Below are 288,358 nucleotides of genomic sequence, written 5' to 3'. Positions count from 1 at the left end.
GTCCTTTACCCCATTGTATATACACCTGTCATCTGCATTGGTATTAATTACTGTAGCTTATCTAGTAAGGCTCTGGTTAAATAATGCTAAAGAAGCAGTTTTCACTTGCTGTTAATTATACACTACAGTATATGACTAAAAGTATGTGGATACCTCACCATCATACCCATATGTAGTTCTACCCAACAGTCGGACGTCTTTATATGCTGTTGCTATAAGATTGCTCTTCACTGTAACTGACACACATGACAAGCTACATACAGACATGAGACATGCACCAAGGTTGGAGTGGAAGAACTTCATGAAGAGCTGCACAAAGCCCTGAATTCAAGGATCACCTTTAGGATGAACTGGAATGGAGTTCACCCTCCATGTTAACGTCAACCTTGGTTTCACTGTGTTATAACAGGAATGTGCAGTTTAGAGACCTAGACTGTTAATGTCAAAACTGGGTTCATGTTAGCTTCACAATAACTTCCCTAGCTGCATTCGAACAAGTGTCTAGATTCACACAGATATGTATTTGAGTTTATTTATGTATTATGCATTTTAATTATTAAACTATTTGCATCCACAAAAAGAGCAAAATGTCTCGTTTTAGCAAGCATGCACATCCTGGTCCCCCTTCCCCTACAAGATTTCCCTTCTCATAATACAGCAAACTCAATGCATAGCTATTTTTAAAGAGGTGCCTTGGGTCAGTCCCTCCGTGCACCCCTACCTCACTCTTCTTAAACAGAATGGAAAGATCAGCCACCCGCAAAGACGTTCATTCAGTGCAGTATGTTAATAAACCCTAAATATATTTAATATGTTTGTAGACAAGGGATTTTTATAGAAATTTATGCAATGGTTTTATTCGTTTTAAGGCCATGCACATGTCTAAGGCTGGTTTATTCGACAATTACAATATTCTGGGAGTTTATTAGGTATCTATCCTGTATTCGCATTTCTCATTTTATCATTTTAAAAAAAGACACTGTGTACAATGCAGGTAAACACTGGAAGAAAGTTAACGATGGAAAACCTCAAGGGTAAATTTCACCCTGAAACACATTATATATAGTATGATTATATAATTATATTTTTAATAAAATGCTGTTTTGCCCACCCAGGCATCCTTACCTAATATAAGCATCTAATATTAATGCTCCAGAAACTTTTGGCCATATCATTTACAAGGAGTAAAATATTGTAGATATGGTGACAGAAGGTCTTCTTTTTTCTTTCCAGTACCACCCTTGGCTTGATCACAGGGGTTAGGGTAGAAGTGACAATACTTATGCTTAGAGAGAACTATAAAACACAATTATTATATTGATGTAATGATAGACCATGTTCCCACCAACAGAACTCATGGTCCTTGGATGTTTTTTGTTTTTCACACCATTCTGTGTAAACTCTAGATACTAGCCTGTCTATGATCAGAAACCATGCCATGTCACAGAGATCACATTTTCCACAATCTCACATTTAATGTGTCCATTAGCTGCATGAATGAGCACATGTATAGGGGATGGTGAAAGTGTGTACTTGTGTGCTGATATCTTTCTGCAGACAATATCTTATTCTCTCAGTATCTTTATCTTATACATTTTTTTGGATGTCAGTTTCAGGGCCGTATTACAACCCACGGCCAAGGCAGAGAATCCCACGTGACTTGGCCATGTGTGTGACACCAAGCGGGCAGTTTTATTGCTCCATGTGCAACACAGGTGCTAGCGACGAGGCTGACTTCCGATTGCACCTGGAGAGCAAACAGCACAAGAGCAAAGTGTCCGAGCAGCGCTATCGCAGTGAAATGGAGAATCTAGGCTACACCTAGGATGCTGTCAGTGAGAAAAAGAAGACCGGAATCGTTCATGTAATTCTCCAAGTGCCCATATTAGCTTTGTTACAGAAGAACCAGTCTTAAATACTTTGCATGGAAAGTTTTAATTCAGTGATATTGAAATGAAATGAAAGCTACCTCTTGCAGAATTACAGGTCATTTTTATGTCAGATTGTGCAGCTTTGGATGTATGGGAGCATCCTGTTTTATTGTACTTGAGAAACTTGTCCCATCGAGGAATTTATTTTTGCTTCCATACTGGGATGATGGTAAAAGATGGCAGCTTTTGCAAAGGTTATCAGAATCATAATTACTTTTATCGGTATTAAAGTTCTAATACTGGGGCAATTAATGTGGACTTCCAATCCAAGTGGACCTCTGCAGGTTCTGGTAAAAAAAAAATTTCTTTTTTTTTTTTTTTTTTGGAGCTAATGTAAATATTGTGTATTGTGCAATGAATGCCTCATAAAGGAAGGGATACATTTTAAAAGATCAGAGGCAAACCTACACACTCCAGCCAGCCTTAGGTTCACTGTGTTATTACAGGAATACGCTGAGTACAGAGACCCAGACTGCCATCAGAAGGTTAGTGTCACAAATGGGTTCTTCAGAACCTGCTGAATGTACTGTGACTGCGATGACAATAACTTTCCTTGCTGGATTTGCACAAGTGTCTAGATTTACACTAATAATTATTTATGAATTTATTTATGTATTATGTATTTTAAGTATTGAAGTATTTGCACCAACAAAGAAAGCATATTATTGTGTTTGGTTTATCTTGTGGCAAAACTAGTACAAATGTTGTAGTAAAAATTTAGCAATCATGCACATCCTGGTCCACTTTAGCTCTTTCCATGACAAGTTTTCCCTTTTCATACTAAAGCAAACCCAAAGCATAGCTATTTTTAAAAAGGTGCCTTTGGGTCAGTCCCTATGTGCACCCCTACCTCACTCTTCTTAAACAGAGTGGAAATATCAGCCACCCGCCAAGACATTATATGCTAATATGATAATAAATCCTAAATATATTTAAGGTATTTGAAAACAAGGATTTATTTATTTATTTATTTTTTGGTGGAAAGTTTTATGAGAGTCGTGCACATGTTTAAGCCTGGTGCATTTATTCCACAAGTACAATATGCTGGCAGTTTATTGGGAACCTACCATATTTACTCATTTCTCATTTTATGATTTAAAAAACCAACACTGTGTACAATGCAGGTAAACTGACAAATAATCATTTCTACAGGAAGAAGGTCAATGGTATTAAAAGTAAATGGAAAATTCCACCCTGAACAATTCAATTGAAATATTTGTGATGCTTTTTTTTAAAACAATTTGTTGCATGTATTTTCTTTAATCCTGTGAGAAGGAAGAGGTGGTTTTGCCACACTGATGTCAACGGGCAGCATTACTAGTAGAGTTTTTAAGAGAATATTCGGTGATATTAAAGTCAATAAATAATGGCCAGGTTATCTGTTAGCTCCTAAAAACCAAAAAGCAGAAGTTGCTTTTCTCTTTCTTCAATTTTCTAGAAATGCTCAATGGCATACTAATGAGAAATTCAACACAGAAGTACTAGAGACAGCAAAAAATATAAATGCAGTACAGACAGCATACTGCTACAGTATATGATGCCACTAATGTCATCATTAGATGAGGAGGTGAGGGAGCTGGAAAGAGTAGAGGATTTAAGCACTGCTGCATCTGTCTTTGTGGACAATCCCACTTGGCATCTTTATCAGCAGATAGGTAAACAGTCTGGTGGGTAATGTAGAAACGAGTTAAACACCCAACACCCCCAAAGAAGTATATATATATTGACAAAGTATTTGTTTATTTGTTTGTTTATTTTTGCCACTGAAGATAAAAGCAATGTTAATTATAATAATATTAATATGCAAGTTTTTCAGGGTGGATATTTCTTTTAAAAGCTTGTACTTCACTGTAATTAAATTCTGCGGTGAGCCAAGCACATAGATACTTGTTTACATTTACAGAGGATTTCAGGCATTTTAATTAAGGGCATTGCAATATTACAGGCTATAAGAAGGCTCTTCTTTTTACCAATCCACCATTTCATTCCTGTTTTTGTCCATCCTGAATTCAGCCATGTTTAAAATACAAATAATCTGAATAATTACTGTAGAAACTGTTTGGTTTTGGTTAGTAGTAAATATGCATATTTTTTTTCAATTATATGAGCATGACTTTACATATGGATAGGAAAAGAGAAAGAATACACTGCAACCAGGAAAAGCTGGGTGACTTTATGAACACGTTTCTCATATGCATAAAGGTGTTGCTTGAGCCCCAGGCTTTGCTGGGTTAAAGCCATAAACTTATTTCTGCTTACTGCACTAATATCATACAAACCCCTTATGATCAACCCAGAGAGGCTGTTTTATATTTTTCCACAAGCTATTCACAGCAATAATCTTTGGTGTTGAATTAATGCCTTGATTGAACAAACAAAACCCATAGAAGTGAATTCAACACAGTAGGTGTTCATTTTGCTCTGTTGGTTTAAACATCTATGCTAAATGAGTCAGAACTGCTTTTAGGCATGTAGGGCCTCAGATCTAAAAGATTTTAAGCAACTACTTTTGTTGTTTGTTAGAGTTGCTGGAAAGACCAGGCATTTCCTGTGTGGGAGCAGGAAAGCAGGAAGCAGTGACCCCACACACAAACAGTCTCTCCCCATAGACACGGTCAACACACAGACTCATCATGCTTCTCCCAACCTAAACCAACACTGACTTCCAGAATGCCCTCACCAGTCATTTTTCTCTAAAACTGTGAGGTTTTTCCCTCTTTATTTTGTGAAGATGATAATGATGAATTGAAATAAGATAGTGCCTTCTAAAACCACACTTTCATGTCATGGCTGCGTCTGGGAATTTTTCAGAAAGATGTTTTAGGTCTTATCCATTCATAGTGCAATATGTGGCAATATTTGATTCCTTTTTTTTTCTTCTTCTTCATAAAATTATAATAATTAGTAATTATATAAAGTACTGAAGGATCACATATGTTTGGACTAGAAAAAGAACATACTTACTGAAGAGACTGCCAGGACCGATTATTTTACTGAATTAAAATGCATATGTATATACAAAATGTTTCATTAAATAAGAATTACTTCAGCACTTTGCACTCATTTTTATGAATATGTGAATATGAAATATGTCATAATGTTATCCCACTTGTTTTCATCCAAGTATTAAAAGGCATTTCCATAGTTAAACCTGTGTTTACAGTGTAATAATGTCATTATGATGTTGCTTTAAAGGCCCCACCCAAGAGATTCCACACAGGCCATTTTGAGTAGCACTGTACAAGAGGAAGTCTGCTGACTGAATTGTGCATCTGTCTGTTTATGAACATTTGAACCTACTGAATTCTGAATTCTGCAGCAGAGGAAGTAAAGCTAATGTGTTAATCTAAAGTCTAATCTGATCTTCTTGCACAGCACATATTTCAGAATCCATATTGCAATTTGCCATATTTTAGATTTGATTTAATTAGCTTCCTCTACCAAACAGTTCTTTATAATGTATGATATATGATGTAGATATTATATATGACATAAAAAAAAAAAAACATTTAGCAGTTTTGGTTAAATGTAATGATGTTTTGTTTGTTTGTTTTTGTTTTTTTTGGATAAAATAAGTTATAGGCAGAAAAAGAAAACGCATAAAATGCTGCCACACATACAGCTAACAACAGGGTCGACTTCAGCCCAGCATGATGCACAAGCTTTGTCTGTGTGTTTGAGGCATTTTTCTCAAATGCTTTCAATTGCATACGTTGTGAAATATTGTTTATTCATATTTGTGTGTGTATGTGTGCAGGTGTGATTTTTTTTTTCAAAATCTGTGCCTAGTTTGGTTCCTTTAGTTCAGCAGTAACAGAAAGATTTTTTTGTCTATTGGTAGAGAGATCCCCTTGAATAATTCAGTGTAATCCAACATAATGCTTCTGGACCGGTAGCAAGATAATAAATTTTGAATAAACAATATACAACTCTATCTGTTGGGGCCACATTCTCACACACTCACACAAAAAACTGGCATTGCCAAAATTGACCTCTTTCTCTCTGGCTTCCAATTTTAGTAATAGCTCAACTATTTAGGATTGGAAACTACTGAAACTACCAAACTACAAAACATTTTCAACTATCTTTATTATTTGTATGGTTTTTTTTTTTCACTCCAAATGCTAGTAAAATTGGTACAGTCACACAGTCATACAACGAGTCATATGTCCTCCAGAGTGGGGTACAGAGCCGGCTGACTACAATTTCTCAGCTTAAATATTTAAATATTTGTTGGAATGAGCAAAATTAGTGAACTTAGTGACTGATTTTAAACATAGCATAATAGCCATCCTGGTTGTTCATGATGTAAAACTATTCTCACTCAGCCAGATAACTCTTAGTGATCGCTAAGCATGTATAAATACAGCTTGTGGATTAGACATGTAAAAAGAATATGGAAAGAATTGCAAACAGACTCGAGCAAGCAATTTAAATACAAAGATCATGTTGAGTGCCAGTACTGTCAGTGAATAACAACAAAGACTTTTTCCAATAGGCACTGGAATGTTGAAAAGTAGAAAAAAATGTCTGGATGGACAAATGCAGGCTCTTTTTTCATTATGGTGATGGAAAGAATGCTTTCCTAGTATGTAATAAGGGTGCTGATACCTACTACAGAATATCTGAACAGCATGATGTGATCCTTTTGCCCACATTTAAATGGACATTTTAATCTGATAATGAGTCATTGCATATGTTTTGCATCTTTTATAATCCAAGAGTGGGTGAATTTATTCTGTTTTAAAGTCTAAAGTAAGTTTTACAGTGTAGTTGTTCCTAATTAACTGACAGCTCAATCTATTTACATATGAAATCTTATCAAATATATACATATACACTATATCTTGTCTACCTATCATTCATCATATTTCAGAAAAACAATACTTTATGTGTCATTTTATTGTATGCTGCCATGGAAACAGTGATACCTTGATTATGGAGTTGTGGAATATAACTTATAATAGACTATATTACCTCAATTACCAAATTGGATGTCAGAGCAGATGAGGGGTTTCGCCATAGACTTGATCACTCTTTCTCGTCCAAGAAGCCATGCTACTTTAGTAGTTTTTCCTGTTAAGAGACATACAATAAATATAACCAAAATTTTGTGGACTCCTTGACCATAATACTCATATCGGCTAGCTCGGCATCCCATTACAAATCCCCCTTTGCTATTATAATAACCTCCACTCTTCTGGGAAGGCTTTATGCTATATTTTAGAATGTAGCTATGGGGATTTACGTTATATATTGAGCAGTTTATGGAGATTAGAACTAAGATTAGAAATTAGCAGTTAGTGTAGTACACCGTTGTCACTATTTATTTATTTTTTATCCAGGTTATGATAATTTACACGGAATGAAAAGCCTTTAACCAATGGTGCATTTCAGGTCCTTTGTACCATATAGTAATTTAAGAATTTCTTTTAATGTAGCAAACAATAAATATATGACACATAGTTCAGTGAAATCCTCAGGAAATGCAACCAAAAGGGGCATAGATCCAATGCTAACAGCAGAGGGAGCTAGACCATTACACCACATTGAGTATACTGTACCACTGCCAATAGAGAAATGAGAAATACTGCAACACAACACTCTTGTCCAACATGTACTGTGAAATTAAATGCTTTTGTATGTCATATGGGAGTGTTTGCACTGATTAGTTATCAACCTATCCTGTTCAGTATATCTAAGAACCAATGAAGAATTGTAGAAGAATTAGGCAAAATTGGTTAAGTTCCAAGTGAGGACATTTTCTACAGATTCTACATGAATCAAAGTTAAAAGCTTAATTTGCATTTCATTTGATTCCATTATTTCCCTTGAGCTAGTAGTTCAAATGTTTATTGTTAGCTCTCTCTCTCTCTCTGTGTGTGTATGTGTGTGTGTGTGTGTGTGTGTGTGTGTGTGTGTGTGTGTGTGTGTGTGTGTGTGTTAGAGCAGAATACATGATTTACAACACTGAGTCATCTCCACTGTTTGTGGAATGCTCGAATGCTCTGCTCACTTCACCGGGCACTGACGCCATAGGGCTCTTATGTTTGGGGGTGAATATATGGACAATTTCCATACCAACAGCTGATGTCATTCTCCCTGACCTCTAGGCTCCTTTAACCAGGTCACTGATGAAAGGATAGACTATTGCTAGCGCCAAGAAACAAACCCATTAAACCCTAGAACTCGACCTGTACACCAGGATACTCTCTGGTATCCTGGCAAGTTGATACTGGTTTATTTGTGCTACTAAGCATTATATATCACCTGCTGGCAGGGACCTTTTAGTGTTGCTATACAACAGTGTAATGATCTACAGCAATATTTGTCATGCTTCAGTTGACTAAAAACCATAAAACTCTGTGTGGTGAAAACATATTTAACCTTTTATATGACTAATATTTTGCAGTGTAAAATAACTGTAGTAACATAGTTATCAAGTTATAAGTATAATAACATTTATTTGGAAAAAGAGACCTTTGTGTGGAGGTCTGGAAAAAAAACAGATTTTTCTTTTTGTCAGTTCTAGCAGACAGACAACAAAATACACAATGATTTTATAGATCTATTTGATATAAGTAATTAGATCAAAAATTAGTTTGCTTTTTTAATGTAGTTCTTTATGTGTACTAGTTTATACACTTAGTCTTTACCTAATTATCGACTAGGAAAGTTTAACAAGAGCGGTTCTTTTCAGAATTATAAACTATATTACTGTATATACTGTATATATATGTATGTAGCATCAAAGTCAAAATGTCGACATCTGAAGCATTTTCTGAATTACAAAAATGTCACTGTACAAATATAGAACACAGACAGCAGTGACAACAATGAACCTTATTTATAAAGTTAGCTGTATACAAAGTGGAGCATTTGTTGAAGGATGCAAGTACACACAGCATGCGCTCACTCACCAAAAGATGAAAGTGTTTTAAGTCTCCATAACATCAGCATGACATTAGACACAACATTTGTGTGTCTATTTTTTGAAACTTTTCTTAATGAACACATCGAGAGGGTATATTAGGAAATTAAAGATAATTTCTTTATGATTTAATTTTATAAATTGTATTGCTATGCCGAATACCTAACATTTTATGAATGAACTGCTATGAGCTGCTCTTCACTGCTATGAAGTGAATAGATGGATAAGTGGGTAAGATGCTTCTTCCTGCTCTATTCTTCCTTTCCATGCAGATGTCCCTGTGTAAGAACTGCTGCAGCTGCAAAGAAAGGCAATGAGTGTGAGGAAGTGTGTGTCAGGCCCAGGCTACATTCTGTTACCAAGGGAACGGGAGGAAGTGAGGGCTTCCTATTCACTGGCGTTGTCTCCTGAAGCAAGTGCATATAAATACCCTGTTTTAGCTTACCTTTCAGTATCCTTAAGTACTTTGAATCAAACTATTTAAGGTGCCTCATTGTTGCCGATGTTGATACATTTTTTGAAACCTTCTTTCAGTTGCAATATATGCTTTTTAGTAAGTTTTAACTCATTAAATAACAGTGATACATCATTGTCTGAGCAAACACTAAAATATAAGCCATTATAAATTGTGTAAATAAATAATACCTAAACAATTTGAATTACCTTTTTAGGAATACTCAATAAGTTGGCTCAATAAGATGGGTAGTAGTTAAAATGGCAGGTCAGTTATATATAAGGAAAAATATAACTGGTTGTTCTGTTATATAGAGAAATAATCAACCCGGTGGGACACAAAGTGGATGACACAAAGTTTTAGAACCTAGTAACCCGTGTATCTATTAAGAGAATATGTGAAAGTACATTTGAGTAATATGAATGCATCAGCAATGGAAGTCACGTGACTGCTTACTGTATATTTGTCCTGAATTTGCTGTAGGTTTCTATGAAATCTGATTGAAGCTTTGTTGCTCCATTTGGAATCATTTTAGTATTTAATATTAAACAAGCTTTATGTGACATAATTAATTTGCAATAATCTTTGATGAAATGCTAGATAATTATTCTAGGTTACGTTAAGATCCATCACTTTGCAGATCATCTACTGGATCTGAGGACTGAGAGAATGTCAGTGAAAATGGACTCAAAAATAAGTCAGAGAGAGAATTACAAAAATTATCATATGATTCACTCTTACACTTCCCTAGTCAAGTGTTCCCATCTCAACGACTAGTAGTTATCTTCTGTCAATAACAGTTTCTTTGGAAATTGCCACATCAAGTTCTAATTAAGTCATCCAGCTGTGGCTTTCTTGTTCTTTATTAAATAACAATATCTACTAAAATGTTTTCTATGGAAAAATAAAACTGACAGAAGACTCTGTGTTAGGCAGAAAGAGGCAGGGATGAAATGATCAAATCAAGCAGCCAGGATGCCAATTAGTGTCCATGGCTGTGACTCTTCAGTGCCAGTCAGAATTTTTTGGACATTAGTTTGAGCAACACTTGATTCGTCCTTGACATTCATCCTGTGTTATTCACAGATATTTTACTGCATGAGTAGTTTTATGGGAGATTCCCCAGAATATTGTTTTTTCCATCTGTGCCCATTCAAAGCTTTTATATTATTTAAAAATAACGCTCAAATTTCACAGTATAAACCAAAGGAAAAATCTTGTTTATTTTAAGGAAATTGAATCCCAGTTTTTGAAACCCAAAATATTTTAATGTTATAAATATGATATTTACAAACCACTTAATATATGAGAGTATTATCAAAAGAAATTGTACATGTTCATCGAAGTTAATACATGTTTTACAGTGGTCCAAGGCACATATATGGTGTAAAATAGAACCTAGTATTTAATGTAAGACCTCTGTGATGAATTTCAGAATAGAATAGAATATACATATATATATATATATATATATATATATATATATATATATATATATATGCCGTTAAACCAGTATTGATCTGTGTTACATTTATTGGTTTCCCACTAAGAAACTTCAGAACCCATTAAAGAATTAATTACAGACTGAAATGGTCATCAAGGACAAAGCACAACTCCATTAGGTCTTATTGATGGTTTAGTAATTTAAGCTATTGATTTTCATGAAAATAAGCAGAGCTTTGGAAATTGCATTCATGTGGAAATTACTGAACATCCATCAGATCTGAGCAGAACATGAAACTGTAACTAAGTGCACATTACACATTCAGCAGAGTTATTATATGGTTACAGATTTATTTTTATTAAGTTTAATGTGTTATTTATGCGTTAGGTAAGTCATCATCTTGTCAGTGAACCTGGTGAACTTTTATGAATAATTTTTTCATGAATGAGTAAATTACGTTCAGTATATTGGTGTGTGATATTTTTTCTGGTCAGCAAATTAAAAGCTCCAGGCAAAAGACCAGGTTTGAAAAACACTATTAAGTGAATATAATCGACACTTTATTCAGCTAGACTTCACACAGCCTTTGCTGTTAACACAATACCAGGCACAAATTTCAGTCTCTAAAATCTTGACCTTGTCCAAGACAAATGTCTGTCCTTTTCAACGCAATACAGATTAATTAGCAAAATTTGACAGGAAGGCAGAGGCATATCAAAAACATGTCACTGGTCATTACTGTCTCTATTCCTTATAGAGGCATAGAAAGCTGGGTACAGCCAAATAATCTGTCCATCATTCCACTTTTGGCCGTTCATCTTTGGGCCCTTTTCTGTTCAAATCTGATCCCGCTTGGGTCTGCTGCACTTTTTGCTGCCCTCCATGGAGTGTGAGGCAGATGCAAGTACCGAGAGATCAGTCCTATGAGGAACATAGTGGTTAGAGAGTTGTCTCTCTCTCTTTCACTCTATTTTCTCTCTTTGCTTTGATCCGTGTCAAGACTCAATGGCAGGCTGGCCTACCTCTTAATGCGGCTTATCCGCTCACAGAGGATAGAAAGGTATTGTGTGAGCTTGACCATGGCAACGATGAGCACGCCAATCACAAGTGTGCATGTTGGCCACAGCAGCGATGAGAGAATGGCAGCACTACCGTAGAGGCGCGTCAGGATGGCGCTGTCCTGCTGTTCTGTTGGGTCTGTGTAACAACGCACCTGCTGCTGGGCCTTCAGACGCTCAGAGATGTTCAGTACCAAAGCATGCATTGTTGAGTGGTCTTTACGGCACTTAGGGACAAAGAAACACTGCGATAAAAGAGAAAAGGTTTTATCATTACTCATTACTAAAAATCAGGGCTTGTTTTTCATGAAAGAAACAACACTTATTGCTGTATTCTCAGATGTTAGACGTTTGTAGCAGCCACATTTCAATTAAAACACAAGAAGAAGGAAAACTAATAAATGTTGATAGGTGAACAGTTACAGTAATGACAATTACAGAGAATAAACATTTTGGTTTGACCATTAAGTCAGCACATGATAACTATTAACAACAGAGACTAGCAAACTCACAGTCCATATGAACATAATCAGAAAAGTAAAAAAGACTAATAATTATTTTAGTACTTCACATAACAAGTAAAGTACTTAACAAAGACCCTATATGGTATTGATTTAACTGTATAAAAATGAATTAAACATGTTTTTCTTTTTTCTAATTTAATTTGTTATTATTTGTATTGTTAACAGTATTAGCTCAGTGTCATGTGTTGAATTGGGATAAATAATTACTTTGACCTAAATAGTATTACATCGTTATGTAAGTGATAGTTCATACATTTTAATAATATATGTAGGGTGTTTTGTTTCATCACTTTTTTTCATATTTTGTTTTTTGTGTTCATTTTTTTTTATGCCATCCTAAAGTCCTTAAAGGATTTTGCTCAATGGTATTCTTAGGCCTGGCCAATTTAAGTTGTATAAGGATATGAATTTTGGAGCATATAAAGCACTTCTGTAAGTCATGCTGGATAAGAGATAAAGACATTTTCTGAATGCTGTAAATGTAACTGGTCTAATTCAAAGAAATTCTGTTCTATTGTGTTAGCCCTTGATCAGTTTATATGCATATCTATGTTTAGCCTACATTTGCTGTGAAGCATCACACAGTTTTATTGTGCATTTTGTAACATCTTTTTTTCTTTTATCTTACCCTGTTTGTTTCTATCCTGGCTATATCATTTTGTTTTTTTAAGATGGGGAGAGATTTTTTGCAGTCTGAGGCCAATTTACAATTTCTGACAGTGAAAAAAAAAACCTAAATAAATCAACGCCCAGAAACCTGCCAAATAACAATTGCACCAAGAAAGACAAAATTCAAACTTTATCACATTAAAATCAAATCTCATTAAACTTATTCACATTAAAGTCCATTTAAAGGTTTCGTTTCTGGATAAATTTTTCCTTCAATATGATCCCCCATATAACATTTCCCACAAGATAATTTCGGGAAGTAAAAGCAGCTATGGATAAATTTCATATTATGTTCTGTGTTTTATGCTTTGTGTATACCTCAGAATTGGTCTCCTGGGTTTCCTCATTGTGGGACAGTCTCAGTATTCGGCTTGATGAGTTCAGGCTGACATACACCTGTAGGCATGGGTATCTGGAGCTCTTCCGGCACTCTGCTCCACAGCTGTAGCTACAGTTAATCTCTCCAATAATAGTTGCATTTAGCACGGTACAGCTTGACTCCTCTGTCCACACACTGAAGGATAGAGAGGGATAGGGGTGGTTGAAGAGGATACTGTATAAAGATAGAGGATGACTAATTCTGTATGTGCTCATCCCTGTTCCCTAGACATGTAATAGAGGTAGGAGCAGATATGAAAGTAGAAAAAGTTTTCAAAGTTACCAAAAATGAGGTGTACACAACCAATAAAATCTGTTTTGTCTAAAGGTTTTGTCTTCATTTCTAAGCAATGCACAAAAAAAGTTCCCTTTCATGGCTTCTGTTGGAAGCTAAGAGCTTAAAAACTTTTTTCCACAGTTAAATGCCTTTTATCATAGCATGTATAAACCTGTATTTAATATTTAGACTTTGCTAAACCTAATTTATATGGGAGTTAATACTATCAAATCCAATTACATCTGAGGTTAGTTCCCAGTTAGTTTTCATTTTGCTCCTGTGAAGTTATTTTCCAAAAGCCCACCTTTTTCAAGTCAAATGTCATTAAATTTGTGGAATAAAATTTTGTTATTGATTAAATTTATTTATAATAATGTTTATAATTGGCTTAAAAACGTTGGTCTGATTTTCCATCATGAGCAGTGTTATTATTTGTAGTGATTGTGACTATACCGTATTGTGAAGAGTTTGTGCTTCTCTGTTTATCAGAATGTACTGTGCCAGTCTGGAGCTTGACTTTTCGGATTTCTGTTCTGACTACTTCTATGTTCCTAGCTTTATATGACACTCAGCATATGTTAGAACTCAAGCTCAGATACTTATCTTTGATATTAACCACCCATTCCATTAATTCCCTGAATATCTGGCATATGTGCATAATTTTAAATATTTTGGCTTTTATACTGAGTTTATACTGAGAATGTCATGGGATGGTAATATGACCATTTTTACAGAAAATGATCAGTCACATTTCTGATTGTTCAAGATCTACCATTTGTAGCTTAATTCATAAACTTTTTTGTGCATGCGTGTCCAATATCATATCTGTCACACCCCTGTGAATTCCTTGTTAACAGCTTAGAAAAGCCTTTAAATGCTCCTGTATTCATTGTTAGTTTCACTGAATTTAAAACACTGCTGTATACATGAAAGTATTTAAAGATACAGCCATTAAAAGCTACTAAATAGCCATACCTGTCTGAATATGACCGCAACATTGTAATGCCAAGGACGAAGTACATCATGACAGAAAAGAAGATCATGCTAAGCCCAAGGAGAATAGCTCTGTCCTCTCCTGCTTTCAGTGCTGTCACAGTCTTCTTCTTGTCCAGAATGTCATATTCTCTGATCTTCTGATAAATGGTCCTGAAGATTAGATATAGACATAAAGCAAAAAAAGACTTATTTTACAGGCAAAGAACACCTATAGGCTCCAGACAGGTGGACAAATACTGTTCCTTAGTATTAGAAGGTTTTCTCGAAATCATTCTTAACCCTAACTGAAACTTATAATATATACTAAGCTCCTGATATGTTAAGCATGGACACACACACACACACACACACACACACACAGAGAGAGAGAGAGAGAGAGAGAGAGAGAGAGAGAGAGAGAGAGAGAGAGAGAGAGAGAGAGAGAGAGAACCGATAGCTAACTAATTTGCCTCTACTTCCCATAAAAAACTGACACTCAATTAACAAAGCTGCATGGATTTAACCTTCGAGATCAAACAAACATAAAGTGTTTTATTGAAGTCCTTCTAGATTAAAGAGCATCAATAATCAATGGTGCAAAGTAAAAGAGGAATTTATTTACCTCCTCATGCTTAAGACACATTCAGCATTAACACTGTAATAGGATCGACTTTTTCACACACAAGGTACACTTTAAAGAAGGATTTATATGGCGACAGTGTTTCATTAAGTAGTAAAATTAACCAAATTCAATTCATCCATGGTAAATTCAACAATGATTTAAATGCAGGAAAATGTGGCTTACTGCAATAAGTGCTGTTTTTAAAGATTTAGGTCAGATGACATGAAGTAACTAGTTCAACTCCTATGTGGGTTACCAAATGTTTTTGTTTTGTTTTTTTCATTTACCCTTATTTACATATAGTAATAAGACTTAAGAAGTTTAAATAAGTGTAACTGAAGAAAAATGCATAATAACACAAATAAGTGTGCAAAGAAATAACAAAAAGAGAAAAAATAAAATAAGATAGCTCACAGTGCACAGCAAGTAAGCAGTAATTTTTTTTTTTTTTTTTTAATGAGCAGATAGCATACCTTCTTTCATTTCCTGATCCCTGAGGTCCTTTGGATCCAGCCCACAGGAACATCCTCCCAGCACTTTCCAATGTATTCGGCAAGGACTGCTGGGATAATCTATTGGGCACACACACTCTCAATCAACCATGAGTGCACAGGTCTTGCATCTTGCCACTGTTTCCACTATTAAATGACAAAAGCTGGGGAAACATGAATCTCTCACAAGCAAGTTTTTCTGTCTGAGTCAGGGCTCAGAGCCAGCATCACTCACAACATTCTGAGATGCTTCATCATGCCCAAAGGTTGGAAAACAAAACCAGCTTAAGGCATCAATAAGTCTTCCAAGTTGAAAAAGAAATTCCAAGAAACAGCTGAAGAAAACAGTAGGAGAAAATGATCAAGGAATAGTCCTCGGGCAGGAGTGAAGTGTGTCTACCTGAATAAAGCAGCTCTCAATAAACATAGCTGACATCAGTCGACGGGTCGCCTTCATCTGCTCCCTCATTTCCTGCTTGCTTGTTTGTTATTGACTATTCATAGGTAGTGAGTGAGCAGCGGGATGGGGGATAATGAGTAGAGCACTGGGAAGGAAAGGAGCACCCACCATGCTACTGATCCCCAATAGCATCAGTGTCTACCTCCCTCCCTTACCCACTCTCTCATTTACTGACTCACCAGGCAAGCAAGGCAACAGTGGGTGTGGGTGACCACACTTCAGAGCCTCCTCTGTCTCCAGCAGCTGGTCACTATTGGCCTTTATAGCACATCTGTGACGGTGTTTAAGGCTTTGCAAGTGTCTGCACATGCTTGTGAACGTAACAAAGGATGGCTTACCTGAAGTCCATTTGTGAGTATGTGGGGAATAGAACAGTCAAAATAAAAGCTCATTCATGTTCATTTCATTGGTCCAATTCATTTGTTTATAACTTGCCATTCTCAGTGACTTTTGTGAGTCTTTACGTACGTGATTTAATGACATGTGAATGTAAACGAGGGGTGGAGAAGGAAATAGGCGAGACAATGAGGGAGGTATAAATGAGCATCTGTGTATCTGGGATAAATAAGGCTTCGGAAAAGTGAACAGGTGAATGAATGGCTGATGGACAAATAATGGGCTGGTTTGGGAATTTTGAATGAATGACTCAAGAAATTAATATGGTTCAGGTATGGCATTGATGACTGAGGGATAAATGAATGTCTGGGAATGGGAACAGGTGAATGAATGACTCATGACCAAATTTAAAAAATATGATCTCAGCAATAAATGAATGAATAAATGAATGAATGAGTATTTTGGATAGAGAATGACTGAATGATTGACTGAGGCAATGAGTGAGAAACTTACTATAGAAATGGGTGAGAAATTGAAGTGAAGTTTGTGGGAACAGGTGAATGAATAAAAAAAATGAATATGCAGTGATATTTGTTTTTTGTGCACCTTGAGCATTTATGATGATTTGCTCAGAAATATAGTACCTACATGCTTGCAGGTTTTTTTTATGAGATTAATGAACATCCAGCAGACATTTTATAGGTAAATGGAAGCTTGTTAATTCCTATTGGGTTGATTATGAGTGTAAACTATCGCATAGACAAGAATATAGTGTACCTAAGAGGGCTGAGCCTATGTCTCAATATGTCTGTTGCTAAATATCGTGCTCATATTGCCATCCAGAGACACATGAGAAGAATAACTGATTATACTCTTCTCCACTCACAACTGTTTGTGAAAACCACAAAGCTACCAGTTCAAAACTCTTAGGTTCTGAAAAGAGAATGGTATAAATTTCTGCCAAAAAGTTAAATAAGTATGGCTTGAAAAAAACAATTATCAACATATTTGAAAACAAATAAATCCACAAGCAGCGTCTAGGACTCACTGATTTAGACAGGTTAAAACTGTGAAGAAGAAAGTAAAATTAAAGTGTGTTTTTATGGTTCGATGTGTCCACTGGGCCTCGTTAGCAATGTTGGGTTTATTAGTTCTACAATCCCTTGTGAATTTATTTAAGACATAATTACATGCCTAATGTTGCATGAAATTGTGACACTAATTAGAACAATGAAAGTAAACTGCTAACAAAGCACAAAATTGTTGATGAGGTGAAAGTAAAATAAATGTAACCATGCTGCAGAATGATTCAGCATCCTGAATCCGAATCTCATTGTCCTTCCTTTAACTACTACTGCTACTTATAACTTGAAAAAATGTTAATGTAACAGTCATTCACATTACATTTATATGAATTCACCCATTCTGTAATGTTATAATGTCCATGGTACTTAATACATTATTGTTATACAGACATGTGATCATTGTTTGTTCTTGCAGGAGACATATATTTAACATTTCTAGTGTCATGCATTGTAACAATTCGATAAACATATTTTACATATTGTAAATATATATTTTAGAACCGTAATGGCATGTTCCCTGTGTCTTCATTTGCCATTCGCATCAAGTAAAACATGATTACTTTTTAATGAGCTCATTTTCAGGTCATTAATCTAATGAGAGTTTCATTATAGAGTGTTTCTACTCTGTTGGTCAGAAAGGGATGCTATCAAAACACACGCTTATAAAAGTGAATGGAATATTATACGCTCTCCGCTGAGCAGCTGATGCAAATGCAGGTGGATAAACAAAAGAGGCCACTATGCAAACCAAACTGATCTTAGATCTGAGGTTTCCATACTGAGAGACCTTCTGTTCTAGTTCATGAAACAGAATTATGGAGGTGTATAAAACTAAAATAGCTGACTTGGTTATCAACTATAATCAGAATTCTAAATGTTTTATATCTCAGACAAAATATTAAAGACAGACAATAATGTTTAAGAATAATTTTTAAAGAATAATACACATTTACTCCAACTGTCCAAATGTGTAGATTCTGCATGTTATCAGTAGACATTTTGCATAGTCATGTGATCATCCTCCACCTGATCTTCTCTCACTCACTCACTCATTTTCTACTGATTATCCGAAATACCTCGGGTAACGGGGAGCTCAGGCGTCATCGGGCACACACACACACACACTCTCATTCACTCACGCAATCACACACTACAGACAATTTTCCAGAGATGCCAATCAACCTTCCATGCATGTCTTTGGACCGGGGGAGGAAACCAGAGTACCCAGAGGAAACTCCAGAGGCACGGGGAGAACATGCAAACTCCACACACACAAGGGGGAGGCAGGAATCAAACCCCCAACCCTGGAGGTGTGAGGTGAACGTGCTAACCACTAAGCCACTTTTTTCTTTCTTTCTTTCTTTCTTTCTTTCTTTCTTTCTTTCTTTCTTTCTTTCTTTCTTTCTTTCTTTCAAAAATTAATACTTCATTTAATTGTCTAAATTACCACTAAAAAATAAATAGAAAAAAAAAGATTTTTAAGCATCGTTTTGTACCCTTTTTGTACTTTTTATCGATATAAATTTATGTGCATTACATTTTTCTTACTGTGTTTTCTTTTCCCATTCTCCTAATCCATACACATCTGTTTATCCAATATCTCATTCCTGTTTCACATGTTAACTTCTGTTTGTGCTTTTGTTATTTGTATTTCAAGCTCTGTCTGCTTGAATATAGATTATGATAAAGTACTTTCTTGTGATTACTGCATCAGTGAATGTTTGCTCAGTCTGCTTGTTCCAACTGTGAGCGTTGAAAAAACAACCCTAATGAAATATTCTGTAAGCACTTCCTGCCACAGAAACCTTTCTTTCTAGATCTCTCGGTCCTTGATTGTTTACTCTCCTTCCCTGCTCACTCACACATTCACTGTTTGGTTTAAATCAAGTAACCCAACTCAACATTACAAAAGGCTTAGTTTGTAGTAGTTGCTCCAAATTTGATTCATGTTTTACATTCTGGTTATTAGAAACAAAATAACGAGATAAAATCCACCATTTGTGTATTCTCTATATCTTACAACCTTTTATCATTAAAGTTTAGTTTTGAGTTCTGCATTTCTTGTATACAATGCTATTGATGCTTATTATTTTGTGGTGAGTTTCATTATTAATTCTAACAGGTTGTTTAAAACTCCTAAACAGTACTTTTCAATTACAGTACATTTATCCAGAGATGTTGTTGCTTTTATAAATGCCAGGTTCGATTCCCTCTCTGTCATTTACAAATAAAAAGACAGAAACATCAGTGTGAGATTTCATGGAACCATGCACAACACTACCGCCAATGAGGAACAAATACTGTATCACCAAATAATATGAAGAAGCAAGCCTGAGGCTAATTTTGTTCTGGCCCAGACTATAGATTCCTGCAGCCTCTCAGAAACCGTTATGTCAGACAGAAAAAGGCTTTCGAGGAGAAACTAAAGTCCAAAGCAATTAATGTAAAAACCAAAGTACAAATTACACATAAGAACCTTTGACAGAAATGAAAGTTTAATGTCAGTTTCTTGGGAGTCTTTTACATTGTAGTTCTTTAGAAAAATGAACAGAAGCATGCTTCACATGTAATTTTACAACGATCATCTGCAATAAAATTGTGACAAGGTCAGTCAAATGGTGAAAGGGGGAAATGGAACTAAAGCTTTTTTTCATTATTTAACTGGTTTTGAGGACCAATTTTTATTTTGTCCCTATTAAAGTCTTGCTATATTGTGTAATGATAAATACATTTTTCTGGGTGCAACCCTCTGAGAGAAGACAATCCAAACATAATAGTCAAGTTCAGTGCAAAGTGCTCAGTGCAAAGCTGTGAGCTGCTCACGCAGTGTGCTTTATGTGTTTTTTGCTCCAGCTGGGGGCTATTTTTTAAACAGTGACGTGATTTTAGAGGAACAAAAGCTACGGGATTGTTGTGATTCTACAAACAGTCCTTTTTTTCAAGATGTCCTCTTACAGATCTTTATGTAATTTTAACATCAATCACTCCCAGTTAAACACAGATCGTTACGCTAAAATTACTCTTCCCAGACCAGTATTCACCTCTAAATTACATGGTTAGTGAGGAGGAATAAGCAGTCACAATTCCAAAGGGAAAATGTTCATTCTAACAGGATCCTAACAATCCTAATAATCAAAGCCAAAAGCACTGAAACCAGAGGTAGAATAATTGCCACCTGTCAATTCATTATAAAACAAAAATCCCTACTTTTATGCTGCTACAATAAGCATTAACAACCCATATTACTGACAAAACCATTTCATAATCCACTAAAAATATACAGTTATAACAAACAGTGCTGTACTCGGTTAAATAACAAATGTTTCATCATGTCAGCACATTATGCTATCTGACAGTATTTTGCTTTAAAACTTGCACTTTATTAGCTTCTGTGGAGTATTAGATTTACAGTATAAGAGCTTAATAATTTGCATATAGACAGCTATTTAATTGAGCAAAGCTTACTTTTAGGGCATTGTATACTCAAACAAAATGAAACAAAACTAAAACAAAACACGACCTTCCTGTCAGTTCCTAGTTTAAGTTTAACAAATTGTATAAGGAGCATTAAAGGAAAGAAAAAAAACAGTACTAACTAACACTAACTGAGGATTTATTAACATGATCAGTGATTTTTTTAAACATAATTTACTCTTAAAGAAAACATTGCTGCCAGCTGTCTGGTGGTAAATATTTGATCAACACCAAGAGAGCAACTTGCTAATCGGTTCTGTCTGAGCAAACTTCCTCCCACAATGATCTCAACAATATATACCTTTTTATTTTCAGTACTTTATCAAGTTAGTGGAGTTCCTTATTGAAATACCTGCATTCGTACAGTTGTCTCTGGCTGTTATAGGATGAGGTGCAGTCGCAGTAAGAAGTAGCCATTACTCCAGCGCTTTAAGCATGGTCAGGCTTCTGTCAACAGATTATTCAGCAGGGCCAGACTAACTGGCAATAAAAGACTGACATGCCACTCCTGGGGCAAGCGCCCCACACACATTTGTCAATATTGTTTTGTGGGCAGGAGGGGAGGGCTCATGACAGTGGCTATCAATTGGCTCTTCCAGTCAAACCTCTGGTTGGGAATCCACTCAGCAGGCTGTTAATCTTCCTCATTTAGGCCCAACTCATTCTGAGGCAGACCAACAGTAGGGTACATAGCTTTAAACAACAACACTGATATATTAGAGTCTGCTCTGATGCATATACCAAGCAGCAAAAAAAAAAAGTCTTGCATTATGTGATGAACTAGATTTGTTTTTAGCTACTAAGTTTTGTTCCCCATCTCATTAAATATTTCAGATGGTACAAGACTATAGAAATAAAAATTTGAAGAATAGCTGCCTAGAATAGTCTTGTATGTTACTTATTCTAGATTGCACATTGGTAATCATTTGACTGATTTCAAACAGCTTTTTTTATGAATACAGCCATGGTTGATTAATGTAATCAGAAGTTGCATACAAAAGTTCTATTCACGATGTGTGTTTGTGACTGAGCAATCAAACAATGACCAACACATTCAAATAAAAAATATAGATAAAAAACAACAACAAATGAATGCCACATGAAGAGCCCAGGCTCTTTCGATAAGTGAGGCAGATTCTAATCCAGAGGAATATGTATTTAGCTAGAAAACAATCCACTGTTGGAAGTGTTATTCTAATAATTGTATGTGTTCTAATAATGTATTTTGAACTGTGAGCAGTGGTATGTGCTTATAGCTCCAAATACCCATATCTGCATTTGAATTTAAACCTGAAACAGGTGTGTTCTGAACTGGAAGTTTTTTGTTTTTTGGTTTGTTTGTTTCTAATTTAATGAGAATTCTACCACTTAGCTAACAGAAACCATGGAAAAAACTGGAAAAAATAGAGAGTAATAGAATTGCTCCAGGTCACTTGCCCTAGGTGCTGCAACTGACACCAGAACATCCAATCTAACAGGTTCTGACTCCAAATTGAACTCTTTTAAATGACATCATGGATCTTGGGAATGCTTGTTTTGGTTGGTTTAACCTGGGCTCTATGAAAAGGTGTATGCCATTTATTCATATGCACTTCCTGATATAACTCAAAATACTGGCTTGTCAGCACTGGTATGGCTTCAGGTTTGGAAGGTCAAATGGAAAAATTTTGCTTGCGTGCATGCTTTGGCTTTTTATGTTCCACTGGAATGCTCCAAGGTCGAACGCATCATCACATTCAGTTGATCAGTGGGTCTATATTTGAGGATATATAGCATGGATTTAATACTGTTTTTTTATTTAGTTAAATGTTATTGTACTTCACTGGAACTAAATTGAGTGATCAAATCATTTCGATCCCAAAATTTTCAAAATCAGGAGTTATTACTTCAATGTGGTTAAAGTAAATATTGTTTTGATTAGTCTGGTGCCAGATCCTCATACACTTCTAATGCTGTAGCTCCTCTCTTCCTCTGGACCTGTCAGACTCATCCATCCTGATGCTGTGCTTATGTCTGTATCTTTCTGCACTTGTGACTTCTTGTGTTGTATATGGTCCCTACATACATACATACCCAAATGATTTCATTCCCTGGTATAATGTTTCATGGTATAACCACCATATTATTATGTTATTATGTCACCAGTTATTAGGACCACCTTCCTAACATTGTTTTGGTCTCGCTTTTGCTGACAAAACAGCCCTGACCTAATGAGACAATGTGGTATCTGACAGCAAGATGTTATCAGCAGCTCCTTTAAGTCTGGTAAGTTACTAGAACTGTATTAACAACACTAGGCCCCCGATAAGCGGCAGAAGATGGATAGATGGGTTACACATTACATAATCATACCACACATTACTATTTTATAATTTGGTGTATGATGCATGAATATAATAAATATTTTTGGATCTAATTAATTCAAATTCATTGCCAGACAGAAATTTTGTCAATGTGATACATTGCTTATTCTGTGCTAGTTTCCTCAGTACAGCTCTTCTCATCTCAAGCACACAGAGGACATCAGAAGGCCACAGTAAACTAGGATAGAGACCATAGTGTCCTCAAATGTGAGAGATTTAGATTTCTTGTACTGTAATCAGGCCTGTTTGTCCTCGGGTGCCACTTCAAATGCCCATTTGCACAACTGGACAGGTGAAATGGAGAAAACAGGAGCTACATGCTTTCCAGTATTAATATTTTTCCTGCTTGGAACAGATGTTTCTGCCTTGACAACTCACATTGGTGTTAATGAGTGACTCATATCTGTTAGAAGACAATATAATCTTGTGAGACAGATCTATAATTTACATCATTATAAGACAATATAATATAGAATATCAAAACATTGTTTGCCCTTAAGGCATGGTGTAAGCTCATCAACTCACAATTAGGGAAATGATAATGAGACTTTATTGCCAGGAGCTATGTGGATGTGCATATGCAGTAAAGTGCACTAAAATGTAATAAATGCACAAGAATTGTGATGACAATGTACGAGTTTCTTATGGCTCCTAGCCACATTTGTGTTGCTGCCTGGGAAAACCCTTCATATTTACAGTGTGTGTGTGTGGGTGTGGGTGTGGGTGTGGGTGTTTTTTTACGGGCTCTTTACCCAGAAAGACCTTAGCAGGCAAAAAGCCAAAGCAAAGTTAGGACATAACGTAAATTAAACAGTATTTATGTTTTCTAACAATATTGTTAATGGAAAAATTGCAAAAATTGAATCTTGGCTGAAACCAGATTTATAATCATTTTTGGCTGTTTTTCCAAATTCAGCCAGTCAGATGTTTAGAAAATTGGATTTGTCTTACATCAAGCTTGTAATGTGACGGCAGCCAAAATCCTGTAAAAAACCTTATGTCCTGCACAAATCTGCCTTCTGCTGTGTCTTAAACAAAAATGCAATAGTGTTATAAAAGGGTCAGATCAGCCTTATTGTAGGGCAGACAGGAAATGAGAAACAAATATCATTTAATATAATGGAATTGCTTGAGAGTTTGGCAGAAACTGGACATGCCATAGTTAAGGTGGAGATCCAGGATTAATAGCTGTCATATTTACAATTACCAGAAGAGTCCTACACAATCCACTAGTCTTTACAGGGATCTGAAATAGTCTATGTTATCTAACACACTCATAGATTATTTAACATTCTCATCATTTAGAGCTCAACATTCTGTCTGGTGTTTTAGGTGGTAATGGGTTGTCACTGCCCTTCACACTGGCATGTTTCACAGTGTAATAGTGCTAAAATTAGAAGCAAGCAGAAGTGCTGGGTGGGTGGGCTCCTGCTGATCATCCTGAAGGTCAGACAGAATAACTGGAACAGGACTAAAGGTCAGGATAGACGGGCAACATAAGAAAGCCCCAGAGATATATATGTTAATGAAGATGTACTCAGAAATACACATACATTACAGACTGGCAGGGATGTCCTGTTAATCAGTAAAGCCATTAGTCCCTAGTACAATGATGTCTAAATTTAAACCTGAATTCTCTTTAACTCCATAAGTAAAATAAAAAATTAAATGTTTGCATCAATCTCAGCTAATGAATGTTGCAAAAGTTGAGAAAACTAGAGTTGTCATTCAAAAGCTATGACGCTGAACACACGATTTAAATGGAGCATGAAGATTTTGTCTCAGGGCTAGAATGTACAAAACATCTGTTTAAAATATCAAACAGAGAGAAAAGCCAACAAAATACAAATCTGATAATGAATGACAGGTCATTCATTCAAGCTAGTTCATAAGCTATATTCTATGTAATCCTTAAAAAAAACCTTAAAAAGCATTATTTGCCATCATGCTACAGTATTTCAGAAATTATATTTACATTCTTTCCAAACTTATGACAAAATAAGTGCTCTACACGAATTAGCAGTAGAAATATCAGCATCACTACCATAGTAAAATTACCATAATCGTTATAAAATCACAAGATCCAACTCAAACTTTCACGCAGTCTAACAGGCAAAATACAATGAACAATTCAAGACTCAGTTTGTTTTTTGTTATTTATTTTATGTTTTAGTACTTCCATGCCAAGGAGCTTTGTCCTACCTCCAGGTGTCAGCTGCAGTTTAGCCGTTTCTGCAGATTGCATTAGTTTAACCTGTTTCTGAGAGTCACTGTTAGTTACTTGGTTGTGCTAATGCTGCGTGTAAGCCTACATGCTCAAAACATTTCACATAGCATGTAGTGCAATAGGAGTGACAAGCACAATAGACTCACTCCCAGGCTTAAAATTAGCCAGCTACTGTGAATGTATGTATGTGTCATGTGTTTGTGGAGACCAAAACCTTAGTACTAGTGGGCTAAATGTGTGCATACAGAATGTGTATTTTCTTTTTTCAATGTTTATTTTAGTTGATTATGACATGTTTTTTGGTTGTTGTGTGCTAGATCCTTTCTTCATTGCTATAAATTTGCATAGCACACCAAGATTAGAACTGCTCACTATAAAGAAGTATTTTAATATGCAAAGTTAATTTTTCGGCTTAAGTCACTAACATTTGTAGGACAGAGTGAGTAGACAGAGTCATAATCGTGCAATGATTTTTATTTTATGTTTTTTTTTTTTTAAATAATGGATTTAAAGATGCTGTTCTGTAACACAATCTGGGGCCTTTTAGAAAATGGCACATTTATGCTGATGTCATGTGACAACAATATTAATTTCGCATCAGTGTGGGTGAAAACATATGCAATCACATCTTAAATTGATTTGCCCCAATAATAAGTATTTTGGGTTGTTTTGTGTAGAGTTATGGCCAAAGGTTTGTGGAGATCTTACCATTAGACCCATATATTGGCCTTCTACAAACTGTGGCCAGAAAAGTTGAAGTACACAGATGTATAGGATGTCTTTGAATGCTTTGTATTACAGTTTTTCCATCACTGGATATAAGAGATCGAACATTACTTTACACTGGAACAGTGATGGACTGGAACAGTGATGGTGATGATGTCGTTGCCCCCCCCCCCCACACACACACATACATTAATGCCTGATCTCACAAATGCTCTTGATGTAGAATCATCATAAACCTGATGTCTTATAATACTAAGTCCATTTCAATATTATCAAATCATCATACATTTACTGTCCTTTTTGTTGTACTCAAACACAGAAGCCTAATTATTAAAGCTAGTAGGTTTCAATCATGCCTCTTCACTTAGGAAATGTTTAGTGAAGCTTACTATAAAAGGAGGTATTACCTCACAGTTTGGACTGTGAGTAATGATTTTTCAAACTTCAAACTGTAATTAGAATGAATTCAGAAATGATCCATAAGTCATACTCATAAGTTCCTGTTTACACACTTACACCTTCATAGTATGTAGTATAGGTATATATTTGTTTCTACAAAAAGAGAAATGATACTACTGTATATACCATCGATCTGCTGTCATTTAGACGAGATTGGTCCCCTTTTGAGTCTGGTTCCCCTCTAGATTTCTTCCTCATATCATCTTAGGGAATTAATTGCCAGTGTTTGTCTCTGGCTTAGGGAACTTCTAGATTTCTATAAAAAGGCATTATGACTATGTTCATTGTTAAATGTGCTATACAGATCAGATTGAGTTGAATTTAACTGAACAACACTGTTATAATGCGTCATAAAACCAGTCAGATATGTTTCAAGATGCAAACACAAGCTGTTTATCACTGGTTTAACAAGGGCACAGGATGTAGAGTTGAAACAGCAATTTGTATATTCACAGAATCTTGCTTTCTTTATAGGGTCAATCTGTAGGTATTTTTGTTGTCGTTGTCTGACCAAAACAAGTGTAGGTAAAAACCTGAGGTGTAAAACAAGTAGGTAGCTTATCAGAGTTCACTATTACTAATGTTTTCTGAGGAACTCTGTCATTCAGTTCTGTTTTTCTAGGATGTATCTGCCACCTAGAGGACAAGATATTAAACTACAGTAGACTAGATTTCCACTCCTGTAGTAGTGAAATGATGTCAGTGAAAAGTTCCTTAAAGTCTTCCAACATATCTAGTGAATGTTCCTTGTAGACTGAAAACTCAGCTGTTTGGAGAACACATACACTATTTTCTGTTTTTTGTTTTGTTTTGTTTTTAATGGTGTTAACTTTGGAAGTGATTAATGACTGTATTATTTGCCTGGTTTTGACATCAGTTTGCAGTTTGACTCATTGTTTTTTCACTAAATATTTTATATTCCATGCCTTGTGTGTTTCTTTTTTGTTTTGGGTGTAAATTGATCAGAAAACAGATCAATTTACAGATCAATTCACAGAAGTGTTCCAGAAGTACAAGTATACAAGCATTGTACATATAAATGTCACACAACACATTACAAACCCGATCAAAGTAAACGTCAGCAAATAGTTTGAGTGTAATTTCAAGCTGAAAACTTGGAATAGAACAGAATATTGACGCAGACATAGCCTGATAAAGATCTGATCAAATTAAGCAAATGCAAAAACTATGACATGAGTTAAAAATTTTAGAGGCTAGACAGAGAGATAGATGAAAAACATCTTACCCGTCTCTTCTCACAGATCTTTTCACATGTCTCTCATGGAGCATGGTGCCCTGTTTGTTCTTTTGGCCCTTACTGCTTCTTTGTTCTTGTCCAGAAAAGGAAAGACCGGATAGAATTGCTAGTGTTTATGTTCTTCAGGCACAGGAAATTCGTAGTCTGAACTATGAGTGAAAACAAGCATTTCTCACCTAAAAAAATGTAACCTAAATCTAAAAAAGAAACAAAAATTAACTAAAAAGTTAATAAAAGAAAGATTGTCTCTAAAATTTTAACTTTAGTGTTACTAGATCTAGTGAAGTTTGGAAAAATAATGATGGAAGAAAAATGTTACACAGTGAGTCCTTTACAATGCTTTTTAAATATACAAAAAGCTAAAAAAAAAAAAAAAAAAAAAAAATGATGTTTAAAAAAACTAATCTATGTTTGTTCATTCATTTGTTCATTCATCTACTCATTTGGTGGTCATAGTGGGATAAAAGTAGTGAAAAATTTTGGAAGGCAGGATAAAGCTGAAGGAACTAAAGGAAACCCATATGAACACTTTACAAATGCTGAAAAGAGAGTAGCTGTTAGTCACACAACTCATACTCTGTAGTACTAATCCACACGTCTGAAAAATATACATAAACAAACAAGCAAAGATAATAAATAAATGCAAAATGCTTCCTACATGAGAATATCTATTTAATATCCACTTAATTTCAGTAAAGACCAAATTTGTAGAAAAGAAAAGAAATACTAAATATTTCAAATTTCTAATACTACGTATAATATAATATATTAAAAAAAAATCCCAAGGACACAAACACAACCTTGTGAAAGTATTCATTTCATATTGTGTGAATCCAGCACAGATGATAAACAGAAAAGAGAGACAATATTCTTTAAATAAGAACTTGTATATCTAATAACAGGTATACACCACATGTGAGCTATTACACGTCTGTAATTTTATGCATGTATGTATGTATGTATGTATGTATGTATGTATGTATGTATGTATGTATGTATGTATGGACAGTATGTATGTATCTCACTCACTCATTTTCTACCGCTTATCCGAACTACCTCGGGTCACGGGGAGCCTGTGCCTATCTCAGGCGTCTTTGGGCATCAAGGCAGGATACACCCTGGACGGAGTGCCAGTATGTATGTATGGCAGTTTAATCCCCTAGGCCTAGCAAATTAGTGAGGTTTGTTATATTTAGTGTCATGACCAATTCCTGCCACTAGGTGTAAGTATTGTGATATTCAGAAACTTTCCATTTTTGTGTATAATATAACTTTCAGCTTAACACAGAATGCTCACATATACTGATCTGATGTGTGTGGGTTTTTTTTACGTTTATATCTTTTTATGGGAATTTATATAATTTGTTCAAAGCACCAGTAATCAGTTTGTAAAACTAGCTCATGTAGCCAATACAAATGACCTTAAAAATGGACAGCATGTTAAAGCAAATACTTTGAATATTTATGACCTGAGATTAGTCCACCGTGTTGTGCCATTCATTTATACATTCATTCATTCATTTGTTCTCCATGTTTGTACTTTCTCCCCCTCTTTTATACACTATGCAGGCTGTGTTTATGCAGGCCGCCATTTGGTGTCTCTGTTTCCATAGAAACACGGCCATGGATCTTGTTTACCTCTCTATCTCTATGTCTTTCGCACACACACACACACACACACACACACACACACACACACACACACACACACACACACACACACACACACACACACACACACACACTCATTCTGTCTCTCCTTTTCTTGAGCAATGTTCCCTTGGGTTTGGCCTTTTATTTTAAAATAAACCACAGACATTACATTGATTCAGGGTGTAATTTTGTTTGAGCAATACTTGGTTCTTGAAAGAACTTACCTGGAAAAAGGAAATGTAAACAATGGTATCTGAATATCTGAAACTTGCACTGAACAAGGTACAAATTTAATCAAAAAATCTACTTAATTGCAGGAATATTTGGTTTCATTTATTGACTAGATTTGAGTCGTGTATTCTTGTGATCTGCGTCAGTGGAAAATGTGATGAAATATTTGTGTGGTTCGATTTCATATGAATGATGACGTGATTAATGATATGAATGCCAAATAAGTTGGCATTCACCCTTAACATTATCCCTCATATCTCTTCATCTAAATCAAATTGTGTGAGTCCTACAAATTGTATTGAATGTTCAGGCATTGGATTATCCCAAAATGATTCAATGGCAACCATCCTTTTGTGTTTTTTTTTTTTTTTTATAAGAACGTGTTCTAACCTGCTTCTACTATTAAACATTTAGTGAATCACATAGTAATTATGTTAAGCGCCCAGGAGAGTCAATGATTAATCACATGGCTTGATTATTCAAACATTGTTGTGCCTAGAAAACAGCAAAACATCCCACACTATAGATAATTATTCTACACATGGCTAAAATATGCCTTTTGTCAAATACATTAATCAATAGGCTCTAGATGGAGTCCAACAGAGAACAGAGACATGTTAAAGGAAAGACAGGATCAATCTATTTAGCTCTGTTCCTCCAAATCCAGTCAGCAGTCTTCTTTCACAGAACGATAGAGTGATCTGTACATCCCTCATGACTTCTAACCAAATTGCGAGCGAGGGAGTGAGCAAAAATAGCCTGCTGGCTGGACACTTACAATATAAATGGATGGTATATAGTATCATTCAACATTAATCTATAGAAAGCATACAGAATATACAGTCATGTTTTCAGTGCTGTGGCTGGAATAGTACTTTTTGCCCATATGGTATAAAGGAGGCGTGGAAGCTTTCTACATGACCCATGTGCATACAGAATAGCTAATACACTAATTCTTATACAATTTTCTGTTTACAATTGAAATGCCCAGATGTGGTGGTTTAAACAAGTAAATGAGGAGGATGGGAGAGAGGGAGAGAGAGAGAGAGAGAGAGAGAGAGAGAGAGAGAGAGAGAGAGAGAGAGAGAGAGAGAGAGAGAGAGAGAGAGAGAGAGAGAGAGAGAGAGAGAGAGAGAGAGAGAGAGAGAGAGAGAGAGAGAGAGCTGTAATAGAAGTTCCAGACCAAAAGCTCTGAACTGTAATGACACAAGAGAGAAACAAAGCAGCTGAGATGCATCTAGATGGAATCTGCCTCAGAAAAACTGAAAATGGGTCATAATGCAAACTTGCTGTAGTTACAAGCAGTAAAAATACAGCCGGTAAAAAAAAACAACATCAAAATATGTTACAAAATGACAAGTCATGTATTACAAAATTCTCATTGTTGACATTCTATTCATATGATCATGTAAGATGCTTTAGATTATGATTAAGTGTTAGCATGTGTACCTTGTCTTATGTCGTATGATGCAATGCACAAAATCCAACCAACAGAGCATTTATTTATTCAGCTTATTACACATTTTTAATTATTTAGCTCAGTAGACACAAGGATGTTAATGGATATTAAAAGGTTAAAGATAGCAAATGGATTTGTGAGTAAAATCTGAATTAGAGATTTTTATAGCATTTAAAATCTTAATCTAACAAACGCCTTAATTACTGAACTCACCCATCTCATATTGTAGAAATACATTAGTTGCACATTATAGCTGAATGTGAATGTGCACAGAATATTTAAAATGCTAAAACTCGCTTTCTTAAAGGTTTGTAAATGCAGTCCTACTGTATAACACAACCATATCAATGTAAAGAAGGCTTTATGATAAACCATTTCACACCTAATGCAGTTAGAAATCATTACACAACTACAAATTACTTATTTCAAGCTAAAATTAGCTGACAGCTATCTTGAACCTAAAACGTCTTGGTATATTCGGTACATAGAAAGCTTATTTTAATATTTAAATTACTGTGGGATCACACAGTAGCTGTATATTTCTAACCATAATTGCTCATTCCATTTTTAAGCAGGAAATGATCTTTAGTGTGCTATTTTGGAAGGTTTTTTCTTTTGGTGCCTTCCTGTAAAGAATATTTTCTGAAGGTATGAAGGATAAGCCGCAGTCATCCACAACATCTTTCTGCCCACCTTAAGTAAATGTAGTTCAACTTCTCTATAAAAATAATATATACTTTATATATCTTTACAGCCCAAAACATGATTTTCAGCATAACATATAATGGTTACATCAAACTGTCAGACAATGGCGCTGGTCCAAGCTCTTAATTGTGCATAATTGAGATTTGGCTCTGTTTCTGGAAATCTCCGTCCTAAATGCCCAACCTTACACCTAAGATCTGGATACTGATGTGCAGGATTTCAGCATTTACCAATTGACCATGTTTGTTAATTTGGAAAATATCTATATAAAGCTGTATTCCACTTCTTTACCACTTCTGAAATGAACGTGTGATCAGTGTTGTAAGACAGCCCCCACTTAACATTAATGACACCATGTGAATTAGCTTTAGCTTCCTTCACACAACTCTCTATCTTTACAATTAAAAAATGAGCTTGTTGGAATGCAATTCTTTGAATGCTTCTTGTGATGGAATTAGCTAGGTGTGTGTGTGTGTGTGTGTGTGTGTGTGTGTGTGTGTGTGTGTGTGTGTGTGTGTGTGTGTGTGTGTGTGTGTGTGTGTGTACATGTGCATCCAAAACTGGAAAAATCCCCAAACCTCAGAGGTAGAACAACTAGCACTAATATGTCCTCAACCCTGACCAGGCAGTTACTAAAGATGAGTGAAGCATTGAATTACTTTTCTGTCTGTGAATGAATTGCTTTTCTTTGTCTTGAAAGTGTGTACCCACGTTTTGCCCACATTAAAGTGAACTTCCCTCTTGTTGACTTTTTGTGTTCGGGACAAGCCGCATGCTGATGCCCTGTGAACTTATCTGGCTTGCACCTTTCTTTTATATCTTTGTTTGTACTTGAGTGTTGTATCTGAGTTCATGTTTGTTCCATGCAATTTACATCCTTAATGAGAGCTAATATCTTGTTACTAACTAATTTTTATTATATACTGTATTCCTCACTACTGTTGTATAAATAGCTGGGAAAACACATTGTTAATCGTTAAAAAATTCTAGCATCTACAACAAATGTGCGCTTGTTTGCTAAAGTTAACTTAGCTAACATTAAAAATGTGTGTGATGAAGCTTTAATAATGTATTGTTTTACAAATTTGTTTTTATATTCAACATTAATCATGTATTATAAATGTCCTTTTAATAAATACATGGCTGGGATATTTTTACATGAAGTATAAATGGCCTGTGTTTGAGATGTTTGAGAAAATTGAGTGATAATTTGCATTACATAAGATTTCATATGCCAGATTTCATGATGTTAATCTAATAGCCAACATGTAAGCCACATTAAACTCATAGCGTCAGTTCATGAAACAGAATTTGGACACAAAAATTGGCAAACATTAGCTGCTCAGCTATATCTGAAGTAAGTGTTAATTTGCTTATGAAATGTTCACCATCTGTGTTCAATTGGCAAAAAAAACTATAATTTTTTTAATGTAGTTCAGATTTTTTTAAAAGTAGGATAAACATGTATTATGTCTGTGCATGTGACACTGAGAGGGAGTCTCTTGACATCTCGGTGCTGTGTCTCACGCTGCTCACACCATTAAGGGTCTTTGTTCTGTACTGTTGGCATGGCAACTAAGTCAAGCCTGTGTTTTTATTAAAGCTAATCTACTGGGCTGTGTGTGTGTGTGTGTGTGTGTGTGTGTGTGTGTGTGTGTGTGTGTGTGTGTGTGTGTGTGTGTGTGTGTGTGTGTGTGTGTGTGTTGCATTCTACAGAAATTAACACTACAAAGTTGTGGTCAGCTGGACAGCAAAATTAATTTAGTCTCACTATCGGTTATGCCATTCTGCTGAGAAACATGTCAGACTGAATAAAATTAAGGGTGTTTAAGCCACAAAGTGGAAAGGAAAAACAGACACATTCACACTTACCATAACTGGTGACAACCAAGAAATGGCTACTAGAAGGAACTAGTGTTTTTTTAAATCACAGCTACTTTTTATACGGTATTCTGTTAAGTTCTAGGTTCTGACTGCTCATAAGGTTCTGATTAAATGAATGCAACAGCATGGCTCTGACTGTATGCCAGATGCAAGGCAAAACACAGGTTTCTATTATTTTAATGTTATAATTTTTTATAGTAGCAGCAGGCCTTAGTGCCAAAATATGCTGACACAGTGGTATATATATATATATATATATATATATATATATATATATATATATATATATATATATATATATATATATATATATATATATATATGGGAAAAATTCTCCATATTCAGAGTCGGCTTAGTAAAATGACTTGCATCTTGTTCGGAAGGTGGCAGATGTTTCTTGAGTAGAAGCATCTGAGACCACTGCATTTAAACACAAGCACATGCTTTTAAACCTGAAACAATCAGGGGTAGAAAATGTGGACTTTCTTTTTTTTTCTGTGGTGTCTAGAAAAAGACAAAATAAACAAACAAGGCTAATATGATGGTACATAAATGAGAAAATGGCAATTATTCAAATAAACATCTAATAAAAGTCTAGAATATGTTGCCAATATATTGCTGCATGAATAGTCCTAGTTGCAATTATCATGTTAGTCACATCTGTGTTCATTTAACAATATGGCTTTCGTTATTCGGCAGCTTATAAAATAGTATTAGGTCCAGCACTTTAGATTTTTTTGAGACAGTGAGCTAGACATACAGTACAGTGGCAGAAAGTGTGACAGTAGTGGAATAAAATCTAAAACAATCCAAATAAGTCTTAATGTATCTTCTGTGATGGCAATTTTAAATTTTCCATTTATTGACAAATTTTGCACCAACTGTAATCTTTTTTCAGCTGTGCCATGTTTTGTATTTCCAGAATGACCTAATATGAAATTAATTCATTATTAAAGGCCTTAACCTTTTGTTTTATCTGGAATTCATGATCCCAATTAAAGACTCTTTTTTCTGTGTTGGATCCAGTTCACATTATTAAGAAACCATTTGCTTTCATATGCTCCTTTCACCTTGTGTAAATATGTTGAAGCTTGTTGATAAAAAAAAAAAAAAAAAAAAAAAACAGTCTTATGTAAATACACGTCTCTTTCAATTATTGGCCAGAAACTAGTATAGGTGTGTCTAGGAGAAAAAAAAAGAGAGAAAGAGAAAGCGAACAGTCTGCTCTTAATTAAATAATACACTTCCACGCTGGCATTTCCCAGCAGCAATAGGGCTGGTTGCTATGGGAATGGTGCAGAGACCCACTTTGCTTGCCACAGAGTTGCTGCAATTTTTTTTCTGAGAAAAACCCATGATTAAAAGGCTTATAATTTATATCAATGCTTCTCTTTTATCATTCCTAAATGTTTCTATACTGTATGCTTAGCCTTCAGTGGCTGAACAACATGTTCTGTGATAGCAAATAGATTGCATTTAATGTGCATTAGCTGGTATAGTTTTTGTTGGAGGATCCCACGCACACACACACACACACACACACACACACACACACACACACACACACACACACACACACACACACACACACACACACACACACACACACACACACACACACACACACACACACTTTCCACCTCCACCATCTTTTAACAATCCATGAGGCATTGGACGTTTTCTCCCTAGGCTCTGTTGCCAGTGAAGGCACATTTTTTCAGCATTGCATAATTTCTGACTGCAGCGAGTGACCTACTTCTCCTGAATCGTTGCCGGGCTTGTCTGTGCTGGAAGGAATGGGGGAGAGATCACACTGCTCATGCAAGACAGCATAGCTTCATGCACTTTTATAGTAGTAGAAGAAAGGCCATACTCAGACCTTGTGAATCTTTTACCGCTTCTAATGGAAATATAAACAGCTTTGTCCACCCTTAAGGTTCATTCAATTCAGCATTTCTTTAGTCAGAAAGCTAAAATTAATTCGTAACAGTTACATTTTTATAACATAACGACCGAGTAGATGAATAACTGTGATTTAACATTAAGTGAAGCAGCTCTACGGTGTCAATGTTATAGAACTGTATACAATAAATATTAAAAAATAATAAAATAAAAAGTGATATGTACTTTTTTTCTTAACAATTTACTTAACAATGTAGCAATACATTTTTTGTTGTTTTGAAAGTATCACAAATATGTAACACACTTTCCACATCTGTATGCATGGATATTTTCCTCTACAATAGCTAACAATGTTGTCGTTCTATTTGTGTGCTCATTTTGAATTACAGGTGTGCAAGTGCCGAATAAATGATTAATTCACCGCCTGCTAGGAAACTGAAATGAGATGCAGCTCATACACTTTGTCTGCTGATGTTAAGGACAACTGAATAAAAGACCTTGGAATATTTAACTCTAATGAGACCTCAGGTCTCCAACCCTGAACATCACGGACTTTGGGGAGAGATTCCTGTGATGGATGAGCTCATTGCACCACCTCTTATTTCTGTTATGGTTTGTTTTGCACCTTGGTCGCCTAGTAACACTGTCGCCTGGCAGGACCATTTGTGTACAAGCATAATGCCCAACTGGGATTCTCTCTATCTTACTGTTCTCTTTGTGTTCTCTCTCTGGCATCTCAATAGTAGGAGGCAGCAGCATGCATACACTATTAGCCGTATGCAGTGCTCTCACACAGACTCAATCCATAATCAACATAGAGCCAAATATCTAAAAGTGTGTTGACCTTCATGAATCTGGCAATGAATGTTAAAAATAGCTGGAAATACCCATTTCCACCATTAGAGGAATAATTTAAAATAGTACAACAATCAGAGCTCATGAACCTTCAAGTGTATTTTTCTACTACATAGGATTTAAGAGGCAAAAAATCTTCAAGAATTGGGGTCAAAATGCAAATCGAGGCCACCTCTATGCCAGTAAATGGTTTGTAAGGTGTGCCAGAAGCAAGCCTTTTTTAAGAATAAGTACCTTTAGTCCTATATAAGTGCCTATTTGATGCTACTGGAAATTTGGCTGGAAACAGAATTTATGGTTTAATGAGAGTTATATGTTAACACTCAAAGTGAGTTTGACATGAATATAAGTATAATTATACAAAAGAAAACATAATCCCTAACAAAGTATGGTTTGGGGCTGAGTTTCCTCAGGGACCATGACCAACTTCTCAGTTATATGGCGTCATCGACTCTATGCAGTACCACAATATTTTTTAATCAAAATCTGTCTGACTCTTCTAAGAAGCTACAATTATGTTTCACATGAATCCTCTAGTATGACATTGATAATATTAATGATAATGAAACAGAATCATGCTTTTGACCATGATTCTGGCCACCTCAATCCATTTACATTACTTAATTTTAAACATGTGAAGTGAACAGTAGACTGAAGGAAGTCCACATGGGAGGACATATATGCCTGAAATATCTGGAGAGAATCTGTTCTGAGGAGTACCCTCAGATTTGTGTTCTCTAAACTCATCCATCATTAAAAGAGGAGTTGTCAAAGTACTTGTTTGGTTCTATATTAAAAATGTTTATTTAAAAAAAATAAAAAAATAAGAGGAAAAGGTGGTTAGAAATGTGTGTGCATCAATGTGACCTTGTTTCCCATGAAAAGGCTAAGAAAAATAACAAGTGTGTGTGTTGTTTTGAGATATAGTTGGACTCAAAATAAGCTGAAACTTGGCTACCTTGTTTAATGAAATTAGCTCTTCTGTATACACCTCACACACTGGCAATAAGAAACTCACCTGCTGTGTTGAACACTGTTGGGCAACGTTACTACTAACACTGCTTAAAACAAGCTGCTAGACTGTCTGCTGGAAGATGTTATGTAACTGATTTATCTGCCTATGACATAGCATCTTGACTTAATCTTGTTTGGGACTAAATCGCTCCACAAGGTCAATATACATGGTTAGGCTGCAATAGCCAAACCTTTGGTCATGTTAACAGTGTTACAGTGTGGAAAAGGGCTAAATATGCTTACCACCCAAACTGTTGAATGCTGTAGTGAAGCATGAGGGTGGATCAGTGATTATTTGGGCTGCAATATCATGGCATCACCTTTGTGAACTACTTGTACTAGACAGCTGCAGTACTACCAAGGACTACCAAACCATTCTGGAAGGCCATATGCACCCAATGGTTCGACATTGCACTGTAAATGTCATGCTGGAATGATATCAGGATGATAAAGGATGATAAAGCACAAAGGGCAGTGTTGGCTTAAGTGTTTAAGGCTCAGGGTTGTTGATTGAAGGATTGGGGTTCAAGCCCCAGCACTGGTAAGCTGCTAATGTTGGGTCCTTGAGCAAGGTCCTTAAACCTCACTGCTCCAGAGGTGATGTATCATATCTGACCCCAACATCCAAGATGGGATATGTGAAGAAACAATTTCATAAAGGCTTCCATCTAGATACACAGTAGAACTGGTGACAAAGTGGTTTAATGAACATGGCATTGTATTCAAGCCAACTGCAATTAGAGTGAATGTTAAAAACAAAAAAAGTTGTGTGCATATGATTCATGTCCTGTTTCTCTAGGAGTGATATTTAGCAAAGTGCATGGTTGTGCTTTTGTTGTGAGCAAATGCAGTGTTGCTGAGGTTGTTTGTTTTCCCCTAATTAGAAGGACACAGATTCATTGTAGGAAATATCTGTGCAGAAATTGTGATTGTATTGGATTGGATTATTGTTGTTTTTTGCAGATCACTGTACAAGGTAACTACAACAAACTTTGCATGGTCTATTAATTGTTCATTCATTTGACAAAATGAGCATGAACAGTATATGCAATTGAGACAAGTGGATGTCAGTAAAATACTTTATTAATAATAAACATAATTAAACATATCACCTAGTACAGTAAACAGAAAAAGGTTGCCAGATGTGCAAATAGAGCGTTGTAGAGAAAACCAGATCAAAAAAAGAAAAAGAACAATCCAGGACAATGATCAGAAATATTGCTCAGAATTACAATGAGAAACAAAACACAACAAACCTCACACAGGACAAGAATCAATGAACTGTTTAAATAGACCAAAGGGCTAATAAGAAAACAACAAATAGCTGTTTTGGGGTTCAAGTGAATTGAAGATTCAATCCAAAATTTTAGCTGTCCTAGACTGTTTTTAAAGTCATCAATATACTGTATATCATATTTATTGCAAACACACATTTGTGTGCTTAGTACACATTTGCAACTGAATCACAGCATGTAAAATAAGCAAAATAAATGAAATTGTAGTAGCACCCCATTCACAGTGTTGGGGGAGTGGCAAAGACCTTTGGATGTCAGTTGTGAATGACTTGCTGATGTGGCAGAATGTATACACACACACACCAGTGCTTAATCATACTACATACTTGGGCACTGTGCCTCAGCTTGAGCTTCTCACTTTAGAATTGGCTGACGGTCCAGTGATTTTTTTTCCTTATGTGTTGCTGCCTTTATTTTCTGTTCCATTGAACTAAATGCTCTGGAACAGTGTGTCCAGTGAGAATGTTGTTTCGCTCCCCGTCTCATTTAAACTATAATTACTGGTAATGGTCTCTGTGGAACCGCATTCTTATGACACACAGCAGAACTGCAACTGAAAGAGGAAAAAAAAGGGGGAAAAACAAATAAACTAAAACAGAGGTGATCTGAGGTCACAGCACGTGGGCGAGCCTAAGCACAGCAGCCTCACACGGGGTTACCTGAGCTGCTCTGGTGTTGTTAACAGGCCTGTCACTGTGTTACTTTTCCACGTGCTGCAGTATTAATCAGACTTGTGCACTGGCTCCACGCTCCAAATCTAAAGCTTGAACTTTAGGATGCCATTTTTAGATTTTCATAACTAGATTAGGTCACCTACGTGCTGCTACCGTATGTTAACAATAGGAGAGCAGCAGGCACACATTGTTTAAACATATTACCAAAGTCTCTCAGTATGCATGAAGGGAACAGAAAACCTCATATGGAACGGTTTTATACCATTAAGTTTTTTGATGTTATTTTCAGGCATAACAAGACTTAAACAAGTGTATTGCACAAACCGAGAAAGTTAGATAATAGCAGTGAGTTGTTTGTCTGTATAAAGAGCTGAAAATAGACTTGTTCTACACCCCCATCGAGTTCCCAGGCTATGAGCTTTAACCTATTTCAGTTCTTGCACTATGGCACAATATCTCTTCACAAAAGCTTCCACTTCCTCGCAGTGTGTTCTTAAAAGCATACTTCCTAGCCCATCATGTGTGGTAGTGGGGGTGGTGTATGCAAGTCTCGCACTTATTTCCGTAAAGAAACCAAGAGGGAGCAAGGAATGAACCCAGTGACCTCCTTAAGCAGGGGAAGTCCAAAGCTTTTGAACACCGCTGTTAAGATCATCGTGTCTGTCACTGACGGCTTGGAAAGCAGACAGTGAAACAGGATGACTATGAGCGCCAATTTAGGAGACACAAACACATTGTGAGGCAGTCCATCCCTTCTGCCAAGGACAAAAGAGAAGGAGCTTTTTGTCTGAGACTGATGAATATCGTTGATAGGATTAGTGGAATCGTTTTCTTAAGCTTCTCAGGACATGGCGTGTTCAGCTGAGGCCATACATATACAAATTAAACCACACACAGGCCAGCAAATTCAGGTGAATAAGAATTGTCACATGTTTTTTAATAAACCTCAAAACTGATTAGAAGGTATTGAAGGTATTGATGGTATAGTATTTGCAGCCACACTAATGATGATTACATGTAACTATGTATAAATACACTTTAATTATTTTTTTACTTAGTATACATAATACGTACAAATTTTGTACTTCACCATGTTATACACTTTAAGCATACCCTCATATATACCGTAGATATATATATATATATATATATATATATATATATATATATATATATATATATATATATATATATATATATATATAGATTAAACATCTTTTATAACTATTACAATTTCTCTACTATAGCCATTTTGGCACATGAGAAATGGGTTAAAAAATTGAATGATGGCATTAAAACAGCTCATCAAGGAAACATGATGGATTCTGGAACCTGTAATAAAGGCAAAAAGTTAGAATTGGATTTGGAAAGAAATTTCTTTTTAGAACTAGACATTTGTACATAAAGAGTGATTTGATTTTTTTCTTTTTCTTTTATTATCTTTATACTGTATTACATTTATGATTCTTGCAATGTAAATGATTTTTGTTTGAACGGGTGACAAGTTTTGAAGTTATTGCTTCACACAATAATGGATGGCTATCACTATTGTGATATTTCAGTATTGGCAGAAAAAAAAGTAGTATTGTACCTTTTGATCCTTTTATATCAAGGAAATAGAATGAAATGATCAATTCATAGCAAAACATACTTTATAAACAGTACTGCCCATTATGTATTACCATTATGAAACTAATATAAAAGATGATTTTTCCTCAATATGGAACCCAGTTTTTCTGTTTCAATATTATGGAAGTATTATGTAGTTAATTGAAAGACACTTGAATGAGGAGTCAGTCATTTTGTGACTTCTATACAATGACCTGAAAGCTTTATATAACCAGATTTTTTTCTTTTTATTTTTTTCACAATATATTTATTGTGCTTGGTGATTTTTGTACTGCACACATGAAGTGAAGTTCCCTGGGCGGCTGGATTACCAGAGCTGGAACTAGGGTTAAGGTTTTGGTTTTGTATCTAATCCTTAGGCATAGGAGTCTTAATCCCTTGTCAGTTCTTGTTAGTGTTAATGAATAGAGAAAGACTGACTGTGGACATGGAGCACAGTGAATGTGGAGCTTTATGAAGAAATCACAGTGACCAGCGAACTTAAATTCCTGTTGCAAAACTTAGTTATTTTTATAAAAAATGTTCCTCTCATACTCTCATAGCAAAACCTATTAGCTATTTTTCAGGGATTATACATTGTTCCCTTGTAATCCTGAGCTTCCAGAAGCCTCTTGCAACAGTTGAACTCTATCACAGCTCAGTTTGAATATAAAGTTTTATGTTTGAATCTACAAATATGAAAAAGAATGGGTAAAAAACATAAATATATTCAACTTGGTCATAGGTCTGTTTTAGGGTTGTTACACATATAGTGAAATTTTGGTTAATAACAAAATTGTATTCAAGCCTAAGCTATAACTATACAACTTAAGCAGTACTCAGAGACTTGCATAGGATTTGCACATATAGGACAGACGTGTGTTTCCGTCATACGCAGTTCTGACCCTAGACTTAAGTCGATATTTCTTGCCTTTTATTGACTCAAGAGAGGATCTGTATTAAGTCTGCTGTCTGTCAGCTCGACACCACTGTCTGTACTCATCTTCAATAACCGCTTTATCCTGATCAGGGTCAGCATGTGTATACCACAGCATGAAATTCATGTTTTGTGATTTGTAAATGTACACCATGGGATACCAATTGTGGGTAATATTTAATATGTAGATTTTACACTATTTCTTAACTATTTCTATTATGTTTTTTATACTGATGTTTTTTATGAATCATAATATAAGAAGTATACGGCTGTTGATACTGTATGCTTGATTTTATCAAGCATTGTTAAAATAAAATGATGTATGGCGTGGCTTGTTATTAATGGAAAGCATAGGAATTACTGCTCCTTCAGCTTTTTCCATCTGGCCAACAAACAGATTCGTTTACACACAGAAACAGAGAAAGATAAAGAGAGACGGAGAGAGAGAGAGAGAGAGAGAGAGAGAGAGAGAGAGAGAGAGAGAGACACTCAGAGATGAATTAGAGATTTGTTTTGAACAAATTAGAATTAGAGATGAATTAGAACAATTTGCCAATTGTTTTTTAAGTATTTCTATCTCTTAAAGTATCTGAATACTACTCTAGGTATTGCCTTATTAATGAATTAAAAAAATGTTAGACTGTTTCTCTAGTTCTCATTTTCTACATCCCTATTAAAAAGCCAAGGCAGTGGTCTAGACTCAAGAAAAGGGCTAAATAATTACGCAGATCTCAGTGTTTTCTTTTTAAAAGACGAATGGATCGGAAGAAGACATTATAATACACAGTGTGGGCAACACTTTCCATCATCTTATGGATTTTTCCAGATACATATAATGGTCAGGTAATCAGAGTGCATCCCATAAATAAGACAACAAATTCATCCTGCGTTGTTTCATTGAGGTTAACCTTGAGACAAACTTTTCAATAGCATACAACTTTTTTGAATTATTATTTACTATAAAACATTACATTAATGGAAATTGATCCTCTTTTTATCCCATGTAGGCACAACACTATTTATAGTTTAATAGAGATTTTAGTATCTTCTTGTTTGTTTCTTAGACTGTGTTCAGGAACTCAACCTGGCTGGTTTCCCAGAACCAACAAAGGTCAACTATGGCCATATGTAAACTGCTGTGGAAAAAAAATAAATCCACTGACTAATACACACAATTATTAAAAGGTACTCAGAACTGGCGTAGGCATCCGGTTAGAGGCACGCCAAGGTCTGCATACACGTGCATCAGCAAATCACTGTGCACTCCAATGTCCTGCTGCAATGCTCTGAGGAATACAGAGAGAGAGAGAGAGAGAGAGAGAGAGAGAGAGAGAGAGAGAGAGAGAGAGAGAGAGAGAGAGAGAGAGAGAGAGAGAGAGAGAGAGAGAGAATGGCTTTGCAGGGACTAATTTTGGAAATAGCAAGACAGAACAGGGAGAGTTGTTATAAATCATTGTGAGCTCATGGTAGTTCAGAAAAAGCACATAAATTAGGTACAATTCTGGTCAGATTTTTCTATGGTAGTACAACAGGAATGTTCATGATGTCAAGCTTATTTATCTGCTTACATAACATGTTTATTTATTACTGATAAAGCAAAGGGCCACAGTACATTATCTTTATTGATATCCTGAAATTGCATACTTCTCTTCATGCTTCGGGCTCTTTGTAATATTTGTAAATATACTATGTGTGGAAACAAGTTTCAAATGTAAGTTAAAAGCTGAAGAGAGACAACCGTCATTCCAGTCTGCTGCTTGCCAACAAGGATAAAATAGCTCTATCCCATGGGGACACACACCCCTCTCCTACTGCTTCATCTGTCCAGTTGGATGGTAAATATATCAAGCCAAAAGAAGCAATGGAAAACAGGAACTGAATTCACTCATACATAAGCAAGAGCCTCTGGAGAAAAAATAAGAATAGAACCACATGGTTTATCTCATTTGAAACCTAATTCAATCCATTCTGCAAATGTGAAAGTGATTCAGGAATATCCAGACCAGCTCAGTGGAAATAATGATGGTGGTAACAACGCTGTCTTATACTGATAATCTGAATTTCCATTATATGAGTACAGCCATGAATATGCAGAGGCGGCGGGTACAGGGAGGTTTTTGTTTTTAGTCTCAGAGCACCACATGGTGTGGTATTTATAGCTGACATTGTCAGCCAGTGTTGGGTGTAATGTAAGGACACGTCAAACAGTGCAGCAGCGCAATTTAATGTCTGAATAATTGGAAATGGCCCTGAAGAAAAGAGAGAGAGAGAGAGGGAGAAAGAGAGAGAGAGAGAGAGAGAGAGAGAGAGAGAGAGAGAGAGAGAGAGAGAGAGAGAGAGAGAGAGAGAGAGAGAGAGAGAGAGAGAGAGAGAGAGAGAGAGAGAGAGAGAGAGAGAAATTTGGACAAATTCACATTCAGTTCAAATGAGCATGGGAGTTATACTTGGATTTTACTAAAATAAACATTGAGTTTTAGAAAAGGTAGGAATAACTCCTAATTTCATTTTTTTAAATGAAATTTTTTTAACCTCACAAACATGAGAATATACAAGACAGTGTTACAGTGTTAAAGGTATGTTATATAATATATTCAATTTTATCATTAGACATAACATTTTAACATTATTATATTACCTTTTTATAATGTTACCATGTTACATGTTTACTTGACCTGAAATACTGATTTTCCCCTAGGAGTGTGAATGTGTGTGTGCATAGTGCGCTGCAGTGAACTGGCATCCTATTCACGGTGTATTCACACCTTGCTCACAGTGTTCCTAGGAGATCCACCATGACCCTGATAAGGATTAAGCAATTAAAGAATGATTAATGATTGTATGATTAACACAACTATATATCTAGCTAAGTAACGAACTAGAACGATAGGTAATCAGCATGATAGCTACCAAACTACACAATAACTAGTCAGCTATTGGACTTATATAAGCTGTATACAAAGTTATAATTATAACACATAATTTTATCCAGATATTTAGAAAATAAGCTACAGAATTAGTTACATATTTCCAAGTCTTGCAAATGTTAACAAAACTTGCCTCTTTAAAGAGTTCCCAGTGAAAGGTACAAAAGTAAGCCAGAGCATCTCATATCTAGTTTTTTATCTAACAGCTGGATTTTAAATACAAGAGAATTGGGTAATAGCAATTATCTAATAATTATGAATAATGACAAGTGAATTTGCAAGCAATAAAGATCTTGATGTAGCACTTAAAAAAAGGTGTAATCCTGTAACACTGTGCAGACCTCTGGCCCATTTCCTGAAATAGATTACTTAGCAGTGCATTGGTTCATATTCAGTGCATATTCAAGGAAAGTTCAAATGAATATTGTAGCTCGGGAAGTCACTCCAAGGAATATGTGTTCTTTCCAAACAGTGACTTCTGACATTGTTTATGCATGATTTATTCAATGATGGACAAAAAGGCAAAGCCAGACGATCATCTAAGGCTACTTTGTTTGTCAGCTATGTGTTATATTGATGGATACAAACTTAAGAATGTGTTATTAACCTTTGTCAAGTTAGGACAGTTGGTACTTATGTATGAATCTGTAGAGTGAGTGGCTCATTTCTCAAAGCCATAAATCAGCTTCATATCAAAACACCCAGCCTGGTTTTATATAGCAGTTCATAGAGGTACTTAAACATTTCAGGTATAACAATAATCTCTTTTAAAATCCTCTATTTTAACATATTGTATCGAATATGATGGATATGAAGTCAGATTGCTTAAAGAGCATTTCAGATCTGGCTTCTCCCACTGTGACACAAGGAACAGCAAACTATATATAAGAAATTCTGAGCAGTATATTCAGCAATAACCATAGTCAATATTATTTGTCGTATGTGTGTGTGTGTGTGTGTGTGTGTGTGTGTGTGTGTGTGTGTGTGTGTGTGTGTGTGTGTGTGTGTGTGTGTGTGTGTGTGTGTGTGTTTATATCAATACACATATTATAATAACACTACTTTTTAAGCATTGTAAGTTGTAGTGAGGTCTCCTAGCTTGCTGTACCCTGCAGACGTGAGTTAATCTGAGCACAGTGTGTTGAAGCTCCAGGAGTAACATCAGGATCAATAGCACTCAGAGCTCTTTTATGATAACTGTAGAGTGGCCTGGATCTGTCATATGTCATTACATCGTGACTAGCAGCATGCAAGCTCACAGAGTCCTTAGCCACTCTTCCTCTTATTACTATCATTCATGCTATCATTATTTGCTTTATAGCATACTTGATAACTATGATAGCACATATTTTTTTGTGACTGATATGTATAACATTGTAACAGCCCAGTTGCACATATCACTGCTAATAATAAGCAACCATGTTGTGTTTACATGTTTATTAATGAGTAATAGTATCAGCTATAATTTGCTAACCGGTAGCGTGGATCATTTCATTGAATGCTGTTTATACATTATCTACCTGCCTGACAGACTGATGTCCCATTCAGGGTGTATTCCAGCCTCATTCCCAGTGTTCCCAGAAAAAACTAAACACTGTCTAGATGTCATGCAAGAGACTTATACATAGTTCTTGTACAACATCTGTTTGAGCATAGTGCAATAGCAACCATCCAGTGCTAGTCTGATCATTTTGATTCACTGTCTTTGCAGGTAAATTGTCTTTCAAGGAGAACTTTCCGTAAATAAATATTCAATTAACATGTGCTTGACTGATTAACTTGGAATATTGCATATTATACAGCACATAAACATATTTTGGTTATTTTGAGCTGATGCAGTGTGATTAAATGTTGAAGGTGAAAATTAAGTGCTGGGTGAGTGGCTTGAGTGATCTACATACGAATCATTAATGTATGTGCATAAAGGAAGAAGTGTACAGTATATCTCCAGTTGTCTAACACCCCCAAAAAAGGTTCTTATCATCAGACACACTTCCTCTGTTCTCAGCTTTCTCTGCAAAGCTGCCCAGATGTGAGGCGTGCTAATCTCTCTGCCTGTTTCTGACTGAGGGATTTATTATCATCAATGCTCTCATGCTGAACTGGACTTAGCCACACTCTTTGATGTGCTAGAGTCTCACACCCATGTATAAATATACTGTATTATAACAGATTTTTAAGTGAACTGTGAGCAATGGTACTTTAGATTTTGATTAAAAACAACAATAGTTTTGGAGTTATTGTTTGGATAAACAAAAGTTTACCATACTTTAAGTCTGTTGGACATTCTAGAAGATTTGATTTTACGGTTGTAATAAGAAAGTCTTTGGCAACATGTCTCTGTGAACTGGTCAATTCTTTAGCTTTATACTCTCAAAAATGTGTGAAATAAAAAAACAAAAGCAAACAAGTTACTACACGAAATTAAATTCAATTTATTTGTATAGCGTTTTTAACAATGCCCCTTGTCTCAAAGCAGCGATAAAAATAAATAAATCAAGATATACAATTAAAGTTTAAAATTAATTAAAAAATATTCATTTAAAATTTTAAAAACTACATATCTATACCTACCCCTAACAAGCAAGCCGGAGGCGATGGCGGCAAGGAAAAACTCCCTGAGATGATATGAGGAAGAAACCTTTAGAGGAACCAGACTCATTTTGGTGACACATGTAAATGTAAATTAAAAAACAGGTTACATAAGGCAGTTTCATTCATTCATTCATTTTCTACCGCTTATCCGAACTTCTCGGGTCACGGGGAGCCTGTGCCTATCTCAGGCGTCATCGGGCATCAAGGCAGGATACACCCTGGACGGAGTGCCAACCCATCGCAGGGCACACACACACACACACACTATTTTGTGTGACAATTTTAGAGATGCCAATCAACCTACCATGCATGTCTTTGGACCAGGGGAGGAAACCGGAGTACCCGGAGGAAACCCCCGAGGCACGGGCAGAACATGCAAACTCCACACACACAAGGCGGAGGCGGGAATCGAACCCCCAACCCTGGAGGTGTGAGGCAAACGTGCTAACCACTAAGGCACCGTGTCCCCCCATAAGGCAGTTTGTTAAAGACATTTATGAATAGTGTAAATGAAATAATAATGAATAAATATAATGAAATTCTGAATTAAAATGTATTGTTTAATACATTTTTACTTAAATAGGTTTCAATATGAAATTAAAAATGTTTACTCAAACAAAGAAGATTTAATTTACAAGTCATTGGGATAGATTAAATAGAACAAAAAACACTTCTCACTGTGAAACTGTGTTGTGTGACAGTGATCAGGTATTTATTATTAACTTAAAGAAGAATAAAAGCTAACTATGAATAGCAGTGTCCAATGTTTTGACCATCACGGTATGTAAAGTTTGCATTATACGAACACACAGAATAATAATTGTGGAATGGGAAATGGGAAATGGGAAAATAATTTACACAGTAGTTTATCCAGTTTTTCACTGCAGTATCACTAGGTGACATTGTATGCAGGCCTACTGCAATTTCTACATGTTCTGTAAAGCGAATTTATAGATCCAGTTTGTTCCCAAACTGTTTCTGGCAATCCTTGAGAAACAGAAATTTAGGATACAACCATACAAAGCCACTCTTTCTCAGTCACTCTAAAGGATTGAGCACAGCTTAATTTGTCCTTAATATTTGGCAAAAACACTGAGAATTGATCTTTATATAAGGTTTTAAGGGATGGAAAGTGTTAGCAGTCAGCCAAGCCACTGTGGCTTTAAATGGACCATCTCCAGCAATTCATACAAGAGGTGGGGAGTATTTTGCCATTGCCATTAGCGTATCAGTGGAAATGCATTTCTTTTTGGCATTTGGCAAAATCTAACCACTCGACTTGATTACTCAAACAGAGGACTGGGTTGGGCTTTTCACTGAGAGGAGACAGCTGAGACAGCTACTCTAATAAATTACCTTGGGCAGACTAAACTCGTGCAGTAGAAACAAAGCATAATCTATCAAGTGCCTCTTCAGAAAGTCAGAAAGGACTTATTTTATTAAAACCATATGAAAAATTTCACACTACACATATTGGTTGTATAATGTCATAAAACAACTGCTGGAATTTCAATAAAAATTAATTGATTTTCAATGCACACAAGTCAAGCTTATATCATAAAGCACTTTTTATAACACATACTTTACATTAACTTTACATTTGTCACAGAAACAATAATTACAGCCATTTTAGACTTTTAAAATGTGCATTCATCTACTATTGTCTATATTGTATACCCCACACAGTGTAGCAAGGAACATGGAGCCTATACCAAGGCATTTAGGGCACAAGGCACAAGGACACCATGAACAGGGCGCCAACCCCTTACAGGGCACAATCATACAAACAATAGACAATTGAGTCTGATGTAACGGGGGAGGTGGGGGGTGGGGGTGGGGGTTGTTGGGTGGGTACGGAAACTTGAAGGAAACACCCAAAGCACAGAGAAAGCATGCAAACTACACACACACACACACACACACACACACATACACACACACACACACACACACACACACACACACACACACGGTGAAGGTGGGAATCAAACCCCCAACCTTAGAGGTGAAAAGGACTCTTGCTAACTACGAGGCCACTAAACACTTCTTTTAAGACAATAAAATATTTATTTAGTCTTCTGTGTCCACACTTTTGACAGCTAGTGTATGACTCATCTAACCATAAGAGCTATAACAACCAATCTATCCCTCAATCTGACTTTTTGTAACGTTGTTGTTTGTATGTATGTTTTATGAATCATCTTACATACACACTGACAGATTTAAGGCTGTTGCAAATAAAGAGCCTTTATTACAGTTAGTTTACGAGTACAAAAAGCAGTAGACTATAGTCTAATATGAAATTATATAATCTCTGTCTCCTACCTATAGTGATCACTGTGTTTTCAAAATCATCAAATATTATTCACAAAAAATTTATTCATGTGGTACAAACACATGGTTTCATAGATTATTGGCAAGGGAAATGATTTTCTATCTCAATCTTATTTTAGACCAGTGTTATGCTTCCAACTTTAAATCCTTGCCAATAACCCAATCCAATGACTTACCTTGCTGCACCCATGGCTCCTCTCATTAGTATACTAAAGGCTGTTTTTGTTGCCTCTATGTTTCATCACCAGACATGCCTTTGGAAATTAGGCGCACACCCAACATTAACCGTTGCTTTTAAGTGACATAGCTGAGATTCTTCATTTTACCTCCTCCTCCACTGCACATTTGCTTTCTTCCTCTTTATATACGTACAGTATGCTGTGGCCTGCCTACATGTTCAAAGACAAAGTGAGTCATTCTGGCAAAGTACCCTTGTGAAAAGGACAGTTTTGTAAATGTAAAAAAAGAGAAGAAGAAATTGCTCTGGGGAACAGGCTAACAGGCAGTAAATTGTTTGGGGTTGGCTGGGCAGCTAGAATTTTTTCATTCCACTTTGACTCGAATTGAAACTCACATATTTTTATCATTTCCAAAATGGCTGCCTTTCCATTGCTGTCATATTTTATTCATTTAATATTCTAATGCTTCTTTCCTCACCATGCGAATGGCATAAATGCACCCCGTACATTAAAATGGCCAATGGCTTCCTTCCAGTTTCCTGCTTTCCTGCCCATATCGATTTCCTATTCGTGTTTATTGCTGTCAGTGCCTCAGGTCTTGGATAAACTGGAGAGCCATCTCTCAGACTCCAAGGACCAGTCTTAGGTGTTAATCAGCCGTGCAGGAGACCAACAGACCAAATGCAGCCTGGAATTAGCTGAATTTATTCACACTCACTGCATACTGCATGCTACAAATCAACAAGCCTGACACATTCTAGCCTAAATTGCTGTGTGCGGATCAAATGAATCGCCTCTGATCAATGATTTAAACTGAATACAGGTTGTGATTATGGGTTGTGTTGATTATTACTGTAATTGAACTTCAAACATTCTGTGAAAATTATTGATAACTTTGTTATCGTAACTTTCTTGCTTTGATGAATGTTTCTGATAGAAAGTATTTATTTGATTTTTTGTTTGTTTGATGTGATGATTTGATCTATTGCATGTTATATCGTTTTTATTTCTCCCTCAAAATGCATAATTAAAATGGACAACATTTATCTCTACCTTAAGCTTTTTTTTCTTACTTTTCTAGACTTTAGTGAGAAACTAAAGATCACATATGAACATCATGAAACAGTTATAAAACTAAAATGTGATGATGATGATGATGATGATGATGATGATGATGATGATGATGATGATGATGATGAATTCAATGCGTCTTAACAATGTCTTCACATTATTCTGTTTTAAAGTTGGGTTGTTGAGTCTGTTTGTCTTGGGTTATTTGCACTTATTAAAAAAGTCAGATTAAGGATATACAAGTTGTATTATTAATAAGAACAGTGCATGAGACGTATAGAAATGGTAATTAACTTCATGCAGCAATATCCTGACAATATACATGCCTCCTATTAGATGTATATTTGAATGCTTGGCACCTACTCACTTATATATTATATTACTCTTTTTTTATTACTCTTGTTATTATGTTCCATCATATCACACTTGACAGAAAAAACACCATCTGCTTCTTCAGTCTGCATTTTCAATCCCCAAACTTTTTTCAGGTTTAAAGCAAGCAGTCCTGCTTTAAGGCATTAGACAATTGCAGTCTTAGACACTTCTATTCAAAAAGCTTTTTTTTTTCTTCTGATATTTTATTTGTTGGATTTAACTCATTTAATTGTCTCTCTGGTAAATTATTGAGTATGATTATTTCATTCAGTTTATATTTAGCATATTGTGAAAGTATTCTGTATAAGAAATGTTAAAGGAAGACTGATTAAAATAAAGCAATGCCATTCTCTTATAGGTTTTGAGTGCAATACTATGGAAAAAAGCTATACTATGGTATTCTTGGTGTGTTTAGAAGTTCATTTATCACAGTTAAGTAGCAGTTGGAAAAGAGCTGCATTGGCTGTGCCTATTTTCTGACCAGTCAAATATGGTGCATACATGAAACAGCTGTGCAGAAGACATTAAAATAGTAAAGAGCATGTGAAATATAATTCTAGTATGGTATATCGGCATGATAGGGTTGAAGGGAACAAAGAAGTGAGAACTTGATGAAGGAGTGGGTTTTCACACCCTCTTACTGTCCCTGCTTATTATCAGCGATCATGTTTCTCAAGTCATCCACAAGCTGGAGCTGGGTAGAGAAATGTAAGAAGGGATACCACTCACTTAGCTTTCCATTACAACAGTATGCATAACACAGGAATGCTTTAGATGAGAAACGAGATAGGCTAGACAGCCTAATGCAGCAAAGACATCTGCATTTAGCTCCTGATGGATGATGCAGGGAATGCTAGCCAATGTGTCCTGATCTGTGAACCTGAAAATGCTGAGTGACTTCTAGAAACATTGCTTTTGACTGGGCCAACATGGTGGAGGAGGGGTGAAAGAATGGAGAAGAATATATAAAGAAACCATGACAGAATGTTATGCTGCCCAACCTTCTCCTGTCGAGGGTTATATTTAGAGTAATTAAGACCCATGTCTTTAGGACAAATGCATGCAGGAGGAGGTTGAGGACAGGCAGAAAGAGAGACGGGATGGGAGGAAGCAGTGAAGCAGATCCAGTTGGTTGTGTAATCTATTAATGCTGCAGCTAAAAATGGCTGGCAAAAAAAAGGAACATTAAAAGTCACCCTGTTCAGAATAAGTGTATAGCACAGGTGACTGCATGATGTCTGTTTTCATGTCTGTCATTAGAGACTGGTTTATTTGTGTGAATGTAGTCATCTTTTTTTATTTTTTTATTTTTTTTTTAAAGGTTACTGAGTTAAATTCAGTGCCATCATAGAGCAGGAAAATGTCTTTGGAGTATTTTTCAACAAGATTTACTAAAAGGTTAACAACTGATATTTTTAAAACTTTATATTCACATATTTACACTTTTATCTGATACTGTTCATTTATACAGAATTTATACAGAAATCGAGTTATAATAATTCTGGACTATAGTAGCTTTAGGTCCCAAGGTGCTTTGTTTATATACACTTTTCATGAAGGTGTGTTTCAGAAGTGTTTTTTAATCCAGTAAAATATTTTCTATACTATTGCTCTGTACATCTAGTGCTCATTATAGAACATTCCCTTTAGTAAATGATTAACATGTAACTATGAGAGAGATTAACAGGTGACAGAAAAATATTTAAAATATATTTTACCAGGTCAGTAATACATTTTCAGGCAAGGTAAATGCCTGAATATGTTTGAATATGAATATGTTTGTCTAAATATGTCTGAATATGTTTCAGAGTTTAATTACAGTTAAGAACGATAGATTGAGCAAACTGTGTGAGAAAGTGTAAGTGTGCCAAATACAGGCATCATGTTTTCTTCCCAAACTAAGTCTGTTTATAGCTAGAGCTCAGTATGTCTGGTCAAGGTTGAAAGCTGTTTTCAAACATATCTGTGGTGCAGAAAAAATGAACTTTGTTTCATCTAAAACTGAGTTTTCTTCAAGTGATCTTGAGTTCAGTCTGCACCATGTATAAAAGATGCCCACTCGAGGGTTTAGGTGTTAAACCATATGGCCACTTCTGTTTCAGATTTTATTAAGTGTATGTAAGTTAGTATTATGATATCATTAAGATTCTGTCTTAGGTCTAATAACATAAAGCCCAATTTTATATGACTGGTGTGAGGTTCCCCAGAGATTTTCACACAAACTGTATATGTTGTGACATCCAGCATGGCAAAGAATCTTCTCAAATGAGAAAGGCATGTCATTCTCACCTTCTCCTGCTTAAGGAGCCCTCTAGACTATTTTCTGTACTAGCACACGAGTACAGTCCGGCCTGTCTTCCCACCCAGACTGGCCTGGAATGAATCCCCAGTGTGAACTCAAGTATTAACCCAAGTCCATGAATAACAAGGTGTAGATAACATTGCAGACCCACCATGCTTTTCTACCAATAGAATATCACCTGGGTTAAGCAAATACACAATACAAAAAAAACCTTATTAAATGTAGATCTCAGTTAAAGGTTAGGGTCTTGCAATACGTGGTATAACATCTTCTGCATTTAGGGCCATTGAACTGTCAATGTAGATTAGCTAAACTATTCTTAGAATTATGGCATTGGGTACATTTAAAAAGAAATAAATAATGGGAATTAAAGTGCTGTTTCTTTGCAATTGTGACATTTAAATTTCAATGAACAGTAAGAATGAGGAAAGGCTGGTATACAACCTCAAACCAGTGAATTCATTCTTTTATTCCAATCTTGATTTTTATATCGGGTTTCCTTCATCATGTCCTTTGAGTAGAAAACATATCGTTGGAGCAGCATGAATGCAGTACAGTGTCATTGTGAATAGTAAAGCATTTACATCAAGAAAAAGGGCAGGAATGAACTAGGATGTTTAAGGATAGGTATGCAGTCATAGCTTTCTCTCTTTTAAACTTCTAATATAAACTCATCACAGCGTAGAACTCTAGTCTTTGATTTGAGAATAGAACTGAAAGACCCATCAATGAATCAGCAAATACCAGAAAACTTTGTTGTGCTTAACCAGCATGCTACTGTCATTAGGTCAACAGCTTTCATTTGAGAATCCCAGATGTCTCTCTTTAGGTCTTTTACTGTGCCAAGTTTGGACTAGCATTTTACTGCTATTACTTTAAATTCTTCTATTTGTATCCCTATGAGGTCCAAGACTACAGCAAAGGCAAATGTTGCTTTATTAATTTTACATTTTCTACTTTAAAAAAAAAAAGCGGTAACCTAGCAGACATGTCAGCATTTAAATATATATCAGTTTCTTTATGGAAATGTAAATTATATTCTTTCAATTTAAAACAATCCCCAAAGTTCAGCATAATTCTTTCTTTCTCAAAACAGCGGGGCATTTGGCAGATCGTATGACATCATCTGATTTTTTATCGTATCTTGGAATTGTGATGAATGCGACATTCAGTTTAACTGGCTTGCACATGGATTAGGTTTCAGGTACCACACAAATATAGTTTTGTGATTATAAAAGGGAGATTTCTAATTATCTGTTATCTCAGGACTTAATAAGGCACAACAAAAAACATTCGGACAAGAAGGAGAGTGACAATATGAGTTTCAGACTATTAACTCACCTTCACCTGTTTTTGCACATCAAATTTAAATGCTGCTATAAAACTCTGATGCCAAACATTTGTTGAGAAAAAAATAGCATCCTTACGTGCACTCATTCAGAACCAAACAGACTGTATACTGGTCAGTGCTATTTTATGTATCTGTCCTGTAGTAGATTGTACTGTCTGTTTGCATTGTCTTTTGTCTTGCACTGTTCTCACACATGGTGCATACATGCACGTTACATGAATAGGTACACATCGCATTTTACTTTTTTACCTTACTTTTACCCGACGTCTGTGTTGTTTTATGTAGCTCTATGTCTGTTTGTAGCATTAGGGTCCTGGAGGAAGCGTTGGTTCATTTCACTATGTCCTCCATACGTTATATATGGTCAAAATGACAACACTCTTGACGTGACTTTACCAGGATCTCACCAAAAGTCTGAATGATTAAAAAGAAAATGCAATGAAAATGTTCATCACTCCAGAATCATCCACACAGTCTTTGAATGTTTAATGTAAAGTTATCCATTATTGTAAGACTTTCTAGCACTTTACATTAAGACATTATGCACAAGAATGAAAAATCAAGTGAGTTGGAGAGAAAACTGATTTGGCACTTTTTTCTTACTCACTAGTGATTTATATGGCACACTAACTCATGAACTCACAATATTGCCCTGATAGCTATCATATTTATAGTGACATTCTGAGTTTTTCAAGAAGTAGTAGATGCAGTAGTTGGCACAGATTTGTGTGAAAAGAATTTTTGTATCAGACCTGCTCTAATTACTGCAGACCTGTCTTCTTCTGGAACGTATAAGAGCAGAGTCTGCAAGACTATGAAGCTTATTTAGGTAACGAAATTTGTCAAACAAATTTAAAAATGCAAAAACAAAAAAGCACAGTCCAAAATTACTTTCAGAAATCAATAGCAAACTGTTATGCAAGCAACGAACAAGCAAAAATTCAGAAAAATTATACAATAGAACTGAGTTTGTTGGTAGACAAAGCAAGACACCGAACATAGGGTGTGTAAAATTGACATAAATAATGAGAGACTACTGAAATGTTGTTCTGGAGACTATAATAATGAATAGATATCTGTTACTGTAGTGTATAATGTGGAGACACTTTGCCAGTTGATGTTTAGTTGCATAATTATTTTTCATAATGTATGGGGGAAGATATAAAAATAACACTATACATATCCATATTAAACAATAATTAAAAAGATTAGACATTGCATAAAATGTGACAGTATTATATAGGGTTAGCAATCTCCAGGTTACTGTATCTAGTACGTTAGGTACTGTAGCTTCTGTAATAAGCATCTAAGAATACATTAGCATCTAAGAATACATTAGCTTAATGGGCATATTAATTTGCTTTTTAAATGTTTTATGACAAACTGACACTTAAATATTCAGAAGTATATTCATTGTAATTAATTGAACCTTATATCTAGCTGGATTATTTTATATTGCCTGAAGAGAATGCATACACCATGCTAGTTTGATTGCTCTGCCCAGTGCATTGTTGGCTGTTGAAAAGAGCTTCGGATATTCTGTATCAACAAAGATAACTGATCACTGATGCCAAGGTAAGTATGTGCATGTTTTTTTTATAGATTTATCCAGAATTTTTCATTTAGAAACCTTAAACATTGTCAGTTTATTCTGAATCGGAGCAGGGTTTGTAGGAATAATTGGTCATGTGGACAAGGAAGTGCATCACATTACCAAACCCAAGAAATAGGAGGTGGTCTGATTTCGGTTGAGGTGGAACTGTGCCACAATTCTTATACTGGGGTCTTGTACAGGAAGTAGATAAGCCTGTGAATTTGTTTTAGTCAATAACAACATTATTGGTTTCCATAACGCACATATACCATGAGTGGCAGGGAAATGTCTGTGAAAGAAGGGGAAAGTCTGTGTTCAAAAGAACCAGTGAGCAATGTTGTTTAACAGTTAAAAAGCTTCGTCAGCAATATTTAAATATAAGTGACAAGTTTTAGACTATTTTCTGTACTATTTTAATATAAGTGACAAACAGGCTTCTCCAGGGATGTAAATATACATGTGTCATTCACTCTGCAGCACATAATAGTGTAAAAAAAAAAAATAATAATAATAATACTAATAATAATAATAATAATAATAATAATAATAATAATAATAATAACGTCTTTATGCGCATTTGTGGTGATAGAATCAAGTGAGTCTGAAACCAGATAAACGTTGTGGGTTGCCAGGAACAATCACACTCAGAGTCGGACCATAGTAAACATGCCCAGTGTGAAATCCATTCTCGTGCTCTTGTTACTGCGCTAGAAATACTAATGGTGAACGCATCTTACCAAAAACATCTTTTGCATAAAGGTGTTTTAATATATTATTGTTATTATTTTATTAACTGTACAATGGGATTAGCTGCAATATATTTCGAGGGACGATATGTCATATCTCAACTATTTAAGCAATTTCAGTCAATTGGTTTGAGTGCCCTTCTGAAGAATTATAGAGTTTCCTTTTCAGAAATCATTAATTATTTAATTAAATATGCATTCACACTGTTTGTATACCATCATAACTTGCATATTTTATACCTTGAATGCTAGATTTTATTAATTTTAATTGTTTGTTTATTGTTTAAGAAATATTTTGGGAGTTATGTAACAAGTAAGGATTGTGGCATACAGTCTCTTGTGTGAACTGTAATACATCCCCAGAATATACTGTTTTCATTGTTGCATCACTAAATCAACCATTCGAGAAGGAAAATGACTGTTCATGTTACTGTCTTTCGGATAGTAAGTAAGTAAATTATAGACTGTGTGAGTACTGTTTATATGTTTCAGAATTTTGATACTGAAACATATAAACATTGCATTTTGATTTACTTTATTAAGAAAACAGCTTGTGTCTCAGCATGATTGTCCCAGTGAAACGAAGAATAAATTGATTTGTCAGCTAACACAAATACCTAAAATATCAGTGTGCATCCTGAAAGCCTATACATCACTTTTTAGAAAAAAAAAAGAAGAACCGTTTAATTTAATGTACACAATCTACTGCTGCACTGCACATACTTTTAAATACAAAAAATCTCAAATGTATGACGTACATTGTATGATGCTATGACGTACTGGCTAAATTATTCAGATTACTTAGCTAACTAGCATAGCTAGCTAGTGTGTAAATTAACATGAATTCAAAATCTGACACAAAATAGTGCCACTTAGATACTAAATCACTTTGTTGCCATGAGAACACCATAAGCAAGTCAGTAAAATAGTTATGAATTGTTATTATTGTCAAATGAGTCAAGACTGCTGGATTCAATGACTGTTCTATTGGCAACTACACCAACCGGGGGCTTGGCAGACACAATAAAAAATATACTCTAAAAAAACATTTAGCAAAACATTTTTTTAGAATAATCGATAAGGTTAATATCGGTGAAGAGATATTTTACATTTATTACAAATATGCAACATTTATGGAATCAGTCTCAGCAGTTTGAAACAGTCAGTAAAATGTCTGTCTTCAGGACAGAAGAGTTTTTATTTAAATGAACCTCAGGATACACAGAACAAGTAAATTTTGGTAATGGAATTGAATGTTTATACTATAGAATAAATCCATAGCATCAAATAAAACTATAAAGGATTCAAATTTGTATCGTTCATAATTAATGAACATTTGAATCGTTGTCTAATTGGCATAATGTAAGAGGAATAACATTTTAGGTTGTTATGTAAACTTAATCCACTTTGGGGCGGTAATGTTATCACAAGCCGTTGTAGGCTACTCCTTACATAACAGTGTTCTATAATGATATCTAGGTACAGTGTATAGACATAGATTATCACTTTGGATAACAAGAAACTTGTCAAATCCTTTACACCTGGTCATCATGATGTGTCTGAGAGTTTCAAATTGGCAGAATATTGGCTCGGTTTTTAAAATGGTTCCCTGGATCCCTAAACAGGCACCAGTTCCACCACTATCACTGGCATTTTTCCAGGCTGGTATCAGAGGCAGGATTTACTGCTATGATTCATGCCCGAATGACATAATAGATGTGTGGTTCAGTTTGAACCCACGAACATCAATATCAAATGTAGCATGAAGCTTTTTTCTGTCGATCAAAGAAAAACTAAGTGCTAAGAGCCTTAGAGAGTCAATGAGAAAGAGAAAAACAGAGAAAGTCGCCTACACTTGGAAAGCAATCAGGTACATTGTAATGAGAGATTAAAGTCCATAAATTTACCCTGTTATCTGCACTCCTGCCCAACTTTTGCCGTGTTTTCGTGCTCTAAAAATAGCCAAGCTGGGAATAGATTAAATCTGTTTCTAAAACCACTGTCCACTAGGCTGCCTCTTTCTTTCTTTCTTTTCTTCTTTCTTTCTTTCTTTTTTCCTGTCTATCCATCATTCCATTTTTTTTGTGCTTTTCTTTAATCTACGACTCCCTAGACACATAAAGAAATGCTCCATAGCATTAATAATATTAATAATATAATATTTCCAGAACATTGTAGATTTCTAAAATTGATAGCTGGGCTTCGTGTCTTTGTACATTAACCTACCACTGCCACCCCCTAATACTCCAAACATATATACACACACACCCACACACAGACACACACATACATTTTAATTCATCCTGTAATATGTGCCACTTATATAACTTCTCAAAAAACTTTTAAGACATGGGGAAATTTATTCAGGTATATTACACGAGAAAGCATTATCCTCTAATGAGCATTAACAAGAGCTCTGAACTCAAAGTCACATGTCATGGGGCATTCTCTGCTTGTGGTCTAACAGGGGGTGGATAGAGCTGTTAAACCATAGCAATTCCTCTTGCCCAATGTAAAAAATGCCTAAAGAATAAAATTACACAGCCTACCTCCCACACACCTCCAAATGTTCAGCTAATTGTCCATGTAGAAGGTCAAGGTCATTTTTACACTTGCCCAGGAGCTTTCAGTCTAATGGTGTGAATGTGAATGTGGATCACTGTCACACTTTAAATATATTAGGCACTATATTATTCCAATTACAATCAATAATATTGCCAAAATGTTCCTAATCATATTTGCAATTTTGTGCAAGTAAGAGTATAATAACAACAATCATCCTCAGCTTATTAAGGCAAATTTATATTTCCATCTATTGCTGGCTCTACTGTCCATAATGTTCCTTTATTAGGAGTATGTCTTCTACAGGAGTAACTCTCAGAGCTTAATGTATGATTCATGCAGACTCTGTCTCTAGTCTAACGTGCCTCTAATGACCCTCTGCAATTACTAAATCTATCATGGCCCACAGAACAGCCTTTATATAGCTCTCTCCTTCTTGAGAGCTCATACTGAGTTTAACTGATAATGTATCTACAGTAGAATTGTTTTCCAAAGGATGTGTCCTGATTTAAGACATTATCAACATATATAAAACATCACTGGAACAGAGAGAAAAGGCAGATTTTCCAAAGAGTTTGTGAGTTTAGTATTTTGTTGTGACTTATTTACAGTTAATCCTGTGTACTGTAATTACTACACTATAACTGAAAGTTATAAGGTGTTAGTTTGTCTTGCAATTGCCACCTTTCTTTCTTTCTTTCTTTCTTTCTTTTTTCTTTTTTTCTCTCTCCTGGCATCTTCATATTATGCGCTTTATGTTACATTTATTGATCAGTGCATTTGGCATTAATTTCCTGCACAGCTCTCTGCCAGTGGTACTTGGGAATGCAGTTACCTCAGCAAAGTCATTCTGGCCATTGCTCAAACCTGGCTTGTGCTTTGATAATATAATTTCCCACTGCAGAGGACATTCTTATATTGGTTTAGTCATCATTTGTTCATTTGACCATCTGCCTTTTTTGTTTTTGAACTTCCTCTCAATTAGATATGGCAATGTGTACTTACAACATACTTTTATTAATAAATGCTATTTAGTCATTTTGGATTCACCTTCCTGAATTAGGTTACATTGTTGAAAATGTCATAAATCAGGATATTTTCTAATCTTTGTGAATGAATAAAAGTATTTTATATATAGTATTATAGTATGTATTTTATAGATAGTATTTCACAACTATCTTGTCCAATAAGTCAAATAAATAGATCTATAATACCATAAATAGTATTTTTCAATGTCTGAGTTATAAATAAAATGCGTGAATGACATTTCAAGATCCTCTTCTAACACTGTGTGATAAGCTATGTACTGTATTTTGGCCCATCATGTCAGTGAGTTACCCTGGCCGACCTTGTGGCGGTGTGTATTGGGCCATGTGATGACAGATATCATGTTTATCTTAATGGACATCATGAAATAGATGTGCTGGCAGAGCTTGGTGGGAGAGGAACACTAGTGCTGGGGGTCTGGCCCATTGGGTGTAGTAATCATTTAACTCAACAAAAGGGGTCATTGTCTGGCCTCACTATAGCCTGCCTGTCCCTCAGTCTGGGCTGGCTCAAAATCCCTCTGGAAAAACTGTCTAGAATGCTACATGCTTGGTTATGAAAAATCCACAACAGCACAGTGAAAAATATCATTAAAAGAGGCATCTTTACACCATGAGGTGAGAAAGCTTTTTTAAGATCAGATTTACCCTACACGGCTAAAGTTTTGTGGACATCTAACCAAAACACTCATACGTGATTTGTTGAACATCCCAGTTCAGATATGGTCATCTTTGCTTTTATAATAACTTCCACTCTTCTGGGAAGGCTTTTCACTGGATTTTGTTGCATGACTGTCAAGATTTGTGTTCATTCAGCCACAAGAGCATTATTGAGGTCAGGCTCTAATATGAGGTGAGGGTGGGGTTTGTGCAGTTGGTGTTCTGACTTTTCATCCCAATGGTGTTCAGTGGGGTTGAGGTCAGGGCTTTGTCCAGATATCTGTGCAGGCCACTTGGTAAACCATATCTTCATGGAGCTTGCATAGTGCACAGGGGCATTGTCATGCTGGGTAAAAGTAAAAAGTAATTGTAATGATAATGTATTCGTAGAATATTGCGTGCTTTGGAATAGATTGGTAGGAATAGATTGGTGAAGACTCGCATATGGGTGTGAGGGTAAGGAGTCCACAAACCTTTGGCCGTATAGCATTTAAGGGGGTTTTGGTCATAAGCATTGGTGAAGCAAAATATCTTACTGTCACTTATCATTATGGGATCCACTGGCATTAAATATTTAACATGAAGTTGTTCAGGCATTCAGGCAACTCTGAGTAAAAGCTGCATTTCATTCTGGCCAACTTCCCATAATCACCCTTCCTCCTTCTCACACTGGTGTCTTTCTTAAATGGGAAATTTAATGGGTTAAAAGTCAAATACATTCTGTTCTATCTTACCTGATTTATCTGTGCAAAAATGTTCAGCCATTAAAGAAATGCCGTAATATCCCCCAGATTTTTACAGAGCTGATAGAAAAATTACTTTGTCTTACTGCCAGCTGGCACTGATATTGTTTAGCAGTGTGTGTGTGTGTGTGTGTGTGTGTGTGTGTGTGTGTGTGTGTGTGTGTGTGTGTGTGTGTGTGTGTGTGTGTGTGTGTGTGTGTGTGTGTGTGTGTGTGTGTGTGTGTGTGTTAAGCCTTCTTTGTCTCATTTCACATGATGAACTCATAAAATATTCATAGCAGACACTATTCTAATTCAGTACATTTTCTGTATTGGGCTTCACATACCATTCTCATTAAACTCTATATTTAATCCAAAAATACATGGCAAAGATTCCAAAATCTTTTCCTTATCAGATATTTTTGTTTAGAACATTAATAAACACACAAAACAGGGTTATACCATTCAAACAACATTGTTTATTCTGCCTTTTATTAGAATTAGCAACTGAGAGCTATTTCTCCAACTAAAGAGCATTTCTTTGTGTAAATTATGAGTCTAAGGTTTGACTCTTGACAGCGGTTGGATATAAAAACCCTTGGAATGCAATGGCTTGCTTTTACCGGATAGAATATATGAGGGTAAGCTTTAAAGGAGGCATAAAATGAATTTCATTCCCCATGGAATAACTAGAACCACACTTTCATTAACTCCTACCACAAAGTTAATTATTTCCTACTGGGAGTCATTAAGGCCCCTTGGCGTACCTGGGCATCAAATGTGGTCAGACAAAGCAAAATTATTTCCTGACCTTGCCCTTCTTTGATTCTCAATACTAAGATAAAGAGCAAACTCAGAGATTTGTGTCTTTTTTTTACTGAAGATTAGTTAGTCGTGGAAATAAATAGCCGAATCTGGCATTCCGTTTCAGGGTACTAGGCATATTTATTAAAAATAAAGCATGATTAAATGGTGAGATGTTCCTCATTCATTGGAATAGATTTTGTCATTGCTTACATGTTAGACTTAAAAGTTTGCTTGTCAAACAATAGCTGTTTTTCCATCCTCACTTACATTTTTCTAGTTATTGGGCTTTGTTTTGCTTATTCGGTTTATGAACCTCCTTGTATTTTTTTTATTTGGTTTAAAACCCATTTGTTACATATTACCCCATTTTATTCATACAAAGCATTTAAAATGTCTTTTTAGGTTGTGATTCAACAAACACTTAATTTGATTATCTTAAGCTGCTTGCATGAGATCGTTCTTGTAAGTGTAAATATAAACAACTCATTATTCCCTGCCAGAGAAATCAGGGTGTATTTCCATGTTCCCAGGACAGGCTCAGGATCTGCCATGGTTGGATTACAGTTACAGAAGCTGAATATATACTTTTTCTTTACAGATAAAAATGCAATTTTCTCCTTCTGTATTTTAGTATATTTACTTAAATGATACATCTATCCAACCCAGTAGAAGAATATGAAATGTGGAACTCTAGCTGAGCACCACAGATAAGAGCTGGACATACTTGAATGTGGTACACGATTTGCACTCTCAATGGTCAAACTGAGAAATGTGTTACTCTCAACTTCACTACTTTGCCTGATTTAGTGTAGGAACAAAACAAACACATGGCCCAAATAAATCTGTAACTCTGCAGCCTGTGATGGCCCATATGAGACTCAATCTCTCATTTTCACTCCATGTGGTCCTGACTGTGACCTAATTTACAAGCATTTAGAGGTGAATGTGTGTGCAGCTGCTTTTCCCAAACTCATCAGTACTCAGAAATGGAAAGGGCATTCACTGGGCCACCTGACATATTTATGTACAGACCAAATAGGAAAGTCTAGATGAACGATTTCTTACCTTCAACACAGAGTCAGAATTCGTTAACCAAGTCAATGGTGCACAAAGAGATCCCTTTCACATTGTTTGCTTTCTCTGGTAGTTTGTTCTTCATCTTAGCAACAGTTACTGCATTCATAAAGCATAGACAAGATGTGTGCCTGCCTTATCTAAGTGGAGCAGAATTATTGGGCACCATCACTTTACATGTTCTTTCCCTGGTGAGCAATCTCTGTGACCATCTGCTTATTAAGGTTTTCCGTCATCCAGCGGGCCACTGATGTGTCTAGTAGTAGTAAGTCAAAGAAATGGGATTTGAAATGGTGTAAGATGTTTTTTCAAAAAAAGAAGAAATCAATACTTTCCCTAGGGCGAACAGTACAATATCCTTATCATTGCTGTTTCTCGATTATCAGTTTAAATGGGGAAAAATCTAATGCTTCTCTGGGAACATTCGGATGTTCACAAATTTCCACCAGGAGAATTATCCAAAATACGAATGGTTTTGTTTACCAAGAGGATAATCAGGTAGCACAAAATAAATGGAGTAGCATTGTAAATGAAATCATTAATTAAAGGAGCACATTGAGAGAAGTATTTGGTCTGTTATTAAAGACAACACTACTTGATACAGCTCAGTACAAAATGTCTGTAAATAATAAAACAAACATGATTTATGGGCTTTATATATCTCCAGTGTGTATACATGTTAGGGCAGTGTTAGCATCAGAATGGCAATGTGGCTTGTCTTCTGTTTCATATGGCATGGATGGTGAAAATGAGGAGCAGTGAAATTACCCTTGCTAAACGAATCCCAGTGAACAGTTGGAAGAGAACAAGCAGGTGTTCGGAAAAAATAGTCTGCCAGGAAAAAACGAGTAGTACAGTGTTCTCCAAACACAGACTGTATACATACTTCTGCAGCCAGCCTGGAGATATTAAATATAAAAGCTTAAGGTGTGTTAGCTTAAGTACTTGTTTGACAAGTACGTCTGCTTTCCCTAGTTTAAAAATGCATTAAAAACAAATGATCCAGCATAAATGCTTTACATGCAAATATCAACTGACTCTTTTTGCTATGTATGACATCACTGAATTAAATTCTTTATCAATTATCAATTATTCAATTAATCAATTATTTATGCAGTATTGTTTTGCTGTCATTTAGCATTTGGTCACATAGAATTTACAGTGTATAAAAACAATTCTCATGACAACTGAAAATGCTTAGCGATGCAAATATGGACTCATATTTTCATGGGTATAATAATTGAATTACTGCTAACAATTCCCAAACAACTGTGCAAGCAATATATATTCCAACAGCTCTAATATGAGCAGTGTTTATCTGAAGGTCATGAATTGTAGTTTAATTTATTATTGGAATCTCATTAAACAAATTATCTATATATCTATATATTATCTATCTCTACAAATATAAATGTCTTTTAGGCTGTAGCCTTTAGTTGCTTGCGTCTAGCAGGTCTAGACAATCAAATTAGTCCCCAGGGTGGTAAAAAAAAAAATGCTGACTCACTTCCCTCTTGTTAGTGACTATAGCCTTGTTCCCATTCATCATCCTCAGAGTGGTTCTATAATGACCCGCTCCACTGCCTACCAATATAAGCAATGCAGCAGGCTCAGTGCATAGAGGGCTATTCCACTCTAAAACCATAAAAACATCTTGCTAATGCCCTGTCTGCTAAATGTAAATCAGACAATGAAAGTAACTTACAGTGATATGGAGTCATGAGTCAAATCACCCAAATGGAGTTAACATCAGTCTTAGTAGCAAAGGGATGTGTGCAATAAGGAAGTAAACTTAGATATATAGTACAATAAATGGCAACACATGTTGCTGTAGAACTGTGAGTTATTTTAAGCTATTTAATTTATCTCTTTTGTGTTTAGCTGCTATTTTCAGAAAAGCTTGTGCCTGCCATGACACAAATGGAGCACTGTAGAAAAGTTAAAATTACACACTGAACACGTCTTAAAGCCGCATTACTAGCTAGGTAACATATAGTTTGGGAAACTTCCCCTCATAAAATAAACAAGCTATTGATTACTAACCACTGTAAAGTAAAGATGTGAAATGAAATGAAACAGAAACACCTGGTTTTAGACCACAATAATTTATTAGTATGGGGTTTGGCCTGTTTTTGTGGCTGATAAAGCATCATTCTGTCATGGGGCTGACAGTTACCAGTCCTGCACAGTGGCCAGAGTACTTTTGAGCCATTCCTCTTGCAAAACAGTGGTCAGGTCACTATGTGAATCTGGTGGTGTAAAGTGTGACTGAAAACATGACTCACTGTCACGTTCTCATGATGAGCATTAAAAACCAGACCCAAATGCAGGAGGTTCTTCTTACATTTTAATTCATGTGTAACATAACAAAACCATAAACGTTACACAATATAATCTGGGACAATGACATACAGTAACGAAGCGTGACATACAATAATGACAAACAAAGACTGATACAACAGGACGGGTATAAATAGAACACATTAGGGATAACAAGACACAGGTGGGAAAACACGTGACTTTGAAGGAGCAGAAAAACCTTCCAGCACCCCCCTGGTGGTATGGATGGGAATAATCCCAAAAGTTACTGGCACTCTAAAACACACCAAAGTGGTTCCATAATATTTAGATCTGGTGACTGTGCAGGTCATGGCAGATGTTCAAATTTGCTTTCATGTTCACCAAAAAAGCACTTTCACCAGCCTTGCTTGTCAAGTGTGGACCATTTAGTGCATGTGGTCCCTCAGAATGGTTTGGTAGTCCTTGTCAGGGGTGCACCCATTTAGTACAAGTAGTGGGCCTAGAGAATACCATGACATTGCAGTCCAAACCATCACTGATCCCAAACCCGTATATCTCTTTCAGACAGCTTCCTCTTGCGTCATCAGATACTGCTGTTGGATGTGGTTCATTGTTTGTGGTGATGAAGCTTTCTGTCCCAATCACAGATGTGCCAGCACAATGCACAACAACAATTTATCCTCTTTTTGAACTCTGATATGTCTTCCATCTTGTGTGTATTGCAATATTTTATCTACAGCTGTGATCTTGCTCTGTTAATTTAGCCTTCACCCTCTGCTCTTACTTATGATAAGGTTGGCCACCAGACCATGCATACATAGGACTGAAATCTATTGCCTATTTAGATTGTCCAACTTACTTATGTTGTCACCGACGCACACAAAACTCACAACATTATTATCCTTGAGTCCACAGCCATGTGTTTCACTTTTCCAGTTTTCACAAAATAATTGGTTACCTTGACATTGATTGAACATTTGGTCGTCAGGATAGCTACAAAATGACAAAATACTTAGCTGGGCAGGTAAACATCTGAAAAGTCTGCCTCTGCCTACTGTAACCTCTCCTCCCTGTCTCAGTGAGGGATTGTATGGAATTGAGTTCTGGGCAATATGGACATTTTCTGATAACTTATACCACCCACCACTGATGACACATGTAGTGAAGCTGTTGCCATTTCTGTGCTGTGTAGTAATAAACCCATGGACAATTGAGGCACCTTTCAGACTGCAAATAATAAGGGCTCCAATCGCATATGATACTTTTTTGCACCCTTATCTTTCCAGTAACTAAAATCCAGCAAGGTCTGATATATAGTCCCTTGAGTAATAACCATGCTGTCAAATCTGGATTCTGAAAGGCCCATGGAGATGCAGATAACCAACACATTTTGGCTGACTTCCATTTGCATCCATCCTGGGAATTGTCCTGGCTCATCCCATTCTCAGGGACAGTGTTCAGTTAACAAATCATTCAGGAGCATGGTGCAAGTGAGTTAGATGCACCCCTTATCCTTGAACACAGACATGTGGTCTTCTGCCAGTCAAATCACAAAAGCCAGGGAGCCTGGTGTATGTCACTGAATATTTTGATCTGTTCTAGCTTTAAAAAAAAATAATGAACTGGTCAAATATCACCACCTGCCCATTTTTTTGGCTTAAGAAGCCTTTGAGAGAAGGCAAAATGTAATCACTGTACTCCAGTTTCAAAGAATAAAGCAATCATTCATACCATTCTGCCAAAACAGTCCAACATGGCTATCCTGACTGACATACAGTCCCACTGCCTCATGGGCAGCAAACCGCAATCTGACATCTAGGCTCCTCATCTCCATAGGCCTTTTATTTGTAGTATCTGAGAGGTGTCCTGTCTTGTATACTTTCTGGAAAACCAAAGATCTTACACATTCCCAGTTACACCAGGGTAATAAATTGGGGGCTCCTACTTGCTACGGTGAGAAAGCTGGTATGCTGGACCATAAACATACTTGTAAGGCGCTTAAACGACAATAACTGGCTCTTCTCATTTCTGAGGAGCAGCACCCAAAGGATGTGTGTGGCATCATATCACATTGTCATCACCCACATCACAAAGACTTAGCCAAACCCTAATGTGAAGGCATATATTCAAGCCCCTTTTCTAAATCCACAAAACCAAACCAGAGTCTGCAGTGTTATTACCACTGAATCCTAGTTTCAGCTCCTCTGCAATGAACTGACATTTCACTTACCCAATGCTATTTTCCATTCAAGGGAAAGATCTAAGTTTGTCCATAAAAGGGTTTCTACCTGCCTGTCATTGCACCTGACACCCATGTAAGTAGATTGAAATTAGTAGTTTCTCTGTAGGCTTCCTAGGCCTGCTTTTCAGGGGTAGGTCCTGGTAACTCTCATCCACGCAAGCTTCACTTAGTCTTTTTTTGCTTCTTTCATAGAGGTCATTAGGATTGCTCTGTGTGTGACCTTTCCACAAAGATCTCTCATAGGACAGAATAATAATGCTTCCCATTCTTTAAATTCTGTATTGCAAGGAAAACAATAAAAGGCAATGAAACATTAGTTAAGAATGCATATTTGTACAGCCACATTAACCACATGAGTGATACTGAGTTCATTTACAAGTACTGTGCATATTGATTTGTGCTCATTTTTCAGCACCCTTGATGCAGATAACACCATTTTCTGCTGCTTTCTGTCATGTGACATTATATCCTTCCACATGGCTAGACACTACACACATGCACATGCACCACACACACACACACACACACACACACACACACACACACACACACACACACACACACACACACACACACACACACACACACACACACACACACACAAACAACCCTGCAGAAAAGATGGCCACAGGGATACTGTGAATAGTGTTGTTTTACGAAGAAAAAACAAATCATATCTTAACCTGATCACTGATTTTGTGTGTTCTGAAACAACCACACTCTTTTCTCTTTAATAATCAAGTGAGTGCTGTTAGGAAATGGGGAAAAAATATTTAAAATGCTCACCAATAGACTACTCTGCACTACATAGCCAGAGCTTGAGCTGAATGTAGGTGAAAGGGTGCTTGCTCTCTCTCTCTCTCTCACTCTCTCTCTCTCTCTTTTTTTCTTTCCCTCTCCCTAACCTCCCTCCCTCCCTCCTCCTATCTGCCTTTCTGTTGCTGTTTCTTTTAGCATAGCTATCTGCATTGAGAATAGGGGGATGGGAGATGATGGTATGCTGAGAGAGGGAGGGAGTGAGGGAAATGCTGCTACCATATCTGCTCACAGTAAAGATGCTGCAACATGGTTGCTTATGTGAGTGAGCTGCATTGTATGGTGTGCACACACACACACACACACACACACACACACACACACACACACACACACACACACACACACACACACACACACACACACAAACACACACACACACACATCAAAGGAATCCCCAGGCAGGAGAAAAGGAGAGATAGGTATATACGAGGGGCATTAGCCTTAGACGGCGGCTGTTAAGACGCATTGTATAAAAAAATTGCGTTTTTTAATCTCTAGATTAGATAAACAGATTTTTTTATGAAAGTTTCACAAAGTAATGTGACTTCCATGGCACATTTTCTGACTGTATTATAATTTAAGCATTCTAATTTCTAACATAATGTCAGGTCTTGTTTACCAGGAAAGTTTTACATTCATTAATACATTCATTAGTATGAATTCATTCAAATTCTTTCAGAATCTGACTTATCATAGTCAGGGTCCCAGTGGTCCCAGTGGCCTCAATGGTCTCACTGTATGCTGTTTGGTATGCCAGTCCTTCATAGGGCACCATGCGCACACAAAGTTTCACATTTATTCACACGTACAGTAGGACCAATTTATTTTAGACTATTCACCTACCAGCAGGTTTTGGGATGTTTGAGGAAACTGTAAGGAACTGGAGGAAACCCATATAGAAAGTTTATAAACAGAGTGGATAAACTGTTAGCATAACATGGATGGAAATATTAGCATAGCTAATCCATTGACCCAAATGATTTTGGAGGATCCACATGGACACAGGCGAAGCATGAGGTCTCAAAGAAAACACACAGGAACATGGACTTTCCTGTTACTTGTTACTTGTCATGTTACTTGCTGAACCAATATGCTCAACATTTTAAAAATGTTTTACATGGATATTATGCATAATAATTCATACGCATATCCTGTACACACTGTCAAGCCTGTGCAGTGATAATAACACAATGATCGCTTCTTTGTTTCACCAGACTGTACACCTTCTGCTTAATGCTTGAGTTCACAGCTTTGCTAATGGAATCTGATGGCTTGTGTGTGCTCATTGCCCTACTGTGTTCCATTATGGATCAAGGCACACATGAGGGTTTCTCCCCAATCACAGATAACTGAGATTCTAATCACAGATATTATCTGACCGTGTAAATACGTGTAACCAATCCTTGTTTGTGTGGAATCACTTTCACAAGCTGTTGGAATGTTTTGGCATGTACACATATGGGCAAAGCCTCTTGATGTTTCCCTTCCCCCACCCATGCTTTCGTCCCCCTCGCTCCCTCTCTGTGATTAATTCAGGCATGGTGGAACGACCTCGTCTGATCTCAGCACTGAGCAGCCCCTCCTCCTCCCTCTTTCATCTTTCATTACAAACCGGCCATGTTTCAACAGGAACTATTGTGATGCATAAAAGGCCTGCTTGTCACTTACATCAACAGGTTCAACTGATTCACATATTTTCACCAAGATATTTCAGCTCCCCAAGGCCTAACATGATCCAACAAATGCCTTCGAATGATATTCTCCACACGCTAATCATAGGGTTTAAATTAAGATGTAATCACCTTCTTTTTGCACAGTGCATATAGCAAATGATTCCATTTTCCTGGACATCTTTTTTAATACATGTGATTTTCATCAGAGGAAGTAGCTTCATTTGGAGCAGGCACCAACACTGTTGCTAAGGAAACGTTGGCACTGGTTCTGATTGGTTAAGCTGTATCCAGGCAGTCAGACAACACAGGAGCATCACCAACTCTGCTCTCTGCCAATTCACAGCCAAAAATAGAGCACAAGATTGCGTCCTCTTTAAACTTTACACAACGGCCTTTAAGCGGTCATGCACGAAATGCTCCATTTTGCTTTGCGAAAACTGTCCACTGTAACTATATGACATATCTGAAGATTTTTTTTTTTTTAAAAGAATATTCATATAGCTTCTTATTTCATTGACAGTAGCAATTTAAGAAGGCATAAATGATATATATGTGTGAATGTTTTATTCTGGCTGTTGATGAAATAACTTGGTGGTGTTTACAGAGTAGCTCTATTAAATATACATGACCAGACTTCTGAAAACATTTTAACATAATTCCTAGGGTGCTGCTCTAGGAATTATGTCTGGAACACCAGAACATTGTGTCATAGTCTGAATTCTAAATAAAAACTTTGCCTTATATTACATTGCAAAGCTCTAATTTCACCATAACGCTCATACACACCGGCTTTAATCAGGTCCAGATTTATGCTTGTGGAACTTGAAATAAGCTTAGGGAAACTGGAGACTGATCTTGCCACTCCCTTTTGAATGCATGCAGAATTATCTTCCTCCCCCTCCCCCATGCCTGCAGGAATGCGAATCATGCCTAAATTTTCAATGATTTTGGTCACTCAAGACTAAAAACTACAGCTGATAAAACAATAGCGTTCCTTGTCCCTCGCCGCTCTGTTCTTAAAGAAGGCACGTTAATTCCTTCAGCCTTTGATTCAGCCATTATCAATCCACCCACACCTTCCGTAGGCTGCCTGCATGCATATTTTTGTTATATTAATGCATGAGAAGCAATGTGTCACATGGAACAGCACACACTAGTGCTGAAACACACATGAACAAAATTATCTTAAGCCACAGAAAAATTCACTTATACAACCCTGAGTATATTTACACAGCATTATGCTTCACGTCGTACGACTTTCTGCTTGATTTTCCCGTCACCCATAAACCATCATACACTTTTCTCTTGAGTTGAGATCTAACATGATGTGCTCATGTACAGCCAATTTAGTGCCGCTGCACAATAGAAAGTGTAAGAATTGCTGTGTTAAAATATCACTATAAGAGGATAATATAGGATTACACAAAACTCACAGGAGAGATTCAAATACATGGTTGTTGGTGGCAACAGCAAAATGTAAATAAAACATGCTAATTAATTAATTCAAGCTCACTTTTTAGAAAGCTTCTGTTTATGTGACCCCATTTTATGCATGAGCCTGGATTGTGATAATTAGTAAAGCAAACATGTTATCGCTCAGTCTGTAGAATTCAGTCTAGATTTTATTGAGATCATCTTATGCAATGTGATAAGTAATAATTAATCATGATATATGGATACTGCATTTATGGTATTTGGCAGACTGGTATCTACTGTTATACTGATATTCACTTGTACTCCTAAAAATACTCCACCATTAGGTATCTGTGGCAGAACAATTATCTATTGACTATTGTGAATAAAGTGCAAGTAGTGCAATTATGCAATATGTGCTGTGAAAAATCTTGCTGAGGTATCCAGACCAGAAAACAATCCAATCCTAGAGTTCTGGTTGAGGTCTGAATGACCAGCTGGAAGAAACTCCATCTTATCCTGTCTGTGTTGGCTTAACCACCATGAGCAGAACAGAGAAGAGTCTGTTGTTTGAATATTTGAGGTCCTTCACTATCTTCCTGGCCTTGATCCAGCACCACCTGATGTAGATTCACTGCAAGTCAGGGAGCTCAGTGTTGAGGGTATACTCAGCTCCTCGCACCATCCTCTGTCGAGCTCATCTATCCTGCTTGGTGCTGTTCCCAATCCAGGTTGTGGTGTCAGGACTCTTTATGGTGTAGGTGTAAAAGTTCCTTAGCACCTAAGAGGGCAGTTTTAAGTCTCTTCAGTTTAAAGGACCTTCCTCACATGGCTGTTGATGTAACAGAACCATGACAGGTCCTACATGACATGAGCACAGAGGTACCGAAAACTGTCCACTCTCTCTACTATGGTCCAGTTAATGTTAAGCAGCTGGTTACTCTTTTCCTGCCTTATGTTGAATCCACCTCAAGGTTTAAATTTTTGAAATGTTTTTCAGCTCTCCACAGTTTCTGTTTATCAATAGTGATTATTTGATTTACTATATCCTACTGGCAGCTCTAAGCAATTTATTCTCCCTCATTAGCACAGTGTTTCCATCCAGAGAACTGTCACTCCCTCGATGTTTTTTGTTTTCTGCACCATTCGGTGTAAAATCCAGAGATTGTTGAGTGTGAAAATTCTAATTCTGACATACTTGAACTAGCCTATCTCACACAAAGAACCATGCCATGGTTAAAGTCATAGCGACATACGTTCTTGATGTGAACATGAATCTCTTGACCTGGATCTTCTGGTACTTCAACATTTTTGGCTGATTGGATAACTGCATAAAGGAGCTATACACACATATACACACACATATACACACACAATGGTATTTATAATGTGGATTCTATAATCTTCATTTGTTTATTGTACATTTTCAGGCTGTACATTTTCATCTTTTATCTCTTATATTACTAGATTTTATTTTGACCGCTGTACACCCTGTACTTGGCAAGTAAAAAGACGGATATGTCAACAGCAGAATGAGAATCTATTTTATTATTTCGCAGTAGAATAGCAGAGAAGTGATACAGAGTGCTCATCACTAATCGATTCTTCACCAGCTCTCACAGATGGATTCTGTCAGTGTGCTGCCTGGCAACCATCGGTCGGAGCTGAAGGATGGGGGAGGGTTCGATGTCCCTGAGGAAGCCTTGTACCAAGGTCAGATATAAATGTGTGTGTGTGTGTGCGTGTGAGTGAGTGTGTGATGAGTCCACCAATGATGAGTCACCACACTTCTCTCTCTCTCTCTCTCTCTCTCTCTCTCTCTCTCTCTCTCTCTCTCTCTCTCTCTCTCTTCCTCTCTTTCTCTCTCTCTCTAATATCTCTGACCTTGAACATGCTTGCACAGCACCAAGATTTCCAGCTGGGTGAAAACACAAAACACTGTGTACCCACCAATTCACTTATCATAATAAACTTTGCTGCCTTTCCATAATATAAGATAATAAATATAGAAGCGCTTTAGACATAGCCATGCAATGTGTTATCTAATAGAACATAAACATGGATAACAGAAAATGTTATCAGACTCTTGTAGTACATCTGATGTGTTTAAGATGAGACAGAAGTTACAAAACATTAATGCTCTAACAAAATATTATGCTATAATAATAGCAAAATTGTAGGGTTGAGGTTGTGCAGTGTACATGTATGTGGACTAGCTAGATTAAATTGCCTCAAGGTTTGAATGACTGTGTTAATGTGTGCATCATGATGCATGATGGTGTCCCCTAAAGGGTTTTTGCCCACCTCATTCCCAGGCTTCCCAGGATAGGCTCTGTATTCACTGGAACTATGAACAGAAATCAAATACGAAATAAAAACAGAAGTATATCTATTCAAACAATAAACTCATGTATTATGGAAGTCTAAGGCAGTGTGTATGTGTATGTGTATGTACTGAGGTAAATATAAAAGTATACATACAGTATAATATATTGCATATATAATAAGAATATACAGTAAGTATAATGCAGATTCAAAATGTTTAACTGTAAAGGTCTTAAGATGAAACAGAAATGAAGATATTCTGAGAAGTCGAATTCCATTCATAACAACAAATACTTCAAAAATGATCATTTATAATTATATTTATATACATAAAAGGCATGCTACAAAAATATGTTTTGTAAAACTTTATTACACAACTCACAAGCTGCAACTCACAAGACTAACATTACACTGCTTTAAGACTAAGAATGAACATAAGTTTCAAGTAAACAGCTTTTCAGTTCGTTTCTCAGTACAGGGAAACGTGTCAACATTCTTATCTGTGTTACACATTACAGATGTTGTAGATAGAGATTAGGTTCAAAAAATGTTGCCGTGTTCCTTTAAGGCTCTTGCCTGCATGTACAGATATTTTGTTCTCTGTTCATGAGTAAAGCAAAATAGTAAGCTTGGCTCACTTGACTGGATTCCAGAATGCTTTTATTTACTCTGCCACTCCGTCTCTGATTAACTGGCTCTCGTATGTTCCCTGTTTCCCGCCAGTCTGGTCAGATATTAGAGCTTTGTTTTTTTTCCTTTCAATTTGCCCAACACCATGAGCTGCTCTCAGTGTTTGGTTCCCTATCCCTTGCAGTCTTTACACACACACACACACACACACACACACACACACACACACACACACACACACACACACACACACACACACACACACACGGAAATGTGCTGATAAGTCTCTTTTTTCATCTCCACACAATACTCTCGTTCAAGTGTGCCAAAGAAGATTCCTATCGTCCGTAGTAACTCTGAAAACAAAGTATAGTATTACCAAGGGGAAATGAGAAGGGAGGAGGCACAAAATGGTGGCCTGAGTACTGGATTATCTTAGATATGGAAGTCAAAACACAAGGCATGACCTAAGCCGACACTTTCTATGAGTACAGTAAGAGAAGGGAGGACTGGTTTATCACAGGGTTATCTGTGTGTCTGTGTGTGTCTGTGTGTGTGTGTGTGTGTGTGTGTGTGTGTGTGTGTGTGTGTGTGTGCGTGCGTGCGTGCATGTGTGTGTGTCTGTCTGTTTCCTTTGCTGTACGGTGATGCATACAAAGTTCTTGCTCATTTTTCTGGCATAGACTGAGAGAAAGCATGAGGAAGAGAGAGAAAAAACACATTTCCTTTCCCTCTCTCTCTTTCTCGCTCTCGCTCTCTCTCTCTCTCTCTCTCTCTCTCTCTCTCTCTCTCTCTCTCTCTCTCTCTCTCTCTTCAAACACATTTTTACCAGAGCACACACAGACACACATGTGCACACACACACACACACACACACGCACACACACACGCACACGCACACACAAGCACATGGCTGCCCATCCCCCACTGCACAGCCACAGCTTGCTGACTTCTATTTTAATCAGAGCTTTTATGGAGGGTATAAGATGCTTTTCTGGCATTCTGCCATCCTTTCCACTAAGGTCACCCCAGCCTGCTGTACTTTGCTGCATGAGAAAAAAAGGAAAAGTCGCTCAACACCATGAAATTTGGCAACATTTATGTCTCTGAAAATGAGACTGCTGTTTATGTAATCACATCTATTATATAACCAAAGATGGCTTGAACACGGGGGGGGGCGGGGGGGGGGGGGGGGGGGGGGGGGGGTTTAGATACAAATTAAGTGCAAGATACTGAAACTGAAGCATAACCTGAGTTCACTGTGCCGGTCGCATTGTATGTGTCAGGTTCAGCCGTTTGGAGGATGTCAGTCTGATATCAACAACCTGCCGCACCCTTCTTGTTTAAACAAGAATGGCCCAATGGCAGGAAATGTATGTGCAGAATGCAAGCATGTGCTTGGCTGCCCTCAGTGCTCTTTTTGTTTCTTGGAGAGCAGATGTTTTCAGACGTATTTTTTGTCATGGAACACACCAGATGACACACATGATTGTCATATCTTTTTTTATTACTTTAGCTACAGTGCACATACAGAAAAGATTCAACAAGGAGTTGAGCAACAAGTAATATTTCCTCTATCACACTTTTCATTTGCCTTATATAATGAGGACTCTGAATGCATGCATGTGCAGTAGGTCAGTGTGTATGCATTGCATAAACACTAAAGTGTACTTCCTAAATTCCAGGAAATGAAGTCCAATCCATTGTTAAAGGTAATGGCAGTTTTGGCAAAACCCCAATGATAATACAACTCAGTAGGACATTGCTGTTCGATACTGACTGATAATATGTTTGACAAAGTAATGACAGATATGATTTTCTTACACATCTGTTAGAACAGTTAAAAGTGAAACCAGCGAAGGAAGCTACCACAAATACCACTGTGTCAGTCTTGTGTTTTGGCAATGCTGGTTTCTCTCAATGCACAATGTTACATTTTTTCTCTGCTTTCTTGTTGTAGCAATGAGAGGAATTTGGGTCAGCGAGGAGAAGGCTGTGTCTTTAAGATGGAGATTCCCCCTCCTCCTCTCTACCCGCTCTTTTAAAATATAGATGATGTATTACCACTGTGAGCTCCCCAAGGCGGCCAACACTTCTGTTTGGAGTGGAGGAGGGGAAGAAGCACTCAGCACCCACAAGCCTTTCTCTAAACTACAGCTTACTCCAACATGGTGACCTACAGTTAATTCTATCATGATGCTTTAAAACCAAAGGCTCAGGAAAGCAATTCCCTCTAATGATAATGTAGCTTTTACTACTATGGACAGTAACTGTAACTATAACTGTTATCCTGATTTTTTATCCTTGACTGCATCAATGATATTGTGTCTGTGCTTCATTAAGTGGATACATTTTCATTTATCTTGATAATCGAATGCCTTAATACACATTACTACATACATTACATCTTTGCAGAGCATCAGTGCAGCGGACTCTCCCTGTCATGCTCCCAAGCAGATAGACTGGCTAGCTGTTTTTGGTACAACTGGCAAGTTCTGATAAAAGTTAGTTAGCCGATATTGATAGTGCATGAAACAAATAGAACAAATATCAAGAAAACACAGATTTGGTGGATTTATTTTGAATGAAGAATTTAGGGGAAATGCATAAAGATCATAGTCTATTTTCTCAGTTTTGCTTTTCTGAAGTAAGATGAGTTATTTTAGCCATCTTTAAACTTTATTTTTGCCCTTGGGCAGCGAAGCCAAAAATTCTGTCCCAAATAATGCAGCCACAAAAGAAGCGTTATGTTTCTGAAATGCTGGGATTGTAAATAGTTGCACTTTCTTGTCACTATTCTCCAAGCCTTGGCCATTTGTTATATTGTAAATTTAAGTTTTGATTTGTATTTACATTGTTCACAATGGTGCCTATTTTTCTTAGCTGGTAAATGTTGTTAGTGTGCTATGCATTGGGTTTTGTGGTCTCCTGCTTCATTTAAAAAAAGACATTTCAAGAGCACTGGCATGTTTGCCTGAACTGTTTGACCTTCACAATACAATATCACTAACATGATCCTTAGTGTATTCTATTTCTGACCTGAACAATTGGATAATTTCAAAGAGATTTAATTACTGGGATCTCCAATTAGCATCCTGTGGCTTCACTTCATTGCCAAAAATGTTTGAGAGAATTAGCATTTAACATGCTTGGTGTAAATCTCACATTTGTTTTTATTAGCTGTATGAGATTTGAGCTTTGCATTATTTATGTTGATTTTGTGTTAAGGAGCAGTGATATATAAACTATTGTATCTTTGCAAATCTTAATCCTAATATTAATATTTTGAAGCCTGGCAATACAACTTTAACAAATACAGTGCAAGCAGCTATTTTTATTATTTCTATTTTTTTTATTTTTTTATTTTTTTCATTTTTATTTCTACTACTTTAGTCACCAGACTGAGATGGCAACAACACAATTGCAGCATAACATGAAGGTAATGTGAAAAAATAATGTTGGTCGTTGTGGTTAATGTTCTGTTTGGTTTAGCTCAATTTCCTTTGTGTCAAAAAAAGATCAGTGATCGATGTTAGATTTGTGACAACATCCTGGAAAGCTGTAGTTAATAACTTTGGCTTCTTATGTGGTCTTTCATACTGCAGGCTGATGAAGGAAGTTTAACATGGTAGGCTTGATTTGCAACACAAAATTATATCTACATTTGTTTTGTCCAAAAAACTTCATTACAAATTGCTTGTGATAAAACCTGAGATCTGAAATCATGGCTTGTGGCTAGTGCATGCGTGCTGCTACTTCACTGAAAATGCCTTGCATAATGCTTTGTGTGCTGAATGATGGCTGGCACTTTGAGGAAGTTCTCCCCCATTAAAGATTACTTTGAAAAGCAAAAACGCATATGACTGTAGTCACTTGTTTGTAGAAAGTCAGCAAATGACTGCAAATGTTTAGAGATAGGATTGAGTTTAGTCATACAAGCTATAGTGCTCCTGCCAAATCATGCAAACCTGCAGGTAATCTGATGCAACATTGATAGATGTGATGAAATGCAATAAAGCTGCAATATAAGCTGTAGCTTTTTAGTTTTTCATATGATTTCTCATGCTATGATGCTAAAAATCATAATGAATCAGATCACAGGCATAGAGGTTCACAAGGTTATTTGGATGCATATATTGGTAATTATTAGACTATGCTTCATCCAGACTTGCAGCCTTTAAAACATTGTGTACACATTCACAATTGCAATGGAAGTCTTGTTACAATAAATGTCATTTTTTTGTTTATTTATCTGCTTTTCAGCAATGCTGGTTAACCTCAAAAAGTGAACATGGAGGGGAAAATATTATTTTCCTATTCCATTGAAAACTTCCCCATCTACATCTGTGACTATAACCTAGTCTACTTATGGAGAAACAACATTACTTCTATTACTATCATTACTTGATTGAAGTTTGCGATTAAAAATGAAGTCCAAAAGTCTCATAACCTAAGGTAAAACTCACACATAATCCTCATAATGAACTCATATCTCGTCACCCAGCCGATCTCCGTTCACATTATAATAGGTGGGGAAATAATTCCTGATTCATTCTGTCAGTTCTGTTATCTAAATATTTGAATAATTTCCCTTATTAGGCCATATTTATATTAAACGTGCACATTTTTACAGCTGGTGTCTTATTACAAATTAAATTGATTAGGCCCAATGTCCATTTCTCAACACTGTGTAACAATCCAACAATTTTGTGATCACAGAAATAAACACAACATCAAGCAAACTCCATCATATTCAGAGCAGCTTGCAATTTTTTTAAAATTGCAGCAGATTTTTTGCAGACTTGGATCAAGAAACATCAACGTAACGTCATCACAAAACATGCATTAAGCCAAATCCCTCCTCTATTTACATACATCAGCATAAATAAAGATCTGATAGAATGTTATTAAATATAAGTCTTAACTGGTAGTGGAAGAATCCCGTGATTGCAATTTAAGTCGTTCTCTGCATAAATAAATAAATAAATAAATAAATAAATAAATAAATAATAACTATGCATCAAGTTGAATCATACATTTTTCAAAAAGCTGCCACAAAATGCAGCATTTCTGTGGATTAAAAAAAATCTCCGGGGGTGTCTCTTTAAAATTCCTCCTTACCTGGTTTTTCTTGGTGAAAAACTCAGTTTGGGTCAAAATACATTTTGTAATTTTCCAGAATTCTTTTTCCAGAATTAATGCATTTGTCTTTATATACATATAAATATTATATATTTGTATACTATTGTATATATTTGTATACTATTCCTCATGGCAGTAGGAAGATCTGATCAAATAAGGCTTAATTCTATATTTTGCTTTGTCCTACAAAAGCACACTGATTATGTAATATTAATATGCAAGTCAAGCACGTTGCCCATGTACAATCTTTCTATTGCACAAGTGAAGCATAATTACATCTGTATAAACTTAGGAAATGCACTTAGGCTTGTTTCTTTTAGTAGACTCCTAGAGTCAGATTTTCGTTTCAGGCCTGGTTCCTGGTTGAGCTAAGGCAAGAAGATCATAGTCGGAACTTAGCCAGTTGATGACTGCAAAGTTTCCATTGCTAATGGGAAGAAAATTCAAATAAAAGCACTTGGACTGTTCCATTGCTCAGAACAGACGGGGTGTGATATTGCATTGTTCTGTTCTTCCTGACAACAATAATGTAGGTTTGTCCACTAAGTAGTAAACATGTAACATTGTCATGCACAGCTAAGTATAAAATGTAGGAGGTTATTACCTGCAGTTATATAGTCATTTTCTATTACTTTGGAAAATCATCAAAAAGCAACAATGCAGTTTATGCACATGCTGGATTTTATTAATTTTTTATATCACATGATAAATTTATAAAATTAATTTATAATTTTTTTTTATATCACATGATAAATTTCCAATGATAACCCCTGTGTCTTGTATTTGAGATTTTGTGTAAGAATGTTTCAGGTGATGCCTTGCCTGTTACCAAATTCTTTTGTCTTTGTTGTTGACGTTTTTGTTGTTGTTGTTGTTGTTGTTGTTGTTGTTGTTGTTAAATTCAGTTTGGTTCTGCTTTCCCCGTCTGTCCTCAGGGCTCTCTCACACATGAGAGCGCTGCTAAAATACTATCTTGTGTGACATTTCCTCCCCTTGCAAGGTTTAAAAATACATGAGCCACTGCGTGAAAGGAATTTGACAGGATCTTGTGGGGGGAGTTGGGGGGGGGGGTTAGGGGTTACAGAGGAGCAGCAAGCTCACACAGTGTCCATCATGGAGAAGCATCATTAATGTTAATTTATCGACAAACTGGTCTCTGGTGGTGTGAAAACACTGAGAGACCTGTTAGAAGACGGAGAGACAAGTGACAGAGACAAAGAGAGAGAGAGAGTGTGTGTGTGTACGTGTCTGTGTCTGTGTGTGTTACCACTAACCATGAATGCCAAGCAGCACATGGTGAGATATGTGTGGGCACAGAGGGACCAAGCTGGCCCGCAGATATTTTGAGGGGCTTGGCTCTAGCCTGCCAAGATTATACTTCACACTGTATCTGCCTGGTACACACACACAGAGTTATGCTTTCTTATTCTCTCTCCCTCCCTACACTTGAAATACTGTATTTATCTCAGCATTCCAGTCATTGCACTTAAACCTTTGGGATCTCAGGCTTGTCAAGGCAAGATAGATCACAGAGCGATTGCATCTGATGATTCTGAAACAGCAGGTGGGCTGCATTCAAATCAGTCTGCTTGATGGGGAGAGGAAAACTGAAGAGATGAATTTATGAATTTATGCTACCAACATCATCAGGACATGTAACCTGATAGAATGCAAAAGCTCACCACCTGTACATTAGCTTCTTAAATAAACAAATGTTTATATGTTGTTTTTGAAAAATCCTCAATGACTTTATGATTCATCAACAACAAAACTCATACTGTACCATGCCGGTGATCCAGCCTCTCTTAATCTGGCCCTTCTAGCTTCATATTAAATCTGGAACATAAGCCAACACCTTGCTGCAAATTTAATAGCAAGTCAATCAGATTTGTTGAGTAGATCTTTAGAGATGGCCCAGATGATGGATGAGATAAATGTAAGAGAAGATCAAAGAAAGAAAGCCTCAAAGATTCAAGATCCAAGATTTCCCAGAACTCCTCTCTGAAACCTAAATCTCATGTTAAGAAATACATTCCTCTAGAAGCAGTGATAAACACTAATCCCACAATGTTTTAGAACTTGGAATAATGCTGGTGGATATCAGAATTTAAATGAAGAAATATATATATATAAGAAATTAGCTAAAGCTTATTTTCATATTTTTTATGGGGAACTTTTGACCCAATGAACACCACATCCTGTTAAACTGGTGCTACCTTTCAAGCTACCCTCTGTTTTTGTTGGATTTATTTTGTTTTTTGTTCAGTATTAAACCAAATCAAACTTTAGTTAGAAGTTACTGAGATAGCTAGTTAGTTGGCTTGTTTGTTAGACTAGCTGAAACTCAATACACTATGCTACAAATATCCATATATATTACTCATTTAAATATTAAATATCGATATTCGTATTTAAACCGTGGCCTACAAAGAAATATTTTTGATTGTTTTAATGACATACTGCTATGTCAGTTATATGAACTCTGAAATGGTAAATGGTCTCAACTTTAGATGTGTGCTGGGTTGTGTTTGAATCCCACTCGTAGTTAACTTTTTTTCTTTCCTAACAAATTTAGTTGATGTTTAACAAAATCATTGCTTGTACCACAAGCTTTATTTCTGATCGCTCTTTCACGTCTGACATTTTGGCCATGTCCTATGAAATCCCACTCCCAATGCATGCTTCTAGTCTCAACCAGATGTGAAGCTTACTGTCAGGGTGTCTATGTAAAAAAAAAAATTCTTCTTTGTACCTTTGAACATCTGATGTATTCATATTTGAGTTCATAATAATTCCATTAGTGGGACTGACCCCATTCAAACACAAAGTAATCAAAAGGCACAACACTCAGTAATCATGTCTAACCCTGAATGAGTATCTTCGCCTGTATTATAGTATTTCTTTCCACTGGTCTTCTCCAGACTCATCTTCCTCTCTTGCTCTTCTATTCATTCATCATTTGTCTGAGACTTAAAACCACTTCCCTCCTGTTGTTCTAAAGCATATCGTTTTCTATTCCCTTTGTGTCTATCAAAATGCTTTATAAGATGCCACTGTCCATGTTGTAGGACTCTATTGTGATGTGTTAAATACTTATATTGTGTTATATGATTACATTGTATTTTATAGCTTATTTTTTTTTGTCATCCTTGGGTTGTCATGTCTCAAGTGAATTTAACCCACAATAGTATGTGTATATGCTGGAAAATATGCTGGAAAAGAAAAAGTCTTTCTCTCTCTCTCACACACACACACACACACACACACACACACACACACACACACACACACACACACACACACACACACCGCCAACTGGTCCTTAATATTTATAAGCAGACCAATGTTTTTCATAAATATTAATTAGTGTTCAACTGAGAGGTGGAAAGAAGTTGCAGACCAGTGGGTTCATACAACTGCACACCAATTTAGCCTATTTATTTGATGAGGAGTCAGTGAAGTAGGTTAGTTTACTCTGGTAAATTAACCAATTTAAATTAACTAATTGCATGCCTAATGAAGAGAGGTTGTATTTTGTGTCAAAATATATTTAAACTTAGTCTTTTGTAACCTGCAAGTGTTCCAAATTTGCTTATTATCTACTTAAGGCAATTATTAGAGAAATAAATTGATTGCAGATGGTCATGGTTCTCAATACTGTCCTGAAAGAAGTCTGTTATGCACACTTACAAAAAGTTGGGGACCTGTAAATGTTAACTTTTCACTGGTTATAGAGACTTTCATAACTTGGAACAAATACAAGCCTTGGGGAGAGAAATATTGCCTCTTCTGCCAGGAATGGCTCATTTCACCTGGCTCTTTTCACTCATGGTAAATTTGCTAGCCTCAATAAACTAAAACCAGTAATGCACTTGGTCAGGTACAAGTATCATCTATCACAAAAGAGAGTAGAAATGAATATCTTCTATGATTTTTTAAAATTCTTTATTATACAAATACAATAGTACAATAATGTCTCTTCGTTGGTGAAGAAAAAATATAGACCCTTTAAGTCCAGTTAAAAAAATTGTGATTTATTCATCATAGCCTTTTGGAGACATGCTTTTGGTTATGGAACATTCTGCATTGTTTGGGTTTATAATTGCTGTTTAAATGAGCTATAAAGGAAAACACCAAGCCATGAAACCGTCCCTTCCAAAACAACACACTTCGACACCTCAGTACTTACTGTTCTATCATCACAGACATGATTTCAAATGCACCGAGAGTTACTTTAACACTGGTGATCCCACTACGAACAGCCAGCAGCTTTGGCTAATGTCAGGCTTTAAAGACAAGCAGCGCAGACTTACACATAGTCTTTTGAAAGCTGACTGACATATTGTATAAACTCTGGGCACGGGCAGTGGAAACTCTGATGTTTAGAGGCTGCTCTGCTTGACTGAGCCTGTTCTTGTGGCTATGTGTTTTTCCATGCCTGTGTCTTACATTTGATTTCATTTGGCAGCCAAAGGCAAGGTTAAAATTCTGAACTGAACGCAAATGTGCACAAAAGTAAATACAATATTGACCTGTCTGTACAAACGTAATTTCATTTGTATTGCATGAGTTAGCGTCTTCTCGACATGTAAGCCAAAAGGGAACTGATGCATTAAACTCGAGATATATTGTAAGTGTGAACATATGAAAGCCAGACTTTTCATGGGCTGGAGTTTACACAATCGACATGTCCCAATACTTTTCAATCTTTGACCTTGATATGAGTTGTGACATTGATGTCGAGCAGGACTTTTCTCCAGCTAACTACTCGAGTTTATGAAAACTGAGCCGTATTCCCCATCCTAGTTGTTCGAGTCTGAGCTTTCTCTCAGCTGCCACAACAGTCTGCGATTGTCAAATATGTCAAGAAGGATTAGGAGTAAAATGGAAGCAGAAATTAGAACAGCCTTGCACAGAAGTAGTAGAGGCTCATCACTCGGCTCCTAATGAGTTCATGTCTTTCTGGAAGTGGGCGTTATCTGGAGAAGCACAGCAGAATTTGCATAATTTGCCCTTTATAAATCAAGGCATTCATAGCACAGTAAGAGCTGACAGCCTGAGAGTCCATCCAGAGAGACTCAGATTAAACAAAACAAATTCTACTAAGAGTCACAGCAGCCTGACATTCTACATTCATGTCATGACGTGCTACTCAGTAATTTAAGCCTTTTAGCTCACTAAAAGTGACATAGAAATTTGCATGTTAACCTTGGGTTCCCTTAAACATAGGAAAAGCATAAACAGGTATGAATCACCCCGTTGCCTGGCGGATATTGTGTTATTATTTAGCCATCCCTTCAGGTAGACCAATGCACTGGACATTGTAAAAACCTGGATAACATTTTGTGAAATGAAACAGTTTGCATTGCTGTTTTTAGAGTTGGAAACCAAAATCACATAGAAAATGACATGGAAAAAAACACTTTTGGCTTTGTTTCATTTCTGCTTTTGCTGCTATAGTGGCTGCAGTGTTAGCACAGGCAGAGAGCAACAAAATACAAACTTGTTGCTACTCAATATAAAAATCTGTAAATTGCACCTTTTCCTTTTTTACCTAAGACATTTAACTTTTGCTTATTACATTACACAGGAAATATCCCTAATTTCAGATGACCTAAAACAATTGCCTTGAATTGCTGGCCTTGATCATTAATAATGAGTAATGTTCACTTTCAACTTTCACAGCATGGAAGTCCAATGTCTATGGCTTTACTCCAAAAGAAACATTTTAGATTTTTGTCATCAGACACGGACAGATCTAGACTAAACTAGATAGAATCTATAATTAAAATAAGGCAGAGTCACTTCAGAATGATTGACATATAGTCTGCATTATTTATAGAAGTAAATAGTGAAATGGCTCATCTGACTGGTCATGTTACATGGTTTGTAGATTGTTCAGGTGCTAAGAATCTTTCAAAATAAAGTTCAGACGTTTTGGTGGCTGCAGATGGTGACATGACAGGTAGCTGTAAAATTAATTCTAGAAGAGTAGAAGTTAACGGTTAAGAGGGAACAAAATCTGGAATAGAATGTTTAAAACACACAAGTGGGTGTCTATAATATAGGTGACCATATAGTGTAGCTTAGCGAGTTACACTGTGTACTATACAACAAGGTCAGGGTACCTACACTAAGGCTTAGCCATATGTATATATGGATATTTTATAAAATGTAGGTTTTATTAGTTCATCTACACCAAAAACAATTCGAAACCACACGCATGAGCACCCCAACCCAGTTATTGTATACGCTGCTATGTCATATGCCTTTAGCACTTTTTCCCTTGCTTGTAATGTGTATGGCTTTAAAAAAAAAAAAAAAAAAGTCTGGACAGTTTTAGGTTGATGGTATCCTATAGTCTGTAACCTAGTAAACCAGTGTTAATGTATTCATCGATAGAGACTTAAAAACACTTTGTTGTGTTATGTCGCTACCAAAAGACCATAAATGTAAATGCCTCAGAAGAAATGTTAAGAATTTGAGCCGTAGTCAAAACAAAATGCCCAACATGGGCAAAGGTTCAACACCAAATGAAAAACACAGGAATTACATTTACCGATTTTTAAAATTGAAAATCTACAGAAAGATTATCATTTTGAAATATTTAAAGCAAATAAAATGCAAATTTAGTTAACAATTCTGCTCTATTTCTATGTCTCTATTTAAATGTAAACAAATTTGTGCAATTGACCGTGTTAACTGCTTTGTAAAAAAGGTCAAAATTTTCCTCATGTCTAATCTCTTCTGTTGAAACATGAGTTCAGAAGACAGTCTGATGGATTTGAACTCAAATCGATCATGAGGTTCTGCACAAATTTGTGGTGTTCATGCCAGCTCAAGTGCACCCTGTCATGAAAACAAATAGGGGATGTACTAAATACCGTATTTTCCACACTATAAGGCGCACATAAGAGCCTTAAATTTTCTCACAAATCGGCCGTGCGCCTAATAATCCGGTGCGCCTTATGTGTGCACTGAGTTCCAAAAATCTGTAAAAATGTTGTTGTGCGACTTTGGTAAGCGATCATCTTGATTGACTGTCGCACCATTTCCCACTGAACCAATCAGAGAACATTACGTAATACGTACAGTACGTACGCTTACCTCCGCCATGCCTCTGGTAGGTATCCCCCAAAAATGGCACCAGTGAAGAGATGCTTACGAGGCACAATACAAACTACAGGCTATCAGTTACGCGGTTGTAAATGGGAATAGAGCAGCTGCGAAAGAATTCAACATCAATAGTAGAATAAAGTTCAACTAAACTCACTGTTTTGCTTCTGTTACCTTTTTTGTAGACCGTATGTTTTAGCATGCGCCTTTTAATACGGTGCGCCTTATGTATGGGTTAAGTACAGACATAGACCCTGTAATAGAAACTGCGCTTTATAATCGGAATGTGGAAAATACGGTACTAAGAAACCTTTATGATGATTTTACTTTTCACTTAAGTTGTTGCCAATCATATAATTTGCAATCAAAACTGTATTATTAAAAAAAAAATATGCAAAAGCAAAGCATTTTCACTTCTGCTCTCATTTAGTCATTTTTGTGGAACTACTGCTGACAGATAGACTTTAAATATAAAGTCATTGCAGACATATGCTACGCAATTAAAAAATACTTATGTCATCAAAAAAAGTTAAAACCTATTTTATACTCAATCACCTTGCAGGGCATTTTCAAAAAGCTTTGGTTTTCAGTGACCTACAATTCAGTTTCACAAAGAAGAAACTAGGTTTTCAAAAATATCTGTATACATGTGGATGCAGCCTGAAGCGTTATTGATTGTTTTGGCTTGTGCTGCTGGTTGACGCTCTGAATGCAGAGAAGATTTCACTTCAGCTGTTTAATAAACAAAAGAATCTGCCAAGCAATTTTTGCTTTTTATTCCCTCATCACACAATGACCAACAATCATAAGGAAGATTTCTATTGTACTGGCTTGAAAATAGGCCCCTAAGTAAAAAAGGAGACAGGGTGAGGGGAATGAGCTTCTAGCACAAGACAATGCAGTACTATATACCACCCACTTAAATACAATGCATATTTAAGCAAATTATGGGATGTATTTGTAGTAATTTCACAAAATCTAGACAAGACCTATTAAAAGACCAGGCTTTCTTTTTCGTCCACAGGTCAGTTTCAGGTAGACTCAGATTGCAGACCCGTCCAACCTAACAATTGTGTTCCAATCAACTAACAAGAAATACAAATTTGATTGATATAGTTAATGAGCTTTGATTCTGTCCATCATTGGGTGGCACATAGACATATAACAATCTTAGAAAAGGAGCGCTGTTATGGGCAAAAGCATAAATTGTGTTTGAAAATGAGATGTGTTCCTTACCTTATATACCTTATGTGCTCTTTATTGAAGTGACTTAAAATTGAATCTTAAAAGGCAGTGAATGGTTTAGGTTGTTTAATACAGTTATTTATCATGATGTTCTTTTTTTAAAAAACATTAAGTCTGAGTATCCTTCGAAACTACTAAGTAGGCGTAACTGTCCTGTGCTTCAAACCCACACAACCCCCTGCTCCTGTAATGCAATAATTCAAGCCAGAGCTATTATCCAATTGCACAGTTCTTGAACACTAGCCCCCTCTCTCTCTGTGCATGTGCGTGTGTGGTGTGTGTGTGTGTGTGTGTGTGTGTGTGTGTGTGTGTGTGTGTGTGTGTGTGTGTGTGTGTGTGCATGTGTGTTCTCACTATTGTATTTCGGGGAAATGTCATGGACTCAGTGACTGGAAAGTCCACATTAGGTTTCCCTGGCATGCTTTCAGAGCTTCTAAAAAAGTAAGCCCCGCTCTTGCCGTCTTGCTGTGTAATCAGTCCAGTGCTTTCTCCTTCACAAAATGTAAAGCCGACCTGCCTAGAACAGCCAACATGCTCCCTAAAGGTCTCTCCTCCTATATTTATGAATCTACTAAAAGATGTAGCATACCAATAAATGTTTCTGAAAGCAGTAATGAGGGGTCATTAGAGACAAGTGGAGATATTGCTAGTTTTCCCCCTAAGGGAGACAGTGAGGTTGAGGGCCATTTTAAAATCCTATGAGCAAAATGCTCAGCGTAAATCAGTGAAGTTGAGATTTTTATTATAGTACTGAATATACAAAATGGGTGTTGTCTGGTTATTAAATACACAGTTATACTTATAAATCTACAGTATGGCTGTATTGCTGAGCCACATACTATGTTATGATGCAAGGGGGTTTTTTTGCAAAACATGTACACTGTATATCTACATATTTGGCTGTTTTGACTCTGTATTCTAGCACATTGTATTTGAAGTGGAACAATAAGGGTAAAGTATTTTATTCTGTACATAATCAGTTTTTATATCTATATCATAGATGTGCCACACTGCAATGCTGCCAAAAAAATGTCTGCAACAAAATCATCAGAATATATTTCTTAATAATAGTATTGAGTCTCAAACTTTAAAATAAATGCAGAAAACTCGCGTTCTTGAAATAAATGATCCGTTTCTATGAAGTCATTTGGCTTTTACTTTGTGGTATAAATGTGAGATTGTACACATTTAATATCTAATATCTACTAGGAAAATCAATCAGTTTTTAGCATAGATGAGACCTGGACAATGTTAGCATACTGACATGGCTGTAGCCAACAATGACGTTGTCAAGAACAAGACAAGGACTAGCTAAGACTAAGTCAAGGCAGAGACTTAATGTGGTTAAGGCCAAGTCCAAAAGATAATTTTACCAAGTTACAATCAAAACCAAAAACTAGCAAATCCTTTTCAAGACCTTTAATTAAACTAGGTAGTTTAATTCATTCATTGAACCCATCGATGAAGATCTGTTTTCTAGAAGATGTAATTATTTTTTGTAAATCATTATGAATGAGAAAAGAAACAATATATTGTCATATTGTCATCTAATATAACATTATTGTGGTTATCGATGTCTGGGAGACCATACTCACTGAGTTAGAAGGGTGTTATACACTTTTTTCTTTGTTAGTCAGTGATGCTAGTCAATCATGGCCATCTGTGAGTCCTTTCATGCAGAAGGGATGAATAGCCCTTTCTTCTAAGTTTGTTACACTGTCCAGTGATGCAGTATGAGCAGCTGACTATATGTGACCCAGAGGAAGAACTTGATGGCCTTCACCCTCCCAGACTAGTAACTGTTGTTCGATGGGGAGACCTAACAGGTGGGATGTCTGAGACCAAGAACAAGACAAACCCACATCAAGACAGAAAAGGTCGCAAGGCTGAATATGAGTTTATGTCCTACAGTCCTACGTATTGCAATATTACATATAACATTATGAATCTAAAAAGCCTGGGCAGTTAAAACTCCATACAGCAGAATCATATTTAGAAGTTAGAAATAATTGAAAATTTGCCAGACGTTGCATACATAAGCATATTGCATAGTGAGGAAGATGGTGAAGGAGTCAAAGAAATCCCAGTTTCAGTATTACACAAGTTTCACAGTTTCAGTATTGGGCAATCAATTATTAGGCCTATCAACTAGTACACTCCATCTCCATAACAAAAAGCTGTTTGCAAGGCTTACACAAAAGAAGCTGTTCCTCTGAGAAAGCCACAAAATTCACCAAGAAATGTTGGGCTCTTAACGACAAATACAGTGTGTTCAGTGACAAAAAGAATTGCACACCATGAAAAAGCAAGATATTCACTGCCAGTGGATCATTGAGGCTTTGTAACTGTCTTGTATTTGGTGCTTCAGTGACTCTTGTGAGGGTTGAAGGCTGTATTTTCCCATTAAATATAAGAATGTTATTGGCCAGATTTCAAAATCTACCATAGACCCTGGCATGATTGAAGATCAATCTTTCAACAAAATACTGACACCAAGCATTAAACAGAAGCATCTGCTGGAATACAAAATCAATGTTATAGAAGAAACCGCTGTTATTCTCTCCATAGAAGGAGTGATTACTTTAAAATTGTAATTGTTGGAGTGACAATTATATGAAAAAAATACAGAAACATTTAGTTTTCAGTTTCATGAAGTTATCAGTAATACTCCAGTTGACTGTGGACAATATGTAGACAATTAACCGCTTTATGAGGAATACCCAGAATACACTTTTTTATAATGACAATAATTATAATAGTAATATATTATTATTTTAGTAATATATGCCTAAAAAGTAGTGAAAATATTATAGACTATTTTTTGGGCTCAAGTTAATAATATACAAGCATTACGTCCATTTGTGTTGCATTTTATTATTATTTTTTTTTTTTTTAATTAAAGACTAGACAACTAGAGAAATAGTGTCTTGGCAACCAACTTACTGCAAGAGTCAAATAAGTAATAAGTAATATAAGTGTGAAAATAAAATCGTACCCTCTCATCTGTGTAACACAGTGTCATAAGGAAGGTCTGCTTTAGTTGTTCTTAATAATGATGCAGCAAGGATGAAATGGATGCTCAATAACTGACCTGCATCCTATTGACCATCCATTTTATTTCCTGATATAAGAGGAAAAAATCAGTTTCCTCTTTCCTTTTTTGGGGAACTCCATTAGGTTTACCTAATAGATAGCATGCTGGGTCAAGTATACAAAATTTAAACTGGAAAATTATTATTATTATTAAATAAAATCTAATATTATGCCACAATGCGATGGGTTGGCACTCCGTCCAGGGTGTATCCTGCCTCGATGCCCGATGACGCCTGAGATAGGCACAGGCTCCCCGTGACCCGAGGTAGTTCGGATAAGCGGTAGAAAATGAGTGAGCAAGTGAGTAATATTATGCCACTTTCTAGTTATTTATGTTGTGTTTAACTTGTTACTGTACCACACTCAAAAATCAAAATTGACACATACTGCAATATTCGAAAGCCCAGATATCACATTTACACATAACCACCAAAAACAAGCAAATATATATTGTATTGTGATCTACAGTATACTGTATCTCACTGATTTACTATAAATGTTTCATTTTTTCTTAGGCTGGAATGTCTGGCTCACGTCTTAACATCACTATAAAGATTCTACTTATACTCCTCTAAATATGTTACAGGATGAAGATTTAAAAAATCACCACTATAACGGTTTCGGTCCCCATAGTTCCAGACAAAGCTGTATAGCTGTAAGTTCTACGTTTTTTAATTAATTTTTTTATTGCATAAAATACCCACTTTAACAGGTAGAGAGCTGTCTGTAACTAACCCCAAACTCCTAACTGTGTCCTGCTGTTCAAAATAAGTTCATTCCATTAGACCCACCACACTTCCTCCAAATTCCCAATGTCTCCCATGACAACTCTCCATCTCTATCAGCATGCTGTTATGCCCAGGTTCTATTTTTCAAAAGAAAAAAAAAATAGAATATATATAAAATTATCTTTTCAGAAATTTAATGACAGTGCTAAATCAATGTTCATCATACAATACAACCATTTTGCAGTGTAAGCATGGCAATAATTAATGAGTTAGGCTGGACTAGTAATATAAATAATGCAGAATGGAGTTATTTATACCCTGTAGTGCACTAAAAATCTATCAAGAAAATGCAGTGAGCGTAGACTAAACATACACCTTCTGACCTATAACCACAGTTGGATAATGCTAACCTGTGTAGAGTGAGTAGAAATTTCGGTTATCTTCTTATGCTGTTTTTGCTTCTATCTTGTTAGTCATTTTCCTATTCCAGTAATAACTTCTGAATTGGCCCCTGTTTTCCAGTAACAGTGGGTTTTTTGTTTTTTTGTTGGATTATCTATCTACTTCTATTGGCCAGGAACACGCTCGTGAGTTCAAAACTTTTTAAGGCAGCTTAATATTTATTAAGACACTTTATCTGCTAAAAGCATCTGATTTTTTTTCTTCCACACACAATCTTATCTGCACATCAACTGCAAGAGGTGAACAAGTTGTTTTTCCTTTTTTTTTCAATCTTGCATCAGGCCTCAGGAAAGTTGGCACATCTTACATTGCTCCACCTATCCCTTTTGTCAGACAGAAAAGTCCTGAACAATGTCAAAACAGAAAAAAAACTCTTTGATTTTTTCAAAGAGAAAATCTTGTATGAGTAGCTGCAATATGTTGTGACACGTATCCACAGAAGGAAAAGAAAGTGAGAGAAAGTGGAAAGGAATTGCAGAGGGTTTTCTGGGATGGACAGCAAGCACATGTTGTGAATACTGATATCTTTCAGTTTAATATTTTACATATGTAGAAGTCGTCTGCTATAACAGTTACCATAGTTATAACTTAATGTCTTAAGGTCTAGTAAACAAGAACATCAGCGAATCCCTCGCTCATCCTTTTTCTTCATCATCCAATAGATATGAGACCAAATTACCCTTTGTGTGTACAGTGTAAGAATGTGTGGAAGGCTTCATGCTGCGTTGCAGTGTAATTAGGTGGAAATGCGGTGACCTCAGGGCGGAAATGGAAAGCTATGACCATCAAAGGTCCAATTTTCCTTCTCCCCAGGCTTTCAGCTTGCTCCCTGCCCAGGAGGAAGACATCTCCTCTGTCTAATCTCTCTCTACCCCATGGCTGCCACCATTTCCTGTTGCATATATCAGATAAAAAAAGAGAACAACTAACATACTATTTGCCTGATACACTGAATTATGACATTTTATACGTTGGTGCTGAAAAATTATTGAATCAGAAGGTGTAAGTTAATATTCTATGACAGCGTGGCTCCTACAGTACTTCAGGCTGTAACATTAATGATAGATTTACATTAATATACTTATATTTTATTGTTTCTATAGAAACAGCTCATTCACAGGGATGTGTACAACAGATGCTCAACATTACCTAAGGCTACAAAGAAATGGATTTTATACAAACCTACTGTTATTTAAGAAAGAACAAATTTGCACTTGCAGGATTCTCTATAACATGATGCACTAGGTTGTCGTGTCTTTTGAACTTAACGAGAGAGAATGGGGGTGTTCACCTCCATTTTCCAGACCTTGACTACCACAGAAGCAGAGACTTAATAAGCTTGAGAAAAAATGCTTCATTTTACATTTTGATTGGGACTTTTTTTAGAAGGGAAAGGGTGGGGGGTGCTTTTATTTTACAGCAATCATATGGAAATATGTTTATTACAAGTATTAAGTTTATTATGTTTATTACAAGCATAATAATGTTTATTATGCTTTTATGTTACTCAGTGAAAGAATCTTTTAAAGTTCTACTTACAATTAAATCAGTCAAGACGTCATTTTTAAAATTTGTATTACCTTGCATGCATGTCTGCTTATGACCAAACTAAATGTTTATTTATGTATAAATACATACATATGAAAATAAACATGTATATAAATTTCCCTATATTTCTAAATAATTCCCATAAATTCCTGTAAATTCCCGTAAATTTCCATAAATTCCCATAAAGTTTCCAATTTTTAATATTCCCAAAATTCCCCAGATTTACCGGAAACTTTCCGCCCCTTTGCAACCCTATGCAACCCTATGTATGCACTCTGTACATGTCATACATATAATATAGTACTGCAGAAGCACCACAGAGTGATTGAAATTACAATAACTGTAAATGATTAGCATATATCATATTACTGCACAGAAAGGTACTCTCGTGCTTCAGAAGGTCGCCACTGTGGTGTAGCAGATTGTCACCTCATAACTCCAGGGTACATGGCTACATGGATTTCCTATTAGTTCTCTAGTTTCCTCCTACTGTCCAAAAACATGGAGGTAAGCAGGTTGGCCCATATGTGTGACTATGGGTGTTCATTGTGTATTGTAATATAGTGGCATCCTAACGGGCATCCTCTGTTGTTCAGAGTAAAGTTTTCTGATCTACCACAATACAGACCAGGATTAAGTGCATACTCAGATCAAATGAATTAAAGCATGATTGAAACATGGAGTGCACTTTATCAATATCATATGATCTATAATATGTACTGTACTAATATCAGACTCCATCTCTGAATATCCTTGTGCTGTTTGTACATTACCTGACATATTTATGCTAATAATTTATAGCACTGAATATGTGCAGTATCTCCCACTATGTCACTTGATGACTGCACACACTGTTTACATCTTTTTTTGCACTATGTCTGGGAAGGAATGTACAACTTTAGCATAAGAATTTCAGTGCATTTAAATACTTATGCATTCTTAATGCACATGACATTCATTTTGAAATTGAAACTTGAATGAATTAATATTGGGGGCACGGTGGCTTAGTGGTTAGCACGCTTGCCTCACACCTCCAGGGTTGGGGGTTCGATTCCCGCCTCCACCTTTTGTGTGTGGAGTTTGCATGTTCTCCCCGTACCTTGGGGGTTTCCTCTGGGGACTCCGGTTTCCTCCCCCAGTCCAAAGACATGCATGGTAGGTTGATTGGCATCTCTGGAAAATTGTCTATTGTGTGTGTGTGTGAGTGAATGAGAGTGTGTGTGTGCCCTGTGATGGGTTGGCACTCCGTCCAGGGTGTATCCTGCCTTGATGCCCGATGACGCCTGAGATAGGCTCAGGCTCTCCGTGACCTGGGAAGTTCGGATTAGCGGTAGAAAATGAATGAATGGATGAATTAATTAATATTTCCGCAGTCCAGGAGAAGCTAGTATGATTGCTATGTGCCAGTCTATATATTTGTCCATTAGAAGGCATGTATTCAATATAAATTATTTTTCTTTATGAACACTACTGAAAGTTGACGAATGATAGCATGGTTGTCTGATATATTTGATCAAATCTATCTTTTCTAAATGGATTATATTGTCTGTTCCATATACGTGTTCAGCACACCTTTTGCATTGGATTGTCATACCAAAATGCAACACTGACACAAAACAGTGATGACTGGCACAATCATGTATAAATCCAATAGTAACTGGGTACTTAGGGCAATAAATATTCACACAAATATAATTTTCAGAAGTGCTGCTGCTGTGGAATAGACCTTGTCAAAGGATCACAATGGGAAACTATGCGTATGCAAGCAAATCCAAGTTTTGCACATCATTTTTCATTGTTTTGTTCTGTTTTCAGAACAATAGTAAGTTGCTTTTATAATTAATGCTATGCAGTCTCACATCCCACACAGAATGTGCAAAATCATTCCTGTGTTTGAATCACACAAGCGAAGCAAACATGAAATTCACCAGGCAAATCATAATCCTTTATGAAAGAGGTTGCACCTTCCTTTCTTTCTACTTCTGGCTAGACTGGAATAGAGCCAAGTGATCTTCACATCTGAGTCCGAGTTTTTCTACCTCTTTTCCCTGAGAGAGCAAATTATGAAGCTGGCTTTTTACCTTGGGCAGCAATAGTATGAAGACATTGCAGCGAGATCACAAAAATATGACTTTAATTATTTTCCATTAACCCTGCCTTACTTCCCAGCCTAATTGAATCCAGACTCTGAAATAGAACATGCTGTGGGCTGAGCAAAGACCCCTCTTTCCATCCTCACAACAAAAAGAACTGCATGTATTCTCTTCTGATGTCCTTCCAGCATTCATAAGATGCCAGAAGTGTACAGTGAGGAAACAACAGGGCTGTGACACTAAACACTTTGTTTTCGTGCTAGGTCGTGGCCTTTACACTATACTGAAAAATATAATATATATATATAATTTATAAAGTCATACTCTTTTTTATGACATTATATATTGTGAAATCCTGTGTATGAAGGCAACCCAGGTCTCATTTGATTATACCATTTATATTTTGGCATAGCCATAGACAAACTGTCCATGATTTCTCAATTTTCAGAAATTATTGCAAAATCAAGCAAACTAAGCAATATTGAGAGTAGCTTGGATTTTTTTTTAAATTGCAGCAGATTTTCCATAGATTTGGTCCAAGACATATTGTGTGACATGAGTGTTCAACCCTCAATAAGACCTGAAGCAATGAGTGTTGAAGCCCTCCTCAACTCACGTACAGGAACATGAGTACAGCTATCATAGTTTAAAAGAAGAACCTGGAGCTTGCTATTACTCCATTTCAAGTAGTTTTCCTCAAAATAAAAAGCATAATTTTGAAAATAGCTCTTGCAAAATCAAGCATTTTTAGCTGCAACAATCACAAAAGCAACTGTATAAAGTATAAATGGATATAAGGTGTATAATTTGTATTATTTTAAGTTAGTACCTGCTCACAGTATTTTCCATTAGGTTCTAACTCCGAAATATAAACAAGTTAATAGTCTTATTTGACCTAGATCAGGCTGTTACTATGGCTGAATATATCACCTTGCTACACACGTTTATGTTAATGAATGTTCTTGGTGGTTGTCCTGCCAGCTTCATATCTGCCCACTTTACCATACACAAGCTTTATATTTGACTTCACATCGTAGAAGCATAATAGATACATGCTAAAGATGCGTAATATGACATGGCCATGACAGATACATTACAAGGTTTTTGAACAGATCCGCTTTCTTTAACCCAATCCTTCAGCTTTTCATCTCAGCTTTTTTCTTGCCTCTCACCACACCTACATGTAAATTCAGGCCTCACTGAGTCTAGCAAGTCAAAAGGTTTTAACTTTCATACTTTCATTTTCTTTACCCCGTGTGACACATAAAAGCCGGAGTGTATTTTTATCCCACTGAAGCTAGGCAGCATGTACTCTCCGTCTATTATTCATGCAGTGGAAGTGAATAGAACAAAAATGCCTGTTTCTTTTGAGATCACATCAAGTTACAAACGGTATGAGAAGCGATAACAAGTATTGATAATGCAGACTGCAATACACACTATCAGACTAAGCTGATCAGCTTTGGTCATCAAGAGGATTCTTCCTCCAGTTATCTGTAGTGTTTTGTCTATATTTTAACGCTTGGTTTATTTGTTTTTGTTTACAGTCGGAAATGCGATCTGATATGTGTCAGTATCGTCTCGATATAATTGATGATTTCAGATTACAGCACTGTGAGAGTTTCTCGTGTTTTTTTCTGCACTCATCTCTCACACGCTTAATTTGGTCTTGGACTGAAGACATTTCAAAGTATTTGGCTCCGGGCTTTCTGATGTAGACAAACAGCATAGCATACCAATATATTCCTCGCTACTTAGTGTATCTACAATGTGTCAGACTTCACAACAGAAAGTCAAGGACTGGCATATTGCATGTAATAAGCAATTTTGCAGTGTTATGCCCTTGTAAGCTGTAAATAATACTGTAGATCCTTTGGCTTATTTATTGGACAGTCTGTATACAGGAAATGCATTGACATGATACATGTTCTCTTTCCTTACTGCACTATAGCATTTTAACTTAACATTGATTAATAGTAGTCTACTCTTTCTAGCGTTTTTGACCATAAGCACACAAAAGTTGCTGCGTTAGCTTTGGGAATGAAAGGGCTCATATCACAAATTTTTTGCTTCGAAATGAGAAGCCTCATGGGAGCCTCCACGCCATGAGTTCATGCTGAACTAGGTCACTGCACAACTCCAGGTGTAGTTTGAAGACAGATTGAGCCATGGCTCATCAGTCTATCAAGAAGTGAAGGACAACCTGGGTCTGTCTGTCTAAAATATGATTACATATATACTACTAATCCCATAAAAGGATAATTCCCATAAAAATTCTTCATTCTATTTTCTACATGTTATAAATTTGACATTGCTTCTGTATTACAGTCCTAAGAGTCCACAGCGGCAATATATTTCCCCTTGTGCCAAATCCAAAGTAGGAAACATTTATTGGAAGTTCTTTTCTAGCCTCAAAGTTGAGCACACAAAGAGCGAGTAGTTTAGGTCAATCAGCCATGAAATTAATTACACACCGCACCCAAGCATGCTCGGCACAATTGTGTGTGGATGTTGTAATCTTACAACGTCATTTTAACCCCATGTGCTTGCGGTTAGTGTTGCAAGAAACATTGCAATGTGCCTCCTTCCATACTTGTTTAACAAAAAGATCCAAAGTGAGAAAAGTTCAGCAAGAAATATATTTTATCTAAAATATCTAAAATACATTTTTACAATTTTTTTGTAAACTACTACATAGTAGCTGTTAATCATTAACATTAAGTTGCTGCAAATAAAGTTGCTGCAAAACTCATTGACCACATTATAAGGAACACATGCTTATTTATCCAATCAGTACAATGCTTAAATCACACAGACATAGAGCTTCAGTTAATGTTTACTTAAGACATAGAAATGGGGTAAATGTGATCTTGGTTACTTAAATGAATGTCAGTCCCAGGTCAACTGGTTTGAGTATTTTCAATAACTTTCAATCTCCTGGTATTGTCTGGGTTTTACAAAGAATGATGCAAAACACAAAATACAGTCAGGGAAAAATCAGTTCTGCAGTTGCGAATGTCTTGTTGATTAAAGCACTCAGAGGAGAATGGCCAGACTGATATTAGCTGAAGGAAGGCTACAGTAACTCAAATAATTACTCTTTACTCAACTACTCTTTTTATGGAGAGCAGAAAAGCACCTCAACACACATACACAAGCACAGATGCAGCTGGGCTACAACAGCAGAAGACCACATGACAGTTTTCACTCCTCAGTAAAGAACAGGAAGCTGAATATACGTACAGTGGGAACAGATTCACCAACTGGAGTTGAAGATGTGAAGAAGACCAGATGCCATTTTTACAATCTTCACTTGTGCAGACCATTTATACATTATACTATATTTTATGGAACTGGACTGTGGGGCAGCTGGACACATTAAAAGTAGGGTCTCCGATTTTTGAAAGCCAATGGTGACATTTGAAATCACCAAAACAAACACGTCCCTAACCCAAATGGGTCCCACTACTGTATTGATAGCTCCGCCCACACATACATACGTAACCCAGGCAACTAATGGAAAGAAATGTGTCTTAATTATAGCTGAAAAGAAGAACAATACAATTGTTGATAAACAAACAAGCAAAAAATCACACACAAGCATAATCATATATTAGTACTGTAAAACAAAGCAAAACCAACGTTACTCACCAATCCAGAAGGAAAAAAGCGCCTCGGCGTCTTAAGTAAAGTTGGCCCATATTCACAGATTCGAGATTCCCGAGTCAATAAATCCTGAGCTAAACGCTGTTACTACACAAAATGCGGTTGTAGCTGCCTCTCTACATTACTACGATAGAAAAGAGGTGTTTTTTGTGTAGTAACAGCCTTTAGCTCACTAGTTATTGACTCGGGAAACTCAAATCTGTGAATATGCGCCAACTTCCCGCTCCTTCAGTTCTCTCCAGCGCTGGAAAGCTGATCCAATATTAACACGTCCTACTTCTTGCCTTATCGTAAGCCTTTCTATGCTTTCTTTCTTTGTTTTTATCCTCCATATCAATGTTAAAACCGCTTTCTGCTAATGTCACACATGCACACTGAACACTCTCTCCGCCCATATTGACAAGACCCGCCCCTTTCTGCTCATTGGCTACACGTTTGTTTTGATTTTTTTTTAGCTGTCGGCCCGACTCAGTTTTCTGAAGCATTTCTCAAAAATCGGAGACCCTACCTTTAACCGGCATTATGGCCGGTTAAAGGTAGGGTCTCCGATTTTTGAGAAATGCTTCAGAAGATATTATGATCAAATAAAATGCTTGTAAATCCTCTGTCAATGTCTGAAGTCTGTAACTCAGAGATATTACCAGTTGCAGTGTATGCAAGAATATTCTGTTACAGTGCCTTGTATAAGTATTTACTGCCCCTTGAACACTGCCCCACATTTTGTAATTTAAAAACCTGGAACTGAAATGGAATTTACAGGGATTCTATGTCATGACTTTAAACAATATAGTCTGGAAAAATGTAGCATTCTGATTGCATATGTATCCAACCCGGTCACCGAGAAAAAAGCAAAAAAATACATCTAGAGCAACTTGTATTTATAGAGGTCACATACCTAGTTGACTGAGTCACCTTGTGTGTAATTACAGTACGCCTGCTCTTGAAAGGTCACAGAGATTGTTGGAAAACATTTCAAAACAAACAACATCCTGAACACCAAGAATCTATCAAAACGTAACTGGGGCAAGTTCTAGAACATTACGAGTCAAGGTAGGGTTATAAAAAAATCCCAAGTGCTGAACATCCCACAGTGCATCATTATATATGGTAAACCACATCTCCTAAAGTCAGTGAACAGTTAAAGAGGGCAATAGTAAGAGAAGCACAGAGGACAAGGGTAAGGATCTAGAGAGGAGATATCCGAACTTCAGATGGGAGAAGCATAGCCTCAATGCTCCACAAAGCTGGACTGTGTAGAAAAGTGATTTTTTTGAAAAAAGCTGAAATACTATCTAGTAGCAACAGAACACCAACCCTACAGTGAAACATGGTGGTGGTATCATCATGTTGTTGGATTGCTGTTCATCAGAAGAGACTGGGAGATTGGCCAGAATTGAAGGCAAGATGGATGAAGTTAAATATAGGTCAAACGAAGAAGTAAACCTCTTCTTTTCTGCAAGAGACTTGTGGTTTTAACTTTCATCAGGACAACAACAGGGCATACTGAAAAAAAGAGAAAATAAAGGTTATATAACATTTGTGTCACAATTTTAAAAACTTTTAAATCTTAAAAATATTGTTTGCATTATACAAGTAAAAATATCAATTCATTCAAATTATTTTGGCTGCCTGTTTTTTTTTCAGTTCAAAAGAGAATAGTAAAAGTTTTTTCTGTACACTTTGGATACACAATGACCTGTTCTCATGCAATGAAGTTTTATAACTGAGGTGGTAAACCTTGAAATAAGACCGGTTGCATTTTTCTCTACACCTTCCTCATGCATTCAGTCTGATACAGCTACTTTATGTTCATAAAGCTTACGAATGATTCACCTCAAAGTATTTTTTTTATGATATTCTTACAAGTTAAAGCTACGAAACAACAAATGACAAGCCACTGTACAAACCACTGTAGCTAGGAAGTATGCATTAAAAGACATTTGGTTACTGAATGTCTCATAAATGAATGTCTCATGCAAATAATATTGGATTGAAACTGCCACTCTGTAATTTACATAGTCTTTAACTACAGGGGACACATCTTGAATGGGATGTCAGTTCATTGTGACACACACATTCACACATAACATAGGGCAATTTAGCTTTGACAATCCATCTGCTGCATGTTTTGCAAGGTGATAGGAAACTAGAGAACTAAGGAAACCCCACCAAGAAATATGGACATCACAGTAACTCGCCACTCAGTAACTCGAACCAGGGACCTCAAAACTGTGAGACGGAAACCACCACCTTGAGAAACTTTGCAAATTAATAAATGTAAATGTAGTCATTGTTTCATTTCAAATACAATGTGCTGGATTGCAGAACCAATGGCCTCATTGCTGTGCAACTATTATAGGAATTCACTGTAACTTTTTATTTCCATCTGTACTGTTTAAGTACTCGAGTAATTGTACTGTGTAAAATGCTAGTTGTTGTGTAAGTCAGTCTTTAAATGGTTTGCACTAGGCTTGCTGGCTTTGTTTACACTCTCTCTCTCTCTCTCTCTCTCTCTCTCTCTCTCTCTCTCTCTCTCTCTCTCTCTCTCTCTCTCTCCCCAGAGGCCATATTGCCTCATTACTGGTTGGCCTTGGCAGTGTGCCAGCAGTGCACTTCCATTCAATCTTCCTCCTCCATCTCCATCCTGATAGCCCACGATGGATACCGACCCCCTGCCCTGTTCTCGTCTGATGGGATCAAGGTACATAAGAGGTTAGGCCCCTCCTCCATTCTCTCATTTAAACATGGATTGCATCTTCAGCAGTTCTATTTTCTGTGCTATCTCTTTTATACAGTGCATAGGATGCAGTTCATTCAATTTCTTAAACAGAATTTTTTACAGAGTTATTCCTCGGAAACCAGATACATACTGACATAAAATGATGTTCAGTGGGGTTTGACCAACCTTCACTCCTTTCAGTGTTTGGTGGACTGCTTTGACATACAAAACCAGATTCCTTCTTACTGTGATCTTAGATCTATGGCTTATTATAACATTGATTTGCATATGGTTAGTCGGTTAAAAAGGACTCTAACATAACTATGAGATTTGTGTTAATTGAATTAGGATATCCACTGCATGTTGTGAGTTATTAAAGACTTTAGGAAAAATAAAACTTTTAATTCAAAATAGCCCCAATAGGCGACATTAGCAAATGGTAAAATTATTGTTCGGAAATTACCGTGATTGTAAATTCTTTCTTTCATAAAGCCTTTTAGACTGCAATTTTAGTACCTCTAAATATAGACTTGTGATCAAAGCTCTTTGGCTTTGTGTGTCATATGTTAACAGATATCACTGATTCCTTCAAAATGTGGGATTTTAAAAAAGATTTTATTTGTGATTCCTGAACTTTGATTAGTCTAATTGTTTTGTGGAACTAAAAGATAAGAAATGGAACTTTTTAAAGATCTATCATGATTTTAGATGCTGTGTGGAAATGCATCCATAATTACTTTCTTCACTGTTTTTCTCAATTCCTGCTCCTTGTTTTTTTCCTGCTCCAGATGTGCCTTGAAAAATGTCCCCTGAACAGTATTTGCCCCTGATCCTTTTAATTAGCCTCATTATTATTGTCTCATTAACCTGTATATATATACACACACACTGTTCTCTGAAGTCTAGTGCATATCTTTTACAAATTTGTATTCCTGTAATCCCTAGTGGACCAAGTTCTAGTTTAATATGTCTAAGTTCTTGTTTACTTTGATAACTGCGTGTTTAACCTGATCTGAGATCTTAGCCATGATTAATGGAAAAGCGCAAAAAAGATGCTGCATGTTTACATCTAGAGGCCGATTGCCCACTTTTGTTACAAGCACCTACAAATTCTGTTTAGCAATTGAGGAGCTACTTAGTAGCTGTAGCTACTCTTTTTCTAGATATTCCCTTAAAACTATCAGGGTGGTTAATAAAATGTCTGTCAACAGAGTACAAGCATAATATATCTCAAAGGTATGTTTTTAAAGGGATTTTGCTATCGGTATCACTTGATGTCCTGCTTCCCAGATTGGAAAGTACAGCTGCATTGTTTCTTTTATGCCATGCAATTAATTCACACATGCATTTTTCATGATCCTTTTATAGTCAGAATGATGCAAATCTTTGTCCTTTCCCTCTCACTGCTAACAATGCCGTCTTGCACATCCCTTTTCAGTGGGTATTGAACAACCGCTTGCAATTAGATCAAAGGCTGGGAAAAATTGTCACATTGCACCAATTTGGGCTACAACAAAAAGAATGCTTTTTTTAACCATGCTTGCAAAGGAGCAAAAATATACCCCTGAACAGGTGTTCTAGAGATTCTACTCTAGAGAGGCCTCTTGACATATTACCCTCCTCAGATAAAGATTCCTCTGGCTGCTGCTGTACTGGGAAAACAATCTTAAGGTCTGGAATGCAAAACCCCACTGTGCGTAATTGATCGGAATTCTGTGGACTATGTGGGTTGATGCTGGGATGAAATAAATAAATAAATAAGGTAATTCGCATTCATGTGTACTTGCCTTTATATAAAGATCTGAGCACTGACAGATGGGTGTAGCATTGATTTTGTCTATTTGAAAATGTATCGATGAAGGCTTCGATGTGAACAAAGACTTATGAAGACTTATGAATTTGCTGACCAGCACTCTGTCAACCTTTACATTTGGATAATAATGGAAATAAAGAGTGTGCTGTTGCTTTACTTTGAATTTGATCTCCTCTGGTAAGGTATAATTCTGAAATTTGTCAGATATTTGTTTGACTCATTTGGATCTAGATTCATGTCATTTGAATGGCTGTGTTGCATTGTACAGCATTGTTGATTCTGTAGTGTTACTTGACCAGGACGGTATGATTTTTTTTAATATCTGAAAATCTTGTTTTGAATTTTTACTTTCCAATTAAAGGGGTATTTTCCAACTTTTTGTAAATGACTGTACTACTAAGTTAGCAGCATTGTTTATGTGTTTTTGAAATAAGATACATTAGGAAATCAACCACTTAAATATTCAATTTTTAAAGCCACACGACAGTAAACTATCAACTGATCCCTTTCACAACATATCATATGTACATTGTGAAAGGGATCAGTTGATGGGACTGCCCTGGTAAAGGGAAACCATGGGGAAAAAATAGACTTGCTGATGGGTTTAATGAGGATTATTATAAAAAGTATCCTCTGACCTCTAACCACTTATCCTACACAGGGTCATGGGGATCCTGGAGCGGATTCAGGGGACTCTGGGCACAAAGTAGGGGGCATCCTTGATGGGGTGCCAACCCATCACAGGGTAAAACAGCACACACACTCACACACCATTTACATACTACATACAATTTAGAGATGCCAATCAGCCTACAATACATGAAAGCTCCTTGCACACAGAACTGGGGTCGGAATCAATCTCCTTATGCTGGAAGTAGGAGGCAAAATGCTAACCATAGAATAATGGAAGAATATAACATATACTTGTCATAAAGTTTATGCTATTATACCATGAAAAAGCAAAATACACTTTCATATGTCTGAAGACAACTTGAGAAATGAATTTTGCTGCAAACACTAGGAGAGTAGGGGAGAGTGGGGTAAGATGACCCAGTGGGTAAGTTGACCCACCCCTGTTTCTGGGCAACTATGCAAATTTGGTGTAATGTGACCATACATTCTGAAGGACTCCATCATTTGTAATTTTTTGTGAAGAGGAGAAGCACATGAGACAAGAGATAAGTTGGGGTTTTTTTTTTTCACAAAAACACTTATTTGCTTGTTAAAGTTGATTTTTTGCATTTCAGGTATACTCGATGTTGTGCCAAAGCAAATTTATCCAGGTCTGAAGTTGTGTATGGTACATTTTGGTGATTTGTCAACATATAAAACCATGTGAATCATCAAGCTAAAAGTTAGCCTGAATTGCTAAGCTAGGCCATTTTTACCAAAATGGTGGCTATGGGGCAAAGTGAGCCAGATGATGTGGGGTAAATTGAACCAGTGGTTGGAACAATGAAGACACCTTTGCAGAGTTCTTTGAACATCTGGTTCAGCATACCAAGTGCTCCTCTGACCATCTCATAGTGCTACTACTTGATTTAAGCAAAGAGAAAGGGGATTGTTATGCTCACAATTCCACCCCACAGATCTCATCGCCTGCAGCTTCTGGACAAGAGTGTCTGTGGTCCATTCAAGACCAAATACAGCCAGCATATACTGTACCACATCCCTGTATGTGTGAACGAGGCTTTCAGCAATGACACCATGGAATATCTGTTCTGGATTCAGGTCCACAGGGATTTTTCCTTACAACAGAGATATTTTCTCTGATGCAGAGTTTGAACCATCCATGGTGTCAGACAGACCAAACCCTGATGTGCTGTCTACTTCTGTAGATCAACCCATGGCTTCAACCTCCACCTCTATGTAGGATCTGTCTCACTGAATGATGTGCTGAAAAAGCTTCCTAAACCTTGAAAGGTTGGACTTCAACTTTAACTCGTTTGTTTTGTTTAAGGTAGCTTTAATAAATGACATTGTTTGGAAAGGTAAGTGTATTGTTAAAAAAAACTTTTTTAAAAGTTTTTTTTTGTATTATACTTGCATAAAATAGGATGGTCAATTTACCGCCAAATGGCTCAATTTACCCACTGACTGGGATCAACTTACACCTAGCCTGGGGTAAGTTGAGTCACATGAACATTTTTTTTCTGAGGTCATATTTTCAAGGATCTATGTCATAGGTGCATTCTTATATTTTCAGTTGATAGGCAACATCCCAAATTAACAGTAGATGTCTTCGTTTTACTTCTGTCTAAATTTCCCTTGCCTGGAGATCCACATAAGTAAAATCTGGCTCATCTTACCCCACTCTCCCCTAATGCTAAGTTTGGAGATTCTTCGGACATACAACAATGTTTTACTTGATACACTCCTAAAGCACACACACAACCATTTCACTTCCACTACTGTGCCTTTGAGCTTAGTCCAGTACTTAAGTTATATCTATATAGTGGTGGTTTTATGGTCTTTAGCCTTAACCCTTTTCACCAGTACACTGGCACTCCATTCTGCTGTTGGAGTCAAAATCTGATATAAAATTAGTCAGGACACTGTTGGCTTTCAGAGTGAGATTTGTTGTATTTCTGTTGGGATAACCTGACACAGAATTTTAGTGGTTGACTATAACTTTCAATTTAACTTGCTTATGGACAAGCTAGTAAAAGAACTAACATATATTTTTGGGAATATTTCTACTTTGCTCTAAGCTAGGTAGAAACAGAAATGTTTTAAATAAAAAAAATGACCACTTAAATTTACTGTGATTACAAAATCCTGGTAATTATTAATGCACAAAGCATACAGAGACATTTGTATAACGCTAATTTGCATAGCAGGTTATGTCGGTAATGAACTTTGCCCCACTTAACTTAGAAGTGAAGGAAAATCAATGCATGGTTTTCATGCTGTTTATCTCCTTTCACAATTGCTGTCGGGTGTCTTTCATTTTGTTGCCTGTGCAAACATGGCTGCCAAGAGCTGCTGAACTTTGACCTGGGAGTACAATTGTGGGGTCATTCACCTAGACCTACTACTGTGTGTCCATGATTTCTTTAAACACATGACTCACCCTTGAATATTTACAAAGATTTGTTAGGTGCATTAGAAACAATAATAGAAAGGAAGAAATCATTTATAAGTATTCAAGGATTCCTATCATACAGCACAAAAACATATACACACCAGTGAAGTCTTCTCAGCTAGATTCTTATTTGGACTCTGTTCAGTGTTGGATGACCAAATGGTTAAACCGTAATTGATTAGTGTCTGCAAATCAATTGTCTGGAACAAAAAGATCTGTGGCTGGAAACGATTCCTTTAAGCTAGGATGTGCCCCTGATTATGATTGCTGGCTTATTTAATGTACATTTTGGAAAAGGTACATTAAATCCTGTCATTTATAATATAAAACATGACATGATGACATGATAACTGTAAGACAGTGGCAGATTATAAATGGTATAAATGGCCAAGCAGTGCTAAGCCCTTTTTTAAGTATAAAAAAAGACATAAATATAATATTTCAGTTTATGGTATCCATATAAGCTTATTATTGTTGACACCACCACAATGACAACGGTGATAAGAAAAGTATAAAGGTGATAAAAATAGTATAAAGAAGTGAGTTTTGTCCTGATTACTTTCTAGCCTAGACTGTAGTTTTTAATGCAGTAAAACAATGACAGTTGTGTCTGGACATCAACTGCCTGGCATTATGAATGCACCGTCAATGAACACTTGATTAATGGATTTCATACATCTGTTCCAGGAAGGCTGTCATGCACATTTATTACACCAACCTTACATCGCTTTTTTTCCAGACAGAAATGTCCCACACATCCTATCTCATGTATATTTCTGAGCTGTTTTGAAAAGTCTTAATTGTGTGGTCTGCTAATAAAATAAATGATTGAGAGATGAGATGACAAATGTAGCAGAAAAGCATTGTTTTTATCCATTAGCATTGCAGCAGAGAGCTCATGTCGTAATGTTTGCATGTTTTCCAGCTAAGGCAATGACACAGTCATTTGGTTGGCCTTTTGTTGATGTTCTGCACACACTGAGACACATTCACATGCATACAAAGGTGATGTGGCTAACCCCTAATGGTGTTTAAATGAGTGGATCACAATGCTTTTTCAAGGCACATTTGACTCTGTTCACACCTATACTTAGTGCTCTTCACTTGTGATCTGATCGCAACAGGTGTAAACAGGGGCAAAAATCTATAACATTGACAAAACAATTGATTTGCTGGTTTTAGAAAGTAAATATGTATTGATCACCAACATTAACTGGTTAGATTGTTACTAACATTAGAAGAAGCCTTTATTTGTCACATATACCTTGCAGCACAGTGAAATTCTTTCTTCACACCTCAAATTCCAAAGCTGGGAGATGTGAAGAAATTCTTTCTTCACATCTCCCAGCTTTGGAATTTGAGGTCAGAGCACAGGGTCAGCCATGATACAGCACCCTTGGAGCAGTGAGGCTTAAGGGCCTTGCTCAAGGGCCCAACAGTGTCAAATTGACAGTGCTGGGACTTGAACCCTAATCCTCCAATCAACAACACAGAGCCTTAAACACTTGAGCCACCACTGCCCTAACATCAGTGCAACCAGTTGTTGTTTTTTCTCGTTTTGTAGCTTGAGTGCACCAAGCTTGAAATTAACAGCCAATTCACAATTAAAGTCAAAGACTAGTTAAATCAAATGGAATGCAGAAAAATTATACATTGTGGAAGCAAAATACACAACACACAAGGACAATTGAAAGAAACGTATGATTAATTAATATATTGAAGGATAAGGTTAAGAGCAGTAGAGAGTTACAGACGTAAAAAACTTCTAAATATTAAAGAAATCAGAGCTTGTCTGTGGTAATAACTGTGTGTTGCTCTTTATCATTATCATTCTATTAACAAAACCTCATCATATAGCGCATTGCTCAACCAATTGTCAAGATATTGACTGATATTAGATAGGACGGCTAAAATCGAAAATCGCAACCGCTGATGTGACAAAACTGAAATATCACATATCAAATTTCCTCTGCCTTTCAGAAGCAAGCATCAAATGTATTGTGAAAAGAAAAGACTTCTGCATTGCCTTCAGTGTACTATACTCAATCCTCAACTGTTTCTTTACAATTGATTGATGCAACACCCAGAGGCACTATGAGACCTGTCAAACTGATACCACATGTGACCATGTGAAGGTCAAAGAGACCAGAAGAGACAGCAAACAAAGCTTTAAACACTGATGACCCACACACCGCTGAACAGTAGATTCCATAAACATATAACCTCTTTTTATGTTCCCAAATGATATGCGTACTTTAGACTATGACACCTTTTTATTAGTAGTAGATGGTGGCTATGAAAGCAGCAATGCAATATACAAACCAATGATGATGTCAGCTTGTTATTGACTTTCCAAGTCTGAATGACTGAGCAAAGGAGAGGGGGTTGGGTGGAATCTAGTTATTGCAGGGTGAAGTGCCCAGCCAGACAAAAATGAGTCCACGAGCCACTGTGGGGGAGGGGTGGGATTCTGCAGAGTCTCATAGCACCAGACATAGGTTTTAGCTGCAGCTTTTCATTCGTTTAAAATATTCGCTCTCTCTTTCTCTCTCTCTCCCTCCCTCCGGATCGAGGAACCAGGAAAGCCATATCAAGAGCCCACATGAGTCAGATGCGGAATTCAGAACAATATATTTCAGTGTGATTGTGGGAAGGCTTCGGTGCACGGAGGTAAAGAAAGAACATTCGTTGTCGAAGGGGTGTGGTGATTGGGAAGAAAATAGGGAAAATGGGGCTTGAAAATTGCAAATTGCGTATATTCTTTCAACAGGAAATAGCTCTTGGTGTCTGCCAAAAACCACACAGGCCCTGAGTCAGACGGTGGAAAGAAACACAGCCGAGGCCTGGAAAGGATTTCGTGCCCTTCCCCCATGACACATGGCCCAGTGAATATCGCTCAGAGAAATCTGTAAAACATTACAATATGCCAGTTTCTCTCAAGAAGTTACCAGCAATGTGTGTACAATCTACAGTCTGGGCACTTTAGTACAGTCTGGTCTTTGGTACACTGTTTATTAGATATATTTATCATTGGTAATCAAGATAAAGACATTCTCAGACTTAATTACTCCGGTATGATATAAGCAGATGGGTCAAATGTACAATTATACAAAAAGAGATAGAGAGAAAGCTCTAAAAACCTCTAAAGATATTAAACAGCGCCTCTGTTTACTATTAACGTACTGTATATACACACACACACAATGATGTACAAACTAGCGTAACCTTTTACGGGATTATAATAACATGCCTGAAAGACATCAAATGGACAGAGATAGGGTTTGGTTTTGTTTACCGTTTCTGACCGTTAGTTTGTTTGCTCAGAGATACACTGGGTTCATAGACACGCAAACAGAGCACCTGCACCGAATGAAGCTCCTCTAGATCAAGCAGGCACAGGGCGTTTATATTTCAGAGGAGCCTTTTTTTTTTATATCGCTTTGCCTTAACCCCTGTGGTGTGTGCTCATGCCTACTATGCTGTAACTCAGATTAAGGCTCTCACTCTGCTGTCACCCATCATTCAGAGGCTTTGTTTTCAGAAGCTCACAGAGGAGCGCCTTTTGTGCCAAGCGGCAAACAATTGCTCCTCATCTTGCCTGCCTCCTTTTTTCCTCTTTTCAATGTGCTCTCTCTCTCTCTCTCTCTCTCTCTCTCTCTCTCTCTCTCTCTCTCTCTCTCTCACACACACACACACACACACACACACACTCTCTCTTCTTCTAGGTCCCTGGTGTGAAATGCCAGATGGCTGCCTTGGTCCGAGTGCTCTGGATTTATCTTGCGTTTCAGTCACAACGGAGAACCCTGTCACTGGCTTATTTCCACTTTTACTTGTTATTGCTGATATGATAAAAATAGAAATGATGAAATAACAAAATGCTTTCATTTTACAGAATAAGCACTGACAAACTGCTTTCTGTGTACTAGACAATTTATTTACTTATGATTTGAGTAAAGACTGCAAGTTTTACTTGCTGTTGTCTACATGTACGCAAGATATCCTGTCATTTAGTGTGTTGCAAACAATGTAAGAGTGAAAGCGGTGTAGCACACTTCTGAATTAACAACCTAGCATCATGTCCTGAAACACAAACTTATAAACTACTATAGATCGTTACTGAGTAGTAACACTAATTCTTTTCCTATTCTAGTTATTTAAAGATACCTTAATGTCTGTTTTGTTTACTAGTCTTCTGGATTTTGTAAAGTAGTAATTACTTTTGAATGTATGGTGAGGGTTTTCAAATTGAGGCATAGATCATGACAACGGTCACGACAACAGCAGAAAGTTTTAGTTTTAGAGTTTTTTTTTTTAACATTTTTTAACATTTAATATCAGATCATAATAAACTTTTTTTTGCTTTGATGCTACTAGCAATAAACAGTATTCACTTAACAAATTCAGCGTATACTGAACTGAAAAATGATATAAATAGAAAGACCTGTTTAAATTAAACACACTAACCAGGTCTGTTTTACTTTAAAAACTTTGGCTTTAGCGTGATTGCTGTCGTGATAATTTATGTTTCAAATTAAAAACCCTCACTGTACATTCTATCTATCTATCTATTTATCTATATATGATACATTCAGTATACATAAACTTATATATGTTAACAAACCACACCTTAGCAACAAGATATCTTTTCTTTATAAGAAACTCTCTGTAGTTGATGTTAACTCCACAGACTGCATAAGGGACCAGTTTGACTGGCTGAGCTGTTATCTTTATCACGTCTTGTTTGAACAATCACTATCATTGAAAGCTGAAAAGGGATATTTAGGGATATTATAATGCAAACAAAACTATAGTTGTGCAATCTTTACAAAAGCTCATGAAAAACTGGAATGAAAACAACTGGAAATTAAGCATTTATGAAAATATAAGTGAATCAAGAAAATGATCTAACATGGTATTTGTTGCTATTTCATTTTAAACATATAATTAACTGTACTTGGAAAAGCATATTTTATAAAGAGTCGATTATTATTATTTCACATGCCCCTGCTTGTTTATACTTGTTTTGTAGCTTAAATGAACATCTCAGTTCTCAATGTGGCACCTCATTAAACTTGGGATAGTAAGCTGTAAGCTGTATATTAAAATAATTCCAAAGGTCTGGAGAGAAAAATGTTATTGTACTCATTTCCTAATCATAAACCACGGAAAGTGTAGGATCTGGATTAACACCCATAGACAGTAAAACAAAAAAAAAGTACATTCGAGTAATAAGTACCCTGATTTCACCTTTATTTAGTCAACATCAGAAAAATATGTTGAAATGACATTGTGTCATATACAGCATGTTTGCTAATGGGGAAGAATTTGGCACAATCTGTAAACTCTTGTTTGGTAACTGTGTTTCTCAATATTTCTCCATTTTACTATAGTTTTAAACAAGTTTGTAATATTTATTCAGAAGATGTCTGACAAAGGTGAGGTGAACGTTTTTTCTAAGGCGAAACGTAGAACTAATCCTATTCCTTGACATAATTGTAGTATTAGCCTCTTTAATCTTATACCTGTATTCCATTGCTGAGCTATTATCGCTGTTCTAACGTGTCCTTAACATTGTCCTACATGTTTGTTGTTTAGAGTGCAGAGATATACCAACAAAATAAGGAAATAAAGTCATTCACATTATTATAAGAAAGAATAAATCGTATATCATATATTGTTGGAATGATGCCCAAAATAATAAAAACGTCCATACGTTTTAAGGATTGAACAATGATGGATAATACTGTAAGAGGAAAATGCTTAAGGACAGGTTGGTTGTGCTTTGAAACAGAGTTGTTCCCAATGCTGATGTTGATTATTTTCCTATAAAAGTGACCCAACGTGTTTTATTCTTCTTATACTACATCAATTTTGTAATTCTGATTTAAAAAAAATGAAATTATTACAGAATAATGTAGATCCATTTATACTGTAGTTGCATTTAAAGATTTGGAACACTTTTTACATTTACAGCATCTTGAAGAAGCTTTTATCCACTATGACTTACAAAACATTTAATAACTTACGAGAAAACACAAAGCTCAATGTCCACAGTCCACTGACTTTCCCTTGATGGAAAACTTAATAGAACTGACATAGCTGACACTGGAGACTTCCATAAATGTCAAATAAACATCGCTTTGCAAAATGTCTCACCATATCAATACTCACACTTTTTTCTTTGTTTAACAGCATGTTTTACATTCTTTTAATGATATTTTATTACATAGTTTGATTTATGTGAGCAAACCCATAACAAACCTTTATTTTTTTTATTATTTCTTTTATAATAGCAACATGTCCTAAAAGTCTTTTATTCCACATTGATGTACCAGTCATTGGTGGAAAGTCGAATTATTTTATTGATTAATGAGTAACTTGTGCTTTTTATCCATTTATAGCTACTTTTCATGTTGTGGTACATTAAAACACATTAGCTATACACACTTAAGTTATAATCAGTTGTTCTCTCAGCAGTGTTTTTTCCCCTTCATCTCTGTTTTGAAGACTTTCCCATGGAGGAAAACCTACCGAATGTTAAAGTGCCGACTCCTCTCATAAATTAAAAAGAATTACATAAAATAACTTCACCACATGACCAAGTAAATATTTTCTTGTTAAAACAACTTCATTATTTTGTTATTAGACATAGATTATTTGGATCGTGCTTCATATAAATTTGCTCTAACGAGTCTTATTATAAAAACAAAAACACATTAGAAGAAGCACATCGATATAAACTTGTAAAGTGAACTACGGTTGGAATTTTTGTCAAAGCTGAAGGTATAGAAAATGAACCCGATTTCAATGTTCAGATCTCAGAATGTGAACACACATTATATGTGCTTATTGAAATCAAGTTCTTAATATCTATCCGTATTAGTCTTAAATGAAGCATATTATCTGTTAAATAGGATTATCATACAAGGACAAATTTCTGTATTGGATTCCTTCTAAAAAAACAACAACAAAGACAGATACATTCTCCTTGTATAATAAAGAGCGATGAAAGAGCGCATGTGTGTGTTGATGTGTGTTTGAGCTTCAGTTTGAACAAAGCTGCAGCACCAGCCGCCCAGGCCTCCTACCATTTTCGCATGGAAAGTCACCGCTTCAGTGTTTGAGTGTCTGAAGCCGTTGGCTGGTCCTGAACCGTTTGGCTTTCTCCACTAGCAAACAGCCCCACAAATGCACCTCATTCGCTCTTAAATATGTATTTTTAAAACGTTTAACCCACATTTACGCCGCTGTAAACCGAACCGGACGCTTGTTTGGGAATTTAACTCGCGATTCGCCGCCTCACAACGGGCTTATAACGCTTTATTGCCGCTCTGTTTTAACAAATAGCCGAGGAGGAGGAAATTCCACACAGGCAGCACAGCACAGCACAGAAGCTCCCCTTGTGTCGCCCGGGATATTGAAGTAAGTAAGTGTGTATTTCTGTAGTTTATTACTTATATTGTTCCGATAGCACGTGTAGAATGCTTAAAAACAAGCGAGGTGTAATTATAACGGTGTACGCGCTTTATTTTTGTACTTAAAACGGTATTTCTTGGTTAGCTTATATGGCTGGGTGGGGGATGGGCAGTGTGTATGTGTGTGTGTGCGTGCGCGTGCGCGCGCCATACTCTCTCTGTGTGTGTGTGTGTGTGTGTGTGCGTGCGAGCGAGCGCGCGAGAAAGAGAGAGAGCCTGTTTGCCTGCGCGTGTGTGTAAATACAGTATATCACGAGGCACTAACTGGTATTTTAAAATTTAGCGGACATTAACATTTTGAAAGCAAAACAGTTATTATAACTACTTATTTATTTGTATGATAACTGTGTTATGTGTGTGTGTGTGTGTGTATGTGTATGTGTGTATATATATATATATATATATATATATATATATATATATATATAATAATATATATATAAGTATATATATATATATTATTATATATTATTATTATTATTATTATTATTATTATTGTAAACATTTTTGGTAATTAAGTTTCACTAAATATTAGTAAACATTAAACAGGCTAACTTGATCGGTTTAAGCAGTTTATAACACTGAAATGCTAAACAGGGCACTAAACACTGAATAAGTACTAATACAAAGTATGTGTTTTCCATAATGTGTGTTTTTTTGTGGTGAGTTCTGAATATATGACATTTAAACCTGTTTGCATTTGTACATGACAGAAATGAAGCTGTGAACTACTTGTGTGTGTGTGTGAGGGGGGGTGGGGGGATGGGAGAGCAACCCGAGTCAAAGCTAAACCACTGACAGGAGTATTATGAGAGGTTAACACACACACACACACACACACACACACACACACACAGCCAGTTTTTTTTTTTAACCATGATTCATCTTGTGAAAATTTCTGTAGATTCCTGGTACATTTCTGACCCCATTTCTGTCTTTGTTTAGTAATCTGGATATGAAGAGCTAATCTGTGGGTGTGGGGATTTGTGACATGTGCCTGTTTTGTCACTGGCTTTTTTTCCCTCTCCCTTCAAATATAGTTTTTCAATCTTGGTGCGTTTTCTCAAATCTGAGAATTACCCTGAAAGGTCACTGGATCCTGTGCTGCTGCTGAGATTATATCTCCTCCTTTTGTAATATGCTTTGAACTTTACACTCTTATAGTGTAACACAACACGATGAGAGAAAATGATAGTGATTGTTGGTTGGGAATCGTTGCTGCAGCGTTTCAAATCATTCTGTAGCTTTAGTTTAGTTGCTGCAGCGTTTCAAATCATTCTGTAGCTTTAGTTTGAAATAGCCTTGCTCTGTTCCCTAGGACAGAGTGGCACAGTTATGTAACCGGTGCTTGACAGATTGATGCAAGACATGGAGGATGGGATGATGGCTTTTTTCCCGCTCAGCAGCCAGACAGTGCTCTAGTGGACTTGACTTTTTATTTTTTTTCATGCTGATGAGTTTGTTTTTCTGACTTTCCTGTACTATGAGGTTGATCCTGTTTCTCAAAGGCCTCAAGGTTGCCATGCAGAGAAAACGTGGACAGATGGTTACTCGCAGTTTCACGATGTGTGATGGTCTGTGTTTTTCTGGAGCTAATTCTAGACGCACGATGTAATTTCCTTCCCTCAACGGATGTCATCATGTAGTTTTTTAAGCTGGGTCAGATAATGTAAACTCAGTCTTTTAGTTTAATTTTAAAATGTAATAAATAAAATCAAATTTGATTTCTTAAATTTGCCTTGAAAAGACACTCCTGTGTTTACAACAATCACTTTGCTGAGATATTTGTTTCTCATAATACATTGGTTCCCAAAGTGGGCTTTGGGACCCCAGGGGACTGTGAAACATAGCCGGAAGGTACATGATTAAAAAAAATTGTGGTATAGGACCAAACTCAACGCACACTTGTGTTCTTACAATCAAACATTTAGGAAAAGGAAGATGTGTGGGCTTCAGAAAATATTATCTGACATATCTTGAATTAATTCTGTACTGCTGAGTCAGTGAAAATTATTCTGCACTTAAAAGGGTCCATGTCTGCAAAAAGTTTGAGAACTCACTCTCAAAGTAGACGTTTCTTTCTTGTCTTTAATGCTGGTTGTTTAGTTTACTAGTAGCGACCAGATTTTCATAGCGCAATGACCTAGTCTAAAATATCTTGGTGCTTTGAATGTTAAAAACACAAAAGCCAATTTAAGACTGAATTTATTATCTGTTTGTGTGTGTCTTTTTTTTTTTTTAACAAAAATTCTAACCAGTTTAGGAGTGTTCAGTGCTGTTTAGTCAAAATTTAGCCACCTGTTACATGTTTTTCTGTTTGTTTCCATTAACTGGGAAAATGTGCCATTGTAGTACAAGGTTTTATGACTTCATTTGAGCAAACATTAATCTCCTAATTAAACTCATGTGAATCCTTCACCTTTATTTCCCTTTCTGATATTTGATATATTTTTAAAATGAATATTAGACTGAATTAAAATGAAGTGTTTTATGATAAGGAGTCTAGCTGTTCAATGATCATGATACATGATCCCACTGGCATTATATGGCACTACAGAATCTTTGCTTTTTTCTATTTTACCAATGGTTAAATCGTCAACCGTCACTCATCGTCCCTGGCTTTCGTTAAAAATACTTAACGTAGTGTCATGTTGCTGCAGGGTTTTGTAGTTGGTATCATTGGGTTGCTTTGGTTAATGGTTCGGGGCAGTCTTGTAAATGTACCAATATCTATTGCACCAATGGTGCATTTCATTTTGTTAGGAAAACTGTTAACTAGGTTTTTATGATCAATCAGATCTGTAGCCTTCAGGGGTAGTGATGTTGTTTCTTGCTAACCAATACCAAAATGAATGGTCTTGTAGCATGTCTGTACCTGTTACAACATAAAATAAAATGATGGTGCTGTCACACCCTGACTGGGTGTTGTATTATTAGGAGTTGTTTTAAATGTCTGCTATAGTGTTTTCACACCTCTTAATTTGGTTTTTGTATCCAAGTATGTGAAACATGTTTCTTTTTGTTCTTTTGATATTTGGTTTGTTTTCTCACTTTGCATAATTAAAGACCCACAAAAGACCCACAAAATGTTGATGCAGATCATCTCTCATCTCTGGTGGAAAACGCAATAGTAAAACTACTTTGTTCAGCACTCAGGAATACGACGAGTAAAAACTGTAAAAATAAATCCATAAAAATCACCCGAACAGAGAAGAACATGGATACATTCCTACATAATTATAGAAATGACTATAGTCTAAACATTTCACATTTCACATTCATTGTTTCTTGGTCCAAATTCCTAGAAACTGCCCATTTTGGTACTTCAGCTCTGTCCTTTGGCTCACTTTGTGCATTACAGCTAATTTTAGCAGCTCGTATGATCAGTCGCCCACAACCCAAAACACGCACCATGTCTGGTTCACTTCATGCAGTTGGATCCATTCATTTACTGCAATCAAACCACTCTGGAAGTGGAACTAGATCAAGACCATCTCCCTTAGATGGTCTCGGACCTGTTATTTGTTCTGTGTGCCAGCGTCGTGTTCACACCTGCACAAACAATCCACATCAAAGGTGAAACATCCTAGAGTTTGATTCATCAAGGCCGAACATTACATATGTGAAAGCACCCTTAAACATATTTTTTCCAAATGCCACGAGTACGACTGCTGCAAAAAGCAGAGACACTGCTGCTCTTCCCTTAATGACCCAATCCTAGATAACAAGTTATATTCCTTTCCAGAATTCATGGCACCATTCATAAATTATTGACCCCAGAATAGACCTAACATATTTTAAATAGATGTAATTCTTTGCATTAAGGGCAATTTGGTTAGTTATAATTGGAGATGAACCTTTTTGGTGTATCTCTGGAATTTGAGTTGACTTGTTAAAAAAAGAAAAAAAAAAAAAAAGAAATACTTTCTGTACAACTAGTAGAAATAACCCAAGGCTTATTCCGCAGCCATTAACCTTTTTTCCTTTCCCATTAAAGCAAAACCATGTCTTAGGAGTTTAAAACAGAACAGTTAAATATAGACAATGTCTCCATTCATTCCCAGTGAATCAGCACTTATGAGGGTTATAAGTTATCAGACAAGCTTCTAAAGAAATCTCTCATTTGTGCCACAACTTTTTAGTGATAAATCAGTAACCGATCAACTTTTTACGGACACTACACTTTCTAACACAATTATCACGTTATGGCCGTATGATTTCTCACTTCTCAAAGCTTGTGAACAAGTCCTACAACAATCACTTGTAATTAAGCTTAGATCTGTCAGTGTGCATGCAAATATGGTCTACATACTGTAGTAGGTAGGGAATTTATTATTGTGCTTTTCATACTTATTATTCAAAATGAATAAGACTTATGTCCAGCATTAGTACCGACGTGATTTACACATTTTACCTGAAGCATTTTTAAATGAGGCATGTTTGACTTGACTCCAGGTCCAGCTACAGGTAATGTTCAAACAGTATTTTTTTCAGTATGCAGGTATTCATATTTGCCATGTAATTCCTATCATAGCAGATTCCACACTTGGTAGATTTGGTGGATTTTATGTTTCAAACACTTGCTTATCACTAGTGCCACATTCTCAGATTCTGTTCATAAATGATTCATCGTGTGAACTTTACAGTGCTGCTCTTTTGATGAGACATTTTGGCTCTAATGGCCGACGTCCGTTTTTTCCAGAAAGTTCTATTTTCTTCGTCGAGCAATCTTTTAACCAGCCGCATCAGAACCTTCTTCCTGAACGTTTCCCAGGAATTGAAACATTACCCCAGGATTCTTTCCCTGAGTTTTTTTTTTTTTTTTTTTTGCTTTGGCTTTCTGGTTAATTATTGTTAAATTGTGATTAATGTGTACTTGTGGAAGAGAAAATAAAGCGAATTTAAATGTTGCACTGTAACTAGATCTCACACCAAATCATATTGGTGAGTGTTTGTTAATGCGTTGATGAATTATGGCCAGCGTTAATATATTGTGGAATTAATTTTCTTTTTGAAATCTTTCTTAATAGGTACAGTAATTTCTGAGCTTCTAAATTGTTGCATTGTTTTACAGAGCAAACATGATCTTGTATTAGCTTATAAATACTTTTCTATGTACATCTGTTAGTGAAGATTAATGTTTAAGGGAGTCGGAGGTACTGTTGTCTTGCATTTTGTTTGAGCAGCGATTATTAATCTTGTCTCTGCATCTTCTGGCATCCTCCTACTACAGCAGGCTACAGTACAGGAGTTAACTGCTGGCCCAGGAAGAATACAACATGTTAATACAATAATAATAATAGAAACTCTAACAGGATGGGATTTAAAGACATGATCTTATTTGATTGATAATTTTTTAAATAAATGACAGTTCGTTGACGTTAGACATTATGGAAATAGTGTGTGTGTGGCTTTAGCAATCAAAGTTATGTAATCGCAGAGTAACGGTGTTTCATAGAGACTTTATCTGCGTTGTCACGGGCACAGCAGCTGGACGAGCTTCGTAGAGGGTCACGAAACGTAGGTTGAAGCATCCATGTATGACATCTAAAAGGAAACCTCAGCGTTTGCAAGCTTATGTGCTTATGAGGTTGATTTTATCCTCTAATGCTAGCCGAACGATCCAGTGTAACTCCAGTGAATGCTGTGCAGTTCTTCAGTCTAATATTTGTTTAGAAACTGAACGTCCACAGGCAGATCATTCAGGGGGTCAGGCTAGAAAAAGTTATTGTTTGTAAAAACATACCACAAAAGTAGATTTTGTCATATCAGATTTATTTTTATATCATTGATCGACAGTTTGAAATAAAAATACATAATAAATGATTTATATTATAGCCTGGACTTTTTCATTTGTGATCACTGTCATGTGTTATGATTTGATGTAAACTACCTGCGACCATTGCTAATTTATCTAAAGTCAAACAGCAGATTTGTAGTCCGTGATATAATATTTTTGGCAAGCTTCTGTAGGTTTCAGAAGTAGGTAAAATGTAAAACTACTCTTGTAATCTTTCCAACGTTTTCCTTCCCAAAAATGAGCAAATGTCATTTGAAAGGATTAGTGAAATAAAAATGTAGGCTGTTTTTGGAAACCAAGGAAAACCCTTATTGAAGTCTTGACCTATATTGTTGAAGGAGAATTTGAACACCATGGTGGTGTTGGAAACAAAACACCAAAAACACCCTGGCCTTCTTTTCAACAAGATGTTCTTGCTTATGTGTGAAAACTTTGCGATAAACTTTGCTAACATTTATGTGATACATGTAGCCCTTTTCTCAGACAAGGTGCTGGAGCCTAATCAGGAAGTGTAATGTGCTTTTGTACTTCCATACAAATTTGGTTTAGTTCCAGTTCCTGGTCTGAGGTTTGGGACTGTCAGTCTTTCACCAAGACCTTTTTTGTTATGCCAAGTTGTGAAATCACACAGTGACCGTGCAAACGTGTAGGCTGAGATCAATGACTTTTTTTGATCATTGTACATTATTTCATGGCCTGCACTCAGCCAGTGAGTCGCATTGCCATCCAGTGAGTTGTATCTGAAGATTTGTGATGTCTATCAGAGTTTCTCCAGGGGCTAGATTCTTAAAGCGCAAACCAGTTATTACTTCAGCCATACTTTTTGTCAGTGGAAACCATAACAACCACCATGAGTCATAAACCACAGCAAGGTTTGTAATGGATAACCCCTGTAAAATTCACAGGCTTTGTTGACTACATTTTATCTGGGCTTATTTCGATGTCCCGGAATGATGTCTGATAACAATTTTTTACTAAATAAAACCCTCCGAACATTTTATTGCTTTAAATAGTTGTTTTTGCCCAGTCAGTAATTTGGCCAAATGAAAATGGGCCTGAGGGTTTAATGACTGCCCTACCACAGATTCCTTACCAGACACAAATTGTGAGCCAGCATTGTTAAATTCTGGAGGAAAAAAAAACAACAAATGATCATCAAGGGCGAGTGTCCTCACAGCCCACTAGCAGTGAGAGCTTTCCCAGGCGTCAAATTATCACCTCACTTCATCTGTTTCTTCTTGCGAAGCACACAGTTTCTCTCACATGATCATTTCTTATGGAGGTTTTATATTATTAACTCTCTTGTTGCACAAACATGGATCGTGGAAAGACTCATTCTGTAGGTGGAAGAGCGGAAAGACGTACTAGTCCTGTTGTACACACAAGAATCTAAAATTGTGATGGGATCATGAAAATAAATAAAAATCTACTTTGCATTAGGCCACATCATACCATCCTGCTACTGATCATCTTCCAATAACTAGCCACATTTTATACCACAGCACATTGCCAGTGATTACATTTCCTCGTTTCTAGTTTCTTTTATAGTGATGCTTAGTTTTATGTGACACCTGTGACACAAGCTCTTTGTTACACGTTAAAAATGATGTAACCTCACTATCCTGTCTTGCGGTTAAGGAGACTAAACTTGTCATGTGACACAGAAGTGGCGCATATAGTTTTTGTGACCTTCAAATTAAAAGGTTCTCTCATTCGTTCTAAACCCAGCTAGAACCAAATGCTTAAATTGATTAAATGCTGATGTTATGAGTTTTCTTAAAATGATCTAAAACTACTATACAATTGTGTTGGCTATATATTGGTTTATTTTCTTTTACTGATCATGAAGAGGTGTGCTTTTGGTGTTCAGTGTTGTATAAATGATGGAAGTGGTCCTTAGGCACAGGAAGTTGAAATCCAGCATCACAGTGAAACATCTTTGGTTTGTTCATATTTTTCATCTGTTTATTTTCTGTCATTTTTGTGCAAGACGTCAGGAACTTGCTAGACTTCGGCCTTCTTAAACAGCTGCTTTATCAAACTGATTCAGACCAATGATGTACAACTGACGTCTCTTTTACTGGTTATACAGATAAAATAGCAGTGATCATTATTCAGGCATTGCACATTGAGACCCCTGGGTATATTTCAGCGCTATTGTTCCCTACAATAATACAGGGACTCTTGGGTGTCCTCTGGAATACTGCAACTGCAACGTGATAGGCAACACTAATGAACAACACACAAAATGTAGGCCGAGTTTCCGGACAACTCAAAATGATCTTTCCACTGTTTTAGATAATCTAAGTGGAGTCTCTAGTGTATTAAATGGTCTCTCTTGGCAGCCCCGCCCTCTTCCCCTACTTTAATTTGGTAACATCTTTTCTTATCAAGGTCAGTGGAGAATGCTTTTATTTCATTAACGTGAAATAAAAATCATATTAGGCAGATGCATAGACGCCATCAATTTACTGTATTTATTAGGTATGTCCTTCAATTTGGTTAAAATATGACAATCTGCAGTTTAACGGGGAAAAAGGATAACGACATGTCTATGGCTATGACTTTAAAAAGAATTTTAATGGTTGAGAAAGTGATTAGAAACACCTATTTGTCTTTGGTCTCCTGCATTAGTATGCAGCTTCAAACACCTTTAAACAGTTAGCAGCAGATCCACAGCAAAAAAAAACCAAAACATCGACTAAAGGCCATTTGTTAAAGGACTAAGTAGATTATGATTTTTTTCTGTACACAAATGTACACACACACACACGAGCATTCTGTTCTCTGCACTTTGGCACTTAACTGTTTTATCATACCGGTTAGCATCTGAGAATAAATTGTGTAGGTACTTAGACTTGATTTTGTCTAATCCTTGCATTTGTAGTAGGTATAGCTGGATTTTTGGGGAAACTGAACCACTTTGCACTGTGCTGCTCTCTGAAACAGACCCATAGCCTTTGTGTACTATTTTAACTGAACTTTTTAAAAAAAAAAAACGTATTAAGTTAATATTTAGGCTGTTTTTAGTGCTAGCATTAGTTCCAGACTGTCATTATTTCTTAAGTTCCTGCCATTGTGTTCAAGTGGCATCACAAAGTGGCTTGTCAATTTTTGTGACTCGTCAGTGTCACTGGTTTTTACGTATCCTTTCTTTTGTCTTTAAGAAATAACTCGAGTATCATAAAAGTGAGAGTCTTGCCGATAAATCTTCGGTGCTTTGTTGCTCATATTTGACATCCTCATTCAGATTTCTTCAAGGACTTACGGAGTACAGCAGTTCTCCTCCCCCACAACAGCAGCCATGTAACCTTCTGTGCTGTGTGTGTGACTGGAGGTCAAGTTCAGCGAAGAGAAACACAGCAGCATCAGTTGAACAGGGTCATTAGCAGTGGGCCGGCCGTTATTTTCCCCAAAGCTCACTGATTTAGCAAAAGGCAGATTATTTATTTATTTATTTATTTATTTATTTTTTTGAGGACACCTTGTGTATTCTCAAAAGATTCTAAGCTTGTAGGAATGATTGTAGTGCTTTTGTTTAATAGTGCAGCCATTTAGCATCATACTGGTTTAACATTCATCAGTGCTGAATTGGCTCATGGCAATGTTGAGTGGGCAGCCTGTCTCAAGAATGGCTGCAGAGGGAAAAAAAAAAGAGAGTGACTCGTTCTGACCTCACAGAGGATGCAACAAAATGTGCAAGGTCTGTCGATCTGCTAAGCATTATACAGAGATTGCATCTAAACTGTCTGTAATAAAAGTTGCTAGATAACAGCAATGGACAAATCTGGGATTTTATTAGTTATCCCACTGGGAAGGGGAAACCTCTGTGAGCTGTTAATAAATTCATACATTTTCTTTGCTCAGAAACCTGTTTGAATAGGATAATTAAGGAGTTGTACCTAACGTAATGTAATAAGGTGTAACAAGCTAGCTAGTGAAGCCAAAATTTGGTGTCTTCACCTTGCTTATTACAGATGTAGCAGGTCTTGCAGGCCTCTTTATATTTTCTCGAAATGTGTAACCATGAGGTGAATGTTACTTCTGTTAGGAGAGTTGAAGTGCTGAAGTGAATTGAAGTGCTGCATTCTGCCCATATACATTAATTAACCTGCCCAGTATCAGTGCAGATTGTCTGGCTCTGTGTGTAGTGCATCGGGTGATGGAGCTCAGAAGCATGCTCTATGCTTACGGCATGTCGCACCACCAGAACAAAAAAAACCTGTTTTTACGGAAGTAAATAAGTAGTTTTAATTCCTCTTACTGGTTTATAAATTGTCAAAAGACCAATACAATGAAATCTGCTTGTCCCTGAACCTGGGGTAATGTTTTTGTACAGAATCACTGTTTTTTTGTGTGCGAATCTCTTGAAATTATATGAAATTAAAATCAATTACTGAATTAGTTACAGTCAACAGAATATTTTTATTTACAGCCCACATCACGTCTAAGAATATTTGTGCTGGCAGGAAACGAGAGCGGCAGAAACATCACTGTTTACTCCTGAGTACTGGAAGCTTGTTAACACATTCTTGTGCTGCAAGCTAACTTTTTTTTTTTTTTTTTTTTTTAAAGAGGATGGGGTTAGAAAAATGAGCACATGAGGCAAGTGAAGAGATGGGGCGTGAAGAACGTTTGTCAGGTGATGACAAGGTTTTCTAAGTGAGACAAACTCAAGTCTTGTTTAACACCAGCTATGGTTGGAAACTGACAACGCTTAATGCGAGTGTGTGGGTTTCAGTATTCATCGTTTTGATGCTAAGTGTTGTTCAGTTAAAATATACCACAGTGCCGTTGAATTCTCGAATTTGTCTGAAGGTGTTGATTAATTATTCTATAACCACAGCTGTGACAGTAGTTCCAGCTGCAAGGCAAATCACAGGTTTCTGTTCACACACTCAAAGGAGGTTAGAATTTTCCATTAGACGGGGAATGTTTACAGAGGAGTTTGTGCCTTGCTGTTTCTCGGTAACAAGATATGTACTTTTGTCATATTTGTCTCAGGGGTGAGGAAATGAGATGAGATGCTCTTGAGGAAAAGACTGCTGTAACTTATGATAACACCAGCGAACTTTGTTTTGTGGACAATCCACGCCATTGAGTGTAATTAAGTGTAACGTAAGTGTAAATGAATAAAAAGTCTGATGTGACACACATTGCATGTGCTTTTACAGGAAAACAATCATCAGTGGAGTTCTCTGTACTGCCTTGAAATAGGTGAGATGCCTATTTAAATCTTGTAGTTAGTCATTGAACAGAAAAAAGAACTAAACATCTGGTGTAAAATCACTATGAACAGACGTGGTGTTATGCTATGGTCAGTCCTTCTAAGCTTTATGGCGTCTGGGATTCTGCTGAAATCTAAACCTAGTAATCTTGTATCCCGATATACTACAGCACATGTACCGTAGATAGACATCCACTGACTTCTCGTACCTCTAAGCCTGAGTGCACTTCATTACTATTCAAGTACTAACTGGAGTTTAAAAAAAAAACTGACTAGTGACCCGAAGATGTTTTTATTAAAAGTAAAGCAATGCTCATAATATGTAAACTGTGATAAAAACAAAACAAAACTCAAATCAGTTATAGCTTGAGTAATTTTGTAAACTTTGCTTTAATGTATAACTACTTAGTGTACTATGTAGTCACAACTGATATGAGAATGGAACGGAATTAGTGATGTTAGCTGGTGATCCTTGGGAGTGTAGGAAGAATAGGGCATTATTTCATTTACGTTTAACTGTTTAGTTTGAGAAACATTTACATTTTGGCATTTCACACGAAAACTAAAAACAAACCTAGATGCACACAAGGTATCAGTCTACACACCCTCAAGCCAAACCAGATACATCTTGCTTGCTAGAGTAAATGTAGGGTTAAAATGTTTGAAACTGAGCCCATGGAAAGGTCTTGTACTGTTTTTAGGAGAATTTGTTTTTCCAGTGGTTTGTGAACCCTCATCCCTGGAGCTCACACTGCACCGGTTTGATCCCTGACCAAGATTCCTGTGTTCTGAAAGCAGATGCATCACGACATGTGACCTCAATTGACTTTCTTCAGGTTTTGGCTCCACAGATCATCTGGACTTCGTGAGTGGATCAACAGTCAGCTTAGTCTTTCAGTCTTTGTTGTGCTCCTCTCTGTTTCCATTAAGATTTAAATTTTGATGAGCCAGTGAACGTGTATTGTGCAAAGGTACTGTATACCTGTAATGCTTGTACAAAAATGTTACATAAAAAACAACTGCATTGTGCTGATGTACATTTGCTGAGAATAATTTTAACATTTAGCATTCATGTTAATACAGCCAAATGCCACATCATCAGCCACACATGTTCAGGGAGAGTTAGGAATTAATTTGTGATGAGAATTGGAGATTTCAGCCGAAGGCCTCACGAGCCACCTGATCCGGAGCTGGGGCCTGGATGACACTCGCATCAGTAATTTGTTGACATTGTGTGATGCAGCTGCTTTCACCCTGGAGACATTCCCCAGAACATTACGCAGAGAGCTAACTGATTTGCTGTCTACTCATATCTCCACACACACACACACACACACACACACACACACACACACACACACACACACACACACACACGCTTGCTTTCAGAATCGGATGGTAGTCTGGAATCAGACTTTATGGTTCTACCGATAAGCGGTTTAAAGGCACAACACCACATTAGTTTAGACTTGTTCTGTGTAGGTAAAGTACAACTAATAAAGTGCCAGCATCTTGTTTATGCCTTTGGGTACAGTGTTACCCTATTTATTATACTGCATCAAAAGTGTGTGTGTGTCCTGTTCTCTGAATCTGGAACCATGAGTCATAGTTGCTGAAACTACTGGAATGGATCAGTGATATGGGGTTTCCACCCACGTTGGTGGACTGTTATAAAGAGGCTAAATCAAATTCTGTCAAATAAATGCCTGACTCTATCCAAAAGATATGTTTTTCTCTAACTGGGTTTTAGACATACAGGTACATAAATGCGCTTTTGTTGGCCATTCTATGCTGAAAGCAGACCATCACCTTGACACTATCTGAACTCAATCTGAACACAATCGAAACTGCCGGTTTGTTTAAGGATTACATTTGGACTCCCGAAATCCATGGGGAGAGTGATTTAATACAGAGGGAAGTGATTTCACCCTGTGGTGGGGGTGCGTTGGGGTGATTGGGGAAGGGATTTCATATGCTTTGTCAGCATCACTACTTCTGAACTTTGGGGTCATTATAAAGGAAAATAAGACACACCATGATACCATGAGAGTTAATCAGATAACCGAGACGACTGCCGAGTGACTAATGGCTGTGTAGTGTATACTGCATGAAAACCCCAGACAAAGGGGATGATTGGCGTCCTGGGAAGGACAGCACAACATTTCATCCTGTTACTCAGAATGGCATGCAATTTAAATGGTCAACTTTTGCTAGTATAGCAAAGTATATTTTTTAAAGTATATTTACTACAGGGCTGAGATTTTGCAATTACCACCGCCAGCAAGCAGCTATTTACTACACAGCTTGTACAGTATTATTACACCATCCTCTACTCTAAACCTGAGCTGGTGGAAGTGCTTGTTTTCTGGTCTCTTTAAGCTAGCTGTGCATTTTTATTTTATTTATTTATTTATTTATTTATTTGAATGGTGAAGGGAAAATCTGCCATACAAGTGTATTTGTCATAACTTCAATCTTTTTTTTTTTTTTCTTTAAGTTTTGCTTGTCTGTGGTATAAATGGGTTATTTTGTTTTCTGGCTGATTAATGTTGAGCATTGTTGTGTTTATACTCACTACACCTCACTGAGAACTCTGGCACTGGGAAATTATAGCTTCTCGATTGCGTGGTTGTTTAAGAAAAATGGAAACTTCTGGTGTACACACACTAAAAATAAAAACATGATTACAATAGTCTTTACTGACTTCATGTGTATGGTTGTTTTAAAAAAATGTTTGAAATGCTCACTATTATGTAGTGAATTCGTACTGGAATATTTTTTTTAATCATCATCTAACAGATGCAGTTCCATTTTAACAAGAGTCCACATCAACTGTTAGACGTGAGAAACACGAGCCCACGCGTCCTGCTGTCCTCTATTTTTCTCACTTGCGTCCGCATGTGAAGCACAAACTCGAGCTGCATTCAAATCCCACACTTCCACATTTGTATGCTGGGAAATTTTATTTACAATCACAGTTAGCAGCTGGGTCATGATTTGTCAGCTTGTAGTTAATATAATGGAATAAAGTGTTCATGAGCCCGATTAACCAGAACATGCAGATGCTGTTTATTCACAGTACCACTGGCTCATGTCACATTTATATTGAACACTGTTTGTAATTAAAGCTGGTTCAACTTCATCTGCCCCATTGCCCTGTTGTACAATTGTCTTTAGGTTTTGTGATTAATATTAATGTGCTCTTGAGCTGGTAATGTATATTTAATTGGTATGGTCTGAGCATATAGTCACCATTAGATGACGTGGCTAAATGTTGTGTGTGATGGACATTAAGCTCCTTAAATCATCAAGCGATCTTAACCAAATTCTTACGTAGCTACAGAATAAGATTTGAGATTTGAAGTGACGATCTTAAGATGAATTCTCCGTGAGCTTTCAATAGAAACATGATGTTGGCCAGTTGTAGCTTACAATGAAATCTAGCGTCCGGTTTTGTCTTCTGTCTCAAACATTGCATTAATTAAAGCAAAAATATTATTCATTATTAGATCAGGAAGAAACAACTTCTGTCAATTTTGTGAGAGAATTACTGTTCAGATAGAAAATGTTCTTCTCATAATTGAACATCATGGATGATCTTTTTCATTTGGAACATTTATAGGCAAAGTAATTTTGGATGGCAAAAAGGTCTGTTGCTATGGTTACAGCATCGGGCTAGTTTATGTCTGTGTACACAAGCAGTGCCATTCACTAAAGTATTAGTCTGTTTTCTGAGAAACTGCCCGTTGATTCTTTTACTGAAGTGAATTCTCAGTTCTGCAGGGGACTTTCTCTGTTCTGACCTGTTTGTTTTAGAAAAGCAATCCTGGTGTCAATCCTTATGCGTATACACTAGCTTATAGCTGAGAATTGGAATCTAAGCTTCTTGGTTATATTTGCTTCACTTATACCTTACAGTAAGCCCTATTTCAGTGTACTTTACAGCTGGATACTTTTTACAACGACCCTGTATGTTGAGTTTATTTATAGATTTTGTGGCGTATATAAATATATAGAGTAAATGTGTAAAAAGTATATACACTTAATACCTGTAGCCATAATTACACTATTAACTGTAACTGTTTTATTTTTTTGTGTCAGTGAGGACGATATGGAAAAGTTATACAGCCTTTGTGTGTTTTGATGCAAACTAGGTTACGTTCACGTTTATACAGTGATGACAGCGTGGTGATGTGACATTTGAGGACAGCAACAGCAGTGATTGTTCAGTGGCGGAATGGGCAATTGGTCATTTTTATTGATATTTTGGGATTTGAGGTAAAGAAAGCTCAAAACAAAGCTGCATCTTGATAAAGTTGCCCAAGTACTTGATATGACCATGCGTATACAGAGCACTGATGTATTTCCTTTAAAGACAAATATGGGACACTTGCGGTAAAACATATGAACCAAGATATAAGATATCATATACAAGATATATGCTCAACTATGCAACCTTTAAATTCTGTTGCCTGTTTAATGTGTAAGATTTCTGTACATGCTTTGTTATATGAAGCCATGACACATGAGTGATGCTGGTGTTACAGGAAAATACCACTGATAAAAACACCAATGGTGCTGAAAACAGTGACCCCCTTTCACCCCAAGCCGTAATTATTTTAAATCTTGAAATACATCTGAATTTTCTGCTACACAATGTATATCCTACATTACTGTAACACACACACACACACACACCCCTAACACTTGATATTAACCCAGGTAATACAGTCCTCTGTGGGTTATCTGATACTGTCCCTACTACCATCATTAATTAATAACAAGCTTGTTTTTTTTTTTTTTTTTTTGGCTGGTGAACAATGATGTCATCACTTCTTCAAGAAGGCAGAGGGCAGATCCTAGAGGTTTTGGAGTTAGACCAGGCACGTGTTTATCGAGAGCAGTTCTAAAGTAAACTCCCTTATTGGTCAGAGTACATACAGACCACTTTATATTTAAATAGAGTTGTTAGAAGAAATGTCGTCCGTGTTGGTCTCATGCCATCTATCTGTTGAACAAATACAGCTGGTAGTTTACAGAAATACAGACATACACTAAAATGGAAAAAACAAACAAACAAAAAACCTAACACTTTGACAGACAGTAAAATGTGATCATATATTTATATGTGAAAATGCATGATAAAGTACACGAATAATCAGTGTATATGAAAGCGCTTTGTGTATGTGTTCATCTTCAGAGAAAAGCATACAGCTATCGATGTAAGGAAGCTTTGTACTGAGACGGTTTCCAGTGTAATAAGTGTTTTATAAAAGTCTCTAAGAGGAGTTTAGTACTTTCAGCTCTCTTGGTAAAGTAACATGCTGTGGTTTATTATTATTATTATTATTATTATTATTATTATTATTATTATTATTAATGTTATTATCATGAGAGGCTTGTGAACGAACTGTTGACAACAGGACGTAAATTGTTTCTCAGCTATTCCAGAACATAATGTTTAAAAGAAAAAAGAGCAATGTTTCATTAATAACCCACTTTGTTAGTGGTAACATATTGCACTGCCCTAGTGTAGTTTATTCCTAAGAATATTCCTTACATTGCATTCATTAACTTCTTTAAGGTCCAAAATTTAGTCCCATCATTTTTGTCCATCTCCCAATTCGACATCTTATTCATCTGTGACTTCTCTGTTCAGAGCGAGCCAACCTGAAATCCTCTCTCCTCTTTAGAGGGTGATTCTTTCCATGTCTGCAGGAACTTTTACTGGATCTTTTCCAGTCAGCAGGATCAAACAGGATTCTGTGGGCTTGGAATTTAGTTTCATAAGAGCTTTACAGGAAGTGGACTGGCATCGTGAACTCCAGAGGAAAACGCACACTGCCAAGCAACCTCCTACAGACGGTGCAGCAAGACAGTTTTATAATCTCATGGCCAGCGAATGCAAGAGGATTAGGAATCGCTTTATCAAGCTCGTCTGGACTTTTCAGCCCACTCTCTCTCTCTCTCTCTCTCTCTCCCTAGCACCCATTTATTATCTAACCGCTTGTTCTGTCGTTTATCATGAGCATTTCTTAGCTTGAGATGTATGAAATACAATAACAACAGTACTGCCACATCCTACAATTTGAGCTATTCAGTGAAGAACTTTGTGGACTTTAGAGCTCAGTTCTTATTTTGTGTATTGTAACCTGAAAAGGACCTCTGTAAAAGACTTCACACGTGTTATAGCCTACGGAAACGTTGAACACTTAAATGTTTTCTGTTAGAACAGCAAGGCTCTTGGCCTCTGACTGCAGTTCTCTCAGTAACATTCATTCATTCAGCCAACCCATCGCAGGGCACACACACACACGCACACACTCATTCACTCACACACTACGGACAATTTTCCAGAGATGCTAATCAACCTACCATGCATGCCTTTGCACCGGGGGAGGAAACCGGCATACCCGGAGGAAACCCCCGAGGCACGGGGAGAACATGCAAACTCCACACACACGAGAATCGAACCCCCTACACTGGAGGTGTGAGGCGAACGTGCTAACCACTAAGCCACCGGGTTCTCTCAGTAACATGAAAGATAATTTGTTGATAAGTTAGTAATGCACTAGATCTAATACCTTATTGTATTTGTGTTAACAGTAGTCGTACGGGTGCTTGTGTGATGGACATGGCACGTAATCAAAGATAATGAACAGGTTTTCAAAAACCGTCAGTCTTAGTCTCAATAAAACAAGTCTGGGGTGTAAGTGCTTTTTAACAAAAATTCTCAGCTCAGTAAACGCTTCAGGATGTAGTTCATGCTTTGTGGTTTCTCAGTAAATTGACACATATTTTTTTTTTGTTTTTTTTTGTGAGTAAGTGGAGGAGTGGTGCTGGTGAGTGGCTGCTAAAATGAAAGTGAGAACAGGAACTAGATTGTCTCTGAGTTTCCACAACATTAGATTGATTTATATACCATTGGATTGCACTTCACTGTGTGTCGTGGCACATCACACCACCCCAGGGTGTACAATTTTTTGCGGAAATGTCTGTCAAGTTATACCTTACTTAACCTAACACCTTATTCTGAAGCTAGGCAAAGACGTCAATTAAATGCTGAGAATAAACCAACGGTACCTTTGTGACAAGGGGACGGTATTAATCGCATAATTCGAGCCGTTTTATAAAGGTGTGTCTGTTTTTCTTCCCTACGTGTTTTACAATTTTATACTGTAGTCAACCCTGATGAGATCCATTTAGAACAAGTATAAACATGCCCAATGGTAATAACACACCCAAGAGTGATTTTCTATCCGCTCCAATACATATGATTTGAGTCTATGCTGGCCAAAATTGTGTTTAGAATCTAGCATTAATTTGGCCATGATAAAGAGAAGTACTTTTTTTTCCCCCCGCAGTATTGTAGTTCTGGCCAGATCAGCTTACGTAGCCTGTTTACATCTTAGTTTAATATATGCTTCACAATCAATTACACTTCATAATAGTCAGTTTAGATTTTATTAGTGCAGAATACTCAGAATACTGTTATAGAGCAGCAATTAATGAACAAGGAGAGTTTGTCGGTCTCACACGTAGGGGTATGTTAGAAGACTACAGAGTGAAGCACCATCATGCTGCAGTGACTATTTGAATGAATGGTCATTAAATACATTATGGTTCACTTTCAAATTACAGTGACTCATTGGTAAACCCAAACACAGGCTTGTCAGTGAGTTATGAAGGAGGCCACATAAATACTTCATTAGGGTGCCCTTAAACATTTGCATGTTGTTTGTTTTGCTTGTTTTTTTTTTTTTTGGTAAATGGTCAGGGAAATACATTTCTTGTGTTTGGAATCAGCCAGCCTAGAGTTCCCTTTTTGGAAATGTCATGTCAGACTACACCAAGCCCAATCATTGCATAAAATCATTTTCTCATCAATTCTCTCACAGCGAAATGGCCTGGAATTTTATTTAGGCTATCCATATTTCCCCTCTTTTCCTCACGCACATCAGCACGCCCACTGCTCTGAGGCTAAAACAATAGGATACTGTGAGCTGACTCTGTAAACACGAGTCTATTTTAGTCTCATCCCTTTCCAACTGCCAGCAGCTACCCCAAGCTAATCCAAATGGCCCAGTTTCTCAGTAAACAAAGGATTAATTACTGTGATGTGTGATTCGGATTGAGCTTGAAATTTCCCCCACACATTCCAGTGTGGCGTATCACCGGTGTCCTGTGCGGGTCTGAAAACGGGGTCAGGTGTAGAATTTCAGCAAACAGATTGAATAGATTTAGTAAGAGCCACACACACATGGGCACGCTGCATTGATCTGGCATGTAGGAAAGGTTTGGTAAAATAAAATTGTAAATTTGGTGTGCTGTAGTGCTTTTTCTATAGAACAAGTAAAGGAAAACATTTGCAGCATTGGTCTGGTTACAGACTCACTTGATTGTTCATCTTATGCCATTTTAAACATACATGGAGAACACAATGTGACTCACCATATATTTTATATATATATATATATATATATATATATATATATATATATATATATATATATATATATATATATATATATATATATATTATTTCGGAGCTGTTATTCACAGCAGGCGATGCATCTCACCTTTTCTGTGGCCCACAAGGTTCCCCTTTACTGGTGTGTTGTGGAAACTAAAACGTGCAGATTACTTTACTTCCTGAACTGTGGACAAGTCGAGTTCACATTGACGAGATTCATGGCACAGTTCTAGTGCGGCCGAACTCAAAACACCTCCTATACGTAGTCTCAGGTTTGCCACCATGTTGCACTTCCTGGTTTGCATGACCGTGTTCACATTACCAATTTTTCATTCCAGCCCTGCTCTGTTTCAGAATAAACGGTCAGTGTGAAAGCCCCAAAATGTATGCACAGGTAATGATTTCTGATGTTCAGTAAGCACAGTAACCAAGCAGTACGAAAGACCCTGAATCATAACATGCTCATTAGTGGTACACGGGCTACATGTCTGCTTGTTTGAGCAGTTGGTAGCTGTTAAAGCTGTGCACTTAAAATAAGATGATGTGATATTTATATTGTTGAACCGTATTTAGTTTTCAGCAGTTTTGGGGAAATATTTTGGAAAATCTCTACAACGTGATTCATATTCTTTTTTTGTTTTTTTTTAAAAACATATTGCCTAAACCTAATACTGAGCTGTTCTTGTTGTTGTTGATAATAATAATATTATTATTATTTTTGTTCCTGCTTGTCTTATATCAGATAAAGCTTGGCTATATTATATAATCTAAGTACATATCTGCTCAGCTTGTTTTCTTTCTCTTGCTCATCTTTGGTGAATAGATTTAAGAAAATAGTAAAATAACTATATATGTAAACCCTAAAAGTTTGTGAAGGCTACTGTGATTTCTTAATTAAGTGCAAATATAGGCAGATGAGGTGTGTGGTGAGGTTTTTGCTATGAGCGAAGGTTAAAACGAGCCTCACCTTGTCAAACGGTGAATGTGAAAGGCTAGTGAGCTCATTTGTTAGGAGGTGGTTTTCCTTTTTTATACTTTAACATACAGTTGGACAATGATTATTTGAAATGATTCCTAAAGAAGTTTCAGTGGTTCGGATTTATCAAATGACCTTTGTGATCGTTTTTCATGTAACAATAGAACCATGCAGTTAATTTATTAACGAAGGCATGATTTTATTTGTGTGAATATGAACGTGGGAAAATGAATCCACAACTTCTGACCAATCGGATTTGAGAATTCAGGACAATTTATATGTAGTTCTCAACACGATCACTTAATGTTGCTCTTATGTAAACACAAGCCTCTGTGCTTACACCTGATCAATGTGGCAGGTGGTGTGATGGGACAGCTCACTAAATGAAAATGCTTTTCACAGGAACAGCACATTTACCGTTCCTGAGAGCATTATGTGATCTTTTTAAAGAGAAACACTATAATCACTTTAAATCAATGCAAAAGAATACCTTTCATCTGTCAGCATTGATTATCCATCACTTGAACGGCCCATTTCTGCAATTTCTCCCTGAAGGCTGTAATGTCTACAGCTTTATTTTTTCACTGATGTACACTATAGTTACAGTTCCACTCATTTGAACCTTTCCAGGGCTAAAATTTGCCATTCCTGCTGCTCTCGGATGACCGAGTTAAACCATCTCATTCTGCATCTGACTGAGCTGTTAAAAGGGTGTGAGTCGAGGTCCAGTAAAGGCTAGACTGTTTGCTGAAAGTGGCTTTGGTGTGGGAAGAATATGCTGCAACCTAGGATAGCCTGAAACCAAAGATGAAGTGTGTGTGTGTGTGTGTGTGTGTGTGTGTGTGTGTGTGTGTGTGTGTGTGTGTGTGTGTGTGTGTGTGTGTGTGTGTGTGTGTGTGTGTGTGTGTGTGTGTGTGTGTGTGTGTGTGTGTGTGTGTGTGAGCGCGAGAGAGAGATATGTTCTGTCTTATGTACTGTAGTTTTCATGTTGTAGGAGTGTTTTATTGCTGAGCTGTGAGCGGCTCTTTCAGCACAGGTTCAAAGCTGGACCTGTCAATCCAGCGACGCGTGCTGAAAAAAATGTTCAATGCTAAATACTGTTTTTTGTGTGAACTTAGCAGCATGATATTTTCTTTCCAGACAGTGAGTTTTTACACTGGAATCTGGAAGATAGTGTGGAGTTTTGTAGACAACTCAGCACCTCTCCAATTACCAAATTAAGTTCCTTTTCTCTCTTCTGTTAGAATTTCTGCCTGGTTAATCATGTGTGGAATTGAAACGTCCCGATGGTGTACGACTCCTGTAGTAGTGACATAGTTGTGCATTCCTTCACTGCTGCAGCAGTTTAGTTTAATAATTTAAATAGAACAGCAGAAACAGCAGTAGATATGAAGCACAATAGCTCAAAACCTCAAATCTAATCAGCTTGTCCAAACTGAACTTGTTTTCAGCAGACTTTGTCCTAATCAATGGGGCTCGCATGACCATGCGTATCCTGGCCGAGGGTGCAACTAGTCGTTATCAGGTGGTGACTCACGAGCAGTAAAATGCTGCACAATATTCAAATCAGCGATTATGAATCTACACTGCTCATATCTACACCGCTCACTGCTGCAATTTCTGCCCTACAGTCAGACTAAGCACGAGAGACAGTGGCTTTGCTTTCGTCATTGGCCGAGACTCGCACATGATCTGATATGATTACGAAATTTAAAACAATTTGACATTTGATGAGACAACTGAAAATGCTATGATACTAGTTGATTCATAAGGCAGTGATTTCGGTATTTTATAATGCCTCTGAATATTTTTAGCCTTAGATTAATACAATGACCAACTTTTTTTTTCAGAATAATAGGGAAGTTTTAAAAAAGTATCAGTTATGGGCAAATCTTAAACTGTCCATTTTTAATAATAATTAATTTAGGATTGCTTCCTTGATTAATTTCATTCATTTACTTTTTTAATCGATGCATCTGTGTAGATAATCAAATTTTGCCTGTAATTCCCAGTGTTAACTCCCCTGGCTAGAGGTGATTAAAAAAGGTGGAATATTCAAAATTCTGGGCACTTATTCATGAACGCACTAGGCACTTTAGTGCTCAGCTGTTGTCGTATCCCAAGTAGGGTGCAAAGAAAGCAAAACAGGATGTCGTTTGTGAATTGGACCTTGAATATGGCGCGTTTTAGTTCGATCAGTGAGGATATATATAATACTATTAAAAATGAATATCACTTCCAGTCCAAGTAAAATGCATCGTTTACTTCTAACTTTCGACACCACCTTCCACTTCTATAAGACTGAACTAGACAGCAGTAAGAAAACTTCTCTGCGGATGAATAAATATGGAACCTGACGGATAAATTTTCTGTTCGAAACTGCACATCACATTTACCCGATGACAGTTTTCTGAAAAGCATGAGAAATTTTAGTATACATTACCCTAGACAGCTACTGAAGTATGTTAGGCATGTTAGAGGAGCAACTGTAGATATTAATCATGCTGCCACTGTAAGAGGTTGCTGGCGTTATGAGACAGCTTTTGTCTTCTCTCCCATGTAATAACAATCACGTTAGATCGAGCTCATGTTCTCACTAAAATTGGTTTAGTGCTCTTCTATTATAATTGCTAATGTGTAGATTTAATTTATTTGATCATGTTTGCATGATTTGCTTATACTATTTATATATAAGCACAAATCAGTGAACGTGACGTGACATACAGCTAAGTACGGTGACCCATACTCAGAATTCGTTCTCTGCATTGAACCCATCCAAAAGTGGGCACACAGCAGTGAACACACACACACCGTGAATACACACCCGGAGCAGTGGGCAGCCATTTATGCTGGAGCAGTTGGGGGGTTCGGTGCCTTGCTCAAGGGCACCTCAGTTGAACCCACAACCTTAGGGTTACGAGTCAGACTCTCTAACCATTAGGCCACGACTTCCCCAGTAGTAGCATCAGTATCGGGTGTAGATTTTTTTTTTTTTGTAGTGCATTGTAATGCCAAAGTCTGTGGATATGCATTTGATGGGGCTTTTTTTTTTTACTTCTAGACTGAAGAGACTCCATGCAGAAGGCTGAGGTTGAAGCCTGACATCCTGACGAGACTTGATCACATGGTAAGCCCAGATAAGCACAGCCTCTGATGACACAGCCGTGTGTGTGTGTTTGGGGTCAGTATTAAGCCTCCAGCAGTCATAAAGGAGCCTAGAGGCCAACACTAAACCATGAGGAACAGCAGCAGCACACCTACATAACTGGACTGTGAAATCTAAAAAAAGATTAGCTGTGTGTTTCAGTAACCGTTATTTGCTGCATTGCTGTTATCTCTCTCTCTCTCTCTCTCTCTCTCTCTCTCTCTCTCTTTTCTTTATATCAGATATCAGTTCAGGGTTGTTGTCATAGTAACAGTGCTTTACAGTGCGGATTACAGCTTGGTGTGTGCTACAGTAGATGATGTGAAAACTAGTGCTCTGTTGTGCATCAGATGTCTTACAAGCTTAAATATGGTAATTGTGGCTGTCTGGCCCAAGAACCAGGACATTCTGCACTGTATTATTTGGGAAGCGCTCACAAAGAGTGTGATGGTGTTAAACTGAGCATTTAGATAATTCTGTACGATCAAATATCAGTAATTTGATATTACTTTACTAGAATGAACAAAGAGTAGTATTAAAAAGTATACATAACTATTATTAAAGGAAGTGGTTGTATTAAAAGGGAAATGCAATTATTTAGAGATATTTTGGACATCTTGATCAAAAAGAGAGTTTACGGCTTGTTATTGGTAATTTCATCACAGAACTGTCAAAGACTAAGGACTTGTTTGAGGACACTTCATGGTTTAGCATCTTTTTTTCTTTCTTTCTTCAATTTAGCAACCTTCCTTCTCCCCAGAGTATGAATGCTGGATGAGTGCTTGTGTAAATCTGGAATGATTTACAGTTGCATAGATGTGTTAATCTCCGGAAAGCCCCGCCCCCTTCTCCTATCTCACATCATATCACTTGCTTTTCTTGCTGTGAAAGTATGCTGACCATGCATGCTGACCACACAACATTGTATATGCATGGTCAAATCTACAAACTGTATTTATTTATTAGAGGTAATGATGACTAGAATGTAGATGCACTGATCCCATACACACTATGAACACCAGACTAATAATAACCAGTGATGATGGTGGATTTCAGCTCTAATAATAAATGACAGAAGTTGGAAAGATTTTTTTTTTATCAGAAACATTTACACAACTAGATACTTTGCTCTCTTTTTTTTTCTTTCTTTTTCTTCATTTATTAGGATCAAATTTGTTTTGTATTATATTTACAATGGATTTTGTCTGAACTCTTTTAAAACTCTTTAATAACTGGAACACTTCACAGTTGAAGCTTAATCATTTTTCAAGAAAACCAGGCCGAAAACTGTCTCAGATGGGTATCGCTATGAGCTGCTACTCGTTTCAATTTGGTATCAGAAAAGTAAAATGGTATTATCGGGGCCTCTATTAGAAGTAATTAACATCGCTGTTTGTTTCCTGCTCTGACTCACTCAGCACACACGCATTCAAAAACATTTCAGCACCCGAACAACAGTGTTAATGTTTACATTGAGCAAATGTTTCACTGTTTATACAAATGACAGGTGATTTATAAAAGGGTCTATATTTAAAAAGTGTTGTATTTATACGCTGTTCACTGTGTTTGTACTTTCACCGTATCCCTCCCTGTGAAGCGTCTCTGTATGTTTCAGTCTCTGGCTTTAAAGGTTTCAAAAGTCATGCTTCACTGTGACATGTGCCTCTTCTGTCTTATGTGTCATTTAAGACCATTTCGGTCTGCAGACAGTCTGCAGCATGTTCACAATGATCGGTGAGGCATTTTATAGTGTGAACAGTAAGAATGGAAACCAGCAAGAGGCAATAAGAATGCAATAGGAGCTTCTCAGGGGATTATTTAGTAAGAACTAGAAGTATATTTCACAAGTAGTGCAGATTCCCCCCCCCCCCCAAAAAAAAACAAAAACAAAAAACAAACAAAACAACAACATTGGTTTCAAAATGATCAGCACCCTTACAATTATTACTTTGTTGTACCTACCTTGAAGAGATTAGTGTGATCTGATGCTAAAGGATATAAAATGTCACCTTTGTTTGTACAGAATGATCACTCCCTGAACTGATCAGGCTGCCTCATGGGACCTCTCTGTATCTGATGTAACGTACGTGTGTGTGTGTGTGTGTGTGTGTGTGTGTGTGTGTGAGTGATTTCTCCTGAGGAAGTAGAGCTGTCTAGAGCAAGTGCAGTGGTGGTTGGTAACGAACACCTCACTGTACAGTGATACTGGTGGGGGAAGGGAACGACACAATGCAGTCTGTCTTCACACAGTACAGAGATGTAACGATTAGATTGCACACAAGCTCATTACAAATAGCAGTTAGGCGCTAACCAAAAACAAACAGGCACACCAACCTATTACTGGACTTTATTTGATTGTTTGACCCTAATTAATTAAGTTTAAATTTCAGAATGAATATATCAGTCTTGTACTGATGGTTTATTTTTTTATTTTGAAGGGTCAGTCTTCACTCGCACAATTTTTCCTCTCCAGCACAATGCTGAGAATGTCATGCATATACAGGCTTCACTTCACTATCACACACACCAGAACTTCACTTTCTCACACACAACACTTTGTAGAGTTTACACCGAATGGTGCAAATCTAAAAATCATTGAAAACATTGAATGAGAGACAGCTCTATGGGTGGAAAACACCTTTTTGATGATGGAGGTCTGAGACCATTGATTTAAGCTGCCAGAAAGGACGTGATTGCTTAAATAATCGCTCTTTATAGCCGTGGTGAGCAGAGAAGGATCATAGCATGCACAAAACCATCGACCCTTGAGGTGGACGATAGAAAACTACAGTGTGTTCCACTCCTGTCAACCAAAACCAAGAAGCTGAGGCTATCATGGAGCAGGCTTCAACTGAACTGGGCAAAGATTTAAAAAACAAAATCACCTGGTCTTTTTCTTGCCTTCAGCTATACAGTTCGGTTGAGTCTGTGCCTATGATAGCCTCCGATTCTTGTTCTTGGCTGACAGGAGTGGAACCTTCCTCGAGGTTTGACATGTTATGCGTTCTGAAACGCTTTTCCGCTAACCATAGAAAAAAGTGCTTATTTGAATTACTATAGACTTCCTGTCAGCTTAGACCAGTGAGGTCATTCCCCGTTGAGCTTCAGCCCGCAGACTGACAGGATGTTTTTCGCACCATTCTGTGTAAACTCTAGACACAGTTGTGTGTGACAATCACAGAAGATCAGCAGTTTCTAAAATACTCAGTGCAACACATCTGGCACTTTTGATCTATATCGGCACAAACTTACGTGCTGCTTTCACACGATTGGAAGACTGCATAAATGAGCAGATGTTTCTATTAAAGTGATCGATGAGTGTATGAGTATTAGGGATGTTTTTTGTTCAAAAATCATGTGTGAATGAATTTCAGATGACACGCAAGTCGAAATTGTTCGAATATGTTTAGCACCCAACCTTTTCAGTATTTTTGCTCAGTCTTAAGGTGAGCCTGAATATTTGACAGACTTTTTTTTAAAAACAGCCGCTTATTTGACTGTACCTTTGCCATCTATTGTGTAGAACCCAAAATACTTCCATTCAACGCTTTATAGGTGTTTTTAGGGTCGTATTTGTCCGCTCTAGGCAGATCCTCTGCTTGCTGTTGCCTTCCATTTTCGTGTCATTAGCTTACTTTACTGGTAGGCCAAGGGGACTTTCAAAATTTTAAGGGAGCTTACTGCTGGATCACATGCTAATCAACAACATTTAACAGCTGCCTAATGCGCCAAGTCTGCACATTAATATTATATAGTATGAATATGAATTTTTCAGGTCATGTTTCAAAGATAGAGTAAAAAGCGACAGGCTTATCGAGTGTGTACATACTGTAGTGAATCTATGGGGCAGTTTTTTATTCCGGGCCTAGTACTGAAGATGCTTCAGCACACTACTGTAGTACAAAGTCTCCTTAGAAAATTGGCTCAGAGAGAGCAGTTTTAGATTCCCACATAGAACTCTAAATCACTGTGGCTCCACATGTTGTTGGACAATGTTAAACACGTGTTTGTCATCGTAACTCCCCCACTTGAACGTTGTAGAAGCGATTCTTCAGGCATGTACAAAACAAATTGTGTTTATGTCCAGTCTGAAAACACAAGACAAATTTGAAAGCCTTTCATTAACTGCACGGCTTTGAAAGAAAAAGATCTGCCCCTTCTGTGGCCTTTACTATATTAAGAACTACCAAATAGCCTGCACCTTTTGATCGTGGCAAATCATTAAAAAAAAAAAAAACTTAGGTACTGTGGCAGGAGACCATTCAATGCTTTATAGGTCAGTAATAGTATTTTATAATCAATGTGAAATTTGTTTGGGAGCCAATGCAGTGTAAATAAAAAAAGGAGTGATGTATTCATATCTTTTCATTTTAGTTAGGACTCTAGCTAGCTAATCCAACAAGGTAACAAATGCATGAACTAGTGTTTCTTCATCATGTAGTGACATCATATTTCTTATCTTAGCAATATTTCTTAGATGTAAGAAGGCTACCCTTGTGGTACTATTTTGCTTTTTATTATTCATGCTTCAAATGAGAGACTGGAGTCAGGCCATCCTTAAAAATATTTTGGTTTGCAGTAACAGTAAAAAAGAAAAAAACAAAAAAGGGTCGGTATGTAGGTCTATTTTTTTTTTTCTTTTTTCAAGTTTCAATGTAAAAAAAAAAAAAAAAAAAAAGTACAATTTTGGTGATGGTGATTACGCAGGTATGCTAAACAAATTAGCATATCGTGGTGTCACTGACCGGGTCTTCAACCCGTGCCTTCGGGCGCATCATTGCAAACCGTATTTTGATGCTGGGCACAGTTTTTCCAGAACTTTGTGCCAAGTTAAAGCGGTGTCGAGCTGTTTTAATGGATTTTTTAAATGTATTATGGTTGTCCGAACCCGTATGACTTTAAAAGGTGACCGTGAACATTTTGTTTACTGTAGCCGCAGCACGAACCGTTGACTCTGACAGTGAACGAGAGTATGAGATGAAGCGAACGCACAGGCCAATGTGTGACATCCGTTAACCAATAGTGTAAACATCGATGACGTCACGGGTTTTTATTTAAAAGAAAGAACCTAGCCTTCGTTTGTATGTAGGCCTAGGCAATTTATATATTTACAATACGTTCTGAAATATAATTAATAATATTTTATTGCTTTTGTATTAGTTGTTTGAAGAGTAAAAAAAAAAGAGGTCGGTCTTAACGCAAATAAAGCAAAAATAAAAATAAAATTGAGTCGGTCCTAATTTGACCGGGTTGGTCGGGTTACGACAAACAAGAATATTATTAAGGATGGCCTCAGTAATCACACCAAGGTATTTTACTGCTGCACATGATGAAACGAAGTTCCTCATGAATCAGAAAGCTTACTTCTGGCTACATGTGTTCATACTACAAGCACTTCTGTCTTGTCAGAGTTACACAGATAAACCAATCTACTTTTATTGTGCTCTGTCTGTGGCTACTAGTCTACATTGTCTAACTTTTTAGTTCAAATTAAGACTGAAAATAGATCTGTGGAACAAACCCATAAAGCCCCAATGAAGTTTGAAGGTACAGGTACTTTTTAGTTTGTTCAGATCGAGCACTTTAAACATGTTTTCTCTTGATTTAGAGTCTTCTAGAGTTTGTTTGGAAACATACCTTGCTCAGAGTTCGGGTAATTGTTTACTTTAGGTTGCTGAACAATGAATGAAAGGGTTTTTGAGGACATATTCCATCCTACACACCACTCAGTCAGTTATTTTGCTTTTTATGTCCTGTGATTATGTGCACTGTAGTACTCAAACACAAACAATATGTGTTCCTTGTATGGCAAAATCTCTCTCTGGTTCATAGTAAATGGATTAGTAGGTGTCAAAGTGTCTTTTTTTTTAAGCAGCATGTTAAGTATTATTATTATTATTATTATTATTATTATTATTATTATTATTATTATTATTAGGTTATGTATATGGGGTGGTAATATTTGTGTGTCTCAATTGTTACATTCGCAAAGATCAAAACTGAAAAGCATTTCATTGGTCTGACAACACCACCAGCTTTAGAATGACAGGAATATAGTTTTTAAGAGGACTGAAGAAGTCTGGACTCATCGACTTGTGTGCTACTTTTTTGCAGGAACTCATTAACTAATATGGACTTGGTGACCCTTATATCGACTTTTGGTAGAACTGAATTATCATGCTTTATCTGCTTTATTAATCAGATCAATCCTGATAGATTTGTTTGAGGGTTTTTGTCATCAGGCTTCAGAGAGACTCTGAATGTGTTTGTGTTTGTACCATTTGGATTTTCACCTCCTTGTTCATACTGTTCTTGAATGAAGTGGTCTTTGGTTGTAACTCAGAAAATCCTCAAGCTGCAAAATTATTTTTTAAATTTTTTTCCTAGGATTCCAAAGTATAATTATGTTAAAGTTATTAAATGGCATCTTGAAATTTGTCAAATGTCTTTGACCTGTATTTGCAAACTACTGCTGTTTTTCATCTCTATCATTTGCTGAACTCAAAAGAGGTCGAGTTCAGCGTTTATGAGAAGACTTTGTGTGAAGAAGCCACTCGCTTGTTATTTACCACTTCAGAAGTAAATATTTTCTGCCTACATAATGTTGCTGTTTCTCAGTACAACAGACAGCATTGAAATTGTGTGTGTTTGTCGGGGTGTGTGTGTGTCTGTCGGGGTGTGTGTGTGTCTGTCGGGGTGTGTGTGTGTCTGTCGGGGTGTGTGTGTGTCTGTCGGGGTGTGTGTGTGTCTGTCGGGGTGTGTGTGTGTCTGTCGGGGTGTGTGTGTGTCGGTCGGGGTGTGTGTGTGTCGGTCGGGGTGTGTGTCGGTCGGTCGGGGTGTGTGTCGGTCGGTCGGGGTGTGTGTCGGTCGGTCGGGGTGTGTGTCGGTCGGTCGGGGTGTGTGTCGGTCGGTCGGGGTGTGTGTGTGTGTGTCGGTCGGGGTGTGTGTGTGTGTGTGTGTCTGTCGGGGTGTGTGTGTGTGTGTGTGTGTGTGTGTGTGTGTGTGTGTGTGTGTGTGTGTGTGTGTGTGTGTCTGTCGGGGTGTGTGTGTGTGTGTGTGTGTGTGTGTGTGTCTGTCGGGGTGTGTGTGTGTGTGTGTCTGTCGGGGTGTGTGTGTGTGTGTCTGTCGGGGTGTGTGTGTGTGTGTCTGTCGGGGTGTGTGTGTGTGTCTGTCGGGGTGTGTGTGTGTGTCTGTCGGGGTGTGTGTGTGTGTCTGTCGGTGTGGGTGTGTGTGTCTGTCGGTGTGGGTGTGTGTGTCTGTCGGTGTGGGTGTGTGTGTCTGTCGGTGTGGGTGTGTGTGTCTGTCGGTGTGTCTGTCGGTGTGGGTGTGTGTGTGTCTGTCGGTGTGTGTGTGTGTGTGTGTGTGTGTGTGTGTCTGTCGGTGTGTGTGTGTGTGTGTCTGTCGGTGTGTCGGTGTGTGTCTGTCGGTGTGTCGGTGTGTGTCTGTCGGTGTGTCGGTGTGTGTCTGTCGGTGTGTCGGTGTGTGTCTGTCGGTGTGTGTGTGTGTGTGTCTGTCGGTGTGTGTGTGTGTGTGTGTGTCTGTCGGTGTGTGTGTGTGTGTGTGTGTGTGTCTGTCGGTGTGTGTGTGTGTGTGTGTGTCTGTCGGTGTGTGTGTGTCTGTGTGTCTGTCGGAGTCTGTGTGTCTGTCGGTGTGTGTGTGTCTGTGTGTCTGTCGGTGTGTGTGTGTGTGTGTGTGTGTGTGTGTGTCTGTCGGTGTGTGTGTGTGTCTGTCGGTGTGTGTGTGTGTCTGTCGGTGTGTGTGTGTGTGTGTCTGTCGGTGTGTGTGTGTGTGTGTGTGTCTGTCGGTGTGTGTGTGTGTGTGTGTGTGTGTCTGTCGGTGTGTGTGTGTGTGTGTGTGTGTCTGTCGGTGTGTGTGTGTCTGTGTGTCTGTCGGAGTCTGTGTGTCTGTCGGTGTGTGTGTGTCTGTGTGTCTGTCGGTGTGTGTGTGTGTGTGTGTGTGTTACTAACTCATTTGAGGAAAATGTGTTTTTCCCCAGATTGGTACGGTCATTGTTGCCTTTATATAATTCAGATAAAAATAATAAAAACTGCAGGTTTAAAAAAGCTAAAACGAGCTTGTCAATAGTTATTAGCTGCTGTAATGAAGACAAGACTGTTAAATTTAATTAATTACTACAATGTCTGAACATTTATTATGAATTAATTCTATACCATGCCATCATGACAATGAAACAAATTCATAATTTTCATTGAATTTTGTGCTCATTCATCATAGTATGGGGAGGACTGAGCCCTTTGAAAACACTGATGTATGATGTGTTTTGTTTCGAGATGTTGAAACACACTTGTTTTCTGTGTTTGGTTTTTTCTTGTCATGATGGACTCCAGTGTTTGTGCACTATAGCAAGGAGTGCAAGTAAGTGTGTTTTAAGCTTATTGTTGTCACCCAGTTGGTGTTGATGGGACGCTTTCTTTTATCTTTTCACTCTTTGCATTAATGCCGTGTCGAAACGAATGACATCATAATGGACCTGAAGGTTAAGGGTTACACACACACGGTGCTCACACAGTGCGCTATATATATATATATATATATATATATATATATATATATATATATATATGTCATTTTCATGTTTTGCTGTGAACAGAGAGCTTGAATATGATGGTGTGTCTAACACAACTCAGTTTCTTAGTTTTGATATGGACTAAGTCTCGCAAATATATTTTAAATAACCAATCTGCTGTCTAGCTGCACTGCTGTAATCCGTGTGTTTCTTAAGCTTGTGTGATGTCGATTTTTACCGGCTCCTGATTTATCATTAAAGATTGTGATTCCAGACCTGCTAAAAGAAAAGACAAGAAAGCAAACATTTCCACCATTGTTAAACAATGATGGGAGGGAATAGTGATTATGCCAGCTGTGCCATCTAGAACTCCTTCCTTTCACAGCGATCACAAAACCACTGATGCATGACGGAGTTTTTGGTGATTCTGCAGTAATTTGTAGAAAACGATGCGAACAACTTGTTGAAACAGATAAAATATTTCAGGGAATAAGATTCTTTTTAATGAACTCAAAACTTTCTCTTTATTGTGGTAGAAAGCATGTGTATAAGAAACGGGGGCGTAGCTGTAAAAAGGTATACGAGTTAAAACACCCTTTGCAAAATTTGTCACCTCAGAGCTGTTTCATTGGAAGAAAGTAGTTTATTTTTTAAGGACGTTACGTTGCTTAGCTCCTCTGTAAAATGTAATGTAATCAGAGTAAATGTCACTGGATATCATGGCAGTGTAGAGCAGGTTAAGTCATATATCACTTGTGTTTGCTTTCATATGTCAAAAGCAGCAAATTTGAGGACAGTTGCAAAAGATGTCATTACTGAACCTAAACTCCTTAATATGAACATCCAGGTGTTTCTTGTCCCAATAAATCAACTGTAGATGCTTCTGGCTATTGTATCTGATGGAGTTTAGGTAGTTACTTAGTGACATCATTTATCATAAATGCCAGGTCACACTGGAAGGTGTATTCCCCCCATTTAAAGCTTTGTCTCACTGACCTTTTTTAGAACCAGATGCACTTTTATTTTAACCACAGCAAGTGTGTGATTATAGAACTCATGCGTGTAAAAATATGAGCCCATCTGTCCTGCTGCAATATTTTAAATTGATGTTTTTCTTTCCCCCCATGTAAAGTCTAAACTAAAAACACACACGCACACACTCTCACACCTCAGCATGCAGTGTTACAAATGAGTCCACAATTCACTAAAGAGATTAGTTCACTGCTAAAAATACATAGATGGGGTAATTTTTTTTAACTATGTCCGTTGTTGCTTTTGCCGTATAATCGTTGGTGTGAAAATCGCGGAGCCAAAACATGTCGTCTATTCAGCAGGTGCAGCTTCACAAAGAAGCCTCAGAGAGGCAGAGAGACTCTTTGGGAGCTGCTCATATGAAGGAAGTGGCTTTTATCCCAACATATCTCTCTACAGGCGCCTCTGCCCAAGACAAGAGACTATTGAGCCCAAACGCTGTGGTCGTTCACTCACTCAGCCATTTCGCTTTAGGTGTTTTTCTTTTCTGAGGAAACCACACCATTCATTTTCCTGTGGGTCTGTGTGTGTGTGTGTGGTGTGAGGGTGGGGGGTGGAAGGGTTATTTCAGTACATAATAACAGTGGAGCTTAGTTGTAATAGTCAAATATTTGATCATTTGTAGTATCATAAGAATGTATTAGTAGTTTGTTATTCATTAAAAAAAATCGACAAATCAGCAAGAGTAGATTATAAATGGAAACGGCTGTATACATTTTTGTTTGTTTTTGTTCTTTCAATAATAGAATGTAGAACAGGTTTGAGAGGAACATCTCCATATTTATCTTTTTATTCTACTGACTTTCTCCTAAAGGACAAGTCTAATTCTGTTACATTGACATTTAAATTACAAATAGTTGACTTTGCTTTGAACAAAGACACAGGAAACTTGGGGTTTGTGGATTTAAATGGATCTTTCTCTATAACTCCATCGAAAGTGAACTGTGAATGGATCAATGGATGGATTAACTGGAATCTGCTTCATATTTTAATACAATATTGACAAAATATGAAGCAATAACGTCAGTCTTATATTTCACTCGGCATACAGCTTTCTCATGTTTTATTTCAAATATTCGTACATGGACCATGTGCCATTGTTTTTTGTATTGTACTAATTTGTAGTATTTCCTCTGTTGTGTTGCGGGTATGGATGGAAAGAATAGAGCACGGCTCACAATCCTGTTTTCTATTGTCACCCGTTTTAAGGGTCTTGAATTTACATTATTCACACAAACCTTTCTGCATCAAGAATGCCATACATTGCAAAGGAATTCAGCCAAACTTTTGTCTGTGTTACTGCTGGAGCAGAAACATTTTGTGCACAGAGCTATGACGCAGTACTCGGAGCGCTGCTGCTGCTCACGCAAACATCTATAGGCTCGGGCAGTCTGACACTTTAGCACACATGATAGGAAAATCCAGGTTGATAACTTTCCATAGCAGTGGAGCCCCAGAGATTGATTGATATTTTATTTATTTATTTTTGAAAGAACATTGACCATCTAGAAGCGAAATGTAGTTGGTGGTATGATGGTAGATTGTGTAACAGGAGTAATGTCCCTGCTTTTCTCTTTGGTTTATTTGACCGTATGTGTGGAAATGGCAACATTATTTATCATGATAATATTCAGTGTGAAGGCTGCCTTTATCAGTCCCCAATGTCAGGGTAGAAAAGTGTCAAAGAAATTCTTAATGGCTGTTTATCTGGACAGTTTAATGTGAAACAGGCCGGTCTCTTGGATTTTATCTGAACATCTTGCTACACAATGGACTAAAGCAGATGATGTTAGTATTGGCAAAGCTGGGTGATGCAGTATGGCTCTGTGTCACGGATTGTCTGTGAGGTGACAGATTATATCAGATAATGCCCAAATGTATGTAAAAACCAACGAAAGGCAATGAATGCTGTGTGACGTTCACTCAGTACCGATATTCATCCTTACCTTACCGCCATGCAAGGTGTAAAACCATGTAGGCTCTGTTTGTTGTTCATGGCCGAATGTACCCCAGCTTGCCTTTTAAAGGTCTTTTAGTTTTTTCCCGCCACATAAGATAAATTCATGCAGCTCCTAAAAATGAGCTAACTAGTGCAGGAGTTTCAGAAGGTGCTTTCGCATCTACTAGTCAAACTCGAGCAAAATTGATACTTTTGTGTTGAACCAAAAAGCAAACGGGCCATTACATCAGGACTGTATTTCTGTATAGCATTTTCAGTGATTTAAAGGCAAACTCTTTGTGTTCAGAAGTCACAAAAACTTTTCCTTTTTTATTTTATTTTTAATTTTTATTGTATTTGTCCAGTTTACATTTCTGTAGGACTGCAGCTTAATTTATTGGCCTTGGTTGAGCCCACAAACCAAAATGCACTACATTATTTGTTCACTTTCTGCATTTGAATCTGATCACTTTTTCATGGCAATGTGAATCTCATTCAAATTAGCTTCAAAGCAGAGTGCTGTTTCTTAGAGGACACGATAGCTAGAGACAATGCACATTATTAATGTATCCATCCATAGAGACTTAAATGCACTTTTTTTGCTTTGGATAAGGACGTCTGCCTAACGCCAGAAATGTAAATGTTAATATCCAGGCGTGATGAAAAAAATATGTAACAGTGAATATCCTGGTTTTTTGTTTTTGTTTTTGTTTTTTTTTGAGAATCTGACACCTTCACATTTGTCACCAAACACAAAGCTTTTAATATTCCTCAGTGAGCAGTAGTGTGATTGATGTGTTGGCAAAACCAATACAGTAAAGGCAGAGATGTTGTATTATTATTATTATTATTAGTAGTAGTAGTAGTAATAGTACTTGTAGTATTTTTAGTCATTTATTTATTTTATTTAAGTTTATTAATTTTTTTTGTCTTGGAACAAATGCAAGGGAAAATGCACATTTAATTCCACTCTTTAAGCACTTTAGATAATCTGAGAAACATGTTAGCGAAGTGTAAATGCATCTGACTTTTCAAAGTCTTTCCTGTAGGTCATCTACCTGCCCCATGAACGCAGAATTTAGTGAAACAGCACCAATTTATGACCCGTTGTATTCATAAATGAAGAGGACAAATTTCTAAATCATAAAAATTCTACTCAAAGTTGGTGTTTGACTTTAACGAGCTTATTTGCATGTTAATGAGAATTTATAGCAATTAGATTTCAGTTTCAGGCCAACTGGAGTCTACAGTTATAAATGCACATGGTGAAAATGCTTTAATGCGTATATGGATTTTGTACTGATATGACCAGGTGTAAATGAGGTTGTATGGGAAAATGTTTTCTTTCCCAACATTCCCAGCCATTCAGTTCTATGTTTTTTATTAGAGGATCTGTGAAAAAGAGTAAGAATAATTAGTAGCCTTTAATTTCCTGTAACAGTTGAGCGAACATAGCAGCGTGAACAGGGTGATGTAGACTAGCTCTAAATGATGACATTACGACTGATCTCACCAGCATTACATCTAAAACGGCTAAAGACCAAATTAGTATCTACCCAACCTTTTTAGCCATCATGTTGTGTACTAAAAATGATTAGTGGAGGGAAAAAAAGCTTAAATTTTCCTTCAAAAAAAGATGATAAAGTAAAAAGCCTTTGTGCTAAAGGCTTTATGTAATAGTGAAACATTTCCGCTTGTTCTGACAGCCCAATTTAGCCGTTCAGTTCCTGTGTGAGAGCTACACTATATGGAGCAACATGCTACAAATTTAATGTTTCAAATTAATCATTTATTTACATTTACAAAGCTATTATTTATTTATTTTTTATTCTCTCTCTCTCTCTCTCTCTCTCTCTCTCTCTCACACACACACACACACACACACACACACACACACACACACACACACACACACACACACACACACACACCTGCACTGCACTTGGTGTTATTACTTTTGTGTGCGTGTTTCATTCTAAAAGACTTTTTTTTGTTTAGATATTTTAGTGAATGTGGTAACCTGTATGGTCCAGATATTAACTCTCTCTCTCCCCCACTCTTTTTTGGTTGTTGCAGGTGCTGAGACACTCGGACAGGATCCTTATAAAACATTTGCATTGCGGGAAAATACTTGATACTGTGGTAAGCACAAGTTTGTTTTTTTTTGTTTTTTTTTGTCCCTCATACCATCTACCCCACCCCACCCCCATTTACCTGCCACCAGGGCAAATGTATATTTCCTTTCAAAGGTGTGAATGACTCAAAGCTGTGTGAGACTGTTTAAGGAAGTAAGAGTGTTGATTTTGGAAAAAGATGCATGAGTGTGGTCACTAACTATAGGTAAATGTTACAGTCATATATAATGTTTTTTCTGATGCAGCGGTTTAAAAAGATGCGCTTGGCGGGCTTCACGTGTCTCCCAGAATCACCATCCCCGAATCACCATAGCTGTATAATAGGGGAGAGTGATGGATGGGTGGGGATTTGCAGGTGACCAGATCTGATGAGAAAAATGGTTGAAAACTGGTCCTGATTTTAACATTGGACTACACAGCTACAAGACACCGCTCATAAGTATGCTAAAAAAATCTTCTCCCCCGAAATAAAAACATGGGCCAGTCGACATTAATACTGACAGCTGCGTATGTACGTGCTCTCTTCTCTTGATTGAGGTGAGGTGCGTCTCACCACTTGGGTTCTCTCAAGCATTCAGATTTCCTTCTGAAAGTTGCCTTCTGAGGCTTTCTAGTTTTTCCAAGACCTTTGGTTTTGACAAACCTGTGTACGAATCTGTAATGTTCTGCTGTTCAGCTAGATGATGGAATAGAACTGCACAAATCCCATCTTGGGATCCATAAGGATGTTTGGCAGGCAGGAAGAGAGGGTCACATCTCATTTTACAACGGATTCTTATAAACCGGAACTGTTAGGCCACGTTCACACTTTAAGTCTTAATGCTCAATTCAGATATTTTGCTCAGATCTGATTTTTTTGTTTGGCTGTTCACATTACCTTTTAAAACGTGGCCTATATCAGATACCAGTGTGAACGGTTTGCTGTTTCAAACTGACCCGCATGCGCAAACGAACAATAACAATGACGTCACATGCAGCACGCCGTTGCGCTAAAAAGTGGAGGAAGTATTGTATCATCTGGTGCAAGCAAACATATCATGTAATGCTATAATGTGATGTATTCAATGTAAACATTATGAGCTGATTCACGTAACCACTTTATATAACACTCTTAACACACACACGTTACCAGTCACGTTTCTGTCATGTTTCTGTCAAGCGGAAAAGTTTTTTTTTTGTTTTTTTTTTTTTGTAAAAGTCGCATCAAATCCGCCTTGGCTGTTCACACTGCGGCCACATTGGAAAAAATCAGATTTGGGTCCGATTCAGGACCACATATGGAAGTGGACCAGATCTGATTTGAAAAAATCAGATCTGGGCCAGATTTGAGTGTTCACACTACTCCTGGTCACTTGACCCCAAAAAAATCGGATTTGGGCCACTTTTACCTGCAGTGTGAACGGGGCATTATTGTGATCTGGTCGTATCATTCTTTTGAATTTAGATAGCAACTAATATGAGCTAGTGATTACAGACTGGGAAAGACTATGTTTGAATTTAGTTATTTCATTTTTGTGTGAAAGGTAAGGGGAATTCCTGGAAATGGACTAAGTTCACTTGGCTTGTCTGCAGGTAAGAAATGATAAGAGCTGACTGCTGGAGATTGAACCTAATTTATCATTGATTACTCCTTAGTACAGCAGTGAAGGCAGGGAATGATCAATTTTTATTTGCCTCCTGTCTGTCCACTCAGCATCGGTCAGTGTGGAGGGGTGTGTGTGTGTGTGTGTGTGTGTGTGTGTGTGTGTGTGTGTGTGTGTGTGTGTGTGTGTGTGTGTGTGTGTGTGTGTGTGTGTGTGTGTGTGTGTGTGTGTGTGTGTGTGTGTGTTGGGGGATGGGGGATTAGCTCATTTTACTCTCACTAGGGCAGAGTGTGTGAAGAGATCAAGTTCATCTGTGAACCACTGAACCTTTTCAAATGGGCTAGAGTGATTTATAGTAAGGTGTATAGTAAAAAAAAAACAACACGCCTCCTACAACATGCCTAATGAGTTCGTCCTACAGAGTCCATTATTTTTGCCTTTATTGTGCTGTCATGTGAGTCCCCATGACTAAGATTCTATCTGAACAAGTTGCTGTTTTACATTACATTGACTTTTGCAGCTTTGAATCCCTGTGTTCTGTGGTTTGTTCTTCAGTTTGTTGGCACTGGGAATTCACGGTTATGCCAAGACTGATCATTTGGCAACCCTCACTGCTCCTAAGGTAGAATTTGAATTAAAATACCCTCATGCGTCCATCAAGGTGAATGGAATTGCCAAGAATGAAGGCAGGGATTGATTTTTGTATAAAAATCAGAAAGAAGTTTCCATTGATATCACGGTTGTAAACATTTACTATGCACCAGGAGCATCGAGGATCAGATGAGACCTTTATGTACCCGTGAAGCAAGTTTCTTGCGTTTATAAGTAGTTCAGGACACCATTTTTAAGATGATTAGTTATTAACCAAGCAGCAGAGATTCAAAACATCAACACTGTTTCTCACATTGCTTTCAGTGCTTTTATTCCACTTCAGTTGCAAGTCTGTTTATTGAAGTAAAGATTTATGCTACATACAGACATTTGAATACAGGGGGGAAAATGTACTTAAAAATTTTATATTTACAGAAAGGAGCGCTCATAACTGAAAAGCTACTTTCTGTATTTCCGCCATGTCAAGTATCTAAGGTTCTTTGTGTAAATTTACTTTTTTTCCTTCTTCTCCTTCTGGAGTTCTTCTGAGGCTGCATTTCCCTTGATCGGTCTTCTACCTGCATTCAGGTGATAACGTGTTCCCCTGACTGAAACGGGCCCCTTTGCAACCACGCAAAAAATTCCTAAGTCAGTGCCTAGTCAAAAATTGCACACACACAATGTCCAGTTTTAGGCTCTAAAGACCAACAGACGCTTTTTGCACATCTTTAAGTCGAGCCACGATCATGTTGATGTTACCCCATTTTATGTAAAACGTTTCTTTAGTCAGTTGTCTTCAACGTGCACAGTTCAACTTTAGGTTCTTTAATTATTTTGTGATTAATGTGCCACGACACTATGTGTACACTCATATGCAGGTAATCAGCAGCAAAGCCAATCTTTTAGACCCACTGGCTTTCAGGGCAGCATATAGGCTACTTTGACAAGCCTGACAATATGGAATGAAATGGAATCCTGACAATAACATTTGTGTGAGTTTCTGAAAATGTCACGTTTGTTAACATGTCTGTGGTTGGTTGCCTACCATAAGACAAATAGACACTTCTGTAAAAGTAGAGGTGGGTGGTGGTCACATTTCATGCTTTAACTGGTTACTTGAGAGTTCTTGCTACATTTGGCCTAATTTTTACTCATCAGATTATTTCACACATGAGGTTTTGTCATTAATTACGTTTGGGGTTTATAAATTGTGACACTCCCCAAATATTTCCATAATTTTGCCTTTGTACTCCACCACAGTGGATTTGAGATGAAGTGATTGTGATATGATTGAAATGTAGATCATCACCTTAAATGTGTAGATCATCACCTTAAACCATTTAGGCCTTACAGCTCCCAATTTCACTAGTACTTCCTTTTTTCACAAAAATGATTGAACAAAGACAATTACAAATAGAATATGAGTGATAAATAAATTGAATAAATGACTTTACAGATTTGGATGTAAAGCCTTTTGTAAGCAGTAATTGCCTGATGTTTGGAACCTACGGACATTTCCACATGCTGAGTTTCCTCCCTTCCTCCAGACCTTTACTGCAGCCTCCTTCACTTGTAGCTTATTGGGTCTTTCTGGCATCAGCTTTGTGCTCAGTTCGGTTGAGGTCATGTGACTTGGTTTCATCCATCCAAAGAATCTTGTTCCAGGATTGGGCAGACTGTACAGAGAAGCCCCTAATCTGTCCTTTTTGTCCTCAAGTGTTAAAAGGGATGTGCATCAAGAGGTAAAACCTCTGTATTTACATGGACACTGAGGCGCCTCCATTCTTCGAGAGTGGAGAGTATTTTTTGACTTGGCTAGATGTTGTGAAGGGGTCTTTATTCACTAAGAAAATAATTGTGTAATTTACTTTAGTTGTTTTCTTCCAGGCCTTCCAATTCCTTCTTTATAAGAATGTACCAGATTGTTTATTTGGACAATTCTAATGAACATGAATGAAGCCATATTTTATTCTGGTCAAAGTATCAATGTAGCAACATGACTTCTGTGTAATGAAGTCAAAAATTTGTTTTCATGCCAACCCTACTGCATTTTTATTTTTTTTCCCTCTGCATTCATATCATAGAGGAAAAAAACCCGGAAGCAATATGCTTCGAAATGTTCATAAACGGAAATCCTGCTACATCAATTTCTTCACGCAAAATATAACAGCAGTCCTCTGCAGTTTAAGAGTTATGTTTGTTTTTGGCAGGATCAAAAGGGAAAACTTTGACCTCTTTGAGACCAGTAGGACATTTAAAGCGTAACCCTGCCTCAGAGGGGAGAAATCCATTTCTTCCCCACTGTGTAATATTCCTTCCATGGTCAAATTGGCACTGATGAAGATGGAGCCTGAAGCAGGTCAGCTGAGGAGAGCGTTTATCTCGGTGGCGGTAGCTTTATTCCCTCCTTTCTTCCTTGGAGAATGTGGTGCATCACAAGTAGTTTGCTGCTACATCCTACTTAATCCATCACGACAGCATGTGGTAGCATGTGGCATGTAATAAGCACCACTCATTGTTCTCCCACCAGACCGATCAGGCCGTCTTTCCTTCGAACACTCCGTAAATGTCAGATGCTTCAAGAAGGTGTGGAAACTGTTGCCAGTAGACAGTTGTAGTAGTTGTGCTTAAAAAGTAAAATAAATAAACAATTTCATCTTGAAAAATGTCACATACCAAAATTTCAAATTTTAGGTCAGTGAGTCCTTGTGAATGTGATGGCTTCGTGAGTCCTTGAGATGTTTGTGTGCGCCTGAGTTCATACTTATCACAAGAAGCGTGTGAAAGGCTCTGCGTAAAGGCTGACGCAAACTCGCACCCAATACAGAGGTGTGATGTACTTTGAGGATTGGGTGAAGGTTAATGTTTTGTTTAATCTCAGTGCCACGTTTTTAAAGCAGCAGATTGTTTTGTGTGCCACAGTCAGTTTCGCTCGACTGGATTTACTGATTTCCTACAGAATGTGTGTCGTTCCAACACATTCGCTACAGCTGCTGAGAGCCCTTTATCTGAATGTATATTGAGAGCAGCCATGTGATGCACCTTTCATCATGTCATAATTTCTCAAGCATCCAATTCAGGCTTCACTAATCTGATATCACCCGGTTAAGGCTGTGAAGGCGATCCTGCACTCCGACTTCCACCAGCGATTAAATGACAGCATTCATGATTTTTTTTTATTGTATGCATATTCTTTTTAATGTTCTGTATTAAATTTGTGACTTTTTCTGTTGTATTTGAACGGCTCGTACAGAAACACTTATTCACGGAAAGGGAGAGTCCTCTTGGCCGTGGATCTGGCAGCTCAATAATATAGACAAGCTCTCAGTACTGTTGCAGAGATTTAATTTGGCTATGGAGTGAGATAAAACAAATTGATTTAGAGACACCATTCAGTTTAGCTCTGCCTCCTGATTGGCTGCCGTTGTAACTTTGCTATCCAATTGGTTCTCTATCTCTCAGTGGTAGTAAATATATATATTTTTTCTTTTGGCTGCTCCCTGTTCGGGGTCACCACAGCAGATCAGGTGGGCCACGTATTAGTTTTGGGACCGGCACTGAGAGTCAACTCTTCAGTGAATAGGTTGGCGCTCTGCCTGGGAATCAAACCCAGTGCATGGAAATAAGCATGGGTTCCTGCTGCTGGACCACCAGGAGGCCCAGTATGTAGGTAATAGTAATCAATGTTTAATATATGTTTGGTCAGCAGAAGGGGCAAAACACAAGCTATTCTCTCTCGGAGGGTAGACAAGTGCAAGTGCCCACTTAAACCTCACCCTTTGCTTAGATCTGTTATTGAGACGTTTCTACACTCAGCTTAATCAGGCTTTTACAAGTTGTTTCTCACAAAAATCTCAAATTGCTAAGTTGCCTGCTGCAAAAAGTGAAAGACGGAGAATAATCATAGAGGTGTTTCAGCACCACAGCTGCATGCTCTTGAAATAGAACAAAACCTCCACACCCAAACATGGCCATGATAATAGCTATGTTCTTAGCTTTTGCTTGTATCCTCAAGAGCAAATTCTTTTACCTGTAAACAAGCCACAAGTGCAAGCACAGACTATGACATTGAACACAGGATTGTTTACTCCTGTTAATGTATTACATTTTTAAATTTCACAAAAAAAGGCTTTTTGTGGATCTCGTTAATTAGTATCTGGTTAGAAACCAGATACTTATTTATTATCTCTACAATTGTCTCTACACATTTACTCTACCAAAGCTATTTAGAGATGCCATATCTATATAAATATTTTACTAATGGATCATTTGCCTCTGGCATCCACTGAATGTAGTTGGACTTGTAGAAAAAAAAAAAAGGGTCTAAAACTTTAAATGACTTTTTCAGCTTCTCTCTCTCTCTCTCTCTCTCTCTCTCTCTCTCTCTCTCTCTCTCTCTCTCTCTCTCTCTCTCTCTCTCTCTCTCCTCCCCCATTCATAATAATGAATTGAAAACACATGCAAAGTTGTAACGAGTTTAAAAACCTTTAAACTGGGTCTGAATCAGCAGCATCAGTTTGAAATCAGTTTATCAACTATACTTAGGATTTCAGGGAAAATCAGTTTAATGTATAATCTGTGGTCTAAAATTATTTGTACAGGCATGGCCATGCAAATGGAGCCATCAAGTAGCAGATGCTTATGTTTGGCAACAGGCAAACATAGTTCCACTTTGGGCTGCACAAAAACTCCTCTCGGTTTCTTCATCATTTTCAGTTTCGGTGCAGCATCATTGCTGTAGAGTTTGCACTTGTGCAACCATAGTAAAAACAACAACAACAACAACAAAAAAGTGCCGCTATATTTTATTCACTGTTGCTAATGACTGTAGATGTTATTACATGATGTCACGCACACATCTGAAGTGTAGTGAGTTTTCAGAAGAAAAACAGGCTCTGGATGATGAAAATGACACAAAAGAATTCCCAAAATGAATGAACGAGTTCGGTGAGTCAAGGCTGCATGTGGCATCTCATTCAGAACTTGCCAGTACGTGCCGCATTACACATGCACGATTATCAGTGCTGATTTTCACCCTCGAGTGGCTAAACGAGTTGCTGTCAGCTGAAGAAGAGAAACATTGGCACAACTGATTATTTAACCAGATGCTAATATTGCTGGTTTCTTTTAACTTTGGGAGAACATGATGTATTCTTGGTGCCTTCATAATATAGTTTTGTTTGTAATAGCTTTTAATTTTGGTTAGAAGTTCACGGTGTGCAATAGAAATGTCAAAATCAGTGAGTAATCCAAAATGCATATGAGCTGTTGTTCACAAACTAGAAAATGTTAGAGCTTCCTCACCGCTACAGTAATGTCATTTACAGCCACTGTGATGACAGTGCTAACTAATTCAAATCACAGGTTTATATGCATGTTCATGTTAGGTGAGCATTTCTGTTCAAACATCTCATTCACAGGAAATAATAATGTATTGTCGAATGATTGTTTTTATGAGTCGTCTTTGGCTTTTCCAGTTGTAACGGTACTATTTGCTCTTCCTCCCCCTTCCCCACTCATATTATAACTTCCAGGGGTGACAGGAACTAATGCTGAGTTTGATAAAAGATTGTACTTTTGAATTCTTGACCTCAAACTAGGAAAAATACCAACCGCTCACTCAAAGTTATGAATGTATCTTCAACCCCACGAGTGTGGCACATGATGTCGTGTCAACGTGGCTGCTCACGTCGTTACATTCCACTATTTGAGTTTATAGTAGTATTTATTTTAGATCAGTGAAAAAAGGCATTAGTTTTTCAAATCTGGGATACTGACATTACAGGTCACGATCATGAAAGTAAATACATGATAAACTCGTGATAAGTGTTGTAAACTAAAGAGCAATGTGAAGTTTGAACACATTAAAGTTGATCTTCAGCATACAACCTAAAATATACAGATAAATGTAAGACATGACATCAGACGTACACTGGTAAACGAACGGTTTTAATCGTGGGAAAATTGCTGTGGTATTGCTGTGGTAACAAAATACTTTGTGGTGTGATGTTACAGGAAAACTGTCATATGACGAATATACACAGAATCATGGTTCAATTCTAAGCCAAAAACGTAATTCTAGCCCAAAAAAGTTATTGGTACCTCCTCATCCCCATTCGCTGTCTACGATAGATTTGGTGCAGATTGGAACGGGTGTGGCGATTATTCTTTTATTATAATATTTATTATTAATTACTGAACTTTAAAGCTAAGTGTACATCTCTACATTTGAGATTTGTGTAAAAAATTTCATTTTAAATGTCCTCTTCCTGAGCTGGTTAAGAAGTTAAACTGAATTCAGCTGATGTTTCATCTTACTTGCACGTAGCAAATCCCGACAAGCCAGTGAGTCATTCTAGGCATATTGATTTGCGGTTGCAGGATACTTGCTCTTTGGAGGACAAGACAGACATAATGATAGTATGTGTTCCCATCGTTGTTGCTGTTGTTTACGCCTCTGAGTTGTATGATCTGTGTGATTTTGTGATTTCTCTAATAATGTAGCTTAATCGATTACGCTGCCCTTCAGTCAAGCTTGTTCCCTTAAAGGGATTTCACTCTACAGTATAAATAAAGGTTGCTTTGCATTATATTCATGCTTAAATACAAGATATCCATGTTTGGAAGCAAGAACAGAAATACTACTGCTGATAAATATTAACTGTATAGGGTCAGAATTTCTATATTGATAGGTCCTGAACTGTGATCTATGCTCTCGTGTTTCTTTAGTTTATTAATTATCAAACTGGCTTCACTGGTGTACATATAAGCCAGATGTGAATGGCAAATTCACCAGACCAAAACATCATCTAGCAACTTGATGTAAAATTCACTATGTAGTCTTCCTTTTGCTATTTTGGTACCACAGCGCCCCCACATTGTAATGGCAGCATGGAGAAGTGCAGCTTGTTATTCAGATGTGAAAGAGAACAAACTGCACTAAACGGTGGCAGAAGCATACACTGTCATGCCCCTATCAGCAGGGAGATCTATTAACTCTGTTTAACAGCATGAAGCCTTTTACACACACAGATAATTCTGAAGCCTCTTGTGCAGCTTTTACTTTCCCCATTACTATTACTGTTATTGACTTGTTATTGACTGCTTCTAATGACTTGGTGTCATATGTGTCTGTCTGTCTCTCTTTCTCCCTCTCTCTTCTCACAGGACTGTATCCTGTGTGCTGACCTCATGGTGTAAGCAGGTGTAAAGATGAGCATAAGCAGTGATGAGGTCAATTTTCTGGTGTACAGATACCTACAGGAGTCAGGTACCTTTACCACTAAAGGTTTTAGAAATCTTATTTTATTTTCTACATATATAAAGCAGAGCCACGTTATTCATACAGCATGTGCTCTGAGGGACCTGAGTTGAAAGCAAGGCGATCCCCATGAGAGCTGCACGTTGATGTGTGTTTTATTTTTCTTCCCCTGCTGGCAGGGTTTTCCCATTCAGCCTTCACGTTCGGCATAGAGAGCCACATCAGCCAGTCTAACATCAACGGAGCCCTAGTGCCCCCTGCTGCCCTCATCTCCATCATCCAGAAGGGCCTGCAGTATGTGGAGGCAGAAGTCAGTATCAACGAGGTAAGATGGAGCTCTGCCTCTTCTTTTTCTTCGACTTTGTAATTATTTTTTTTTTCTCAAATTTTGTACAAATGGAACTACAGAAACCGCTAAAATTCAGTTAACAAACTATACAACCTCATTCAGTATTATTCAATATTTTATTTGTTGCTTTTTGAAAATTTACTTTTGAAATTTTCTTTAACTGTGTAGTATTTATTGGTTTTTTGTTTAAATAATTGTGAGACAATTTTGGCAATGGTGTGACTATTTATTTATTCATTCATTCATTCATTCGCTCAAATAATCACTTGTCTTATAACTAAAATTACATACTGGTTTAAAAAAAGATAAAGTAGTTTAATTTACAGGAAAATACAGATGTAGAGCTAAGTTTGATATTTTTGTAAGAATATTTCTTGCCTGCGTGTTCAGGACGGCACCCTGTTTGATGGCCGGCCGATCGAATCCTTGTCTCTGATCGACGCAGTGATGCCCGACGTGGTGCAGACGCGCCAGCAAGCCTACCGAGACAAACTGGCACAGCAGCAAGCTGCCGCCGCACCTCCAGCCTCCAGCACCAACATGCAGGGCAATGCCAAAAATGGAGAGAACACCGCCAACGGAGAGGAGAATGGTGCACATGCCTTACCTAGTGAGTTTCAGTCAAAGCTACTTGTTATTCCGTTTTGCTTTCGAGTTGTTTTTAGTAGCGGTGGTGGAAAATAAAACAGTGTTCTGATTGAGCAATTGTCATCTGTATAATTTTTCTCTGTAGACAACCATGCAGACATGATGGAGGTAGATGGAGATGTGGAGATTCCTCAGAATAAAGCTATGGTGCTGAGGGGACACGAGTCTGAGGTGTTCATCTGCGCCTGGAACCCTGTCAGTGACCTGCTCGCTTCTGGGTCAGTCGCTTGCCTCCTGTTCCTGCTGGCTTCCTTTACCACTAGCTAACTGTCCTTCATCCATGAGTATTATATATGAACAATCTGTTTACATAGAGCACTTTTTGTTTTTTATTTTTGTTCATTCATAGTCTCCTGTTCTCCGTCTTACTTTCTTTATGCACTCGTAGGTCTGGGGACTCGACGGCTCGCATATGGAACCTGAGTGAGAACAGCACCAGCAGCTCCACACAGCTCGTGCTCAGGCACTGTATACGAGAGGGAGGCCAAGACGTGCCCAGCAACAAAGACGTTACATCATTAGACTGGAATGTGAGTCGTTTCAGCGGCTGTGCTCTTACTGCACACGGCTTTTCTGTCTTTCACTTTTCTAGGGCTGATGGGAGCTTGATATATCTGTTATTCCATTTTTTACAGAGTGAGGGTACATTATTAGCCACAGGCTCTTATGATGGCTTTGCCAGAATATGGACAAAAGATGGTGAGTGTGTCTCCTATCAGCTTTATGCAGGAGCCCAATTTGTGCTATTTTTTTGTGATTCTCATATAATGCTTTTTTACAGGTAATCTTGCCAGCACCCTGGGTCAGCATAAAGGCCCTATATTTGCGCTGAAATGGAACAAGAAAGGAAATTTTATCCTTAGCGCTGGTGTAGATAAGGTAGTTTTCTCTCTCTCTTTTTTATTTTTTTTATTTTTATTTATTTATTTATTTTTAAATATTTGCCTCATTTGCTCCATTAGATTAAAGCATTGATTTTTGTCTGTTTTAGACAACAATCATTTGGGATGCTCATACAGGAGAGGCTAAGCAGCAATTTCCCTTCCATTCAGGTACACTTGTGTGCATTTTGCTGATGTTTACACAGTGTTCAGAGAGAATGCTCATCTCTTTTCTATTCTTTCAGGTCTATTAAATATTTGTTGATGTTTTTACTCGTCAAAAAACTATTCGTTTTTTTTTTTTTTTTTTAGAAATTGCCAAATTCTAAAAAGTGGCAGTTTGCAAATGCAGGGTCGTTTTTCTAGAATAGGAAGCTTTCGTACTGTGGACTTGGTTCCTTTCCTATGAATGTTTACAACAGTGTATGTGAAAGGACTAAATTGAAAATACACTCTCTATAAATGCTTCAACCACTAAAAGGGAAGCAAGCATAGACATATCCCAAATATAGATCAAAACCGCTTAGTGAGTGTTTTTATGTGAAATTCAAATTCTTGTAAATTGCCAGATCGCAGGGGACTAGTGTTTTATTGCTAACACGTAAGATTTATCGTTCACTTTCAGAAAACTGCAATTTATCCCTTGCTTTAAGTCACAAACATGTTAAATTACATTTGGAGGAGGTAAAGCTGAATAAAATTACATTTGGAAGAGGCATGATTGCTGAGTGTTGGTATTTATTGTACAAATCTCTTTTCTGTAGTCTGCTACTTTAAATTAGAGTAGAGCTATTTCAATTGACGATGCAGGACAAGAGGTGAAATTAATATAGCAGCTTCTCTAAAACAAAGTTGAGCTAAGACAGCCCGGGGCAAATAGAGTCTTGTAAGCACAAATTCTCTCTTTCTTCATTTCCTTTCTCAGCACCTGCTCTGGATGTGGACTGGCAAAGCAACAACACGTTTGCCTCGTGCAGCACGGACATGTGCATTCACGTGTGTAAACTGGGCCAGGATCGACCCATAAAGACATTCCAAGGACACACAGTAAGCTCCGTCTGCAGGCTGCTGCTGCTGCTGATTTACTCTTCCAAAAAAAAAAAAAGAATAAAAACTGTGTGCTTATCCTCATGGTTCCCTCTCTTTTCTAGAATGAAGTAAATGCAATCAAATGGGATCCAACTGGCAACCTGCTGGCATCATGTTCTGACGACATGACGCTGAAGGTAAGGCCAAGTGTCACTACAAACTCAGAGCTGCCTGCATCCACAGACCATAACAACAATCAGTGCAACAACCGCACTATAGTTACACGTTCGCTCTGAGAGTGTATACGGCCCTTGAGTTATTGTGCTGCTGTAAAACAATTTACTATCATTGTTGCTGCTACACTTTTCTACACTTCTCTACAGGATATTTACAGAATATTTCTGCACACAAATTTACTATTGCACAAATTATTTTGAATGTATTTTCCAAAATTGTTTCAGGATGTTGCTGAAAATGTTGATTTTTCAGGTGGATTCATTTGTGCACAAAAAAAGAACGTCAAACCGCACTTCATGCATCAGCCACACACTGGCTACAAATAAAATTTACAAGTTCAATGCTTTTTCCATAGTCTCTGGCAGAGGTGGCAAAAGTACACACATCCTTTACTCAAGTAGAATACAGATACTCATTTTTTAAAAGACTCCAGTAAAAGTAGAAGTAGTGACTACACTCTTTTACTCAAGTTAAAGTAAAGAAGTATGGGCTCTGACATGTACTTAAGTAAAAAGTCACCGTTACTACTACTGTTTAGTGTCATGCTGGTAACTGGACGTCATGTTTTTTATATATATATATATATATATATATATATAACGTGTGTGTGTGTGTATGTATGAATATATAATTTTGGAGTGTGCTGATGGATATTTGTGTTTATCAGCCACAAGATTGTTACGAAAGGCAGGCACTGATGTAGGTGAGGTAGGGTGGAGTCAGCGTTCACATTCATCCCAAAGGTGTTCAGTAGGGATGAGATCAGAAAACAACCACATATAGCAGGAAAGGTCAGGTGACCCAATACTTTTGGATATATAATGTATACCAAGTGTATCAACAAGGCCATATCCCAAACTGTAGGGAGATTCCAGCTCTGTCCTTGAAAACAACTCAAAATTATTGTGATGTTTTACAAATGACAAAATTAATGTTAGTGATAGTTAATGTTAATGCTCAGTGAGAATTTAAAACAAGAAGAGTTCTATATTATATATGACAACTCTGGTAATAAGAATAGTGAAATTTCACTGCTTTTGGTTGCCGTCTTTGCGTCTTTCTGCCGATTAACGTTATAGATAAACGCCTCTCTGACTGCGCGTGCACGCTGCGCGTACCTGTGCTTCTCCGTTCAAATAAAACAGACAGCTGAAAACGCACTTTTGAAAGACTACAACGCGTATAAATGTATGGAATAAAGGAAAAGTAAAAAAAAAAATCGCTCTTGGATCAAACTGATAAATAATTTTCTTTGCCATCTATGGCATATGTCCTCTTCTTTGCCATCTATGGCATATGCCATCTATGGCATCTATGGCTATATCATATGTCCTGCATTTTAACGTTATTTTTATTGTTTATTTATGAAAGTAAAAATGATACTTATAGTTTTAGAGTGGCTGAGATTACAGACAGGGGGCTGGAATCCTAACCCTAAAAAAGGGCTAGAACTGCCCCTGGTTGACACAATTCACAACGGATTCGCCAGGAATCCTTTCTGACGCCGATTATTTCAAACATCTCCCTCATACATGGCCATGTGTGTTCAGGAATGTCCTCGTTGTTAGTTATTTTAACTTCGGTGACTCCCTCTGAATTAACATTAGCCATTCTTTTTGTAGGCGTGCTGCTCATTGTTAGCTCCGCTATCCTTAGTATATGTCTGATAGTCAGTAAATAATACAGTACACCAGTCACATGGGGAAAAAGCTCACAATGATAGGATGATAGGCTGGAAACAGCGCTCAATGAGAAATAAATAATATTAAAAGTAACGAGTCCGTTTTGAAAATGTAAGAAGTAAAAAGTACAGATATTTGTGTAAAAATGTAATGAGTAAAAGTAAAAAGTTGTCCGAAAAATAAATAGTGGAGTAAAGTACTGATACCAGAAAACTTTACTTAAGTACAGTAACAAAGTATTTTTACTCCGTTACTTCCCACCTCTGGTCTCTGGTATATTATGTCCCGAAGCCTTCAAGCCATTTTGAAGAATGACTATTAATATTTCATCTTATAACCTTTTACTAACACTTTTATCATCTTTGTCTTTTATCATGTGTTAAAGTTGTAGTGTTTGTATTGCTTTAGATTTGGAGTATGAAGCAGGACACGTGCGTTCATGACTTGCAAGCTCACAGCAAAGAAATTTACACTATAAAATGGAGCCCAACTGGCCCTGGCACCAACAATCCTAATGCCAATCTCATGCTCGCCAGGTAAAGCCTTTTCTCCGTTAATGCTTTACATTGTGTAAAGTGTATATATATATAATACGTGTTACAGTGATTTATCCTGGTGTCTGTTTATTTCCTTTATTCTCTCGTCCTTCCAGCGCATCCTTTGACTCCACTGTTCGGCTATGGGATGTAGATCGAGGCATCTGCATCCACACATTAACCAAACACCAGGAGCCGGTGTACAGTGTCGCCTTTAGCCCTGACGGACGCCATTTGGCCAGCGGCTCTTTCGACAAATGTGTACACATCTGGAACACACAGGTAACAGTCCAACTGTACAAGATGGTTATTATTGTGTGTGTCTTGTTGTATTTCAACTTCAGTCTTTAGGGAAGTTGTCAGATTTAGAATTCAGTCTCCGTGTCAGACACGTTGCCCACAGCTATGGAGTATATGATATTTTCCTGTAATTCCGTTTAACATTACTAGTAGGGCGGCAGTTAACATGTGTCCAAAAAAAAAAAAATACCACTGTAAAAAGTAACTGGCCTTGAACAAGTTCCAGCAGTCTTTAATCTGTTCTGAGGTTTTGTTTTGTTTTTTTTCTCCTATGACAAACAAGATGTCTTGTTTTCCAACACATTCTGATGCATGTATGAAAGCCTCTGGTGTTTAACATTTAACATATCGTTTGACTGTAGGCACACTTACATACAGAATCTATCTGTAAAAAACAAATTCCATAGCAAATATCATTGTATTTCCACAGACTGGTGCTTTAGTTCATAGCTACAGGGGAACAGGAGGCATTTTTGAAGTGTGTTGGAATGCAGCTGGTGACAAAGTGGGTGCTAGTGCATCGGATGGCTCTGTAAGTACCTGCTTTTTTTATTACATACCCACCAACACACCTTTTGGCAACGTCCCCTTATGAGTCACCTTAGTGGCCACTTACATGACGCGTGGAGTTGGATGGAACAGAGCGAGTTTTAATAATACAAATGAAATTGACCTTAGCACCAAGTACAGTGTAGATACAGTGACAAGTGATTTCCACAGTAGAGTGTGATAAGTATGAACAATGAAATTAACTAGCAGATAACACATGAGCTGTCTGCTTGCATGGAATATGTATATGTAAAATTTGATTTTATTATTATTATTTTTTTAAATATAACAAAACACAGTCCTACCCACGTACAGTTTAGCAGCACATTTTGAGCAGTTGTAGGTGTATCTTTTGTTCAAATGTTTAGCAGATGTGCTGCTGGTTCTCTCTCTCTCTCACACACACATACACACACACACACACACACACACACACAGAATTGGTGATATTAACCAGGATTTTTACATTTCACCAAATTTTCCTATGGCCAATTGTTATTTTTTTTTATTGTTTTACCAAAAATTAATTTCTGTGTTCATCGTGTTGTGCACACATTTATGAAACACTTTAGATTATCCACTCCAAAATCCTTGTTTCCTTTTACTAGTCTTATAAAAGAAATGTTGCTATTCATCATAAACACACTGTAAAATGTATTTATATAAAATAAGAATGTGGTCACAGAGCTCTTATAAACAGTGGCGTTAAACACGTGAATCTGGCAGCCCTCTAATTTACTCCCATGTCTGTTCCTCCTCCACTGAACATGTTAACAGAGCAAGCAATAGGCATTGTGATTCTTGTCATAATTCTTGTCTCTATATAAGCATCTGTAGTTCTGGTTTTGACCACTAGGTGTATCTTTTTGTTTGTTTGTTTTTGCACAGCAGTTTACAGTAGCACTTTACATCAGTTTTATTTTATTTTTGATGAACTTTGACCTGACCCTTGACACACAAGCCTCAGTCTTGTGAGCCAGTGAAAAACAAGTGTGTGAGATTTATTTATATTTATGTTGCACCTCTGCCTTATTATTATCTTACCATTGAACAGTTTATACAACGTAGTTTCTTTCACCAACTTGGGCTTGGATTTTTGTGCTTGTTTTTGTCTTGTTAAAGAAACATCACCCAAAATAGAATAGGACCTGTTATTTTATGAACAGAACCATAGAAGAATGCAGTAATATTTCTCAAGCTTAGACCAGTAGACATGTGATTAAATGTGTGACATGTGCGTGTTTGCTCTCTCTCTTTAGGTTTGTGTATTAGATCTGAGGAAATAACGCTGCTTGTTGGAAGCCATGGACCGACTATGAATGTGTACATAGCCAAAATGACTGTCCCTGCCCCATGTACTGCTACAATCCCTATTGAACCATGGCCAGCCACTACAGACAGGACAAAAAAAAAAACAAGCATCCTGATGCAGCAGACGAGGTAGAGTGGAAGTGATTCCAACCAGAGACATGAAAGGGACTTTTGTAAGTAACATCGGTGGGGAAACAACACAAGAAGAAAGAAGCAAAAAAAAAAAAAAAAAAAAAAAAAAGGACTGGTGTATTTACCAAAATTTGGAAGATATTTTACTATTTGTTCTTCAAACCAATCTCATCAAAATAAACAAGCAAAAAGATTTTAATCTTTGTTGTTAGTTCCATTTCAGTGTGCAGACATCTGTTTTTTCTGTTTTCTTTCTCTTAACTCTTTTATTTGTTTTTTTCCCCCCTTTCTTTCTTGCTCTTTTTCAACACTTGCATTTTTAAGGTCACAGCTGCATGAAATAAGGACTCATCGTTCTCTCACTTTTATGCAGACTACAGTTATTTAAAGTCTTTTTGGTATTTTACATAATGTAGTTCAGAAAAAAGAACAGTGTGGGGACTTGAAGCCATTTAGCTTTCATTTATTCTTCCGTTTCAGTAGTTTTCATGCTTTGCTTTAATTGTTCAAATATGAAAACCGTTGTTTCAGTTATGGTCCTTTATTCAGAGGAAACGTTAATTCTGCTGAGAATAGATGCAGAAAAAATAGGGGTGCACATTCACAGGGATGCATAGTGCATTATGCTTGGTTTGTCCAGTATTGATGGAGCAACAAAGTGTTAACTGTAGACAGAGCTAACTGTTGTAGCTACACTATAGAATTATTATTTTTTTCTGTATTGCATTTTAATAAGGCAAAAAAAAAAAACCACAAAAAAACTTATTGCTTGTAAAGACAAGGTCTAAACAGTACAATGGCTAACACTGGACAACCCTAGGTTTATTATCGAATATATCTAGACAAAAAAGAAAAGACTTGCTTTAAGTTTCACAAAGGATCTGTTCACTGGTTTATCAAACTTTTTATTTAACCTAATTGATGGGGTTTTTGCTCTGATGTAGTCCTTCTAACAAATACATGCACAATATAAGTTTATGTACATTTTGATTTCCTCTTAAAGAAGTAGGTGACTTTAACCAACACCTGCTTTACACTGTTAGCCTTTGTCCATCTGACAGTCCAGCTGCTATACAACCCTGACTTTGTCCTCTTTGCATATAATATTCAATGCACACACAATACCACATTGTTAAACTGACTGACTGGTCCACCGGCTCGCTCGGCTATACAGTCTATTATTTGTAACAATTGAGAATAGCAATCAATATTAATCGCCTGTTACGCCTTCCTGTCTGGGGCGTTCAATATCTCATAGCTGGAGGCTCATTTTTTTTCAGCAATATATCCATAATTTATTTTATTTAAAGTCCATCTGAAAGGAATCACATCAAGTCAGGTACAGGTTTGTACAGCTGTCACAGAAGTATTATTTTACGTATACAGCACATATATTAGACTATACTAGAGAAACATAAATAATGGCTAAATAGATGTCTACTTTCAAAGGAAAATCTGAAGCTTAAGGCAAGTCTGATCACTGGGTTGGAAATCTCACCTACGAGTTAAAATCATATTCAGTAGCATAATTGTTCCTTCTGTGAAATAATTTAACATGCAAGGCAAATATGGTGGCACAAAACCACAATCCTTATGATTGCCGATGATCAAAGTGCTTCTGCTGCAATTCCTGAACCTTTTATTCAGCTGAGGCAATATAATAAATTCTAGATGTTTCTCTCATTGGCATTGAAAAGTCACTAAAGCTCTTCGATTCTGCTGAGAGAGCAGAAATGACACTGGGTCTCCAGAGACCGGTTTCCCTGATAGCAGAGTCTGCTTTGTCATTTTTTTACAGTCCCAGATATCAGGTCTCCATTTATTAAGGTTTATGTTCATTTTTACGCAGTGTAGAATGAAGTCGTCAACTTTAAGTAGACTGTATACTCTGAACGCTATTTATTATGCAGTCAGTGGCAACAGAAGGTTCTTTCGGTTCTCTTACTCCATAATCTGCTCTCTCAACCTCTTCCCACATCTTTTCATCTTGTCACTACCAAAATTTCCATCATACTCACCCCCCCCCCCCCCCCTTTGTCCTGAACTTTTTGTACTCTTTTAGTACTTTTGTAATTCATATTTCTTTGTAGCTATAAGAAAAAAAGGTTAAAAACAAACGTTAAATTCGGACACTTTGAGCGTGTACAGAACATTCACGGGTTGAGCTTTCTGGGTTGGAAATGTTTATCTGCAGTACCCACTACACCCGCCCTTCGTTTTCCCAGTCGAACGGTTCTTCTGGTTGCTGACCCTCCCCGCTCAGCCTTGCAATGCATTGATTTGTTGTCATCGGATCAGAAGTTCAAAATAAAAAAGTATATTTTGATATTACCAAGAGGCATGTGATCCTTCTTTCAATAATGTTACATACATGATGCATTTTCTTTTCTGCAGCAAGAGAGAAGAGGATACCGTCATCTACAGATCTTTGTGTTAATAAAGCAGACCTGCCAACCATTTACGCATGTTGTGTAGAAGTTCTGTGTGGTAACATATGAAATACACGGCTAGGAGACAAAAATACACTTAAACACTAAACAATGCACTTTTTTTTGTATTCGTAATGATGATTAGAAAATATGATCAACTATTTTAATCTCTACTGGGTTTCAAGGACTTCAATGTTTATTTTAGTGTGTTAACTTTATTCCTTTTTGATTGGCAGGTCTATTTAAGACAGTTAATCTGATGACTTAAAACATATTATACTTTAATGTTCTAGATCTTACGTCTTAGAACTATAGGTAGTACCTGGAAACTCAGTCGAGTGAGGATACATTAGTGATGATAGACAGAGATTCAGATTAATTATACTTGCATAAAAATGTATATGTTTGGCACTTTGGGGAAAACCGGTCATCACTGGCTGAACTCCAGTGTTGGGTTTTTGTTTTGTTTTTGTGTGTGTGTGTGTGTGTGTGGGTGGGGGGGGGTGTCAATAAAATAATTTTAGGACTGCTAAATGTATTTGTTTCTACACATTATTAGTGTTTTATTTCAGATTATTTCCTTTCCTAAATTGACATATCAGACACTTACATATAGATTAGTTAACACAGTAACATGCAATTTCAATTTCCTGGATATTGGTATTAGATTCATCTTATATATTCAAATACAGCATGCATTAGTCATATTGAATCATTGTTTGGATAAGTGCAGGGGTTCTTAAAGTTTTTGCCAGGGATGACTTTCACTATCAAATAAGTTCCATAGTCCCATTAGATTAGATTTATCTCATCAACATAATTAAACTTCTCAAGTTGGCTACGTATTAAAGCCTTTTTATTCCTGAATTTACGAATTGCAGATGATTAGGTCCAAGTTATTTGAGTTTTTCCCATTCATTTGGGTAGCCAATAGTTCAATTATACGGATCAAATACTGATGTATGCATACAATAGCTTTGACAAAAGTCATAACTGTAACTAATATTTAACAACAACAAAAATAACAGATCCCTGGTTACTCTTCACTTTAGGATCCACTGCAAGTATTCATCAAATTTGAAAACTGTAATACAGGCTACATTTAAAATTGTGCTGTGCTTTTCCTTTAAGCTGTGGGTGAGCTTGGTTGGATGTAGCAAGTAATTATATCCGAAGATGTTCATCCCTGAAGACTCTAACCAGCTGAAGGCCAGACATCTCAATACACTCAGCCAGAAGGCTGCTGTTGTCTCTGGACTAAATTTTACAGCTCTTCAGGCCTAGGCTTTTACACAAGAGACCTGTTGGACTGTGAGGAATGGTACATGTTCTTTGATATGTCCAGCACGCACAGGCTGAGATCATATGCCACAGCAAAGAGGAAGTAGACTGGCAGGAGCCAGTGAAGCCTGAAGAGGCTTTCACCCACTGGCAGGGGAACCGGCATACGCCTGAAAGCAAGCACAGACGATTGAAGAGTTTGCTCATGGAGAAACACACACACACACACACAAGGCTGGACAAAAATACTTACTTATTAAAACTCACTGATCTGGAGGCCCTCAGCATCAGGAAGATGAACAAGCCTACTTCAGTGTTTAAGGAGAAAGAGACGACCTTGTCGAGCATAACGACAAAACCCTGGAAGGTGTCAGGATTATAAATGAACCATGATGTTCCAGAAGTACTAAATTACACAACTATGCAGTTTAAAGCACATATTTCTATATGAAACATATTATTCATAGAATTTTATTTCATTTGCTGGTTTATATGTGATAGGCCTGGGAAAACCCTTCACATGATGAAACTAAAAACTAAAGTTTCATGTTTCATGTGTTCAGTTTCATAGTTCCAGTGAATGTCTCTTCCTTATTTTGGAAGAGACATTCTCTGTTTTGATGAGAACATTATGGATATTTTAAAATCCATGATATTTATTGTGTGAGAAAATGACAATTTACCATTGCATTTTGCTGCTTACCCAACATGGTAAAATTTTTAAAGAAAATAAAAAATCAAAAGAAATTGCTGTCAGAAAACCAATCATTTGGTTAAAAAAATAAAAATAAATAAATAAATAAATAAATAAATAAATAAATAAATGGCTTTTCATTTTTTTTGTTTAATTTTATTTATTTTTATTTTTTTGAGAATTAAAAAAACAGACATTTGACATGTTTCCCCAGACTCCCATATACATGGAGAAGTTGTTCCAGATACAAAGGATTCATTCGCTTGAAAATTTGGCCAAAAGCATGTTTTCTTCCACACCTGGGATTTGAATTATAGGGAAACATAGACTGTTGTTCAGTCGAAGACTTTAATGTTAAGTAATCAATTAAATCTAAATCTAAATCTAAATCTCAATTAAATAATCTCCAGCATTTTCCACTTCTCTACATCACTACATCCAGCAGCATCAACCAATATTATGCTGTTCATCATATATCAGCATATATCAGCTTCAAATAAACACCTACCTTTGGATCACATATAGACACAACAAAAATGATCCCAAACACCAGAAAAGACAAGAAGCCACCTGAAACACTAAAAAGGAGAAAAGAGTATTTAAAAAATGACCATATTAGCATTATTTATCGCATTGTAATGTACTCTGTACTGTTGTAGTGCCTTAGATGTAATGATTACAAAGCGTGATGGGAAATGTGCGAGAATTTTTATTCTCCAGTAAATCAGGGTGACTAATCAATTTTCTCGAGGGCAGTTTGCAGTTTTTTCTGATAGTGTTCAGCTTCCATGTTGAGCAGCATTTCTAAAACGTGTGTAGGCTGAACACATCTTGGTTAGAAGCAAATGCAACCTTCACCCTACCTACCAGTGAGGAGCTAAATGGTGGAAATTTTTTCCATATTATGGAGAAAATGGGGTAAAAACAAGACTTGTACAAGCAGCAGGGATGTTCGAGATGTAACCGAATATGAATTATTCAGATTGCACAAATAATGCAATCTAAACAACTAGGAACAGTAGGAGAAATATACGTTTCTTAATATTGTTTATATGTTTCGTTTTTTAGTATAGAATCAGTTCTTTATTCGCTCTTTTCAGGGGAAACAAGTTAAAAAAATGTTTTGCCATATATCTCTCTAATACAGTTATTATACACTGAATATTGGCACTTCACCCATTCTGCTCAGCACTGTACTGTAAAGTTGATGCGACAAATTATGAAACAAATAGAACAGTTCATTTCTGTAACACAAAAAGGAAATCGATTTTAGCCCGACCTCAGCACCGTCATGCTGAGCTTCGAAATAAAACAATATTTCTACCATATATCTGTAGAGCCAAAAGCAACATGCTTTCATTAGTTGAAGCGTTGCTATATATAGCTCATGCAGATTGCACACTGTGCACTCTCCAAAAATAATCATATAATTCATTTAAAAAAAAAAAAAGCATATGCTCATTTTCCATCCAAGAAAAAATAACTTTCTACCAGAGGAATGGAATTTCTGTTTGTTTTGGGGTGCCCATGGTCAGCATCGAATTTCTTTGTAATATCAAACTATAGCTTTATGATTAATGCTTAATTAACAATATGTCTGTGGGTATATGGGATGTCTGTATATGTCTGTATATAGCTGCTCTATTCCCATTTACAACCACGTAACTGATAGCCTGTAGTTTGTATTGTGCCTCGTAAGCATCTCTTCACTGGTGCCATTTTTGGGGGATACCTACCGGAGGCGTGGCGGAGGTAAGCGTACGTACTGTACGTATTACATAATGTCCTCTGATTGGTTTATTGCTGCCAGCGTACGTAGTGTATGTATTAATGAGAAAATTTAAGGCTCTTAGGTGCGCCTTATAGTGCGGAAAATACGGTATACTGGTAAAAATTTCCTCTTTTTAGAAGGACTGATAAGTGCATCGCAGATTTTTTTGTACATTCTGAAAATGTGAACACAATCTTTTTTACATAAACAAAGAGCTGATGTTGCTGCTGCCAACTGGTGCAGAAATAAACAGAATCCTGATTTGGGAAAGATTTTGCTGCTTTGAAAAATCGTTTAAAAACATGCTTACTCTGTCACATTAGACCAAGAGAGTGTCTATTTCATGACTTGAATCAATGTATGCAAATTGCTATTTGTTTTTAGAATGTGTTGTGAAATGATTTACTAATTTGAATAGCTAGAAACACTTTACCTTCTCATCCTGAGGGTGTTAAAGATTTCAGGTAAAGTCCGTGGCTGGGTTCTCAGCATCAAGCCGGCGTTCATCTCCCACTGTCTGTTTACCAAGCCGTCGACTGAAAAGAGTCAAATTTTAATATGCAACTTTAACTGAAGCCTTTTGATTTGGCTGTGGAGGATGAGGCAAGAATTGAAAACAGCTTTGAAGTGTTCATTACTGATACTGCTGGGGATATATTTTTTCTGACTTTCATACTTTTTCAGAAGAGCTATGTACTTGCAAGTAATGAAGGTTGTAAGTTTTTAAATAACTTTCTATGGAAAATGTCCTTCTCTAACCTTCCCGCATAAAAAGCAGCCTTTTTTTTAAAATGTCCTTGCAACATACTGCCTTTACTAATACACTAAATCCTGAGTTTATTCCTACAACTGAACATCCCACTACGGCAGTAACGGTTAACAAGACATGCGGCCGTGTTCACTCAGATGTTGATTAATTGATCCATGCTGCCATATGCTTTCTGTTGTAATTTGTAACAAAGGCCATTCCGATCCATATCCTGATGAGCCATGCAGTGGACATAATTCATGATGACATTCTCTAGCGAGAGCTGTGTTGGAAAGGACCCAGACACACACTGCAGCTTCTCAGACAAATGCATCAGGACTCTAGAAATCCAGAGGCTCTTTGAGTCAGCAATGGGCCAAGCTGAACTCTGAATGTGCTGCACTAATGGAGAATAGGGCTGGTGCCACTGCGTGATCGATTAAACTGGGTTCAAGTGTACTAATAGAATGTTATATCTCATTCTTGTCAGCAGGAAGTGTTTTCTGATGCTAATGTCATTACAGGTGCAAAGCTAATTTGCTATAATTCAATCGCTAGATCTATTTATGTAAAGAATCCTTTTCATGATCCAAAAAAGAGTCCAAATTTGACCCTATGAAAATGTGTTTACATCTTATACTGTACCAGTTATAACAAATGGGGAAACGTTGTTCTGCATTATGGTTTTTAAGGAAAACACCCAATTTCTACCATAAAATATACTTCAGTTCTTAACAATACAAATGCTATTCTTTGAACTAGTTACAAAGCACTGTCGAGTTTGGAAATCCTTGTGAGGGAGATGGAGCAAATGTATTTTTACATCTTCACAAAGATCACTCATATTTCACCTTGTTACACTCAGATTAAAATACCACAATATTCATTAAACATTATCTTTCATGTTCCACTGCAAAGCTTTGAAAATGCAGAACATACTTGTATGCTTCATTGCTGATCCCATCACAAGGAATGACACGGTTATGCTGATGGTGATGAAGATCTGGATCAGCTCTGCCACCCACGAGAAGTGCGTGTACCTCTGATTTATGATCTGTTGAAATATAAAAACAGTCTGCCAATTTATTCATAGCGTTGAAATGCCTGTAAAATCCACTCGAGGATGAGGAAGACGATCTGTGCATGCGATCTGCTAGTACTCTACAAACACAAGTGCTCATAAACACAGCCAGAATGCTTTCAGTGCACTCATGTGAGTCATTATTTTTTTCCCTTCAGGATACCTCTGTGTTTATGGTAGTGCATTATGTGTTTACTGTAATTATTTTATGAATAAACAATAAATAGCCCTTCTGTGGGTTTTGGTGCCTCAGAGCAGATTTGAGAGAGATCCTTTAAAGGTGTCTGGAGAACAGATTTTCAAACTCTCTCGATAGACTGTTAACGTGAGATGCAATACACACCTGGTGCCACCAGAGGACACTCAGTGCCTTCTATAAGAAAGACTCAGTTCAAAATGTACTCTGAGTACACACAGTCAATCGCTTGGCATTTAGTCTGCTTACAGAAGTGCAGTCTTATTAGGTAAACCTTCTGACTTCTGACCAAAACTCAATGTGCTTTTTTGAACATCCATATTTATCTCCATATCCTCCCTCTTTGCTGTTATAACAAGCTCCATTCGTCTGGGAAGGATTTCCAATAGATTTTGAGGTTTGGCTGAGGGGATTTGTCCATTTAGCCAGAAGAGCATTAGTGAGGTCAGACGCTGATGTTGGGTGAGGAGTGCTGGGCTGTAGTCAGTGTTCTGGTTCAGTTTGTGTTCAGAGGAGGAGATGTCAGGGGAGTGCAGGACACTCGAGTTCTCTCCAACCTTGGCAAACCATGTGCTTATGTATCTCACACTGACATCATCAGCAGCAGACTGGAGACACTGTCATACTGGAACACTTCTAGGCCTCTTAGTTCCAATGAAGGGAAATCTTAATACTTCAGCATATAAACACATTCTAGACAATTATGTGCTTACAACTTTGTGGCAACAATATAGGGAAGGAACACATACAAGCGTGATGGTAGATGGCGTCCAAAAAACATTTGGCCATATCCCTGTGAGCTCAAACCGATCTGGTCATTGTCTTCTGATCTCAAACCTGTTTCGACCTGAAGACCTGCTGCTCAATGGATGTTTTTTTTTTAATATTCTGGGTAAATTCAGAGGCTTTTGTTTATGAAAATGAGCAGTTTCTAAAATCAGCCCATAACAGAAATGCTATGATCACACAATGTCACAAAGATCTATTTTTTTCCCATTCTTATGTTTGGTGTGAACATTAACTAAAGCTCTTGACTTGTATCTGCATGATTTTAGATAACTTCATAAATGAGCAGGTGTACAGGTGTTCCTATTAAAGTGACATACGAGTGTGTTTCTGACATTTTCTTAACAGGAATGTGGATAAACTTTCAAAATATGCATCAACACAGGAAGGACTATTAAATGTAAGAAACAGGCATTTTGAGCTTATTATGTTATGAGGTGAAGCAGAGCAACGGCTACCACTCAGAATTTGTGTACAAGATTCAACAACAGCTCGTCAAACAGCAAGGTTTTTTCTTTTTATACTACAACAAATTGCTGATGCTAACGATGTTTTCTTTATAAAACAGCAATGCATACTTTAGAAAATTGGCTGTTTCTCACCAGAATCTTTTTCTGTTGGAGAATCATCTTGTCTTGGTAAAGAGAAACCACAAACCACAAAGCCCTCCTTCCTAAATACATTCCCATACTGTAAAACCAACAGCATAACAGCTTTAACTCTGCTGGTACTAGAGACTCCTTCCAGAAATGGAATAATAATATAATGTTATAATGAATTACTTAAAAACCTTTCACCAGGTGGAGCATCCTATATACTCTATCCTTGCGCATGTTGTTATTGTTATTATAGAAACATTTTAGTGGGATTGCATTTCAGCTGGAACTAGTGTCCAATCAGAACCCAGCATTCAACAGAGCTGTGGTATAGTGTGGCTTTAATACATTCAGATTACAGCCTATTAGAATAATGGAACCCTTTCTGACACCACTTTATATAGCATTACATGTATATCAGAGATAAGTATATCTCTGTGTCTATATCTTCATTTCATTTATGTCTAAATATATATATATAAAAAAATAATTTCACTCAAATCCAAAGCATATATGACTAAACTGTGCAAGAAATTTTCATGCATGAATACAGAATAAAGCAAATTTTATCAGCCAGTGTCCCGAACACCCTGGTATGCAGGGTTTAAATGTTTTGTAGAAGGTCACAACATAACAAGCAGAGCATACAAAGCAAAGAAAAGCCAGAGCCAGAGTATCTGAATTGAAGAATCTGATATTAAAGAAGCCCATGCTTCATGATCTTTCTTTTCCTTGCCCTGGGTTGGAGAGAGATTAGCGTTCAAGATGAAGCATGCTCGTCCTCAGGGTTACATGTGTTGGAAAGGTGATGCCTTAAAATGTTACTGCTTTCTCCAGGGACAAATCGTTATGGCATTTGGGGTTTAAAACAGAAATTGTGTTTCCTTTCTGCAATGTAAGAGAAGTGATGATCTTTTAAGAAACGCCCCAAGGTCTGGGCAGAGAATTCAGATACTGAAGACTGGGGAGTGCAATTGTGTACAGTTGTGATACATGGGGGTAAAAATGAGATTCTTCTGGAGCACAGTTTTTTCCTTCACATTTTTGTCTGTATATGCAGGGTTTGTGATCTCCACAGGGTTTACTGTTCTGAGTCATATTTGACATTTCAATCTTTCATGGCTGTCTCAACCTGGAAAATCAACCTGTGGCCCTTTCATATGTGTGTTTTTTTTTTTTTTTCAGAATAAATTTCTCAGACCAAGGATGCAGACCTATATACCCAAACACTAGCCCAGATATTTTGCACTACAGTATCATCCATTAACAACATTAATAATAATGTTTTTTTTTTTTTAAATTGTGTATTTACATGGATTTTATATGTTCAGATCCATAGCTCCGACCATTCTGACTATTTAAGATGGCTTGTTGCTTAGAATTGTAACATGTATTCTGTATGGAAAAAGTAATATTTTAAAATTGCAGTTTCTGATTCAAATTTTAATTTTAGGCAATAGAAAGCATAACCTTCCAGACTGACCATCCTGAACATCTCTACACCTAAACATTCATCCAGTTATTTAATCAGAAAATTGTGGGATACCGCAATAACAAATCATGCCACTACAGATCAATCGCTTCACGTAATGCTTACAATAAAACTAAAGAAAAACATAAGACTGCTTCACACAAAACAGTTCACAAAATGGTGTGAAGAACAAAAAACAATGAGTGATTAATTTCTGTGGTTGAAAACACCTTGTGGATGAGAGAGATCAGTGGGAAATGGTCAGATTGGCTACGGAAGTAATAGTTCCTCAAGTAATCACTCTTTACAGCCGTGGTGAGCAGAAAAATATCTCCGCATGCACAAAATATAAAACATTGATGATGGTCTACAGCAGCAGAAAACTACATCAGTTTCCGCTCCTGTCAGCCAAGAACATGAATCTGAGGCTATCCTGAGCACAAGCTCAGCCAAACTGGACAGCTGAAGATTAGGCAAAAATCACCTGGACTTTTTCCAGCCTTCAGCTGTTCATTCTCACTGAGTCTGTGCCCATGATAGCCTCAAATTCAAGTTCTTGGCTGAGAGGAGTGAAATCTTACATGAGGTTCCACTCCTGTCTTCTGTTGTTGTAGTCCATCCACCTCACGGTTAAATGGTTTGTGTGTTCTGAAATGCTTTTCTACTCAAAAGGGTTGTATTTCCTTGATCTACTACAGAATTCCTGTGAGCTCAGACGAGTGTGTGCATTTTCCTCATCAGCAGGTCGCTGATCCTGCACTCTCATGACGTTTTTTGCCTTTCTGAATGTCGGTGTAAACTCTAGAGACTGTTGTGTGTGAAAATCCCAATAGATTAGTAGTTTCTGAAATATTCAAACCAAACCAACTGGCACTATCATCCATGGCACACTTAAAGTCACTGAGATCAAATTTTTTATTTATTCTGATTTTGATGTGAACATTAACTGAAGTTCTTGACCTATATATGCATGATTTTTAATAACTGCATAAATGAGCTGGTGAACATGTGTTCCTATTAAAGTGGCCAACAAGTGTATATCTGACATTTTCTTAACAGGAACATGGCAGTTAAAAGCACAAAGAGCTTTGCAAATATGCCTACATTTATAACTGTTCAGTAATAAGATCAAAGAAATTTGCCCCTGTGAAATGGAAAAATATTCTATTTTTAAAGATTAGTGACAGAACACATTAGAAATTGCTTAGAATTCCCAATAATAATAGTATTGTGACTGGCTGATCATAACAATTACAGAGCAATGAAGGTCACACAGTCAGGCAGTTCAAACAGATAATTACATGTCAAAATTTAAGAAACTAAAACGATTTCAATTACAAGTTGATTCAGGCACTTATTATTTTTCTACAAGATGACAAAATATATTTAAACAGATTTACTCTTGTAACTACATCAAACGGTAGACTTTTGTGTAAAAGCTCACAAAAGTCTAAAAAAAAATGATGTCACAACATCTACAGCGGCCGCTAGACAGCGCAGCTTTTGAAAGCCACCGTAAAGATGGCCAGTATATTTCTCCTGGCATTGGACAGCTGGACAAGCTTTGATCAACTGCTTGGTCTAAAACGTAAAGGAATGGAGTGGATCGAATCATCAAAAGTCATCCAAGAAAGGACTAAATGGCTGGCTGCCCCTAAATTAGATCACAAATTCTCTTGCTCACAGTGCTGTCTCACTGCAGGCCCCTGAGGCAAAGTACAGCGCTGATTATTATTTAATATCCTGATCTTTTTCATCCTATACCAAACCCTTTCACACCTGGGAATTTGGGTCCATTTACTGAAAGATAAAAGAGCTGTAAGGTTGATCAAAACGTGAGAAATCAAAACTAGTCATGCGAGAACGAGAGCTGCAAGACTGATATTAGACTGAATTATATATTTCAGAAGCTGATTCCTATCTATCTATCTATCTATCTACCTATCTATCTATCTATCTATCTATCTACCTATCTATCTATCTATCTATCTATCTATCTATCTATCTATCTATCTATCTATCTATCTATCTATCCATCCATCCATCCATCCATCCATCCATCCATCCATCCATCCATCCATCCATCCATCCACTCTATTAGGAGGATGTATTGTCTTAAATGTATATAACACATTTATCAGAAGGATTTATTGTCTTAACTGACGAGCTCTTGGGTATAGCGTGTACTGCTTTTAACCTGGATAATGTGCCTTATGAAGATGTCAGAGGGATGCTAAAAATATATTCCAGCTACAAGAAATTAAGTACTAACACTCCCAGGAGATCCTTTTACCAAAGAGAACTGGATCACAGAAGTCTCAGAGATTTGTAAATTAAATAAAATATCCCAGTTGCAGAGATACAGATAAGTCCAACAACACAGGCTTTATATTTCTGCATATTTAACCTATATACATGTGAATATAACAAAAATATATATAAAAAACAATCTATAATTACACCTTCTAGTGTCACCCAAATGAGGATGGGTTCCCGTTTGAGTCTGGTTCTTCTCAAGGTTTCTTCCTCTTACATCTAAGGGAGTTTTTCCTTGCCACAGTCACCTCAAGCACCTCAGGCTTGCTCATTGGGGATAAATACAAACACATTTAGATATACAAGTACAATATTAATTGAATTAATTGTATAAATCTTTTTATAATGTTAATATTTTTGTACTTTTTGCAATATTTCTTATGTTCTCTAAAGCTGCTTTGAGACAATGTCCATTATTAAAAGTTCTATACAAATAAATTTGAATTGAAGTTGATTATGTAATTATTAGGCAACATTATTAGTTACGTTTCTATGTATTTGTACTCCACAGTATCCAGCCATAAACATATATACTAAAGTTCGAAATTTAGTTACTAATTTTAAATGAGCTAAAATTTTAGTAGTAAAATGTAAATGTTTGTAAATAACTGTGTAAAATGTTATGTCTTCATGTGAAATATACTGTAATTTAAATAATGTAACGTTACTGTTAGAAAATTAAGTTTGTTTTAAAACCCCTATACAAATTTGTGTAATATACCAAGCAAGGAAGATCCACAAGACAAGTGGGAAGATATTGCAATAGTGATGATTCACCCATCCATTTTCTGTACTGCTTATCCTACACACGGTCATGAGACAACTGGAACCAATGCCAGGGGACTCTCGGCACAAGGCAGGGGACAACATTGATGGGAAGCCAATCCATAACAGGACACAAAAACACACATACACAACCCACAAGTAACTGCATACAACTATGGACAATCTACAGATGTCCCCCAGCTATGGATGGTGGGAGGAGACCAGAGTGCTCACAGGAAACCCATGAAGTACAGAGAGTACATGCACAGACTCCTTGCTAACCACTAAGACCCCAATGCTCCATGTGGACATTCACTGGGATTTAATTAAGCTAAGAAACTGAAAAATGTGTCTGAAGTAAAACCAGGCTGTTATAACCTCTCACAGTGGGGCTCAGATCTAAACAGTAATTCGCATACGCTTCGGGCTTGTGCTAGTTTTTTTAGTGAGATTGTGCCAAAGAGGTCAATGTCTCATGTTTTCCTCTGCTGTGTCACTGCTGTGTTTCCCGATATCGCATTTGACAGACACACAGCTGCATGAGGTGTAGCTGATGATTGCCAGGACATGCTTTTGAAATGTTTTTGAAAGTATGCACCATTGCAGAGGTGGTAAACATGGCAAACAACCTGATGACTGGTGACAGAAATATGGAAAATGCACACATGTGTGACTCATCCATGAGGCACTAGCAGGACAAAGTGGCATCTATATGGCTTGCTTTACAAAAAGTTATACTTTCCTTTTTCTCTCCTCACATTGTTGTTTGGTTCAACAGGTGCTCTGTTTGCTGTGTAATGATCCCTCCAATCCTACAACAGATCAGCACCAGGTTTGCTCAATTTATAATAAACTGTAACTTTGCCCATGCGGTTCCACAAAAAAGGTTGGTGACCAACACAGCTTAACCTGAATGTGTTCACCCGATCTTAGACCGTAGATCTTTTTGATCCACCAATTTTTAAAACTGCAGGCTGTTTTTACTCAGTGCAATCATTCAGACCTGCTTATGACTCATTGCAAACAATTTCTAGACAGAAATGCTTGTAGAAATTGCATCCAAGTTGGCATAACTGTCTACTAGTTTCAAAACAAGGTGAAATAAAGTTGGCTCTTCAAATACATGACTATCTGTCTGGATGTATTTTTGCAACAACATGTCAGAATCAGACTGAAACGTTGCACTTTATTCGACTTTATTTTGCCTCGCCAAATGTCCTGTTCCTTCGATTATGCATCTTTGGCACTTGCCGCAAACTAGAGTTTTGAAATTGTAGCTAATTTGTTTGGATTGAAAATAGATAAGAGCTGCTGTTTGCTATAGAGACAGACAGTATATAAAGCAAATAAGGAAACATGGGAAAGGAGTCGAGCAGAAAGGCTGGAACAATACACAAAATTAAAATTCAATTAAATATGATATGGAGGTTTCAACAGGATGCATTTATATCCAGCAAAAACAAAGTCTTGCCTGATGTCCTAGTGTTCCATTTTCAGTGAAGAGTCAACATCATAAAATTACATGACTTATAATAAATAAATAAACAAACAAACAAATAAATAACTGAATAACAATGTCATAGTGTTTGTGTGATCCATTCAGGCGCTCTCTCTATTAGTTTCTATACTACACGATATACAGTGGGCTCCAAATGTCTGAGAGCAGTAATTTTCATCACAAATGATATTGACATCAGAGATATAACTTTTCAGAGTTACTTTTAGAAATTTCTTTAAATTTAGTTGGTCCCCTTTTTTGCTTTAATGACAGTACACACTCAAGCTGGTATGGACTTTACAAGTTTATTTAAAACCTCACGATTGACTTGAGATTCGGTTCATCAGAGGGTCGTTTGATTATATGCTTCAATAGAATTTGACCTTTTGTACAAAGTAGTTACCAGCATCAATCTTGCAGAAATAATGCAGAATCCTGAATATCAAATATTCAAGATTTTGAACATTTACTTTCTTTGTTTTAAAATATTCCAAACTGTTTATTTTCAATTAATTAATTAAAAAAAAAAATTAAATTCAGACATATATACACCCCATGTCTATATTATATAACATATATTGCATATTATATAACCTTATTCAGATAACAAAATTGGTCTAACTCTTATCAAAAACCTTGTAAACCTACTGGTGTGACCTAAGGGGGACGCGTGTGGACATGGGTGCATCTACTGTCTGCTGGCAGTGCAGAGAAAGTCCCAGCTCGCTGCAGCTCAAACGTTTTTTTGATTACTGCACTATCCACTGTACTGTCTAGAATCTCCTGAATTTCCAGATCTCTGTGGTGTTTTCTTTAACCCCAGAATCAGCTGGGAATGGCTGCCTGAAGCAAGATGAGAGGCTCTACTCTCTCTCTCTCTCTCTCTCTCTCTCTCTCTCTCTCTCTCTCTCTCTCTCTCTCTCTCTGTATGTGTGTACTATTAGAAGCAGCTAGTACCCAAGCATCTCAGATCAAACATACTTATGATAAGCGTGCTGTTGTTGTAGATGATGATGGTGCTTTTAACCCAAGAAACCTTTCCTGATATAAGATAAAAAGGGGACTACATTGTCAGAGCAGGGATTGTATGCTTGATTATATGTGTATACACATAATATGAGGTATTTTATGACAATACCAGACTAAGTAGTAGTGACCATAATATTCACTAAGCCCTTGTGACAGATGAAATGGTAGATCAGTAGTTAAGACACACTTAGACACGCTTACTCATCGACAGGTTGCTATTTAAAATCCCACCATTGACAAGCTTCTACTTATGGGCCATTGGGTAACCCTCAAATGCACAGAGGTATATGGTTAAGGGGGTCTGCTAAATGGCATAAATAAAATCAAGAGTCTTACAAACACTACAATATGCTACCTTGTGACACCCTGAAGGATAAGTAGTGTGTGCTGACACTAGAGACTGAGAGAAATCTTTAGCTTATAAAGATATGTTTTTAATGGATTAATAATAATGTATTAGAAATACTCTCAGCTTCTGACTAATTAGATTTGAGAATTCCACAAAACCCAGAAGAAAAAGTTATATTCCAAGCCCATGTATTCCCAAACACTCGACTGACTTTCTTTTTACTTTGTCACTGTCCAAGTAACTTTGCGATAGAGATATGAATCCTTGAATTAAACACAAGGGATCTTCCATCATTACAGCGAAACTGTTCATAGGGTCAGAACTGCAGCTGATATATCTGTCTTTTGACTTTTTCTTCTTCTTCTTCTTCTTCTTTTTATTTTTTTTATAAATCTTACACTGGGTCTCTTTTGGCTGGAACTTCACATTTGCTCAAAGACAGTACTGCAGCCTGCCTCTGTACATCTTCCTATCTCACTTTTTGTCATTGTATCCTGACATGTGTCAGAAGGATGTGGCGGCTCCAGACACACTCTGAACCATCAGGGGAATAATATGAATCAGAAGTATATGAAGAATAAAAAGAATCAGAGGTTTAAGGTAAAAAGCTTCCTTGCTGATGTTCTTTTACCATTTTTCCTTTTGTCTGCTGAAGAGCAGGAGTTTGCCTTTTTAGCCCTGTGATTTTCCAGAGGGGTAAAGCTCAGGAGGGTTGACAGTCCAAATGGCAAGAGATCTCTGACAAATGGTAATAGAAGTGAAATTAAGAAGATAAAAGCGTTGGTATCACATTACCCACTTTTGCTAAGCCCTCACAAGTCTCAGGGCTGTGAAGAGAAGCCCTGATATATACAAAATGGGGAACATTTGGCTTAAACTTTGCCTGAGGCATGAGAGTAAGCTAACCAGCACAAGATGTCCTTTTGATTAAGAAAACGTGCCCCTCAGGTGAGAATTTCAACTCCGAATTTTAATGCTTCAGCAATTTCCATAAAAGAGACATCATAGGAAGTTCTTCTGGTTCCTGATTTTTAATTTGCATTAAAATGTTGGAAGCCTGAGATAAATATAGACATCAAGCATACCCAACATCGAGGATATCAAAGCAAAAAATGACACTACACTGACAGTTTCACATTTTTCCATTTAAAGTTTATAATGACGCTTCGAAATCTTTCTATACCTACAGTAAATAAGATGTTTGAGTTGAAGCATGACCAATAATAATAATAATAATAATAACAACAACAACAACAACAATAATAATAATAAACGTTATACTAATATGAAAAAAAAAGCTCACAAAGCTCTATTAATTTCTGTCATGTCTAAACTAGTGACTGCAGACATCATACATACATCACGCAGCAGAGGAGACAGTAGCAAGCTTGCTAGTTAAGTTAGTAAACCAGAAAACACTCATCTGATCAGGAAGCTAGTTAGCCTGTCAACACAAATCGGCTTACAAATAACACTAATGAGATAATATAATGTGAAACACAGCCTGGACCATGAAATTACTAAACAAGCTTTTCACCCTGTCATTTAGCTAGATATTTAAAGTAAGCAGGTTAGCTTTTCACCAATAGGCTACGGGCTGCATGAAGCCCCAGAAAGCACTGAGAATATTCCACTGAGAGATCAGAGTAGAGCATTCATTTCTGTTGTTACAACAAGACTGATCCTAGCTGGCTAGCTCACTGTGTCAGCTCAGCACGGTGTAACACTGCAGCATTCAAACTGTGAAGCTCTTGTTAGAGCATGAGTGGTTTTGCTCTTTCACCTACTACTCAGTAAATGACACAGAATTTTTTATAACACTATTCCCCATCTCTTCTATACAGAAGGGATGATGATACCAGCAGCAGATATAAAGATACTCTTTAGAGCATTGGATATGGTTTAGAATGCAGCCTTGAATGTGTGTTCACTTTGTGCCACATTTAGCGACAGCTGGTCGTGATGGATTTTATAGATGGGATAACATCTAATATCTAAACTGAAACTATAAGAAACTATAATAAACATTTTGTTCTTGTTTATGTGCATCTTCTCAATCATTGCTAATGATGTGTCGAGCATGTCAGCAACATGAGCTACAAATAATAAGCACCTGAGTAAGCGCAGTCAAATCAATGCCATTTTATTTATAAAGAACGTCATATAATGTCACATTAAATACACTCATCAACCTAACAATATAATCAAGTCAATGAAAAATAAGTTGGAAATGAAACTGGCTAATTAGAAATGGGGATTTTTTTCCATAGTTTAGGACCCTGTGATTGGCTGAATAACCCTGTGTCTTGATAGAAGTAAATACAGAAGACCTGTAGCACCTGGCACAGATAGAAGAAACTGGTTCCAAGATCTTAGTGTTCTGCTAGCAAAGCTGCTAATCCTCTGTGTCGTCATAACTTTCCTCACATATAAGTTGTGTTTCATAAATCCGTCTGAAAAATCTATTAAAAATGTTTCCTTGTGCTCCTTATTTTAAAAAAAAACCCAAAAACATTGTTTAAACTGATTAACCTGTTACTGCACAAGACCAAAAAAGCTATCTGTACAATTCTGTATTACTAGAAAAAAACAAGACTGTATGAAAATAGAACGTAGAAATATAGAGATTGTAGCAATGTTGCCTCATAGATTCAGGGTCCCCAATTTGCTCCTGAGCTCTGGTTACTGGCTTTGACTAGTTTTGCAGGTTTTCCCTATGATTCTCAAGTTTCTGCCAACCTCTCAAAGCAAGCAGAAAGTGGATTGACGAGGTTTGACTAGGTGTGAATGTGACTGCATGGTATAAATTTGTATGCATGGTAAAGGTAAATTCCCACCTGACACACCATGTTCCTCAGAAAGGCTCTGTATTCATAAAACCCTAACCAGGATAAAACAGGTGAATGAATGAATGAATGAATGAATGAATGAATGAATGAATGAAAGAATGAATGAATTTTTATGTCTGAGACATAAAAACACAAATCTACTCATATTACCACACTGACACCAGTGCCATGTATGTTATACCCGACAAGTCTGGGAATAATGAGGAGTGTGTACAGATCCAGTTTGTGAGAACAAAAGTGAGCCTCTGTGGGCAAGTCTATCCAGCAGCTGGTGAACAATAACAGAGTATCATGATCACCTCCCGAGAGCGAGTGGCAGTTTGCATAGTGGGGAGCAGGAACAGCACTGTGAAGCCTTGTTCCCAAAGCCTGTAGCAGTGCCTGAATAATTGATGCAGTGCTGGGAATGTTGATAACAGACCGAACCCATTACACATGTCATGATCAATGGCTTAACCTCAGATCTTTGTCATAAGCTTTTATCATGTTTACACTGACAGAATCTGTGTCTAGAGTTGCTTGACATTGCCCTTTAATATCATATATTTAATTGCTTTGATATAGAGTTACCAGAAAGCTCTACAGTAGTTCATAAAAAAACACGATTAGGACTTCCTGAAATACTGTACCAGAGACTCGAGACACAACAAATGGCAAGTTTCATAACTTATGCAAATTTATTTCGCAAAAAGATGCATAGGAAATCAGCTGTCTAAATGTTTCTAAAAGTCCAACAACAACCTGTCTAGCGTGTATTGTTCCCATGGGCTAATCATTGTAAAGGGAGAGAAGTAGTCAAATTTACCTTAATTCTGAAATGTTCTATATAGTCATTTTTTTATGAAGGTTGATAACGATGTAACCCAACAATATTGAGAACAAACCTATAATGTGTTCTAAACAGATACAAATATCAGAAAGAGGAACACTACATGTTTTTAGAAGGCTAGACAGAAACATTTAGAGGATTGAAACTGAGAACCGGAATTTTTTTTCTTTTCATACATATGAGCTTATTGCAGTTACAGTTGTGTGATGCATTCACAATGTTCATTCCTTCATCCTTAGTACCTACCGGTCTGGGTTTTAATGGCTCAAATTATGCCTTAAGATTGATTATATTTTGGGAAACAGAAGCAATCAAATTTATTATTAAATATTGTAGGAAATATTGTACTTAATACAGTAGGTACAAACAAAAATGATAATTTCCAAAACAAGAGTATTCAGAGTTTCATTCTATAACATAAAATACATCCGTAATAACCCACTTTTAAAATGGAACAGGAAACTTTTCAGGAAACTACAGCCTCAAACTTTTCATTCATTCAAATTCATCCAAAAAGAGAGCAGGGTGGATCCTTATCAGTAAGATTTCAACTCGTTCATTATTACATTGTAGTTCTAGCCTAATGTTAGTGGTAATGTCAGCTAAGTGTATTTAAACTTCAAAATGCTAAAAGTTGTGTTCATTTGTGAAGATCATCATGATGAATAAAACATGTAAAAATCATAAATGTTTGTAAGTCGTAGCACTTACTTTCTGCATTAATCCAAAAGCCAAAAATCTGTTAGCTTTTTATCAACGTAACCTCCATCCCTACAGCACTCAAGATATAAGTCAGTGTGTGATATACTTCAATGGACTGATGTATCCGTGCCTTGCACCCAGCGTCGGGATAGGCTGATCAGGATAAAGAAGTTATTGAGGATAAATGAATGTTATAGAATAATTTGTCATTGTTTTTCATCACAAAAGACAAAAACATGGCTCAAAGCTTTCCAGTTTAACAGTGATCATCATTCACTCATTACTCATGTCTACTGCGCTTCTTGTTTCAGGCTCTTTCCTGATGAATACCAGACTCCTGTCCTGCTGTATTACCTTCTGCTGAGATCAGCCTAAGGGAATCTCACTGCACCATGCTAATCTACATAATTTCCACTCAGACTGTGTAGTTTCACATTGAAAAGCTTTCCTAATGGCATACACTGAGACTGAGGCTAAGCAGCTCACTAACAATGTGTCTGTCTCTGCGTTTCTGTGAATCAAATCTGTACATTTTGCCTATCTACAAACATTGTATAGCATTTTTTATTATCAGTACTTTCTATACAAAATATGTAATTTGACGCATGATATGGAATTTCAAGTTAGTGGTGCAACAGACTTGAGCAAACTATATGGGCAGAGGTTTGTGGACACCTGACCAACCATGTGCGTGTGTGCATCACACTCTTAGTTGTTATAATTACCTCCAGTCTTATAGGCAGATTCTCTACTAGATTTTGGAGCATGGTTATGGGGAGAAGATCATTAGTAGGCCTGGGCATTGATGTCAGGCAAGGAGGTATCTTATAGAGCTCGCTTTGTGCAGAGGTGCATTATTATGCTGGAAACTGTTTGACCATTTTGTGCAGCAGTCTGGAGAAGACCCACGTGATGTGGGTGTGATGGTCAGGTGTCCACATGCATTTCACCTTATAGTATCATTTGCACTGTAGCCCGTTGAAATTAATGTTAGTGTGATGATTTAGCAAGGCACAGTTTTATTCCAGGTCCTGTTTGATACCTAGATCCTAACTTGTTTTGTCCATCGACATAAGGCTTGCTGAAAGAAACTATATAATAAATCAGAAAATAGATTTGGGCTAGAATTATCTTTCAAATCTGTCCGTAAATGAACTGAGCTGAATGCTGCTGACTCACTGCAAGCCTGAAAATCAGATATAGAGATGCATCTATGTACATGTAGCATATGTAGACAAGCTCTGAGAAACATTTTACACAGGAATATGAATTGATATTCTTACATTGGAATGTATTGGGATAATTGAGTGAACAGCAAAGAAAATCCTTTTCAAATGTAAACTGGAAAAGAAACAAGAGCTTTAACACTCCAAATGCAGCAAGTACAGTATATAAAATACATTTTAATTGAAAATGTCTGAAGATTAGGGAAACGGATACTCCTAAAACCTTACAGCATCTGAACTTTGTGTGCCAGCAGATATCAGTTCCAGTGAACACAACAGAGACAGGTGATTTGCACAAGTGAAGCAGTGGTGCATTGGATACTGTTTCTGATTACAGATAAGAGGATTCTAGGTTGTACTTCTGACTGCATCATAATTGTTTAATGGAGCAGCACCGGGTCAGTGGTTAAGACTGTGGCTTAGTGATATAAAAAATAAAAACATTAGTTTTAAGTTTTAAGAGAGTCTGGATTCTCTCAATGAGTTTTTCCTTACAACTCGCTCATTATGGCTCTAAATCTTAATCAAAATCTAAACTTCTGTTTGCTTTGGTAAAATGTTCATTGTTAAATGTTCTATTAAAACCACAATCAGGTTGTAATCCTGTAAAATTGTAAAACCTCTAGATCAGTTGAAACAGGTTCCAGAGAAATAAAAAACAATCAGCAGATGACAGTTTCGGATATTCCAGTTTACACTGTGTGCAAAGTTTAATTATTGGTAGTATAGTATTTTGACCATATCATCATTTTTATGCATAGTTTCTAACACTAAGCTGTATAAACTTGTATATTTATTTAAGCATATCAGGTGATGTGTATTTGTGTAATGAGGGATGGTGTGACCCGATATCAAGGTGTACATAATTATTAGGCAGCGTCTCAAAATCAACTTCCAACCCTAAAACCAGTTTTTAGAAGACACTTTCTTCAACAGTGGTACATCAAAAAATCTGCATCTTTCAAGGAGACCATTCAAGAATGTCTTTTCTGCAGGACAATGATCCATCATCGCATGCATCAAAGTACACCACTGAGTGGATAGCAGGTAAAGACCTTAAAGGTGAAAGAATAATGACATGACCCCCTTCCTCACCTGACCTCAACCCTATTGAGAACTTGTTAGCCCTTCTAAAATGGACAATGTCTGGGAGACTGTGGTTCCTGCTGCACAAAAAAATTCAACAGATCAAGAAACAGATCAATAATAAAATGAATCCTTAAAAATACAACTAAGAATAAAAACAGGAAAAATAAGAAAAACAGGAAATGAGTAAAGAAGAACAGGAAATGAGTAAAATATGGAGGTGCCTCATTCAGAATTTGGTGCTGTTTTGTGGCTGGTGGTCCAGGGGCTTTTTGTGAAGACTGACAGCATCATGAATTCAGCTAAGCACCAGCATAAATTAGTTTTTGCAGCCATGGTTTGTAGGCTATAGCTTGTCCATAGATGGCACTAATCACCTGAAACTTTAATCATTTTAATGAAAGATACTATTATGCAATTCAACAGTATATATATATATTCTTCCTTTTAAACAGTGCAATAAATGTAAAAAACATTTCAAGCCACAAGCAGCAAACTGATGCAACAGAAAGTGAGAACGTTCTTCATATACTGTATATATCTTCATATCATATATTCTTGGCAGATATGATGGTGCTGATGGTGTTCTGCAGGTTGGTATCAATACATACAGGGGCAAAAGTTCTCTGAAATGTAATATGCAATGCCAATCTAAAATGAATGGAATCAATAGCAAAGGTAAACAATCTAAGAACAGAATTTCATAGTCAACCCCAGCCACCACCCTACTGTGTTCAACTTGATGTCATGCCTGTCTTCTGTATTTACTCTAATATGATTTATTTTATCATGAATTTTGAAATATCACCCTTAGTGAATAACATTTTTCCAGCCTGGATCGATGTTGCTATTGACTTTTCTCTCCATTTTACAGAGCACTGCTTCCCAAAATTTGCACCTTTTCCTCTTTAGCTAGGCTCTACTAGAGCTTTCACCCCATCTGAACCCAATAATAAGCACACAAGTCAAGTCCCTGGGACATCAATCCATTTCATCTGACAACTCCACATAGCTCTCTCAGGACTGTGCCATTCGATGCTACCCTCTGAATAATGAATGGGTCTCAGCTGTTTTAAACTCATGCTCAAATGCTTCTGACAGATATTGACCTGGAATGATACTGAGAGAGAATCCCTAATGCAGCGGGATTGGTGGGAACAGAATTTTCTGTCACAAGTAAGTTGTCATTTTGTGTACAGAAGGCAAAAACAAAAAGGACTTTACCAAAAATGGCATGATACTCTACATACAGTAAATAGCAACATGTTTATTTATGTTTTTATTGACACTGTATTTAACATAAATTTTTGAAAGAGCTATGAACTAAGCTTGTAACAAAATATAAATATATTAATGGAAATGAACAGAATGTCTAATCAACTGATACAAATACTTGCATTATTTAGATTTTTGTTTTGTTGGTTATTATTATTTTGGGTATCTGATTGAATAGTAGGATCGAAACTGAAATTCAGTAACATGCAGGTGAACAGTCAGATGTGAAGCTTAGGAGTGTGTTAAGGTGGCTGTGGTACCTTAAATTAAGCTACTAGTTTGTTTTTTATTTTTAAATCAAATTAAATGTATTATTTCACTGTGTGACTGGGTTGATTTCATTGGTAGATCCCAACACTTCCAGTTTAGGCCACATCCATCTTAGGTTTAAATCAAAACAAAAAGTCACAGATATAAATGAACAGCTATAGATTACAGTATTTTTATTAAACCCCAATATTGGACAGAGCTTTCTTTGCATTGAGAATTGTAGTACTTAGTATTAAGTATTACCACAACATCAAAAGTACCACAATTGTGTTTCAATCCCAAAATTTGAAGCCATGGCACATTTTTCTTTATTGGATAAAGTACCACAGGCAGTTCACATTTGACAATGAGTCACACAATTAAAGACTTGCTGAGTTGTTGAATGTTTTCCTTCAAGCCCTGATAATTTCAATTTGCTACAGTTTAAATCATAAGTGATTCCAAGCACCACTTGGCGCTATAATGCAGAGAGAGAGAGAGAGAGAGAGAGAGAGAGAGAGAGAGAGAGAGAGAGAGAGAGAGAGAGACGGGGGGAGGCATCTAATGTAATGACACACACCAATCATAACCAATCATCATGGTGGTTCTGGATGAGCGAGCACAAAGATGGATGATAGGCAAAAGACAAGAAGAGAAAAACAAGACCCTCAACCTTCACAGGAGGCTAAAACAATTTCTAATTAGTGTCCATTATGAAAGTAGGAGGAGGACAAATTAAGCTGATTTGTTAGCTGAAGGAACAGAGTTTTTATTGAATCTGTGTGATGCAGGATAATAGTGTCATTTTAAACAAGTATATTTGTTGATTAACAAAATGGCCTACTAAAGATGCCATGTGAACAGTATATTATAGTCTAGGACTACCAAAGTTATGATACCTTAAGCAGTAGTGTGAAAGTGCCTCAAACCAATGGCCCCAAGCTCAGTCTAACCCACCTGGTAATGTGAAACATAATATGCTCAGTTCATGTAAGTGCTAGCAGAAGTGGTACGTATCTGTCAGCTGTCAATCATGTCACATATTGCGGGTATGTACTGTCACTAAGTCCCTTAAGAGAAATAGGGTTTCTGTAGCATTGAGCATGCAGTGCACTCACACGTACCCACACACTATGAATAATATCTATGAATAATGTATGGACCTGGCGGGAAAGAACAGGAGGCAAATACAGAAGCAAACTAATTACAACCTGAAAACACAGCCATGCAGCTCCACTATAACACCTCACACTGTCTGTCAATCATCCATGTCTAAAACACTCCTTTTCTGCCCTGCACCCATCACGGATTGGGAGGCGTAGGTTTGGCTGAGGTGATATTGGGTGTTTCTGGAGTGATATAAGGTGGAGATTCACACCCTGCTGACAGAATGAGAGCACCATACACACTCTCTAGACTCTTGAACAGTGCAGTATATGATCCTCTTTTAGTAGCCTTACTACTGAGAGCCAGAGCTAACAAAAAGAAAAAAAAATCAAATAAACTGATAAGTCTGATTAATTTATGTTCCTGATCAAATTCTCTGCTGAAAATATTGTACAGAATCGATCAGGGTGAGTCTGGAATGGCTACGTTAGCTCTTCCATCAACACATTTATTTTTACAAACTCAATATATGGCTGGTATTGAAGCCAGACTGCAGACTACATTTGGGTTCCCAAGCTTTTTTACAGTGGACTGCAAGTCACAACATTTTTGACTGTGTTGTGTGGGCGCTGTCATGGGAAGATCAGCTTTATGGGGCATTTGTGTTCTGGGCTGGCTGAAGTTATAAAATGGTTAATTATGTGGAGAATAAAACATAATGGGGCATGCTGCTTGAGGAAAATAGGAAAATAATAAACAACAGAGTGAGTGGTGTTTAATCTTATTTATTTGGAACCAGTTATTTTCCAATAACAGTACAAGGGCTGTCACTACTTCTCGATTATAAATAATCAATAAAAATTTCATGTAAATGAGGCTCAAGAAGGTGGCAATAATGTTTGCTTTACAACAAACCACAAGGAAGCACATTCAGGTTAGTGATCAGAAAGTCAGAAAGAAAGATCAGAAACCCAGTGCTGCCAACCTGTCACTACTGGATCCTTGAGCAAGGCCCTTACCATCACCTGCTCAAGTTTTCTGGACTTTGAGCATAAAAAACAAAACAAACATGTCACCAGCTTGCTCCTGATGTATCTCTTACCATAGCAAAAGAAGCTTAACAAGAATTTGTTTGGTCATAGAATACGAGCAGAATCAGCTGATATACACAGTGCTATCAGTATTGTATAGAAAAATTGAAGTGTGTGATTGGTGAAGCTGTAGAACCAATATGAATATACAAGCATTAAATGACTCCAGCACGGATTCATAAAAAGCAACAGTAGCTGTTCTTCATGAGTCACTTCGTTGTACACGTTTGTTTGCTGGAGCATGAAGGCTTCGCTTAATGCATTGCAAATGTCACCAGCAAGGCAGTCATGACAAGTGACAAAACCTCCTTGAACATGGCTTTGTGCTGCCAACCCAGACACCACAGCATAAAAGGAACAATATTTACCAACTCATGGGAAGAGCAAGCTGCAAAGCTGCTTCACTCTAGAGGCTCAGTAGAACCATTAAACATAATGCCTCTACATATCTGCCTGCTGCGCAAAATATTCATTACCTTTTGCTTTTTCCTTTATTCATATTTAACCCGGCATATGTCATGCAGTGATGCCTGTTTCAGTAGAAGTACCATTACTACTGCTGTTCTCTAAAGGGCAAAGAATGTGAGTAAATGACAGATGGTTTGATAACAAAGCCGTTGCTCTGTGAAAACAGGCAGATGCCTAGGATAACATCGAAGTTATGCTAATAACATACAAGAAGCATTTGACACATTGCAAAATGGAGCAAAGTGTTCAGTATCAGGGGCTTAACACAGCATCAGGGGCTTAACACTAATTTGAATTCTGCATTCTTAGAAAAATGTATGTTTGGTTTGTTTTCATTCATTCATTCATTCACTCATTCATTCAATATCAACCTCAGACTGGACTACATTCCCAAATAAATAACTTCAATGAATTTATATAGAATTTACCTTTTTAAAAATTTTGAGGTACATAAAGGCTAATTGACCCATCATTTTATTAGGAACACCAATCTTGTGGCAGGAGTGCAATGCATAAAATTATGCAGAAATGAGCCATCACCTTCATTTTATGTTCAATCATCACAATGTTGGAAAAATGGCATTGTGACATGGCACGAAATGATGCAATAAAGAAAAAACTTCTAGTGATCAAACAAACATTGCGTGAACTCTACTGCTGCTGACCATTTTTATCCCTTTAAGGCCACAATTTACCATCTTCTAATGGTTACTTCCAGTATGATAAGGCACCATGTCACAAAGCAAAATACGTCTAAAACTGGTTTTATGAACATGAAGATGAGTTCAATGTTCTTCAGTGGCTTTTCCAATGACCAGATCTGAATCCAAAAGAAAGCCTTTGAGATGTGACAGTATGAAAGATTTGCAGCGTGAAAGTACGTCTGAAAAATTTGCAGAAATTGTGTGATGCAATCATGTCAACATGAACCAGAATCTCAAAGTAATGTTTCCAACAGCTTGTGGAATCCATGCCATGAAGAATTGAGGTTGTTTTGTGTGCACAGGAAAGCTTTACTCAGAATTAGTACAGTGTTCCTTATAAAGTACTAAGTGAGCAGACAGAGAAGAGGTTTATGGTTAAACGTGGCATGTAGGAATACACTGACATGCAACACGTATATTTATGGTTCAACCAAGTGTGTCTGTTGCATACTGTCAGAACCCCGGAAGGACATGGATTGGAGACAGACCCGTACGCAGGATAGCTTCAAATGAAAGGGGTATAATACATGAGGAAGACAAACATATCCACAATACACGGGGAACTGACGAGACTAATTACAACACGTAATTATTAATGAAGCCGCTCACATATATACAGACAGGGACAATCACACACAATGGGGAACAGGTGTGATGACCAGGAGGAGCAGACGAAGGCGGGCAATCACGTGACAAAAACAACAACAAACGCACATGGCAAAAGTCCGCGCTGATCCCTGACACACATGGAAAACGTGTGGGTTTTATGATAGGTTTCAGAGTTTATTCAAAATATATATCACTTGTAAACAATATAATTTACTCAATCCAGTGTACACAATCAAGTTCACTTCAGATCACCTGCTGCTGATGAGAATGGCCACTCATAGAAAACCTGGAGCTACATGGGATGTGGGATATGGATGGTACAACATAACCAAAGAGAAACCATAGAGATGGCCTTGGACCGATGTTCATTATTAAAAGCTCTATATCAATATAACTATATCATACATATATCTTCCATGCAGTTATCATGTGGGTATCTTTAATTAAAAAAAAACCCAAAAAAAAAACAGCAATTCCTTTGAAACAAAAAAATGTGCAAGCATTTGTCCTTCTGTGGCTGAATCATTCTGTGATTGCTCAAATACCTGAACTGATAAATACTGCTTAATATAGACATATAAAAGCTCTGTGGTTTATAACTGATCATGCGAGGTTTCTTTCCTCTTCCACTTTTCAATACAAAGATACACCCATACTTTCTTCTATTTATTATTCCTATATTGAAATACTGAACTTTTCTTTGTTTTGGCTCAGACGCTGTTCTTGTTCCCTTTGATGTAAATTCTTATGTGGTTCATGTCACACTTAGTATAAACGCTCATGCTACATCCAGTTGGACACCGACATTAAAGCAGATACATTAAAGAGTACAAATCAGCTCTTTGTAGATAACAGCTAGCATTTTGTTTTCTTTCCCTCTGCATTCAGTCTCTTGCTCTAGTCCCTACAAATGTGTTTACTTGGTGAAAGGCATGGCAGCATTAGCACTCCTGCGTCAGGTGTGATTAGCTGCATTTAAATGATGAATCACTGTGCATGGCTAGACTGAACCATTTGCACCTCAGAGCTCACAAATGCACTTCCAAATAAATGCAGTATTTTTATAGGTCCAGTTTAGTCTGAAAATTATTCTCCCCGATAGTTCATTTTCTCAGAAATAGGAGACCAAAACAAACACTGTTCCCAGCTGTTTGCGGACCCTCGTTGCAGTTCCACTGCTCTCCTTGCTCTGACGCTAAGTGTTTGGAATGGATATATTAATACCCATTACATTGTTACTATAGCTCAATCAAGCTGAGAGCTGCACAGGGAGGGATGCAGGAGTGTGCTTGAAAATATTTATTCATACATAATTCATATGTGACTCATGTCCTTGCCTGCCTGCAGGCCTCCTGAGCTCAGGCCGTGGGCACAACACAAGAAAAGAAGAATTTATCACACTTGAGTTGCATTAGCAATGCAAAACATTGTACACACTACAGAGTTTACTCTAAAAGGGTAAAGGGTTATCACATGAGTCTGCCACATTATCACAAAGCAAGTTCTTCTTCTTATTTTCTCCTCTGTCATGTTCCATTTTTTAAAAAAGCCATTCATAGCTTGTTTTATTCAAAATATATTGGGATATAATAAGGATGAAGGAAATAAATCAAGACGAGCAACCTAGAGAAAACAAAAACCTCATGTCAATCTTGATGTTTTTTTTTAGAGTGAATCACTTCCTGTTTGTTTTTCCCATTATGGAAAATAACAGTAGCAGTTTTTAGATTAAAATTGAGTTCTATCATCAACAAAAATTATGATCTATTCTACTAACATCCCTCCTCTTGTCCAGCATTAACAGGGTCGACTCTGGAGCCACCTTGGTTCTGACCGGGATAAAGCAGTTACAGAAAATGAAGGAATATTATCTATAACAATTATATTGGACTATTTCTCATGGTACATCTTTTAAAATAAAATTAAAAAAACTTTTTTGTAGTGACATGGAGTAAAAAAAAATGCTGGTTCCTTTCAAGGTTTCTTCCTCATGTAAGAGTTTTTCTTTGCTACTGGTGTCTCTGAATTGCTCATTAGGGATTGAAATATACATGCGGTTTTTTAGAAAGCTGCTGACAAAGTCTGTTGTTAAAAGCGCTACATAAGTAAAACTAGATTGGAAAAACCCCAAAAGAAACATGAAACACGTTAGGAAAAAAAGCACTACTTGGTTTTTATTCTAAAATTCACTGACAGCCCCTGATATTACAATTGCTGACTATTACAGTTTTTTTGCCAGGAAAATGTCATCCTACCTTTGTTAGAGGTATTGTCGCAATCTCCCCAGCCTTTTCAGACCTATGGAGGGGGGTTGGGGGGTTGGTGGGTGGGATTAGAAGACAATTTGCAAACACATTAAAAAACTTCACTATGGTGTACATAAAAACTATACAACACCATTTAAAGTTAACGCCGTTGTGTATGTAAGTGAATGGCTAATATAAATGCATTGAAATGCCATTATATTATGCTAATTGAGAGGCAGTACAGTTGGTGACGATCAAGTAGATTCTAGTTAAAAGATCATAATCACAATAGCAAGGGTGATAAGTTTTGCCCTTGAAATGCAAAACCACAGAATGAATTTTTGCAAATGTTAATAAAGGTTTTATTTAGGTTTGGACCTACGGGCAAAATATATCTCTGTCTATTCTTCATTTCATTCAATCATTATTTGTGAAATTTTCAACTCAGGGTTTCCTTTTCCTGACTTAAAAAAAAATCATTTGCCATAAGCAAGTTGTGCTTAAGATGAGAACTGGAGGTGTCTCTATGATGGACATTTTCATCATCGCTACATCTTAAGCTAAAGCAAAAGCCAAATTTGTACTGAATGCTAAATAAGTGGATTTGTAATTGAAAGAGGGATCTTTTTATTCACATTTGGCAGGCACTTTTTATCCCAAAGTGAGACGGAATCCAAGCACATAAGTATGCAGTTGAGAGCTAAATGGTTTGCTCAAGGGTCCAAATGTGGCTTTTTTGGGAGTCATGGGATGAACTCAGCCCTTCAGCACAGAACTCTAACCATTCAGCCATCACTGACCACTTTAACACTTTGTGAAGCTTTTATGAGATGATGAGAGATGAGATGAACTTTTATTAATCCCCTGTAGGGAAAATTCTAGTAGACAGAGCGGTGCAAGTAATATCAATGGGAAAAAAACTTTTCAATCAACCTGCATCAAGGAAAAGAGTGCAGAAATTATATATATAAAATAAGTGCATATCTACATATGCCTCTCTCTCTCTCTCTCTCTCTCTCTCTCTCTCTCTCTCTCTCTCTCTCTCTCTCTCATTAATCTCTTTCCTTGACACACACAAAAAAGTGTTGTGTGTGTACAGTATGTAAGACTAAGTCAGTGGAGTAAGAGGTACTGGGTAGAGTTATATTGTAGAATCTAATGGGCTGATGGTACAAAAGAGCCTCCAGACATCTTGAGGCATGTGGCTTTTTTCCTCATCCTCATTCCAGTCAGTACTGCTACTGAATAGTGATCATATTTCTACACAAACAGAATCCTTGAGTGCACTCTATTATTTTTTCACCATTATGAACCTGTTCACAGACAGGTGTAAAGGGTTGGACGGGCAGACCACTTCATGCTTTTAGTACGTACGGTTTACAATAAGTTGCATACCTCTTACTTCTGTCCTGAGCTCTATGGATCTTGTGGTTGGTTAGCATGCTAACTGTGCTAACAGCACTCACTTCTCACTGCTTCAAATCATCCATTCATCCATCCATCCATCCATCCATCTATCTATCTATCTATCTATCTATCTATCTATCTATCTATCTATCTATCTATCTATCTATCTATCTATCTATCTATCTATCTATCTATCTATCTATCTATCTATCTATCATCCATGTTCCAGTCTTGTAATGAAAGAAAGGAACTGCTACACTACAGTACAGCAGATATATTAAAAACAACAATCACAAATCTCCACAAAATCCATCAGTATACAACAATGGCTGACTATTTATCTTCCTTAATCTACTTTTAAATACACATCTGTCTTCATCAGATTCAAGTGGTGTTTGTGCTTTAAAATATTCAAGCAGTGGCTTTCAGAATGGAGGCAGGTAATGCAGTGGAACCGCCAGTCTCTCAGATTCCCTGTGACTCTCTGTAAATCCAGAACCAGCGAAATTTCTCTTGGTTTTAATTATTTCTTTCTCTGAACGCTCCGGGATCCTTTTTCTTCTATAGCCGGTGGATTGTGTTCAGTGTTCCGTTGCTGACCTCCAATTTCCAAAATGTCCCAACGGCTTCGCCAGGAAATCAGATGCCCCACATTTTTATCAAGCTCTGCTGCGTTTGTGGCTTTGTCCCCAAGTCTTTGTCTAATTTCTGCAGCGCAGGCAAATAAAGTCCCACAGTGCAGTGTGCACATTTGAATAAGGCCATTGCTGGCTTATAAAAAATAAAAAAACAAAGAAAAAAAAACTCAATATAAAAAAAGAGTTTTTTGAAAAATAGTTAAAAGGAGAGCTAAAGGAAAAGTTAAAAGGAACCCGATAAGAAATGAATTGGCTGCAACCTTAAATCTGATTACAGTCACTATTATTGAAATAAAACTAGAAAACTGTTCATAAACAGTTCTTCAAATGGTCTACCAAATGACTACAGAGAAAGAACACAATATATCACTAGCTTGGAGAATCAATTTAGATTAAGTCAAGGAAATGTAATCCTTCTTAATCCCTATACGAAGGTGAGTCAATTCAAATAAACAGAGCTGACCAGCAAGGCTACTGTTCTTGAGTCCTCATTAGAGAGCTGCAGCCAGGGAGTTGAGAGGAAGATAGAGAGAGAGAGAGAGAGAGAGAGAGAGAGAGAGAGAGAGAGAGAGAGAGAGAGAGAGAGAGAGATCTTATGTTGTATATCTGGCTGTAAGTGAATTATTAGTGAACAGATTCAACATTTTATCAGTGGGCAGGTTCTTCAGTAGATTTTTACTTTACAGTTAATACATGTTGCATTCAGGAGTGTATATGTTTTGGATGTCTATCAGGATGAGATTCATATCTGAGATGCATTCTGAGTCCATTTTTTTTAATCCTTCAAGTCTGCAATGCCTCATGATAACTGCTGGGGGCTCTGTTGCTCTGTGCATCCAACCATTTTTTCTTTCTTAAACAGGAGCACTATGCCTTTCCATGTCTCTCTCTCTCTCTCTCTCTCTCTCTCTCTCTCTCTCTCTCTCTCTCTCTCTCTCTCTCTCTCTCTCTCACACACACACACACACACACACACACACACACACACACACACACACACACACCACACACACACACACACACACACACATATTTTCCTTGTGAGGACCTTCATGTAAAGGTTCTCATCATTATTAATTAATGCAGTTAATTAATGCTATGCCTACACCTAAATCTAACCCTAAGCTTAACCTCAGTAATCAAAAAATAAATATATTGGTTGCATTAGCTTTTAGATAAAACTGCAGATTTTGTAAAGACTTTTTAAAAAAAAACCCAAACAAACCGAACAAAAACTTGTTCCTCAAGTTCCTTGTGGACTCTCCAAATGTCCCCATAAAGTCAAAAGTTTTAGGTATTCATATCTTTGTGGGGACAAGTTTATATTTTATTTATTTCTCTTGCACTTTGTAATTATGTATTCTGAAGTTCAGCTAAAAGAATTTCCTTCGGGAATAATAAAGTTCTAAGTTCTCACTAAGAAAAACATGATCCCAAACAAATCAGCTCCAAATCAACCCTCACCCACCTTCAGGACCTTCCACTGTCTAAGTACTAATGCTATTATTAACACTATACCCATCAGTGTGGTCCCCATGAAGATGTACAAGACAAAAACACCCATTAAACACAAATACACACACATACACTGCCTTTATAAGGACCTTCCAATGATAGATTTAGCACAGGACTAAGCTGTAATAATAATATTATAATCATCATAATAAGTGATTTTACTAATGAGTGATGCAGGAACACAGACAGATTGCATATGAAAATTAGATATTATTATACCTCTGACCCAGCTGAGCTCTCATACTAAATGAGAGGGGAAAAGTAAAATAACTAGGTGGACTAATATTTAAATGTCCCTAATTCTTGATGAGTAATCAGAAAAATGTCAGAAAAGCCTTCTACAAAATAATGACATTAAAACAAAGAGGGCAGAAACAGGGTTCACTGGAGAGACTCAAATACAATCCCACATTATTATTAATATTTATAATGTTCTCTAACCAACAGGACTACACTGAATTATTCAGACATAAATCTGACTTTAAAACACTGTCTAGGCTTTGTCAAAGACTCAGGAAGCTAACAGGAGGAGCTGTCATTATACATTATTTCTCACTTCAACTGGATAAGGGTTGATTTAAGGGCGTTTTCACACTTGGCTCAAATACCTGGCACGGCTTTGAACCCAAGGTTCATCAAACCACATTTGTTTTCACACAATTTCCTTCCAGCATGCAGATTAGTACTGCAGTGTGATACATGTTATACATCTTTTTTGATGTTTGTTGTTTTCTGAAAAATAAGAGACAATAGGTACATCCACTGATTGTTTTTATCAATACAATTGAACCCTTTTTTCTAATACTCATGTGAACTCGACATTTTCAGTCAGTATAAAAAAAGATATTATTTTATCTCCGAAAATTGAAAAAAGTATAATCAAAAATTGTTTTGGAAATGATTACGTCTAGTATGCTAGATAAAAACAGAATACTTATGAAAGAAACTAATTCTTCTTAAAGCCCTGAGTGTGTACTTCCATATGCACCATTAAACACTACTCTGGAGTGTCACATAACAAAGAAATTCAATATTGCACAGGGGCACATCCAAAACAGGCAGAAATTCCATTATTTGGTTCTTTGGTAAAAATGTTAAAATGCTTCACCATTTGTTTCTTTATCATTTGCTAGTGACTAACCTCTGTGCTCTGTGGTTTTGTCTGGCCTGCTAATAATATAGCTCCTACAGACTAACTGCATGAACTAACTGTATTTGTGTGTGCATAAGGACCTGTGATGGACCATTACTAGGGAAACAGTTACATAAGAATGAATGCATGAATGAACGTTTTTTTTATTTTATTTTGTAAGATACTTAGTAACTGTTCAAAATTCAGCATATAATCTCTAAATAAATAAAGAGTTATAATCTCTCTGTCATTAAAGACCACAATAACTCTTTTCTTAACCATACAGGAGGTTCTGTAATGTCCAGTCATACAGCCAAATCTGTAATGAGTCTGTCCGTGTTTTCCTTTGTTTCTGTCTGCTGCCTTGCCCTGTTAATTGTTTTCTCCGCCCACGTCTTGGTTACCATGGACACTAATTGTACTCAATCTTTCCTCCAGGTGTGTTGTCTTTGTCTCTGATTGTCTCTGCTTTGTTATTGGTTCTTGTTCACTATATCTACTCTGTTTGTTCACTTCCCTGGGGTTAGTCGTTGTTGGTGTAGTATGTCGTCTAGTTATGTCTCTGTTCCCGTTCCCTGTTTTTGCCTGCCTATTTGTTGTTTATTTCTTGTTTTGATTTAGTAAAACATTAAACTACATTTGGATCCTCCCTACAGTGCCTCCGTCCAGCCCAGTCCCGTGCACACCTGTGACCAAGCCGGTTCACATGGCTACCGTACCGGCAAGCTCGGCTGAGGCCCGTGCGAACCGGTTGGTCTCCAAACTGGCGGATACACCGATGAGGTCGGCTCGGGCGGCTGGCATCCCTAAGCCGTCGGCCTCACCAGCCGAACCGACCGGGTCGTCGGAACCAGATGAGCCGACTGGGTCGTCGGAACCAACCGAACCAGCCGGGTCGCCGGAACCAGCTGGTTCAACGGAACCAGCCGGGCCGAACGGGCCACCGGAACCAGCCAGACCGACCGGGTTGTCTGAACCAGATGGGTCACCAGAACCAGATGGGTTGCCGAAACCAGCCGGGTCGCCGGACCGACCGGGTCGCCGGAGCCAGATGGGTTGTCGGAACCAACCGGGTCGTCTGAACCAGCCGGACCGACCATGTCGCCGGTACCAGCCGGGTTGTCGGAACCGGATGGGCCAACCGGGTCGACAGAACCAGCCGGGTCGACGGAACCAGTTGAACCAACCGGGTTGACGGAACCAGGTCGACGGAACCAGCTGGGTCGATGGAACCAGCCGAACCACCCGGGTCGACCGAAATGACTGAGTCAGAGAACGCAGTCGACATGGTTACACCCAAGCTCCCTGAACTCTCAGCCTGGCCTGAACCAACCAATTTTCCTGTGCTGTGTTTTGTTTCCCTGGATGTGCCAGCCCCCCTACCTCCTGTCTCTGCTTACAGACTTAGAGCACCCCCAGCACCACCCTGGTCTCCGGTTCTGCTCTGGTCTCTGGCCCCGCCTGCGGTACTACACAAACTCGATCCACCCTCCCACCCCAGTTGCACCTTCGCTCCACCCTCCTGGACTGGTTTCTGCGGACGTGGGAGTGTCTGTAAGCTGTTCCTGGGGGGGTTGGGGGGGGGGTGTTCTGTAATGAGTCTGTCTGTGTTTTCCTTTGTTTCTGTCTGCTGCCTTGCCCTGTTAATTGTTTGATCCGCCCACTTCTTGGTTACCATGGACACTAATTGTACTCAATCTTTCCTCCAGGTGTGTTGTCTTTGTCTCTGATTGTCTCTGCTTTGTTATTAGTTCTTGTTCACTATATCTACTCTGTTTGTTCACTTCCCTGGGGTTAGTCGTTGTTGGTGTAGTATGTTGTCTAGTTATGTCTCTGTTCCCTGTTTTTGCCTGCCTATTTGTTGTTCATTTCTTGTTTTGATTTAGTAAAACTTTAAACTGCATTTGGATCCTCACTTGCCTTTGTCTCACCGTGACAAAATCATACACATTATTAAACGAGCAGATTTTACTCATTATGGCGTTCCAGATCAAGTTCATTCGGCCTAAAGATTTCCTGTGCATTTAGCCTTGAGAACAGTATTCGCATACAACCAGATGTACCGCACCGAACCTTGTGTCTGGAACAAAGCTTACATTTCAAAGTAGATTAAAGGCCTGATTTGAACGTGAGGAATTCATACAGCACCGATAATATCTGCAAGTTGATGTACTATGAAGGATTGTGTCCTTCAAATGTCTGTTTTGTGCATTAATACTGTATGTTGTATACTACTGAACGATCAATTCTGTTTGGCCAGAAGGTGTTGATAAATTTTTCATTACAGCAGGTCTTATATCTTATTTGAGCTTCAGGGTTTATAATAATAAACTTGTTTTAATATACTGTATATAACATGTAATATCAGTTCTATATATTAACAGTGTACTCAGGAACAGGTATGGTGGACACTCCACACAGATTACAGTCAGTGTTTGTTTCTATATATAAGGAGTCTCCAGTGCCAGCTCTGTCTAATAGTCAAGTGTAGAGCTGGAACTAAAAGTTTTCCAACATGCAAATGTCCTAAAATCTTTATCCAGTTTTTTATCCCAGTAACAAGCTATGACTAGCTATTTTTTGTCAGATCTTTTAACTTCAAGAGAGGGATAAATAAGTGGCCAGTGAGGAAACAATGATTGCAGCTGTTATAAGTGTACCTTTTTTTCTATAATAAATAAGAAAATTGTTGGTGTGGGCACAGATCTGTCCTGTATAAGGAATACATTATTTCAGGCTATGCTGGTATAAGAAAATAATTAAATCGAGTGCTAAATGTAACATCACACTGGCATTGTTGATTATTTTTCTATTGTAGTATATAGCCGGTGTATTATTCCTTATATGTGCAATGGGTATATGCCTGAATGTACAATCTGGACATCTCTATGTAAATAGATTCATTGTGCACCTGAAAGTCACTTTGAGAATGATAACGGTTTGTGTAAATATGACTAAAGGGCAGGTATTAATTGGTTTAAGCTCTGCTAAAACCACCTACATGAGAAATTGATTAGACTGTACAGATAAATTAGTCTCTTTAAATGACAGTAGAACACATGGAACACATTTAAAGTTTTTTTTTAACCCCAAAGTCTAGGTGACCATTAAGTATCATGGAAGCTTTCAATTATACGGTACAAACTGCAATGCTATATTAATCGGTGTACAATATCTATCATCTAGAGGCACAACACAACAAGCTGCTGAGCTCATTTGTTATGTGTTCTCATGTTTCATAAAGGTGAATCACCATGACCCTAAACATCTGGTATCTCACAGATGCCTAATAACAGCACTAAGGATTCACTGTGGAAGACTTAGTTAATATAATATCCAATCACCAATAGTTCTCATGGCTTCTTATTTGTTTACGCAGCTTTTGGCTATGTGTAAATGTCATTTACACACGAGAGCGAACACAAGCTGAAGCACTCTGTACTAAAACTATTAAAATTCAGCTGTTTTCTAAAGAGTGTACTTTTGTGTGTGTGTTCTATTGAACTGGAACTGTCTGAGAGAGTTTTCCTTTCACACTTAATACCAAGAATAGCTTGAAGCCCTGTTATACACTGTTCCAGCACTTCCTAGATGCCATTTGTTTCTATGAAAGACTTCATAAGCCACATCAGCACTGGAGGTGGAGCAGAGATTAAGAGCCAGAAGATGGACTAAGTGGCTCAATTAGTGACAAAATTAGCTGGCAGCATATCCTGGACACAAACGAGAACCAGTGACACATCTGGTCACATCTGATCTGACCTACTGTAGCAAGTGGAATGTGTTTGTATGTTGTTATATCTTGGTGGAGATAAATGTCCCCATGAGGATAGGAATATTAGGCAGTTTTGACCCCATGAAAAGTGTTTATAAAAAAGTCCCTGCAGCTTTTATTTCATTGATTCATTGGTTACGGAGAATAAGGTTGGGGTCAGATTGAGGTGTGGCACAGCATCTATTTTGTAGCGATGTCAGTGGAAGGTCCTCACAAGGATAGTGGGAATGTGTGTGTAGATAGAGGGGTGTATGTATCTTTTATATCTCATATCTCCCTACATGAACAAGAAGATCTGAGAGTTTGTGGGAAAATTTGGCGGAGGCCAAAAAAAAGAAAAACTCAGTGAGACAAAATGTTTCATGTTGGTTACTAAAGTTAAGGTTAAGGTTAGATTATGGTGGGGCATACTATTAATTAACTGCATTAATAATTTTCACTAAGACAAACATGTGTATGCATGTGGTGCATGAGTGTGGGTGTGTGTATGTGTGTGAGTGTGTGGGTGTGTGAGTGTGTGTGCACTTACTCCTCCAGGGAGATGTTGGAGTAGATAAATGTGTGCGCCGGTCGAGTGGTCTCCATCCGGACCAAGCTGGTATTTAAGAGTTTCTCCTCCAGGACGGGCTTGACAGCCATCTGGGGAACGATGTCTACCACTGCCCAACACCTGTATGAGAACGACAGAAGCAGAGAAAGAAAAAGAGTCATATTCTTCATTCTCCACCTCACAGGGGATCTCTGATGCAGTGAAAACAGACCTGATCTGCTTCAGAGCAGAGAGATAATGAATAAAACAAATGAACAAACACTGTATGTTTGTTCTTGAAACTGCTTAATAAACACAAGATCAGATGTGATTATTTCCCTTGTGTGGGGGTAAATATAGTACACTATTTATATTATAATACATTAAGAGCTTGTACACCTGTGTAATAACTCACAATTAATCACAGGTGTAGGAACAGTGTGTGTTGATAAATCCACTGGATAATTCTTTGCTTTTGTTGTCTATACGTTTAAATCCCCACACAGGTTATATACACAGCAAGAGGGTTAGGCTGAGTCAAGGTTTGAGCTAAAATTAGTATGTACAGGAGGCAAGGGTTGGTGCCTCAGTAATATGCAATAATTGCTTAAACGTGCAAAATATTAGGAAATATTTGATACCAGCAAAACCGTGCACAACGCAATGAAGGTTAAAGCACCCTTGAACATTTATGCTTTGGACTGTCAGTGCTGTGTACATCAAAAACACTATATATATTTTAATCTAATTACATAAGCTACTCTATCTATGGTTGAGATAAATATATATAAACATTGTTTCTTTATAATATATTCTTTAACCTTAAAGTGGTTCATTAATGAATAGTTTTCTTTATTAGACGCTTTAACCCAGTATTTATTAAAAGCTTCAAATTTATTTCCTTGACATTTTTTTGGCTCGGCCGAATATGAAAAATGGCTTTGCTTTGTATGGTTATTATTGTAGGAGATCAGGTACACTGCCATCCTCCTGCTGCTTACATAATCACAGTCCAGTGGTCAAAGAGAAGTCATTATCACAGGACACGAGTGTCTATGTTCAAAGCTCATCTCCATGTGCCAAAAGGATTGTCTTTAGCCATGCTACCTGGGTGTTCCACACAAAGCGGATTATCCTCAGACCTGTGCCTCTCTCGCCATCGCTCGGCAAGATTCGAGAGAGAAAATGGGTCAGTGCCAGCCATCAGCATGCAGCTGCCGCATATTAATGACAAAGTCGGTCTGTGACAGATGAGGTCGTCTCACAAGGGCTCTTTCTTTGTCTCTTTCTCTCTCTGCACCTTCTTTTTTCCATTTCTCTCACACACTCGCTGTGTTCAACTCTCCCTGAAAGCGGTATCCACTCTCTTCACCTTTTTTTTCTATTTTAGTTTTCTGTGAACCTACACCTGCAATCTTATTCAATCCGACTCTCTGAGGTAAATAAATAAATAAGATGTGCAATGCTGGGAAAAGAGTGTTGGGAGCAGTTCAGAAGGGACCTTGTTCTGACTGCAGGAAATCAGTAGACAGCATATGGCAAACTGTATAATCCAGGCCAGCCAATGTTCCTTCCCTGCATTCCTATCCTACAGGCTTTATGAACTAAGTGTTTGTGTGCCGAGTACAAGGACAAGGAATCAATAGCGCTGCATGGCCTGGAATAAATGCCAAAACAACCTCAAAGATTTAAAGAGTTGGACTGGACTGGTTTGAGTCATGCCGAAGCTCAAACTGAATCAAAAACAAATGAACCCCAATGCTTTAAGGTACCACTTTATCTCAAGGAGAGAGAAAGACCTACTGAAAGTAGAAAACACTAAAACCTAATCACTAAAAAAATGAATTATTTCATTGAAGGCCAGAAAAAAAATAAAAGAAGAAATGGAAGCTTTTTTCTTTCAGCTGTCCTTCAGGAGAAATAAGAGAGCTAACACAAACCGTAAACCCTTAGATCAGACCAAGATGTTCCTTCTATAGCTTGGGAAATTGCAAGTGAATTTGTTCTTAATACACTTGTCTTTGCAAAACCAGGAGCGATTGCAAGCCCCATGTATCCGAACATGCACTAATAGCTGGAGTGCTACTACTTGGCAGCTTATTCTAGATCTAAATGGAGTGCTTTGGAGTCCATATCTGTGTCACTTTACAAACATCTCTGGATTTGTGAAATTCCTCATGATGTGTGACTTCTTGATGGCCTTTCAGTTGGTTTGGAAGACTCCATTTTTTTCCATAGTTAGGGCTGCATAGTGATTTTTTACCATTCAGACCACAGTGATGGAGGGGGCACTAGGGGTTACACTCAGGTGACAAATATGGCAAGATGGAATGCAATAGCTCATCAGTGTTAGGCAACTCATACAAAGTCCCGTGGTGATCAATGTGTAGCCAACGGCCATTAACAATTTAGCTGCGTCTGCTCTGGCTCCCTGCTTGCTCATTGATGACTCAATTATAGGCTGTGCAGAGCCACTTCCACCTATAGCAAACTGGATCAAAACCAGGAGGCATTAGTTATGTCATTTGTCAGAGCATTCCCTCGCCTCTAGTATGACAAAGTAATCGTTAGACTGCGGAATAGCACAGTGCGATGCTCGGCATTAGGAGACATCGCTATTACAGAGGGAGTCGTTGTATTGGTCTGTATGTCAACACAGACTGCTGACAGTATTGATGGATTTAGAGCACTGACAAAATGGTTGGAATGAGGACGTTGGTTTGAGCTGTGTTGTCTTATGTCAGATTTGACAGCAAGAGAGGACGAACACTGCTGGTTCCCACTAATGATTGATGGAGACAAATGAAATAGAGATACAGATAGTGTAAAAGTTTATACTTGAGATGCACTGGAGATTTTGCCACTAGCCATGCAACTAAATATGCACATATTAATACATTATTCGGACTGAACAGATCCAAATATCTACACACAAATGCAAATAAGAATATGAGTCACACTATATTTTTCTTAGGAGAATGCTTTGCCAATAATGGTAACTGGTTTAGACTATGGGTTTGATATGATTCTGATATAAGGCGACCTTGTGATATGGGACGACGAATCTGCTGGTCTTTGCTTTAGTAGCCTCTAATCAATGTCACCAACTTTGTTCAGAACCTTGGGCAGGCCTACTTAATTTGCGAATGATGATGATATAGAAAAGAACTTCAGCATTTGTTAACCTATATATGTCAGGTGCCTTACACCTCTGGGGTTGGGATTCAAGACTGAATGACTCTCAAGACTGAATGAATCTCAAAATTGTCCTTAGTGTGTGATTGTGCCCTGCGATGGGTTGGCAACCCGTCCAAGCTGTCCCATGACTTGCGTCCCAAGTCTCCTTGGATAGGCTCCAGGCTTCCCGTGACTCTGTGTAGGATGATGTGCTACAGAAACTGAATGTGTATATAATCCACAATAACCGATTTGTGACTGGCACCTTGATTAACTTCAACTGTTGTCCTTTAAATTTGTTGCATCAATTCATCATCTGATCTTAGTACCTCTAGTTTAGACTAAGGCTAAGACTAGACTTAGACTAGGGCAAAAATTCATACATTCAGGAAGGTTTTTGAGTTTGCCAGTGGTATAAATTAAGCTACTTGTTTGTTTATATTTTGACAAAAAGAACAAACTAAATCCGCTAGAAAATTCTGCAAAGAGGTACAAATAAAAAAAAAACTGCACAAATGGAATTAGTCCTGAGCACATCTCTAGTTATACTGTCAGGACCAGAATTCACATGCCATGCTGATAGTGATGGCATTTCTGCGAGGGGGAAAGCATCTAATACAAGCCAAACAATCTTCAGGTTTATGTTTGTATACACCTGCTCAGTTGTACTTACATTGACTTTCCTAAAAAGAACTTTATGCTTAATTAAAGGTGTTCAAGCTAAGATGTTAAAGTAAACCTAACCAAACACAATCACTACTAAACTACTGGCAGTGCTGGCCGGTGAGGTGTAAAATAAAGAGAAGTAGAATAATTGCTTTTTTACATATACAGTAGGTAATCTGTTTTGTTAACGGGAAATAAGAGAATATGGACCTGTGTTATGATAATAAATGTGATACATAAAATCAATAATTCTTGCCAAAGAGTGGCAGGCAATGTCACCTTCAGTTGGTGATGAAATTAGACTATGACCCTTGCCAAGACATAGTTGCAGAGAGAGCGCAGGCAGAAATATGAGCAAACTCAAAGCTGGCACAGGAAATGTTGAGAGATGAACCATGCATTTGTCTCTGTATTATGACACTTCCATTTTTCTCAAGAAGTTGTACATAAACAATAACAACAGCTTACTTAGATAATGTACATAACACTACATGAAATCTTTCTAAACACATTACAACTCACATAACCATATACAGAATAGATAAATGTTATTGCAAAAACAGGCTGCATGATGGGAATGGGGACTGCATTAGTGCTTCAACACTCCACGGTCTCTGGCTTGATCCTGGGCTCGGGTTAATGTCTGCCTATGTACACATGGGTTCTCTGGGTTATCTGGGTTATCCCTACCAAAAACACAGCAGTATGTGAATTTGGAATGTTAAATTTCCCCTAGTTGAGAATGGTGGAGAATGTCTGTGTGGTGTCTTGCTATTTTCTGATGTAACATCTAAGGGTATATCCCCATGTTGCTGGGACCAGGATAAAGCAGTTCCTGAAGATGCAAGAATATATAAGCATTTCAACAGATGTAAGTTATTATCAAAACTGCTTTATCAATCTTATTGGCACTCAATATGTTTACATACAGATTTACTGGATTAACTGATTTAACATGTTAGCACATGACAAAAAAATTTACTGTTTTACATAGAAAAAGTAATAGATTCATCAGAATTCAGTAGACAAACCTACATCCCTGATTCCTGAGAGATTTATTTGTTAATCTTTTTGCTGTTATGCTTCACTGAGCTCTTATGTAGACCTCAGTGCATAACTATTCCAGTCCTCTTTGCACTGGAGGTGATACAAGAGTTTTATGTTTTGGGGTGATAATTACATATCTAAATTATGAGCTGACAAAACCGAGCAAGGAGAAATTGTTTAACACACTAACGTGTGGGCCAAAAGCCTGTAGGTACGATGCCAATAAACCAGTTTTGAACATTGTGCTTCACGGTGATGATCAATCAAAAGTACAAAGTCTGTTATTTTTTATTTATTATGAGAATAAAGTCCAGAATAATCAAAGTGTGCTTTCAACTTTAGGCTCTAACTACTAATCTGTTCAGCATCTTTTTTCTTGGCAAGGTTTTGAAAATTGTCATATTTATCTAGTATTTCCTGCTAAAAGATTACCATAAGGTAAAATATTGTCAAGCCATTTTTTTTATTTCAATCTATTTGGCAGATAATGCTTTTAATTTATGCATTTATTTCTAAAACCTGCCAACAGAATAAGAAAATATAATATTATGATATGATATTAGTGTAGAAATAAATTATTAATATCATATAATTTATTAACCTTGGTTTATGTTAATATGTATATATATATATATATATATATATATATATATATATATACATATATACGTATATATATACGTATATATATATACGTATATATATATATACGTATATATATATATATACGTATATATATATAACATAATTAATTAATTAATTTGGTTTCATATAATGAGAACATTGATGCTAGATAAATGCTAAAAATTTACAAGATATTTTTACTTGCTAAGATTTTTGCAGTGTTATCAGAATCCTACTACTGAACATGTGAAATTAATTGTTCAGTTTGAACATTCAATGTGAAAAAAAAAACCCCGACATAAACATTAGCCTTCACACCAAATAAACAAAGCAGGTTAGAATAAGTGCTCCCCACACATTTTCCTGTTGAATCATTATGAGCCAGTGCATGTATTTGTTGAGAGGCAAACACTATGTGGCTTAATGCGCTGATTTGTGCTGTGTGGTGATCGCTCTGAAAACACATCTCCTGCTATTCCAATTAGCTTCCTTCATCACTAAAAGACCAGATGCAACCTATTTGTGAGATACAAATGAGCCGAGATGAATGTTGCAGTCTGTTGACGGAAACAAAGGTGGCTGACAGCAAATATATAACTTCATTGTTACAGAGTTACAATATGGGCATTTTAGAAGAGTTGGCCAGGAAATTATTGCGAGTAGAATTTAGTAAGGTGCAGCAGATGACATGGTGTAGCGTTAAATCAAATGGCCATGCTGGCTGAAGTAAGAGTAAATACATTTGGATTACATGAGACAGTAAAGCAAATAATGTTCTGTTGAGATGTAGCTCATGCTAGAAATGGGCGGCCTAATAACCCCAATGTTAAGATATCAGACTAGGCCTAATGAAATACACTGAAAAAAACAGATGCTAATATTTTGTTCTTAGCCACAGGTAAGGGGAAAGAAGACCTGGGGTTATATAAATAATACAGAAGCAATACCATTAGGGATGCTTTTACTCTAGTGTCCAAATAAGAGAGCCAGCTAGAAGCTATTTATTAAGATGAGTTAGTGGAAAATTCAGTTCCACCAAATGAAACGAACATAACTTTAATAGAAAGTATTTAAAGATCTGAAGAAGGGCCAAAAAAGTTTTAGAAGCACTATGGCCTGAATATGCTCTCATTGCTTGGACCCACACTTTCATTTGCACCCATGAAATTGCTTTGGCTCTCTAGAGTAACAATGTTGATTGCTAACTCAATAGTTTCTTAACAGCTGATTAGATTGTACTGATTTTTGTAAAACTAGAATGAGATAAAAGTGAGAAAGGACAAACTAGATGCTGAGCCTGAAGACATAAAAACATGTGTCAAACATCAGTGCATTTAAGAGTTGTAATGCAATACGACTCTCTAGATCTGTTTAGCTCTTACAGTTCCAATTTGTAACATTTAAGAAGAAGAAAGATACAGGGTCATCCACGATTCATCCCATAACCTTCATATCTGACCACTTATCCATATTAAAGTTAAAGCTTCCTGCTTACATGACTTTTACTTAGTTCTGATGCATACCTCTAGTTTTTACCAGATGACCTGTAAACTTTATTGAAACAAACAAGAAAAAGTTTGTCTTTATACAGTATATCTGTATTTGTAATAATTTTACACAGTATCTGTTCATTCATCATGTATCTAACATATTTCATATGACACAACCCATCAAATATCAGTTTATTCTTCATCTTAATGCATATTATGAATTATACAATAACTATGAATATAATAACAAAACATGTGTGAGGAATGGGAAGTCTGGCCCTACATATTTTAAGTGGTTAATTCATTAAAGAAAAATACTTACCATAATATATTTAGGATTGTGCATGTAGTAAGACCTCCCAGTAGAGCTCTTCTGAACCACAAGACCTGCCAAAAAAATTTAACATTTAAATTGTTTCCCATGAGCTCAGTAGGATGTAGGAAACAGAGATAATATAACTGGACAAGATACCTGTGTTTTGTTGTGGTAAATCTCAGAAAATAAAAACGGCATCACGTTGACAATTCCACCTGAGCCGATAAAGAATGTGTCAAAAACATTACTAAAACATCAACGAATGCTGTCCATCATATATAAATCACATCAACTACTCCCAGTGAACTATGACAATATATACATTGCTTAAAAAGTGTACTTCAGCCATTATTAAACAAATCTGGGGAAAAGAAGTCTAATGGCTTTAGTGAAAGTGGTGAAACTTCACATCAACAAAAGAAAGTCAAATATGAAAGAGTACTAAGGGATTATAGTGGGTACATTACAGCAGCTTACAAGGGCTCTTAAAACTGAGAAAGGTAAGAGCCTTTGTAATTGCTGCAGCTCCCTAGAGCCTGCTATAGGATTTAAGACAAACACACAAAGCTGCCGACCCTTAAAAGACTATTATACTTCTTTTAGCTGTTTACTATTTACCTTAAAAAATCTTATAGAATTTGGTCTGGTCAGCTTTGTTGACTTTTTATATACCTTTAAAAAGTTTTGAAGGTTAGACATTAGCAACTGTTCTGTACTTGATACAGATCTTTAACCTACAACATTTTTGCTGGTTATACTAGTTTACTCATCAGCAGTGTATGAAGCCTGACTGATTCTTGGTGTCTTTGAGAAGCTCTGAACTAAATACAAATGTCACCACCATGTTGGTGCAAGGGAATTATTACAGGCTTACCCCTATGAGGTGCACAGCAAGACTTTCCAATGCATTTCAGATGCTGAAAGGTTCTCATTTTTCTCATCATTGTCTCCCACTGACCAATCACTGATCACCATTGTTTATAACTAATCACTGACCACCATTTTCACAATGTCCAAGTACTGATTTACATTGTTCCTATTGATCAATCACTGATCAAATTCTTTTTCTAATTACAAATCACGGATCATCATTACTTGCTATTTCTAAACACTGATTAACTTTGTAATTTGACTTTTGTTAACAAGTAATAATTGTGCATTATTCCATACTTAAACCAAATACTTACTACCACTGCTTCCTTCTTCTCTGTGTGGACAAATATGACAGTATATTGTAAATACATCAGTAGCTGGTTTGAATCTATTTTCTAAATAGTGAATAGTTTGGGGTTCGTTGACCAAAGACTACTTTCCATACAAAATAAGTAAAAATTTTTACAACAATATTATCTTTCTCTTTAGAAAATCTTTGTTCTTTATGCAGAATAAATTGACCATAAGAAAGAATGTGACAAATTCTTTATCAAGTTTTGGACATGCATTATCTACTTTCTCCTGAACAGAGCTGGCAACAATGGACTGTATAGTAGAAAATATCTTTGATCTGATAGACACGCTCAATGACAACAAAGCCTGAGCCTTGACTTTAAAAAAAGGATTGCATTAGAGATTGAAAAAAGTTATATAAACTGGCCTTTAAATAAGACTCACAAACTAGCAGCTATCCCTCTGAAGGTCTCACAGTGGCTCAAGCTGTAAATTAGAAAAGGGTAGCAAGTGATACTCTGGTGAGCAGAATTATGTTTGCTCTGTTGACAGAAGTCTCAGGTGGCAAGTGGTGCAAGGCTGCCTCAGGACCCCACCACACTGAGTGAGGCTACCAACTTAATGGGATTAGAATTGAAGTCACACAGAGTGAAAAAAGAAGAGAGAATGAAGACCCACATCAACACTGTTGCAGCTCTCATCCCAATTAACACCTACAGGAATCTCTCAGTTCCTCCAACATTTGCAGACTGAGAAAAAACATGGAAAACAAGATGTCTTTCTTTCTTACCGAGAGCAACAGTTCCCATAAGGAAAGGTTTTCCGATTTGGGTGAAGTCATTCTTGGTCTCCTGGTGAACCTCTGAACCCACAACAAATGTCACCACCACCTTGGGGCAAGGAAATTATGACAGGCTCACCCCCATGAGGTGCAAAGCAAGAGTGTCCAATGCAATTCAGACCACTGATAGATTCTCATTTTATATGACATTTGCAGGAATATACAAAAACAGGAAAATGGTGCAGTGATGGATGCTTATATGGCCTTGTCATGGGTTATAAGAAATGCCTTGGAGGAACATGATTAAAAAAGTGGTTTAACACAAAATGAGATACTTTTATGGGATGACCACAGAGACCATTATGGCTGTAGTGGCATAGACATGATGGAGTGGCATTGAGATGAGGATGCATTACAATAGATGGTGTAGCTCACAGTTACATTTAGATTGAAGCACTCTTTCAATTTAATTCGATTCTATTCAATTTTATATGTATAGCATTTTAACATTGGACACTTGCACAAAGCAGTTTACAGAAATATATAAACTCAAAACATGAATTAAAAATGTATCAATTTATCCCTAATGAACAAGCCAGAGATGGTGGTACCAAAGAAAAAACTCCCTGAGACGCTGTTAGGAAGAAAAAGACTCTAAAGGGACCTAATCCTCATCTGGGTAATACCAGATTATAAACTATTTTCCTTTCTATAACTGTACTATATAGTCAAAGTAATGTATACTCATTCTAGTTTTTAGTTTAAACAATGCAGTTTAGTTAAGTTTAAACCAGAGAATGTTTTAAAATAGAGAATTCTATTAGTCAATTTCAATGTTTTTATATAACATAAGGACCTGACAAAGTTCACAGTAGATTTCACAGACTAGATATTTCACAGACTTGATAAGAAAAAGACGAGGTTTCATGGCAGTGACTAAATAAATAATATTAATCACACAGTGACCACAGCCTATCACCATGCCTGAAGGTCTAATAACTAAGCATCCAGTGACTTCTTGACTCCTGAAATTTTTGATGGATTCCATACAATTTCTGTCAAATCCAAAAATGTTACTATTAACTGAATTACAATTCAAAGGAAGGACAAAGGACGTCAAAATGGACAATAAAATGTGCTCTGTGAACTCAGGAGTTCTCCAGTTCTTTTAATTGTGCAAGTCTCTTACTGAATGCCAGCAACTTTAGTGATTTTCTTGATTTATTTTGAAGTTTTCTTAAACAGATGATAGTTATTTTATATTTATAGTAAGACTGCCTTTTGTTCATTAGTGTTCCCATTGCCAGAAATTTGAAACAGTCAGTAGGTTTTCTGCCATGGGAAAGTCTTCAGTACAGAGAAATGTGTGCTTTCTGGTTTCTTGGGGATATGTCAAAGAATAATATACCAGTCTGCAGTGAGTTCAATATTGTAATATTTATCAAGTTGCTGACTTGTCAGTGAAATGAAATACTTGCTGTTTTTGGAAAGTAATCAACTACACAGTCACATATTTTTCTCTATACACATTATGTTTTATTTTGTTAACTCATAATTAAAAGACTTTACCGTTAAGAACACATTCACAGATTTGCATACAAATCCAAAAGCATTTCCTGCTACAGAATGGCATCTTATTAACCCTGTGTTCCTGGCAGAAGTGTTTTTCTTAGTGTGTGTTAAGGATAACAGTGTGTAGTGGTGCCAGCAGTGTATGTTGATGGAAATTCTCAGCCTAATATGCCTGTGAGAGATTGACCTCGGAAATCAACAACAAGCCCCTCTGAAACCCTGAAACTGCTTCTCACTGCTAAAACATGTAGTGATGGGAAATTAGTCTGAATGAATCTGAATGACCCTGAGATCTCCATCTCTTTTTCCTCAAAGTTTTCCACCCTTAGGCAGCCTGCAAAGCAATCATATGCAAGGTCCAGACACTCATTACTCTAACTATGTTACAATCTTTCACTTGTTAGCTATTGGTTTTAATTACACAACACCTAAAACATGTTTCTTTTACTTTTTTTTTATAATGGACAATGCTATTAATATTTTTCACACTTAATTTAGTACTCACTAAATATACTTGCTTGCATTGGCTACTTTTTACATAATAGCCTTATGTTAGCTTGCTTTACATAATATAAGTTAGTGTAAATGTTAGCTAGCTTGTTAGTTCTTGGTTTTAATTAAATGATATATATGATACATAAAAAATATATAACCAGGTATTAAGTGTCAAAACCAGAGGAGGAAGGAGGCGGACCCGTACACAGGATAGCTTCAAAGGAGTGGGGTTTAATAAATGATAAAGACCAATACAGTAAAATACAATGACCAGGACTAAACAATGACTAGACATGACGAAGGGTAAACGTAACTAATGAATCTGCGCTGCCATCGGCAACGCGGCTCACATTTATACACAGGACGATAATGACACAATGAGGAGCAAGTGTGGTGACAGGGAGGAGCAGACGAAGGCGGGGCAAACACGTGACGAGGAACGACCACAAACACACGTGGCCGAAAGTCAGTGCTGAACCCTGACATTAAGTGAAATAGCCACTGCTGTAGAAGTAACTTTATGTAAGCTATCTACTCTATGTGGCATGACATTCTTTTGTTCTCGAGGGTGCAAATTGTTTTGGTGGCAACTGCTATTTGTTTTGACATTTACTGTATATCAAGTAGTTATTAAATAAAATGTTTTAATATAAAATACTGAATAAGTATCTGAGAGTTAAGACAAAATATGATACATTATCTCAGTAATATCTAAAGACTAATCCCACATGTGCTTTTCTAGAGTCAGAATTATCTTAACTGGTGCTTTCAGAGCACAACAGCCCTCTACAAGTAAATATTCTGCTTTCAACCTCCAGAAGAGTATGACCTGGATTATAGGGAAGAAGACTCCACTTGGGGCATACATGTATTTTCAAGCTCTAGAGAGCAGGCTTGAGAGAAGGAAAGAAAACATCAACAGAAAAAAAAACCCTGAGTAAGTGGCTTCTGCTTCCTCGTAAAAGGCCTCTGTGGATCACGTGATAGAGTGGAGATGAAGCCATGCTTGTGATTAGTCCTTGGCCACTCTCCACTAGTCAAAAATTTGGAGCGAGGGCTAAGAAATGAAGTGTAAAATGACACATTACCAAACAAAGAGAGCGAGTTCTCTCAAATCCCATGGCTCTAACTAAGAGCTCTCCACTCCATTTCTTTGCTTTTCACCATTGCTCTTGCGTCAGTTCTCTTAGCTGGGGTTTAAATGTGTGAGGGAAAGTGCAGGAGTTCTCATTTTGTGCTTAACCCCTTCCTGCAATGGTGCACACTGGCAGATGTACTTACATCTATCTGGGAAACAGCTGCATAAAATGTCTTAGAAATTCACCATAAATATATACTAGTGGCACACACACTATGCTGCCTTATGTGTAGCCAATTGTCATTTTAGATAACTTTATTTAATAAACTAAGCAATGGTTTGAGCAATGGTTATATAACATTTATAGGAGGTGTTGCTTTTTAACAATCATTATGTTTTTACACCACATCTTCAGAATGTGACATCACAATCCTTTTTTTTGCTTATTAATATCAAGAGAGAGAGAGAAAAAAAAATTGCCTAGACATTATGGTGAAGGAACAACAGTTTGCTTCTTATATAACATATGTACAGAAATATACTTGAATATATGGTCATCCATGTGGACAATCTTTAAAGGAGCAATGGGTGATTTTCCCCCCCAAAATACACAAATAACCTGAAAATGATGTAGAACATGAAATAATAGAGCAAATCATGTTTAATACTATGGCCTCATAATGAATGTGTTACAATGTGTGTAAAATGGATGTTAAAGGCTGTAGAAAAAATGATTTAAGTAAATAATCATTGGGATCTGTCTGTCATTTTACCCTACTGCAGCTTGTTGGGAGAAAAAAGAAGCCTGTAAGCTCCCAGAGCAGCTAGATCATGTTTGTGTTAGCAAAAACCATGCTGTGCTTTGGGAAAACAAAACTAAACAAAAAAACAAAACAAAAAAACAACTCAAAGACATGAAATGCAACACCGCCAAGATAAACACTGGCACTGCTTTTCCAAAATGGAGGGTTTTTATTAAAGACATGGAGTTAGCAGTGTTTGTCTTGGAAAGGTCTGTAGATGAAATCTATATAAAGCTTTTCGACTGTTTTGCTGGCCATCTTTACATAATAAATTCATTAGAATTTATTAGTTTTCATCACTTAGAGAGTGTGGTACAATGAAGCTTTGGATTAAACCCCCAAAATGTATACAATATAAGGTAACTGTGTAGCTATGCTAACAATATTAATATTAATAGTTTTAGCTGACTATCGAGAAAACCTGTTATAAAGAAATGGCATTGCATCAATATAAATCATAAAATAATTAGTCAAATATTTTAGTAATATATTTTTTATGCTTGAATGACAGAGTGAGCAATCAGCAAGATGCTAAAATGCTAACATCAGCCACCTGTACACTTTAGACATGAAGCTCTATTTTTAGAAACTTTTAGAAAGAGTTTTTTAGAAAAAACAGATGGAAACTTGCACACACTTTTCAAGCAAAGCAAATTCTGTATGTATAAAATAGACAAACTGACTTAATACTTTAGACTATCTGATATTAGAAGTTGGCAAAGTGGCTAGAAGACTAGAATGAGCTGACTTTCACATTTCACATCACTTTCATCCCACTGTTTTACTCTGTGCCACTGCTAACTTTTATGGACTTCAATGCTCTGATCCTTACTCCCCCACTGCTTCTGGCAAGGGAGAGAAAATATGAGACAAGGCATCACTGCTGCTCTTAAGCCAAATAATAAAGCACACTATGATCCAGAAGAAAAGCAGGTTGTTTTTCATCTCTAGGAAAATAAAAACAGATTAGTCGAGCTTTCTCTTCTTGGCTGACAGGAGTGGAACCTAAAGTAGTCTTCTGTTGTTATATCCTGTCTTCCTCAGAGGTTTGATGTTCTGTGCATGCTGAGATGCTTTTCTGCTCTCCATGGTTGTAAACAGTTACTATATCCTTCCCGGCAGTTTGAACCAATCTGACTAATTTCCCCTGACCTCTCATATGAACCTTTATATTATGTATATTATATTATGTATTATGTCTTTATTCTTTATATATACATATATATATATATACAGTATATATATTTTCTTTGCTGCTGTAACAGAGAAATTTCCCCATTGTGGGACGAATAAAGGTATATCTTATCTTAACAACTTATCTTAAGAACTGTTTCTCACTTTTTTTCTTCTGAACATTCTAGGTAAACTCTAGACAATGCTGTGTATGAAAATCACAGAAGCACCATTTTCTGAGATACTCAAAGCAGCCCATAAGGTACCAAATCCATGCCATAATCACAAAGATCACACTTCCCAAGTCCCAAAGATCACACTTTTAATTAAATTTTGATGTTAACATTCCCTAAAGCTTTTGAAGCTGTTTCTTCATAATTTCAGCACTATGTTACTTCCACATGATTAACTGCAATCATGTGCAGGTGTATAGGTGTTTCTAATAAAGTGCACTGCGTGGGTAAAAGCCAGGGTACAGTATACACCAGGGCATGAGCATGTTCACAACTGCCAGATTAAACTCATCCACACACAAAAAAGTCGACATGAAAGAGCCTCATACTGGAGTATACATACAAGTAAATAAGCTAATAGCTCTTTACATTGATGAATACCAAAACTAAAAAAGCCTTAGACATGCTTATTCAGCCATTTCTAAATGACCTGACTCAATCAACAATCGAGACTGATTTCCCGTATTAAAGTCTTTAAGATAATGTCTTTATCCATGTAAAGTACTGTTAGTCCTTGCTTTTCACTTGCAGGTAATCAAGCTAATTAGCTAGCAAACACACCTGCAGAACAGCCTGTATGCTGCATGAATAAGAATATTATAAAATTGATAGTGATTTCTAGCATTAAAATGAAACAAATGTGTGCATTTTAGTTCATTTTAGCTTTAGAACTCTTCAGCATAGACATTTTAAATCCTTATGTATTCATGTGAGCTGTCACTCCTTTATATGTGGGTAGTGAACAGATTCTCACTTTTTAAAAGTGACCATAATCAGAACAGGATGTTATCCCCTCCTGCACCTTTCCTTCTCTGTATAACACATGGTGTAAATTCTAGGAGCTCACAGTGTTCCATCTAAATAAGCACTTTTGCCTCCATGTACTCCAAGTCTTGATATTTTGTTAATACACCTCCAGTGAATGCATTCATCACAGAGTGTGTATCTGGAATCCGGTGAGGTATTATGCCCATGCTTGCTGAGAGCCCAGAGGAAATGCGGTCTCCAGACATTGATCTGTTTGCAGAAGGCATCTTATATCATGGAACGACACACAGCTGCTATGCCAACTTCATAGCCAGGAAAAAATCAATGGGAGATAAGAGCACAAGCGTAACACAAAGATCTATGCTTTTCAATATGATCTTCACTCTTCAGCAGCAGGCAGGCTGAAAACACACACACACACACACACACGCACGCACACGCACACACACACAATATAGTGTACCTAAAACCTCTTGTTGCATGTGATGAGTGTCTGATACAATAAGAACTTACACTTTGTATTCCTTAACTCTCTTGGTGAAATCTGAATGCACTACTAAGGTTTATAGAGCGAGAGAAAGACCCTGCATTATCTATTTTGCCTACACTGCTTTTTATCTTTCTACAACCTGCCAACATGCCCACTGCAGTTCTTGTGAGCTCCGTATTCCTGAATTGCAGCCTTATAATTCAGCTCCCTTCTACCACAATACTCTCATAAACATTTCTGGTATTTAATGGTTATCTATTTTATTGCTTCAGTCATGGAAGTTTAACCTTCTGATTAAGATAGATGATGGAATTTGCTCTAACCAGAGCATAATATTCCATTTATTTCAAGAAGGTCCTTAATAAACGTACAAATTACATTTCATAAAATTAATATGGCATTTGCCTCTTGACAATTTGCTTATGATAATGATATGAAATCGAAAACAACAGCAGCAACAAACAACTGCGGCACGCAAGGGGATCCATCACCCGAAAATGATGACGCACACAGGCTATTAGAGCATGCGATTTCAGAAACTCAGAACAGAACCGGTTCAAAATTTAATTAATCAAAGTGTCCTGCGCCAACGCAAGATAATCCATCTGTGAATGAGAGTCATGCAGGCACCCATCAGCAGGCCACGACGCCTCAGCATGATACATCTGGAGGGACAGAACAGACATGAACCAGATGATCAGCCCTGCCATGCCAACTTATTTCTAGTCCTGTTTTCCTGAGCCCCCTGTAAAGATTCAATTTATTGCCAAATTCACAAAGAGGTCACAACCGAATGTATTATTCATGACAAGCGGACACTGGCTCCTCATAAACACAACCGGGTGGTGTTTCCGCAGTAGAAGTTATAAAGCAAAATAAAAGCTAATTTCCTTGCCACTTATTTGTCTTTAAAGTCTTGGATTCTGTGCCTTAGAATTACAGAGTAAAACATGGCTACTTACAACTTACAATCAGATGTTAAGGCTTCACTGAAAATATAAGAATACTCTCAAATTCAGTAATTCAAGCATGTCTATGCTATTATTCAGTGATAGCTGTTTCCAGTATTGAATGGGAGAGTGAAAAACACCTATGACCTATTAATAACTCCTATAGCAAGTTTCTCACCATAGGCAAGAAAATGTTATGCACACACATTGGAACACACTCAAAGGAAATTAGATGTGATTGCTATTCTTCAAGTCTGTAATCATGATTTATCTGTTGAAAATCAAACAAAAGATAAATAGAAAACAAAAAGCTGCATTTCCGGTTTCTAGCTGTCATGAATGTCCCCATTTAATGTAGTAATTCCTGCTTTTGTGTCTCATCTATGTTTTCTTGGTTTTGATCATACTGTGGATATGGCCTGTTTGATGTTATCGGTCCATTCTCTGGAGTGGAATATTGATGAGGATTATCGAATTATTATAATAAATAGACATGCTGATTTTACACAATTGTGTCCTAATTCAATTTAGAGTACATCACATTAGCCATAACTCTTTTATTTACAGTACACAAAATGTTCTACCACTTGTCCCTTTGTGTAATTTGTATTATTAAGTGGAAAATGTTTACTTACCTGTTCATCAACAAAAGACTTTTTGAAACAAACCAGTGAGCGAGTTCACTTTGTTCATGTTTATGACGCTTCACATTGTATTTCAAGTGCATCTTCACAATCAATGCTTATGAAGTCATAAGGAGGTATCAGTAAACTGGGCTTAAATACATTGAGTATATTAGATGATGGTCGAATCTAGTGGCTTTTAATTAACTGTCATCTATGCTGCGTGAATCTACGGTCTGGGATAGAAAGAAATCAGCCTCTATATCAGGGGTATTCAATTAAAATTCAAAGAGGTCCAGTTACTAAAATTTCCTCCCAGCGAAGGTCCGAATCTTATATTGTGACTTAAAATAGTGTACCCTCATGTTAATAAAATCAATAACGCACATACATTTCTATATAATTTATTGTTAAATTTCAAGTGTTTTCAAAGTCTGAACTTGTATGGCACTTGAATGGAAAACAATCCTGTAGTTGTCTTTACTACATGTCAAGTAACAGACAACAGACGCTGAATTTCTTCTGAATAAAATAAATAAAAAGTGCAAACACAGCTTTGAGCAGCCTGAACTTAGGGCCTATATTTCATGTAATGTAAAACATTCAGAATCTTCTGAATAAAATAAAAGTGCTTTTAATCTTTAAGAAAAAAATTAAACAAGACTTTTGAGCTGCCCCTTTTTTAAACATTAACTACATCAATAACACAGGAACCTGAGGCAAAAGAACTTTTCAAGTAAAATAGAACAGGGCAGAATTTACTGAATAAAAGAAAAGTGCAGAGTTTTGAGCATTTTCCTCTCTCCTTTCCACCTCTCCTTACTCCCTTTCCATCTTCCGTTCCTAGTGAGAGAAATGGACATGTAACTGTCCTGCCAGCAGTTTGAATCTTAATTGTCCTGCCAGTGTAATTAGGTGAATTACTGCCACCTTCTGCTCTGGAGTATGGAACAGAAACAATCTGTTTTTGGTTTACTTTTGATAACGCTCCTGTCGTAATAACTACATTAACTGCGCATGAACGAAATATTTATCTTTTTATTAATAGCTTATATAATCTTATAATATTAGATTATAATAAGGAGATGCTTAATACGATAATATTAGAATTCGGCCCGCCATTTGGTGATGCCCGATCTATATCATACCTTTCAGTCTATTTTGTACTTATGTTCATTGTTGGTTATTATTGGTTCAACAAAAGTTAAAAAAAGGAATCCACTTTATTGTTAACAGCAACTCAGAATATGTAAATGCCAAAAACTGATTTTAGGTATCTTAGGGTTTAGCCATGGTAGGCCATTTATACCAGCTAGCTCAGCAGCTCCTAGTAACTGGAATTTAACACAGTAATAGAGCATATTGATTATACATCATGTTGACAAAGGTAGACAAGTCTATCATCGTACCAGTCCTGCAGACAGATAAGGTTCTACTGAATGAACACAGTTTATCGAGATACTATCTAAACGGGAGTCTGAACTCTTCCTCTGCATATAACTGCATTTGCTTGGCACTGAAAGAAGACAGTGTTGGTGCATATTGGACGTGTTAAATATGCAGAGCGTGGTGTGATGGAAGAAAGGCAGAAGTGCTGCAGTTGGGAGAAATGGCTGTTTGCCTGCTGCAGAGGTTGTGTGGAATGAAAAATTCCTGGTATTATAATTATACTTTCCAATATCATGGTATCATTTTGTAACGTTTTCAACAGAATAGTTATAAATTGCATGTATTATGCCCTGTAGTCTTAGAACATGCTTAACTTGCTTTGTCCCTCTTAAAGAAGAGTTGGTTTCACTGTTAGAATTGGATGCCATTTGAAATCCTCTTAGTGAAAACTGTTAAGCATTCAGAGAAACGTGAAACCGTTTCTAGGAAAAGCTTTATAGTCATTGGTTAGAGAAAATAGGAGTACTTAAAGCCTTTAGGAGTTAAAGACAATAATGTGTAAATACTGTTTCCTCTTTCCATTTTTACCTGAAATATTAACCGAAAACCACGAGTTCCCTGTTTTCTGTAAAAACTCCACCCATCCATTTTTTGTACCATTAATCCTACACAGGGTTGTGGGGAGGCTGGAACCTTTCCCAGGGCACAATTGCACAAACACTCATTCACACACTACGATAGATACTACTCAGCCTAAATGCATATCTTTGGAATGACATGCAACATCTGTGTACATGAACATGCAAGCTCTGTGTACACAGCGTGGAAGCAGGAATTGAGCTGCCAACAATGTACATCCGAGTCAAACATCTGTCAAAACTCTCATGGAGCATCCTGGAAAGAATAATACTGTACCTAGAGGTAATTTTGTGACATCATTATCTATACCAGTATGCCATAACAGTCATCTACAGTTGTGTGGAAAATTGCAAGGTGTATTATTTCACAGAAAGTAAATCAAACAACTACATTGCCCATTCTTCAACTCTCTCAAACTATACTGGAGAGATAAACACCATTCTTCCAAAAGATATTCTCTCATTTTGTGTTTAGTTGTCCAATTAATTTGAGATCTAGTAATGATAAAGGCAATCGTATATCCAAAAGTCTGGGACCAAAAACAAAAAAAGATTCGGTTTTATATTCTTTTTGAATTTAACCCAGAGGATTTTCATGAAATTCTTATTATCAGCAATAACCTGTGAAAAGTAGAATCTTAGGAAGATTTACATTAATCAAATTGAATGACATTAAATTCAGAGTTTCTTAGAATTTGGTATGCCACATCTTTGCTGTAATGACAGTCTGTACTTAAGGCGACACAAGTTGACATTTGTGTAAAACCTGATGATGCGTGTTGGGATGTAGCATGTGCTCTCAGCAAGTGCTTCAATGGAAGGGATTAATCTCATTTAAAAAATCTGAAGTTAAATTGGTATTAGAATGCAATTAAAAAATCTGACCCAGGAATCTTGAAAATTTAAAAGACACGATTTCCTATAAAAATATTTTTTTAGGAAAAAACAAACACAAAATAAAACAAAAAATAATATCAAACTAAGGTATGTTACACAAGATTTTCTTTCAGTAATCATTCACACCATACTTATGGTCATTCTGGAAGAGACCAGCTCCTATCTGGAGAGGGGAATGTTTCTTTGTAAGATAAAGACAATCAGACTAATTCTGTATTTATTTGCAGTGACCCTTCCCTCTAAGGCAAAGGTACTCAAACTGAAGTGCAGAGGCAGTGCAGGTAAGGAGTGAAAATATCACAAATAAATATTTCATATTGACTATATCAGATCTGCCAACCTTTAGGCATTTTGCGTAGGAGCTCTGCATTTTAATATAGAGTAGAATGGAATACACTCTAAAATATGCCAAAAAAAGTCACTTTTTCAGAATAAAAAATGAGCTAGTCAATATTTGTACAGGTGTTTTGAACTTTCCGATATTAACTGACACTCTTTGGAAGCCCAGGCTCAATCCCGCATCTCCCACTAGTATTGTTTTGACCCTTGGTCCTAGTTCTTTATAGATGCACTGATGCTGTGCCCTCGCCTTTCTCTCTAGGTAAAAAAATTATGTTTAAAGCTGAAGGCTAAGAACCTTTTCTCTGAAAATAGTTAAAACTGCATTTGTTTTATTAGGACTGAATATTTTAACAGAAACAAGAACAACAAAAATAAAATGAACAATAAACTGTTAAATCCATCACTTTATAAATATGAGATTAAAACAGACATTAAAATACTGTTGGTTTGATTTTGCAAAACAATCCATCATTTGCCAGCAAAATGCCTCCACCAGAGCCACAAATTTACCTTTGTCACTCATTCAGGTGTCCTGATATTATACCAGTATACAGTACCTAAAGTGATGCACCAAGCAGTAGCCCTGCTTAATGAATCTCAATAATCAATTAAGTCAATTGGGTGAAATATACTTGCTGATGAGGCAGTGTTATGAAGCACATGATTATATACACTCAGCATTTCATTCTGATTAGAGAAATATTACCTATCTTCATGCTGAAATGTTCATGATGGGGTTAAAGTCCTATAGAACTGGAGGTGAGGTGCAGCAGATAGAATAAATAAATCATCACCAGGTGGAAAAAATGTATTTTTTTTACCTCCTGTAAAGCACTAGGGAGGGCAGGGGTGGTGTGGGGCAAAAAATCTTTTGAGACTCTGAAGCTTAAAAAGAACAATAAAAGCCAAAACAATGAAATAAACCAAACCCAAAAACAATAAGCCATAAAATACTGTTATTGCTCTGATAAGTTATATACTATAACACATCAAAACAGTAAAATAAATAGAGTGAAATATGAATCATGCTAAAAGATTTGCACAAACAGTATATGGCTCCAGGCATGTGTGGAGAGAACTTGAAAAAGTGTATTCTGAGCTTCACAAAGGTAATTTGTTCATATTACAATAACATGAATATAAAAGCACTGTTTTTGATTGTGCTTATGATCATTATATCATTTGATATATTTAAAGTATTCCATGTTGCAACAGGAAGTCTTAGATGCAACTAAAATAAAGTGGTTTAGATTTAAATGCAGAAAAAATGGCTTTTGGTTTGCAAATGATATTTCAGAACAAAACAAAGCAATAAATGCTTCATGCATCCTAGTTTTGCCTTGACAGGCTAATATGGGGCACGAGTATGCACTAACTTTAATTTGGCCGTTATGAGACAAACAAATTAAAAGCTGGGGAACTATGTTAGCGTAGTCAGTGAGAGAACTCAGAGGCCATGTAATTGCAGTGCTGGTAAGCATGACAATTCCTGAATGGCTAATAAGGTAGGAAAAACACACTTCTTGACATTGACCTGGAAAACATTGGCAACATTTTTTATAATATTCATAATTTATTAATAATGTACTTATAATTCTGTGTAATTTTACTCGTAAGAATTTCAAGAATTCCCAATAATGTGCTATAAATAATTACATTGACAATTTCTATTAAGATCACATGTATGAATACACTCATAATATGATATGATACAATTACATGTAAAAATATGGGGGGCACGGTGGCTTAGTGGTTAAAACGTTTGCCTCACACCTTCAGGTTTGGGGGTTCGATTCCCGCCTCCGCCTTGTGTGTGTGTAGTTTGCATGTTCTCCCTATGCCTCAGGGGTTTCCTCCGGGTACTCCAGTTTCCTCCCCCGGCCCAAAGACATGCATGGTAGGTTGATTGGCATCTCTGGAAAATTGTCCGTAGTGTGTGAGTGTGTGAGTGAATGAGAGTGTGTGTGCCCTGCAATGGGTTGGCACTCCATCCAGGGTGTATCCTGCCTTGATACCTGATGACACCTGAGATAGGCACAGGCTCCCCGTGACCCGAGGTAGTTCGGATAAGCGGTAGAAAATGAATGTATGAATGAATGTCAATGGTTATAATGCATTATATACACTTTATAACAGTCTTCATAACACACTATATTGTATATTGATCACCAATACACAGGAAATCTTTAACAACTAACTGAATGTTTATACATGTATGATTGTAGATAGTATAGCTTATTAACCTACATAATGATATTATAACTTACTTATAATACGTTATAGGCTAAGTTGTATTTGTGAGCTGATTTTGTCTCTGTCAAAATATCAGGGATAAAAAACACAAACACAAAGTAGAGTTGAGTGTTTTTATATTAATTGAATTACAAACACCATTTACTGAGTAATGCTTTATGTTAAGTAAGGAGTAATTCAAAGCTAGGAGTGCATTAAACGACTTTTATGCACAACATGGAAGCAAAGAACTGTTTGATGTAAAGCCAGCAATGAGATGATAAAGCTGTCACCGATGTTTGCAGTACAAAATTTGACTGAAAAGATGAAAGTTACTGTCACGAACGAGGGAAAAACAGACCTAAATGCAGGATAGCAAAATAAACAGGGTTTAATAACAACAGAAATACGAAACATTAACACAAACTCCCCTCCCCTTGCTCCCCCCACCTGTCTCGCCGTGTGCCTTGCTCCCCCCACCTGTCTCGCCGTGTGCTTTGCTCCCCCCACCTGCCTCGCCGTGTGCCTTGCTCCCCCCAACTGTCTCACCGTGTGCCTTGCCTCCCCACCTGTCTCGCCGTGTGCCTTGCTCCCCCCACCTGTCTCGCCGTGTGCCTTGCTCCCCCCACCTGCCTCGCCGTGTGCCTTGCTCCCCCCACCTGTCTCGCCGTGTGCCTTGCCCCCCCCCAAATACCTGGACCCCGTCGGGACTATCAAGGCGGATTGGCGCGTCGGGTGCCGGGGGGGGGGACACGGACGGACTCAGCCCGGACTTCAGGCTTCTTTTTGTTTATGTTCCTTGTCACGTGTCTGCCCCGCCTTTGTCTGCTCCTCCCATTTCCACACACCTGTTTCCCATTGTCATTATCATTGTCTATTTAACTGTGCCGTGTTGCCTTGTGCAGCGCAGAATCTACTGTTGTCTTTGGCTGTTTTGTTCTGTCGTCCTGTCTCGAGTTTGTGTTAATGTTTCGTTTCTTTTGTTATTAAACCCTGTTTATTTTGCTATCCTGCATTTGGGTCTGTTTTATCCCGCGTTTGTGACAGTAACAATTTTTTGTTTGATATTTTATATACATATTTTAGATCTAGAATTCTGCCTCTTTTAAATCATGCACAGCTGATGTAGTGTGGTAAGGTTACATTTATTCAAATGAGAGAGAGAGAGAGAGAGAGAGAGAGAGAGAGAGAGAGAGAGAGAGAGAGAGAGAGAGAGAGAGAGAGAGAGAGAGAGGTTAAAGTTCATTTCATTTATCACAATTGCCATATTCAGTAAGTTAAATAACATGTAAATTTGGTCCCTTCAGCTAAGTAAGGTAGTTAGGAAATGTTTACAGTAGCTCACTGTGCATGCAAATGCATGGTTAGAATTCTATTAAAACAGTGAATAAACTTACTGGAACTACCTGCGCATTCTATAGTTTGAACAAACACATTTCTGCCAAGAAATTCAGACAGCATGGTACTGTATAAGACCTCATAATGCCCATTAAGTGTAATACATTTTAAAGTAATTATAACAAAGTATCACTTCCATCTGAACTCCGCAATATTGATTCTCTTTCATCATTTAAATCTCAGCTTAAAACTCATCTGTTTAGCTTAGCTTATTCTACATCATTTGTAATGTTGGTCCAATTTGTATTTCTATGTAACTATTTTATAACCATTTTTTTGTTGTTGTTGTTGCTGTTGTTTTTCTTCTTCTTTTGTACGGTGACCTTGAGTGTTCAGAAAGGCGCCTTTAATTAAAATGTATTATTATTATTATTATTATTATTATTATTATTATTATTATTAAATTATTTAACAGGGTCCATGGTAGTCCAGCAGATAAGGCTCCCATGTTTACCACTGTGGCCCAGGCTAGATTCCCAGGCAGGGATCTGACCCAGCCACTGAAGATTTACCTCTCATTGCTGGTCCCAAGCGTGAATAAAATAGGAGAGTTGCATCAGGAAAGGCTCCAGAATAAAGCGTGTGCCAAAATCAAATATGTGGATCAGATGGTCTGCTTTGGCGACTGCAAGCAGGGAGCAGCAAAAAGACAACAACATAACAATGAGTATAATACCTTATGAATAAACATGCTTGTAATTCATTTTCTTTGTAGAAAATACTATAATTCCTTTATTATTTTATTTGTTTAGAGGAAAGTTTCACTATTCAATAGAATGGCATGTGTTGTCAATATATTACTGATACACACAAGTAGTGTTTATGTCCCTATCTGGGGATTGTAAATGTGCATTTATTATTTTAACAAATATTTCAATAATGTATATTTAAAGAAAAAAAAAATACCTGACGATATTTTAAGTGTTTAAAGTGTTTTTAAAATTACTAATAAGTATTACAGTCATTTATTCAACCATTCACGATTAGTTCTAATGTTTGTTCAGTACACCACATGGCATTATACTGAAAAGTGACACTTGTGCTACGGCATAATGATTAACTACAATAATTAGATTAGATTAGTTAGTTTTCAATGGATCGCTTTAGATTATGCTGCATGATTAGTCTTTAAACAATGCTCGGAAGAACTAATTAACATTTACAGATATAATGATTTATAAATATAGGCTTCATAGAAAGGGTTTCCAATGTCTAACTAAATTTAGCATCTGTTTTATACCACAGCAACAATGCAATGTTACTGATATAAAAGGTGGCTGTTTCAGGGTCACTGCTACACATGTCCAATCTAAAAATTCCTGAATCATATCAAGTCCTGAACCTGACCTGGTAAAAACAAATAGTACACTATCAATCAATTCCTGTAACCCATACCAACCCATTTTCCTGCATATAAAACCCGCAATTCATGATCCATGATCAAGACAAGCAGCATGTTTTTGCAGGTAGACAAGTACGTAGACAAGGTAAAAGCTTAAACTGTTTGGCCACAAAGGATAATAAACCCAGGCAAAACAGTTCAATTTTTGTCTCAGACTATACAATCGGCTCATGTAGACTAAACAAAAAACACAATTGCTGTTCTCTCATGTAGTGTACCGTGTCTCTGTTACAAATTTGTTTTGTTTGTGTAAATAGCAAGACTTCTAGCTTATTCTGTAATAGTATTTATTATAGTTGCATCCCTGTAATATCTCACGCCCATTGCAGTAGTTCTTCTTTTTTGTTTCACTGAAATAAAAGGCTAAGTTCTGTTGCAACATATGTGGCATGCTATTTGCCTTCTTCACTACATACTACAGCCTGCAACCACCCTTCCCAACCCCCCCAAGCTGCCAGTCTTTGTTTGAGTATGATTCGTATAAGCCCCAATATACACCTCTGATAGTCGTTTGCAAATCACGACTTAATATTGACATTCTAATATGTTGTTTTTATAACAATCCCTTGTGCAGCCACCCACCAGAGAATTCATGGTGATCTGGCAGTGAGATGAACATCAGTACCTGGATGCAGAGGGATCCTGCAAGGCCTTGAGTGTCTCATCACCTGGGATCAGATAAATTTTAAACCAGAGAAGTCCAGGTTGTGGTTGTGAAGAAGGGGTAAGTACAGTACTTGACAAGTTCTGGATTTTAACTTCCATTGGAAGCATCTAGATACAGTCAAGAACCTGGAAAATGTCCTTTACTGCACCCTGAAGAATACTACAGCACAGCAGCAAGCAAAAGTAATGCAAGAGAGCTGCTACTGTACGGAGATTTCACTGACACCAAAATTTCCTCAGCAGACACTGAGGTGAGAACTGGGAGGAAGTGGAGTGTGTAGGAGGCCATTAACCAGGCTGAGTCATGGCTGTTGCACAATGTGCTAGTAGGATCTGTGGTGTCTGGACAGGCAGGGCTTGGGTAGCACGCCAAAACTGTGCCACAATAAAGCATGAGGGAAAAAGACACATTAGATGATCTAAGAGTAGGTGTGAGCAGAGGAGGGATTTCATACCTGCAGGATTGTAGGGTTGTGACAGGAGAATGCAAGGATCAGATGGGTGCAAGTGAAGGACCACAAGATCCAATGGATAGAATTCTGAAAGTCTAAGCCTCTCTGAATCAAGTTTTTGATCCAGTTGGTTTATCATGCCTTCTCGATAGTAATCATAAGCTGATAAATATGATATTCTTATCATATTCTTCTATGATATTCACAATAAGATTGTGGCATTGAAAAACTGCTACTTTTAGAGTGACATGAAGATGAATACTTTCCATAACAACTCCTCTCCTTATTTTTTTATTCATATGTAATTTTTTTGGGAAGTGGTAATCTTACATAATCTCACAAGATGTTGCAGACATTCAACCTTTGCACTGTAGAAGGATCTTAGTTTTTTTTCTTGCACCTGGATATATTAGTCACATGAGATGAGCTTATGATCTAAATGAACTAAAGTACAGGATCTGCTTCTACATTCAGACAAACATGCTTACTGTATAGTCACACAAAGGCTATAATAGTTTACTGTATGTATTCTATTCTTATTTTGCCATGCAAATTCCAGTTTATCCGTAGCTCGTTTTAACCTTTTTATAGTACGTTGGAGAATGAAAATGGACTTGTCTGACATTTTCAATTAGTATTAATTAATTTATTGCCATCTGATATAAAATTTGTCAGGCCACTGTTGGTTTTCAGTGTGTGATGTAGATGCTTATGGACAAGCACATTTACACGTTAATGTGTTTGATATCACCATTTACTTTGAAGATGACCACCTGGGGAAAAAACTAACTGTTTTGGGTTTTTATTTTGGAACTTATTTTAATATTTCTATGAAAATATTAGTACTATTGTTCTGGGTACCACATACCTCTCTCTCTCTCTCTCTCTCTCTCTCTCTCTCTCTCACACACACACACACACACACACACACACACACACACACACAAACACACACACAGTAAAACAGTGCCATCTGTGTGAAGAGAAAAATGCACCATGCCACTTGCATCCTCTTCTCATCATCCCATATGTCAGAGGCAAACTGATTAGAGGCAACAGCAATTCCCACTCAGTCAACACATCTAGTCGAAATAAAGTTAGACTAAGCACCAAGCAAGCTACAAAACTATGACACCCCAACAAACACAGACACACAAATCCCCCAACACCCCTCAAGCATTCTCCGTGTGAAAAAAAACTTATGCATAATTCAACAGAAAGAGAGCGGCAACAGGCAAACCAAAACCTACGATAAAGGAACAAACCAATGTAGAGAAACACTACCATGGACTTGAAATATACAGGCTAATGATCATATGTTTCATATATATGATCTATCGGTTAATTCGCTGTAGCTGTCCCATCTCGAAAAACCACACATCGTTTAATGACCGCCATTAACAGGCCAAGATATTGTCGCCAGCCTGAAATACGTCATGGTTGCATTTGAAACAAGGCCCATATGCATTTTTAATGGTTCTATATTTCAGGTTATGATTCCCTCTCAGGAGTTTAAAGGGAGGCTCATCCAAACTGAACAATAAATCCCAGACTGGCAGTAATTAGGGAGCCAGCATCTGACATGCCTCCTTGCTGCCTCCCCCTTTCGTAATTACTGCCGGCCTGCCTTTGAACTCATCTGCATATCATATTGCATCCTTGGCTTCTTTAAACTGTTTGCTGACCCATACAAAATGGAACCAAGAGAACGGCATAGATGTCGACATGCTCGTGTGTATGCTCCTGACGTGTTAATAGTTGTCTCTTTATGGCTAATGTGTGATTCTGACTCGGTTGTTGTAACGCCATGTATCTACTGAATTCACGGACACATGTATTTTACTAACATAATGTGCTAAATGTTGTCAGTATTTTAAAGTCCAGGGAATAATACACGCTGAATAATTTGCATAGTAATCTTTTTTAATTAACATACACTCTTTAAAGGCATCTAAGGTTTATTTTATAATAAAATTCTGAATGGGCCCTTTTTAATTCTCAAATAAAAAAACTTGTTTCACAGACAATGCACGTCTATGAATGGATAAAAATAAGACATTTGTAATAAAAAAATAAAATGTAAATATAAATGTAACGATAATAATATATATAATATTATTGTATTTTTTTTTTTCACATTTTAAAGAATGCTTTCTGCTGATAGGGACTGCTGGCTCACATTCTAATACTAAAAAGCAAGAAACATTCAAGACCTTTCCAACTATCTATTTCAAAATGAGAGACATCCTGCACATGCACTGTGGGATGGCAATAAATTACAGCCACTTTAACTCTTCATTTGGAACCAATTACTTTATGGGTCACTGTTAGAAAAAATATGTCACCTGTGGTTAAATAGCAGTGCTATTCACAGCATTCATATCTATGGGATGGGGGTTTATGCAGGCCAGAGTTCTTGATCCAGGTGGCATGATTGACAATGTGACACCAGAGGGGCTACTTGCGTTCCATAAAGCTCCAGCTCATAAATGATAACTGTTCAAATTATCGATAAGCATGACTGCTCCGGCTAACGACAATACATCAGAGAGTGTGATTGATGAGCTCAATTAAGCTGGCTGATGAGACAAAGCTGAATATTTCTCTCTCAGGCTGCCTACATGTCCCATAACTGGAAAACCGGCATGATGAACGGTTTGCAGTGATCATACAGTATGATGCATCTTAGCAGAACTGTGACCTACACTAGGGGTGTATGTTAAAGCTGCCTATAGACAGATTGTGCAGAATTCAAATAACTAAAAAAGGCCTCAGAGTACTGTATGTGGAGCTGGATTCCATGAACACTATGATATATATGACTGCGGAGCAACAGCGGACTTGCACAACATTAGCTGGTCTTCAGAAGAGGTCTATTTGTTACATCAAGTTGTTTGAGTTGTTTTTAAACATGGAAAAAAAAATTGCTTCTTTGTGCTTTATAATTTCTATATGTACCTATAACAACTGCTGTGTTGGCATATTTTATTCTTTCTGAATATAGCAGTGGGCAACCTTCTTCTTGTAGTCATGGAAATTGTCATAAAATAGTACCATGTGCAGCTCGTACATGATGGTCAAAAAAAAAAGAAAGAAAGAAAGAAAGAAAGAAAGAAAGAAGGAACAGTGAATGCAAGCTTGCCAGCAACTCTTGCAGACATCACTGCATGAAGCATAATGTATAAAATTTTTCCACTCTAATCCTTCAGTATATATCTTTTAGTGTAATAGCTGTGTTTTGATCATTGTGACAGTACATCTCAGACTGTGATGGCTTAAAAAAAAGTTTCTTTCGATAGGATTGGATTGGATAAATCACGGGCCAGAAACCATTATTATTTCATAACTATAGTTCATTATTTCTGTAGTACCACATCCTCCTCTTCAGTTCTGCCTATTAATTTCTGTCCTTCTTCATGGCTCCTGCACAGAATAATGAAGCTACTTATTTTACTGAGATAAATGAATGTGATTAGAATGCAGAGGCACACAGAGTTTTCAAATAATATAAACTAGATGAAAGCGCATGTACCAATTAAGGTAACACCAGCTACTGTTAGTATTGGAACACTGTACACTGAACTGAATGGTCTGATTGTATAAATGTAGGTTAGTGGTAAGTGCAAACAGAAACCAAAAACTATGCATTTCATTAACACCCTTTTACTTGTCACAGAAAGCTATTGCAAATTGACATTGGGCCAAATAAAAACTGACGTTCACCACTTGACTATGAAAAACTAACAAACACATAAACAGACAAACAAAAAAAACCTCTTTAATTGTACACTGTATTCCTAGCTGTACTATATTAACTCCCACAGGAACTTCTCTTTGAATCTGGTCTATCTGTGCTTGCTTGTGGATATGCTTTTATGTAAGTGTCTCTACATAGATTCTGCCACATATTCTGTTTTTAAACCCCAATAAAATGTATGTGTCTGATATAGTTGTCCAGGTCACATACAATACATGCTCAGACACACTATGGTTCCTTTACATTGATGGTTGAATTAAAGGTGGTTGACAAATTGGTCAAGTACTTTCAGTAACTGGAGCTGTGCAATATTTGAACTTCATAAAATATGCTATGAAGGCAGCTACAAATGACGTGCAAATGGTTGGACATGTTTTTGAGAGACAAAGAAAATATGATGAACTATGAAATTGCAAGATGAAATCTGTCAAACGAGACAGTAGATAGAAACGAGCAGCAGATAGAAATACAGTGCAATCCAGAGTCAAGGGGCTAATTATGTGCACTTACAGTGATAATCAGCAGGATGCCTTTAAGAAGAGTGAGCAGAGACGTGATTGGCTGGATGATGACCTGTGCCAGGAGAATACCCAAAGAGAGCGTCCACGTAAACGCAGGGATAACGTAGACGTGACTGCAAAGTACAAAAACATGCTGGCTCGTTACACAATGTTCTCCTTTCCACCCACATGGTGGCTTTAAATAACAACAGGTCACAAGCAACATCATCTCAAAATGACATTTATTGTGATGATTTGAACAGAAAGAGATACACGAGAAAGCAGAAAGGAACATAAGTATCACGTCGTCTATGCTAGTGTTTCCTTTGATTTTGGATAATTCAGAGCTCACACTGTTTCTGTAGCGAAACATTAGATCACACACATGTACACTCAGACACACACACATAGGCACACACATATACAATAATTATACTACATTTTAATGAAATGGGACATAAATATAGAGCAACTCAGAAGCATAAATACAATACAGGCAGAAGATCTTAAAACAAGGCAAACCCAAATCAATAAGTCAGTCATATCCTACAGCTAAATATATAATTCAGAAATGCTTTCCAGGCTGTAAAAAAGTTCCTGTGATAAGAAAAAAAATCAATTTATTTGGCTCACTTTTTATTCACTCCCTTTTTTCTCCTGACCTGTTTTAGAGTAAGCATTTGCCTCCATTGCGATCTTAATAAACCAATTCAAGCATTTAAGTCAGACTCAGTCAGGCCTGTGTGAACAATATCCAGGTTAAGTGTTTACTGGGATGGAACAAAATAAATTACCTTTCCACAGTGATAAGTGCAATTATGGTGGGAAAGGGGGTTTTGGGACAGGGGGAGGGGGGATCCACTGGGTAAAGGATGCTAGGTATCTGGATTGACATTGACTATCTAACCAAGTGCTTGTGCTCCAGTATCAGCTTCAGATCTGTTCATATTTACCAAGCGATTTCATGTTCTTAAGCCATCAGCATCCATAATGTCTGTCTGCCTACATTCTAGCCATTATTGGACTCCATTACATTAAGTCTGTATAGAGAGTGTATATTTGTGTGTGGATTATTCAAGAAAAATATACATACATTTCCTATAGAGCATTTTTCTCTGATCATTATTTGTGTTTCAGCTTGATTTATTGCACTGTATTACAGCAGAATAGTGTGCAACCAATTTGCATTTGATTTTATGGAAACCAATAATGTTAAATAATCAGCAACAGGGTTCCGTGATGCAATGTGAAGCAAAGCACAAATTGCATTACCACCATAAATCTGAGTCAAATTTAAACCTCAAAACGTTTCTAGCCCTGAAGTGTTTAATTCCGCTTATACCTCAACAACCTGACAATCAAAATTCCATCCATCCATCCATCCATCCATCCATCCATCCATCCATCCATCCATCCATCCATCCATCCATCCATCCATCCATCCATCCATCCATCCATCCATCCACTCTGTACTGCTTATTCTGCATGGGGTGTGGGAAACATGGTACCTATTCCAAAGGACTTAGGGCACAAGTGACACCCTGACCCTTGATAGAGTGCTTTCCCATCACAGGACACAATCACACTATTAATAGAAGCAGTCAGCCTACCACACATGTCTTTGGACCGGTGGTGTTGATAGTGGGGACCGGAGTACCTGGAGGATGTACTGTACTGGGAGAACATGCAAACCCTGTAAACACAGCACACCATATGCCACCATACTACCCGGGGATTTTTAAAATGAATTAATGAGTGATGCATCATGCATTTAATGTTCTGTTATTGTAACAGCTAGAAACAGCCATGGATTTAGTTGCCTTTTTTCTGTATAAAAGTTAATAAGACAAAACAAAAAAGCAGTGTGTCGTTTCTCAGAAACTCGAAATCACAAAATATTCTATCCTGAATTCTCTCCCATTGCTGTTACTGTGAAATGTTGAGACAAAAGACTCCTTTTATAAATATCAAATAAAATTCTCCTTATAGAAAGTTTCCCCTTATGGTTAGATTATGAAGCAGGTCCACCATACAGTTGAGGTAAATAAGCTCTTATCATAGAAATAAAAAATAAAAGCATTAGAATGAGTGCATAAATATATAAATCTATACTGACAGATCTGTGCTATTCTGGCAAATCAGATCAGATTGGTTGTGGTATAAAATTTAAATAATAAATAAACATTTTCCAAATTAATTAATAGATTCATTTTCTAATATTGCTGGCAAAACTATGTACAATGATTTATAAGGTCAATTATGGGTTTTAGCCATCAGTATTTTAGGTATGAAACAAGATACTGGTAATTTAGCTTAGTAACCCAGACTACTTTGCAACAGACTGTTGTTAGACTGTTGTTGTTGCAGGGGGCCACCAGACACGGATGGTCTAAGGTAAGAATGTGGCTACATCACTGCATCTAATGATTATGGGTAACTTTTGTAGGCTTTGAAACACAGTTGATTCAATGACATTACAAATGTTATAAGGGCAATAAACTTCAGACATAATATAACTGCAATATGATGGTTCAATTAGCAGCCACCAAGTAGTCCATAGCATTATTGTTCTCCTAATTATCACATTTTACTGTAAAAGCTTAGTAGAACCTGCAAATATTTTTTTATATGAATAATGCAATTGTCAGAACATTTTTTATACTCTTCAGTTAAATAGATAACATAAATCTATAAGCTCTTCCAGAAAGGAAGGCTTAGTTTATGACGTTTGACATTATTGATGTTGCTGAGGGGATGGATTAATGCTGCCAGATCAAGCTTCTTGGCTGACATGACCAGTCTCTATTGAGCTGAACCATTCAGTGAATGGAATCTGAAAACAGCTGCCATTATAGCATCGTGTTAAATTCATGATGTCTGACCAGAGGAAAGCCTGACAGGCTCAACTATAACTCCAAACAAACCATCCATAAATAAATATTTCCTGAATACACATAATTAACTGACTCGTCATTGTTTACATTGATTCTGCCCTTTGCCGTTTAATAATTTCTGCTTTAATACGAACAGATCTGTTTGTACCAGCTTGCCTCCTTTATGACCCCTAATGCTTTGAATATCACCAGGAGAATATCAAGCTGCTAATCAATGTGCCTCATGTAAACATTTTCACATCCTTCTATGCCTTCATTAGTGCATTTGCTTAGCAGGATTTGGCACTAATGACCCCCAGTGGACCGTTAAAATGGGCTTTGAGGACTCTCAGATTGCAGACTGCTATTGAAAGTGGAGAAAAAAAGCAAAGGATTTATATAAGAGAAAAGAACACGGGAATAGAGAGTAAAATGATGTTCTTTGAGCTGAGATGTGCACGTTATCCATAAAAACTGGCATTAGGCTCTTTGTTAGTAAAAGGAAGCTTTAAATTACTTTTAATCCTCAGTTTCATAGCTGTGGAGGATTTTAGTCAACATGTGACTGGCATCGGATAGAAGGCTAAAAAGTACACACTAAATGTAAAATACTAGGACCAGTATTTTGGTGATGATTAACTAATGTTCAGCTTTTATGTTAAACAGTGCAGAGTACAGAGTAGGACAGGAAGAGACTGAACAAGCTGGATAGGAGAGCCAGCTCTGTCCTGGGCTGCCCATTGCATTTCAGAGTGACTTACAATTTATACAACTGAGCAACTGAGGGTTAAGGGCCTTGCTCAGCTTGGTGGACCTGGGATTCGAACTCATGACCTTCCGTTCAGTAGTCCAACACCTTAAACACTAGGCTACCACATCCCATTAGATATGTTAAGGAGGTGGGTTGGAGGATGACGTACTGTTCCTTTGATCACTTTCCTTCCCTCAACAGCACCTCATATATTCTCTTTCTCTCTTAAGTAAATTTAAGAGTAAAAAAAAACATTAGACTCCTTCTAAAAATAAAGATAATGTTAAATGGCAATGTTAACCAAAATGATAGTATCTGTTTATCTTGCTTAATCATTTGTTAGAATTTTTTTATTATTAGCCTTATATTTTATGTGAATCAGCTGTTACTATAGAAATAATAATGTACTACAAGTGCAATAGACCTCATATTATGTAATAGTAATAAAGTGCCTCGAAAGAATATATGCCTAAAAAATCCATATTTATCTAAATCTTTCCCAGAATAACAATTATTTTATACTGAATTTTTTTTTAAATGGACATCAGGATACATGAAAAAAAAAAGCAATCAATACATCAAAAATACAGTAGCAGCTTATCCCACAACAAAAAATCTGTCTAAAATAAAGAGCTATATAAATTTCAACAGGCAAATAATATACAAGGTGAATTAAATTACGCACACAAAATGTAGGGGGTGTTTTCGGAAGCTTGTTTCCACCTCCTTATAAAAAATATAATAAAATATATTTTATAGCTCAGAATTCTACTGTACTGTATATCTCAGAATTCAGATTTTTTTTCCTTGCAATTCTTCTCCAGACTCTAGAAAGAACGTTAAAGAGGAATCAGTTGTGACATAGAAGCAACAAACCAGATGATGCAGATGTGGCATATTTTATACACCAACAGCTTCAGGCATCAGAACGTCAACATGATTATCAGTGGATGCACCAGAAATGTTGGATGTCTGTGATTATTACAGACAGAGAATCTGTCTGCCAAGTAATGAGACTTTTATGTGGACAAAGTTCTCGATCTTCGTTTGCAAGGTCATCGTATATAACAGTTGTGGGCCAAACTTTGTCGATATAAAAGTCTTATTAATTGAAATATGCCACTTCTGCATCATCAGTTTTGTTGCGTCTTTGCCTCTGCTAGCTTTATGTTGTGTGACTCCTACAATAAAAATCAAGATCTCTCTATTTGTAAAACCACAACAAAATAATACTCTATAACAGTGGCGGCTCTAGGATTTTTCTGTAACAGGGGCCATTAAAGGGCCACATGTTACATTCAGGGCCAAGTACACGATACATTCAAGCACGCAAAATAATTTATTCAGTACGGTGCAAATACCTTTCGGTAGTCATTCCTTTTTCAAACGCTCAAGTGCCGCCAATTGTTTAGGAGTGGAATTGCATCTGATCGTTGTGAAAAATTCTCTGGTTGCTCTTCTCGTTGACGATTGATGGAACGGGGGCCAATCGGATTTCAGCAGAGGCCAGGGCCCCTGTGCCCCCGCCTCAAGAACCGCCCCTGCTCTATAATGTTATGCATGACCACATAGCAAGATCAAAATTAGTAACTGGGAGAAATTACGTCAGAATTATGAAATATATGTCACATTTCTGAGGAAAAATACAAGAATTGCAATGCTGAGATTTAAAGTCGCAATTCTGAGATATAAAAAGTGGCAATTATCTTTTAGTATTTTTTAATAAAAGAAACAAGCTTCCATAGGTGTTTCAACTCAGTTGAACCCAATGTTCTTTATTTAGGACTTTTACAATGGATACCATCAAAGCTTTAAACTGATCCCTAATGAGGAAGCCAGAGATGGTGACAAAAAAAAAATTCACCCAACTACATGAAAGGAACCATGCTCAAAAGAGAATCCTCATCTGGGTCAGACCAGATAGGGGATTATAAATAATTTTTCAGAATCTTTTTTTTTTATATATAGATATGTGTATGATGGAGTCAAGCAGTTACAAGTATGCTGAAACGTTTCACTTTCTGTAATAACCCGACTCAACTGTCAACATGACTCTCTTCTGGGATAGAAAGAAATCAGCCCCAGCTTCTCTTCTTCATACTATTCTTTTGGACTGGTATATTATAGTTTATATTTACACTATACTGTATATTTTCATATAAACATATGCATACTGTTCTGTACATTGGTGGTGCTATCAAAATGGTTCTACAAAACCCCAAAGTAATCCGCCTAACATTGATCTAGATGCAATTTTTTTCTATCCCTGTTTATACCAGCTGCAACCTCATATTAGAGATTTCCTAAGATGTGGAGCTTACTACATGTAGGCAAAAAAACGAGCAGGTTGCAATTACAGGCACTCATTAATTGAATTATGAGACCGTATGCTACTCTTGGAAAGGGCTCCAAAGTCGATTTATTCAATTTCCCTGTTTACGCTTTAGAATCCCAGGCTGCATATTGATGTGCACATAGAATTTGGCACCTAACCATTCAGCACCTAAGTACCGTCTGACACACCAAGCTTGATAAAATATGACCACAACCAAACTCACTTAACTTTCTACAGATGTTTTATAATGATTCAACAAGGGAGAAAATATTTGTCTGACCCCTGTTATTGTCACAAATATTTCAGGTTTGGTAAGCAAGTTTCGAAAAATAAAACCCTCCATTCAGACAGATAAAAAATATAAAAACTGTGAATTTTTAACATATGACGAAAAATGCCTGCATTTAAAATTACGAGACTTTATCCTGCAGGCAAGACATAATGAGTAAAAAAAAAAAACATGAATGCTATCAAATATGCAACTGCTTTTTCTCTTAATGAGCACATTTTCTTGATGTATGCCTAGCAGAATGTGAAAGCTAAGGGGTTCAAATAGATATTTTAGATGGGGAATAAAAAGCATCTCCTGTACATCTTCTTACAGTGGGAAAATTAAAGATAAAAATAAACCTGTATTCTTCATTGTAGCATAAAGTATAGCATAATACAGTGCAAAATAGAATTAATGCGGATTTGAAATTTTGCATCCCATTATCTCCACATTTTGGCATAAATCAGCTATAACACTGCCTGTGTGCTCACACATCCATTATGGTGGGATTTTAATAAAAGAGGTACTCTGGTGTATTCTGAGAGCTCGCTCTCAAAATGGTCTGGGTCAGAATCAATTATGCTTGTCCCTCTCATCCCCAGGGATGTATGTATAACTTTACAAGGACGTTTGCAGCCAAAACGGACCCTAAATCACATTAATGCTGCATCAAAGCAAAGCACAAGCTGAATGATGATTTGATCACTGAAGAAAGTGTGCATGCAATATATTTAGAACAAATTAATTGACAAAGTCCAGAACACCTGGAAGAGTTCAATCTGCTCAAGCGTGTTTAATTTCATAAAATTTGATGTAATACGATGGAGAGAAGTGTAATGGGAAACAGGGCTGTATCTCAGTATTGTTTTTTACATGTTCTTATCTGTCTAAATGACCCCTTATGCCCTATAGTAGGGTTTGGAAATTTAAGTTGTAGATTCCATGGTTTCTGGAGGATTTCTACTATAACATATTAGGCTTTGTGAACTGATTTCAGCAAACCAAACCAAAATCAAAACATTTAGTATCTCTTATAACTGCACAGAGATATAGTCATAGTAAACAATTATGAAATAGAGAGATGCATGTTTACTGCATTTTAGTTATTTATCAAGGATTTGTAGCTGTTAGCATTACCAATACACTCAATTACCACCAAATTCTTCTTAGATTGATCAAGTCAACACATATATAATCAGGAATAAAGGCTTTAGCTGGTTAAGGCTAGTTTAGCTAGTTGTAGAGCCTGGTTTCGCTAGTGTTAGACTGGTCTACTTCACTGGCTAATTTGCCACCCATACTGAAAGTGGTTAGTTGTTCATCTAGCTTGACCTGTAAAATCATCTATAACAAGTCTGTAGTGTAGTGATAAACCCCCTCTAAAACCAAAAAAGCCTGACAAGCTGGAACCAGTCTGTCCACTTCAACCAGAATCAACCTCACAATCTAAACCTGACCAACTGGAACCACTTGGCAATCTAGAACCAGCCTGAATATTTAGAACCAACCTCTTCAGCTAAAACCATTCAAACAAGCAAGAACCGGCCTGGTCGGTTTGAAACCACTGATCAGAAATATGCAGCCTGAACCAATAACTAGGCAGGTCCATGTAAACAGTATGTGTAACCTGTGTCCAAAACTCCTCTTAAAGCATCAGATCAGACCATCTTGTCCAGCAGAGGCTAATAACAAAAGTAACTGTCTCAGGTTTTCAAATGCAGGGTAGCAAGATTGCATGTCAGGATAACTGCATGCAGTTTGAAACAAAACACATGGCACAAAGAAACTGCTTCAGTTACATTACAGGTTAACTAGAACTGAATAATAAAATATGCTATTCATGGTATTTACTGTCATGAATCTCCTCATTACGCTAAAAACGGAGCCAGTTGCATCACAGTGTTCAATTCCACTTTCGCTTTTGTTTTATGTTCATTGATTTCTTTATGTAGCCATATATGTTTTGTTTTCAAGCATGTCCTGTATCTATTCCTGTCTCTGTCTCTATTTTTCTCAAATCTTGATTAATCTCACTTGGGTTCAGCTTAGTTATTGATTTGTATACCTATTTACACTATTGTGTGTTATGTTATTTGCAAAGCATATGGTCCGTTCTCTTGAGCTTTATGTTTTTACTTTTTACTTTGTTTTTCACTACAGCCTGTTTTGTAAGCCTGTATTTGCCATTGACTTTCATTATTGGATTTACCTCTGTACCTGCAACATTTCAACAAACGTTCAATCACATTAATACACTATAGTTTGTGATCTTACCTTGTATGAAAAAGTGAAGCATATGCTTCACTACCTGCCAAAACATAACTGATTCCAATAGATACACTGCAAAAAAACCCAGAAACAATTAATCAGAAATTTTACTTTACGTATTAAATTGCAAAGAAACTCAAAACAAGGTTGTAGTACAATTTTTAAAAAACAAACAAACAAACATTAAAGATTGGTGTATATTGCCGATATCGAGTTCCAAAATGGTTAGAGTGTTGAATGAACATATAGAAGTCTTTTTCTCCTGAAAGTTACACAAAACAATTAGACATTACATCAGTTTAACACTGCCACACAGTGAGCTTTTATAAGTTAGAGGATTGAAAAATCTTTACACCACCATTTTTAAAGGTCATTGATTCATTCATCTTCATGCATTTTCCTGGTTTCCTCTGGTGGATCAGGAGCTTATCGCAGGGACCATAATCATAAGATTGGAAGATACATTGGTCAGGATGTCAGTCTGTCACAAGGCACCATGCACACATATTCACACACTAAGTGCAAACAGTAACATAGTCAATCCACCTACGAATGTGATTAGAAGGTGGGAGGAATTTGAAGATCTCCCACACAGACACAGAGCGAACATGCACAGAAGCTCAATGAAGATCAAACTGGGAATGCTGAGCTGTGAAGTGGCACTACTTTATGCTGTGCCAACATGTCATGCCTTTTTTTTTTTTTTTTTTTTGAAAAGATATCAAGCTTCAGCCTCATGTCCGAGTCTATTAATGTCAGCCAAAGGGCCTCTAGCTGAGAAAGTAAGCGGTTTTATCTTTCTAATAATGATGAAAAGTACCAGATTTCCCAGTGAATACTAGATGGCTTGTTTGTGAACTTTGATTGTATAGATTAGTTAGAAACACTTCAATTCTAACATGAAATCAGAATAAATAAAAGTTGATTGATTAAAGTCCTGTATTTTTTATATTTTTATCTATATATTATATATAGCGGTTATTGTCTAGTTCATATGCTTTATTTGTATTGTGTATTAAAACTATCTATGGACCCTGATAGAACACTTTATTAGAAACACCTAGGGACATCAGTCAATCATATGGCAACAGTGCAATGTATATAATCATGCAGATATAGGTCAAGAACTTAAGGGAATGTTTAAATTGAATGTCAGAATGGAGGAAAATGTAATCTCATTGACTTTGATCTTGGCAGGGTTTTGGTGCCATACAGCTGAGTTTGAATATTCCAGAAACTGCTGATCTGGCACAAGACTCTTTGGAGTTTACAGGGGACGTTGATGAGGTCGACTGGTTCAAGCTGACAAGAAGCCTACATTTGTTACGACATTGCTGAGTTGAATAGCAGCACACAACACACTGAAGCTTGAGATAGACGGGCTATAACAATAAAAGACACGTCCGGTTTCAGTCCCATCAGAATTCCGACTAATTTTTACAGTACAATGGGCACAGACTCAGTGAAACTGGACATTTTTTCAATGTCATTAACTGTCACATTTTCTTTTCAATTCTTTTATGTGAACATTGTCTGAAGCTCTTGATCTGTATCTGCATGATTTTATTCACTGCGTTTCTGCCACATGATTGCCTGATTGATTGAATAATTGCACGAATAACCAGATGTACAGATGTTCCAAATGATCTGGATGTATGAAGTGTAACATCCTGTATTTCATCCCGCATGCTATTTTCACTTGTTTGTGTCAGTGGTATTTCCCTCCAGCTTCTGCAGCATGGCAATAAAGATTCTTTGTTTTGTGTTTACCTGTCTGAATGCTCATAACACCACCATCTTTGAGCAGAACTGAACCATTAAATCGTGGCTAATTGTGCATTGAATATGACACTTGAGTGCTATTAACACATCCATGGTGTCCTTAGAGCCCCTTTACATCTTACATTTAAAACTCTAAGACTGCACCAAGCTTTTTTTTTTTTTTTTTATTGAAGGCATGCTTAGTTTCACATCAATAAATTAGCTGAACAGTACAGTGCTCTTTGATTAGATAAGAAAAATAAAGACAATCTATCAGTTCAATAGCTCATGGCCAGATTTTGTAAAGAATGATGGCTTATAAGAATTGGCTTTAAGATCAGAAACATGAGCTTGATGAGTATATAATTATTCACTGTCCAAAAATTCACTTGACCATGGAATATCGAAAAAAAGCTTTTGGCTTTGGCACTGGTGACATTTCATGTGTAAATAAAGCTCCATTTCCTGCCACTCTTAAGGGCAAGACATGGATTAAAAACCTACTTAGCACTCAGATCTCAGGAGACCTTGATCTTCTCTTGCCTCATTGCAGAATCAGCACAGCTCTATCTTTGTGCTTTCATTAACCTTTTTGTTGATTAAGATAAAAGAAGAACATCCCTAAGCTGGAACCTCTCTCTTTATCTGGATGTGGGGGATGATGTTGGCATTTTAGTTTTTCTTCTTTTTGTGTCTTAATTATCAGGAAAATTTGCCATAACTCACAGAGAGCTTAAAGGTGGGTTCCCCGATGTTTGAAAGCCAATGGTGACATTTGAAATCACCAAAACAAACACGTCCCTAACCCAAATGGGTCCCAGCTCTGTATTGGTAGCTCCGCCCACACATACATATGTAACCCAGGCAGCTAATGGAAAGAAATGTGTCTTTATCTTAGCTGAAGGGAGGAACAATACGATTGTTGATAAACAAACAAACAAACATCACACACAAGCATAATCATGCAAAAGGATGGCATATATTAGTTCTGTGAAACAAAACCAAACCAATGTTACTCACTTATTGAGAAGGAAAAAAGCAACTTCTGCAACTTAAGTAAAGTTGCATATTCACAGATTGGAGATTCCCGAGTCAATAACTCCTGAGCTAAACTCACTGTTACTACACAAATAACACCTATTTTCTATCGTAGTAATGTAGAGAGGCAGCTACAACCCAATTTTCCTCAAAATCAGCTTCCTCCACGGTGGACAAAATACACAAGTGTCTATGTGTGGACGACTGAGAGACAGATTCCAAGGGACCGTCTGCAAAGTGCAAAACCCGAAAAGCAAATACTAAAAAAACAGTCAATAACTTCACTGTAATACACTGTACTGTCACCAAATGCAGCTCACACATCACTGATGTCCTGATAGTTATACTACAACACTTATTTGGGGGAGGTGTCTTTTTAATACATACGGCCAACTTTACTTAATATTTAATATGCGGCCAACTTTACTTAAGTCCCTCGGTGTCCCATCGCAGGCCTTCCCGCTCCTTCGGTTCTCTCCAGCGCTGGAAAGTTGATCCTATATTTTTGCTCACTGGCTACACTTTTGTTTTGTTTTTGTTTTGTTTGCTGGCCCAACGCAGTTTTCTGAAGCATGTCTCAAACAACGGACCATATATATCACACATTGTGAATGCTGTACAGATTTCATTATTTTTCTTCTAAAAATGCTAACTCAAATGAATAATTAGAATAAAGTCATAATTATTTTCCAAAGGCACTTAAGTCTCTTATATTTTTGTACAGTAAAGAAAAAACCTCTAGAATCCTCATTTTCCCCATTCCCCAAGGTATTATGCAGAATCAACAGTGTTTTACAGTGTTGAGGCTTTAACTAACAGTGAAAGTTCCTAATGGCCATACCATACCATCATAAGCTTTTATATAAAGCAAGAGACCTTTAACTATCCCAAACTTTCAAAAACATTTTTCTAAGTGTTTATTCATTCATTCATTCATTTCATTCATTCACACACTCTCATACTACGGACAATTTTCCAGAGATGCCAATCAACCTACCATGCATGTCTTTGGACCGGGGGAGGAAACCGGAGTACCCGGAGGAAACCCCCGAGGCACGGGGAGAGCATGCAAATTCCACACACACAAGGCGGAGGCGGGAATCAAACCCCCAACCCTGGAGGTGTGAGGCGAACATGCTAACCACTAAGCCACCGTGCCACTCCCCCTGTGTATTATATAAAGGAATTGTAAAATAAATAAAAACCCTTAACTTCATATCAATGCTCATCTATTATTATTGTAACATTTTAAATAATAATAATTTATTAGTAAAATCTATTTTTAGTGTATTAACAAAAATCCAATTAAATAAAATTAACTAAACAAATAATATCGCCATCGGTTATGGGTTTAAATTCCTGAATGTCATTTATTTCTTCAAAGAAATTAAAAAACTGGTTGAGAGACTGGATCAACTGGACAATGGCTGGGTGAAAAACAAACTTATTTAAACAAACAAATTTGTGGCAGTTTGCTGTCCAAGATGTCAAAGAAGAAATAAAACCGTTATTACCTTAAAGTAATTAGACACCTTCTCTAATTTAAGACTTTTGAACATTACTGTTATAAAGTTGCTTTTCTATTCAAAGTTGTCCTCACAGTTTCATCTGTAATATTATAATTATATTCAATGACTGTGTACAAGCAATGTTTTTCTTTTAATGCTTTATGAACAGACTACATGCTTATGTGAAAAACATAATTGTAATTTAATTTCTTAGGCACAGCATAATTCAATTATCTGCCTTGTATTCGAGGTTCATTTATGCATATATGCAACACGTTTCTTTTTTTGCCAAGAAAAAATAATCACACATAAAGACCTCATTTTACAATTGTTTGCAGCCCCTACTTTTATGTTATTTGCATAATTTTCTTAGTAAATGCTACACACGCTATGTAATTCATCAAATTGTAGCAAATGAATCTATTTGTTACTAAAGTCGGCTAGGACGTGGTCTGAGAGTCTCGATCATGCCTATCGTTTGTGCAGGGATGAATCAAGAAGAGCATGAAGCTTGGTTGCATGAAGAAAAACCAGGGTGCTGCATATGGCTTGCAGCAGTTCCCTATAAACTATAAAAGAACTTTAATTACCGTTGTGTTATGCAACAGTGGACAATAAGGTGTTTTACTATTGAAAGCCAATATGGCTTATGATTGAAATTCTATTTTAGGACATAGTAAAGAAGCTTTTATTATTACTTATAATAGCAGGGACGAGATTGCTCCATAGGGCATACTTAAAGAACTTTTAAAGACATCATGTGTATGCTGAACTCTAAGCAGTTAACTATAGAATCATGAAGCAAGCACTCAAAAGAGAACCATCCGTAAAGCGTAAAGGGAAGAGAGAAATATACCATCCCTGAAAACCATAATGTCCAACGATTTCCTCATGATGCTTTTCTCTGAAATTGTAGAATCAATCATTGCTCTGTACAAAATTGCACAAAATCAGTATGAAATTGATCCCAAGTGGCAGTACCACCGAACTTGTTGACAATACTGATTCAAAAAAAAAAAAAAAAAGATTACACGTGATTGCTGACCTTGACTTGGTTTTTTGTAAGCTTAAATAAAAAGCCTTTTGTTTAAGCAGTAATTTGTGAGACAAAATTACATACTAAAGCTACTCAAGTATTATCAATAACCCGGGAGTCGCAAAAATATGGGACACCGAGGACATGTCCTCTGCATTTCTGCAGGTAAATGATCATGTTCTCTGATTTTAATTTTTTTGCAATTTATACTTAGCACATGCCCTGACTAACAATCACAAATCTCTGCGAGAGGAAAAAAGCACACACCGTTTTAAATACCGTTTTAAAAGGTATTGTTTATTTCAGACTGACTGAAGTTGAGTGCAATTAAACTGTGTGGGACTCAATCAGAACTAATGCATTGAATGAAGTCAGTGACAGTTTTATAAAAAGACATTCACATGTAGTTTTGAGAGGGTGAATTAGCTAAATTAGCTGTCAGACTCGATTTGACAAGAAGGTATGAACATGAACTATTTTATGTCCTGGTATAAAACTATTACATAAGGATGTGTTTGGCACAGAGCATGCCTAAATGCATGCAGACTACAACCACTTTTTTAGCTAGGGTGAGTGAATGATAAGATTGAACTATTTTTTGTTGGAACATACTGTACCAACTGCATTCCTCAGTGGGAAAAAAACAACACTTTTTTGTTTCTTTACAAACAAGCAATGGAGTCAATAGAGGCTTATTAGCAAATTTATTTCATTGGTTTAGACTGAAACATCTGTTTGGGAGGCTGGTGTTTAATACTTAAATAAAATAAAAGCCCTATGAATATCTGCTACAAATCCATTTCCTAATCGGAACATACAGTACATTTGCCAGGTATCTCAAATGCAATATTTTGGAAAACTTCAAATAAATGCAAGAAGAGTCACAAAATATTAAGATGCATGAACAAAGTTTCATATAAACAAATCCCAGATTTCAGTACAAGGAAATTTGTATAGAACCTTGTTTACTGGTATACTGGCATCTATAGTGCCAGCGGAATTGAAATGGACTCATGGGATATAAACAAATAAATTATTTTATTATTACAAATCACTGTTGGCTTTCACTGTGAGATGTTTTTACCTCAAATGCAAAATTTCAGTGTTTGAAGATAAGGGATTCTAATTTTTAATGATTTAATGAAGTACTTGTGGAATCTCAGAGAGAAGAAGTGGGTTTGATAGCACTTATGCCTAAGATATAAACATTTGTGTGGAAAAAAAAATACTAAACTATTATCAGTATCACCACTATAGGCTAGGTAAGAAATAGAAATACTGAGTGTCTATTTTTATAGGAGGCATTACACACCACTGTTGAGTGTGACATGACAAAGTAATTGAATGCTAAACATGGACACCTCAAAAAACATGCAAATAAACGAAAAATAAAAACCTAGTTTTAATTGAGTAGTAATTATGTTCTTGTGTGTTCTTATTTATTGATTTGACCAAAGATAGTTATGATCTAAATTCGCAAAATTTAAATAAACACTAAAAGAATGTTGTCCATGTTGTCTTTACATTTGTTCAAATCTTGAAGTCGGTGTTTTAATTAATTTAATTAATTTGAATGGTGAGGTTTTGTGTCTGGATGTTGGTGTCTCCACGGAAGGGTGGAGTGTGAGCCATATACCGAAAACTGTGTGCACTTTACTTTTAAAATGTTGGTACAGCCCTGTTAAAAATAAATACATTTTACATTAGCACATTTAGTGAGTAATAATGTGCCAGTTTTGCCTTCCAGAAGTGGTCCACTCAGCTCATGCATCTTACACCTGGCTCCAAGCCAGCGAGCTAGAATATTTACAGTTATTATTAATATTTAAGTTTCAAAATATGTTTCTTTCAGCCTCAGTGCCTGTAATGATTAGCCTCGCCAGATAAACCTGAGTATGAGTGCCAGGTCTTCAAATTGGAACTTCAGAGGAAACAACTGGTTTGAATAGTAGGGGGTTTGTCTTGAAGTGGAATAATCCTTACATCTAAATTGTGATCTAATGATACCTGAAAATAAATGGCAATTACACACTATACAGTATAATGTGCCACATTCATTATCATTAAAATGTGTGTCATTGAACAGAATCTGAAAGCTATCATTATGTCATTGAACAGAATCTGGGAGTAAATCACTGCGTAATGCGGGGAGGTGTGAAAAATTAGCTGACACCCAATTAGGGTGGCTTGGCCTAGTGTGAGGGTCACAGACCATGGGGAAAAGGATCATTATGTTTACATTGACATATATGATCAGAGATTTCCTTTCCATGTGGGCTTTTATTAATCAAAAAACGTACAGAGCACTTCAGGATTATTGACGACCTTTGCATAAAATATCCCTCATTTAAACTGTAATGACAACCGATCTGAATTCGTTCATGTTTCATGATATGTAGCCTCAAAAGATAAATATATATAAAAAAAAGTCTAATTACTTACAAATGAAAAAGTAGGATCAAGGTGAAGGCCTGGCTGTTGCGTTTGCTCAGGAAAAGTACACCAAGCACATGCAGGTTTGGATGAAGTTTCTCCTGGAGCTTCAGTATCGTGTTGTCTTTCTGTAGCAGGCCTGCATCTGAACACATACAAAGCAGAATGTGAATGAGTTTAATTGGCCAAATAAGAATCCATTCTGTGGAATTTGACTTGGCAGTTGCTAATGCAATGAAAGGAATAGAAAAAGAACAGCAGTTTTATGGCGGCACGGCACAAGACAATGTTGCTTTTCTCTTCTTATTTGTCTTCTTTTGATAGCTGCTACTAGTGACAAGTACATTTCAGACAATAAGAGTGCAGAATGGATGGGTCAGGGAGTGAAACGCCTCAATCTGGCAGCTGTGAGCGTCATGGACGAGTGGAGCCATCCTTCAGCTACGCACATCACTCTTCATCTGGCGCTGTGGCCGCGTTCAACCACTTTTATGGGGTAAATAATGAATCAGGGAGCAGATAAATGGGAGGAGTGGTGAGAACACAGAGAGGACAGATAAATATGGATGGAGATAAGAGAGGAAATGAGGAAGCCTGTCAGAACATAGAGAATAATTCATACTCCTGCATAAGGGGGGCTAAGAGACACAAGAAAGGTATGTGTACGTTCGTGGACTCTGCTTCACGTTTTGTACTTCCTGTCTTGCTACCGCTCAATCTTGGCCTTAAGCATGCTTCCTGATCACTAACATCAATTACATGGGTATCGGCTTCATTTTCTCTAACTAATCTGTCCATATGTAGACTTGTTCGTTCTGTGTTCTTGTGAAGTCATGTATGTTTTGAGACTACTGCAATTCCATACTGTTTTCCCAGACCTTTAGCTTTCTGGTTCTTAGCTTTTTGATATTATAGGTTACTATTTCCTAGTCTTCAGTCACACGCTAGTATAGGAAAGTAGCCAGCAACCAGCCACCAGCTATGAGCTTTGGATAATTTGGGGTTTTTTTTTTTGCAAATAAACATAAAAATGCCAATATTTCTAAAAAGAAAAGATGAAAAGAATACTATATAAATGAAACACTCCCATGCTTAAAAGACATATGACAAACCAAACATTTCACCCTGTGCTTTTAGTGACCACAGACCACAGCCCTTCCCTCTTGCTTTTTTATTCACAAAACCAGGGTTCACACATTCACAGGTTAAAGCTCACAAGTTAATGTAAGCACAAGAGAAAGTAACCTCTACCAGAAGCAAGCGTGTGCCTTCCACATTCAGAGGCACTTCTCCTTTATCTTGTGCAGTTGTTTGGCTGAGCACTATATATTACAACTGATGTGACGAAACATACCTCATAACAATTGTAAAAACATTAAATGTCATGGGACATAAATAATGTCTCGCAATAGTTCGGGATTCTATCATGACATATTATATGATAGCATCGTAAAAAACTTATTGTAGTAAATTTAAAATGATGGAGACAACCAAAAAGGGTCTTGTTTCTTTGGGTGTTTATCTCAGTAGTTCTATTGCTATTCACCAGCATTGAAAACAGAGCTTTGTATGTGTTTGGACCACTGTAAAATATGCATTATGACAGTTTTATATGTGTAGCCTGTCCTTTTTGTCATAAAATATATGATTCAAATAAGCAGTATCGTAAAATAAGTGATCTTGCCATCAAATATTATGGCAGATATCTGGACGATTAGCACTTAGCATCCATGAAGATGGCTTTGGAGTGCTATTGAGATGAACAGTTTTGCTACTAGGATAAGGACTACAATTGCTATGATGGCTTTAGTACTGCAACTGCCACAAACAGACTTGCACTCAAGTCTCAGAAAATCTTTGATAAATGCATACCTGTAAGTTTGTACAGTACAAGCTAATACAGTGTCAATCTGTAAATACCTTATATGAATATGTTTGTTGTATCTTAATTGTGGTATTTTTAGTGAGTTTATTGTGTGAGACTTTAAATCCTAGTCCCCCATTTTGCTTTTGTGTTGTGATGAACATATATATCCTGAATTTTTCCAAGTTCAAAGCGTTAAACAAATAAAACATCAAAAGTGTGACAGAATATTTTTTACAATATTGAATGATCAATTATAGCAGCTGATGTCATATATGACACCTTCTATGGCATGTTAATGACAATATTATATCAGACTAGTGAAAGTGATATAAAAAATGTCTACACTGTTAATGTCATGCTATACTAATCACTTTTATTATTATTTTTAAATTTCATATAGAAAGCAATATGATACCATAATACTATTACCAAACTGTTATTTTCTTGTTTCTATGATTATTTCTTATACAATTAGCACTTGTATGAATCTCTTTTAGTCAAACACTATTTACATGAAAGTATAAATATTTAATATGAGGCAGATATGAGACAGCTGTATAAATTGTAGATTGCTGAGTATGCTGCCTTCAATACTTAACCAATGGTCAGTAGTTCACTGAACAGTCAGTGGTCAGTAGTTTCAGCCCAAAATATTGGGGCCTGGATGCAAGTAAAAGGGGAATGGCAAATAGTTAAGTAAATGAATGAATGAATGAATGAATGAATGAATGAATGAATGAATGAAAAAAAAGAACTGATGAAAAGCATACAAACTAATAAATAAAATAACTAATTTATATTAATATGTTTAGCCAAAGATGCAAAATATGAAATGTGTGTGAGGGTAAAGACAAATGAGTTTTCAAATTAACATAGAAATAAAGAAATGACAGTGTGTTAGGAAATGTCTAAAGGAAAAAAAAAACAACATAGAACATTAAACTTGGTTGACCCAAGCACATTTTGGTAAGTATTTATGTTAATGTGTTTATATTTAAGCTTAAATAGATGCAGCAGTATGAAAGATGATAGAGCATCTGCATCCATTTCTGACTTCATCAAAGAAATTAGAGACATAAAACAAGCAAAATGGGCTTACAACTTAATTCTTAATGGCATGCTAGTTTGTACCTTTCATTAAAATGACGAATAACTCTGTAAATCGTTTATGTCAGTCAGCCACCAATCTCGGTAATGATACTTTGGTGTGGCAGTCAGATTGGAAGGTTTTTTTTAGACTACTGTAAGAATGACAGACATTAAGTCTACTGTAAGAATGACAGGGGAATATGTATTGCAGGGATGAAGCTAAATCATTAAGTTCTGAGAAGGATCCATCTGCTCTGGAAAAAACGGACAGCCCAGTAATTAAGACAGAAAGCTGCTCGATCTCCACACCTGTCTCTGGATTTCTCACTTTGAGGCAGCAAGAAGAAAGGAAAAGAAACAATCTGCGAGGAAGCACAATATACTGACAGAAGTGTTTTTAAGAGATCTTAGTGATGTGGTATAATGATAAGGCTCATTATTGTTGCCAGTGTTGGAAGAGGTACCGTACACCCTTCAATTAAATAGCAGCTAGGATGGCTCGTGTCATACAAGAAATTTCTGATGGAGAAATCATGCTACAAATTGGCAAGAAGAACACAGAGTAGTGAAAGCAATTAATAGTAACTTTTAAATAAATTAATAATAATAATAGCAAAAAATAAATATAAAAATATCTATTTTTTAACATTTATATATAAAATACAATGAATGACCAGCTATAATTAACAGATTATGTTTCTGTTATACAAGTTTTATTTTTAACAACCATTTATTTAAAATAATGTTTATATTTTCAAAGTAGTGGTTTCGAAATGATCAGCATCCCAAGAATTAGTATTTGTTAAAGCTTTCTTGTAGAGAAACAACAGTTCTGGCCCACTTTATAACACTTGTAAAGGGTCTTGGACCAGTCCTCCATGTAGATTAGTTTTAAACGCTATGTTTATTTTATTATTTTTCGTTTATCGTTTTTACTCTGCATGTGGACACAATTTAGACGATTCATATTTTCAGTAGGGCTCAATTTCGAAAACTGAGATGACTTTGATTTTGTATTTCTGTAATGATGGACTTCATGTTTGCATGTTTGAGTTTATTATCCTGTTAATAGGAATCTCTAGAAGCTAAACTGTATGAAGACAAGATTTAGCCTCCTGGCAGAAGCAACCTGGTTTGGTTAAACATCCTGGTACTTAACAGACTTGATGATGCAGTGGTGGTTCAAGCAGTTAAAGCTCTGGGTAGCTGATTGGGATTCAAGCCCCAGCACTGACAAGCTGTACTCTTGGGCCCTTGAGCAAGGCCCTTAACCCTCAATGCTCCAGGCGCTGTATTGTGGCTGACTCTGCGCTCTGACCCCAACTTCTACAAAAGGCTTCTGATGCCACCAATCTTCATAAGAGCTTTTGGACAGACAAACCATCAATGATTCACTGCCATGATTTTAAAGTAGGAATCAGGTGCTTTTTCTTGAATTCAGTCATCAATTTTTATTTTTATTTATTTTTTGCTGAACATACTGATGATTTTGTTTTCATTTAAAAACTATATAGTCCTGGATATAAGTTTAGATCTTAAGATTTTCTTTTGTTAAATAGCTTTTTTGTTAAATTTCTGATTTTTCTGTGATGTTTTTTCTTTTTTTTTCTGTTATTTGTTTCGTGCCACCACCAGAATCTATGCCAATGTGCAATGAAGTTGTCGTGGTGTATTGTGTAGGAAAGATTTTACTAGAACGTTTATGTTAGATTTGACTTAAATTGAATGTATCCCTCATCTCTACATGTGTTGAACATGGTTAAGGAACAGCCACCCCGAGTATTTAGATAAGTTATCAAATTGCTATGTTGACATTTAAAAACAATGCTTCTGTCAGAATGAGTTGTGTTTCTACCGTTTCTCTGTAACTTTCCTTTTTGCACTGGGTGTACACTTTTCTCTTTTTGGTGCTGACTGTATGCATTGTTTCTTATCTATAATTCATCATCATATTCTTTTTATGGTTTATTACAAGTTCATTACAAAAGCTCATTATGCCTTCTAGTAAATAATAAAACATACAAATGTGCTTGTAAAGAAGAATAAAGAAAATGGTTGCTCTGCTTGCTAGTGCTACAAAGTCTGTTAATGGCTGGGAGGAACATTATTTATAGTTTATTAGGCCTTATCCAGAAGTCAGAGCCAGGACAGGCAGTGTGGTCGAAAGGTCATAACGAGAGTAACTCGGAGAATGAAACTAGAGTCAATAGTTTCATGTGTAAATGGGTTGAGCAATAAATGATGCACTAGTTAAACCCGCAAAGAGCTGACAGAAACCTGACAACATATCTGAGCATCCTAATAACTCCACAAACAAGTGACAAACAAGAGGCAGTACAGAAAGACTGATTAGAAACAGAAAGACTAAAGGTGCTGATACTCAGTGAGAGTGTCTGATTGAACAATGATTATCTATGGGTAATTAAAGAAATCAAGTTTAATTACCACTACATAGATTTCTCCAGATGCATATGTATAAGAACTTTTTTCCACATTGCATTAACTAATATAGGATTTTCTGACATTAAAGTATAAAATCTTGACTTTTTGATTACCAAAATGTTTCCTTTAGTCTATACTCTAGTCTAGTCTATACTTTAGTCTAGTCCTTTAGTGTATACAAAGCTATTCCTGGTTTTGCTCCTGTAGACACCTTATTGACCTTCTCCACCCTTACTCTGCCACCAGAATGCTAACACCTTGTAATCAACTTCTATTTGTCCCCCGCTGTCGTAATTGAACAAAGGGTGGTTGTGCCTTTTCTGTGCTTGGTAAACTCTGGTAAACACTAAGTTTAAAGGTTCTCTTGTAACTAATTCTCATTCTTTGTCTTATGGTGTTATGTAATGTGACATTATATGATGTTATGTACAGCATTTCTTTATCAAACATTGTTGTCTTTGAATGTGGTTTAAAAATAAAATTTGACTCGACTACTTATCCTGGTAAGTTAGCATGTCACAAATAGCTATTCAGTTTTAGACACAAACAATCAAAGCAGTGGAGTCACCTACAGTACAAAGAACAAAGAAAACCTGTTTTTTGTACATTATATTCAAGTACTACAATTTTCTTTACATATCCAAGCTAGAAAGCAAGTTGGGTTCATTTCACAGGTTACATCATTCTTGGAACAAGAGAGTACAGGACCTTGCTAAATGGCCCAGTTGTGTTAGCTTGGTGGTGCTGGGGGTGGAATCCCTGAATTTCTGATGAGTAACACAGGGCCTTAACCACTGAGCCACCGTTTTCCTCAATCAATCAAAATAATATTGTACTGATCTTCAGTGACTTTACTCACACCAGCATCTAGCCTGATGGTGATAAAAGTTACAGTCTTCAGATGACTTTTGCTTTCTCAGATAAATTGAAACATACTTTGTATGTGTACGTAATATTTTTATTAGAGATATAGAGATAGCATATGAGGACTGAACTAGGTTTGATTTGTTATGTTGATAAAACATGTTTATTTCTTGATATACAATTATCTAAATATACTTGATGCTAAGTTTGTACAAGATAAGATTTTTTAGTAAATTCTACTACAAATCTACTTAAATATGAATACTGGTTACTTACTCAGCACTGACTACCATTACCATGTGCCATAGCCATGACATATAAAACCATAGCATATCCAATACAAGAGCCAAGCTCAGGAGTTGTCACTCAGTGGAGTACAGAATGGAAGTGAACTCAACAAAGAATTTCAGCAGAACAAACTGAGTACTGTGACGGTGGAGCACCACCGCCTTCCAACAGTATTCAACACTGCTTCAAGCTAAAAGGATTTCTCCTTAATATAGTGTTGTTGGACACTTGGAAGGAATGCTACTGTAAGTACTCTGATTGAACTTTAAGTTAAGCTTCTTGGTGCTTTGAGTTGGAAATAAAATAAAATATCACTGTTGTTTTTGACCCTCGATCTGCCTCTATGTGTCTGTGTTCTGCCTTCACAGCCGGGAGTCGCCACAGTACTTAAGAAAATTATATATGGTAGCAGAGCTGGTAAACATATGAAAAAAGAAATATCTGACAGTTGTTCAGTCTTCTAAATTTGAACCAGAAAGGCTTCAGTAGCAGATGCTCTGTTATAAGAGGCCTCAGTTGCTGATTCTCATCTTATGCAATCACATGAATTTATGTAAATTATTTACGCATCTCATCAGACCAGAGAGCAGCTACAGGGCTGGAGACATTAGCTCAGAAATGGCTGAGTTTTTTCATTCTAGTTTCCCTCTCTGGTCTGATTAGTAAACTGATTATATGGCAAAAAAAAGACGATAAATCTGTTTAAAAAGAAATCGACAAAAAGGTATAATTATGTCAAATTCAAAACCTGTCTCGTCTGTTCTGAGTCAATGGCGCTAGTCAAGGAGGTAATGTGAAGTACTATACCACTAAAAAATAAAATTTCAACACTTTGAATTGTTTTACAGTGTAAAACGTTTTTTTTTTTTTGCTTACTGTAGTTTGCTTATGTTAGTTTCTTTTTTGGACCTTTGCAAGCAAAGAAATAATAAGACCATTTAAAATTTTTGTGACAAAACAGCCACTTAAGGCAATTCATATGGAAAGTTATGACTGGTTAAGAAACGCAGTCATACAACTTTTCATATGATTTCTTTTTATATGACTTTGAATTAAATCTTTTAGAAAATATGAATATATTAAACTATGGATTAACTAAGTCAAGCAAATAAATACATTTAAAAACAATGCAGCATAAGTGAATATGAAATGAAATCAGTACATGATGATTTTAACCCACGTCATCTACTTTAACTGCCAATAGATTCCTTCCATTCTGCAAAAACAAATCACAAGGCAGACATCTATCTATGCATGTTGTACCAAAAAAGAGCACAGACATTTTCTTGAGCAGTTGTCACTTTTCTACATAGAGGTGCTGGATGACATTAATCCTCAAGAGATGTGGAAAAAAGGTTGCCTAGTTACAAAAATAAAACTACAATAGAGAAGCATGATAAAAAAAAATCAGCGTTGATACACCCTGTGGGAAGATGCACTGACACTGCATCTGAAGTGATTTTTGTCAAGGTGACTTTGCTACAGATTTTTTTGTTATTATCTGGGGACCTCAGAACCAAGAAGCTACTAAATAATCTGTTCCTGTGCGTATAATGAATGAGAAACTCTATGGGCAGTCCAGAATGGTCATTAAGAGTGAATCTAACAGCTACTTATAAAAATCAATGAGCAGGCTTTAAGTTTAGAACAAAGCACAGTTTGGTGTTTTCCTATTTATCTCATTCAACTCAACTACATTAAGTTAGTATGTCTGAATAAAGTATTCACTAACCTGTGCTGAGCTCTAGCCATACAATTCCATAGCTGGACATAATTTTCATTTTAAAATCATTAACTACTCGCTATCCTTAAGTTACATCCCTAAATCTTTCAAGTTGGCAGTCATTAGGCCCCTCATTAAGAAACCTAATTTAGATCCTAATGAACTATCAAATTACAGACCTGATTCACATCTTCCGTTTATGTCTAAAATACTAGAAAAGGTTGTGTCTGCTCAATTGAGCTCCTTCTTACAGGAGAACAATATCTTTGAAGAGTTTCAGTCAGGTTTCAGGCCCCATCATAGCACAGAAACTGCACTTGTGAAAGTTACAAATGACTTGTTCCTAGCTTTGGACCGAGACTGTATGTCCCGATTAGTTCTAATTGACCTTAGTGCTGCATTCAATACTATAGATCATATTCTCCTAGATCGCTTACAAAATTACACAGGTATTCATGGACAGGCTTTAAGTTGGTTTAGCTCCTACCTGTCTGATCGATACCATTTTGTAGAATTGAATGGTGAATCCTCCAGTTTATTGACAGTTATTTATGGGGTCCCTCAAGGATCAGTTCTAGGACGGCTGCTTTTCTCGATATACATGCTTCCATTAGAAGACATGGACATCATTAGAAGACATGGGATTAGTTTCCATTGTTATGCTGATGATACACAGTTATATATCTCATCTAAACCAGATGTAATAGCTAAATTGTCCAAATTAACTCAGAGGGTTAGAGAAGATTGAAGATAGCTAAAAGATTGAATGAGCTGTTATTTTCTGTTGTTAAACACCGATAAGACAGAAACACTACTTATCAGTCCAAAAGCCAGGACACAGAAGCTCTCACAATTCAACTTCCATTTAGAGGGATGTACTGTTACTAGTAACTCAACAGTGAAAGACCTGGGTGTTATATTAGACAGCAACTTGTCTTTTGAAAATCATATCGCCCATACTACAAAAACAGCCTTCTTCCACCTTAGAAATATTGCCAAGCTGAGAAACATCCAATCTGTTGCTGAGATCATGCATTCATGACCTCTAGACTGAACTACTGTAATGCATTACTAGGTGGTTGTCCTGCATCTTTAATAAATAGGCTACCAAAATGCAGCTGCCAGAGTTCTCACTAGGACAAGAAAGTATGATCATATAACCCCAATTTTATCATCTCTACACTGGCTACCTGTTAAGTTTAGAATGGATTACAAACTGCTGGAGTAAGATTCTTGAAAATATTTCCCCTTAAAGTTAAAGGGAATATCCTAGTAAAGATAAGTTATTCACAAAGTATCTTAAACCTTAAAAGAGCTCTTAATGTCAAAAAGTGTAAGGATTCAAGACAACTTTTAAGAGGCTTTTTAGGGGAGGAGAAAATTGCCGAAAGCTGTAGATGGGGAAGTAATGTGTCCTGAATTACTCTTAAACTAAGATTCCTTGTTAGAATTTTTTTAAACTAAATTAGAAGCTCTTTGATGTTAATCTTAGATGCTTTAAGAATATGAGCCCTGATCTCCAGATGCTCACATACAGACTACCCAAAGGCCTACCTCCACGGTTGGGTCCTGGTAACCCCATGAGTACATTAAATATGTACCTTAAATTTTGTACCTTTCATTGGGGTCATTAGGCTTGATCATACTACATGATGATCCTGGGCCCTTAAAAATTTGGTTTTCTGCAAGGCACACTTGGTTGGAAGGAGCTTAACAATTTGTTACAATCCTGGCATACTGTAAAGCCTCTGCTCCTTCAATTTCAGAGGACATGGTTTAGGTGCTTTGGGCAGCCTACAAGGATACCCCTGCTCAGGTCCTGTTAGAGCTGTATCAGGCACGTCCCATTGGACAGAGAACCTAGGGCAGGCCCAGGACCCACTGGAGTGATATATAAGTATATCACAGCTTGTGGTGAGGACCCTCCAGGAGTAGCTGGAATCTGAGGCTTGGAGTAATGAAGTCTTAGGCTGATGCTTCCCCAATAGAAGAAATAAATAGAAAATGAATTAATTATGGGAGGCACGGTGGATTAGTGGTTAGCACGTTCGCCTCACACCTCCAGGGTTGGGGGATTTATTCCCGCCTCCGCCTTGTGTGTGTGTGGAGTTTGCATGTTCTCCCCGTGCCTCGGGGGTTTCCTCCGGGTACTCCGGTTTCCTCCCCCAGTCCAAAGACATGCATGGTAGGTTGATTGGCATCTCTGGAAAATTGTCCGTAGTGTGTGATTGCGTGAGTGAATGAGAGTGTGTGTGCCCTGCGATGTGTTGCCACTCCGTCCAGGGTGTATCCTGCCTTGATGCCCGATGACGCCTGAGATAGGCACAGGCTCCCCGTGACCTGAGAAGTTCGGATAAGCGGTAGAAAATAAATGAGTGAGTGAGTGAATTAATTATCAAAAAGCAATAGTGGTAATTTTGGCAGGATAGTAGGCAAAGCAAGTGGTGTTCCTGCTATACAGACATTTTGAATTGCCTGGAGGTGAAAATGAGTGTAAGGGTGTTTGTAAGATGGCTTGCAATGAATTGCATTACTCTGCAATCCCGTCCACGGTGCATGCTCGCTCACACAATGTTACTGAGTTACTCCCCAGATCCACTATGACTCTGACCTGGGTAAAGTGATTAAACTCGATATTTTGAAATGTCACTGAAAACGATATCATATTACTGTATCATTGCACATTTTAATCAGTCTGTATCTGTGTCCTTTCTCTTTTTGGACTTTGGATAGTGGTTAATCTAGTAGTAATTAATCAAGAAGACAATTAGGCATTTCACTACCCATTCAAGGGTCTCAAGAGTTCCACTAACGGGTGGGAAGCTCACTGACATTTATATATCTGTGCGAGATTCACACCTATTATAGGTCACATGACAGTCACTGATGATAATAAATGATAGGTCATGGTTTGTTCCACCTTGCCTCGTTCTCCTTTGTGTTTCTTCTGCGTTTTCTTCTACATTTTTCATAGGTAGTCCATCAAAATGGCACCTTGTTGAGCTTGAAAGCTCCAGCTACATTATTGCTCTTGACACTCAAACCATAGTATCTGGGACCTGCTTTAGTATTCCTTTCAAACACAATTACCTATCAGATCTTTTTTTTTTCTTGGCAATTCGAAACTTTAGTTGTCTCCTAAAAGTCATTCTTTTACTACTTATATTCTTCAGCGTCTTTCATGGCATTGATGATAGATGAAATCAATTATCTGTGACAAAAGAATATAAAGAATTATAATCTATATCTAGACTATGTTGACATAACCAAGAAAATATGCTTTCTAATAGTCACTTACAGAATGGTAATTCATTTTTCCTCTCTGCAGATTTTGATTAAAAAATGAGGGACTTTTTTTACTCACATGCACCAAACATTCAATGAAGACCTGAACGTAATTGCTCCTGTTGCAACTAATGTCTCTGGTATACAAGGTAAATGGTATACCTTGCACCAAAAAATATTTATTTTGTCATGCACTTTGCACTGCCATCCCATGATGAATGAATATCTATTGCATATCACATTTTCTGGAACCTACATTCACCCTTACCATACTTAGCAGATAGCAGATGCACATTCTCTCCTCGGAGACATCCTTCTTTTTAATGGGATTCTTATCAAACTGCAACAAGCCGGTCTGTGCAGCCGGAGTGTGAACGCCTAATTGAATCATAGAATACCGAGCTGTTGCGAAAGATATCTGATGACACTGTCAACCTGGAATATAAATTAAGCAGGGCTCTGGCAACAGAAAATAGTGGTGTGCACATCAACTGGCTGTAATAAACCAAATCTTTAGCATTAACTTTTTATTTAAAAGTGCATTAACGCAGATAGGTTATCAATTTCAAGGATTTTATGAGTATAATAGGCCGCATGCCATGAAAGGCACCTTGATCATGCGCTAACGGCATAAAGCAGCAGAGAACAAGTAGACCTGCTGAGGATTTACAGGAATGTAGGTGACTTTGTGGATAGGAAGTCTGTTCAATCCCAGCATTGCAGCTTTCGCTCATCTTTTTAGGAATGTGATTGCATTTGATTGCATTTTATTGAATGTGATTGCATTTTAGGATTGTGATTGCATTGACAGACTCCTACTAAAACATGCACCATAAAACATAAATTCATTCATTCATTCATTTTCTACCGCTTATCCGAACTTCTCGGGTCACGGAGAGCCTGTGCCTATCTCAGGAGTGCCAACCCATTGCAGGGCACACACACACACACTCTCATTCACTCACACACTCACACACTACGGACAATTTTCCAGAGATGCCAATCAACCTACCATGCATGTCTTTGGACCAGGGGAGGAAACATGCAAACTACACACACACAAGGTGGTGGCGGTAATGAAACCCCAGCCCTGGAGGTGTGAGACGTGCTAACCACTAAGCCACCGTGTCCCCCCAAAACATAAATTTTAAAAATGAATTTGAACCTACAGTAATTGACTATTGACTATATAACCTAATGTTATTGACTTAAAGGGATAAAATGAACACCTCCAATGAAACCTTACAGCCTGCAACATACAAGTTGTTAGTGTAATAATGATCAAGAAGCCAGAAACTAAAATAACGCAATTTTTCCATGTTGACTCAGCCCACTTTGTTTTGAATAAAAAGCTCTGCAAATTGCTCATTTGCTATAGCCACACTCAGTTGAGGGGGAACGCTCAAAAAAATGCTTATCCATTTAAAATGATTTTCTTTGATGGAATGCTGACTCTCACACTTGAAAATCATTCATAAAGCATAGAGAACAATATGCCAAGAAACTGAGACTACAATGAGTGATAGTGCTCCAAGTTAATTCTACTTATGCTTTTAAAGCTGCATCCAACTGCTGATTTGCAAATTGTGTCAAGCCAACAAACAATGTGCCATGGCCATCATCATCAGTGTGAGGTCTACTTAAGCAAATCAAAAACACCATTTTCAATTTTCAACTGGAAAAAAAAAGCTCTTATAGTTCCGTATTAATAAGCAATGCAAAGAACGACTAATACATGCAAACCACAGCAAATTACAATGATCTTACTGATAGATTGAAAAATTCATTTTTGTCTCCCAAATGCTTTGTTTTCAAATCACTAAATTTAGCTATATAGTCCTGCTAGTTTCTAGATCCATTGAGCCCATAGCACTACCAAATTAATTTGCTTGAGTTATAGCTCAAGGTGGGCACACTAGGAGTTGATTTATGGCCACAAGGTATATGCTGTGTATTTTGTATTCAATTAACATGTCAGAAGATACAGACATATATAAATATGAATGCCAGGAAGAAAACGAAGGAGGTGAGCTATCAAACTGTCGAGGTGAATTATACGTATACAGTCAACCCCAGAATTATTGGCACTTGCAATAAAAATGTGCAAAAATGAATATTTAAAACGGATTTATACAATAAGCCATAATTTACCACAAAACATATGGTTGCTCTGGGTATTTATTTCTGCTGGAGAAAACAACAACTCTGTATGGTTGTTTATGTAACCTATAAATTTTGAATTAGAATTTCTTCCTGTAACGTCTAACAAGGTTGCTGAAACTTATAGAAATATCATGGATATGTTATGCGCACAAAACATCTGAAACTTTTTTTACTTTAGGATTTTAATTGGACTTTTGTCAATTCAGAAATTATCCAGAAACTGAAAATTCATCACAAAGCAGTTTGTTGATTTGTAAAAACAAAATCAACATCTTGTTAAAAGACCCATCAATGGCCACATTTTATCCTCCTGGCAGAGGCAACTTGTTTTTTTTGTGTGGAACCTTTAGGGAACAGCACCTGTCATTCATGCAGGTAGAACTACTGATTCAATCTACTGATTGGATATGGATGAGTATATAGGTATATAATGAGCAATGGTGGCTCAACAGTCAAAACTCCAGAGTACTGATCAGAAGTTTCGGGGTACAAGCCCCAGCTCTGCCAACCCCTTGACTCCATAGGTGTCATATCATAGCTGACCGCGTGCTCTGACCTCAACATCACTCAAACAATTCACCGCATTGTATGACATATAAAAGATTCTTTTTATTCTTCTTCTTCTAGATGTATACAGACTGTTGCAATGGCAACTCAACAGCAAACGCTGTTGACCACCAAGGTTAACCACCAAGCCTTTAAACAAGTAGCATAAACCATCAACCCAGCCCAACCTAAGATACTTATATATACTGTATATACTTTAAGCATCTACCCAAATAAAATGAATGTTCTGTAACCCACTTGAGGTGTTCAGTGACCAAGGAAGCTCACCATTATGTGTGTTATTGGGCACTGTTCGCCGTTTCTAAACTTCAATGCTAACTTTCAACACTTACTTTAGACCTCAAATTCAATTTTAGCTTTCTGTTCTGGTAGCCTAATGTTTTGCTATTCAAATGTAGACTACCAATTAAAAAGTTATTCATTGTTCTAGGTATGTGCACAAAAAAATTCTTGCAACCAAAATTTGAACAAAAATATCCTCAAAAAGATCTCTCTCTCTCTCTCTCTCTCTCTCTCTCTCTCTCTCTCTCTCTCTTTCTCTCTCTCTCTCCCTCTCGCTCTCTCACTCTCTGCTCTTTGATTTGATCCTTGTACCTGACCCTAAATGCTTCTATCCTGCAGAACTCAACTTCAACATGGAGTGTCCTTCACCTGAGAATCACTTGCTACTGCTGAGGATGTACCTGACATAGCCAGGGTAAAGATTGCCATGAGATTACTTTGGCTGTTACAACACAGAAAACCTAAGGATGGCTAAGGATGGTTTCACTTGAATAAAATTGAGTTGAATTACACAGATAATGGCTCCAGGGAATTTCTCATATCATCTTTCAGGAGTACCTAGGCACATCTTCTTTAACCTGTAGATACCTTTAGTATCTACAGGTTAAAGTGGTCACCATTCAATCATATTTGAGGAACCTGTAGTTTTATATTTTCCCAATTAAAAACAATTTATTAATTAATTAAAATGTGTGTTCATACGTATTGGATACTATCAGATCTATACTACTATCATAGTAAAACAAAAAACACGGCAAATACCGAACAACGTGCAAATAAGATAAAAACTACAAAGACACCTGTTATGGTGACTGCTTTAAAATTACAAGCATAAAACATGTTCCTTAACCCCATGTTCACAATGTTTAGAACGAAGGGTTTAGAATGATGGTGACTTGTCATAAACACGGTGTGAAAAGCCATGATGAATATCTTGCATTCTTTTGAAGAGCTAACAGCAAATAATCTTTGTTAACCTTTCGATTGACATTCTTAAAATTTGTCTTCTAATAAACTCCATTGTAACAGCAGCACCGTCCCGCTGTGACACCAGAGTGGCACATAACCACTAACTTCTCATGGGGATAAAAAAAAAAAATCTATAACTAAAAATAATACATATACAGCATGAACTACTTTAAATTATTGTCACTAAGAACATCACAAATATTTCAATACTTACATATTTAATCTGTTTCAGGGTGGATTTTCCCTTTAATATTTTATCCAGAGGCACAAAGAAAGAAGCCTTAAGGAACATTATTTTCTTTTTATGTTTGATTTTTATGTTTGCTCCTTTAACAGCTCTTATGCTTGGGTTGTATTCGACTTCAGTGCTTGGGGCAAAAGCATATGTCTGAAAACTAACAGAAAATCTAGGTTATATTGTAGCCAAGAATGCAGCTACTGCTTTTTAAATCTTGCCTGTTTTTTTGTGCCATGACATTTAAGCTTTAGTTAGCTGTTGTTCAAACTCCTGCAAGGCAAAATGGACAGACAGTTTCTAGATAATCCCACTAATTATCACTTTCAGCCTCTCAGGGCTTTGCTTAAATGATATCCTGTTGTGATGCTGCATGTTAGGTCATGTCAGGAAGCCTTTGTTGAAACCGTACCAGCATCAGTAGCTGTGATGGCAGATGATGTTTGGAGTAGGATCCTCCTCTTTTTCCACGCTCTCTCTCTCTGACAGCATAGTCCTTTCCCTCTGTATCATTCATCTTCATTAGCTAACCGCTCCCTCCATGGTATGTCAAAAATACTTATTGCCTTTCCTCTGTGGGTCTCGGCTGAGCCTGATTAGTTAGCGCCGATGCAGGGAAATTTAAGCTCCCGTGCTCTGGCGGCATGCTGTTAACACTCCCCTCAGCCCCCTTAATGAAAAAACAATACAGCCACCATCTGCTTCTTCTGACTCCAGTCACGCTGCTTCTGTTTGACTCACTACACTCGAAGATGTTATGAGAATTCATTCCGTAATGAGAGCTGTGAGGTTTTTTTTTACAGTAAAAAGAGAAAGAGGCAAGTAAAAATAAATAAATACAAGACAAACAAATATAATTTAATTAGATGAGCAGTGGAGCTTTTTAGCATTTAATCCATTCATGTTAACAACAATGCTAAAGAGATATCCACACTAAGTGGAGGGCTTTACTTTTATGACAAAATATTTTAATAAGAATATCTATAATAAGGGTTTATTGTATACTTCCGCATACATTACTGAAGAAAATATTTATTATAAATATTTGTAAGTCTGCTTATCTTAATTAGGCTTTTAGAAGTTGGCCATGGTTTTAATAGACTACTCTTCTATCAGCTTACCAAATAAATATTGAAATGATTTATATTAGTTTTGCTTTATCAGGCTCTAGATATAATACAAACAAATACAAAATTTTTTTATTAGCGGTACTATAATTATGGCGTTCCATAATTCCTCATGGATTTGTGGTCTAAGATCGGAGTCAGAGGTTATTTTGTGTTTGCAGTCATACCTCATTAAAAAGGAAGAGGGATTTTTGTGAATTTTACTATATGTGTAATTTTAAAAGACTTAAACTGCTAAGAAATTCTAAGGATTGCAAAAGATTATGGATGCACAGAGACTTAGTGGTTTCCAAGTTTGCCTTTTACCTCCTGGCTTGGTGATTTGATTCCTGTCTCCACTCTGCATGTGTTTTGGGGATTTCCTCCAGATACTTTGGTTTTCCTCCCCTATTCCTAAAGACATGAACTGTAAACTGATTAGTGTTCCTAATTTGCATGTAGTGTGTGAATGTGTGTGTGTGTGTGTGTACGATTGTGCCCTGTGATGGGTTGGAACCCCTCTAGGTTGTCCCCTGTCTTGTGCTATGAGTCCCTTGTGAACAGATCCCGGTTCCCAGTGACTTTCTTGTTTTAGAAAATGTATGGATGGATTACAAAGGGACCTTTTTAGAATTCTAGAAGTAAATGATCCCTAGAGATCTGTATTGTTTTTTTCTAAACTCAAATCTCTGTATGTATGTAGGTAGGAAGCAGTGGTGTAGTCTAGTTTTTTGTAGTGAGTATACTGTGATACTGTGATTTGTTTTGGAACAAATTGAGGGTGAGGAAATAACACAATTTTCATTTTTGGGTGAACTATACCTTTAAGAGCTACATTTAGCCTTAAATGTTATATGAATATGGGACCTGGAGCACAGCTTTTATCAGCTGTCAATTTTCAATGTACATTTAAGAGTGAAAAATAAACATTTGTTCAGTTTTATCACCAACACTCTTTCATTGCAGAATATTATGAACTGAATGAACTGGTAGTTTACAAAGCTTTCCAAATACATTTGTACTCGGGTTGTGGGTGAAATGTCACCCGAAGCTGCGGTAGCTTTAGGCGCAGGCTTCCGAAAACACAAAGAGTGTAGTTTGAGTCTGCTTTCGTTTCATATCTTCTTTTACAATAGTTAGTTAATTTCAAATTTGCACCAAAAAAGACCGTCAAGCAACTGATTTTCCTTCTTGGTAGGTGACGTCAGATCAGGTCACAGGCCACGGAAGCCCCAATAATCCAAAAACGTTAGTGATTCGCAATCGCAACCACAGTCTGTGTTCGCAATACAGAGCGGGGTGAATTTATGAATGAAAGTTCTGTCACAAAACGATATTGTTACGTATCCTCACATTTTTTAAGTGGGTATACGGAAATCCTTGGCCTTTCCTAGTGGGTATACGGCGTATACCTGCATATCACGTAGACTACACCAGTGGTAGGAAGGCATTTAGGGTTTTTTTTCAATGTAACAAACCATCATTGTGCATTAGATTCTGCCAATTATTTCTTACAAGGATCAAGTTTGCTGTTTAAAAAAGCATCCCTCATACATATGTTTACATATACACCTATATATGACCTGCTGTACATATGCTACATATTTATCTGCACTTGTTTATTTGCACAATTGCTACTCTTTGCACTTTTGGTAGACGCCAAACTGCATTTGGTTGCTGTGTACCTGTACTATGCACTGACATAAAAAAAAAGTTTATCTATAACTTCATTCATTCATTCATTTTCTGTGCCTATCTCAGGCGTCATCGGGCATCAAGGCAGGATACACCCTGGACAGAGTGCCAACCCATCACAGGGCACACACACTCTCATTCACTCACGCAATCACACACTACGGACAATTTTCTAGAGATGCCAAGCAACCTACCATGCATGTCTTTTGGACCGGGGGAGGAAACCCCCGAGGTACGGGGAGAAAATGCAAAGTCCACACACAAGGCAGAGGCGGGAATCGAACCCCCAACCCTGGAGGTGTGAGGCGAACTTACCACTAAGCCACCGTGCCCCCTTTTATCTATAAACTTTAGTATCAGTAATAAAGTTGTATCTATTTGTGTGTATCTATCAAGGTTATGTTAAGCTCAGGTTATGTTAAGCTGCAAACCTACTTGTTTAGTCATGTACTGGTCTGAAATAATCTCTTACTGTATATCTAGGAGATTCAAAGGCCAAACAAAGTAAATCCTTATGTAACTTCTAAGCATTTGTAGCAAACACTGAACCACTTTATATTTCACATCCACCATTAAGCTACTGTAAACCTTTAGCCTGGCTTACAAATTGTGGCATTTTTACATAACAACAAACAGTATGTTATGAATGAAAAAGGTGAAAATGTCTGAGCTGAATTATTTCCGCTTGACAATGGCTCCAGGAGAAGTGCATTGATACTGATACTGGTAAGGTATATGTTATAGGTCCAAAAACATGACTGTTTATTCCTAATTGTAAGCATTTAAGTGTAGTGAAACGAGTCCAAGGTGTTTTAAACCGCTTGCACGCTACAATTCTGCAAGCACTGAGCACACACACTTCCTTGTAAAAATGGTATTGTTGATTCCCAAAGCTCTAGTGTATCTTGATTTGCTAAACTTACATGATCTACCGTCTTTCCCGTTTCGTTTTCAAATAAAAATTTTTTTATTAAAAATGAGTTTAATTTAATATGATTTAAAAAACAAATCTTGAAGACCAACCATACTTCTTACCCTGAAACTACAGAACAGTTCCACAGAGGGACCCACAGAAGAAGTAACAGAATACAAGATGCATTGCTCTATGCAATCTTCCCAAAAATAGTCTTTAAAAAATATTTAATGTTGAAGCATCTTTCAGTAAGTCTGAAAAATAAATAAATAAATAAATAAAAAATAGCACAAATTCAGAGCAAAATAATAACATTAAATGTGTCTAAATATGAAAGAAAAAGTTTTTTAAAAAATTCACTAAGAAATTAAAATAGATCTATATATTTGTGCATTACACTTGTTTGCATCTGAAACCCATCAGTTATTTTATCAACTCTTTATCTTCAGATCAGATATTGCCTCGCAGCTAGGTCATTTTGAATAAAAGCTAAAATAAATAAATGTACATGAGATCCAGCTAATAGTGTAATAAATGATGAGTGTACCTGCATCTTCTACATCTTCACTCTCTTCTACCTCCTCGCTGTTAAGAACAGGGGATTCCACCGGGCTCACGTTCTGCATTAATATTCCTTCTGTCTCTAGAGACTGCAACAGAAAGCATCTCCTGTTCAGCCATTATTGTTCTATCAGAGTTCAGACTGCCGCTAATAAATCAGAAAAGCAGAACTCTGTAGTACCTTTACTGACTCCATCTGAATGACTCGACATCGCTGAAGCAAATCCACAAAGAGGTAGATGAGCAAAGCCTGGTCAGAGTAAGCAAGGATGAGTTGAATGTTCACACTTTGTTCACATGATCTTAAGTTGTGAATTTCAACATTCATTTCACTTTATTTAATTTCTCAAATGCTATATAAAGTGCTACTATAATAACAGTCATAAAAACAACAGCAATATTACTACTACTACTACTACTACTAATAATAATAATAATAATAATAATAATAATAAAAATAATAATAATTCACTCATTGACTCTGTACTTGCACAATGACAAAAAAGTTGAAGATAGAAGAAGAAGAAGAAGAAGAAGAAGAAGAAGAAGAATATTTTCACAAACTTTTATACAGAAAGCAGTTCAAAGTGCATTACAAACTGATCTGCAATTTTATTTAAACTATGACAAACTATATTACATTTAATACAAGCAATGCAACCAAACAAAGATAGAAATAAATGATGATTTAATATTCAAACATTCTTTACAGTCATCGAGTCGTCCTGAATTGCTCTGTTTGAGATAATACAGAGCAGTAGGTCGTCGATTGAGATTCATTTATATTATTATTTTCTTACCTGCATTAAAAAACCAACGAGGAAGGAGACCAAGAAGGGAATCAGTCCTGCACGAGCAATCGTCACTGGCAGCCCTATAAAATCACATCCATTGCATCAGTGTAGAAGCGACTGCCATTCACTCCATGGGTTTACATAAATGCACTCATTCTATAGTTTCTATAGTAACGACTTACTCAGATACCCCACATAATCAAATTCTAATAATAATAAGATTAAATATGTGTTATTCAGCAAGCAAAAATGTGAGAGCTTTGTAAGGAGATTCAGTAAGGAGACATGTTGTTCTTTAATACATTAAACATAATGAGCAAATTTATTGTGGTAACAGGAATAACACCAGCCTGGACCAGATTATTCTCTTTTAACAGCACGCCTTGTCATATATTACAACATAAAGGAGGAAATGATGTTTCTGTCTGTGTAAATTGTCCAGAAATGGACTCGACATTAAGACGCTTCACAGCGGTTGAATTACTTGCACTGGAACAGCATGAAAAGTGTCTTATAAGAACTATTAAATCCTATATACAGAATAGCTAGAATGGGTCTAAAAATTTGGACATTTTATTGTGCCAATAAGTCTTTTATGGTGAAAAGAGCATAATGTAATTATGTCAGAATGAGAAGTGTCCTATAAAAAATATTAAATCTTCCTGAATACAAAATAGCTCGATTCAGTGCACCATGTAATTGCAGCCCCTTTATAAGTACATATCTGCTTTTCCACAGCTCATAAAACTCAGAATATAGCATTAGCAAAGGAAAACACTGTCTTGGTGAAAAGCACACACGGATATTTCATTGAACTTTCTGTCTGACGATGATGTCCACAGATTTTTAATGGGTTTTATTTTGTCATAAACGATTAACCCTGACATATTCATGGGTATTATATCTTATGTCGGAAGGTTTAATGTGAAAGCAGGTGACAAGTTTAGTAAAGACCGGGAGTCATGTGTCTAAATATTACCTATAATTTTCTAAAAATCATTCAGAACAGTGAATCATGACATCTACTTGGATGATTTAAGTGCCGCAACAGGAGATGAACACATCCTGAGATGTAACGTGTGAAATTAGGATGTAATGAGATGTTTTTCTACTATAATCAGCCACTTCTGATTACAAATCAGACTTGGATGTGAACGAGCCTGTAAGACATTATAATCAACAATTCTTTTAGTGCTGGAGCTCAATGTACAATCACATTTGATGCATTTATACTGAGGGCTTATATATATATAGGACGTATGTAGACACAAGGACTAATTTACTTTAATCACACTTCACTGTAAACCCTTCACTTAGGGATAACAAAATCAAATTTTGCCAACATTTTCATCAGCATTTTTATGAGCCCTTGAGGAACCATAAGCTAAAACTATTAATTTTTGTACAGTTTATTATAGATTCTAATTGTTAACAACAATTATCTGGCCTCTGGTCATAGAAAAGGACATTTCTTGGGGAAAAAATGAACTTATGAGGTCTATATGCTCTGATTGATTTGTTATTTGACATTTTTCACTCACACTGGATGCCTATGATCACATCTTTTGAATTGCTGCTTATGGTACGTTGTGTGTTTATGTACAGTAAAACACTCAGACGAAAGCTCGATCATATATGTTTTAATGGTTAATAGTGAACTACGTGTGACATGCATACTTGGATTCTACTTGCCTAAAATTCCAGTTCCCAGAATAGTCGCAACAGTTAGAAAATCTGTAAAGAGACAGAAACATTTTAACAGCTTTCTCAAAATCGTAACATGTATAGAACTAGAAAAAACAAACCAAACAAACAACGGGTTAAGACATATATGGACTCAACAGAGCTGAATTAGCTATGCTACTGTAGTATTATTGTTTTATTCAGTTTTCTGTGCTGCTAAACACATTAGTAAATGTATATCTGTGTGGCTTTGTGTCTGTTCTTAGACAGAGAGAGAGGGGGGGGAGACAGAGGGAGGGAGAGGGGGGGAGGAAGAGAGAGAGAGAGAGAGAGAGTGAGAGGGGGGGGGAGAGGGGGGAGACAGAGGGTGGGGAGGGGGGGAAGAGAGAGAGAGAGAGAGAGAGAGAGAGAGAGAGAGAGAGAGAGAGAGAGAGAGAGATTGAAGGCCCTGGCCCCAATCAAACCCAGCTCTGAAATTCATTTGGATTTAATAATACATGCCAGTCAGCATACACTTGAAGGAAATAAAGTGCACTTTAGACAAAGGGCCTCTAGCAGTTTGTTTTGGAAGCCATGTGGCCTTAAGACCAAAATATTTCCAGCATAACTACGTCTCTTCTCTGACCTAATTAAAAAATCAACCCAGGCCTGTTTTGATGCAAAGTAATAAGACGTCGCTGATTAACTGCTAACTAAAAACAGACAAGCGTGTGAAAGTGACATTGCTTACAACACATGCACAAGAACAAAAAGTCCCTTCCTGATGCATCACCCGCTTTAACACTTCTTTGACACTGCTTGAACTGATGCATTATCAAAACAATGAATGAAATATCACACACTGAAGTGATGTGGTGAGATAACAAAGCTAACGTTCTGCAAACTAAGTGTCTATCTTGCTTTTAGAAGCTCATCCATTGGGGCCTCTAATTTACACCCACACTCACAGTCAAAATGATTGATGACAATGTGAGCAGAAGCAAAGTAACCGTAATGGAGCTTTAATGACACATATATTGGTTCCTCTGGCAAACTTCCAACTTGAGTGACACCTTTATAGCTATTTAATTAAGATGCCACACAAATTTTGTAGGAGTATGCAGTTTCCCCACAATGTATATCTGAGCAGATCTCTAATGGACATTTGTCTGACATTTACAGTACATATCGAGAAAGTACATGTGTTATTGTGCTGATTATACCACAGCATGGCAGAAGGCTGGAATCTGATTGGTCGGAATGACTGTTAGCTCCAACTGTCTCAATGCACTCGTTCTGGTATATTATTGTTTCTACAGTAACAACTCATACACGTAGACGTCTTTAGCAGGTTCTCCAAATAATCTAACACTGATAATAAACAGATTTATAAACTTGTTGTTGTTTAACTAATACTTATATCTTTGATGTGATGAATGTTTTTGTTAGTACTCATGGAAGGTGTCTCAGTGGTAATGTTTTCTCAGTTAATGAATGTGATGTTGTTTGTGTGTGTGTGTGTGTGTGTGTGTGTGTGTGTGTGTGTGTGTGTGTGTGTGTGTGTGTGTGTGTGTGTGTGTGTGAGTAAGAGAGAGAGAGAGAGGTTGGTGAATAAATGACTGTTAATTTCAGCTGTAACATAAGTGATAACAGGAACTAACTTGTTTCTTGGATGTTCCACAATATAACATCTATAAACCATTAAAAAAAGCTTGCTGTTTCTGCCATTAACAGATTAATTGTTGTAATTGCTGGCAAATGCACTATTTCTACTGTATATAGCAGCATGGTCTGCTGTGTGATACTTCTTACTTAATCAGTTTCTGTGTACTAAGGATAATAAATATTGACAATGCAGTGACAGAGCAAATCTTTACTGCTTATATCTGAACAATACGTTACTGCGTACCGAAATAAAAATACAAATGGACAGAGGTTAACTGTAGTCACAGAGGTTAACTGTAGTCACATTTCATTTTAAGTTTTGGATTTGTCCATATTTTTCTTTCAGACTCGCTCACTAAAACTGAATGCTAATATTAATATTAACGCTGAAATATGCAGAATGTCACTAAAGTCAAATAACATGATTTTTGGATATGGCCATTGTTGTGATGAAACTGAAAACAAACACATTATTCAAACTCATTATTCATTATACCTATCAAACTCATTATTCATTATACCTATCTACCTATGTATCTATCTGAAAACTTGCCTAAAACTAAATTTCATTATAAAAAAACACCACTAAACATGAAAGTAAAACTTTTATTTTTATTATGTGTGCATATGGTTCAACAACGTTCAATCAAATGAATGAATGGGGTTGGTTTATAATTAACTATACTAGTACTTTATTATAAACCAACCCCATTCATTCATTTGATTGAACTTTGTTGAACCATTTGTTGAAATAGGACTAATTAAACATACAAAATAGATAGATAGATAGATAGATAGATAGATAGATAGATAGATAGATAGATAGATAGATAGATAGATAGATAGATAGATAGATAGATAGATAGATGATAGACAAACAAACAAACAAAAATAAAAATGAATATTATAAACAAAAATAATAACTGCACAAGAGGCATTTCTGGTTGAGAGCTTGAGTGATGAACTCAAACTGAGACCTCGAATTGAGCAAAACTGTGTGAAGAGAAATCACAGACGATGCTGTGTCTTATTTTCCCTCACCAGTGTTTCTGAAGTGATAGCAATAGGTTTCAAATTTGAAGAAATAAAAGAAATAAAAACAAAAACAATTCTGATTTGGTCTTGGCTTATTTTGTGTTTAAATCCAAATACAGATACTGATACTAATACAGATCCAGATTGTAGCATTGTGATAGACCCCAAGTTAAAAAATCTGAAATGCACTGAAAGTTAGTTCATGAGGAATTATATCCTTTAAATCTTAACAATAAAGAATTTTGTTAGTTATTTTTGAAGTTTGTCATCGGGCATCCTTAATTAAATTAGTAGCTCCAGGGCTCCGTGTCCAAACATTTTTCAAAGAGGTTAGACTTTTCCAAAATACACAAGAGCCATATGTCTCCTGCAGTATATTGGAGTTAAAATTACAGAACGAATATGAGCTCTGAGGTTTAATTTGTTGGTACCCACCAGGCAGGTTCAGTGCATGGATTCATTCTGTTGATGCAGAATCCTACCATCTGTGTGCCTCAGCAGAAATCAAGAGTCTTTCAGACCAGCTGATGTTATTCCAGTGTTTAACTGTCCAGATCTGGTGATCCTATTCCCACTGCAGCTTCTGCTTTCTCTTTTTGGCTATTGACCAACATGGTTATGCTGTTGTAGCCTGTCATCTCAAGGTTTGATTTTATTCTGTATCATGAGATGTTTTACTGTTCACCACAACTGAACCAGTTTGAACAACTGAACCAGTGCCAACCAGTTTGACCTTTCCATGTCATCTTTTCACATAATTGGATGTTTCTTTATTTCACCATTCTGTGTGTGGTACATGTGTGTGTGCGTATGTGTATGTGTATGTGTAGTGGGATGTGGGTGGAGGGAAGTGGTAGCCTAGTAGTTAAGGTGCTGGGCTACCAATCGTAAGGTTGTGAGTTCGATTCCTACGTCCACCAGCCTGCCACTGCTGGGCCCCTGAGCAAGGCCCTGAACCCTCAATTGCTCAGTTGTATAAAAATGAGATAAAATGTGAGTCACTCTGGATGAGGGTGTCTGCTAAATGCTGGAAATGTAATGTGTGTGTATTCCAGGAGGTCAGCAGTTACATATTATACACAAACAAACCTGGCACCATCATGTCACAGTCAAAAGTTTTCTCTAATTAGGAACATTATTCAACACATTCTACTGCTGTGACACCATTGGTTGATTAGATAATTGAATGAATGATTACAGTAGGTGTACAGATGCTCTTAATAAGTGTCAACTATAATAGAGAAATTGCCCGCAGGCTACATTTAGCCCTGGGGCCCTGCAACAGGTTACTGAATTTGTTTACGCACACTTCAACTTCATACGTCACTTCCGCAAATAAATAAAGAAAGAAAGAAAGAAATAGCAAACATAGTAGTAGTAGAGGATGGGTTGATTGTTTCATCTCTAGAAGGTGTTAAAAAAAATTGACTCTAAATATTCAGGAAGGAAATTGTAACTCTTGGTTAATCAAAATCAGGGCTCTTCAGTGTGACACATTAACGTGACAGTCACTCATTTGGGTCTTTTGTCACACTCACCCGCCACACACTGTATTTGTCACGTAGTAAAACTTACTATTTATCATATATTTAATATGCCGCAGCGCCCAAAATGTATCTGTGCACACCACTGTCTCTATAGACAGGGATGCACACAACTGGTGCGCAGGTGCGCATGCGCCCCCAAAATGAAAAATGTGCGCTGTTAATACGCTCTAAACGCTTGTGTGCGTACCATTGTCGTTGACGGAGAAGAGAAATGCAGAGTTGCCATTTTAGATTAATTTATCTGCTGATCGGGGGGTGTCCTATTGTGTGACATTTAATCGATCTGTTGTCAAGCTATTACAGTTTTATTTATTCAGAGGTGGAGCAAAAAATATACAAGTGTTAAAAACACTGTGTCAGGAGAATGGCATTTCCTATTGTAAACTAGGAAAGTTTCATAATATCAGATGGTCTGCATGGAGGCACGAGACTCTGCTGAAAATATGGAAACAGTTGCCTTCCATTAAGATACAGTTGTCTAATACAGATGACAGCGACTTGAAGTATATCTGCACACAACGTTTTCAGTGCTTTCTGGCCAACATGCTTGACATTGGCAACATTCTGCAGCTAACTTCCCAAATGTTTCAGCAGGAAAAACTAACCATAGGAGAATGTAAAGATGAACTAATGCTAGCCATTGGACTGTTCACCCTTTTGCTGGATGGAGAAGGCCAACACAGAAAACAAGCAGTTCACAATTCAGAAGCTGACAGAGACAAAGCTGAATTACTCAGAGGTTTAATTGGTGAGTTTGAAATCAGGTATGAATCTCTGAAGTCTTGTGATCACTTTTTGGTTTTTGATGCATCTACCTGGCCCCAAGAAATGCAAGACCTCCACAGTTTTGGAAACACCGTAATCAGCATGATTCTTCAGAAGTATGAAGCGATCTTGCCTCTTGACAGAGACTCCACTATAGAGAATGGATGCGTTTAAAGCAAGAAGGAACGCGATTAGCAGCATCTTCTGTGTATGACTTGGTCAAGATAGTTAATACAAGCGATCCAGATTGTTACTGCAACATTTACAAGATTCTTAAATTGTCCCTTACACTTCCTCTGAGCAGTGCTGCTTGTGAGAGGGGTTTCTCGCACCTCAATATAATAAAAAACAAGAACAGATCCCGTCTGTCACATACTCATCTTTCAGCCCTGATGCACATTCACTTGTCAAAGATGAGTACAGATACATTTGACCCAAAGCCAGCAGCAGAGCTATGGATGCAGACAACCCATCGTAGACTTAACCAGGGAGGTGCAACCACTTCCAATGCCCAGGAGGCTGTAAGTTTGTCCTGTACTACAGTTGAAATTGAGGACAGTGAGGAGGGCAGTGAGGAAGGTGATGTTTAGTTTCACTGCGCAAAGGGTGAGTACCAGTTCCATACTCTAAGTGCTCTCCTGAGAACCTGGATAAAAAAGTTGTGTGCATCCCTGTCTATAGAACTGGGCAGGAATCAAGCGCGTCTCCCCTGCAGTTCTTAATCGAGCCTGACACTTATCAGCCAATTAAAAAAGAGGCTACACAATAGCCAATCAGAAAATAGCTCTATTGTATCCGGGTAAGATTTAACGCAACAACCAGTGAAAAAAAAGCATATCCTGGAATTGTTCAGCATCATCCTCGTTCACCCACAGAGAAAAACACTGGAACTGCGAGCATCACTTTGAGCACAGAGTAAGTCGCGATCTCCTGTTTTAATGTTACAACAAATTCACAACTTGTTTGACACAACAATGACATTTTGACTGCTGTTAGAGATGTTTCCCAGATAAACAGCATCAGATTTCCATGAGTGTCTGTAACTTAGCCAACAGTTTTACAGCCTGTTCACTGAAAACACCTGCTCAGAACAAGGCCAGTGGTTCTCAAACTGAGGGCCCTGAGATGGTGCCTGGGGGCCACAGTTCAATGACAACACCTGCTCAGAACAAGCAGCCTTGGTTTTAGTGCTTCCACATTGTAATGCTGATGCTGAGAGGGTATTTTCGATGGCCGGTTTGAACAAAACCTCAACACGAAACAGCTTGTCTATGGACGGGACATTGTCCTCAGTCATGCCCCTAAAAATGGCTGGGCTTAAGCTGAACAGTTTTAAATGGGAGCAACATTACAAATGATAAAGGAGTCCAAAAAGGCAACAAACACTTACAATAAACAACACCAGTCATAATCTCTCTCTCTCTCTCTCTCTCTCTCTCTCTCTCTCTCTCTCTCTTTCTCTCTGTGTGAGACCTCTCTCTGTGTCTCTCTCTCTGTCTCTCTCTCTCTCTCTCTCCCTGTCTCTCTCTCTGCCTCTCTCCCTCTCTCTGTGTGTGTGTGTGTGTGTGTGTGTGTGTGTGTGTGTGTGTGTGTGTGTGTGTGTGTGTGTGTGTGTGTGTGTGTGTGTGTATACAGGGTACACCGATCCTTACCCAACACAACAACAGCCCCATTGTTGTGTTTGGCTGGTTTGGAGATGTCACTCTCGCCTGTCTATATAACTTGAGAGCCCTGCAAAATATTGTTTTTTTTTCTTCTTCTCTAAATTCCACGTCCACTTCACGCCAGCAAGCTTTCTAAAGGAGCTTTATAAGTTCACCGTTCGCGCTTAGGTCATTTTTGCGATGTGAATATGTGGAGGTTGTGCTATAACCCGTTAAACCCGAGCTGCATCTCCGCTACTCACAGCACTGCAGATAAATAAAGCTCCTCTTCCACGGCCGCTGCTTCCGCTCTCTGTAACACACCGGAGATGTTTGTCTCTTCTCACTCTTCTCCTCCATGGCACTGCACTGACACACTTCCTCCTCAGCAGCCTCCATCTCATAGCCTTTATTTATTAATATTGTTATTTAAAAAAAAATAAAAAATTACAGTAAAGTCCTGTCGCTTTAAGTCTTCGAGCTGCTCGGTGGCTGTGTCCCAAATCGCATGGAGCCTTAGGCCTACTTCATAGCATGTTAAAGCTGTACATCAGCACTGTTATTTGACATACTACTGTACAGGGACCGTACAACCTTTTTCTGTCTTTTTTCCAGTCTTTATTTGGCCAATTACCCTCATTGTGTGTTTGCTGTTTTAATACGCAGTGCATTACTGTTATTAAACGCATATATAGCTTACTTATTAAAAAAGATAT

The 288,358-nt window shown here is 37.0% G+C and overlaps 4 protein-coding genes across 18 annotated transcripts in view; 2 read left to right on the top strand and 2 right to left on the bottom strand.

The window, feature by feature from the left end:
* Positions 1–2,431, top strand: part of zmat3 (zinc finger, matrin-type 3) — a 10,231-nt gene extending 7,800 nt beyond the window's left edge. For all 3 annotated transcript variants that reach the window (XM_047807618.1, XM_027169773.2, XM_047807620.1), the window contains exon 7: positions 1,611–2,431. In XM_047807618.1, coding sequence (XP_047663574.1) covers positions 1,611–1,825 — 215 coding nt within the window. In that variant the 3' untranslated portion in view covers positions 1,826–2,431. The remainder of the gene's footprint in view (positions 1–1,610) is intronic.
* An 8,371-nt stretch (positions 2,432–10,802) lies between these two features.
* si:ch211-247n2.1 (calcium-activated potassium channel subunit beta-2) lies at positions 10,803–28,276 on the bottom strand. Of its 4 annotated transcripts, none has more exons than XM_027169692.2 (6): positions 28,131–28,276; positions 15,737–15,835; positions 14,642–14,812; positions 13,330–13,525; positions 11,783–12,063; positions 10,803–11,681 (listed from the first exon to the last, which is right to left on the bottom strand). In XM_027169692.2, the coding sequence occupies exons 1-6, from the start codon at positions 28,172–28,174 to the stop codon at positions 11,597–11,599; spliced, it is 876 nt and encodes a 291-aa protein (XP_027025493.2). In that variant the 5' UTR covers positions 28,175–28,276; the 3' UTR covers positions 10,803–11,596. The 4 variants fall into 4 exon arrangements, with proteins under 4 accessions (XP_027025493.2, XP_047660450.1, XP_027025495.2 ...); XM_047804494.1 differs by lacking the exon at positions 28,131–28,276 and adding an exon at positions 21,462–21,786; XM_027169694.2 differs by lacking the exon at positions 28,131–28,276 and adding an exon at positions 16,155–17,958.
* An 87,582-nt stretch (positions 28,277–115,858) lies between these two features.
* Positions 115,859–170,834, top strand: tbl1xr1a (tbl1x receptor 1a). 7 transcript variants are annotated; one of them, XM_047807145.1, is made up of 19 exons: positions 115,859–116,239; positions 139,830–139,895; positions 153,488–153,553; positions 153,792–153,985; positions 162,888–162,990; positions 163,161–163,306; positions 163,721–163,940; positions 164,064–164,196; positions 164,367–164,508; positions 164,614–164,677; positions 164,760–164,857; positions 164,970–165,030; positions 165,785–165,906; positions 166,011–166,085; positions 168,216–168,343; positions 168,460–168,625; positions 169,074–169,175; positions 170,081–170,182; positions 170,452–170,834. In XM_047807145.1, the coding sequence occupies exons 5-18, from the start codon at positions 162,933–162,935 to the stop codon at positions 170,165–170,167; spliced, it is 1,602 nt and encodes a 533-aa protein (XP_047663101.1). In that variant the 5' UTR covers positions 115,859–116,239; positions 139,830–139,895; positions 153,488–153,553; positions 153,792–153,985; positions 162,888–162,932; the 3' UTR covers positions 170,168–170,182; positions 170,452–170,834. The 7 variants fall into 7 exon arrangements, with proteins under 7 accessions (XP_047663101.1, XP_047663113.1, XP_047663088.1 ...); XM_047807157.1 differs by lacking the exon at positions 139,830–139,895; XM_047807132.1 differs by lacking the exon at positions 153,792–153,985.
* Positions 170,835–172,879: 2,045 nt separating this feature from the next.
* On the bottom strand, positions 172,880–288,121 carry si:ch211-51h4.2. 4 transcript variants are annotated; one of them, XM_047807117.1, is made up of 18 exons: positions 287,906–288,120; positions 281,018–281,059; positions 279,332–279,405; positions 278,713–278,781; positions 278,518–278,620; positions 258,492–258,627; positions 250,713–250,778; positions 242,219–242,342; positions 220,360–220,459; positions 218,559–218,617; positions 218,409–218,473; positions 211,083–211,223; positions 202,096–202,138; positions 178,498–178,612; positions 177,244–177,346; positions 175,548–175,617; positions 174,599–174,705; positions 172,881–174,515 (listed from the first exon to the last, which is right to left on the bottom strand). In XM_047807117.1, the coding sequence occupies exons 1-18, from the start codon at positions 288,039–288,041 to the stop codon at positions 174,353–174,355; spliced, it is 1,716 nt and encodes a 571-aa protein (XP_047663073.1). In that variant the 5' UTR covers positions 288,042–288,120; the 3' UTR covers positions 172,881–174,352. The 4 variants fall into 4 exon arrangements, with proteins under 4 accessions (XP_027025485.2, XP_027025486.2, XP_047663073.1 ...); XM_027169683.2 differs by lacking the exon at positions 287,906–288,120 and adding an exon at positions 287,652–287,896; XM_027169684.2 differs by lacking the exon at positions 250,713–250,778 and having other exon boundaries at positions 172,880–174,515; positions 287,906–288,121.
* Positions 288,122–288,358: the final 237 nt, after the last annotated feature.

This window comes from Tachysurus fulvidraco, chromosome 2 (assembly GCF_022655615.1).
Source record: "Tachysurus fulvidraco isolate hzauxx_2018 chromosome 2, HZAU_PFXX_2.0, whole genome shotgun sequence".
In the NCBI taxonomy this organism is placed as follows: Eukaryota; Metazoa; Chordata; class Actinopteri; order Siluriformes; family Bagridae; genus Tachysurus; species Tachysurus fulvidraco.
This window is presented reverse-complemented; position numbering and strand designations above follow the sequence as displayed.

What these genes read in the sequence shown, in the direction of transcription:
- si:ch211-247n2.1 (XM_047804494.1), bottom strand. Translation starts at nt 21,526, where the DNA reads ATGGCTACTTCTTACTGCGACTGCACCTCATCCTATAACAGCCAGAGA. An exon ending in GGATCAGGAAATGAAAGAAG is followed by an intron (nt 14,813 to 15,736) that starts GTATGCTATCTG and finishes TCTAATCTTCAG; the next exon opens with GACCATTTATCAGAAGATCA. An exon ending in TTGCGGTCATATTCAGACAG is followed by an intron (nt 13,526 to 14,641) that starts GTATGGCTATTT and finishes TCTATCCTTCAG; the next exon opens with TGTGTGGACAGAGGAGTCAA.
- tbl1xr1a (XM_047807141.1), top strand. Translation starts at nt 162,933, where the DNA reads ATGAGCATAAGCAGTGATGAGGTCAATTTTCTGGTGTACAGATACCTA. An exon ending in GCAATTTCCCTTCCATTCAG is followed by an intron (nt 165,031 to 165,784) that starts GTACACTTGTGT and finishes TTCCTTTCTCAG; the next exon opens with CACCTGCTCTGGATGTGGAC. An exon ending in TACACATCTGGAACACACAG is followed by an intron (nt 168,626 to 169,073) that starts GTAACAGTCCAA and finishes GTATTTCCACAG; the next exon opens with ACTGGTGCTTTAGTTCATAG.
- si:ch211-51h4.2 (XM_047807117.1), bottom strand. Translation starts at nt 288,041, where the DNA reads ATGGAGGCTGCTGAGGAGGAAGTGTGTCAGTGCAGTGCCATGGAGGAG. An exon ending in CTTTATTTATCTGCAGTGCT is followed by an intron (nt 281,060 to 287,905) that starts GTGAGTAGCGGA and finishes GTCTCTTTACAG; the next exon opens with ATTTTCTAACTGTTGCGACT. An exon ending in AGATCAGTGAGTTTTAATAA is followed by an intron (nt 174,516 to 174,598) that starts GTAAGTATTTTT and finishes GCTTGCTTTCAG; the next exon opens with GCGTATGCCGGTTCCCCTGC.